General features: G+C 36.8%; 4 protein-coding genes across 7 annotated transcripts; 3 read left to right on the top strand and 1 right to left on the bottom strand.

Annotated features, from left to right (window-relative positions):
* Nucleotides 1-3,192: 3,192 nt before the first annotated feature.
* RNFT1 (ring finger protein, transmembrane 1) lies at nucleotides 3,193-12,417 on the bottom strand. Of its 3 annotated transcripts, none has more exons than XM_042791321.1 (9): nucleotides 12,295-12,417; nucleotides 9,994-10,357; nucleotides 9,551-9,627; nucleotides 8,852-8,952; nucleotides 8,060-8,213; nucleotides 6,212-6,370; nucleotides 5,297-5,362; nucleotides 4,336-4,437; nucleotides 3,193-4,142 (listed from the first exon to the last, which is right to left on the bottom strand). In XM_042791321.1, the coding sequence occupies exons 2-9, from the start codon at nucleotides 10,313-10,315 to the stop codon at nucleotides 4,008-4,010; spliced, it is 1,116 nt and encodes a 371-aa protein (XP_042647255.1). In that variant the 5' UTR covers nucleotides 10,316-10,357; nucleotides 12,295-12,417; the 3' UTR covers nucleotides 3,193-4,007. The 3 variants fall into 3 exon arrangements, with proteins under 3 accessions (XP_042647255.1, XP_042647254.1, XP_042647256.1); XM_042791320.1 differs by having other exon boundaries at nucleotides 9,940-10,357; nucleotides 12,295-12,416; XM_042791322.1 differs by lacking the exon at nucleotides 6,212-6,370 and having other exon boundaries at nucleotides 9,940-10,357.
* Nucleotides 12,418-44,694: 32,277 nt separating this feature from the next.
* MED13 (mediator complex subunit 13) lies at nucleotides 44,695-104,798 on the top strand. Its single transcript, XM_009972311.3, has 30 exons — nucleotides 44,695-46,939; nucleotides 48,869-49,103; nucleotides 58,954-59,122; nucleotides 73,796-73,941; nucleotides 75,009-75,206; nucleotides 76,131-76,325; nucleotides 77,267-77,429; nucleotides 77,737-77,847; nucleotides 79,826-80,509; nucleotides 83,704-83,920; nucleotides 84,854-84,938; nucleotides 85,328-85,449; nucleotides 86,665-86,755; nucleotides 86,927-87,141; nucleotides 87,592-87,788; nucleotides 89,027-89,943; nucleotides 91,427-91,594; nucleotides 92,735-92,958; nucleotides 93,529-93,718; nucleotides 94,245-94,710; nucleotides 95,353-95,572; nucleotides 96,209-96,400; nucleotides 96,554-96,777; nucleotides 97,228-97,370; nucleotides 97,603-97,761; nucleotides 97,858-98,043; nucleotides 98,211-98,359; nucleotides 98,602-98,775; nucleotides 99,929-100,029; nucleotides 100,722-104,798. The coding sequence occupies exons 1-30, from the start codon at nucleotides 46,874-46,876 to the stop codon at nucleotides 100,852-100,854; spliced, it is 6,540 nt and encodes a 2,179-aa protein (XP_009970613.2). The 5' UTR covers nucleotides 44,695-46,873; the 3' UTR covers nucleotides 100,855-104,798.
* Nucleotides 104,799-104,920: 122 nt separating this feature from the next.
* Nucleotides 104,921-124,476, top strand: INTS2 (integrator complex subunit 2). 2 transcript variants are annotated; one of them, XM_033004814.2, is made up of 24 exons: nucleotides 104,921-105,248; nucleotides 105,713-105,851; nucleotides 106,565-106,667; nucleotides 106,899-107,012; nucleotides 107,707-107,837; nucleotides 107,936-108,109; nucleotides 108,656-108,882; nucleotides 109,704-109,829; nucleotides 110,403-110,474; nucleotides 110,572-110,686; nucleotides 111,227-111,295; nucleotides 111,719-111,853; nucleotides 112,338-112,514; nucleotides 113,227-113,335; nucleotides 114,339-114,443; nucleotides 114,922-115,086; nucleotides 115,275-115,476; nucleotides 116,023-116,148; nucleotides 117,640-117,829; nucleotides 118,742-118,984; nucleotides 120,008-120,115; nucleotides 121,440-121,545; nucleotides 121,721-121,897; nucleotides 122,751-124,476. In XM_033004814.2, the coding sequence occupies exons 1-24, from the start codon at nucleotides 104,956-104,958 to the stop codon at nucleotides 122,918-122,920; spliced, it is 3,576 nt and encodes a 1,191-aa protein (XP_032860705.2). In that variant the 5' UTR covers nucleotides 104,921-104,955; the 3' UTR covers nucleotides 122,921-124,476. The 2 variants fall into 2 exon arrangements, with proteins under 2 accessions (XP_032860705.2, XP_032860704.2); XM_033004813.2 differs by having other exon boundaries at nucleotides 113,158-113,335.
* A 362-nt stretch (nucleotides 124,477-124,838) lies between these two features.
* BRIP1 (BRCA1 interacting helicase 1) lies at nucleotides 124,839-194,973 on the top strand. The gene is made up of 24 exons (XM_042791726.1): nucleotides 124,839-124,891; nucleotides 126,281-126,409; nucleotides 127,175-127,286; nucleotides 127,770-127,964; nucleotides 128,251-128,378; nucleotides 129,284-129,418; nucleotides 135,771-136,064; nucleotides 136,531-136,752; nucleotides 137,288-137,487; nucleotides 140,920-141,052; nucleotides 141,559-141,710; nucleotides 142,258-142,429; nucleotides 142,536-142,673; nucleotides 143,087-143,248; nucleotides 166,840-166,999; nucleotides 167,744-167,865; nucleotides 181,508-181,620; nucleotides 183,976-184,058; nucleotides 185,144-185,467; nucleotides 186,206-187,033; nucleotides 189,184-189,257; nucleotides 189,981-190,059; nucleotides 192,226-192,447; nucleotides 194,475-194,973. Exons 2-24 carry the CDS (start codon nucleotides 126,317-126,319, stop codon nucleotides 194,666-194,668), a joined length of 4,335 nt encoding a protein of 1,444 aa, XP_042647660.1. The 5' UTR covers nucleotides 124,839-124,891; nucleotides 126,281-126,316; the 3' UTR covers nucleotides 194,669-194,973.
* Nucleotides 194,974-237,781: the final 42,808 nt, after the last annotated feature.

Below are 237,781 nucleotides of genomic sequence, written 5' to 3'. Positions count from 1 at the left end.
ATCTCTATTCTGTTTTTCATCTTTCACAGTTTACTGGAACTAAATATACTCAACAGCTGAATAACATGGATGTGAATAGTAATTAAATGCTAATTTAAGCCTAGCTAATCCAAGTGACCTATTTTTTTTTTAATAGGAAGTAGGTAGGCCCTGAGTGTAACGATCTAAATCATTGGCTTTCATGACAGCTTTGAAGGGAAAGGGAGGGAGGAGGAATTCCACTTAAAGGGCCTGACAGATGCTAGTTCTGATGCATCTGTCTTACCAAGGGCTGGTACCTTCACCTCGGTTCTTGGGCTCTGAAAAAGTGGCTACTGATCGCCATTTGTCATCCTCTTCTCTGTTCTGTCTCCTGCAGAGTCAGACGTGTGCTGGGTGTCTGTGTGTCTGTGTGTGTGGAAAGCAGGGCAGCTACCCTGGCCTGAGTGGGCTTGATAAGGAAGAGTTGCATCTTAATAGCAGGATGCTGACAAGTGGATCAGAAAGGATCTCATTCATGGATGTAAGTTATTCACTTTTTTTCCTCTCTGTAACCAGGATGAGAATGACTTGTTTCATTTATGAAGTGTAAATCTAAACTGGTTGATCGAAGTATCTTTTTAGTTCTTTGTTTTTTAATAAAATGTGTTTGATAATATTACTGGGTTTGGGTAATTTTCACTGGATCTTAAAAAAAAAAAAAAATCATCAACAGACAAATTGTTCCTTGTCCTATCTCTGACCAACATCCACCTTTATTCTAGTATGGTGTTGTTACTACTATATAGTAGACAAAGACCAAAGGGTTAGCAATAGGGTTGACTTAAAGCACTGGCACCATGTTTTGTTCTGCTCCATAAAACAGTCTTGGTGAGATTTACAGGCCAGATGACACCGTCAAGGTCTTGTGTTGATTTGTTTTCATAACCACAAATATAATACTTTTAAATTAATTTCATATTTTTTAGTAGTAACACTGGCCTTGCATACAGTCCTTGATGCCTTAATTTCTCAATGTACAGTATCTGCCTTGGATACAGAACTACCTGTTGAGGTATGTAGTTTAGAAATACTTTTGTTCTGTAGCAAAAATATTTAGTTCAGGTTACTTTATTTCAAATGTCCCTGCATACTTTGAATGTATGTTTGTAACTGCCTTCCTAGCCCATACTAGGTCAGCCACTCCAAGCTCTTGGTCCTGACAGAGCACTTCAGCTTTACGCTGTCCTAGAATCGTAGATTCTATGATTTGGTTCTCGGATGGAATGGCAAGCTTCCTTCTCCCTGTTCCCTGCTGCATAAGCAATGGGGCTGCTATTTACTCGTCTTGGGGATAAGGCAGAGAAAGCATACTTGTTTCTCAGATCTTTTCCCTTAGTCAGCAGGGTAGTAGCTCTGCTTTCAGAACAACTGTTTGTATCAGGCAGCTGGCGCCTCTCAGAATCTGTACCTTCCCCATTAGTATTCCAGGAATGGACTAGGTGATTTAGACCTACTGTTCTAAAAATACTTTTGGAAGTCTGTCACAGTGTACTGGAATTCTGATGAAGGGCTGCCTATTACTGGTAGGCAATGGATTTAATCAAGTATTAGGAAGCGCATTTCCTTGCTCCAAGTCTAATGAATTATAGTTTATGTTTTCTTAGAGAGGATTTGTGAATTAAAAAGTGATTAAGCAATTGGTATTAGCATTTCAGGAAAAGCTAATCCAGGATAAGTTACATTTTTTACTTTGCCCAGTATTTTAGAAAGGGGTGGTTATTACATCTGCACTTATAAACCGTGTATTGGGCTTAGTAATGCATTTTACTCACACAAGCACCTTTTTTTAAAGGTGCTATTTGTTGACTAAATGAAATATAGCACTCAAATTATTCATACAGTACTCTCACAATACCTGTACAAACTAAAAAAAAAAAAAAAAAAAAAAAAAATTAAACCACCCGTTAGCTGAACTGTACGTTCATGATTAAGCTTGGGAAAGTCTAAATATGATTGTGTAACCCAGTGAGCTGCCAAACTCTCTGTGGAGCCATCAGACATTCAAAAACCAACCTTAAGTTCCCCCTACTTTTTTTTATTCCTTGACTTATTCAGTTCTTGTCCATCTCAAGGGAGATTCTGCTGCAGCAGCAGTCTGGAGTGTCGGCACTGATAAAATTCAAAAGACACAGTTCTGATCTTGTATGAAGTTCAACTGCAAGCTAGGGCACAACTAGATCTCTCTGAGGAAACCAAGAGCAGTTTGTTGTGACAATACTGGAGGTAGAGGCACAAGCCCGTTACGGCAGAGCCTCTGGCTGTGGCCAAGCTCTAGTTCTTCCCTGCCGCCCTCAGGACTGCTCTAACCCCATTCAGCTGCACATTCTCCAAACTAAGTATCTCACCTGCTGGGAAAGGCTTCCATGAGAACCAGACTCTTCTACTCCCATAAGATTTCAATTACAGACTTAAAAGCTTTTGCCTGTTTTCTTTAATCTGGAGTCTTTTCCCCAGTCACTCTGATACCACAGTGGAACGATCAGAGGGCGCATTTACTCTGAACTGCAGTCAACTTCGAACAAAAATACAATTAGCAAATATGCAGCATGCTATAGCAAAACCCAGGTTGAACATAAAATGATACCTCCTGGCTTGAATCTTCCATCTCACTGGATTTTTATTCAGAATACTAAATTCTACTAGTACTAGTCTTTTAGCTGGCCCTTTAAGGGCACTCTCCCACCATACTCTTCTCAGCCCTATAAATCTGGCGGTGTCAGCTGCAACTTCACAGTACTCTGTCCCTCTGCCTGGCCATCTAAGTTGCTACATCATTCACCAAGTAAGTGTTTAACTTTTAAATTCTGTTTTGTCCTGAATTTAGAAGTTTCCTAAAGGTATTCAGTTAAGACAAGCTCAAGTTCATTGTAACTCAACTTAACTTTGCTGTAACAGTAACTTGCGTGGTTTTTTTTCAGTCTTATCTGAATAGCAAGTTGAAAAAAGACAAGCAGGAAAAAAAAAAAAAGTGAGATTATGCATAAATTAGCTCTCTAATTAGCATAAAGACTAGTCACGAATAAGTTGTAGCATCTGGAGGTGTTTTGTTTTTCAGAGACATTAGTTTAACAGGAAAAGTATACCTAGCAGTAAACTGGTATGTGCTTAGAGGTAAGTTAATACTGAAACAGTAATGAATCTTGATTCTTTATTCAACATGCACCAAACAAGTAGATTTAAATGCATTTATTCTCTCTGATTTTTATGCATACTACAAATTGCAAATATAGTATAAAATAGATTCTCCCCTGTAAGAAAATCTGGTTCCTGTTATGACAAAAATATAGTATTAAAGATCTGTTTTAAAAATACCAACTTTATAAAATGGTAAGTAAAAAACTAACGTCAGTGATTGGTTTATGTATTAAGCCAAAGATCCACTAGAAGTCTACAAGAACCTAAAGGGGAAACGTCTTATTCTTGTGCCTTATCTTCAGATACAGTGAGAAATAGTTGCTGTTACAAGTGTGTGAATAAGAAGCTAATTTCTTTCATCTATTGGGCAAGCACTAAAAGATCTTTAATGCCAAGTGTGACAAGTAGCTCTAATTCTCACTGTAGTCCAGAGTATAAAATTTGCCCATAATCTTAATAAAATTGATAGACTGACCTTTTGGTTTGAGTCATGTTAGAAGGATAAATACAATTTAGTACAGTCTGGAACTCTACTTAAACTTTTAAATAAAATGGTGAATTAAAAAGCTCCTGGAAGTAGTAATGTAGCATTTTTCAAGGACTTGATTGTTTCCTACAAGAATCACAAGAGATGCAATGCTGCTTTTCCGCATTCATTCTGAAAACTTACTTTTCTATACTTAAGAAGGTCAAGTTAACATTTTCTGCACTGTTTTATATACTGGACCATTTCATTAAAGCATGATATCTAGAATTTGGAAACTCATTCCTTGTGCCACCTACAATTTAATCTGCAGTAAACTGAAAAACCTTAGCTTGAACAAACTGTAAAACAAGTTGTTTGACATGCTTTAGAAAATCTGTAGATGCATAGATGTAGCTCCATCCTTCCACTTGTTAACATGGTCTGAAATAACAGTCCTGCAGAGTGGACACGTTTTTTCTCTATTAAACCATAAAGAGATGCATTCTTCACAAAATGTGTGCTGTAATGAAAAGAATGAGAACTTAGAGCTTCTAAGCTCTTCCATTTATAAGACTGTATATTATTTGCATAGCTTGATTTCTAAAAATAAGCAGAAGACATACACTCACTAATCTAACTTCACGTTGTTTTGTTTACCCGTTGTTTAAAATATTCTTAAATTTTCAAAAAACAATTCTGATTATGTGCATTACCTGACAGATAAGCAGAATAGGCTTCTGAAATTCAGCTTGGCAGATTGAACAAATATCATCCGATTCAGAACACTGTCTCTTGCTAGCTGTCACCCCATAGTGCTGTAAACCAAGATATTTTCAGCAGATATTAGTTTCTAGGGGAAGGGGAAAGCCAAAACAAAACACAAACATACCAGGACAGAAGGGAATGGGGAGTAAGGGCTGCTGTGTCAGGAAAACTATTCAATGCCTAACCCAACAAAACGTTGCTAAGTTTTTAATAGTTGTCTTGGAGCCTAAAGCTTACATGTTCCTCCTTAGCATGCTGTCTAGTTAGTATCTTTCCCTGATTATAGTTACTGGAAAAATCTGTAGCAATTTTATTTTAGCAGTGACCTCTGAGCAAAACACTGTGGCAAATTCCAATTTGATCAAGATAGCACTTAGAAAATGAGAAGTGCTTTATTATTCTTTTAGTTCGATAACACTGTGCTCCAAAATATTCTATACATTTTACTGCATGAATAACAGACTCTAAACAATACCTGTTACTACAGAGGAAGATGATGTAGAAACTTAGAATTCTAGCAGAAGTTACTTGCATGTCAATTATTTTGGCAAGCTTCAATTCTCATTGTATTTCAGCATAAAGCTCTGCCTGCACCCAACCAATACTGATTTCAGTTAAAAAGTAGGAAACAGGACAAAAAGGGTATGTTATTTCATATACATTTATCTAAAGAGACATGCAGAATAGATTTTTGTGGTTTTTTTGGTTGTTGTTCAGATGACAATGTAATCACATTGTCAAGGAATTCAGACTGTGAAACGGGAGAACAAGTATACAGGGTTTACTTTAAAAATGCAGTTGTCTCTTGCTAGAACAACACAAAGCAGTATAGGAATAAGGCATTAAAAAAAGAAGTATTTTTATGTAAATTGGGTTTATTAGTTTGTCATAAGAGAATTCAGTACTCACTGGTCGCGTGCAAAATATCCGTAAGACCTGCCTGAAGTTTCTCAGTTGTCCAAAAAAGTTCAAAAGCTGAAATGGGAAGGCAAACCTGAGTTATGCTTAGCATTTTTCTCTGTGAATTAAAAAGCTTCCAAGATTTTGTGCAGATACCGACACTAGAAGTCTGCCTGCTAGTTTGATGTTGGCAGGAACATAAGCAAAGCTATAGTTCAGACTGACCCTATTTTAGCTGCTTATTGTGTAACCGAATTAAGAATTTAGCCTGAAGGTTTTTTTCCCAGTAGGTGTCTGTTAAAAGAAAAATAGCGTTGAGTTTCTGAAATTAAGCACTCAAGTGCAAATATATCAGCAGTATTATCATATATGCAATTGTCTTTAGACTTGTAATTAAGATACCACAGCATTATAAAGTATTTTTCATGTTCAAAGCCAAACCTGTATTGAGTCTGGTTACATTTGGGGCAGATTAGCTCTTTGGTGAAGCAGACAGCTGGTATGAACACTTACATTTCACTTCTTTAGCATCACACAGGATACTTCTAGCAGAGAGAAAATCTAGTTTCTTGGAAAATGCTGATTCTTTCAGCCATGAATTTTACCTTTGTTTTTGCAAGCTCTTTTTTGTTACCAATATCTGATAGCAATCTGATCTGTGTCCGACTTGAGGGGACCTGTAGTAAATATTCTTTGATACGGAACTCTGATCCGTTCCTGAACAGGTGCAGGAAAGAGAAGATTGAGTGTCCTGAGCCAGTTTTCCTATCAGTTTTGGAAAGCTGTATCAGTTAAACTGAATCATCATCTTGTAAGTCAGTTCAAACACCAGAGACCTTTCAGAAGTGTGTCAGCTTATGTGTCTCTAGCCCTCCAGTGATAATTACTGCAAAATAGTTTGAGAGGAATATAAAGCTTACATACTTTGAGGATGAGGTAGAGAAGGCCCAGCAATATCCCAAGGGTCCATCCTAGTACACTGTCCAGCTCCCCATAGCCAATAAGATAACGGAACCAAACTGGTATGGGGACAAACATACGGTAATACTGGCAGAGTTCTTCTAACAGCATGTACCAGTAGCCCTAAGCAAGACATGCAAAGGAATCGCTCAAGATTTAAAACACAAAGGATTTTTTAAATATAGAGAAAAGATGCACTGTTAGTCTTTTGAGTAACTTCCTCTCATAATAACTTGAAATAAATATGAAGCCTGAAAAAGAATGAAGACCAGATGATGAGTCTCATCACAACTGTCCAAATAATAGTAACGATTGATTGCTGTACTACAGAAAATCAAATTAATAGGCTAAAACAGGATGGCTTTGTCAGATGCCTACCTACTTAACAATGCTATCAGACTTAATTTCATAATCATTAGAAAAGAAAATAAAAGTTACATGAAAAAGAAAAACAAGACTAATTTGGTCATGTAGATCAGCTTGTTGTTAGCAGAGTCATCCTGCATTCAGGATTAAAAAATGAGAGTAAGGCCAATTCTTTTATTAACAGACATAAATTACAAACTGTTTTCCTGTAAACATTATTTCATGCCTGTGTAAGAGGCCTTGTCTTGTGATAATTAACTCCTATATAGGATGGAGTGATAAGAAAATTGAGGGGCCAGGAAAGAAGCACAGGGTAGCTGGACTGAACAGGTAAACGGAGTTCAATTACACCCTAAAAAACTACTAAATGATGACTGCAAAGCGCAAGTAGCCTGCTGAGAGCACTGTGTGTGTGTGTCTGTAACAGATACTTAGCTTGGCTCTTCCTTTACTCCCTTAAGTTTGTCTTTAAAACTCTATTTATTAAACAGGGATGAAGCACTCCTATAAAGTACACTGGATAATGCCACAATTCACCACTATTGACCAGATTCCTTCTTTAATTTAGCCACAGTTTAGGTCATGGTGTAATGGAATTTTCAATAAGTATTTTTTGGATGTTACATCACTAGCTGTAGAAAAAAAACAGCTTGAGATTATAAACTAGAGATCTTGATTATAAACTAGTATTTAGAGAAATCAGTTGGATGTGATAAACTTGTTCTGGTACATTTTAAGAGATAAAACCTACCAAAACATCTTATTAAAATGCTACCACATCTAAACTGTACTTGTTAATTTTTTTTTTCTGAACCAGTATTTGTATTTGCTATTTTGACATGAAATTTAATTGGTTTTGTCTGTCTTACCTTGGGAAGCAAATAAAAATAAATACCCTGCCAACCAGTGTAGGCTTCTGTGAAAATTATTAAACTTCACTGGTTTGAGGAATTAAGCTATGAATCAAATTTGTTAATCTGGCACAAATATTGCTTAAGTATATTAACAAAAATAAAATTTTGAGTAATTTTTTGAAGACCCAGAAAAAACAGCTGTTTGCATTTTCAGATCTTAAATTTTTTCCATGTCAGTTACTGTTGAGCATGTAAAAAATTTACTGTGCTTCAGCTGCTCCACGCTAACCACCTGTGTACACATTCTTACATTGCAGCAAATAAAAGGTTTCTTCATCCCCCCCCAGTTAGAGACAGAAATAAATCCATTTATCTGATGACATAATACAAGCAATTGTTTCAAATCAGACTGTAAACCTTCCTTAGCACCAAGCAGAGAAGAACACGTAATCCACAGGGTTTTCTTGCCCACTGGGGGATTATATACAGACCTTTAATTAAAAAGATTTTCTCTGGGTAGAATTTAACAGTTAGCTACTTTTACTGTAAAAGAAACTTCCTAAGGAAGCAAAAATATAGTTTGTTTCCTTACCTTGGATTTAAAGGACATCATGAATGAAGGCACCAAGAGAATAAAGCACTTGAAGCCCATGAAGAGGAATTTCAGAATAAAGTCTGTGACTCCCACAATCCAAAGTACCTCCCAGAAGTTCATAAAATCCACAGTAGGGTTTAAGAAGATTAAGCTACAAAAAGAAGTATCAGAAGTTACTGGAGCACCCTATTTAAAGGAAAGCATAACCAGAGATTATCACAGCAGGTTTAATTAAAAAAGGAAACCTGCTTTACATGGAGGGAAAATATTTGCTAGGAAAATGAACTCTTTATTGTAAATTGATCACTCATGATCTCAGGCAACCTTTTCATTTGTTAACCTTCTTTTCTGTATCATCATCACAACCCCCATCCTCTAGAGACAGGCCTGCCATTCTCATTTTAGCAATACAGTCTTTGACTGATTTACAACCAAGACTGTAGCTACAGAATGGTAAGGGAAAAAAAAATAAATTGGAGACAAACTCCACAGAGCTCCAGAATGCCATATTCAGTATTCCAAAGGCAAAGGGGCAGGGTCAAAGCTAGGAATCAAACCCAGGTACATTCCCCACGGTACAGGAGTGCCACTGAGTCTGGGGTCTGATCTTGCAAATTCCAACATACTGTCTTTAAGGACAGCACCTGCTCAGTTTGGCAGAAGAGGAGCAGAGATTAAGTTGAAAGAGAAACCAATGCCACGGAGAAAAACAGCAGCAGCCTAAATAAAACGTTCCCAGTTAATATTTAATTTTGTGTAATTTATGATGTGCGATGTTCCTCTACTTACCTGTAATACAGTGACTGAGAATGAAAGGTGTAATACAAGAGGAGAGATGATCCAGTTAGGTATACTAGTAACCAAGCACACTGCACCTTGGAGCACCGTTCCTGTAGGATAATTGTAAAGACATATTACAGTCCTTATCTCGGTATCAGTGTCTTAAATGTATCTCCAAAGCACTAAGTCTGTTGTACCTGAACAGAGTTACCGCTAGAGGATTTTATCTTAGTGGTTTTCGGCCAGTAAAATAGAACTCAGTGGAAAGGTAAAGCAGTAATTTTAGTGTTTCAACAAACCAATTTCTACATGTATCAAGGTTTTTTCTAAAAACACAACCAAAACCCACCCCACTCCAAAGAAACAACAAATTATCCTTTGGGATTGAACAGAGACACCTGAAAGTTTAACCTGTCAACCACTATTTCATTCCACAAACATAGTTAAGAAGTTCTATAAATTCCAAAAAGCTTTTATCAGTTGAAGTGACTTCAGTATTCAAAGGGGAAAAAAATACCCTCTTTGAATTCTGCAAACCTTACTTATCAGAGAAGCTCTACACTGTACAGATGCAGCAAGACTTTGCTTCCATCTTGAAACCCTGACACCTAATATTATTAAACAGTATTTCCATTCACATTTCTTTCAGAAATTGATGGATAAAGATCTTGGTAACTTACAGAATTTGTTGCATATGGTGATACTTACTCTTAGAAAAACCTGATTTACTATGCTTTTGTTTGCATACATGTAAGTTGTTAGCAGCCCAATTCCAAGAGAAATGCCTAGCAGGAAAAAAGGTTCAGTTATACACAAGAAAATAAAAAACTTTACTGAACTGGGTTAAAAAACATGTCTTTGTAATTACAATTAATAGCTCAGACTATCAAGCCAAAATAATTAAGCACGTTGTACATATGCCAGCAAAGGAAACAGAAGCCACTGAAATGTAGTTTAGTATATCTCTCCTTCTGATGAATAAAGCAAATAAAAATAAAGCTAAAAATAAATTGAATTATATTTCAGGCATGGTTATTAGTCTATCTCTTGGGGGGGGGAGGGTCTGTTCCCTCAGACCTTATTTTGTTATACTCTACCAATTATATGCTGCATGATCAATTTGACACACAGAATCAAGATATACGGCAGACTTTTGTGCAGCCACTGGAGGAGGTATCGGAGCTCTGAGAGGGAGCCGCCGCTGTGTTCCTCCGAGTCTGGAGCGGAATCGTTGAGCCCCCCTGCTTCGCTGTGGGCATGGCCATGTGAGCGACTTTGGGAACCTGGCCTTGAGTGCCGGGAACTCGCGTTTTCTCGGGCTTCTCCCCCAGCAGAGTTTAGCTGGATGCGAACATCTCCGCTCTGATGGCACGAGCTCTCTCCTGACAACCTCGCTGCGTGGGCGCTCTGAGAAGATGAAGAGTTATCACCACTCCCTTGGATGTTGTGGAGATGACTGCAATTTGGTTGCATGGTGGGTTTTTTTTCTGGTCCAGATTCTTGCTATTTTGTCTCCTAGAGTGGGGTATAAAAAGTCACAGTTGAAGGAAGAGGTAACTAGTTCAGGGGGAAGGAAAAAAAAAAAAAAAAAACAACAACAAAAAAAAAAACAACAACAACCAAACACAAAAATACAATAGATTGTTCTGAGTGATTGCCTGAATGAAGTAAAGATTCTGAGAGATACTGTCTTTGTTCTTAAAGCTGGCATGCTGGGTTTGCACCCTGTCTCCATGGGGCAACTTTCCATATGCCATATTAAATGTTTTCCTTTCATTCACGTGCAGATTTTCTAGCCTGCAAGGAATCTGGCTGCCTTAGTAAAATCTAAAGTTGCTTCAGTGCAAAAGCTGCTGAATAGACCAGCAGTAGCTTGTACAGGAGAGATGTTAGCAGTGCTGCATAATTTCATAAAAATAGTAACAGTAGTAGGCCAAAGAAGGAGCAAACAATGATGGGAAGGAAGCAAAGAATACATTTATACGCATCCATAAAATTGTAAGCATTTGTTCAGAGACAAGTCTAGTCAAAAGCCAGGGCATGCTCAGAATTGAGAGCCATTATGAGATTAATGAGATTATCCTGTCTGCGTAAGTGAGCAGAACCAGGTTAGTCCATTTTGTAAGAAGCATTTTAAAAAGCCTGGACCATATGGTCTACATGAAAAAAAGAAGTGCAGCCAACAAGCAGTAATCTAACAGCGAGACCACCCAAATGAGGTTTTCTTTCTTTCCACTGCTATCTTTCGATCATCTTCATGGGTAGTTTTTCAATCCTGTGTCAGTCTTTACATTGGTCATAGTGTTAAATCTACTTCTCTGGGCTGGTGTGACATAAGAGTAATGATTTTTGAAAATGCTTTGAAGCCAGATTTGGCACAATACTTGTCACTGTTGAATAATATTATTGAAACACTTTAGATTTTATTATAATCCTTTTTCAACAATTCAGACTCTTCCAGCGTCCTCTTTGAAATTATCTTTTCCAAGCCTTAGCATATATACACAGCTAGTTTCACTGGGGATACAAAAAGGTTAACACAAAATTGGTTTTGCACTGCAAGTTTTATATTTGCACAAACCTAGACTTCTAATCTAATCTCCAAGTTAAAAGCTAAAGAAGACTGAATTGCATGAATTTAAACAGTATCAGAATAGGGGAATTTACTGCCATTTAGAAATGCTGCTGGTGCTACTACTATATTTTTGTTGGCCAAAGATTACATCATACTTAAGCCAAAATCCATGTTCTGTAATTTTATGCACATGAATAAAGCAAATAAATTGGAGATCTTATTAACTTGTATGAGCAGTATTACTTGGTGTGTCTGCACGATCGAGGCATGAATGCTCTTTTTAAAAGGGGGGGGGGGAGGAATAAAAACCCCCCACCCTCATCAGCACTCTTCAGTTAGTGGTTTAGGGCCTGCTTCTGCAAAAACTGACAGTTCAGTGTTTAAAAAAATGTGAGCGCTCCCATTGTTCGATGCAGCCTCCCTTGGCACTCTGCCTAACAAACTTTCAAGGAAGTTATTCACCGGGATTTGAAAGCGTTAAGAAACCCGCACGCAGCTTCCAGAATTTCTTCCCCCCCCCCCCCCTCCCCTAATTAGCTCAAGTAAGGTCTTGGATAAAGGCTCTGCCCCCCCAACGCTCCCCATCTCTCCCCCGGCCGATGCCTCCCGCCGCACTTGGGGAGACGCTCCCAGGCCGCTGCTCGCTGGGCCGCGGCGGCCGCGCCGGGCCGGAACCGGCCGCCGGCCCCTGGGAAGCGGCGGGAGGTCAGGAGCCGCTGAGAGCAGCGCCGGGGGAGGCTCCACCGACGCCGGGAGGGATAAACCTTGGAGGCGCGTCCCCGCTTCCCCCCCCCCCCGCCCCGCCCCGGGCTCTGAGGGGCAGCGGCCGCCGGCAGCCCCCTGCCCGCCCGCCCCTGCCCGGGCCCGGCGGCGGTACCTCATCAGGCGGGCGGTGCCTCCCCCCCGGCGCCGCTGCCCAGGCCGCGGCCGCCCGGCGCCTCCATCGCCGCCACCGAGGCCGAGTGGGTGGGAGAGGGCGCGGCGGGGGGAGGAAGAGGTGGAGCCGTGAGGGAAGAGGAGGAAGGCCCCGAGCTGGGCGTTGCTCCGGCAACGAGCGGCCGCGGCTCGTCGAGGCCTTCGCCCCGTCAGGGAACGCGGGGCCGTGAGGGGGAGTCGCCTCCGCACTAGGGCCGGGCCCGCCGGACGGTGCGGGTGGGCCAGTGCGTCCTGTTGCTTTTTATTTATAAGCCTCAATTAAAATTAATCGGGGAAGGCAATAATAACGAAGGAAATTAAGAAATATATATAAAAATATGTACATGTACTGCGGTATCATTACTTCTCGGTGGCGATTAGTGCTCACCGCAGGGAAGTCCTGCTGTCTGGAAATTGGCTTTGCCTCCTAGGAAACCTGAGGAAAATGCTGCCCTGGTTAATGCTGCCGTAGCTCTTAGGAAAAGCTTGAAATTAAATAGATACAGCGTTTCCTTTCAAAATATGCTGCCGTAGCTCTTAGGAGAAGCTTGAAATTAAACAGATACAGGGTTTTCTTTCAAAATATGCTCTTGAATAAATTAGTTTGCGTCCAGAAATGGCATCTGTTTTCCTTGGCTCAGATATTTTTCTGAAAGTGTTTAGGTATGCAGCTCACACTGAAACTGGTGCCTAATATCTGAGGAGTTTTGAAAATCAGTCCTGCGTTGGTTTGAGTTGAAACAGAAATACTGTTCTAAATCAAAATTTTAAATACAAAAATGCTGTGGGGCCAGTAACCACAGGAGAGGGAAAGCATGGGCACTTGGACATCAGATCTCATGAGGTGAAAAACTAAGCGTTAAGAAGAGCTATGTGGCCTGGTGTTTAGTAACACCGTCTGTTAATAAACCTTCTCTTTTATACTTGAAGACGCTGAAAACACTGGACACATCTCTTTCTGTTGGAGGTAGGTTTTAAGGAGGCATCTGCGGCAAGTTGGTGTACTTTTATGATGTGTTTAGACTGTAGCTAGAATTTCTTGAGTGGTAATTTCAGGCCTCATAGCCTTTGCATTTCACTTGGGCTGTGGCTGGTGTATTGGAAGAAATCTGGGCTAGCTACTACAGATACGTTACTACAGTATGTTTGGCAAACGCACAAGCCTCCGATTCCTGTGGGCTTCCTGAACTCAGAAGACCTAATTTGTACAGTACTTCTGCCTAACTATCACAATGCTGCTCAGTAGCAGCACCAGTGCAGATTTCAGATGCTCGGCTGGAAGCACTCAAAGAATTATGTGGCTATATCCCCACCCTTCCAAGGATAACACAAAACTGTTGTGCTTGACTTATGCTATGCCATATTGTTCATTCACTTACTCTTTGCTCAGTTAGTCATTCGCGTAGTGTTTGGATTATGAAGGACAATGTGAAAAATCTGAATTTGATTCTCAAATCAGGAAAGGCAATTATAAATCTTTTATTTTTAAATAGTATCTTACGGTTGGCAATTATGCATGCCTTCTGTACATTGCTTGGAAGTGTATAAATATAAAAGCCTCATTCAGCTGTTTCTTTTTTGTAATTATAAAATGCATTAAATTACAAATGTAGTTTTAAATCAAAGTTGTTCTCAAACTGTTTCTTATTGTACATACACTGGAAATATTAAATTAATTCATGGCAGCTTATTAATCAATAATGTTTGCTCATGCAGGTCACTTGCTGATTTATCTCCAATTCACAGCTCATTAGAAGGTATGTAACTCTTAAGTGATGTTGTTAAATGACAGGTATGTTTTCATGGTGCTATTAATGACCTCTGGATTTAGAAACTCCTGACCCAAGAAGAATTTCAGAGATTGTTAACATAAAATTGGAAGTCTTATCGCATGGGTATTGCACACATCAGGTCATGTAATACCTAGCAATAAATTTACCGATCTCTATTTTGGACTTTCCTCCTAGGATGCCCATAAATTTCATACAGACAGCAGAATCGGTGTCCAGGCATGTTTTCAGGTGTATATATACACTCACATATAAGCACCCAGACTTTCTCATCCTCCAAGGTATTGCTGGTACCTCCTTAATTGATGCTATCAGCAGATTTCATCAGCGTATACCTGCTTTTCCTGTGGTTGTTAAATGCATGAGACAATATTGGAACAAACACTGATCCTCATGGAACTCTGCCAGTGATGCCCTGGCAGGGCTAATACTTACCTTTTCAACAATTGTTCTGTACTAAAAGTTACTGAGGGCTAGTTCTATGCATAGAAATAATAGAAGAAAATACTTTGTATCCTTGTCCTAATTCCCGAAGGAGCTCTGCAGAAATCTTCGTGCGTAGAGCAGATTAAGGGATTAGAATCTTCATCTCTTGTTCCTCCTAATAAACTGTAATATCACTATTTTTCATTAGAAGGTGTGGAAGGAACTAGTCCTTTAAAATTAAATGTACAGCATACATCTTTGGTGAAATCGAAAGGAACTGATCTCAGATACGTGGAAAGGAATTGTAGTTAATGATATGATAAAAATTTGTTTTCTTGCAAGAGTCTGTAAAATAGCAGAATGTCCTGAATATTCAAAGGATTGATTGGTTGTCTTCATTCTACACAAAATGTTACTTGAGTATGGAAGACTTTTGCAAAATTAAGAGGGTTTAGTTTAAATTGTTTGAAGGATTTGAAAGTCTTGCCAAGAGGCTCAAATGACCTTTAAAATTTGAATGCTTCCTGAGTTTTGAATGCTCAATCTTTTTAAAACAAGCTCCTGCAATTATACAACCTTTACTTGAGTTTGAATTTCGAGCACAAGAAAACAGCTCCTGTGCTCCCCATATTTAAGGCACTGAAGAATAGAGGCCAGGTTTGAAGATTTATCACTGGAGTGATGGCAGAGGGACCAGAATGTCATTGTTGAAGTCTGATCATGTAAGCTTTGTCAGGCAGACCTGCAAAGAATTTGAACCAGATATTTTTGTAATGCAATGACATCATCTTGTTCCCTGAAGTTTCCAGAAATCTTACTAGCTGTCTGTGTACAGCAGCATGCTCGTTTCTGTTGTCAATCTAAACTGAGAGTAGTTCCACTGAAATGGTATCATATGATTGTTTTAAAACTGGTGAATTAGATCCCGGAATCTTGGGGTTTGTATATAGATAGAGCCTCGAATGAAAATTGTGGAGCCACAAAGGGCGGTTGTAATTTTTGCTCACTGCACAGGAGGGTGCTCAGCCTCTGTCTTTATCTGCAAGAAAGAGCTATTCCCATGGTCATTACAATGAAGTGGAGAAGCTGTTTTCTGAACTGGTCTTTTCTTGTAGTGACATTGAAGGATCTGTTAAATACAATTACTCAAAAAATATTCAGCTGTTAAAGAATTTTAGAACGTGTGTGTTAATTGCTGTTGTAAGACCATTACAAAGGTATTTAGGTCAGGAGATGTGCTGTAATGATGATCCACTGTGTAGGACCTTGGTATTCTCTAATGAGTGTGCTTAAAGGTGCCAGAATTTTCAACAGAACCTTTGAAGTTTTTCACAATTGTTTTTTTTTTTTTTTTTTCAGTCTAATGTGTTAATCTGAATGTGTGAATTGTTCTATTGAATAATGACTTTTCATGTATGTAAAAACCTACCCTGAGTGGATTTATGAAAACGGGGTAGATAAGTTTGTTGATTTGTATTTGATCTGTAGTACTTGCTGGTAGTTATAGCCTTAATTATTCTTTATTTTCCTTGGTAATTTTTAATATATTTTAGGTTCAAAAAACAAATGAATGTTCTAACATAACTCGTAAAAAGGAAATGTTTAGAAGTTATATTGTTTTTTTAATTTAGGTTAGTTTGTGTTTTATAGTGGGAGAGGGTTTTATTGGGGGTGGGGGGGCTTCTGTGGCACACTGTCAATAGGAGCGGATGCTGTGTCACTGAAGCTGGTTCTGTTGGTACCTCAGGCTGAGTTGTCCCTTCCTGTAAGTTCTCGTGTAACTGCTCTGTCCACGTTCTGGTTGGGTGGCAGCCTTTAACTCACAGAATAAAAAAAGTCTACTTTCTTTGTAATTATTGTCTGCCACAAAAAGTTTTATTTGACTGACTATAACCTGTGAAATAAAATATTTTATATATGTATATATATAAAAAACACATATAAATGGTGAGAGAAAGAATCCTCTGGCATTAGTTACCACTACATGTGTAAGAAATTATTTCTTTTTATGAGTGGCTGAAAACTGATCAACTTCCTGTTTACCTTTTTAGATATCAGTCAAACAGAGGTCTTGGATGTTGTTATCTGGTCAGATTTTATTAAATGAATTAACACACTTTGTTTGAAAACAATTTGTTAAACCTCTGTCTTGTACAAGGTCAAAAATATTCCGGCCCTCTGAATGCATGTCCGTGTTAGCTGCTAAGGAAAAAAATAAATGTTTTTAAAAAGCATTACCACTGTAGACAGATTTCCAGATATTTCCTTTCACAACTTTCAGAATAAATACAAACACAGAAATGGAGGCAAAATCTTGTTTGTCGTGTTGAACGGGACTTGTCCTATTAACATCAGCACATAAATATTTGCTTCACTTCAGTCAATATTTACCTCACTGGTCAATAAAACTTGTTTTGCACTTCACAAAGTTAATATTTACTTACTGTTTTTAGTTTGGTGACGATATATAAAATTCTCCATTTCTAATGATATGGAGGGCTTTTTTACTTCTTTTCTAACAAAAAAGATTTTGTATTAACAGATGTGTATTAATTTATTAGGAAGTCTTATCCACAAATAAGACCATGTTCACCATGTAATAAGATTATCCAGATTATGCCTATAACATTTTACGAGTACAGAAAGGCTAATTAAAGAAAAAAAAAAAAAGGTAAAATGACTAAATATATTACTGAATTTAAAAAGAATTGTATAAGACTGTAAAATAAGAATTCCACATCAGTTGGTTTTTGTGATTGTTTTGTGCCAGTCGAGTTCTCTGGTAAAAGAAAATGTGCTATTGGTCATTAAATGATGATTTAGTATTTTGTTTTTTAATGTTCCTTGTGTAAGATAAAATAATTAGACTGAAGGAGGACCTCAGAAACAACATGTAGATTTTTGACTCATAGAAATGTTATTGGGAGTAAAACTTGGATAAATCACCAACATGTCTTAAGGAAATGCTTGTCATCTAGATCCAGTTCATAATTTCTTGCATATCCCAGCTTCCCATGAAAGAACCCTAGAACCCTACTGTGGATTCTGTTTTTTGTGGTGTGACTTCCTTGGGGTTTGTTTTTTTTTTTTTTTTTAGTGTTGGCATGTTGAAAATTTGTACTTCATGGTCAAATATGTTAAAAGAAGAAAAATAAATGAGGGAGGGGGGGAAAGGAAAGGACTTCAAAGTCTTCTGTCGTAGTTTGCCTTTGCATGATGCTATTGCTTTCATCTTTGCTTCTCTTCAGATTTTAAATTATCTTGAGTACTGTTTTTGAAGATTCTCATCTGCTAGTGGATGAGCACTGCCTAGATCCTTATTTCAAAAATCCTGGACTATGTTCAGGTGCTCAGCTAGAGTCCTTGCTCATCAGATAAGAGGTGTGATAGAAGTGAGCACCAGGTCCTTTCAAAAGCTTAAGAACACACTTCTGCTCACTGTCATAAATATTCTCCAATATTCTGAAGAAATTACAGTTGTCTTCTCTGCACTAGCTCTTGTTGACCATCACTAAATGAAAGTTTCTTCTGTGCTTCCTTAATTTCAGTCCTTACACATCCCAACTTTCTGGGATTTCTTATTAGAGAGTGCAAAAGTCTTCCTTGTTAAAACATTGGTATTTCATTCATGTTTAAATTAATACATGTTAGTATTTTTTCTTCCTAATATACTTCACAAGCAATATATTGCTGTTAAAATTGACTAATAGCCTAAACAGAATTGATCTAACTAAAACTCAAAACTATTTATTGCAAGTATGTTACAAATCAGTAGAAATGACCGCTATAATACGAAATGTAACACTAAGAGATTTTTCCAACCCTGAGAAGCCAACATATTCTGCTAGTTTCGATTTATAATAATGGGAGGCTCAAGCATTAACATCTGTAAAAAATGGCATTAGGAGAAACTTCCGAACTCTCTGAGGATGAGATCCTGCTCTTCTATGTGTTGATGGGAAAAGCTACTACTAGATTAGAATAAAAGCAGGCATAGCCTGCTGAAGAGGATTTTCTTGGGCCGGACCTACTTAACATGAAGTTGTCTGGCACTAGTGTACTTGGGGAGGCTGCCTGAAAAACAACTGCTGAGTGAAGGTGCTCTAACCTGGTCTTCAAAATGAATAAATAAACAAATAAATAAAAAGGCTGACAGGCTTTTAATTAAAGTAAGTAATCCATGCAGAAAAGGAGCATATATTAGTGAAGAAATGGGACAGAAATTTTGAAATGTAAGTATTGTGGGAAGGGAAAAATTATTTTTATACAAACGTATTGTATTCATTCACAACAAATACATATTTAATACAAGTTTCTAGCCATGACTAACTACTTCCTGTACTTCCTATTACAAAGCAATCCGTAGAAACTCTGTCCAACAGAGTTTAAAGAAGTGGCAAAAACTTGGCCCATCATGATTTTCAAGGTTTATGAATTTAGAGGCAAAATTATATAACTTTTCCTTAATTTTATCAGTATCATAGGTAAAATAAAATATGCGAAGAATGAGTAAAACATTTTGAGATATGTTGGCAGCAGTTTCCCCAATAACTTTGCTTTCAACAGTGCAGTCTAACTCTGCACTGTTTTTTTATAGTATAAAAGGTATAATTTTAAGGTATAATCCTATGGATGTATGTGGTCAGCATACATAAGTGAGTTGTCACATTAGAATCAAGGGGCTCCTTGTCTGTGAGGTTATTTCCATGAGTTTGTAGGATCAAGGCCTTCTTTACCTCAACATTATATAAAAATAAAAATACTTGCTTTGCTATTAGTAAATCCTTCAGGTTATGTCCATATATAGCTTGCTTTTCTGATTTCATTAATACAAATGATTTAGCTGGAGAGGAGATACTGATACTTGTATAACTTATAGAATTATGGTTGTTCATTATGGAATTTGTTAGGATATGTGTCACACAGAAATGTGTGTCTACAATTTCATGATGTTTGCTCTTGTTGAAATCACTGATAGACTTTCCGTTGACCTTAACAGCAACAAGCACGTGTTTTCAGATGTTCTTAAGACTAATCGTTTAGTATGCTATAGTAACACTGTAGCTCATGGAAGGTGAAATATTAGTAACTGAACTGTGCAAAATGCAGAATTACTTGTTGCTGATATTATGGATATCCTGTGCCCCTAGTTACTACAAAATCAGGTATAGATTTCAACAGCTTGGTGAAGAGGCAGCACATTTCTGAACTAAATACTGTATATGAAACTGATATTGTTTAAGCAATTGTTCATCATACTTCTCCGTGCTTAACTATGCAAATGGTTGTAAAAATTAGGATGCAGATGTTAATTCAGAAGGTAAAGTTTTCTGCAATAAAATTAGAGTGCTTCTCCTCCTAATCTGAAAATTATTTTTGTTTTGGAAAGCAAGGACAAACTTAGCCATTTTTCAATTAAGTCAGACTAGATGAAGTAGGCATGCTTGTATGGTTTAGGAGGAAATGTGTAGATGACCCTTAGATCCTTATAGTTGACTAGTCCACGTTTCCAAACGAGACACTTCATTTCCATGAGAGAATTTTTCCCCCCTGCATTTTGTATGTATATCATAGTTAGCTGTATGCTTATTTTTTAGTGTTTAGTTATATTGTAAATGGATATATGATAGTATGAGGTGTTTGACTTTCAACCTGCCAGAGGCTTTGTCTGCAGCATATGGTTAAGAGATAGTGCCATCTACTTGGTGTCTGGTCAAAGGAGATAACACTGTTGTTTGTTAAGCAAGACACATTTGTTATCTTGCTGTAATGTACACTTTTCTTGCAGTGGCATACTTAGAACCCATTCTGAGTAGGCAGAGAAAATTCAGTGTTTGCACTTATGTCACAAAATAAATTCACTCTTTTTGCAAGGATCTCCAATTCTGTCCCTTAGAGTGGTGATTTTATGATTTATACAATTAGAGACGAGGGTGAGGCTATTTAATTCATTCAGTCTTGTAGTCTGAGTCTTCAGTTGGTCTGAAGTCTCTGAACTAAATCACAGCACATCCATATCCCTCAAACTGTCAAATAAAACATCTGTTTATGATAATGATTATCTTAATTTAAGAGTGAATTCTAGCTCACACAGTACTTTTTTCATTAATAGAAGTAATGGGAGACTCCTTTACAAGGGTACTTACTGCTTAACTAAGAACTACTTACGAAGTAAAACACTGGTGAAGGAATATTGGAATTCATCTTAGGCTCGTGTATAGCTTTTTTCAGAAGACATTATAACGATTAAGCATGTAAGCTTACATGATTCAAAGTTGCGTTGTCTTCCCTATTTTCAGCAGAAAATGACTGTCTTGTCCATCAGTTTCAGCCAGGTCTCTGACTGCTCATAGATCAAAAATGCAAACGAAAGGTTTGCTGAAGGCTATTCAGGCTCCAGCAAGTTAACAGATAAATTTTTATTGATGTGGCAGATGAAGTGCTGAAATTTATAAGTGAAAATTGTAGGACTCAGTTGTCTGAAGTTAGGCAAGAAATCCATAGATAACTACCTAAATAAAAAGCGTTTTTTGAGTGGTGCAGAAAGTCCTAGTAACTTGGAGGCCTGAGCATGTCTAGAGGAAAACTGGCTTTCTAATATGTGTAAACAAGGATCTGGATGTGTAACTTCAGGCATTCAAACTTGAAAAGTTTGGTCTACCACTCTCTAATTTCTGCTTTTGTTGCTGAGTTCATCACACTATACTGCTTGTGTGTGTCTTTGTTTGTTCGTTTGTTTTGAAATCATTACAGTTATAATTTTGACAGTAGCTTCCTAGAGAAGACCAAATGAGGATGTCAACTGTGTGAGCAGGGGCTGTGGAAAAGCAGCATGTGATTGAGTATATACAGACCGACAGAAGATTCTCTTCAGCCCAGTGAAAGGGGAGAGAGTGAGAGAACAACAGCATAAGGAGAGGGGGATGGATATAGGTAAATGAACCTATAAATTAAATATATCATAACACTGTTAGAACTTCAACTCTAATGTAATAGAAACCCAAAACTTCTGCACGTGTGTGTGGATGTGTGCATACATACTTTTCCAAACTTCCCAGTTGTGCATCCCATCTTACAGAACTTCTCTGTACAGAGGATATTTATTTGTGCCTCTTGTCAGAAAGGGCCTGCAGAATGTCTGCTGCACAGTCTTCAGTGAGGCCAGCGTTGTGTTCGGTGCTATGGAAAAACAACTAATTCAAGGCTTGCAGAAGAGCTGGCATGTTTGTTTAAATTTCTTAAATACGTCACAGTGATAACAGCAGCAGAACAGCATTTGTCCTGCATGTATTTCTGTGTGCCATAGAACATTATTTTTTCTTTTAATGTATAAGAAAATGCGAAACGCTACAGCAAAATAATATCTGTGAATCCTGCTCAGGGTCACTCAGATATCCATCTAACATTTTTCAGTACATTCAGAGAAAGATGAGAACAGATAAAAGACATTAAGCAATGAAAATGTTTTATACTTTTTCATCGTTTAAATCCTGATACAGTAATTGTTCTTTATCACACTTAATTGCCACAGTGTTAAAATACAGTTGTAAAATTCATTACTCTTTGATCCATAATCTGAACCTTTATACAGGTCATGTAACTGTTTACATACAGAACTATTTGCCTCTGACTATTTAACAGGTACACATAATTATTGCCAATCCTTTTTAAAGTAAGCTGAACTTACTTGTGTTGAACTTAAACAAGTTAACCATTTTTCAGCCTCCAATGCTGCAGTAAAAATGTACTTCCTTAAATCTGGTTTGCTTGCAGACAGAGTCTGACACAGTAGATTTAGTACAGCTGCAGTATTAATGTTCAAAACTCCCATGCTGCACGGTTTTCCCACATGCTACATAAAAATGCTGTACAGTTTCTCTCTCCAAGGCTCCTCTATTAGGACATTAACTGACTGTATGCCTCCAGTTTGGTTAATGTTTTCATTTATATATAATATAATTTTACACACTCACCTGAATTACTACTTATTGCAAAATAAGTATGGTAAAATAATACTTTAAACCAATATTGGTTTAACATTTATTTTCAAACTGTGAAAGTCAATGGAAAATAAATCTGGGAGAGGCTTGGTGAAATGAAAGATGCAGAATCACAGAATAAATGAGTTGCTAGAGAATAACCTGTGTTTATATGTATTCCTATCTAGTTATAAGACAATATAGTGGAGAAAGTTTCTGCAATTATAAAGGAAGCAGCATGGATTTATATATATCCTGTAATAGTGGGAAGTGGGGAAAATGCTCAAGAATCTGGGTCATTGCTTTTATTGTCTCCTATCACAACACTGAGTTTTGTTAACTTCAAAAGGGCAGCCTTTCCATGTTTTTGGTATTTTTTGAGGAAAGTGTAATTTCAGAACGTACCGGCAAGTTTTTGAAGGTAGGTCTGCAAGTTATGTTTCAAAAGGTGATGGAAGGAAATGTGGATTTCTTCGAAGGCCTGAACTGTAGAACCCTGATGGTTGAATGTTGTTGTGTTTCTAGTCAAGGACAAAGCAGACCAAAACAGATTTCAGTCTTTGATCTTTCCTTCTGCTCATATGTGATAGGACTGTGGGTTTTTGCAGTTTGATAGCAATCCGCCTCTACGTCATTTAATCCTTAAAGGCAATGAATGGCTCCAGTGCTCGTTTACTTCTACCAGACTTGAGAGCAGTCTGCTACACTGAACAAAGCATTTGAATTCATGCTTCAAGCTAAACTGTTTTTCTGTAAAATGTGCATTTTAGAGACTGTATTTCATTCAGTAAAATTTTTGGAAATGCAAGTCATTGGGTTTATGGAGTAGAGGGAGTTTTGAGCCCCATGGTAGGTAAATAACAACAGGAGTACAGCCTCCTCCATTTCTTTTCTTGTCAAAAGAAGTTCTATTATTTTTACCTTCTAAAGAAATATTTCCTAATCTTTATTTTACCAAGTGTCCTTTTTAGCAACCAACTGAATTTTTTGGAGCTGTATCAATTTTTCAGTCCAGGTTTGGAAATCACCCCTTCCCTCTTTATTCAGCCTCTAGTGGTGCCTCCCCTTCAGAAAAATCTCAGCTTTGATTTCTTATGGGGTTGGCAGTGCAAAATTCTTGCTGGTGCTGCTGCTGCTGCTGCTGCATCTCCCAACGGGAGTGCAGAGTCCCACAGCCAGCAGAACCCTGGAGGAGGAAATAGCATAAACATTCTTCATAAAGCAGAGAAAGTAGGTGCAGGCAAATATTTGAAATTGAACTATAATGAAATTATTGTTTATGGCCCAGCTTCTACCTTCCATCTAGAATCTGTCATTTAGGTGATTGGGCCAGCAGGTGGCAAATATAATTGAATTCAAGAAAATAAATAAGGAAGTAAGCTGGGGATTGTTTGCTAAAAAGAAGACATCTAGTTTACTAATTAGGAGGATTTATAGGATGCCGTACTTAATAATAGATGATTATTGATAGCTCATCTTAATCACGAAAGTTACCTTATAGTTTCAGTTTCCTACAGCCACTGTTGCCGCCGCAGTCAGATGTGTGATTACCCGGTGTGTGGGGAAGCTGACCTCCGTTAATCCGCCTGGCACGGGCTGCAGCATGCCAGGGACTGCGGGCAGCGGTTGCAGGATGCGCCGCCCCAGCTCTGTTGCTGCTGGTTTGAAGAGCCCGAGTACCTGTGTGCATTGGGTTGCACTTCTTACTGCAAAGTAGACGTAGGTGTAGAAAATGAGAAATGTTATTTGGTTCTGTGTTAGCAGTAACCAGGAACAGCAGACCTGCTGTACTAGACACTGTTATTTTCATCTGGAAACTTTACAAAAGGCTGCACAGAAACAATACTATTAATTCGCAGAGGAAGTACCAAAAGATACGGTATATTACATTTGCCTTTGAATTAGGTTGTAATTATTTTTAATTAATTATAAGAGAGTGTAAAAATCATAGAACAATAGAAAACTAAGATGGAGATTGCTCATGAAATTCTCATATATCTAAGTAGCCACCTAAAGGTATTTTAATGGAAATCAGAAGTAGATATTAAACTAAAATATTTGTCGGTGGAGACTGCTGAAGTGGAAGTTAATTTTATTTTTTTTTTTTTTTAAGGAAGTAGTGATAATTCTGGCATTTAGGTTAATATCATCTCTCATTAAAGTTGTTTTAATGTTCAAAGCTGTATCAGTTACTGGTGAGCTCATCATGGCAGCCATGTATGAATTACACATTTCCTTATGCCCTTATCTAATTCATTTCTCTGTGCTACACTTTGGAATAATTTGAATATGAAGTATATCAGGAAAAGAGAGTTGTTTCATTCTAAGTGGAGAACTCAAGCAGAACTATTCCTCACAAAAAGCAACAAACATCCAGAGTGAATTACCATGAAGGAGATTGCAGCTGAGATTGTAAATATTATTTTGAGATACTTAGATTTCCTGCTGAAAGGAAAGAGCATTAAGGGATATTTTGAAAATGTAGAAGGGGAATAATAACAAAAACCCATAAGATAAATTTGGCTCACCAGCCTTTTTGCTACTTCATGTCTAACATTCATTTTGGAGATATAGCAGTTGCATCAAGCTGAGGCTAGTTTGGTTTTATGTGCCTGGTAAAATGGAGCTGAATCACAAGGATCTGTTCCATTCTTTTCTGTCACCTAATATTTCTGTTACTATGTCTGTACATAATTTCCACCAGCCAAATACACTCTTTTTTTTTAACAATTTGGAGAAAAAGAAATGAAAGATTCAAAGTAAATATTTTAATATTCATTTGCATGCATTCAATTGTTCTATAGAGCTTCTTTATTGCATATACCTCCAAGTAATTTGTGGCGATAAAATGCAGTGCTGAAGTAATATAATTAAAATTTAAATTGGAAATAGATTAGTTTCATTTGGTATTTTGGGAAGTTATGATTTAAGCTTTTCTTATGCTCAGCAACAAATAAATTAATAAACAAGGAGTGTGAAAGCTGTGCACTTCACTGTTGAGGCAGATGCTCATTAGGAGCTATGGAATAAGAGGTTTCTTTAATATAGAAAACTTGCAGTTCACATTTGCCAGAGCTGTTCTGAGTAGGGGCTTATAAAAACCCAGGAGACTGGATTTTTCTTGATTTGATAGGAACCAATAGGTCTAGAGATGTCTTGATCTATTTGCCATTCCTCAGCTGCCTCAGGAAGCACACAACTCTGTTACTGGAACTTCACTCTGGGTGCAGATTTTACTCCTAAAAACTAATGTGTTCGATGGATAATCCAATTTATTGTAAAAATTATTTTAATTTGCTTATTATTTAGTTGCAAAATTATTCAGACTTTGTGTATTTTGTATGTTAGTAATACAAATTTAGACTAGTATTTGCGCTACCTGGTTTTTGTGTGTTTGTGTTTAATGCAGCTGAAGGTTATTATGTAAAATGGGTTAGTTTGAATCTTTAAAGGAGCTGCCAACATGCATTTGCCTGAGTTACTTCAGCAGTGAAGAAGAGAGGAAGAATTCCAAACACGTCATCCTGATTTCACCAGTCTGCAGAGCTCTCCGAAGTGGACTTATCCATCTGCGTTAGGTAGTAAATAGCGCGCTACTTTTGTTACATACAAATACCTGCATCTGCGCACTCCCTCTCTGTACACGTGAGCTGTAGATCCTTATCTGTCTAGACATAAGCATACATACACTTTCTGGACTTAAGTCACTAAACACTAAGAATAATTGTGTACAAAGTATCTGAGTGTTTATACAAGTATACAAGATATAGAGAAATGTAGTAATTTTTCATCTTGAAATAATGCAAATAGTAAATAATGCTTGAGCAAATAAACTTGCAGGGCTATTACATGGCCCTTGAAAACTGTGGAGTAAGAATGCAATGGTAAATAGGGAATGACAACCCATCTTGTTTTCATTAAGTGACCAGTTTCTTACTACACTGATGAAGTAGATGTCTTTATTTGCATTCCGATAGAAAGATTCCTTATTCTCAAAATTAATTCAGTTTAATAAATCAGGGTTGCGATTGTTATTAATGGTGAGTGCTATTTTTCAGTACTCAGATGCTAATCAGTATGAATTCTGATCTTAACAATTACTGTGATGATTATCACTTTATAACTTCTTTACATTTTTAGCAGCATTTCTTAATGCTATCGGTGGGACTGCAAACTCTGCCTTATTAAGAGTACTGATTATCTTTTTCCCTTTTTGAGCGTGTATGTGTTTAGTAGAACCTTTGTAGGCCCTGGCTGTGTGGATGAATCACCATGGTCTCTGTCCTACACTAGTGATGTACAAGTCTTACACTTCCAAGTAACCACGTCAGTGCACACACAGGCTGAAGTCAAACACATGTGAATTAGTGGAGTGGAGAGAACAGGCCATGACTCCAGATGAAGGTTAATGCAGACAAGCACAGCTGGGAGGAGACCTCAGGTTTAAGACATCGTATCCCACCGCTGCTGTATGAAAGGTCTCAATCGGTACCAAAATTTAAATGGAGCTACAAATCTGGCATTTTAGGAGAACTATGGGAGAGAACCTCTTTCAGAGTCTGCATCCACAACTGTGTAAACATACTGATAAACTTCAGCAACTAAAATCTCAGATGAATCTGTTTCTTGAGCTTGTTCCAGCTGTCACGGTTCCTTCCTGTAACTGAACTGTGCAGTGTACCATTCCAGGCAATAGAGCTGAAACTAGACTTTACATTTAATGATGCTTTCATGTTGAGAACCCAATTAGTAACTGAATGCTGAAGAGCATGGCTTTATATAACTATATAACTTACCTTTCATTGCATTAGAACTCCATGGTAGAAACAGTGGTAGTATTCAGTTCCCTAGATAGCATTCATCTGCCCAAATCATGAAACTTTCTCTTCTTTCGTTTAACTTTTCTATTCATTACCCTTTCTCCACCCCCCCCCCCACCCCAAAATTTCTGGAACAAATTAAGGCAGAGTGCTATAAATAATTGAATTCTTAATTAGGTAGCCATGATTTAGTTCCAGTGCATATCTTGTATTGTAATATATATGAAACATGGTGGCCAAATACTGCATAGTGCAGTAAAGCACTGGGTTAGAACTATTTGTAGGCGTAGGCAGTTGATGTGATCCCACCACTAAACATCATGTTATAATGCCTGTCTTCTGCACTGCATAAGCTCCTGCTACTTTGAATATTCCTTGCATCACAACATCATAGTTCAGCCTATATCCCCCGGTCACTCTCATCCTTCCTCAGTGGATGTAACTCGGTAATTGAGTGAGCTGACAAACAGCATTCCAAGTCAAAATGAGTGACATCTTTCTCTCATATTTCCTTGAACATACAAGTTTTTTCTTTTACAGCAGATAATTGTATTTATCTTTGTATTTACAGTAGTACCTTGGATCTATCTAAGTAGTGGGAAATATTTTTATATTTCTAGTGTCCGATATGATTGGCAAAAATTGACAGTTGCGGTTAAAAATCAACCTGCATTCCCTGGTTGTAGTGCAGATGCAGAACTTCTCTCTAACCTTCCTCCAAAATAGAAAAATTATTGCATCTGAACATTACTAATTTGTTAAATGTTCAAAGGCAATACTTAGCTTGTAATTATAGGCATTCCTCCCAAAAATCTAAATTTTTCTGTGTTCACCCATCCTGAAGTGACAAAAGGTGGGAGAGAGGGGAAAAGGGAAAGGGAGGCTTTGCTAGCTCGAATCTTCACTTCAGAAACAATGAAGAAAGCAACCCTTGTGTCTGGGTTTCAAAACTGAGGCACCAGAATAGCCAGCTGATGATGATTTTTGAGCAACTGTAGTGGATATTATCCACAGTTCTCTGCTTTGACAGTATTTAAGCTTTATTGTTCAATTTTGTGCATGGATCCACTGGCATGATCTTCATCATTAGAAGGAGAGCACTTCTCCTTCTAAACAGTTTCTGTGGAATCTCCTGCAGCACACAGAAATTGTGCTGTACCTTTCAACTGGGTCTACAAATTAAAGCCTCCTAGTGTAGCAAAAACACATTTTCTTCGTTGTTGTTTTGCATTGTGTACCCATGAATGGTCCTTCTGGACTTAGTTCTAAAGGAATAATTATACTATTTAAATATTAAACATCAAAGTTCTTCTTTTATTGTTAAACCAACATTAAAGTAGGACAAAACTGATTTACAGTTTATGGCATTGCCTTCCAGAATTGCTGGCGTTGCAGCTGATGTCCTGTTTCAGCAATATTGGCACTGCCAGGAGGCTCAGAAATGTAGATTTTAATCAAAAACTTTATTTGAGATACACTTCAGTTAAATTATAAATTAATCTTTCTTTGTGAACTTCCAAGCTGTTGAAAAGGGCAAATGGCTGCAGCTTCCTTTGAAACAATTCAAAAGCCTGCTTTTCGTCAGTATATGATTTCAGTATAACGGAATTGAAAGTTGTGTGTCTTTTTCTCACAGATTGTTATTTAATCACTATATATTAGCTTTCATTGCCTTTTTGACATATTTAAGCTCATAAACTTCTCATTGAATAGATTGAATTTACCATTATGTTGTTACTTTTTATGAATAGAATAAATCAATATCATATACATTGGTTTGCACTGAATTGTTTATTTTAAGGGATGTTTAAACTTTACTGAAAGAAAATGGAAGGTCTGATGCCCAGTCCTTCACTTTAAAACTCATTATTTGATAACACTTTGAGATGAAACCTGCCTCAACCAGCAAGTGCTGTACATGTTATCCAGAGATACAAGGCTAATAAAATTTCCCAACATTCTTTGAAATGTAATATATTTTGCAGTAATCCCGATATATAACATTTAAATACTTGCAAATTGTTTTATTGTTGTAATAGAAAGCGTTCATTTCATTATTAGGGAAATATTCCAGTGTAAGACTAGTTTGTTTGTTTGTTTGTTTTTTACTGAAAATATCAACTCTATGTTGAAAATGTCTGTCTGATATCTCCTTTTATATACATACATATGTATATATATATAAAAATAAAATCTTCCATAAGACCTAGTTCTTCTCATTCAGAAATCAAGTGCTAATAAATTAATGAGCACTGCCTTTTAAAATGTGTTGCCCAGTTCTTAATATTTATGGTACATACAAAACTTGAAAACATCTGTTCTGCAGAGAAGAAGCTATTAAAATACTCTTGATCAGGAAGAGCTGTCTCTGAATTAAGAGTCAGAACTTTGCTTTGCAGAGGTTGCTTAAGCAGCCATGATTCCAGAAAAGTGATGAACATTTTTTAGTTCTTTTGATTATGAGGAAATAGTAATTTATTTCACTGTAAGGCTGTAGTTCTCAAATAAATCTATACAAACTAGTTGACTTCATCTATGGATTTGAAGTACAGTGTTAAGAAATAACATTGTGTTAATTTTATCATTGAATTTTAGGTATGTTGTTTCTTGCTTATTTTGTTTGTTTAATATATGTTTATTATTATTAATCAGGTGTAGTTCCACATAGACAATTGAAAAAGTATGTATAGTGGATATAAAAACTTGGGAATTCTTACATCAGTATAATCATGTAATAACAGCCCAGGCTTTGTGCTTGATGGAGGTATTTTGTTTGAATTCAGTGTTGCTTCTGCAGTCTTTTCCTCACCAATTATGTATGCATCTTTATTATTGTATTAAGTAGCTAATTAAATCTGGTCAGGTTAACCTTTCTTGATGATTAGAAGTAGGCATCTCATCCACTGAAAAAGCTAATCATTTTGGGTGGAACATCTTGTTCTTGTTTGAATAATTATCTTTGTTTACATTCACACAGCATTAATCACTTGAACCAGGCATCTTCTGGAAAAAAAAGAGGGAGTGCCCATAGCAGGTTTTCAACTGCTCTATACATAAGTTAGAAAGGAGGATGCATTTCTTCATTCCTCTCTGTGAGCAAGATAGGAAGACATTTTGAATTCATAATTCAGAATAAAAGCTGTATTTTCAAAGTACACAAAGAACTGTAGTTTGTTTTCAAATAGCTTTTAAAAGCAAGTCCTCCAGGCTGATCAGCTGAACTAAGTCTTGTTTCCTCAGTGAAAATTCTTCAGCAGTAGCATTGCAATATTTTCTTGGTAGAGTATTTTTCATTATTTTCCAGTAATTACTGTTATTATTTTATAAGTCTATTTGTCTTTGTTCTGTGGTCTGTTCTTTTTTTGAATCCTAGTGAAAGCTTCTTGGTCGTTTTCCCTGTCCTTCCCCACAGTTTGATATTTTCTGCCAACTCTTCTGCCCTAAAGCCTTTTTTTTTTTTTCCCCGCTTCAATGTCTAGATCTTGCCTCGGTGCAACCATTGCCTTTATTGCTCACGGGAGGAGTGTATCCCTAACAAATGTTCCATATGTCATGGCTTCTGTCATCAAGGTTGGAAAGACTAAAGGGAGAGACTGCAAAATGACCTTCTGGCAGTTTTTCTGTGCGCCTTCCACCCTGCATCGGAGGCTCAGGCGCTGGAGAGCATCTTCTTTGGGAAGGACTCTATAGCTCAGTCAAAAGATGTTCATACTGAACGCTGTTGTATTTTGATCATGAAATATCATGATGGTTATAAACTGTTGCTTCTCAGGAACTAAATTGTGGAATTACAGGAAATCTGTAAGCTCAATGCTCTGTGGTCCTGAGAGCAAGTAGGATGCTAGGAATTATTAGAAAAGAAATAGAGAAAAACTGTGAGAAACTTTTTGATACCACTATGAAACCATCATATATCTGCATCTTGAGTACTGTGTGTCTTAAAAAGGGTATGTTAAAACAGCAAAAGCTGTAGAGAAGGGCAAAAAATGCAATTAAAGATATGGCAGATGTGGTGATTGTGAACCGTATTCCTGTGTTCCTTCAACAAAAGGCCTTGAAGCTATTTAAAGATATAACTTTTATGCTATTCCTTTTCTGATTAAAATCGTCTTCTGTAAGTGATTTTATGATACATATAAATATTATGGTTATCAGTCTTCACGGTTAAAATAAGGCTTTTCTCTTTAGCAAGAGTAAGGCTATACATGCAAATTCAGATTCCTAATGCATTTCCACTGACTGTCCTTACGTTCCAACAGAATTAAGAAAAACTGTATTTTTCATAACTTTAAAAATTTATTTCTGTATGTATTTTCTATTCTTTGATTATCTCTATATTTTTTGTTTCCTTATCTTTCACTTTCACTTTCTTTTTCTTTTTTTTTTTTTGTGGGTACATTTGTGGCTGTATTTTTCTCTTTTATTTGTTTACTTTGCCTTGAACATTTTCCTAAATCCTTCAGTTTTCTTCTTTTTAGCTAGACCTGAATATATGCATTACATCATCATTTTTCTGTCCTTCCATTTCCACTTCCTTTCCTCTTCTTCAGTATTTCTATTTTCCCCTTCCCTCCCTAATGTTACCATTTTTCCCTCAGCACTTGTTGATGTCCCTCTTTTCCATGCACTTTCCTGTCTTTTTCTCAGTATTTTGTACTTTAGCTCAGGAGAGACTGACTAGGGATTTGGGCCTTGAGCTTTTTCTTAATAGCGCAAAACTGGGTAGAAACTACCTTAAAATTGTGGGGGCAGGGTATCTCCTAACTGACCTGTGGCATGAGGATGACTGAGAGAGAATAAGTTCCTGTTTTGCAAATTGAACTTCTCCTAAAAATTCAGGCTCTATCCTTCCAGCTGGAAACAAGACAATATAATAGGTTGTTACAAGCTGTTAAAATTTGAGACTGAGGAAGGGGAATAGGCTGAAGTTATTCTATGAATTGTTCCATTCTTTGTGGGAGGCTGTTAAAATAAAGCAACAATATAAAAGATGAGTTATATACAATTTAATGTAAAGCTGTTTGATGTCATTATGATATTTCTTCCTTGATTGTCTAACATTTGTGTACTTTTAAAAAGTTTTACATTTTTTGGTTCTTTCTGAACATTATGAAAATTGTACTGAGAGAAGTAAATTCATCTGCATAAAATTGACTGCAAAGAGCAATTAGTCCTTCATTAATATGCAAATTTGGTCCAGTGCAAATTCATCTATATATGAGGCTTAAATATGCAAGTCAGTCTTGCTGTGCGAGAAGCCCAGATGCTTTTATTTACTTTGAAATTGAGGGATTTGGTTAATGATGTTGTTGACAGGAAAACTTGAATAAATTTGATGATCACCATCTTTCATATTAGACGAGGCCCACGGAAAAAAATTACCAAGTAAAATACCAATTTTATTTGGTAATTTCCTATTACCAATCTAGTAATAAAATGTATGATACAAAGTAATAGAGTTAGATTTCCTAATGTAGTTATCCTGAGACTGAAACTGTTCCCCAAAGATAGAACCATTTTTCTTAAACTTTGTTTTTCCAGAGGGTAAAGACATCTACATAAGCTGTATGAATAACATACTGCCTAGAGATTTAATATTGGAAAGTTAGCTCCGTCGCTTGTTTCATTTGGAGAGAGTATATAAGCCTGGGAATTAAAAAGCAGGAGCTTTGGAAATGGCCGTCATCATCATCTTCCATTAATTATCTGTATAGTCTTCTCAAGATTTAGTGTTGAGGCCTTTGCTCTGAACCTATGGAGCCAGACTAGAAGCTGTCTGAAACCATGACCAATTATATTTGGATCATGTAAGCTAATTGATAAACATTTTCTTAAATATCTTTAAATCTTTACAGCCCTCAGTAACACAACTTTCTCACTGCTATCACTCAACATGGTCTGGCGCAGAGAAGCAGGACTTCTTACCAATAAATCTAAGATGTGATGTGTCTTGCCCCTTTCCTCCTCTCCTTGCTTCTGCCCCAGTGTGCTGTGGTGCTTTTGGCACATCCAGGATTTCCCTGGTTTTGACCAGTAATGCACAGCAGCCATCACTCAGTCATGTGTGGATAGGGTTTCCTTTGAACGTGGTAGTCTTGTTTCATCTGCAAGGAGAGAGTGCCACACGCTATTCCTCCTCGTTTTTCTTCTTTTATCTTTCCCTATAGTTCTCTCAGACCTAAATTTAGTGTTGGCTTAAGCAACCTGATCTTTGACTTCAATCATGCACACATTTTCCTCGATTAAATTCAGTCTTCTGTCTTGCCTGTGTGGGACACTGACACTTTCAAAAAACCAGAGAAATGTAGTTTAGAAGAGCTGAACGCTCTGGCAATTTATAAAGCTCTAGTTGTAACTACCCAAGGACAAGTTAATAGATTGTGCCATTTGATTCCTCTGACTTCTTGGCACAGCTCTTTGGGATATAAATCCTCACAGTGGTGAACAGTTAGTTTCCAAGTCCTTAATGGGCTGTACTAGGCAAGAAGTTTATAGAATGATGTTCAGGAAAGAAAAAATTGAGAGAGACACTGAAATTGTTGTACTTGCTCACCACATGGTGTAGTCTTACAGGTGAATCCAAAAGCAGGAGAACAGAGACAGAATTGAGTATCTGGGGGGAGGAGAGGAGGGGTCTGTTGTAAAGGCTCTGGTTATCCTACCAGGGAACCTGTCCTTTCTTACCATCAGAATAAGGCTTAGACAGCTATCAGGAGGCATAGTATAGAGGGTATATTTGCAGTACTTAATAGTTTAGGAGGTGACAAACTGATTAAAAGGTGAAACTTTCAAAACACAAAATCTTGTGAGAATTAAATAGTCTTTGCCTTTGAGAATCTTTGCTGGACAGTTTCTAGTGTTGTTCAGTACCATCCACAGCAATCTTGGCTTTCTGATCTAGCTCCCAAAAGAAGGAAAATATTAATTTTCAAATATGTAAACAACAGGCATCTCAGCACAACCTGAGGTTGTCTCCTATCAACTATATAATCTTTATATTCTAGATTAATAAACACTTCATCCTTGGAGTTTATTAGTCCAAAATATATTTATTACCTCATAAATTGAAACCCCCTCCAGTTACCATCTAATTAAACTGCAGTACTGTGCATGCTATCTTTGGGGATGTATTAATAATGAAATTATCTTGTGAAACAGTAATTACATACTTTGTGCATTCTTTTCCATACGTCTTTTTTCAGACTCTATGTGATGAGTGGGGCACACAGTGCTCCATTGTTTTGAGCTCCTCCAAACTCTGTAAGTATCCAAGGAGAAGCAGGATTTTTTTTTCCCTTTTAGTAAAAGAGGGAGAAAAGTTTGTGCATTATTTTTTTACTTGGGAAAAGGAAGGACCAATACCACTAGGCTAGGAACAGTTATGAAACATGATTGTGCAAGTAATTTTAGCTCATGTTTTCTCCTCACTCTTTGAGGAGATTACTCACAGGAATAAAACCTACTTACGGGATCTTTTTTTGTAAGGCAGTTCCTACTGCAGTTGCCAAAAAGTGAAGAAGACTGTTTGCAAGAGAATATTCATTTACGGGACTTCACTGGTGACATAGATTTGAAAAAAGGAAAACAGTCTTAAAGTGTTCCTCAGGAGAGAGATTTACTTACAATTCTTTTCAGTGGTAAGTGTAATTACTGTATTCTAATTTATAGACATACCGGCTTTATCTGTGTTTGTGCTTTATCAAGGTTGTCCTCCCATCTTCTCGTAGTACACTGAGTGATCGTGTATTGACAAGACTGCTTTTGCTCATTTTTTTTCACTTACTACAAAATAAGGTGCTCTGAATCCCGGCTAGTGTGCACTTCCCCTGCAATGAAAGACGCACAAGAGGCAAACCAGTTTGCACATACCTTCCATGTATTTTTAAAGTAGTTGATCTCTCTAGTACAAGTACATCGGTTGAACAATAGTACAAGCGTGTGATTCTTCTTGACACAGGATGCTACTCTACCTGACAGAAGTGGGGTTTTATTCTCTGTTGTGCTTCCAGATGCTGTAATCCAGAAGTTTGTGTTTTCAGGATCCATATGTTGGTGGAATGTCCTGCTCTATGGCTGCCGTGCTGTCTCGTCATTTGTATGGCCTTTTGGTTGTTTCACTGCGATTACTGTGGCTACGCAGGTATCTGCATTGAGAGGAAGGGCACTTTCCATCGGTTTCTTCACTGAATCTTTTAGGTCTTTCCAGCACAAGAAGTGTTTCGCCTTCTCCCTAGTTTTCAGCTCTACAAATTCTACAAGTCTGCAGCCTTGCTGGAATTATATTACAAAGTTACATGTTTGTGAAACATGCTAATATTCAGACCATATCCAGTACTTAATAAACATCAATCGATCTTCCAGAAATTTATGGATTTAAAGAAGATCATTTTTGACTGAGCATGCTAGAACTTTTGGTATATGGACAAATAGAACCCAATTTTATACTGTTCAGATCATATAATTATATTTTTTTAAAAATATGATATTAAGTAGCAGTCATTCACTTCACACAAAGGGATTTGATTTAACTTCCATCTAGAACTCCATCTCCACTCCTACACTGCAGTTGCAACTTAATGCTTTACTTGCATTTTGCAGTCATTCTGGGGCCAAGTTCTCAAGTCTTCCACATTTGGACTATTTTCTGTTTCACTGTAGAATCCTGCAAGACTTCTGCGAACAGAATGGCCCACTGTGTTTGAAAGCAGATAGCATTTCTGGTACCTAATGCCATCTAAACCTGGTTGGGTCTGAGTAGTAATAAGAGTGACTCAAAGCTTTAGCTTCCTGAGCGTATGAAAGCTTAGGACTTCAGAGGAAAAATGCACATCTTATTAAGCCATTGTTACAGTACTTTCCCTTCGGACCTCGTGCTGGGTAGTCGGTCCTTTCTGAGACAAATATGAGTGAATTATCCAGCAAAGACAATAACATAGGTATAGTTATTGCTTTCTGGCTTTTTATTATAAAGCTTTACTTTCACACTCTGTTGTATATATGACTTCCAGGAGTTTGCAAAACAAGTCACAGAAGATATACTGATTTCTTTGTTCCCAATACATTCCAATAAGATACCATTTGCTTTATCCAGTAATTTTCATATGCAAGCAATCACTGTGATTTAAATCGGACTGTTGACATGGATGAGTGTTATTCTTTGAAAATAAAGAATGCATGGCAAGCTTCTGTATTTTTGTGAATAGATTTTTGTAAGCTACAAAATAAAATGTAATTATTGTATGACATATATTAGTAAATCTCAAATTGCTTTATCAGCCTAATGTCAAGGAATTTACCTTTTGAGATTGAACAGTCTTGTGCTCATTGTTTTAGTAAAAATGGTGTCTGATAACACTTGGCCAGATGGAACATTCTTTCCATTGTATTAAATAGCAAACATCTGCAAAGAATAATTATATTTGTGAGATATTGCTCAAACATGCTTTTTTGCCTTTTTTTTTTTTTTTTTTTAATTGCTCGGGATTTATTACTGGTTTGTCAAAACCTGCGTATTTCAAAACTTTTGGCAGTCTAAGGTTTCTTGTGGCTATTGATGAAAAAGGCAATCTGTGTGTCCACAAAATGGCACAATGGTTCAAGGTTGTGTCTTGCTGATGCTGTCACACTAAATTGTTTGTCATTGGTGTCTAATTTGCAAACTTTGAAATTAGACACCTCTCTAATATTTTTTTCCTGATGTGAATAAATTCGCTACAGAACACTCGCAGAGAAAGATGCTTGTTGTCAAGCAATTATGTCAGATGAAACATACAGAAGGGTAATATTAAAGTCTGAAAGTATTTTTGTTAATTTACAGGCATAAAATCTGAAAATGAATTTGGGGAGTTTGGGGAAGGGAAAATACGGGGGTTTTGTTTATTGTTTTCCTTCTTGTCCCCTGTATTTTGCAGTAAATGTTTTGAGTCTGTATGTTCTCAGCTTATGAAAAACGTTATGGCTGAAGGTATAAAGAAGATGACATTAAAGCTTTTGCTGGCTTAAGGGCAATTACTCTAGAGACAAACACAACTCAGAAGACAAACATTATGAGCTACCTGTAGGTTCTGGTTCACAAAGCAGATAAGGAGCCAGAGATACTTCTGAACTTGCAAATTAAATTTATTCTCAATGTAATGGTTGAGCTCATTATCTGCTGCTCTTTCTAAATGTAAAGTAAGGAGTGAAATGCCCATATATTTTGTATATAACAGCTGACGTTTTCTTCATTCCTGGGTTTGCCTAAAAAGTCATGGATAATCAACTTAATTTGATGTGCAAAATATAATGCATGGATGAATTCTGATACATATCACTCACCATGTCTATGCTGTTAAGAGAGACAAAAACTTCCAGAAAAAAAACAGCAATGAAAATCTTCCTGATAATTTTCTCATCAGTTTTTCTCCAAGGACATATCTGTAGGTGGATTCTACAGACGGTGTTTGGTTTTTCTGGCCCTGAATGGCCGGTTCTGTATGTGTCAGTTATTGCCTCACAGTCTTTCTTGCTGCATTAAGAAATCAAACCTACTTTCAGATGTTCAGTCCCTATAATGTTAACTAGGAAAAGCTAACCTGAAACATTTACTTTTCAGACTTTTTTTATTATTTGAATGTACGTTTAAAATAATTTTTAAAAATCCCTACATGTATTACATATAACTCCCCATGTCATTACTGTGTGAAGCAGAACAGACAGGAACCAGCAGCAGAGACAGATGTGGTTGTAACAGAGGTTAGCATTTGATAAGTAATAGCCTGAGTGTAATGAGACTTACGGTCTTAATTAACTCTTAGAATGTTTTTAACACAGCTGAAGTAAATAAGTTTAAAATCTAATTTACTTGTCCTAACCCTATCAGTTCACTTCCTGCCTTACTTATTTAGGATGACAAACCCCCAAATTTTTCTTATTTTTAGAGAATTTCTCACAGAATAGAGTACCTATAGTTCTAGCAAAAACAGAAGTTTGTATGGGTAAAAAGGATGAGTGCTAATCCGCATTGGATTAAAAAAAAAAATCAGCCTGTGAGAGTAGATTTATCTCTATATTAGTCTATTCCTTTCTTGGAAATCCGTACTTTCGCCAGCATTTCCGTCAGCATTATACAGATTGACAAAAATTGGTCATAGTATTTCAGATAGTTGGTGTATCCTTTTGCTGGAAAGAAACAGCTGGATATTTTCTGTCATAATGTGACCAATCCACCTCTGTTGTTGTCATTTTAATTGCTGTGGCTGTTTTTTTAAGTCCTCTACAGAAGGTCTTTGTAGTGACAAGCAAACAGTTTACGCTCCATAAGCAAACATAAAGAATTCTGCTGCTAATTGGAGAGGGAGTAATGCAGTTATGATTCCATCAACATTTAAGTTACATTGTTAAAGGACACATTTTGGTTGTGTCTATGTTGCCACATAAAATTTTACTCAGGGTGAATTTGGTGGGGAAGATTTTGTAATAGAAAAGACTAATTCTAGGACTAGGGGGGAGGAAGGAATAGAAGGTAAATTTTTTTCTAAACCACATATATATTATTAAAGATCAGCATTTTATTACTCATTTTGTTTATTTATTATAACTGTTAATTGCTGGCTTGTGGAGTAGCTTGTCTCTGAAAATTGAAAGACTGTCACAGCCTCTAAAAAGCTCACTTTACCTTGCCCTGAAGAACTGTAGCCACAGTGTTTCATGTTGAAGAGAACTCTTCAAAAACTAGTTTCCCAAAGGAAGGAGGTTGTAATTCAGTAACCTAGTCTACCTAGTATTTTTTTTTTCCCTCTAGGTATTCCACATATTGTATCTGTAGACCTCCCAGCTCCTAAATGTCTGAAGGACCTTGTTTTAAACCTTCCTTTTTTCACAAATTATACTTCTGTGGAATACTTGGCTATGGATTAGTAGTTTTACAATCACGTGCCCAAAGTTGTTTCCTTTTAATGCTAATTTATTTTTTCCTACTTACATCCTTTTTCTCAGATGGCAGAATTTTTCGACCCTCATCTTTACTAGTCTCAGGAGGACCAAAGGTGCTTCCTTTTCCAGTTCACTAGCTAGCTTGTTGGGTTTTAGAAGATACATTTTTTTAGCATCTAAACAGGGAAATCACAGCTATTTACATGAAAAGAATCATAGAGATGACAGGGCTTCCCCCCCAAACACTCTCTGTGTAATTGCTGAAGACATTCCAAGCCACTCTAATGAAGTGTAGTGTCTGCCAGTCATTATGCTCTTCTTGGAAGACCATCTGTTGCACTTCAAATATGTAAAGGTCTGCTATCAGTTATTGCACCAAACAAATCCGTTTCTTTGTCTGACATGCTGTAACTCATGAATGTGGACTTAAGGTAGTTTCAGTTGCAAAGTGCAGGATATTCTCTTTTGTTGCACTATAAATGAAAGGTACTCATTCATCTCAAATTTCAGAAGACAAACACACTGATTAAACTGATTTCAGTGCCTCTGAAAATTTTCAATTTATTTGGCAACAAATTGTTAACAACCACAACAAAAACCTGAAATATCATTTCTCTTAACTCAGCCAGAAGCACATTGTAAGATTTTCGCTTCTGGTGAATGAACCTTTCTGTTGTAGTTCTATCCAGATTTGATATATACTGACATTTTAATTGAAATTCTCTTATTGTAATGAAATTCTTTAATTAGCTTATTTTTATCTTAAACTAGTAATTCAAATGAACTTTCAGTGGTAAAAAATAGAGTCAGAAGCTAGAAATGCTAAAACCTTTCTTCTGATAAACATGCATCCTTTGCAAGGATGTAATACTTGGTTGTATGGTCTTTACTTATATGAGTTAACTAGGATCCTTTCCATGAGTAAAAGGTGCAAGATCAGGCATTAAATAATGATTTGTTTTGTTTTTCTGCTGCACATTTAAAGAGTATGTACAGTCATTCATCTCAGATTGGAGAAAATAAGCATTGTATTTTCACAGCAGAGAAGTTCTGTTCAGAGATTTCCAACCAGATAGATACATAACAATTTCTGTCTGATTAGGGAGTGGTCCTATCTTTTTCTCTTTCCCTTCTCTTTACTGCATAGCAGCTAATGTTCTGGTCAGAAGTAATAATACGTTAGATCTTGAATGCCAGTAGCCCCAGAGATTCTGACAAGACTATTCATGTGCATTCATACGTCTTAACCAAAGCTGACACTAAAGAGAGCAAGAATTCTCATATTCCTCTTTTTATTGCCATGCATTAAACTCAAATCTTCTCTTAGAGACCTCTGCTAAAAATGACATACTCACCCTTTAAAAAAAGCATTCTTGTAAAATCTAAACAAAGCAGCTGAACATCAGTAAGGCACAGAGCAGAGTCTCCTGTGAAATCTCTCAGTGCAAATCTAAATTATGTTTTACACCACAATTATGGACACCTTACAAATGCTGTAAGATAAATACTAATGGGAAATAAACAGTCCCCCTAATCTTACCTCCTAGGGGGACTTTGCTATTGTCATTTTTAATTAAAAAGTAAGTGGTCTTCTAATTTCTTGAAACTATACGGCATGTCCTTATAGGAATACTTGGATTCCAGTAACTTGAGCTAGTTGTTTTTCAAGAAGCACACACTGTGCAAATATTCTGCTATACCTTTTATTCTGGACATATTTGTATACATGCTTGTAGTAGGGTGTACAGTACATATTTGGGTAACTTTGCTGTGATCTGATCATATTGTTAAATCCAGATAGACAGTTCTTTACAGGAGTGATATTTTTAATCTTCATTTTTAAATTGTTTGGTAGTAGTGACTAATGCGGACTAGGTGGCTCTGGGCATCTAGCCATTTTTAGGTAGTTTAATTTGTTAAAAATGATCTTTCTTCCCACCCAAATCCCCTTGAAACCATTTGGAGAAGAGAACTGTTGAACAGTTGCCAGTAATAAGTCCTGCTGAGACCTCTGTATCCTCCCGATAGAACTGTCGGTGCCAACTGGAGACTAACTGGCATGAATTTGAACTCTGTACTACTTGATATATTTGCTTCACATAGACCAATTACAGTAATTACCACCTCTGCAGCTGAAGTTTAAGCATTCAGTCTGTACTTCATACCTCAGGTTGTTGGCAATATGTTCAATCCTATAACCTCAATTTTCTTTGAACCAATTAAGTAGAAAAGAAATACTTAGAAAAATTAGGAGAGAGTCTGAATGGAAATCAATGGTAAATAATGCCATTGTTTTCATGTTGCTATCGTTCTTAAGTTGCATTTCTTTCATTTTAGTCTTTACTTCTAAAAGGTAGCATCTTCTTTTAAATTCATCTACAGAGAGTCACTAGGAGATGCCGTAGTCTATTGACTTTTTATATTCAACAGCGGAGTATCTTCTAATGTGAATGAAAAAGCAATATAAAGTCCTACTTTTTGTTTTGATGCTTTTCAAAATATCATTATTCCTGTCAAAACAAATACTTTTGACTAAAGGGGACAGTCACCTATCGCTTGCTGCTTTTGGCTAGATGTTTCAATGTGACTACATGAGAGTGTAAGAATATAATACCAGGACGAGTGACTAGTGTTAACTGCCCAGCTCCTAACAATTCCATTGGTTTAAATCTGATGCAATGGGGATCATCTCACCCCCACCCCCACTACCGTTGTCTTTCCAAAAGACTAGTTAATTTTTAAATTGGATCCATAGCAATTTTTTTTTAAACTGGTGAAGTTGATATTACGCAAAGATGAATTTAAGATTAAGCACAAATTTACCTGACTGTATCTTTCCTAATATGAATGCACTGCACAGTGTATATACTAAAATTTATATTAAAATTTCTTCATGCAGTTTCCCTCTAGGGAGAGGAAGAGGGAAGGAAAAGGCTACATGTGACAGATGCTAATTATGCAGCTTAATGCACTTCTGGAAGTTGCAGAAATGAGAACTATGTAAGAACCTATCTAAAAAATAGAAAGCATATTTTCAATAACATTTTTTTTCCACATTTTTTTTTTTTTTTTATCTGCCTCCTCCCTGTTTTTTAAGGAGGCTTTCTTTCCCAAATAGCACATACAGTATGCAAAGAGAAAGTGATGTCTCGGGTCCGAAATTGGCCAAACATGGATACGACTGTTATCCTGTGTGTCTTACTGTTATTTAGTGCTCTACATGTAATTGGGAATGCTGGTGGCTTGTGGCTTCTGTAATTCAGATACAAAGCAGGAAGGGAATGACCCTTAAATAATTTCTAGTTGATGTGTTAGTTTTCTCTCCTCTTTTGTCAATATTTTATTAGTTCTTTATCCTGTATTTATGTTTACTGGAAAAAAATCTGTTCTGCACTTGACTGTGCTGGGATCCTATGTAAGTATTTATTGTGACTAATATGCAAGGACTAATAAACTGGATCTCAAAATGCATTTTACAAATAAGTAATCTGAGACACAGAAACTGGGTTCCTCAGAACTGCGAGGTGAATCAATGCCAAACCCAGCGTTAGACACTAGATTAATCCTTTCATCCAGACATTGAGCTGTGCTGTTCCAGGCAAAAGAAGTGGATTCCCAGCTAGTGAAAATTTGTTGTCATACTGAAATCAGTGGGGTAATGCAAGAGTATATTTGTTGCGCATCAAGCCCACACTGAGTCGTCATCTGGGATTTCTGTTCCCTCTACCAAATCCCAATTTTACCAAAAGATACTTTTTCCTCTTGGAGGGGAAAACCGCATCGCTTCTTGTCTACTGACGCCGAACGCTGCTTTCTTGTACTTCCTTCGAAGCACTGAATTACTCCTTCGGGAGGTATGACTTAGTAACAGCTCTCTGTGCACCGAGGTAATCGCTCTAACGACCCAAGCGGCGCGCTGGAACTTGGGAGGGGCCTTCGCCCGCCCCTCGGCACCCGCGGGGGAGCGGGGGAGCGGGTTCTGAGCGCCGCTGCCGAGCGAAGCCCCCGCGCGCCGCGGTCCCCGCCCGCGGTCACCGCGGAGAGAACCATCTGTTCCCCTTGGAAAGGGGTTTGGTTCCACACGCCCTCCCCCCGCATCCCGGCTCCGTCCCCAGCTGCCGTGTTTCGATGAGCAGTGAGGGAATGAATCTCCTGCGTTAAAAATACTCTGGTTCTATTTAGATAAAAAGAAGAATCTTGCTTGCCTACACTGACATACAAAAATAGTCTTAGTGTGAGTAAATCTGCAAAGTTTCTCTCGGTGAAAATATCTAGCCTCACTTTTTTTTTTTTTTTTTTTTAACTTACCATATCAATTTATTTATAGAGTGTCCTTCTTTCCTCCTACTCTATCAAGACATTTGCAGAAGGTTGCCGCTTGTCTTGTTCATGAGTCCTGAAATAATTTGCAGGGCCTTTGAAACATCATCATGTTGCATAGTTGTGATGCAATGTGCTGCCGTTGCATGAACGTATCGTATTTGCATGTGAATGTCATGTTAGCGGAGACATTAGAGTCTTTCTTTTACTTTAGGCGCTTTACACAGGTTTGTATCTTCACTTCAACTTTGCAGTCAAAAAATTCTGTATATAGTAACTTAAAATTTGATGTTATACATGCAAACCACTGCACAGAAGATTAATGTGTAATATGAGAGGATTAACAAGATGCATATACTTTCCAAATATCTCTTAAAAATAGCTTTCACTCTCACTGTAGCATCTTAATTCCGAATAATCTCAAAGTCCTTCTGCAAATCTGTGCATAGAGTAACAGAGAAACCACCTACTTCATCCTCGCAAACTGCACAAGATTTCTTTGCGTGAAAAAAATCGAATTTTGGGGAACAGTAGATCTGATGTCTGTGGGACTGGTGAAAGCATTAATTTCCGAATACTTGCATATCTTTTTAAAAAAGGTCCAAGACCCTTAGTGTGGAATTTGCTCCGCGGTGCAAAGCCAACGCAGTATTGAGCGCAGCTCTGGGGGGAGAACTCTGCCAGGAGGCAGGTATTTGTGGAAGGGGAGCCAGGGCGAGTGTTTTCTTTGCTGGTGGGACAGACAGTGCCTGGACTTTGGCCCCAGGCTGCCCAGTAGCGGTGTCCAGCCGCGGGATGGTGCCCACGAGCGGAGTGGGGAGCAGCCACGACGGGGCGGGGGGGGCAACACGGCGCGCTGCGTGGGGCCCGGCAGCCGCGGAGCCTGCTGGGCGGAGGCGGGACTCGAACCCGCGGTCCCGGCTGCCGCTGCCGCCCCGCAAAAGCTGCGGCTCAGCCCGCTAGATGGCGGCCTCCCAACGAGGAAGGCGGGCGGCTCTCCAGCGCCGGGCACGCGCCTGGCGGCCGCGCCGCGCCCCTGCACCCTCCTTCCCCCGGCGGCGGCCATCGCGGTGCGGGGCCACGTGACGGCGCGCCGGCCAATGGGAGCGCGGCAGGGGGGCCCCGACTCTCGTCCCTGTGGCCGCCATTAAAGAAAAAGGGGCTCGGAATTAAAAACGGGAGAAGAATCCTCCCTCCCCCTCCCCGCTCCGGCCGCGACATGGGGGAGACTCGCTGAGGGGGGAGCTGGCTGACCAGGATGCCGCGGCCGGGCAGCCGCCGACAGAGGCACCGCTGAGGGGAAGCGAGGAGACCCGCCGGCGGGGGCTTCGGGGCACCGACTCCGCCACCAGCAGCAGCGGCGGCGGCGGCGGCGGCTGCGTCCCTCTGTCTCGGCGCACGGCGGCGGGGCCGGGAATCGTGGGGCTCCGACCCCTTCCCCCGCGGCCCTTCCGGCTGAGGAGAGCCCGGAGCTCAGCCGCCGCCTCCCCGCCCTCCCGAGGAGATCTCGGGGAGGGGGCCCTCCGCCCACTGCCCCCGCGGGGACGCCGCAGCGGGGCGGCGCGGAGCCTTCCCGCGGCAGCCGCCGGCTCGCCGGCCCTCCCGGAGACCCCTCACCTGAGGAGAGCGGGGGCCCCCGCCCCGCCGGGGGGGTCTCGGGGCTCGCTCCTCTTCCCCCGCAGAAGAGACCGCTCCGTTTGAAGACTATAATTTTATATTTTTCTTTCCCCCTTGCTCCCCCCTTTCTTTTCACCCCTACCTCCCCCTCCCGTTGTTTTTCTTTTTTTTTTTTTTTTTTTTTTTTTTTTTTTTTTTTTTTTTAAGGGACCAGCCTCGCAGCTGGGCTGGTCCCTCCCCGCCTCGCCTCTCCCCCCACCCCTCTCCTCGAGGGGGTCTTGCGGGGTTTGGCGCGGTGGAGGGGGCCCTCCCTGCCCCGGATCCCCCCCTTTCCTCCGGCTCTCGGCGGTAACTTGGCGGGGTCCGGGCTCCCCTGAAGAGACCCGCCCAGCTGTGTGGACTTTGTGGGGCTCCCTCAGCCCCGGAGGACAGCTGGGGGGGGCCAGCCTCCCTGAAGACATTCTGCGATTTACCCCTGCCTCCTCCCCCGAAAAGACTGGGGATCGGCCTCTGGGAGACTCCTCCATCCTTCCCCGAAGAGACTTCGAGGGTCACCCACAATTTCCTCCTTCCACCTCTCTCCCCCTCCCTCCTTTCCCCACGGAAGGATTTTTACCCAGCGGAGGATATTTTGGTTTCGCCCTCTCTGCGAAGAGTATTTCGCTTTGGGGAGGGGGGGTTTCCACTGGGGAGTCTAATCCCCCGCTGGGCTGCGAAGGAGACTTTTGCGGCCTTTCTCTCTCAAGGAATACCTTCCCCCCTTCCTCTGCCCCCGCAGATGTTTTTTTGGGGTACACCCCAGGAAATTTTTCTTGTCCTGCCTTTACGAATTCTTCAGACTCGCCTTGCTTCTGGCCCCTAAAGTTTGTTTTTATGATTTTAAATTTTAATTTATTTGGAATATTTTTGGAGCAGGGGAGAAGAATCTGACCCCCCCACACCCTGTTGCCCTCGGACTCCAAAGAGACGAGCCTGGATTTTTCTCTCTCCCACAGCCAATCCTTCCCAGTCATTCCACAATTTGCCCCTTTCTCATCTGATGACTAAAGAAACAGGAGGAAGAGGAGGGAGGTTTCTGGATTAATTGCCCCCACTGGATTATTTATTTTTTTCCTACTTCTCTTGCTTGGCATCCGAGAAGAGAAGAAGGAGGGATGTCAGCTGATTTTTACCCCTAGCCCCCCTGGATTAATTGCCCCATTTTTATTCTCTTGGATCAATTACCCCTTCACTTTACCTCTCCCTCCCCTCCTTATGCGAATGAGAAGACAAGAGGAACAGGGAGGATTTTGATCTTAATCTCCCGTCGTTGGATTACTTGCCACCTCCCTCTTTCTGTTCTCCCCTTCTACGGTGGCTTTACCCCCCCTGTTTGATATCCAGAAGAAGAGAAAACGTTCCGAGTTTCTCTTATTTTTTTTATTTTTTTTTTTAATATATTTTTTACCTCCCTCTCCGATATCACTCTCCTCCTGGGTTATTTATCCTGCCACTATTTCGCGTGCGTGTGTGTCTGTATGTAAATCCCTTATTTAATTGTATTATTATTTGTGCGTGTGCAGAGTCCCCCCTCCCCCCTTTCCCTCTCGGTGTCTGTCTCTCTCTCTCTCTCTGTCTGTCTCTTTCTTTCTTGTCGGAGGCTGTGGGATAATGGCGTGTGGGTTGTGGCTGTGAGGATGAGTTCCTGCTTCGTGCCGAACGGGGCCAGCCTGGAGGATTGCCATTCCAACCTCTTCTGCCTGGTAAGTGTCGGCCACCGGCACACACACGCACGACAGACATAGAGTGAAAGAGAGAGGAGGTTTGGGGGAGGGGAGGAAGGGGTAGTGGAAGCAAAGCAGCCATTTTTAGCATAGCTTCTGTTGGATGAGTCCTCAGAGTAGGCCCTGCCTGGAGCCAGCCAACTCTCCCATGCCCCTCTGGTTCCCCCTCCATCGCTGTCTGTCTCGCCTTGCCCCTCCCTCCGCTTTCTTCCTGGGTAGTATCCTCCCTGCAACTCGCCTTTTCCTTCGCTTTCCTTGCCTGCAACTTTTCCTCCTTTCTCCGTATCTTCCTATCTCTGCTTCTGAACGTGATATTCTCCAAGGAGGTAAGGAGAGCTGCTGCTCCTTCTTCTTTCAGCCCCGCATCTCAGGGAACTTTCTCATTTCTCTCTCCGCTAGTGACATCCCAGGTGAATCTGAGCTGAAACCTTTCCTCCTTGCTTTTAAAGTGATCTCTTTTGCTGCTCGTTTTTATTCTGGAGGTCTGCTTTTGGTGATGCACCCTCTGCGAAGCGGTGGTATCTTATTTGTGCACCATTTTGTAGCCTTTTTTTAACCCAAGTATGAAGTCGTTCAAATTGTTGATTTTGATAGCTCCCAGAGTAAATTTGATGTAACTGGACTGTGATGCAATTTTTGGTGACTCTGCTGAGCTGTTTCATCTGTTTTTTAATGCAAATTGGCTAATCTTAGCTCACTGACTGGTATTTATTATTCTGGAGATTGTTTTAAGTAAAAACCTCCGCTAAGCTGTTGTACTAATATATTTTGGATGGAGGGAAATCTGGACAACCTGAACAGGTTTGCAGTCTTCACTAGGCCTGCAGCTTCATCTTAGTAGTGGATTTTAAAATCTTAAAGTGTCTTTCTAAAGTGTCAACTGTTGCAGACTACCTTTCATCTAAATTGCTTGTCCTCCTGAAGGCTGCCATGTTAGGTTTAAATGTTGCAGTAATCTTGTGTGTTGTCATTTTGGGAAGGAAAAAAAAAAAATAGTGACTTCTTAGCAAATGCCAGCCTACCTTGTTCTCCCTTCTCAAAGAGAACCCAGGGGCATTGCCTACCCTACATGCCTTAAGGTGACTGTCCCCATGGTAAAAAGCGCTGAAACTCAGTATGGTATTGCATTGTAGATAATCCAGAAATTGTCTTATTTCCCATTACATATAGTAGTAACTCTTTTACTGTATGAAGTCAAATGAATTTTTGCCTAGAAGGGGATTTAGTGGATCATAGCCAATGTGAATGCAAGTCAGGTGTATAATTTAATGATAGAAGCAGGATTTAAATTGTTAAAATGTGGTGTGAGAAATGAAAAGTGTGATAGCTCTGGGTAAAATAAGTGTACTTGAGAGGCTTCCTGTGTGAGATACAGAGAATATTTTGCAATGGAGAAACTTGTGAAATTTTCTGAAGTACTATATTACGGGAAGAATGTATGCTCGAGTTAGATTTACTATATTACCTATTTCCTTAGAGTAATCTTGGATTGAAAAGGTAGTGTATGCATAAGTAAGCAAGAAGAAAGACATTATTTGCTAAGGCAAGTGTTTAGTAGATTGGGCAGTTGCAGTCTGCAAATAATTACATTATGCACTTGCCTTTCACTTTATTTTAAATCAAATCTGACTTTTCTCTCTGTACTTTTAAAGCTGCAGTGAAAATGAACAGCTCTTGCTTTGCTGCAGTTATTAAAGGAGATTTTAAAACAGAGTGCCTGATTATTTCTAGTTTGTCTTCTAAGGTACACAAAATTTACAAGTATGGTTTCTGTTAAATTTTGTTGGATTAATCCTTCCTTTCTTCCTTCCACCCGCCTCTTCCTGTGCCATCATCTTATTATAGCAGGATTTCTGTTGGGGATGTACCTACCCCAGTGTCTGACAGTTGTTCTTTTCCTTCCTTCAGGCCGATCTAACTGGGATTAAATGGAAGCGATATGTATGGCAGGGTCCAACATCTGCCCCAATTCTCTTTCCGGTCACGGAAGAAGACCCTATTTTGAGCAGTTTCAGTCGCTGTCTGAAGGCGGATGTACTCAGTGTTTGGCGCCGAGACCAGAGACCTGGACGCAGGGAGCTATGGATATTTTGGTGGGGTGATGACCCCAACTTTGCTGACCTTATTCATCATGATCTCTCAGGTAGGAGGAAATGAATACCTTCTTTTGGTCAATGAAAGGATGCTGTTACGTGGGGCTGTGTTCTGCCAGCCCCTAGAAAAACTGTACTAGGTGGACTGTTGTCTATAGACAAGATAAATTTATTGTTACAATCTACACCAGATTATTACGGTAGTGCAGTGATCAAACAGCTACTGTTTGTGTTTAGGTGGTCTTGGACTGCTAGATTTTCAAGAAAGAAGTTTTTGGTCCCCACTTGTTTCTTTTGAAAAAAACAAGCCTATGAATTCTGGCAGCTCCTTCACAAGAAAGCTGTGCCTAGAGCTGTGCCTGTGATTCAGAAGTGATGTCTTAAACATGTTTTGATAAGAACCCTTTTGTTGGGCAATTAGAACTTTAAAATTCAAATAGTAAACTCCCATTTTATTATGTAATAAGGATTGTAGAGATCTGGGCAACTCTTGAACCATATGGAATTGTTTTGATTGGGAGTCAAACTCATCAGTGAGAAGCCCTCAAAAGAAGGCATCTGAAACTAGCTTGCTGGTTTTGTATAAGATTCTCTAAACCTTGTATTTTTATGATTTCTCTCTCCCCCTTTCCCAGTGCTCTGAACCTGCATCTGCTTTCAAACATAGCCATTTGAAAGACTGGCTATATCTCTCAATTATGTTGTACTTCAAATTCGGCACCTTGTTTCAAAAAAGTTTATTTGTTGATCTCAATTCCCAAAGTAGATGGCTTTCCAGTTGCTTATCAGTAAGGTGATGAGGTTAGGCTCTTAAACTAGCTCTGTAAGTCTAGGGGAGAGGCTATACTAATTCTGTGGGGAAAAAAAAAAAGTCACATCACTCCAATTTCCTTTAAAATAACGTACAGTGTTCAGATTACTGAAGTGTAAAATGAGACCAAGGCTTGGTGACCTGGTAACCAGAAATTGTTAATGCTGGCTGTGTTTGTGGATAAACTGAAGAACAAATATGAGTTTGAAGTGCCACTGTGAAAGTCGACTTGAAAGAATTTAATACTATGTGGAATTTTCATACAAAAATAATATGATCTGAAAAACAATTGACACCTCAAAATGACGTTTATTTCTTTGAATAACTGACTTCAAAGATTGGGATGTTGCTCATATTCCTGTCTGTCCTGGAACTAGAAACTTTGCATCTTAAATGGTACTTACATTGTAGATTGCTTGATATATTAGTGCATTTAAGGCTTCCTTATTTTGCCCTATGAATAACCTCACATTTGACCTGCAGGGAACATCCTTTGTATGACTGAGATGTAACTTAGACTAAACGCTGGGCTTGGCCTGGGCCTGCCCTGAGCAAAGACCAACACTTGCGGAGAAGTATCTATGTAAATTTTGTGTGCTGTTGGCTGGTGGGATTAAATTGAGACAAATACGTTACATTATTTTTTGAGTGGAAGATCAAATAAAAGTTAAGCCATTTTGAGAATTATTTCTGCACTACCTGGCCATCAAAATTATTCGTTTGAGCAATTTTCTTTGCATTCTCTCTTGAATCCATCTACTAGTGGTTTAGTATAGAGGTACCTTTTGAAAATAGTGGTGTATTGTAGCTGAACTTTTAGATCAGTGTGTATTTTTGCTTTTATGGAATTAGGCTTTTGCGCAGGTAGATAAGCACGTATCATCCCAGTTACTTATCAACTCTTAACCTCTCTTAGGGTATAAGGGAGAGATAGTAGAGCCTTCCAGCCATGTCTTTGCAGTTGTTCGGGGTGTTTTCTTTGTTCAGGTAACCTGTGGATGACTGTGCTTCACTAGAGCTGTTCCACACATCTTTCTGTTAGATATTTTTCTTTATAAATGCTTATCAGTCATGAGTCTGTTACCTATGTCTGTGTGTAGATGTATCTGACATCTTGGTTTTTGCAGGCATGTTTTTGTCTCCTTTTAAGTAAAAGAAAACCAATATAATCTCTTAGAGTGTGTTAGTCTGTTTGGCTCTTCTGACCAGAAGTTGATAAAGATGTTAATCAGCTAGATTGTGGAAGAGATGGCTGAGGGGTGCCTGCACCTGCACTTTTTCTCTTTCCCGTTACACAAAATCTTAATGTGAACCTCATACAAGAAAGAATTATGGCTGAACTCAAACAATGTTATCTGACCTTTGTCGTAGACCTAATGGATTTTTTTCATTGGTGGACAATTTCTCCTAGTAATTCACATTGCCCTGGTCTCCCAATGATTGCTTGTTACATTTTCAATGGGAAAGATAAATTACTTCCTAGCAGAGGCTTGTTACCTGCAAAATTGATTGGGAATTGTTTGCTGCTGAAGGTTAAGGTGCTGCCTCATTTAGAACTTTTCTACTTGGTAGGTGAAGAATTGCCCTGAAGAATAGGGCGAGGGAGGCTGAGAGGGGCTGAGCACTGTCTTGCTGCTCTCCTGTCCCTTACTGCCTGTGGGCAGACTTCTCTTGGGGAAAGGGGCCTTGAAAGAGCTGTAGTTAAAAATATGCCAGAGCAATGTTAATAACTTTTGATTCTGGCTTCCTTTGGTATGAAACGATTGCCTGTTAAGAAGCGGTCGATATTTTGACAGTTTCTGACTTTTTTTGGTGATTTGTAGTTTCAGTGAACAATGGACACTCAGTGTCTGGAACACATCTTGGTTATCAACCCCCAGGGATTTGAAATACAGCAGCCTTCAAGAATCCTTTTGTCCCCTTCCCAAGATCACTTCAAAAGTGAACCTACAGTTTTGTGGGTGTACATCTACGCATATCAGATTAAAAAAAAATAAATTATATCTCTCTTCAGCCAGTATGTTCTAGTTCATCTTTGCCCTGGAGATATGTTTGAATGCCTGCTACTGGCTATATCTGAATCCTTGTGTCAGGCCTTGGATAACTGTCTTGTTGATGGTCAGGGATTGTTGTTGCCTGGGGGCGTGTCAAAAGGAGACTTGTTCAGAGATGCTGATTGATCAGTAATATTGACTTCACTCAATCTTTTTTTTTTTTTTTTTTTTCCCTGGGAAGCTACTTTACGTAATAACAAAAAAACCCCTTAAGTCTGTTTCTATCCCAACATAGCTAGAGGCAGACACAAGTTAGTGAAATGTTTTTTTATCCTCTAACAAACTCAGAGGTTATGTTTTTGTTGTGACAGTGAGGCTTGATTATAGTAATTCTTGCAACTCTAAAGTAGGACATCTCTTCAAATTTCAGAAGGCAATGGTCTCTCACTGGTCTCATTAGCAGTTATTTTACCAGATAGGTTCCTTCTTGTTTTAAAGTGGTTACCTTTACACTTGGATATTTTTAAATTGGCAGTAGATGGTTTCAAACCTGAGAACGGTTGGTTATGAATTATGTACAAGACATAGTCGCAAGGAAATGGTTGCAATTTGATTAATGCTTGGATAGGGGAATGCTTCTATATGCCCTTGACCTTCAAATTGCATCTTTTAAATGGTGAGCTATAAGATGCGTCTTTTTTTGTTCTGCTGTCTATTAAATCTTATTAAATTACTTTAAAAATTAAAGAGTTTTCCTTGTACCTGTCACGTATCAAGTGAATCAGGTTTTGTTTGCTGAACAGTAGTCTTCATGCTTCCGTGAGGGATAAATGTATAAAACAATGGTAGTCTTAGCTCCTTACTCGGCTTGTAGGAGATCTTGAAAGAACAAGGAGAAAGATCTGCATACTGATGCTTGTCTGTTGATAATGTATGGTTAAAAACAGCAAAGGCTTCTGTGTGTTGTGTAGTTCTCAATACATGTGCATTATAGATTAAATCCTTGTCTCCAAACAAATCTGTGAATTGGTTGGTTTGTGCTGATGTCAGCACTGTCTCATTACTTTTAATACGATGGAAACCAGAGTATGAGCCAGTTATCACACCAAGGGTTCTGCAAAAAAGCCTGCCAGTTGCAAGTAGTTGGCAAAGAGAGCTTTGAAGATAGTCCAGCTAGCGGCTTGCGCTTTTTCTCAGTAACATTTACTTCCTAAGACCATTTAACTCCTACAAACTAAAGGGATGCTTGCTTAAAAATTTTGCATCTCATGTCAGTACAGGGAGTTTAAGTAACTTGTCTGTGGTGGATACATGTGTTATTCCTGTGTATGTAATAAGGTGTTACAAATGTGCTTTGCTGCGTGGTGCATTGATGCTTTAGTGTTTCTTCAGTCCTCCATGTTAGAGATGTGTCCACTTAAGCAAAACTGCTGATAAGCATTATGCAAAAATTACTGAAGCAGGCTTTGTGAAAATTCTGTGACTTGGTGTGAGTACCAGTCTGAAAGTGATGTTTAAATTCATTCCTTTTTTCTTTTCTCCTGATCAAAATACATGTGAAATCTGTGCAGTAAGGTGAAAAACTCTGTCACGTTTTGCATCCTATTGTATTCGTTATATGTACAATGTCACATGCATAATATACCTGTATAAATAAAAGCAATGACTCCATGAACAGGGAGGGTGAGATTTAACAATATAAGTAAAATATATCTGCCTGTGGAATTACTCAAAGACGGTGTGGAGGAGGATATTGGAACATTAAGTTAGAAAGTTTCTCAGTTTTTCTTTTCTTGTGGCCATGCAAACAAACCCAGACAAACTTACACCCAACAAATAGTGAAGGAAAGCTGTTACCTTGTTGTCCTGATAAACAAGCACAGCTACACACTTCCAAAAAGGTCATACTTTTAAATTTTTACTTTGTAGAAAAATATTCTGCTGGGTAGAGAAAGTAGAAAACCTATATATGCGAAGCTGGTAAATGGTTAGCACTACAAAAAACTAACTTGGTGCTGAATATTTTGAGTATGTTATTTTAGACAGTAGCTTATGTTTTGCCTTCCTTCACAGCTGATGAAATTTTCCAACTAGTTTAGATATCTAGAGTCTTACATATAGACTCTGCAGTGAATGTAGATAACAGATACAACTCTACTAGAAGCAACTTAAGTTGTCTTGTATTCTGAAGATGGTATTTTGAACTGTATTCAGTCCTCTTTTTCAATCAAAATCTGTTGCTTCTTGCTTATTTCATAAGGGATATAGGCCCTCAAAATTATTTTTCAGGAGGATAACTGGGTGATTTTTGCTTTGAGCAGCTGTATTTAATCTTAAAGTATTTGAATTTCAAGACCTGCTTTCTAAATAGAAAACTTTACTTGAAGTGTTTCTGTCATATTATTACAATATTGTAATATTATACAATGTACAGCAGCAATTTCACACTACTTTGCTAATTATACTTCCCTTGTAATCTGAAGCTTATATAGGAAATTTGATTGTATAAATCAGTTTTGCATCAGTCTATTTCTGTAACTGGCATGCTGTCAAATGATGACAGAAAGGAAGCCTGTGAAGGTAAGTAATACTTCTAAAAGATGTGTCTCAGTCATGATACTAAGGAATGGATTTTTCCTCTGTGTAATTGAAGTAGTTGGGGGCAGGGGGAGAGGAGTTCTAGTCCAAAGTGGAGGCTTGACTGTGACTTGCTTCTTTGCATAGTTTATTTTAGAGGTTCATTGAGCATTAGGAAGATACTTTTAATGGCATGGTAAACATATTCAGCCTACCCAAGAATTGACGTTTAGTGGTGATTTGCTGTCATGGCCAGCTATATGCTAAAAGGAAGAAGGGGGAAAAATTCGCATTCTTTAAAAGTCTTCTTGAAAATGTAATTTTTAATACTGTATATTTATCTGTTGCTATGTAGATTAAGAAATTTAAAATTGATTAAGAAATTCAAAATTGGTTTTCTTGCAAAAAACATATACTGAGCAAAGACCTGTTTATTTCTTAGCAATCCTTCATTAATAAATTTGGCTAAAGATCTGTGGGTAACAAATATGGTTTAAAACATCTGACTTGAATTAAATGAAAAGGTTTAAAGATACTGCTTTATCAGAATTCACTAAAAATTGCATGGCTTTTGTGTTCTGAGCATGCTTCCAAACTCATGCCTCACAGAATGCTTGTCCAAGAGTGCCAGAAAGACATAATCAGTAAAAATGAATTTTACTGTTTCAGGTGAACTGTATGAAGAATATAAAGTAAACATAAAAGCACTGAAAGCAAATAGCCTCCTACAACTGTTTTTGTAAAGTTGGATGGGGGTAGTATCAAGGTGTTGATTGATAAAGTTTGTTATTTATGTGTAGTGTGAAAATTGCTTTTTCCTGGCATTGTTTCCATCAATTCTTCATTTCCTGATAATTTTTAGCTTCATTTAAGGAAACCTCTCTGCCTAACGTGGTGTAAAGAGAGAGGGAACAACATTGGTTATAGTGGGATGATATATGTATAACTTGTTTAATGGACTCACATAAAAGTATGTCGCAGAGGAGTTGAGTGGTTTGGACAGCTAAGAGAACTAATCAAAAATAAAATATTTGTAACCTTCAGGTTGACATATTGCTTCTGTGGATAACACTCGTCTGAAGTGAAATTGTGGCTTAACACTTTAAAATGAGTCAGCAACTTATTTTGGTTTGTTATCACTATCAGACTGAACATTTGGAATTATTGTGTTTAAGAAAGATTAGAAGACAAAAGTACCTCTCCCTCTCTCTTTTTAAAAATGGTTTACTTTGCACAATTTCTATTAAGTAGGAGGATTTTTTTTTTCTCATGTTGAGAAACAATAATTTGAATGAAGAAAAATAGTTGGGAGATGTGAGCAGATGTCATATTTCTCTCCTTACATCCGCCACTCTAAAAAAAGGGGGAGGGGGGGATGACTAAATAGGCTTCAAAAAGACACAGAACACTTACTGATTTTTTTTTTTTTTTTTTTTGCATGAATTTGAATAATGTTCTGAAATGAGGGTATCTCTAACTGTCGTCTTATTTAACCTTCCCTTTCTATAGCAAGATGCACTTCAGTTTGAACAGGTGGTCTTATTTTGGGTACCAGACGTTCTTCCTGATCAGTGGGCATGCTTGCAGCGTGCTGCCTTAAATATTAGAGTTTTAATTGTTATTTCCATCTAATGCCTTATGCTTTCCCCACATAATATGCTCATTGAGGAGTCTCTGTTTCAGCAATAAACTAAGACAGCTAGGAGAGCACTTAAGAATTACAGTCTTGTGGCAAGTTCTTGCATGTAAACTTTTGTTCATGACTTGGTTGTCAGCACAACTATTAATGTTAACTGAAATACCTTGCACTTTGTAGTGTCTTCAGAAAATTGAAACCTCTCCTTTGTGTCCATAGTATGACCATCAAAATACAAGCTTTGAATTACACTTCAGTATCTTTGCAATTTCAGGATCTTTCTCCTTGTTGATACACTAATACGTTAAAACAAAATTAGGCATAAAGGCTGGAAATAGCTCTTTCTATTTCCTTTTATAATGGGTAATTGATGCAGGGGATGTTCTTAGAATGATTTTTTTTAAATTACAAGAGCCATATAGAAACCAGCTATTTAACCTTTGAAATGGTGTGGAGTTTATTGTGCAGTTAAAGTCCAATATCATTAAGCTTTGTAGTTAATGTTTGCTCTATTGAGCTGCTTGTTTGCCACCAGTTGAGCAGTATGTGCTGAACAGCAAAGCTGCCTGTAGGATAGGGCTGCTCATGTGTGTATGTCTACAAATCTCCGAGATGGGGAAAAATGTGTCCTCTTGGCACAAATATTTATACCCTTTGACTTTGGACCTTTGTTGCTTTTTGTTACAAGCTTCTTGTACAATGTTTCTTTAGTGAGTTACTGTATTATCTTTTAGCCTTACGGTTTTTAAAAGCAAGCTTTTGCTGAACTTCAGAACTGAAATAGGGTGATGGGGTAGGAAACTCATGGTAAGGCCTCTTATTTAGGAAATGCGGTTCCTTGCTTTTCCTTGTTTTTATCAGAAAATTATTTCATGTAGTGATTAATCTGTAATGTTGTGTACCTCTGACTTTATAAATTATGGGACAGGCCTGTTTACTCTCTCCCTCCGAGAAGGATCCTGGAAGTAATTTTGTTTAACTCACAATACTGTTCTTGAGTGGAAATGTACTTTCATTTGTGTGGAATCTGGCAATATACAAATATGGCCAGCACCTTCTGGCTGTGATAGTATCTTGAAATTCCCTTTTTTGTCATCTTTGTCTTAAAGATTGTTTATTGTTATAATCTGTAAGGTTTTTTGTTTGTTTTCCTAAATAAAGCTCTTAGGTGTCTGGTTTTCTTCCATGCTCTCTAATTTAAGGATATTGAGACTTTAGTTAATACTATTGCAACCTTTTAAGCTTGTAAGTGGCTTCCAGATAAAGGTGAAGGGGCTTATTTCGAAGGGGGTTTTAAAATGCAAGGACTTGCCTGTATTACTGAGGTTTTGTGACCATTGAGCAAACCAGTGGAAAGGTATTTGAACCAAAATCTTCTGTGAAGGACAAGTGAACAGACAGGTCGCTGTTGTAAGACCTGTTGTACGGAACTAAACCTGAACCCAAGCCTCATTTCTTGGAGGTGTGCAAAGAAGGCATGAGGGGCAACGAATGTGAGATACGAGCAACCTGCTCTAACTTTGAACTCTGAGTGGGGGTTGGAGCAGATGACCTCCACAGGTCCCTTTCAACCTAAATTATTTCATGACTATCCAGAGACTGAAGTAAAAATATGTCTCCTTATCTATGTCAGACAGTCTTCTAGTCTCTGCTGCTACCTGGAGTATAAAAGCAGTGGCGTTATAACTGTGCTAGGTTAGTCCAAGGAGACCAGGAGCACATCCTTAGGGATATATGTAAAACGTGATATACAAGGAATTGTAAGCATAAAGATAAGACCTGACTGCCAGTAATTTAAGGACAAGAGTTTGAGTTTTCTTATATTATATTCCATATTCCTGTGTTGCTGGGAATGAATGGTACCACATATATACTGAGAGATACTACAGGAACTTTCAAATGTCCCTCATTTTACTTGTGGAATGTAATTGTAAAGCCACTGTAATTCTTTGGACCAGTGCTTATACTTCTAGGGCGCGTAAACTGTGTTCAAACCCTGATTATGAGCCAGAGTGGTGAAGAGATTACAATTTGTAATGAATCTTGCTTTCTGATTTGGCAAATCTACTTGGCTTTTGAAAGTTGGATTCCATGACTGTTTGATTTGTGGGGCCCATAAGATCTCAGTGTTTCACTTCAGCATCCTATCAGTATGAACTGAGCTTTGTCTTTCGGCTTGCTGTTTTTCTCTGCTGTTCTATGTATAGATTGGAAAGCAGGACTAGCCTGCTTAAATAGAAAGCAGGACTAACCTGCTTAAATATCTTTTAAAATTTGAATTAAAGAGAAAAATTGCAGCTATGAGAGTCTTCTGAGGAGAATCAGGTTGTTCTTACCAGTTTTCTGAATCTGAGTGTTTCTTTTTTTCCCCTCTAGCAAATAGTTGAACACTGAGAGTCAGTTGATCAACGATATTTGTGCTCAGCTTTCCTCAGTCAGTGTTAGCTAAAGACACTAGGATATATTAAAAGTTTGGCTTTAGGCAATTTATTTTTAAGTATAATTGTCAGCTAACTCTGGGATAACTAATTCAGACTACCCAAAACATGAGCTACCTTTCAGACAGATCAGTACACAGTGATCTTGCAGGCTGAAATATGTAACATACTGGTGCTAGTTGTTTCCTTTTGTATACAAATAGCTGTTGATTTTTTTTTTTTTTTTTTCTTGTGGGAGATGATATATTTTTATAGCTGATTACTTTTAGCAGTTATACTATTATAAAGTGAGTAGAATTATCTGAATGTTATAGGCTTTTTTTTTGATTGCATGTTATTCTGTGAATGTCTTAAAAGCTTGTGGGAGAGAAAAAGGTGTTGTGATGTGCATGAAATAAAAGGGTGGGATTCAATGCTATTTTTTTTTTCCCCTTTGCCTTATAGAAGAAGAAGATGGTGTTTGGGAGAATGGACTTTCTTATGAATGTCGCACTCTACTTTTCAAAGCTGTTCACAACCTGCTGGAGAGGTGTTTAATGAATCGGAACTTTGTACGCATTGGGAAATGGTTTGTGAAGCCTTATGAGAAAGATGAAAAACCTATAAACAAAAGGTAGGATGTTTTATTTTGCTTTATTAAAGGAGTTACAGGCTTTATTTAAGATTTGTTTTAGAAGAAACATTTAATTAAGATCACTATGTTTATAGCTTGTTTGGGAACCTGGATCTCTGATCTTTCTTGATTTTCTGCCTTTTTGGGGTTCTTCAAAACTTTTTTATGATGAAAAGAAGTAATACTAAAGGTAGTAGGCAGTCTCTTCTGTACTGGTACTCCTATACAGCCCATGGGTAATGGGGATGCTGGAAAAGAATCTGGAGTCTGCTAGAAAGGAAGAAAAGGGTAACTATGTGAAGAGATACCAGCTCTCTGGACTTGCTAGTATAGTGACTGGGACTAATTCTGATTCTAAATACTAAGACTCATTCTTCGAGCAAATGGAATCTAGAGAGCTATTTACAGGCACTGCATGAGGTTTGGATAAATTGCATCTTAGAGGAAATGTTGAGAAGAGAGTTTGAAATGTCAGCTCCTGGTCAGAAAGAAGGTTGTCTAGGAACTCTGGTGTGAAAAGAATACATGTGGCCTCCACATTGAGGGGGAGGATGGTGAGAGGAGAATTTTTGATCTAAATTAGAAAGACTACTACTTATGGTTCTAACGTGGTTTGACATGGTCTATGTTGCCTAGCAATAAATAATGAAATGAATAAAAACTAGGTTAGCTGGAACAAGTTTAATCGCTGTTCCCAAATCAGCTTTTAAAATCCAAAGTAATTTAAGGCTTAGACGATGGTGTTTTTTGTGTGTTGTTTTTTGTGTGTGTTTGTTTTTTTTTCCTCACCCTGTGTGTGTATATGTATTAAATCTTGCATGCAGGAAATTGAGATCAGTGGCTTTCCTTTTTGGGTGTGGGGTTGGCCATTGTTGGCATCTTCTGCAATAAATTTAAACTTGAAAGCAAACTAGAGATGTTCTGGAGTAAAAGAAGCAGAAGCACATGTTTGTGCGTGTTTCTATTAGTAGTTGTGAACTACTGCTTTTAATTTATGCATAAACTTGCCCTTTAGGTCTAGGCATCTCTTTCTCCACCCTGGTCAGGGCAAATGTTTCCTCTCTGGGGTGTCCTTGTACATCCATTTCTTATGTGTGTTGTTGCTATAAATCGATAGTAAAGAGTTTACTTTTAACTATTTAGGCCAATATTGTCTTGGCACAGTCTGTACTTTCCTCATTTGAGGAACTGGTTTTCCAAATTGCTATTTGAAACTAGCATTAGTTATGGTATGGCATCTCTTACAGCAATTCCATAAAGCTCTCTGCAGCAGCTGGAAAAGCTGATGAAAGCTTTTAAAATAAAATAGCAATGTTTGTTTGATTTGGAGACTCTGATTCTTTTTTTAAGAAGGTCAGAAGGTCAGCATGCCCGATGAAAATAACTGAAGGAATTGTGTGTTTACCTACACAGCTTCATCATAAATAGTTCAGAACTACTGGAAAAATATGCAGAAGGATTAGACAGACCTATGTAAGACAGTTTAATTGCAGAGAAATATAAATGTTTCCTACCAGATAGCTCAATACCACATGATATTCTGAGTAGTGGCTTTTATGAAATGAAACGAGGGGAATGGTTAACAGATGTACATCCTTGTGGCATATTTGGCTCAACCGTTCTAGGAATATCTAGGATTTAGATAATCTATACTCTCTGGAAAGTTAGGCTGTTCAGAGGTACCAGTTCAGGCCTCTGCTGCTCCCAGCAACTTCCCGTGGGAGAAACAGAAATGATTGAAATAAGTGCTTTGTGATACGACCTCTGTAGCTAGAAAGCGTGTCACTCTGACTGAGGAGGAAATGTCAAGTGGAATGGTTTGAGTTGATTTTGGTCTCTTGTGTAAACTGGAATACTCATCTAGTCAAAAGGGACATTTCTCTCTTATCAGATGTTAAGCATGACACTGCAGCAAACTCAACTTAAAAGGACTTGCAGCCTGACTAGAAAATGGCCTGGATGTTGCACCTGGAGTGCTAATATGCTTCTTACCAGACAACTGGTCTAGAACTAACAAAAACTAAACCTTAATGCAACTTTTGCATATTTTCCCTTCCTGAGGATCCATTTAGTCAGCAGGAACCTATACTAGGTTTATCTTGGCTTTGTTGATGTGGCTGACTTAATTAAAAAACAAAGCAAATCACCAACAGCCCCTCCCCAAAGCCATTTTTCTGTTCATGATTGTGGATGCACATATCTTAATAACAGTTTTGAAACTATATTTCTGTATTTTGGGCATTTTTACCATCTTTCAAGCAATAGGAATAGTAATATTCATAATGCTAATCTCAGAAGCATGTCATAGTAGCTTCTTGACGTAGGAAGAATAGTCTTTTTCAGAAGACTTTCTGTTTCTTCCTCTGTTAGAAATATATATATCTCCCCAAAAAGTAGTGTTGCTCCTATGTAGGAGTAGACGCAGATGAATGTGCCAGGTAGTGCATCTGTCGTAGGGAATAAAACCTTTTTGTTCTGGAAGATTTTAATTGCTTCATTATATTGCCTGTGTTGATTAAATGTATGTCTTGTTCTTAAGGAAGAAAAAAGTTACCCATGATGGTGTTTGGTATATTTTTATTAATCCTTTTCTTACAAAACATTGAATATTGGGAGAAGTACAGGAAGAAACTGTGTGTACCCCAAAATAGGGAGGCTTTGCCCCATTCTTGGTATCCCTGCCTGAGTGTTGTCTTGCTTCATTTCAGACCTCGTTACTGTTACCTGTAGTGCTAACTGCCCTCCTGGATTGTTATGTATGCTTTGCTCTCTTCAGGACTGTTCTTTGCGTTAACATTCAGAAACCCTGAGATTAAATTATCCAGGCACATGAATTCTAAGGCATTTATTATACTGGGGGTATGAAGTCTGCTACCAGTCTGCTTCAGATCATAGTTTATACTGCCCTGTGCTGTGGGGCTTGGCTGGCTGCTATATGGACTTGTTCTCTGTGTATTATGACTACAGATTTTGATAAGGTTGGTTGTTCTTGCTGGCAATCTTTAGTTTCAAAGACTTTGATTAGAGACTGAGTAGTCAATGCTCTTGGTGGTGGAGGTAACTTCTTAATGTGTGCTTCCTGGAGCTCTAGGTTGAGTGATGTGCAGGACCTTAGTCCTACTTTTTCCCTTTCTTTCTCTTTGAAGAATGTGCAAATAGAGCTATTTCTTTCATTTGAAGCTGATCCCATCTGGGTTTTCCTGAGTTCTGTTTGAAAGTATGTTGTTGCAGAATGTGAGATTTTCTGCTTTCTGGTCTCCCAACAATAGAAGTCAGTTGTGTTGTACTTTTCATATGTACGTGGTAGTGCAGCAGACATAAGGTTGTGATTTCTAATAGGTGTTTGGCTGTGGTGACAGATCCTCAGGCAGCTATGGCTTCCTGTCTGTTGCTCTGTTATTTTTCCTCTTTGTATAAGGTTATATTAAAAAGAAAAGTCCATTTCATCATTGTGTTCCATACATTTTAATTTTAAAAGGACAGTCCTTAATGTTCATAAACTCATGCCACTGTGGCATGTAAATAGATGACCAAGAAAGTAAGATAGTTTTAAGTGTTCACTGTTTTAATTATGTTTAATGATGTGACTCCTAAAACAAACTTATTAAACTAACCTCATATTATTGTTTAATATCACTTAAAAATTTTGCTGTGAAAAAAGTAAAAACTTCAGATGTTTGCATTGTGCAGTCACATGCTACATGTTGACAAGGCTGCAAGGTAATAACCATGACCTGCTCTTCCCTCCCTCCTTCCCTCCCCCTACTTCTCCCCAGTCTAAAACCAGCATTGAGAAAAGTGAGACAGTCATGTATTTGGTGAAATTTGATCTGTTAGAACAAGTCACGATTACCATGCCTGAGGAAACTGTCTGAGGTTTTCAAGTATGCCAGTTCCACTTCTGTTTATAGATAGGGCAGGAATGGAATAGCTAACTCCCTGAAGTGTGCGTGGTAGGTTTTTTGTCATTGTTCATTTGTAAGTAGGCGACTTTCAGTTTTTCAGGAAAGGGTGGTGGGGGTCAGCAGGAGAACAACCGTAGAATAAAAGACTAAAGAGAAGGTTTTGCTAATGGTCTTAGTTGTAACCAAACAGGGGAGAAAAAAAAAATCAGTATTGGTCACAACCTTTTTCAATCACTTAAAGCAAGGTAAATTACAGAAGCTCAATAATGTGGTTTAAATGACTGCATGTTAAATTACAAAATTTGACAAATAGGAGTGTCTGTCATCTTTTCTCATTTCCCAACCTACTGTGTCGTTATTGCTGTGTTCAGAAATACGGTTGTGTATCCTTTATTCAAAAACCCACCCTATAAATGTATGAGACTGAGATTGTGATCTGCTGCATCCGATTGTCTGTCTACCTTTTCTGGTTAGACTGCTCAAATAACAGCCTTTGGATGAACTTTATCTCTTGCCAACTGGATGCTAAAATAGTAGCGTGTACCTGGAATAAATATGATTAGGAAATTTGTCAGATTAAACACTATTTTAGACACAATTCCTTAATGAAGATTAAATCTGACACTCCTAATTAAACAAAAATATGAAGTGCTTACATAGAAGATACCTCCTGAAGTTTTAGTAATAAGTACAACTTGCTAAACTTTAACACAATTGAAATACCAGTAAGCAAATAATTGAGTAATTCTGGTTTTGTGGGGGCATCTGATAGATAGCTGAAAATCTAGAATACTAGAAGTCATGATGTTACTTGTATGGTTGTTTCTTCCCTCTCCTTGCAAATAGGAAATATAACCAATTGCAGTGGGTGGCAAACCAGAATTTATGCCTGAGTTAACTTAAAAAAACAAAACACAAAAAAAACACCAGAAAGAAACACCATATATCTAAAGGAAATTAAAGAACCCCCCCACCCACCCAACAACAACAACAACAACAAAAACAAACAAAAAACCCAAACCAACCAAACAACAACAACAACAACAAAAAAAAAAACAAACCAAAAAGCCCCCCAAAAAAGACAAACCAAAAAAACACCAAAATAACCCCACTTGGAAAATTATAAGTGATAAGCTTATCATAGCTTACAAAATGAAACTTGCTGCACAGGTTTCACAGGTAATGTTGTTTCACATTAGTCTGGGTACAGGTTTTTGTAATGCCAGTCCACCATTTGTTTATTTTTTTCATGGAACTACTATTTTAGCTACCTGATGTAAATAATAAGTATATGACTTCATGGGAAATGACTGCTGAAAAATATTCTAGCTATAAATTGGGGTTTGTTATAAGCCTTTGTACATGTGGTTATCTTGATTTGAGGGTGTGATTATCATAGTTCTGAATATATATATATATTTTGTTGTTTTGTTTTCTCTGTCTTGCTGAGAGGAAGAGGTAAAACTAGCCACAGTGGATGTGATTCCTGAGTTTGGTACAAGTGTGGTGGCAGATCTGGTGTCTCGAATGGCTATGGCTGCAATGTGTGTGTGAGGTTATTTTTTTTTTCAATTGGGTGGTGGAAATAGTCTTGCTGCCTACTTCAGAAAGGTTTATATTGATAATCTAACAGCATGAATGAGATCAGCTGTTTGGTCTTCACTGCCCTTAAAACAAAGGGAATGCTCTGCTTTCAGATCTGAGCCCATATTTCTGCCTTATCCCCCTGTTTGGCTACCTTTTTCCCATTTTTCATGGCTCTTCTTTCCATAGGTATGGAGTAGTCTGCTTCTTGATCCCTCTAGAATGTTGCTGTGAATTATTATTAAGGAACAGAATGAGGAGATTTCTGGATGCTACAGCTCAAACTTTTTCATATTTAAGAGAGTTAACTATATAAGAACAACATGTAGCCACAGGTTTTGTTTTTATTTCTGTATATTTAATTTGAAACCTTAGTAGCTGAAAGTACAGGTCTCTTCCTTGATACTGTTGGATATTTTCTATTAAGTCTGCTCAACTCTTTTTGCAGTGTAAATTTCCTCCCTATGTTAATCTTTAAATCAAACAATGTCAACATTTTTTTACAACAGCTCTAATGAGGCTGTTCTGGCATCATGTACAGGCAGGAGAGCAGGTGATGTTTTTCCTTTTACTGTAGACAGCTGGAATTGAGAGCTGCTGTAAGTAGGACAGTGCAGGATAAACAGCAGGAGCTGAGAGCATTGATCACATGATTGTCTCTTTGGAATATTGGGTTGCTACAGAGACTACAAGCAGACAAATTTAGCACTTTACATCACAAAGCAGTTTTCTTATTTAGCTTAATTTACAGTGGTAGTTGGATTATCAGGAAAAACAAAAAAATGATATGGTTGTTGGTTTTTAGCTTTCAGCAATAAATCTATGCTCTTTTTGTTCGCTGAACAATAAGAATGCAAAACCCATACAGATACTTTGTATTTTGTTAATGAAAATTCTGTAATTCATTTCAATTTTGAACTTTGAAAAAATCTGGCTTAACAAGATGTTTGTAAATGTTTCAAAACGAGAAAGAGCAATACATTGAAAGCTGTTACACTGTCTTTGAAATAGAGTAATGTCTAGCTTTTCTCCATTTTCCAAATATGTTCTGGATTTTTATTCCGTATAGCACACGTATATTTCATTGTGAAAGCTCAAGTTTAGCTAACTGAGATTTGCATCCTCAATAATTAAAGGATGCTAAAATATAAGATGACAGGTTTATTAGTCTCATTTAAGTTCTGAAATACTGGAACATGAGTAAACTCTTTTTGTAGTATTGCTTCTAATTGTTGTACCTGGAGAAACATACTTTATGTGTGTGTATATATAAACTTCTAGTTGCATTCTGAAAAAATCAGTTTTGCTTCTTTGTAAGATGGCATGCTATAATTTTAGCAGTGTAAAAAATCATTTCTGTTTCTACCTTGGTTTTTTTGGGATGAAGCTAAGGTCAATAATGAAGTTAATTTAAAAATGTGGAAGTGTAAGGTGAATATGACTTATTCTGGAATACAGGTCACTTGCTACATTTGTATTTGTTTTAGTGCACATAACTTGGTTATGGAATAAATAAATATTTTTAACTCACAGGTCTAACTAAAATCAAAACATCCTGAGCTATGTGAAAAATATTTTGGAGAACCTTTTGACAGTAGTCATTAATGATGTGCTTTGAACTGGAAGCTTTTTTTCTACTTTGCTATTAGCTATGTTTTTTGCTTTGTGTTATCATCAAAATCATCTTTCTGCTATATTTACCTTCATGACCATAGGGAGATGCTTAGAAAAATGTCTGCTCTTCCATCTATTTGTCAGTAGTTAGAGATGCACCTATATTTTGAGATCTTATTACTTCATGTTAAGGTACAGAATACGTAACTTTCTAGACAACGTAGATGTGCATTTGTTTAGATTTCTTTCTGCTTTCATATTAAGGATATTAGTGCCACTGTGCTTGGAAGTGCAGATCTCGTGATGGGGCTGATACAAGCTCTGATGTTACAGGGGAACTTGTAGCCAAGGGCAAGTAAGGCATGTTTGTGAATTGATTAATGATGATTCAAACTCTTATCATAAAAAGTAGTACTGCAATGTAATGAGTATATATGATAGCATGTTCTTCCTACAGAGCTAGGAACAAATTTCTCTTGTCCTCTATTTCCCCCATTACATTAAAAAAGCCAAACCACCCCACTCCCCCCGACCAAAATAACTAAAACAAACTCAAAGAAAGCTCCTGAAGTATTTAATAATTAAAACAATTTGTGTACTTGCCTTGTGTGTTTAGTTTTTTTTTTTTTTTTTTTCCCCTTTAATTTCTTAAATTAGGAAAACTCAAATGTTTTTCCTGGCAATTATCTTTGGTGCTGTGTAATACAACAATCTGATTTTAGTATTTTACTTATTTTATATTTTGCTTATTACAACAAATGCATACTTAATTTCCTGGTCCTTTCTAGTCTGAAATAAGATTGTGGAGTTTCATAATTCAGGATTATGGATGATGAGTGGAAATTGAAGATGCCGTGTTTAAAATAAGACCGGCTGTTGAAGCAGCATAGGTGTGAAGCGCGCTGCATAGAAAGCTTCTCTTCATTAGTGCGCTACCGTGTTATGGCTGCACCTGGAAGATGTATATAGTCACAAAGAACTATTCTGAACAAGTGCTTGCAAAGAAAAGGTGGTAGATGGGTTGTCTTGAGGGAGTTGCTTCTGCTTTTCTTCTGTTAGCTGAGAAAGCCTCAAGTGGCTTGGCAGCTTCACTCTTTCTTCTCCATGATGAAAAGCCCTAGAGGGTTGCCTGACAAAGAACAAAGCGTATGGTGTAATGTATCGCAGAATAGAGGACGATGTAGTGCATGTTGAGCATGTGGTCAGGTATGTAATTCCTCGAGACTTATTCTGTGGCAGTTACGTTTTGTTTTCTGTCCTATGCTGGTTGCTATAGTGTTGTCTTTCAACCTGGTTAAAGGAAAAAAAAAAACCAAACAAAAACCAACCAAACAAATAACTGAATATGAAGGATCTTAGGGCTTCATGGTATGTGTGTGTGTCATCTTAAAGCTTTTTTTCTACTTAAATTTTTATTTCCAAAATAACCTATTTAATTATCAGACTGTGTTCTTCAGACCAAGAATTTACTATAAAAAGCAACTGTCACCTTTTAAAAAGGAACTTCTTTGATATTTAAGATTTATTTAAGTGGCATACCAAAATAGTCTGTAGTGAGGAATAACTATTTGAAGATGCTTCTATTTGAGCAGCTATGATGCATCAGTTGGGAACTCACAGATCTATTGTTGCTGATGATAATTGTTGTCAGGCAGTCATGATATATTGATTCTTGGTCAAAATGCCCTGAAGGATTCTGGGTGCTGGCCAATATGTTCTAATTTTTGGCAAACATTTTATAACAGTCTGAAATAACAATGCATATTAGTTACAGACTTAAAACTGAAGCTGGTGCATTTTTACTCTTAAAGTATGTTCTACCCCATTGAAAGGGAGATGGTAGAATCCGAATCCTAAACCATTAGTTCTGGGACAGTAATTTTACGTTGCAATGTCCATATTCCTCATCTAGGAAATGGCAGTAGAAAGTATATAGTTTATAAAGATACAGGAGATATATTGGCAGTGCTTTGATTTGGTAAGGCACTCTTGGTTCAACTCAGATTTACAAAGACAATCTAGGAAAATATGAGATGGTAATATAAAAAAACATCCAAACAAAAAGTTTCTCTCTTAGTTGAGACACTTGGATGCTGTTTTTCAATTTACTATTAAAAGTGCTATGGGGTTTTTTGGTTGGAGACTTCCTTGTTGCCTCTGATGTTGCAGTGTCCTTGCCTTTCAGCCGTAGTGTGGTGCTGATTTGAAGTATGCAATCTAGTGAAGTGTGGATTAGTGAGGTTCTAATGCAGCTAATGTTTGTGAAGCACTTTGAAGATATAAAGCTCTATGTAAGTACTAATGTGGAGGAAAAAACAGATCTAATTGCCTTTTTATCAAGAAGATATTTTCAGATTTGCTAATGGAGATGTAGAAACCTCATGTATATGTAAATTTTAGTGAGCTTTCCCCTCCTACCCTTCAGTTTCTCTTACAAAGGTAGAAGTAGAAATTATATTGAAATTGTCTGCATCAGTTTCTGTTTCTTTTCACATAAAATCATAATCCTTTGTCTCTGAAACAAAAATATCTTTGTTTTGTATGATTAGAGTGAAGAGGGAGCATGGGAGAATCAAATGATTTTTTTTTTTTATACAAATATGTTTTAATGGAGCATAGGTGAGGACTGAAGGTTGCTTAAAATAGCTACTTCTAAAGTGTGTCCCTTGTTTTAATTTCTTTTTTTTTTTTTTTTTTTATTGCTTTTAGTATTGGAACTCATGCTGATCAAAAAGAATGGTCATTCTGAAGACACTTCATAACTTCTATATTCAGAGATCAGTTGGAAACTGGATTATTGATATTTAAGTTCTGTGATTAGGACTTAAATGAAATTAAGTTAATTAGAAATATTAATGGCGTAACTTTATATTCAGGGTCAGGCAAGAAAATGAGATTTTGGGGAGAACTAGGATTTTATTTTCAGAATTTCAACAGAAATATTAGAAATATTGCAAAAAAAAAATAGCTTGTCTTAAAGCTTGTACTGATATCCCCCTTTTTTTTTTTTTTTAAGATCCCCCTCATCATAAGATCAGGGATTGTTCCATGTGTATACACGAGACATGAGAGGGAAAAAAAAATAAACAACAACAGAAAAAAGGAAAAGTACAGGAAAAAAAAAGGGGGGGAATATCAGTACAAGCTGTTATTTTTTTTTTGCTGTATTTGCACCTTAAGGACTTCACTGATTTTCTCTTCATGCAGAACAAAAGTTCTGAGTGTTGAGGCATAGATATTTTTTAAAATATTTCAGTCCTGAGATGCTCTGTGCAAATTATCTAGTGATCTTTCTAAGCTACTTAAAAAAAATGTTTGCAAATAAAAGCATAGGATAAACTCTACGTTAGCAGGCAGGAAGCTGCCAGTTTGCTTTCTGTTATTCTGTCCTTGACTGAATTGTAGAGGTAATTTGCCTATTTACCCCAAAGTGGTAAGTAGGTAAATTTTTTGCTTGATTAGGATTTTTGGCTGTGAGGTGAGTTATGGAGAATAGGAGAGAAAGTCTTAGAGAAGTGGTGGAGAGATACTTGCAATAGGTTGTGGTAAGGTTTGAGAAGATTCCTCCTAAACTGAAGATGAGGGAGGATTGCGTACTAGCAGTCAGTCTCTGGAAACCTAAGGAGTTGGAGAATGTATAAGTGTATTAATTAAAGGAAAAAAAAAAAAAAAAAAAGTGTGCATGTTTGTAGTGTTTCTTGCTAAGTCCATAAAGCAGTGTATGTAGGGGCATCCAGTAACCTAGAGCTCTGGTTCTTTATTTTCCCTCCTCCTTTTCTAATTCCCCTGCAAGGAGCTTTCAATATGGTTTTGATTTTTTTTTTTTTCTTTTTAAATTAGGGTTCTTCAGTTAATTTCCTGTGATTATTTCACATGCATTGATATTTGCTAAAGTTTTGTAACCTAACAGAAACTACAATGTTAAATGTAAAGAAACAGTTTCTGGGCATGACTAGCTAGGAAGAAAATGCTAGGATTGAGTACATAAAGTGTTAGTTTTGCCTTTCAAGTTAACATTTAAAGAAGACCCATGTTTTCAGGAGATACTGTGTGTATCATGGGGAAATCTGTTTCCCTTAGCTCCAGTTTAAGGACAGCCCTGTTTTTACTATGTATTTCTACTATGAAACAATATTATCCTATTGTGCATAAAACAAAGTCTCTGTACCTCTGGCAGTACTGAAACGAAAACCCAAGGTGGTGTGCGTAATTCTGCCGTTTAACACTTAAAAATTTCACTGATTCTGGTTATAAATTGATAATGTCTGTATTTTCTAGAATGTGTTGTACCGTAGTAGATCTGCTTTCCCTGCCATGCAAGTAGTGTGCTTGCAGCTTGCCTGCCAAAGCTGGTTGAATGATGTCAGTGACAACAATGGCTACTCTCTGATTTTATTATTTTGGTGGAAACTTATCCCTGCTGAGTGAGGGAGAAAAGAGTTCTAATTTGAGGGTTGGGGTTTTTTTGTTTTTGTTTTTGTTTTTTTTATTTTTGACTTGGCTTTTGCATGATGACCTTGAATTTTCCTTGCTACTTCTTAGGACTAGTTTTGCAGTGTAATGAATTGAAATGCTTCTGTTATCATGCTGATGCTTCTTTTTGTCTTGGTTTATTTGAATTCCATCAGATTATGCTACAATTGTCTGCCCTTTATTTGTGTAATAATGTGGTGTTTACAAGAGACATAGCTTAATTGCATTTAAAGTGTATTTAAAGAATATGTGCTTTTATTTTTAAGCTTTGCCTCACTTATACTAGGCTTCTAAATTCTTATCTGTCACTCAACCAAGAACACTATCCACTCTTGCACCCTAAACCATCCAGTATGATTTTTAAATAAAATTCAATTTGAAAATTAGTCTTCAACTATTTGTGTAAGGATTAAAGTTTAATCAGATTTCCATATAGGAATTTAGTGGCGTTTGCTAACCATGTGACTTCACTTGAACTTGAAATCATCAACAAGATGCTTAGCTCCATCATCTCTGCATTTTGGAGACTAACCTTGCTGGGATTCCTGAGCAGTATTTCATCTACAGGGAATGTTCTGGTCGGAGCTGGATTACTAGAGCAGCTGTGCTATGTAGTTGTCAATGAATAGTGATAATTCACTCGTATGTCTGGATCCTGTCTTTTTTTGTTCCTAAAACACAATTAAAATTGAACAGCAGATCAGCATACCACCACAGACTTGATGCACCATGAAAAGTGTTCTGTTTCAGTCGAGGCCAGCCACTCGGAGCAGTTCCTCATTGAGTTTGCTTCATGGCCAGCTTTAAGCTACTGTAATAAAAAATGTGCTGCATTTCCTGTTCCTCCTTGAACGGTTTGTGGGTTCTCTCATCCTTGAAGTGTTTTAGGTCCCTAATTTTAAATTTGCTGGTAGGCAAAGCCATGTATTTAACACTGTAGCCTTCTTTCATTTTAGTGACTACCCTGGTGGCTGCTCTTTGAGTCTCTAGGGTGAGACTCAGTGAACCGATCGATTTATCTTCCTTTTCATAGACTGAGTGGACTGTGCCAATTCCAGAAACTTTTTTTTTTTCCTTTGCTCTTTATTGCCCCACTATCTACCTGCGGGTGGAAGAAAGAAACATCTTGGAAATTACAGTAAAGATGTATCCAGGATCTGCACCTGTGGAGATTGCATTTTAATAGGGTTGCTCAGATGCTCGGAGTTTGTGAGTTCTTCATGCCCTGGAGCTCTGTTTGTATCTTTTTCAGGAACACAAAACTTGCTTTGCGTTCTCATGCTGTAGACTAAGAAATTCAGGCATTTCATGAGGTCAGAGAAGATGCACGCAATCCTGGGTGTTAGTTGATTTGGTCTGATTTTATTTTGGGGGGAAACAGTGGTGTTGCGTTCATACAGTCTTTTTAGGCTGCAGTAGTTCATGGACTGTCTTTTCCATTTGACCTTGCAAAAAACGCACTAGTATCTGCTATTTTGACTGACTTAATCTAGTCTGTTTTCCCTTGACTTGTTTCTTTCTTTCTTCTGAAACTGAGCAGATGCTTGATGCTACCCTCCTTACCAAGAAGGATTTATTTCTGTTCAGTAGTTCATGAAGTACTTTTAAGGTTCTCCTTGACTTTCATTCTTCTATTACTGAGATGGCAGACCTAATTTAATGTCCAACGTGAATAGCATCTTCTTGCTTTTAAACATCTGTTCTTTTCCTATGGGAGTGTATTAGTCTGGCAGACACTTGAGATAACATGTAGTTAATATAACTGAAAATTGCTGTGCCTGTACAACTTATTTAAAGAGGAAAAAAAAGAAGTTTTTTCATATTGAACTGGGTATGAAGATGTATTGTTTCTGCAGTGTCCTAGAAGGGATCAGCTTTTTTTGCCTTGCTGCTCTATTCCTGCCCTTTAATTAAAATGGGTAAAATATATTTCACAAACTACTGAATAGATGTGGATGCAACATAACATATTTTGATAGTTACACTTGCAGGGGATTATCTATACTTTTTTAACAAAACAACAGCTGGCAGTGCTGCAAAAATTGGGAAGTCTCTGAAGCATGATCTTGGGAGTTAGAAGATTTTGTGGTGTTGCTAACTATATGTACAGCACTGTGAAAACAGCATTTCATTCAGAGTTATATGAATGGTATATTTTTATCATTGGGATGTTTTTTTGTTGTACAGGACTTTTTTTTTTTTTTTAAACACTCTGGACTGAGGGAAGCTATCAGTGAAGCATCTATTAAACATGATGCTTGCTTTAATGACTTTAACAATGACTTAAGCTTTGGGTTGGTTGTTTTTTTTTTTTTTTTTAATTGATTGTATCTTCCATTTTGTGTGTAGGTATGGGATTTCATTTTTAGTTACTTGATTGTCTTGAGGATCATGAAGCTAAGATTCAATTAAAAAAACCAAACAAACAAAAAACCAAACCAAACAAACAAACAAAACAAAAACCAAACCAACTAACCAACCAAACAAAAAAAAAGGCAAAAAAACCCAAAGCAAAACAAAAAAACAAAACAAAAAACAAACAAAAAACCCAAAACAAAACAAAACAACAAAAAAAACCCCAAACCCAACACTTCTCAAAGCTGTTGACATTCTTTCTGCTTTTAAATAAGTGACTTACTGGCTAATATTAAATATAAATTAAAAAAAATAAATTCTGATTAGGGGATCTGTGACAGGAGAACCTAGATATGACCTCATTAAAATCAATATATGTTCAGAAACATAAAGTATTAAGTTGTAGGGGTTTTTTTGTATTGCCAACAAAAAGTGTTTGAAATTTCCTCCAGACCTCAGATTATGAAGTGTCAGTTTAAGAAGGTGGAAAACTTAATGTCTGTTGTTTTCTGATTGAACTTTGGTTTTAATGTTGGAATGTAAATGCTTCAAGGGAACACGTATTTAGCATTTTCTTGCTATTTATATAGGAGGGATTTTTGGTTACTTCATTAATTTAATATTTTGGGAGGAAATGCCTTCCAACTAGTGAGAAAACCATCAACTTGTTTTAAGTTCTGTACGTAATTTTTTTTTTCCTCTCTTTTCCATCCCCTGCACCCTCCACATTTCTCTTTCACAGCGAGCACTTGTCCTGCTCATTTACCTTCTTCTTACATGGAGACAGCAATGTTTGCACCAGTGTGGAAATCAGTCAGCATCAACCTGTGTACCTGCTCAGTGAAGAACACCTCACTCTCGCCCAGCAGTCTAACAGCCCTTTTCAAGGTAGGTTTGCCAGTCAGTGAGTATTAAAATGAATCGATCCTTTGGGTTGCTCAGAATGAGGATTTCTGGCAAAGACAGGAAGTGGGAGCAAAGGCCTTATCTGTTTTGTATTGATTATGCGTTCTCCCCACGTCCCCTGTCTTGACATAATCAGAAGCCAGTTGGTGTGTCTCAGCTCTTCTGCAGGTGGATGATTTCCATATTCATCTCTTGGCATGTAGCCAAATAATTTGTCTTAATAACACAATGAACTTAATTCTAAGTACTGTCCTATTGGTGACTTAAATACTTGGCTTTTTCAACAAGCTTTATAATCCCCACATATCTTCATTGACCCCTCTGTTAGAAATCCATTTCTGACTCAACACACTTAAATGGGTAGGGGGAGTGAACAGGTTATTTGGCTCTTCCTTGCCTGTAAATTCACTTGGTTCCACCAGCAGATGCAGGCTATGCTCTCGAAGACAAAGGAGTGATGGGGCCTGAGTCTGGTTAGTTTGCTGTCTTAGACATATGTGTGTTGGCTATAGAAATCGGTTCTCCTGCATGACCACACACTGCCCTTGTTTATTAATGCTCAGTGTCCAAACTTGCTTTTTTTGAATGCAATTTAACAGCCGCTCTGCTTTTTCTAATATGGACAAGACTAAACTTGAAAGAGATTACTTTCCTATATATACATTGTTGTTGTAACTGTACCAAGCAGAATGAAAGGATGAGGAAGCACCTTAACTCTTGTCAGAATTTGAAATAGTGTGTCTTTATCCTACCTGTATGTTAGAGACTCCTTACTAGCCAAGATGAAATCTTGATTGTTGCTTGTTTAATTAGATTAATTTGTAATTGTTGTGGTACTTTAATTCTTACAGTACACATCCATTTAACAATGTGTTGTACCTATTACCAACAACTTGTGCAGTATAGCAAAATGTGATTAGGGTGCATTCTGACTTACCAATGCTAGAGTTGTTTATTTGCTGTGGCTGACATAACGGTAATCCTATTTCAGTGGGAAAATGTGAATTTTGGTTAGATATGATCTCCAATGTATTTTTATTTCTTTCTAGTTATTCTAAGTCCCTTTGGATTAAATGGCACGCTCACTGGGCAGTCATTCAAGCTTTCTGATTCATCAACAAAAAAGCTTATTGGTGAATGGAAACAATTCTATCCTGTCACATCTAACTTGAAGGAGGGATCTGAGGAAAAACAAGAAGAAATGGATTGGGAGGATGATTCTTTAGCTGCTGTTGAAGTCCTTGTTGGTGAGTGCTCTGATTACCTTTTAATTACTGAAATAAACTGGCCCGTTAGGTCTGCAAAATTCTGAATGCAAAAGTGACCCCATTTTATTCTTTTTTGCTGCTATTTGCAACTGCTGTTGGTCTTTTGGTTTTCTGTTTTGTTCTCTGTCCTATCTAAAATGAGTTGCTGCTTAAAGTGGGTTTTGCAGACCTATTAGTAGGAGCTGTTTTTCTTGATGTGCCCTGAGAAGCAAGATTGTTTTTAAAATAAATAAATAAATAAAAGATAATCAAAACCCACTAGACTATCACTGTTGACATCTGAGATGCATCAAAAGCATGTTGTACTGTTTCAGATTCTGTGCAAATTCAAACAGAACAGACGTGCCTTTCAGAGATGTCTTCAAAACCACAATCCTGGAGAACTTAATGTACTCAGGCACTGCATTTATCTGCTGCTGTTCCTAAAATCTAAGCCCTTGGGACTCAGTAGTTTGTTACTCTGCTGTGGGCTATTGACCTTTGATTTGCCAACTAATGCAATCATTTCTCTGTAACGAGTGTTACAAGCTTGTATTGTGGTAATGGCTGGAGACCCTGATGATGGTGGGGAGGGGAATGTTGTCAGTTTTACGTGATGCTAAAAAGTATGTTCTCAGTCTTCTTTATAAAACAAAACGATAGAAGCAAGCCGCAGCACGTAGATGCCAGGGCTGGGTCTGCCTGTATGTACAAAGCCCTTTTTATTCATTCACCCAATCTTCTGTATAAAGCAAATCATAAAGTAAGGATGAGGGTGACAACAGAGGCTTTTTTTTCCAAGGATGATGCTTTAGTAGGTAGAAAGAGTAGGTAAACTTATGAGTGACTAGTGATCCATTTGTTGGTGACTTCAAATGTAAGTTTTTGGTAAACAACTGTAAAATTGACTTGGTCTTTTTTCAGCTGGTGTGCGAATGGTGTACCCAGCATGCTTCGTTCTAGTTCCTCAGACAGACATCCCTGCTCCTACTACCGTAGGGGCATCTCACTGTTCAACTACTTGCTTGGGTGTCCACCAAGTGCCTGCTTCCACAAGAGATCCTGCCATGTCTTCAGTAACTCTGACTCCACCGACATCCCCAGAGGAAGTTCAAACAGGTATAATAAAATTAACTTCTGCACATGGGAAACCATCTTGATGGCTTCTCCTTTAAATCTGGCAGTGTTTGGAAAGGATTTGGATGTTCTCTGTACAACTGACTTGTTACCAAAAATCACATTTCTTTAGTCATAAGTCTGTAACAGCAAAATCAGTTTTTGTTGTTCAGTTGTGGGCAAAGCTAACTCTAACACTTCTGTAAGCTGGTGAAACGAGGATTGCTTTTGTACCCGATCTTGTTATCCAGTACTTTAAATTTCTGTGGTCAAGTTTTTGGTTTTGTATTTTCTTCCCTGCTGTGTGTGTTTGTGTGCATGAATGCATTCTGGCATTCATTGTGCATCTCAATCAGTAGTGAGCAAGGTGATGTTTTCAGCCTTTTTCCCAGTCCAAGGAAGATCTGTTGTAGTTAAGTTTCCAGTAAGGCTGTGTGATCTCTGAACTGTGTGTGAGTAGTAATGGTAAACTACTTTAAGTCAGATCAGATAAGGCTCACTGATAGTTTCAGGTGGCTTTACATACAGTTCCATACAGTTCTTGTGCAGAAGAGGTTTTATTTGTTTTTTTCCCCCAGGGTCTTCTTAGTTTGACTTTTTTTTTTTTTTTAATAATACTGTTAAATTTGCTAACAGGTAGCTTTGTTCAAGTTACTATCTTTTACAGGTCTACAGGTTTTTTGGAAGACAAAGAATAGCCAGCCCAATAATAATAAACTTATATAGCGCTTTTTTTTTTTGCCTTTTTTTGTTCCTTACAGGAGGGAAACATGTTATAATAAGTCTGCTACTATGCCTAAATTTTCTATTTATTTTTATTTCCTAACATTGAGTTAAGAAGATACTTTTCTAAGATGTTCCTGTGGTGTTTGAATTGGAATAATAGTGGTTGTGAGTGTATTGCCTCATTGCCTAAAACTATTTCATCTGGTGCTGCTTTTCAGTTGATGCTCAATCTGCTCAGAAATGGGTGAAGTTTTCTTCAGTTTCTGATGGATTTATCTCTGACAGTACTAGCCATCATGGTGGCAAAATACCTAGAAAACTAGCCAATCAAGTGGTGGACAGAGTTTGGCAAGAATGCAATATGAACAGAGCACAGAACAAGTACGTACTCATTTTCTGAAGCTAAAAATCCCCATGCTATCCTGTGTGTTCATTGTAGAAAGTAGTTCTGTTAAAGATGCTGTGATTGCTAGTAGAAGGTACTTTATTCTTAGTAATAAAACATTTTAAAGAAGTTATTTTGTTCCTAACTAGTAGTTTGTTTAGTTCTCAGTTTAATATGTTAGTAAAAGGCTATTTGTAATTTCTTCACTGAATCCTGCATCACAAAACTGCTCTTGAGGTTTGACAGAAGATAAGGAAGGAACATACGTTGATCCCAAATAACTCTCCTGATATTGAATCATAGGAGGAAGTATTCTGCTACATCAAATGGCTTGTGTGATGAGGAGACAGCTGACAAAGTAGCATCCTGGGATTTTGTTGAAGCCACGCAGAGGACAAATTGCAATTGTTCAAGGTACAGTATTTGGCAAACCTGCAGTCCAACAATGTACGTTGAGATTGAAGTGCTCAGGAGAGGGCTTGTGATGGCTCCTTCAGGATTAATTAAGCAATAGCTGCTTGTAGGAAAACTGTAACAAAATTTGTATCTCATATCCTAAATGTCATTGTAGGTCTTGAAACTCTGCCCAATAAGCTAATGCAGAGGTTTTATTCAAATGAATCATCTGGTTGGACCTTCAGTGTCAATTCCTGAGTCTTGGCCTGTATATGGGTAGAAACAATCTGAGAGGCAACTTTCTTGAGCTGCAATAGAAAGGGAATGCCTGGTTATTTAGGAAGTAAGAACCTTTTCTAGAGGGCTGTGGCATTAGCCTTGGAGGAAGAAAGCTGTTAATCAACAGCAAGATGATTATAGCATTGTGTCTTGATGAATATGAAAAAAAAATAATCCCAAACCTGCTTTACTTTTTGGGAAACATGGCATTCCATGGGTAGTTGTATATGAAACTGCTTTTCTGAGAGTTGATTGCCAGTATATGTTTTTTATATTAGCTGGGTCAAAAAAAAAAGGATCAAAACACAGCGGGGGAGTCTGGATTTAACTTCCAGGTTTTGCTACAACTTTTGTTTTGAAACTGTGCAATGACGGACTGTTAATACAGTTGTTCAAAATAAATGGAAACATTAATTTCAGTGAATTCTCAATTTCCATACTTATGGCAGAATACTAATCTTCAGGTGACTGAAGTGTTGCAAATGTTTCAACGCTTTCTCTGATTTAAATATTACACTGATTACCTTGTAATGAATATTGTAATCTTAAAAAACATTAATGTCTGGAGGATGTAGCATTTTAAAAGAAATGCATTTTTTCCTCCTTCATTGAAATGGTTGGTTTAATTTCGGTGGAAATACTTGTGTCCTGAGAAAAGCTGGGAGATGGAGGAAGATTAAATATTCTGTTAAAGGAGAATTTCACTGTGATAGCACTAGCCAAGAGAAGGCAATCAATTAACTGCGTGAGATGTGTATTGGAAACATACAGTTGCCTAAAGAGAAACTGAAGACTTAAAACCCCTTATTGTTCTCTGTATTTTGAATTCTGAGCAGTGATAAACATGTGTGTGTATATTGGAGTTTAAAGTAAAGTAGATTTTGGTACCTCTTACCTTATTCCTGCCTGGCATGGTTTTTAATACAAGTTGCATGCTTCTTTCCTAATGGAAGAGTGGCAAAGGATACCCAGGCACTAAGGATGTACTTGCAGTTCTGTAGCTTCATCATAAACATTTCATTCCAGACTTTGATATTTCATGTCTCTCATTTTGTCAGATGATCTAGAAAGTTGGCATCTTGAACTTCAAGATGAAATCTTTAAGCTCAAATGCATTTATACTGGAAAAAAGCTAACTGTAATAATTCAATTGAGACACTGAGTTTTTCTTTCTTCCGCACTTGCTAAATTTGTAGGTAAATAGCTACAAAAGCTTTGCAAAGCTTTGTAGGGCTGAGCTTGGCTTCTAGATTCTTCATGTTAATTTTCCACTCCTTAACCCATAGAGACTTGGACAGCCCTGTTGGTTAGTATTGATGCTTGAATTAAAGAATTCGTTCACTAATGCATATGTTGTTCTACTGATTCATCAGTGTTGGCAGAAGTTAAAAGCGCAATGTGTTCATGTGACTATTTCTGTTAAAAGCAGTTATAAAATACTGTCTTCAGTTATGAGGATTATGTGTGTGTTTGGTTTATAGGACAGCTTTTCCAGCTTTTAAGAATGATATTCTAAAAATCTTGCAATGCTACTCAAGTCATTCAAATTAAGTTATGGTCAGAAAGAGTCAGCTTCACTTCAGAACAGTATCAGTTTCAGACTTCTATAATTGGCTGTTTAATGGCTTAGAAGCGGGTTCTTATCTAGTGAAAAAGAACATGATAGGCATATTTGAAAGATTAATGTGAAGTATTTTCCCCTATATTAATTCTGCAGGCACAAAAATCTCAAACCAAGAAATTCAGGTCAACAGGGGCAGGCACCACCTGTGGGCCAACAACAGCAAGCAGCTCCAAAGCACAAGACAAATGAGAAGCAAGACAAAGGGGATAAGCCACAGAAACGCCCTTTGACTCCTTTTCATCATCGTGTATCTATCAGTGATGATGTTGCCATGGAGGCAGATTCAGCGAGTCAGAGGCTTGTGATGACTGCACCAGACAGTCAAGTGAGATTTTCAAATATCCGAACTAATGATGTAGCAAAGACTCCTCAGATGCATAATGCTGAAATGGCAAATTCACCTCAGCCACCACCGCTTAGTCCTCACCCGTGTGATGTAGTTGATGAAGGGGTAGCTAAAGCTCCTTCTACTCCTCAGAGTCAACATTTCTACCAGATGCCAACACCAGACCCCTTGGTTCCCACAAAATCAATGGAAGACAGACTCGATGGCTTGTCTCAGCCTTTTCCAGCTCAATTTCCTGAAGTTATAGAGCCTACAATGTATGTTGGTACAGCAGTGAATTTGGAGGAAGAGGAAGCTGATACTACTTGGAAGTATTATAAAGTTCCAAAGAAAAAGGATGTGGAATTCTTACCACCTCAGCTTCCAAATGATAAATTGAGAGATGATCCAGTAATACCTGCTGGACAGGAAAACGTAACATCAGTTACAGAGTAAGTAGTGCTTAATACTATAGTAATAATATGAGAAAGTGAGGAAACTGAAAGGCCAAGGGCATAGTTTCTCACTGTAAGCAAGCTTGTCACTAAAGCATGATGTTGTTATCAGCTTGAGCAGTAATGCTGAGTGTGTGAGCATAACTACCTGTGCTGTCCGTATAGAAGCAGATAATACTTGTGAAATGTGAGCACAAAGCACAATCAGATACAAAGTAATGCTTTCCAGCTTTTTCTCATTTGAGCTCTGATTTAGCGGATGGCAATGAAGTTTATTTTTCTACTTTAAAATTAATCTGTAGCCAAGTTATGCCTATTTAGGACTTAGTGTCCCCCCCTTTTGTGTCCCATCTCGTCGTCATCGTGTCCCTGTCCATGTTCCACCCCCCACCTCCCCTGGTAGGGGACTGGTGTGTCCTACTGTTACTGCTCTTGGACCTCGGATCATATGGGAAACCCTCGTACATTAACAAAGCTTGTCTAACTTGAAGAAATATTGAGGTAGTCAGACTAGTTCTTTGTTAGAGCCTCAGCCTTTAAGCTACAGGAAATGCATTTGAGAACATTTAAAATAAAATAACTAACATAAGCAAATATTGTCTTAAAATAAAGTACGTGTCATCTGTATTTTTAAAAAGGCTTTTGTTGAATAAATACAGTTTCTTTCTGAATGCTAGTGTTATCTACGTAATGTTCTACTCTGCTGCTATCCGTTTGAATCAGGATAAAGGAATTGGTCCCTTTTTTGATACTGCCTGTTTAATTATGGAGCTTAGAGGCAATGGAGGAAAAGAATAACACTAGTGGTTTTAGTATTAAAACTTACACTTGAGCTCTGCTTTATTGCAGAATGAATCAACTTGGGTTTTCTTTACCAATTAAAGCAAAATTGAAGCAGCTACTCACAAGACTGAAATTTTATGTTGATTTTCTGTTTCGTTACTGGCAGTGGAAAGCCACTGATGGCAGTCACATTGACTTTGCTGCGTAGGAAAGCTGTGAGAAGTAGTAAATATGCTGTAGCTGTTGGTCTGTTCTTATACACATTTTCTTAGCCATATCTTTTGTGTTCACTGTTTAAGAGTTTACGTTAGCTAGTGCATGTCTCAACTCTTTCAAGATGTGCATTTGTAGGATTTCTACTGCCTTTTTTCCCTTGACAGTGAAAGATACGCTCTACTTCAAAATTTTCCTCTTTCTGTTCAAGACGTGGCCTTTCCTTGCGTGGCTGCTAGTTTGATTTAACAACTTACTGAACATATTTTTTTTTTCTCCCAGAATATCTGGCTATTAACTTATTTTCCTCTTTGGTGGTCAAAAATACTGGAAACTATAGCTTGCTTCTGCTGTGTGTTTTTTTTTCTTGTGTTAATTCTTTGTTCCTAGAAAGTAATTTCCATATTTTTTTTTGTTTGTTGGTATTGTTTGTTTGTGGGTTTGTTTTTTGGTGTGGTGTGGTTTTTTTTTTTGTTTGTTTGTTTGGTTTTTTTAATTATGGTAATTTTTGCAGGATTTAGAAATGAGGAAATCCTCAACTCCATCAAATGCTTCTCCAGACATAAATACCAAGGTGTTTGACACAAAACCACACTGTTGTCTGGGTCAGTCATATTGTAGTGATCATATCTAAATAAGATTTTTATGGAGCATGGATGACCAGCATGGATGGATTTGACGGTGTTGTTGTCTGTGAGGTGTTTCTTTGCAAAGATTATTTCTAGAAAACCTGTTGACAAAGTAAAACTGTTTCCATGTCCTTTCTCATACCACGTAGTTGACAGGGATGTACAAGGCAGTGAGGAGGACTCTGAGGAATCACTGTGCCTTTTTGTGTGCAGAATTTCAAGGTTGAACTCTTTGAGTTGTTCTGTATCATGCTTTTATTTCTGGTCTCTGAGGAGAAATGTAAGCCCATGTTATTCTGAGCTCCAGGTCAGTGTCTGCATCTAGGCTGTCAAAAACAAGCCCTATTAATTGTGAGACATGCTAGTTTTTATGGGATAGCATTTCTTTTTGGATAGAGGCTTGAGAAGAGAAAGAGTAGATATGATGGAACCTGTGTTTGGACTTTAAGTATCCCCCTGTAATCTTCATCCTTGCAACATCCCCAATTGATTTAATGCATGAGACTTCTGTGAATGCTTCTCACTGGTCATTCTGTTGGTATTCGGTAGGAAGAGGGTCTTGGAGCAAGAAGAAATTGTGTACCCACATTAGTCTGATACTCCTGAAGTACTTGTCTTGTTTGAAGGAATGCCTTCCTCAAATGGTGCCTCTTGTATATCAGGATACATAAAATAAAGTTCATTTAGGGGCAGAAGGTAGAGGGCATATGTATAGCTAATAATGATAACATAGTTTTCAATTTGCCAATATCTCTTTTTTGCTAGTGCAGTGTTATATCTGTGAAACTAATAATCCTGATACAAAAACTTCATTTCTGTGTACTTACCAACTTCATTTTTGGTTTCAAATGTTAAGAAAAATTCTGACCAAGGCAAATGTATTTTTTATTATTGGCATTAGTAAATTAAATACTGGTGTGTTGTGAGCTTCGCTTGTATTGATATAAGTGATATAAATGACTACTAAACACAGTGACATTTGTGTGCTTTAGTAGTGGTTATTGCTTAGGCTTTTAGGGTAGCCAGGCTTTGTGTACAAGAGAGTGCTGGTCTGTTGTTAGACACAGCTGGGAACTGGGAGGGTTGGCATACTTTCTACATTTGAATTAATTAAATGGTCAGGAGCTCAATTCTCAAAACATGGAAAATTCAGATTTAATCACTTCTTTCTGATCACTTCTTTGGACATGGATGGGCAATGGCAGTGAGTAATTTTTTAACCTGGTGAGTTTCTTTTAGTGGATATAGATAGCTTAATACATTTGTAACTTATAATAAATGACAGCTATGACCTGGGATAAATTACTAATCTTTATTTGAAATGACAGTGCTTGAGGAGATGGGCAGAATGAATCACACTACTGTATCTGACGTGTGCAAGGAGGTTATATTAAATGACTAATGATTTAATCTTTTTCCCAAAAAGTTTTCTGAAACTGGGATAGAAAGGAAGAGAGTGGGAAGGGAAGATTAAGTTGTTCTTGTAAAGGCTGTGTGATAGCAAAAATATTTCCACGTAATAAATGATAAATAATATTTTGTGATTTTTATTTTTCTTCTGTTCAGATTAATGGTGCAATGTAGGAAACCTTTAAAGGTTTCAGATGAACTGGTGCAACAGTATCAGAGTAAAAACCAATACCTAGCAGCAGTAGCGACGGAAGCTGACCAGGAACCTGAAATTGATCCTTATGCCTTTGTTGACGGTGATGTGGAATTCTTATTTCCTGATAGTAAGAAAGATAGGCAGAACATTGAGAGGGAAGCCGGGAAGAAACACAAGGTGAGTAAAGGACTGAGGATACAAATCAGTGATGAGACTAAAACAAATTGCTTTAGTCACCAAATATAATTTAAATCCTTCTCTGTGTATTTAGAAGTACATTAAAAATTGTATTCTAGCAGAAATGATCTATGAAATTATGCAGCATGCCTCTAACAGTACCTAAAATTTTTTGGCACACTGGTGGTACTGCTGCATTAGGGTTTATGCCTTGTACTGGGAGAGCACTGCTGGATAAGAACAAAAAAAAATCAATCTGGCTCAGTAGCCTTTCTGTAGAAATGGGTGATGGCAGGTGCTTGGGGAAGAGAGGAAGAACAAGGCAAGTGCTTTGTTCATGTATGGAAAGGTTGGGGTAGGTGAGGTGAACTCTGACTAGTTTCTTGGACAGTGAATTGAATTTTTACTTTTTTTTTTTTTGTGGTTTAGCCAGTACCAACTAGATGAGGCTTCTACTTAAAACAAAAGTACACCTTCCAAAATAGGAGAAAATATGACTGTGTTGGGAGCTTGTATATGAAATCAATCTGCTCATTAGGACCAGTTGTGTGTGTATGCACTCCTGGTATTGATAGCTTCATTCAATAATTAGTATAGTTAATGTACAGCATTTGATTAAATGTTTTTCAATAAGGTGGTGTAGCAAGAATTTACAGCTTGCTTTTCAAATTTATCCCCAGCACAAAGCTTAAGATGTACATTCTTATCTGTACTCATCATCTGTGTGTTGTTAGCATGTTGTCTGTATTCCAAGCTTCCTTCTCCCTGAGCAAGTACCACTAACCAGACTCCCAGACTCCACCTTGCTGAGCTAGAAGGCTAATGAGAACCTGATACTTCTGATATATACAGGAATTCCCATAGGGAGATAAAATGCCCCCCATGCCCCCTGTTAATTTAAGCAAACTTTTCTACCTTTTCTTTTTTTAATAGGCTGAGGATGGGACATCTAGTGTTACAGTCTTATCCCATGAAGGAGAGGATGCTATGTCTCTATTTAGTCCTTCTGTCAAGCAAGGTAAAGAGACTTTTTTTTTTTTCTTTCATTCTCTTTTAATTGTGCTGTATTAATGATCACTTGAATTGTCAATAGATTCTATTAGTCTATTAAGGTTTTACTTTGTGGTTTGTATTTTCCTGTCCCTTCAGAATTAGGAATCTGCTTGGAACACATTTCCTTTGTTCCACCTTGCAAATGTTGGCTATAAAATCCAAATTTCATAAAATTGAAGGGACCTAACTTCCATCTAAGATAGTTGAATGGAACTGAAAATATATTTATTTTTTTCCCGTCTTTTTTTTTTTTTTTTTTTTTCTTTCAGCTCTGGAAATAGTTCTTAAGATGTCTTTATTTTTTAATGAATATATATTGTCAATGTTTTTGTAATGTTTGTTTTTTCTTTACAGATGCCCAACGTATTGCTGCTCATGCTCGCACTGCATCAACCAGCCTGTTCCATGAAACAGACTTAGTGGTCTCTTACACTGACCTGGACAATCTCTTCAATTCTGATGAAGATGAACTAACAGTAAGTGATGTGCAAAACCAATGGCAGCTGCTAGACAAAAACCTGCAAGGAACAAACACATCTTTTTGTGGTTTGGGTGTTTTTTTTCTTTTTTTATTGGTTTGTTTTGGTTTTTGACATTTGTAGGAGACATTGCAAAATATGCATATAAGCAAGTGCTGTGACTCCTTTATAGCAGATGTACTGTTCTGGTTGACTCATACAATCATTTTTTTGATACAAACAAGCTTTGCATCTTATCCTTACTATCCAGGTAGTATATATTTCTTGAATGTACCTTTAGTTATAAATTTTCAGATTCGACAGTGGTACTTAGTGCTATTTTCCTATCAACTAGGATCTGTTTAACTGCTCAATAAAGGTAATATTGAAACAAAACAAGAACTTCTGAAAGAGAAGAGGCATTTAAACACGTGGACATTCTGCCAAATAATAGCTGCTGCAATGAAGCAGCTATTGTCTTGGAACAGTTTCTCTTGCAGTCTCTGATGGCTCTGAATCCATTATCTTTCCAGTTTCTATTTCAATACAGTTTGTAATCAGTTGTCTTTTCTGAACTGTACTTTCCTCCATGCTTAATTCTAAATCCCCTTACCCAGACAAAATGCCCATCAACTTTAATGGGAGCTGTAGCTGAGTAAGGGCTGAGAGATCTTAATAGCCATCAAAGGTCATCATTATATAAAGCCAGTGTATTTGCTCTTAAACATGAAGACTCTTATTTTCTATAGACTTTAGTACTGTCTAAACACTGTAAAATAACTCTTGTTCTTTCAATTTCAACAGCTTTTCTTTCCTGTACCTCTTGTTCCAGGATTTGTGTTTCTTTATCTTTTCTATTCCCGTTCGTGTGGGAACATCAGTAATGTTAGCATGGCTTTGGAAGTGTGTATGTTTTTTCTGATAGATTGCGGGGAACCTATTTAGCCTTTTTAATATGCTTGCTAACAGGCTGAGAGTTATTTTGTAACTGGTCTTTTATTTTAATAGCATGGTGTCTTGATGGGAGAGCATTCTCTGAGTTACAAGTATTAAGGGAGGACAAGTGTAACCCCAACTACCAGCATTGGGCTTCTGATTTATTTTAAGTTTTCTAAGTATTATACAAGTCTCAGCTTTGTTTGTCCACTGCACATGAAATTTCCTGTCAGCAGGAAATACGAACATGTATTCATGTCTGAAGTGTTTTATTGCAATACTACTTTATTTTCTTAGCCTGGATCTAAAAGAACAGTGAATGGCGCTGATGACAAATCCAACTGCAAAGAGGCAAAAGCAGGAAACCTAGACCCACTGTCATGCATAAGTAAGCTTTATTTGTTTTTACTAAATGAAATACTAGCTCTAAACATTTGAATGCTAATATGTTGTGGGAATTTGGAAACATACGCTTCACTTGCCCTGCTGAAATTTTAAGACAAAGGCAATACTTCAAAATGTTTTCATGCTCTAAAGCCTACTTCTAATCTGAAATTAGGCACTGCAGATCTCCATAAAATGTATCCAACCCCACCTTCATTGGAACAACATATTATGGGATTTTCTCCAATGAACATGAATAATAAGGAGTATGGCAGTATGGACACTACACTTGGAGGAACAGTACTTGAAGGGAATAGCTCTAGTGTGGGAGCTCAGTTCAGAATTGAAGTAGATGAGGGCTTCTGCAGTCCCAAACCTGCTGAAATAAAGGTAGGTAGTGCTGATGATCCTGATAAATGTTTCTAATGATTGTTGTTCAATTTATTACTTAATCCTGAATAGGAAATGCAGGAAGTTAAGTACAATTTCTAACTCGTGTCCTGCGTTATACTAGGTAGGTAATGCACGTTCTAATTAGTAGTAAAGCATTTTACGACTTAAACTTCAAGAAAGAGTAATAGTAATGCATAATTAGCCATTAGTAAGCTGAAACTACATTTCGGTAATTGTAGTTCATTGTTTGTTTTGTGTTGACATGTTGCTTTTTGGAGAACCATGGATGAGAATGTGTTCATAAATCTAACTTTCTCTTTTGCTGCTATACCAGGATTTAATATTAAAGAGCTACTGCTTGAACTTAGTCACACTTTTTTGAGAAGCATTTTAATTGCTGAAGTGAGCGAACTTACGTGCTGATGCTTTACCATGTCTAACTTCTAGGATTATTCTTATGTTTATAAACCGGAGAATTGTCAAGCTTTAGTGGGGTGTTCCATGTTTGCACCACTTAAGACGCTTCCCAGCCAGTGTCTTCCTGCCATCAAACTGCCAGAAGAATGCATTTATCGCCAGAGTTGGACTGTGGGAAAGTTGGATTTACTTCCTCCAGGACCTGCCATGCCATTCATCAAGGATGGGTATGACTTGTGCCACAATGTTTTAAACTTTGTAAGGTGGTCAGTTATCCACACTATAGGAAATACCCTTAAATTTTTTCTTTTTTCTTTTTTTTTTTTGGTAGATATTTAATGAGAAATATTTGTGATGGCAGATTGTGGTTATACAACTGACAGAGTCTTTAAAAAAATCCTTACGATTAAACCTTACTGTAAGAGATTGTCTTCTCAAATAGCTTCTTAACTGTGCATACATTTTATTCGTTGTCTCATTTAAAGATTTCTTGGGGAAGCTTAATGGTGCAAGTCCAGTTTTAATAAGTAATGAAAATGGTAGTAATCAAGATAAATGTAACTTGGGACTTTGTTTTTGCAGTGGTGGTGTAGGTACTGTAAGGGCTTAGTAGGTGGTGCTTCTGTTTCTTAAATTATTTTCTTAAATAGCAGTAATCTCAGCTGTATTGGGACTAGAAGAACATTTCCTTTGATTGGAAACTATGCCCAGTGTGACATTGCCTGGTAACAGTAGTATTGCAGTAGGTATTTCTGTAATCTGCATACAGTAGTGATGGTCTTGCTGGCAGTTCTTCTTGAAGAAAATATTTATTCCTCTTTCTCTTTTGCACTAGTAGCTGGTATAAGTGGATTGGGCAACAAGGAAGCTGTGTATTTATTGATAAAATTAGGAATATTAAATCTTGGAGTAAATACTGACATTGCTTCTGTTAGGGTCATTCATAAGCAATATGTTTCCTGGTCTCATTAGCCTTATAGGTCTTTGGAGATACTCAGCTGCTTAGGAAAAGAAAATGTTAAATGTTTCCAGGTGATACTTTCCTTGTGGATCCAGCTGAATCTGATGTTGATAGACCTGGTATATATTCTTAGTGTGTGTCAACATAATGTGTAAATAAAACATGAAAAAAAAAAAAGGTATCCTTTAGACTCCATACAACCACAGAATTTATAATTTATTCTGACCACACTGGTTTCCTGGAAGCTTTGTGCAAAGGAAAAGACGAAAGGAGACGGGGAAAGATTTTTTTAATGGTGCTGTCAGTGGGAGTTCTGCAAAGTCATTTAGAACAAATGCTCTTGAAGTTCCTTAGGGAATGAAAATCTTGCTGTGGACTATGAATGACTAGTTTAAAAAAGCAAGTATTAATTAGAAGGTCCTTCTTTAGAAATTTAAGTCTTAAACCTCAAACCCAGTATGTTGTGTACTGAAAGTATTTCCTTCTTCTTATGGCTGCCATTAGAGATGGAAGCACTATGGATCAAGAGTATGGCCCTGCATACACGCCACAAACTCATACTCCGTTTGGGATGCCACCAAGTAGCGCACCTCCCAGTAACAGTGGAGCTGGAATTCTCCCTTCTCCTTCCACCCCTCGTTTCCCAACTCCTAGAACACCAAGGACTCCTCGAACACCTCGTGGAGCTGGTGGACCTGCAAGTGCACAGGGTTCAGTGAAATACGAGAACTCTGATTTATACTCACCAGCTTCCACACCATCGACATGTAGACCACTTAATTCTGTTGAACCTGCAACTGTGCCTTCCATTCCAGAGGCACACAGTCTTTATGTGAATCTCATCCTCTCAGAGTCTGTAATGAATCTCTTCAAAGACTGTAACTTTGACAGCTGCTGCATATGTGTTTGCAATATGAACATCAAAGGTGCTGATGTTGGAGTTTACATTCCTGATCCAACACAAGAGGCTCAGTATAGGTGTACCTGTGGTTTCAGTGCTGTTATGAATAGAAAATTTGGCAACAGTTCTGGACTGTTTCTTGAAGATGAATTAGATATTCTAGGACGTAATACAGAGTGCGGCAAAGAAGCAGAAAAACGCTTTGAAGCTCTCAGAGCTACTTCTATTGAACATGGCAGTGGTGGACTGAAAGAACCTGAGAAACTGCCCGATGAGTTGATACTATTGCTCCAGGATCAATGCACCAACTTGTTCTCACCATTTGGAGCAGCAGATCAAGATTCCATTCCCAAAGTTGGTGCAGTTAGCAACCTGGTACGTGTAGAAGAAAGGGATTGTTGCAATGACTGCTACTTAGCCTTGGAACATGGACGGCAGTTCATGGACAATATGTCAGGAGGGAAAGTTGATGAAGCACTTGTGAAAACTACTTGCTTGCACCACTGGTCAAAAAGAAATGGTAAATATTGAAAATAGCTTATTTAACTACTTGTCCACCTAAATTGTTTTTTTTTTTTTTTAAAGTGTTCATTTTTTGTGTTTTTCCTGGGTGAATATTGGATGCCTAAGACTGTTTATCTACCTGCATGCTTGCATAACTTCTATTTTAACAGTGTACAGAATAACCATTCCTTTTACATTCTGTGTTGGTACCATACACCAAGCAGAGTGTAGGCCTTGGTTGCCATCAATCGTAAATTGCTAACATAAATTTGAAGTGTAATGTAAGACCACACTAACTGTCCACAACACTTCATTAGGCTTATTCTTCTAAAGTGGCTTTCAGTGACTGCATCCACAGAGGCTCTGTGGAATTGAGTGTACAGAGGAAGTGTAGGTGGTTCAAACGGTGACTGTACTGTCAAGGTTACTGTGATAGAATTAAACAAGATTTATGATTCAGTTGTCTTCCCCCCCCCCTTCTTTAAGGGTAGGGAAGCGGTAGTTTAATGGCATGTGTGGCAAATAAAGCATCACTGTAGCCTTCACTGTATGTTGGATCTGCCAGAGATCCTTGGATTTTTCTTTCTAGGGCTGGACTAATGATATACTGCCTCATGGAATACCCTTTATTGTGTGTATTTGCATACTTCTCCTCTCATAGTTTTTTCGAGTAGCAGCTCTAGCAGGGTGAATAGTGAAATACGAAACTTTGATAGCAGGTAGCTGCAATTCATAGTTGTTAATGAGGATGAAGAGGACTAACAGTAAAACACAGCTAGATTTCTGTGTATTGGTGAGGGATTAAGTTTAAAAGCTCAAGCTATAGATAAATCAATGTTTTCAGGCACCTGGGAGAAGACTCGGTGTTACTGTGACCTTGGTATTTAGAATAAAAAGATGTAAAGATGCTTTTAAAAAGAAGGCTGTGAAATTGTAGCCGTATCAAATTTTGTGTCAGCTTTTTATTCTTAAACACTGTGCTTTAAATGGCACAGTGGTGGCAAGCGGATGAAATGGGCTGACTGAGGCTTCCCTTGACTTCTGTGAAGTGAGCACTGGGTGGCAGTCTGCCTAACCCTCCTTTATTTGGAGGGAAAATCCTGTAGTTTAAGGGTTGTACAACTTGTTTGTTTGTGTTTTGTTTTGTGGGTTGTTTTTTGATTTTTTTATTTTCTTCTTTTAATTTTAGTTTTTTTTTCCTTTAGCTAAAATCATAAGATGATAAGGCTGTCAAGGGAAAAAACTCTACAGGAAAAATAAATTAAAAAAAAAAAATCCATCTGTGTTTTTTATCAGTAGCTGAGAAGGGAAGAAGGAGAACTCTAAATCACTGTGCTTAACTTTTTATATCATGGCCTTTGGGTGACCTGCATGTACATTTCAGAAGAGAGTGATTTTGTTTAAAATCAAGGTGTTTTAGGATTCTGGGTCATTTGTGGAGAGCTTTATTGTATCCTGTTGTTGCAGTAGGCTCTGACACTTTTTTTTTGTCCTTTCAGTTGTGGATGTGAGCATGCAGTGTTCCCAGGACATCCTTCGTATGCTCCTCTCGCTCCAGCCAGTCCTTCAGGATGCAATTCAGAAAAAGCGAACAGTCCGGTCTTGGGGTGTGCAGGGCCCCCTCACATGGCAACAGTTTCACAAAATGGCTGGCAGAGGCTCTTACGGTAAACTGCTGTGCAGACCCCTGTTTGTTAATCTCTGCTTGATCCAGCCACCGAACCTCAGTGTCTGGACGCTGTTCAGCCTATTGGAATTCTAAACAGCATTTGACCTTTCTTTAAACTAACAAGAGCTATTAGACAGGGGAGAATTATTCTCTTTAGAAAAACAGAAAATATTTATATTCCTTAAAACTGTAAATGAATGAGAGATGTGTATTTAAAGTGAACAGCTTCAATTGCACTGTTTATATACACCTGACACTTCTCCAAGTGAGGCGCTGAAATTGCAAAGATGAATTTAATGTTAAAACAGTAATTGCTCTGTTTTTTTTTTCCTCAAAAGAATTACTTCACTTTAATTACTCTAAAAATAGTGTAGTTAAAAATACTATCTTTGAAATGCTTGAAAAAGTGTGCTTTATTGCTTAGTAGTTTCAGAACTATGTTGAAGATCTGAGGTTGTCAAGTGTGTTGTCTATGATAAATATTTGGAGTGGCCAACACCTGATGCACATTTACAGATACAAGGTAAATTTTGTGCACTCAAGATTGAAACTGGCTTCATTAGCATATGAGATTGATTTACCACTATGTAGAAGAGTGACCTTTCACCAGCAGGTCTTTTGTAGCTATATTTAGAACATGGTAATTTTACATTTAGGGTACATGTAAATGCATGGAGTTAAGTTTCTTTTGGTTTTCTTTTCGGGTTGGTTGGGTTTTTTTGGTTTGTTTTGTTTTTTTCCCTTTTGTTATACTTTATATCTCTGCTTAGACTATTTGCATTTCTTCCCCCTCTTTTTGATCACTCTGTGCCGAAGGCTTCCTGGACAGTAAAGATCTGTTCTTGATTGCCTGTACACTGATAGAAGAAATATTAAACAACTGTGGAACTTCTTGTTGAGGCTCTGGGAGATTTCATATAAAAATAATTAGCTGATGCTTTTTTGCAGAGGATTGGATCATACATGCAGGTTTTTCATTTGTATCTGTTCAAATGAGAACTATTCCATTTATCATCAGTGCTACTTCCTGTTAGATGCTGGGGATGCTAGTGTTCTTTCTATTCCTATTTCCTAGAAGCAGGGTGTTAATTTTAAGCTTTCTGCTTAATATATTGGAAAATGTGTCTTGCTTTTCCAGGAACTGATGAGTCCCCAGAACCACTGCCAATCCCAACATTTTTGCTGGGATATGATTACGATTTTCTGGTGCTGTCTCCATTTGCATTGCCATATTGGGAGAGGCTGATGTTGGAACCTTATGGATCTCAAAGAGATGTTGCTTATGTTGTGGTGTGCCCTGAGAATGAGGCTCTGCTGAATGGAGCAAAAAGCTTCTTTAGGGATCTGACTGCAATATATGAGGTACGTTATTTATGGCAGTTAGCAGTGAAATGGATTTTTGAAAGACTGTTTCTAATACAAACTCATAACTACATATCAGGCTTTTCTCAGCATTCTGTGCAAGCGTTTATATGATCTATCATAGAAAGCTGCTACAAAGGATTTAGGAATGGGCACTTGGAAGATGAGGATTGTTCATGCTGCTCACCATTCCTTTTAGTAGTAGCTGCTTTGAGAGTCTTTATCTGATAAACGCCACTCAGTGGTAAAACTCTGTATTGCCGCTTTAATTGTTTTAGCTACATTTAATTAATTAAATGCAAGTGTTACTCGGATTGTGATTAAGATTTGAGTAGATGATGTATCGACCTGTTTTTCTTGCATTTAGGAAAACCTGAAAATAAACCATAAAATTGTTATACAATACTTCATATTGGTGTAGTATACTAGAATTAAAATGCTGCTTCGGAATATCATAACAAAAGTATGAGTTCTCTGTCTTTTATATATGTTCCTTCATGTGATATTTAACATTTTTTTTAAAGCTTACAAACTCCTTATCTTGCATCTTCTATTCTACCTTCTTTGCAGTCATGCAGGCTTGGTCAGCACAGACCCATCTGTAAGTTATTGCCTGATGGGATCATGAGAGTTGGACCTACTGCTTCAAAGAAGCTTTCTGAGAAGTTGGTCACGGAATGGTTCTCGCAGACAGCTAATGCCAACAACGAAGCATTTTCCAAACTCAAACTATATGCCCAAGTTTGCAGATACGAGCTGGGTATGACATTTTTTTTTTTTAGTGTTTCTTATTTCATAGAATTACTAGCTATTTCATTCCAGTAGAGGAGAAGGAATCACTGCATTTATTCATTGAGTCTTACTGTTTGTTGCAGTTTTCTGTGCTTAAGCTTGGGGGGGGGGGGCGGATCCAACCCCTCCATGTATTTAGATATGTGCTGAAATGGCTTCTTATCATCTCGCAGTATCTTTAGGGAACAGCAGTGTTGCTGCCTGACATGGACTTTGGTTGTCTTTTTGTATTGGTGACTTAAATTCTGAAGCAGTGATTTCTAGCAATTCAACATGGCTGAAAAAATAATATTTTTAAAATAGATTTCTGGATATGTCTGAAAAAGTTTATGAGAATACTAAAATTGGAAAATTTAATACAGGTATTTTAATTTAAGAGGTAAAATTTATGCTAAGGGTTTGGTTTCTGTTTTGTTAGAAATATAGACTTACATAGATGAAGTATGCTTAAAAACAGCTGTAATATAAAATTTATGTTTTTTCTCTGGTTTTAGGTCCTTATCTTGCTTCTCAGCCTTTGGACAATTCTTTACTTTCCCAAACAAATCTGGTCCCTCCCTGCAGCCAGCCGGCCGCTGCTCTGCCCCCAGTGACAGCTAACGCTGGAAATCCGAACACTCCATCATCTGCTCCTGCAGCTCCCACCAGTAATACTATGACGACAACATCAAACAGTGCCATGTCTTCTGCAGCTACTACAGCTAATTCAACGTTGACTACCACTGCCCCATCCTCCTCTTCTGCCAATATGAGCAGTGGGATACCAACAAGCAAGCCTTCCTCGTTTCCACCCTTTAGCAGTATGAACAATACCACTTCTGCCCCCCTGCCCACTCAGGCTGCAACAGTCCAAAATGGGCAAACAGGAGGACAGCAGCAACAGCCAACACTGCAAACAGCAGGGATGTCTGGAGATACTACTTCAGCACCTGCACAGCCCCATCCAGAGGTTTCTGAAAGGTAATGAAATGCAGAGTCAAACCTTCTTCAGTTAAAAAATTCCCTTTGTCTCAACTAATACGAACCTATCAATGCTGCTGATGTCCCCTCAGTAAAAATCCTGTATTTCTTTTCTAATCACTAGGCTGCTTTTTAGGGAGAATGAGAGTTCATTCTTGGTGGAGCTGAACTTTTTGGTTCCAGGCTTAACTGCAGTTCTAATTGCATCTCGGTGTCTGCTGTGGTATAAAAATAAACTTTGTCTTTTTTCTTCTCTCTCTACAGAGAGAAAATTCACCAAACTACTCACTTGTATATTTTAAAAGGGGCGGGGGGTAGAATAGAGAAGTAGCACCATCTTAAAGTTCTATTATCTGTTATCAAAGTTATAGTAGTAAAGACAGCTCTTACTGAGAGGCTGACCTTGTAGATACTCTTGTTCCCCAGTTGAAGCAATAGAACTATGTGCTGTTGAGCTTGTGTTATAAAGAAGGCTACAGAAGAGACAAGCAATACTGAGTTGCCGATAAGCTCACATACAAAAATAAAATAAAAAGACTGCTTCTTAAACCACAGTTGACTCAGAGGTCTTTCAGATTAAAGTAAAAATACATCATTATAAAACTCAGCTTTTTGTAACTGGTTTCAAAATTTCATTTCCAGCACTATGGATCGTGATAAAGTTGGAGTCCCTACAGATGGAGATTCACATGCTATCACCTATCCACCTGCAATTGTAGTTTACATAATTGATCCTTTTACATATGAAAAAAAGGATGAGAACAGTAGCTCATCCAGTCTGTGGACACTTGGACTTCTGCGCTGCTTTTTAGAGATGGTTCAGGTTCTTCCTCCTAACATCAAGAATATCACTTCTGTGCAGGTGAGCCAACGTTTATAGAAACTTGCCAATCAAAGTAGCTTTGGCTGTCTTTTGGAGGCAATAACTTTCTCAAGGTGAAAGTTTCATTTGCTCGGTAAACATTACTTACAGTTCTACAGCTGTTAAATCATTAAGATTATAGTTTTTAGAGCAGCTTGGGTGGTGTTAACCAAAGCCAAATCCTGTAGTAGATTTCAAACTCAGTCTTATCTCAGAGGAAATGTAGTAGCCTGCTCCAATAAAGAGTGAAGTATGCTGGTCCCATCACTGGAATCTGTGCTGCCAGCCTGTCCCTGCTGGGCTTTAGACAGGGCTCCTTCCTGGTAAGACATCCAACTGTAATGCTGTCAGCAGCTGCTGAACTAGTTAAGAGGGCATCTTTTTACAGGAATGATTAAGATTCTCTTCTAAACAAATTATTTTGTTCTCTGAAGAAAATTTCAGTAAGAATAATTGCTTGAAGCCCCACATAGCTTTGGAAGAAGTGGCAGGAGATATCCAGGACCCACAGAAATTTGATTGCAAAGTAAAATTCTAAAAGCAGCATACCCAAATAATATCTGAAAAAACTAATCTAATGATGAAACAGTAATGTGGTTTTTTTTTTTTTCCCCCCTCTTCTGTAATCTGTTCTAGATTGTCCCATGTCAGTACCTTCTACAACCTGTGAAACATGAAGACCGGCAGATTTACACTCAGCATTTAAAATCTCTGGCATTTTCAGCTTTCACTCAGTGTCGGAGACCTCTTCCCACTTCCACCAACGTGAAAACATTAACTGGCTTTGGCCCAGGTTTAGCCATGGAAACTGCTCTTAAGAGCCCTGATGTAAGTATTGTTAACGTGACGGTGTAAATATGCAGATTGGATAAATGTCCCTGTTTGTTTATTAAATTACTGACGTGTCTCACATTAACTAACTAGAGTTCTTAGGAATAATTGCTTCCCGAAACTTCATTGACTGTTCTGTCACATTTATAGAGACCTGAGTGTATTCGACTGTACACCCCTCCTTTTATACTGGCTCCTGTAAAGGACAAGCAAACGGAACTAGGAGAAACTTTTGGAGAAGCTGGCCAGAAGTATAACGTACTTTTTGTAGGCTACTGTTTGTCTCATGATCAAAGATGGCTTCTTGCATCCTGTACAGATCTCTATGGAGAACAGTTAGAAACTTGCATAATTAATATTGATGTACCAAACAGGTAAGAGCAAACCTGTTAAATTAATTTTTAGCATATATATCTTCTTTCATTCCCCTGAAGAATTAGTTTGTTTATGATGTTGTAGGAATAACTCTGACTTTAGCTAATTTTGCAATATAGCGAGTCTACAAAAGAAAATGGCTATTTTCTGTATTACGTGCATATTGTTTTGAGCTAAATTTCTAGAAGAACATTATCTGGTTTCATATAATTCTTGAGTGGTTTTGTATGTGTTCATACTTCCCCCACGCACTTGCTGGCTTTTGATGTCAGTGTTAGAATGCGATTAATTAAAAACACAAACTGAAGTTGCAATTGATATATTACAGTATTAACGTTCTTGGGTTCTGTGAGTGTTCAGATTAATACAAATAAGAAGTTCCAAATGTGGCAATAAAAACTTGTGGCAGATGAGTTCTAGTTTTGTTTTCCCTTCTTTCTTAATTCTAGAGCTCGCAGGAAAAAGGGCTCTGCCCGCAGGCTTGGTCTTCAGAAACTCTGGGAATGGTGCTTGGGACTTGTGCAGATGAGCTCTTTGCCATGGAGAGTTGTAATAGGCCGTTTAGGAAGAATAGGACATGGGGAATTAAAAGGTAATGTTAGTATTTGTAGCGTCTAAAACTTGATTTGAAGCTTTAATTTTTTCAATAATATAAAGTGTTTGTCCCTGTTTCTGGAAGAAAACCTAAATAATTTTAGAGTTCCTTTGTGTATTCAAAATCCAACACACATGGAGTTTGCACCACACACTTAAGTGTAATATGTATTTTCTGCTGCCAAGCACTGTTTCTCTAGACAAACTTACATCCTTTTATATATCCTCAGACTGGAGTTGTTTGCTGAGTCGCCGAAACCTTCAGTCCCTCAGTAAGAGACTAAAAGACATGTGCAGAATGTGTGGTATCTCTGCTGCAGACTCTCCCAGCATTCTCAGTGCTTGTTTGGTGGCAATGGAACCACAGGGGTCCTTCATCATTATGCCAGGTATTTGAGAAACTCTCTCTTTTTCTCTTTTTTGGCAAGGGAACTAATAGCTTAGGTTTAGCAAAACTAAGGAAACGCTTAATTTCTCTTCCAAAGATTCTGTATCGACCGGCTCTGTATTTGGACGCAGCACCACTTTGAATATGCAGACGTCTCAGCTGAATACCCCCCAGGACACATCATGCACTCATATACTTGTATTTCCCACATCTGCGTCTGTGCAAGTAGCATCGTCAACCTATACCACTGAAAACTTGGATCTGGCCTTTAACACAAACAATGGTTAGTAGATTGGATTTATTCTTGTTTTTAAAAACAAACCAATGAAAAAAACCCTTGTCACTTCCACTGTAATAAGACTGTTTGTTCTAATGAACCACAAGATTTATACGGAGAATCACTTGATGTAGGGAAACTATAGAAATTCACTGGTCTTGTTCTTTTTCAAGATGGAGCAGATGGAATGGGAATCTTTGACTTGTTAGACACTGGAGATGATCTTGATCCTGATATTATAAATATTCTCCCTGCATCCCCTACTGGCTCCCCTGTGCATTCTCCAGGGTCCCACTACCCCCATGGAGGTGATATGGGCAAGGTAACTATTAGCATCAATACAGCTCTGTGTGTGTTTGGTTTTGTTTTTCTCCATCTGCTAATTTTCTTTTGTGGAATGAAAGGTTCCTATGAAGTGCTTTGAATCAATTGGATATTGGATTGTCTTTGCAAGATCCATGTAATGCTTGCATATTTCAAAATGCTTTGTGTTTTGAAAGCTACAGATAATGTCTATGAAGTTTGTGCTCTCCTAATATTAAACCTTTGCCTGCTGTTTTACAGGGTCAAGGTACAGATCGATTGCTTTCAACAGAATCTCATGATGAAGTAACAAATATACTGCAGCAGCCATTGGCCCTTGGTTACTTTGTGTCAACCGCCAAAGCAGGTCCCTTGCCTGACTGGTTTTGGTCAGCGTGTCCTCAAGCACAAAATCAGTGTCCCTTGTTTCTTAAGGTACTGTAACTTCATCGGGCTGTACAGCAGCCATCTTCTTGGACAGCCTGTCACAGAAAGTTGTGCTGTGTGCAGGGATCTGAATTATGAGAACTATTATGTTTAAAACTAAGTTGGTGCGTGCCTCTTGGAATATGTCTTGCTTGTTCATCAAGAGAGCTTGGGCTTTATATGTTAACTTTTTTTTAAGGGAAGAAAAATGATTAATGGAAGTAGCAAATGCTCTGAAGGGTTCTATTCTTCTGATGTTTTCTCCATGGTAGTTTGGACTCCTCTCTCTGGCTTTGTGCTACGGTATTTTGTAAGAACAGGTTGAATTTCTAGACGGGTCTTTGGTTAATACTTAATTCTTGTGGGGACTGGTGGCAAAGAGGGAAGTATGCAAATGTAATCTAATATCTCGCTCATACTTGGTAAAAAAAAAAATAAAAATCTCTATTGCACAAAGCGTAAAAGCTAGGTTTTCCATGTTGGCTGTTGCCAAGTGATTGCCATTGTATTATCTGTCTGGATATTGTCTGGTCCCCTTACCTTTTTATGGCACAATCAAGGCATACTTGACACATTTAAGGCTATACATTAGTATACAGAGAAACTTTCTGTATTAACATTATTCATTTTTGACTTAAATTAGCATCCCTTATACCATGCTTTATTTTCTGATGATACACATATATCTTCTGGAGCCTTATTTGTGTCTGGATTAGCAGTTCATCTTGGCCCAAGCTCAGCTGTGGCTTTGATATAAGACTTTTTGATCAGAGGATTTACGATTTACCCCAAGCAGCTCTATATATGGAATATAAATAGACCAGTCTTATGGAAAGCAACTGAACTTCCAAGTCTGTGTATTACTAGACATCTTGGGCCACTTGAGTTGCTTTTTTAATAATCAGTTAATACAGCAAATGGATTAAAAAAATATTCTTAAAATATATTACAGTACTAGAGCTATGCTTTGGGGAGAGACATGCATGCATTTCCTTTATATTCTGATAATTCCTGAATTTGTTGATGGCCTAAGGACAGGTTTTGGCTTGTGTGTCAGAGCAGATGATGACTGCAAGGTATGGGTCAGCAATACAGAGGGAAGAAAATATGCTGTAGTTGAATCAGGCAGTAACTGCTGGCATCTTTCATTTTTTTTTCTTAGGCCTCTTTGCACCTCCACGTGCCTTCAGTGCAATCAGACGAGCTACTCCACAGTAAACACTCCCATCCACTTGATTCTAATCAAACTTCTGATGTGCTCAGGTATTTATGATTGATCGCTTGTAAAAATATTGTGCATTTAATTTTTAATACTGCTGCAGTGAAGCTATGTATTTGTTTGTTTTTCTTGCTGTTCATTTTTTCTTTGTTCTACTGATACCCTTAGTACATCACAGAGACAATATAAGTTGTTGTGCTTTGAGTGATTAAAAGATGGCTTTATCACAGAACAGTGCAATTAAAAACAAACATCTCTAAGCCCTTCTTTAACTAATCAGTGTTGATTACAACTGAAACTATATGAAGGGCAATGAATTCCTCAAGCTAGAAGAGAGTTTGAGGTTGCACAGAAGATGGTGCATAAATAAGTAGAAGATAGTTATAGTTAAGCCAGAACCTTGCATGGCAATCTTGTGGAAATACTGAAACCCTGATGTACAAGAATCTGGACTTACGTACACATAGGACACTTGTTGAGAAAACATCGGATTTTTTTCTTCTTTTAATATGTGAACCTCTTGACATTAAGTAAGCATAGACAATTAAAATGACAGTTTTACACTGAAAGCTTAGCTTTGAACTGCTTGTAAGAATTCTGAAGGAATGTTATTTGAGGATGTTGGCAAACCTATTTTATGTTTTTAACGCCAAAGAAACTGGATTATAGTAAATTAGGACTGTAAAATACTGGTGGGAGAGGCTGTTGTCTTGATGGAAGCTTGTTTGTTTTTCAGGTTTGTTCTGGAACAGTACAATGCACTCTCCTGGCTAACCTGTGATCCTGCAACCCAGGACAGACGGTCGTGTCTCCCAATTCATTTTGTGGTGCTGAATCAGTTGTATAACTTTATCATGAATATGCTGTGATCTTCATCTGAATTTTGCAAGACAAAAATGAGGAAAAGGGATATTTCACTGCAGGACTAAGTTATAATTCTTCTCAGTGCAAGTTGTTTGTGATGGGGTATGAATCTTGTTACTTCCAGCAAATATTGTTTTGACTTGTGAGAGGGGCGCCTATTTGCCCTACTGTCTTTGAGTCATTGACTATGGGGGACGCTTTAGAATGATGATCAGAAAGTGTATTATAACATTTTTAGTAGCAAAATTAACCATTTTTCCCCAGCCACAGTATTTGTGAAGAGTAATGAGCCATAGTACCCAGTCATGGTTAATGAATATTAAAAGCATGGAGATGAGAAGAAACATGAGGAACAATGTTTCAACCTATGGCTTCAGAACATCAAGATGTTCTTGTATTGGATTATAGTATCTAGTATTCAAAAATGCCTGCATCTCTTATTTATTGTAAGTTTTTAAATGTATAAATTGTCTTATATTTCTTAACCTCTTTTATAAAAATTTTCCTAGAAGGTTTATACTGCCTTCTTGCTTTAAAGCAATTGGTCTAAAATATATGTAATCGTCTTAATTAAAAGTTGCAGTAGGTTGCTTTTAGAGTATTATTTTTTTGTAAGGGGTGGGTGGGGACAGTAAATTTGTATTGTCTTGATGTACAGTTTAATGGGGATAGAGGGGTTAATGTCCATACCATTGTGTGTGGGGGATTTACAGCTAAGCTGTAGTTGCAGAGTACATGTACAGTAATGAAGTTCACTGTGTTTATATAAATTGAAAAGGTACCGGGTCTTACAGCATTTTATATCACACCTTTACAGAGTAACAATGGCAATATATAAGTGATATTGTAGGTGGTTTAACTTGTAGTGAGAATAAAATGAATAAACTCTTCAATTGAAGTTTGTGTTATGGTTCAGGGCTGTGGCTAGATTCTCAGATCTATTTCCAGTATACAAGTTTTAATATTACAAGAATATCTATTGCATACTGTTGTTACCTAGATATTCTTGGCACTGTGGTGACTGTGTTGTTTCCTTCCACATCTGCGATAAAACATGAATCTGAGGTGGAACGCACAGAAAACTCTGATCTTATCCAAAGTCTCCTGTAAGGCTGAAATTTAGCCCAGCTCTAGCCATTTTACAAATGCAAAAATAGTCAATCTTGACTTTAAGATTGGTGTGTGTTTAACTAAAATGTGGTGTATATAGATTCTCAGTGAATTCTGGTATTCAGATTTTATTCCACTAGTTAAAAAAACAGCACGAAACCCTGAACATTTTCCTTTTTCATGTATTTTTGGCACTGTGGTGAAGGTCCCAAGTATCAGTGTACGGCCTTCTCCATATCCCCTTTTCAGGCTCTGGCTGGGGCATGTGCCAAGGAGGCTTAGCCCTCCCGAAGGAAGGGACTGACAAATCACAAGGCTTTCGTAATCGTCTCCCTCTATCTACAGTCACCATTTTTTTTTTCTCAGTAGTTTCCTTCCTCTCTCCTAGCACATGCCAAATGTCTGATGCTGCTCTAAAATAGCCCCTACGGGTGCTGAAGAGCAACTGCATATGCTTTTTCTGGGTTCCTCATCTGACTGCCAGATGAAAAACTGAACTCCTGCAGCGCTCACGTGAGCCTGTTGCGATAACCCATGTCCTGGGTCTTAATACTGTCTGTCTCGCTGGTTTAAACCTTTCAAGGAGCAAGTTTTAAGATCCATTTGTGCACCCGCTGTGAATCGTCTACAAGGAAGAATTCGCTTGCATTTACAAAACTTACTGTGTTAATGAAAATCGTGTTTCGTAAATGCAAAACACCTGCCTGAGATAATTTTTCATATAAACAGTCTCCTTGAATCATGTATATACAATATTAGCAATGTTTTTGGTTTTGTATAAAGAAGTTGTACAATTGGTGATGAAAATTTTCAGTCATTTCTTCAAAATAACATGTGTGCAATCAGAAGTTAGCATATTTTGATAAATAGAATTAAAAACTGGGTCTGTCCATTACTTTATCTTAATAATGGTAACGCACTGCAGATTAAACAGCACATTATTGTCTTACAGAAGGTTTTTTCTCATTTGGCTGAGATTTTTGAAGTGGAAAAGTGTTCCTAAAACTGGAATTTTCAAAGTATATGTCCTTTTTTTTTTTTTTTTTTAATCTTTGTTGCTAAGTGGTCATTTCTAACCCTGGCTCAGTTAGCCAAGTTCCGAGGGCTGGGTTTTGGTGTGGCTTTCTTTGTGTTAAATCTGACTTGTATTCGTAAAGGTAAGTGAATCAGCTGCCTGAACATTGGTGTAACTGTATTCTGTTACCTGGACCACAGCCTTCCCTGTGAAACTCTCCCACTGTGAAAGCTGCCAGCTTCCCACTCCTCCCTGCCCCCCAAATGCAGTTAAAGTCAATTATAATATTGTAACCACTAGAAAAGATTAGGAGGGCCATTTCTGGAGTGATGGTCACGGCTGGCAGTGGACGTACGAAACCTGCCAACACTGTGGAGCCAGCTGCTACATTGGGCATGCTTCTTTGTTAGCTACTTTCATTTAACTACTTTAAGTGCACATAATAGCTGGTTTATAAATAAAATTGTCACAATCTAATAACTTGGGTTCTTTAGCAAGTACAAGCTCAGTATTTGAAAATTTCAGCTGTAGCTTTTCAAAATGGTCTTGCAAGAAAATACTGTTCCTGGCAGTGCTGTTAAGTAGCTATGGAGGTTTACCTCCTCATAAGTATCCAATGAAAGAAGAATCTGAGGTCCTTCCATTCCCATTAAGAGTATTTCTTTTAACCTGTTACTGTATTTAAGCCACTTGCAACTATTTGAATTAGATTTCTGAAGACTGTTGCTAGACCAGCAGGCCACCAATTGTACTTGCAAACAACCCTTACATTTTAAAGTAGCTGTAACATTTAGATCTAACATTTCCTGAAATAATTAAAGATAAATGAATTTATATTTCAATCCTCAGCTATGTTCTTACTTAGCTGTCAGTTACGGCGCAGATTATTGTATTTCTATATTTACCTCTGATGGTAATTTTAACTTGATGTGTTGCTATGAAGACTTGCAGATGTCTTTAATCAAGCACTATTTGTTAATACTGTAATATCAAAATATTATGTTGCATTATTTTAAAGCTTTCAAAAATAAGAGTAAAATGTTTTAAAAAAATGCTATTGCACCATATAATTTGCTGCACAACAGTATGGCAAAGCATATCAGTCTGTTTTGATAGTAATGCTGCATAAACAATGTTTTGATTCTGGGTTTCTTTTGAGAATTCGTTAATTAGGTGACATTGTATAACATTACTGTCTTGACAACCTCCAGCTGGGAAGGTTTGTTTTTTGTGTTTTTTTTTTTTTTTGTTTGGTTGTTTGTTTGTTTGTTTTTTTTGGTTTTTTTTTTGTTTTGTTTTTTTTTTGGTACAGGACCCAGGACTATGCTTCATACTTAAAGGGGTTTTTTTTTTGTTATTGTTTGTGGGTGTACTTTTTATTTTCAGTGGAGTAAAGCTTAATTTACAGTAAAACTGGATTTGGGACCTACCACAATCCTCAGGGTCACTTTTTCAGGACGTTACTAATCTAGCTTTAGGTTTTTCTGAGTAAACTGGACGTGAGGACCTTGCAGCGCGCTGGGGTTGGGATGACGCAGCTTCTGGCCTCGTTACTGGACATGTCACCTTCCTGCCCTGCCCTACACGGCTGGTCACGCCGAGGGAGCCCTTCTACCTTCTCACACACCCGCCATGGGCCAGGTCATCGTATTTATCGTGACAAAAAAAATAAAAATTAAAAAAAAAGCGATTAAGGAACAAACACTATTGCTGCCGAATGCCATAAACACTGAGTTGTACAAATTGTGATTGAGGAAATGAAAAAGGTTTATACTTTTTAAAAAAAAAAAAAATTCAAATGGAATAAATTATTCATGAAGCCTTGATTGTGGTGTGGCCTTATTTACGGGGGGGAGGGGGGAGAGCTCGGCGCCCCTCAGCCTTCCCGCCGGCCGCGCCCTTGACGTCACGTCCTGCCGTGACGCGCTGGGCGTGCGCCGGAAGAGGCAGTTGGGCGCGGGGAGGAGCCGCCGCCGCCGCCATGGCGGAGTGCTCGGGGCTGCAGTTCGTCAGCCCTTACGCCTTCGAGGCGATGCAGAAGGTGGACGTGGTGCGCCTGGCCGCCCTGAGCGACCCCGAGCTGCGGCTGCTGCTGCCCTGCCTGGTGCGCATGGCCCTCTGCGCCCCCGCCGACCAGAGCCAGAGCTGGGCCCAGGACAAGAAGCTCATCCTGCGGCTCCTCTCGGGCGTGGAGGCGGTCAACTCCATCGTGGCCTTGCTGTCCGTGGACTTCCACGCCCTCGAGCAGGACGCCAGCAAGGAGCAGCAGCTCCGGTAACGCAGAGAACGGCGTCTGCTGTGTGGCTTTGCCAGCCGGTTTGTTTGTTCGTGGCTTGGCTGTTCCTGTTCGTGTCCCTTGATAATCTCTTCAGGAAAAACCGGCGTTTTGTCCCCGAGCCCCTTCCACGGTTGAATTGGCTCGGGAATCTTTTCCTGGCCGTGCTGCCCGGTGGCTGGGGGTGCGGGGAGCTGCTGGGGCTGAGAGCAGCTCTCACGCCTTTGTGAGGTGAAGAGACAGGTCGGGTGGATGCACGTTCTTGATTATTTGTGCTACTGGGGAATAGAGGCCCATGAAATCTTGATAAAATGGATTAGATCTCATCATGTACTACAGTTCCAACAGTCTTCAGATCATTGTCACGATAGAAGAAATCCTCACTGAATTACTGTCTTCCTTTAACTGGTAAAATTTCCGTGTTGGCAGCAGCACTTAATAGTTGTTTTTAATTGTCTGCTAGGCACAAACTAGGAGGAGGTAGTGGAGAAAGCATCTTGGTGTCACAGCTTCAGCATGGGTTGACACTGGAGTTTGAACACAGCGATTCGCCTCGTCGGCTTCGTCTCGTACTGAGCGAATTACTGGCAATTATGAATAAGGTAAATTTTTCCACATCTGGATACTTGCAAGTTTTCTGTTAGTGAAAATGCGCTCTGATAGGTTGATAAGCTGTCTGGTTCTGCTTCTGGTGCTGTGGTTGTACGTGAGGACTCTTCTTCAGTTCTTATCACCTTCACCAAGACTTAAAGGTTCAGTCTGATTGAATGGTGGTTTGTGATTAAACTCCTTGTGAACCCAGGTTCTTTCTTCCTCAGAACAAACGAGGGTAATCTTTGCTAATATGATATAGACTCTGTATGCTCTGCAATGTGCTGTACTCAAATATAATGTGATTTTGTGATGCATCAGTGCAGAAATCATATTTGAAAATGAAATTATGGCTTTTCTCCGTCCAGTTCTTGACTCCTATTGCAGTATGATATTAGGCACCATATTTCTCTTAGCCCACCTCTTTGTGCCCCCCTCTTCCCTAGAGTTTTATGTTCCTTGTGTAAACTTACTATGGTTTTAGAATTATCAATAAACTATTTCTCTTTTTTCTGGAAAGAATTGATGATACCAGCCATATTGAAGTATTTCCACTAGTAAATATTTTTTCTTCAAAATGCTTTTCTTACCTGTTCTGTGTTCACAGCTGTAAATTTTTAACAGTTTTTAATGTATTCAATCTGCTGAAGTTAAAGCCACGAAGGACTGATTAGACAAATTGCTTCATAAAACCTGTTCAGTGATGATGAATAATGTCTTGTAGGTGTCGGAATCAAATGGTGAGTTTTTTCTCAAATCTTCAGAGCTCTTTGAGAGTCCTGTTTATCTGGAGGAGGCAGCAGATGTTCTCTGCATTTTGCAAGCAGGTGTAGTATTCTGTATTTACAGTGTTTTCTAACTTTTTACAAATGTGAAAAAATACCTTTTGAAGCCGTTGTGACTGATTTAAGATTAATCAAGGCTATCTAGCTCTTTTAAAGAGGGGTAGATCAGAGATTGATGTTCCATTCATTGATTTGAGCATGTTATTTAAATGTATATTAAAAGCAAGGTTTTACTTGAAACACAGTGACTTATAAAACCCACTTTTTATCCAGAGCTGCCATCGCTGTTGCCGATAGTTGATGTGGCTGAAGCTCTGTTGCATGTTAAAAATGGAGCCTGGTTCCTCTGCCTTCTGGTGGCCAATGTTCCCGATAGCTTTAATGAGGGTGAGTTACAGTTTCTTCTTGTCCAGCTTACTTTTTCTAAAGTTTTGAAACGATTTCTAGGAATATAATTAATTCTGGGCTAAACTGTGTGTCATAAATAATGGAATGGGAGAGCATTTGGTTTATGAAATACAGTTTGACTGCAGAGGTGCTGATGGACTCCCATTCTCATCATGTTGTTTCCCCTTTTTTACAGCCTACTTGTAGACTCATTGTGTGCGTGTTGCAGCTTTTCATCCACAGGCTGCCTTTATAAAAGCTGGCTCGGGCAGTGAATGAATGACTGGGACTCTGAGTCGGCTCTAGCCTTGCTAACAGTTCTTGTTTCTTAGTTTGGGGCACGTTACACGGTGAATAATTTGTGTTGACAGTGCCTGTTTGGCATCCCTTACCTCCCAATAAAATTTCAGTCTCCAGGGCTGCCAGGTGCACAGGTTACATTAGATAGAGCGTGAGTAGTAATTGGATGATGCGTGTATCTGTAATGATCCTGTAATGTCTCTGAGGAGAAAGACCATTTCCTTGTTCTGTTTACATAGTGTGGATCACGAGTTCTTGCCTGGACAGGGTTTGTGTGGCCCAGCTAATAAATCATCGTGAGCTGGACAACACGGCTTGGCTTTCTGTGTTTATGTTTATGTGGCTTTCTGTTGGAAAGGCCGGATTTACTTACACCTCCTGTTGGGTATTTTAGTCTGTAGAGGTTTGATTAAGAATGGTGAACGGCAGGATGAGGAAAGTGTTGGAGGCCGTCGTAGAACAGAAGCACTTCGGCACTTGTGTAAAATGAACCCTTCCCAGGCTTTAAGGGTCCGAGGCATGGTGGTGAGTCTTGTCATTAGTCTGCCATGAGAATCATAATTATGATCTTTATCGGAGCTTTAAAAACAACAAAGATGATTGAGCCTGAGCATTTTATCTAGGTGGAAGAATGTCATCTGCCAGGTCTTGGTGTGGCTTTGACCTTGGATCACACCAAAAATGAATCTTCAGATGATGGAGTGAGTGACCTGGTGTGTTTTGTGAGTGGTTTGCTACTTGGAACAAACGCAAAGGTTCGAACTTGGTTTGGGACTTTTATCCGAAATGGCCAACAGGTATGAAAACCTTTGAATATTCTGCTTTTAAAAAAATATCCTTATAGCTTGATGTAAATCTTCTGGATGTGCCCACCCATATTTGTCTGAATGCATATAAATCCTGTTGCATGTCTGGGAGAAACCTTCACAAGGCAACCTCTTCTTACAGAACTATCAGTTCTATGAATAGTGTCCCTGAAGGCAGCTATTTGGTTATTCTTCTGAGAGATTTTTAGGCGTGGAAACCAAGGAATTGTAAGTTCGTAATGTTTACCTGATAAATATGTTCATCCTTGGTGTTCACTGTAGGAAGTTGAGTCTTGACTGACGTAGTTAGTTGAGTTAAAGCTTGTGTTTTGATGTAGTAAGCTGTTATAATATTATCATGTGTTGCCTCTTGCCCTGGTACTGAAAATTGTAATTCAAAAAATTTCCTCTTCCCTGCTTCTGTTTTTTTTTTTTTTTTTTTCCCTTGACTACATCATTATGGAAACTCCTATGTAATACATTGCTCGATGGGATGAATTTTACAATGTTGCTCTCATCTTTTAACTTCTTACACAGAGAAAAAGAGATAATATCAGTTCTGTGCTTTGGCAAATGAGGCGGCAGCTGCTCCTGGAGCTCATGGGAATCCTTCCCACGGTTCGCAGCACACACATTGTTGAAGAAGCAGATGTTGATATGGAGCCAAATGTGTCTGTGTATTCAGGGCTGAAGGAAGAGCATGTCGTGAAAGCCAGCGCATTGTTACGCCTCTATTGCGCTTTGATGGGAATTGCTGGGCTGAAGTAATGAATGTTTTAATGCTCTCTGGTTTTTATTCACTGTCTGTCCATTTAAACAGAGGTTGGGAGCTTTGGGTGCTTTTAGCATGAGCTGGCTCTTAATGCCATTGGGTCCTTGAAACAGTCTTGGCAGGACTCACCAGTTTGAATACTAGGGGAGGCTTTTCTCACGTGCCAAGAGTTGCCTGCTGATGGAAGTTTCTTTATCTTTTTAGTGTAGAGAGCAAATACTATGTAATGCTAAGGACACAGGTATGTTTTTTATTTTCCAGTACTATTCTCAGCAGAAAAGGTTTTTCATTCTAATGGTAGAGATCCACTTACCAACTTTGCTGCTTTTTTCCTAATCTGAAGTAATGCAAGAAATGTGGTGCTCTTTTTAATGCTGCAAAATCAGTTCTGATGATTTGTTAACATAAGTCTAGGCCTAAGTGGTTGGAGCAGTGTATAGAAGAGAAAGCAGCTGAAAACTAGCAACACATACTACATGAATTTAGAATTTCTGCTCCTGTGCTTTTACATTTTACAGAGTGCTAACATAGCATCTCTATGCACAGTTAATTTTAATTTAGGTATTTTGAACTAATAGGCAAGATTGTATCCTGGGGAAGTTTTCTCACTGTCGTTATCTCTGAACAGAGATTTTTTTTATGTCTTTAAGTTCGATGAGAATTGCCAGTTAATCTTCATGATCATTTATTGATGGCAACTCAGTAAACAGATTAAGTAACTGATAAAATTGAAACTTTAACCATTGTGATGAGATTGGAAATCTCTTCACTTTTAAATAAGCAGCATGGGTTTTGTACTTCTGTCCTATTTAGACCAACTGATGAAGAAGCTGAACAGCTACTGCAGCTGATGACCAGCCGGCCTCCCGCAACTCCAGCTGGTGTTCGCTTTGTATCTCTTTCCTTTTGTATGCTTCTGGCCTTCTCCACTCTTGTCAGGTACCTCTCAATAAAGGAGGAACTTCGTAAAGATGTTACTGTTTTAGTAGTGTTAAGGCAATGACCTCCCTAGAGCTGCACAGTTTGTCTTTCCTAATTCTTTATACAAATCTCCATATGTTGGTTGAAGGGATTTGCCTCACACTATGGTGAGTAAATTGAGATTCTGCTCTGCTCTCCCTCTTGTTTATAGCAAATCTTTTGAGAGGGAAGCATCGGCATTAGCTTAGTTTGGAATGGGTTTTGAAGGCTAAAGTAGGCCTTACTAGTTCGCTTTTCCATTGAACAAGTTTATGGCTAAATTCTTCACAGAGACCCTGTTCAAAAGAGTAGCAATATAGGAATTTAATGGCTGTAGCTTTCCACTGTGTGTGTTCCAGACAGGAAGTTACCTGACAGCTGGACCAAAGTTTGTGCTAAATATCAGTGCTTATCAGCCGTTTGATGCAAAATCAAAAGTGACAATAAATCTTCTGGTGTAAGATTCCTCAAATACTGGCTTTTCTGCTAGAAATTGTCAGTAAAACTAGGAGTAGTTCCTGGGAAAAAGATCTATGAATTTTCTTTATGCAGCACCCCGGAACAGGAGCAACTCATGGTAATGTGGCTTAGTTGGATGATAAAGGAAGAAGCTTACTTTGAAAGGTGAGAGCAGGCTTATTTTATTTTTATTGATTCCAGTAATCTCACATTTACTTTAATGTCCTATTGGAAATTAACCCTTTTTCTTTGTTATCATTAGCATTTCTGGTGTGTCTGCTTCTTTTGGAGAGATGCTTCTCTTGGTAGCCATGTATTTCCATAGTAATCAGCTCAGTGCTATCATTGATTTGGTCTGCTCCACCTTGGGAATGAAGGTAAATGCTAAACTGTTTCTAGCACATACATTTCTCTGTTAAAATTAACTTTTTACTGTGTATTTATATTCTTGTATTTATTTCCATTTTGATATAAAGAATTTTGGGTTTGCTAATATGCTTGAAGCGAATGTGAAGTAAAAAAATGGGTAACAACTAAATTAGTTAATCTAGAAAAACATTAAAGTATGCATACCTCTTGATACAGAACTGTCTATATACGTAATAATTAATTGCTGAAAATTACTGAGGGAGACCTGCCATCAGTTTATTATCATAAAACAGTGTCTCATCAAATGTAAAAGCTAGGTAGATAGTTTTTAGGATAAGGAAGACGTGGGGTGATGAACTTGTGACATTTGAAAATATTTTTGTTTCGTGTTTGAAGTATAGATGTGAATGTTTTCCTGGTACCCTAATGGAGACAAGATTACAAAGGCTAAAAGTTAACAATTTATAAAATAAATTTGCAGTACTTAGTATGCAGTACTACAGGAAAGCTGGAACGTAAAATTACAAGTACTTTGTTCTATATTTCAGATTGTTATTAAACCCAGCTCACTCAGCAGAATGAAGACAATCTTCACACAGGAGATTTTCACCGAACAGGTATTTTAAGCCTAAAGTTTTTTTTGTTTTTTTTTTTTCTAAATCTGTAAACTCTTCAGTTTGACTTACAAGAATTCAAGCCCTGCTGGTACTGAAGAGCCTTGGATCTTTCTTTTTGTACTCCGATCTGATTATGCTTTTTGAACACTTGGCTTTTCTAAACAATGGGGAAGCAAAGGAGGATTGTCCACTATGACAATATTTTTTGCAGTAGCAAGAAATAATTCACAGATGTAGTATGCGTGCTGTTGCTTTACACATACTTCATTAAACTACATAAAAATGTTCTTCAGCTTCCAAACAACTAAAAATAAATAAATGCCAGAAAGAATGTAGCTGTGCAACCTTTTCACCTTATGCTCATGCATTGTGATATGTTGAATGTTTGTGGTATTTTTCTTGTTAATTATAACTTTCCTTTAGGTTGTTACAGCTCACGCAGTTCGTGTGCCTGTTACAGGGAATCTCAGTGCCAACATTACTGGGTTTTTACCTATTCACTGCATTTACCAGCTTTTAAAAAGTCGATCATTCACCAAACACAAAGTATCCATTAAGGTATGACCTTCATTTTATTTCTGTTTGTCATTTTGAATGTTGACAAGGTTTTGGAGACTGGGTTTTTTGGTTGAATTACAGGAACAGAATTTTTGATTAATCTTATAGCCTATTACCGTTTAATTTAAGGAGGAACTGTGTATTAAGTTAGGGTACCCATTTTTAGCTCTGTAATCCAGAGACCTCAATTTAGTAAAATTAAAAATAATAAGAAAGCTATCTCTCTCCGTGTGTCTGCACTTAAAATTGTAGTCAAATGATATTTCTAGCCAGGACAAGTTTTACTGGTGGGTCTGTACAGAGCAGAGTCCAGTTTATGACCACAGTTTATGACCAGGCCCAACTCAGAACTGGTATTACACTTTCCAAAGTCAAAGTCTTATCGGTTACATTTTTTGTAACTAGTTAAAAGCGGGTGTACTTGCAGACAAAAAAAATGCCCTTCAGCTTTGAAACTGAAGATGTAATGGCATTATTTTCCTAGGACTGGATCTATCGGCAGCTCTGTGAAACCACCACTCCACTCCATCCTCAGTTGCTCCCTCTTATCGATGTCTACATTAACTCTATCCTTACTCCTGCATCCAAATCCAACCCAGAGGCCACAAATCAGCCTGTCACGGAACAGGAGATACTGAATGTTTTTCAAGGACTCTCTGGGGTAAATGATTGGTTTGCTTCTTTCATGTACTTTAATGTGAAAGTGTGGTTCAGTACTTTGTGTATATGCTTGATGCAGATTCTCTAAGTTGCTTCTCTTTTTGTTTTTAATGCTTATATGGTAGACTGCCTCCTACTACAGTGATGGTCATGTGTTTTGAATTGAATCTTGTTAGTGCTACTTGGATTTTTAGGAGGATTGTTATTTGTCTCTGGTTTGCCCTTTTTCTTGGGAACTCACCAACTCATGCTGTTAAAAATGCAAAGTAAAGCACTTCGTGGCTTGAAAAGTAGAGGTGTTTATGTAGGATTTGTATAATTTTTGTAACAACTTGATCTTGTTAGATAAAAATACTAGCACTGTAACTGTTTTTGAAAGAAGCATTTTTATAGAAATATGAGAATGGTCACTTGGACACATGTAGAATGAGTGGCAAGCATTGACTTGGACTGGAATCCTGGGATTACTCCCTATTAGCGTCCCAGGATACCACAGATCCCTTTTATGTTTGAAGCTCCTTTAGGAAAAAAACAAAAAAAAACCCAGTTAGAATCCCCCACGCCCCCTGCAACTTTCAGCTTGGACCTCATGGCTTGATATTTTTGTACAAGGCTTACTGCCTTATCTTTCTTCATATTTGCAGGTAAATCCAAATTTTTGTTCTCAAGAATCAGGAATGCAACATGACCTTTGTATGTGGTTTTATGTACAGGGAGAAAATACTCGTCTTACTCAACGATACAGCATCACAACACAATTGCTTGTCCTCTACTATGTCCTGTCGTACGAAGAAGCACTTCTGGCAAATACAAAGATACTAGGTATAAGTGAGTGTATTAGTGGAAAACAAATTAACTGAAAATTGGATGCAAAGAGACGAATTCTTACAATAACAGAAAATTCATGATGCTGTCAGATTCAAGCATAGCATAAAAAGTTAGATTCTTGTAATAAATACAGCATTGCTGTAGAAATTCAGGAGATAAAGTTTCTGCTAAAACTCTGTAGTTGAATAATTTGTTTTCCAGGTTAAAAAAGGTACAAACTGGCCCAAAAGTTACTGGAAATGTTTATGACCATATAATAAATACAGCAACAATTAACAAAGACTTCTTAGTTACTTTAGATCTTCATTTATTCATGTGTCATCAAACTTGCTCACACATTTCTTTGGGTTGGCAATTTTATAGCTGACAATACTGAATGATTCCTTTTTACCTTTGAAGATGAGACTTCAAATCGATTCTAAGAGAATGTCGTATAGTTTATTGATGGAGTTTAATTTCAGTGAAATAGTGTTTTATATCTGATGGCTGTTTTTACCTGCTCTTCTTAGGGTGCAAAACTGGAGCATTCATTAGTGCTATTTTCTTCATGCTATTAGAGAAAGACTGAAATAAAATCAGTTACAGTTCTTCCTGCATGTATAACTAACTTCCACCTCGCTACAGGGTGTTGGGTGTTTGAATTCCATGTACCAACTGATAACTGGGTTTTATTTAAGAATAAAAAACCTTGGATAAAGAAAGTGATGATTTGTTGTGATCTCAATATCAGTTGGTCTTGGTGAAAGATAGTATGGAGATCTTGCAACAAATCTAAAGGCCAGGAAAATCTTTAAATGTAAATGTTCACAGAAATGGTTTCCTGAAGAGCTTAATTTAATACTTTAACAGGAATGAGGTGTGTTATTTGGGATTTTCTCTATTTTACCTTGATAATACAGAGACGAGTGCTTTACATTTTCTTTATTTGTTCAGTGGGGGAAATAATTTTTTTCAACTATAACCATTACACGTGGTTTCTTGTCCTGTTCCCTTATAGCTGCCATGCAGAAAAAACCCAAGTCTTACTCTTCAGCATTAATGGATCAGATTCCAATCAAGTACCTCATCCGGCAGGCACAAGGACTGCAGCAGGAACTGGGAGGTATATCAGTGTGTGAAAGTCCTAATGTGCGTGAAAAAGGAAGGCTAAGCCTGTTTCCAGTTCTGTGGCTATCATTTCTTTTGTAGTGTGCCTTCCTTTCTCTTTCTTTGAAAATGTCAGTAGTACCTAGTGAGAATACAGATATGTTTGAAGAGTAATAGGGAAAGTTTGAGGAAGACAGCTCTTTTTAGAGCAGGTCTTACCTACTTAGGGTAGGTTTTAGAGTTGGTATTGCCTGAGAATTCATAATTATTCCAGGCTGAATTTGAGAGTTACTATAGGGTCCTCCCACCTTTCCAAAAGGTAACTTTTCCCTTCTGTTGGACTTAGAATATCAGGCTATAAACATGCAAGGTCACTGAACTTCTCGGCAGTGATTCAGTTAATGTCTGTTGTTGAAATGATAGGCATAGATATGTTCAGGTGAAGGATGTAGCTACTTAAATCTGAGATGTACACTTTCTTAATACCCCTAAAGGCTTGCATTCCGCACTGTTGCGCCTTCTTGCAACTAACTATCCACACCTCTGCATTGTGGAAGACTGGATCTGTGAGGAACAGATCACGGGCACTGATGCCTTACTGAGGAGGATGCTTCTTACAAACATTGCGAAGAATCACTCTCCCGTACAGCTCCAGGAAGGTAAATAACTTCATGTGAAGTAAGCAGGGTTCTTTCCAAATTGGTTGGGATATAGAGGGTCTGGAAGTGTGTAGCCGTTTAATTAATTTGATCATACTGCATTTGTATAATGAAAATGTTCTGCTGCCAAGTCACAATAAATGTCAGAAGTCCAGTTTTATTCAGATCCCATTGTCTTTATTTTATAGCATTTTCCATGCTGCCTGGAAACCATACCCAGCTGATGCAGATTTTAGAACATTTAACGCTTCTCTCAGCTGGTGAATTGATCCCATATGCAGAAGTATTGACATCAAATATGAATCGCTTGCTGAATGCTGGAGTCCCTCGGAGGATTCTTCAGACTGTCAATAAACTTTGGATGGTTCTTAACACTGTGATGCCAAGAAGGTAGGCTCAAAATAGTGTTTAATTTGTTGTTGCAGATAGGTGGAATGCCACTTTCTGTTTCAGAACTAATGACGCAGTGCCTTTGCCTGGGAGATTGGAGGTTGTTACTGAATAGAATATGTTGGAGTTGCATTCCTTTTCATTTTGTTGAAATTTTCAACTTTTGCATTTAAAAGAGAAGGTGCTTCTTGTTCTCAGGGGAAAGGAAGTCACCAGTTTGCTTAAAATATAGGAGTATGGGTTTATAGCATACATGGTTTATGATGAATTACTGATGAAACACAAACTCAGTCCAGTAAAAACATGCCCTTCTTGAGGAAGTTGATGCTCTGTTGCAGTGAAAACAGTGTGGTTGCTGTAATTCCAGTGAATGTAAGTTAACTGTGTCTTGGTTAACTTCAAGGGCTACAAATGAAATACGGGGTTTTTGCTCCTTGATAGGCCTAGAAGAATACAGCTGAGCTAAGCGAGTGTCTAGGTGCCTATGCAATCCCTTTTCTCATACAGATTATCTATTAAAAAGTCTTAAAAATAATCTCATTTTAGATTGTGGGTGATGACTGTTAATGCTCTACAGCCTTCGGCAAAAATAGTCCGACAGCAGAAATACACTCAGAATGATCTGATGATTGATCCTTTGATTGTACTAAGATGTGATCCGAGAGTTCATAGGTAAGCATCTCCCTTCTTTAGCGTTTTATGTTCTGTGGTACTTACATTCATACATATTGAATGCTAAACATAAAGGTGTCTCATAGAAAACTTCTAAAAGCTTTCAATACCTCAAAACGTATTTTCAAAATAATCATATGAGCTTCTGTCTTTTTTTGTATTAAGCTTGTTGGTCTGATGACTGAGTGAGCTGTTTCAGCATGTCATACTGTCCAGCTGAGTGTGGTGTTGGACAACCTCACACCCAGTTCTATTTTGGAAACTTTGGGATTTGTACATAGGTCATCCATTTTAGATTTGTGTGTGTGAATTTGTTCTAAGTAGACGTTGCAGCATGCTTAAAATGGCTGCTGCCACATGGTGGTGGTGGTGGTTGAGGTTGTAGCTGTAACGTCCTTCCACTGCACAGTCATTTGCCATCCCTCACCTCATGGGCCTGCAGGTATTCCATCATTGTGCATAACAGTTTCTGCCAGTGGGTGCTTGATGAATATGACAAAGGTAGATTTGTTTAATTTCCCAAGAAGGTCTTTTACTAGTACTTAGAAATTAGTTCCTCTAGATGTCAGTGATGACAGAGGAGGATGTGTAATACTGCTTTATGGCTCTGGTGCAGACAAGTACGCTGAGAATTTAAGTAGTGAAAATGGTCATAATCGATAGCAACAGACCAGCTTTTAAGGAGAATATGAAATAATGCAAACAGCAAGTCAGAATTTGTAAATTATAACTGCTTTTTCATAGTAATCAAGAAAATTGCATCTGTTATTCTAAAAAGATATGGATAATTATTTTAAATGTACTTTAGCCCCCAGCTTTATTCCTTCTGTATTCTTTTTCACGTTTTCTGTCAGTTGTGATTTATTTTTCCCCTTTTTTATTATCCTTTTGTTCATAATAAATGCTAATAGTCAACTTTATTTGTTCCTCATGTTCTTGTTTGTATGCATCTGTCCCCCCCCTGCCTTTTAGCAAGTCTCTGTTGATGACATCTTTAATCCCCAACCCGTAGGTGAAATGTTTAAATGTATGTCCCTTCAGCTCAGGATGCAAATTGAAACTCCTACATTTCTAAAACTGTTAGAGAGATTTATAATGCAATGTGATGTGAAAACTATCATCTTAGTATTGTGGAAGTAGCTCAAATCTTGTCTGCCTTATTTTTGCCCATTATTCAGATAATTATTTTTCCTTACTTCACGTACAGCCAACACTTTTTGGGCTTCCTTTGTTCATCAGAAATTAGTCTCTTCATCAGTTCCTTGGTTTTGTAGAGTGTACACATACACGTGTGTGCATGAGAGAAGTAGGACTGAATGGCAGGGCAGCAGAAGGAATTGTGACCTTTAGTGTTTTGCTGTGTTAGGGAAGACAGCTGTGGACTACAACCAAATGAGCTTTTGAGGAGTGCTTTTAGTTTGTTCATATTATTGCTGTCTTACTGTTCTACCTACTGAAATGCCTTTATTTTGTCATGTATTCCTGTATCAGGAGTCCTCCCCTGATGGATATAACTTTGCACATGTTGAACGGATATCTTCTTGCTTCAAAAGCTTACCTCAATTCTCACCTAAAAGAAACAGCAGAGCAGGACATTAGGCCATCCCAAAACAATGCAATGGGTCCAGAGGCCCCAGAAGTTACAAGGGAAGAATTAAAAAATGCATTGCTTGCTGCTCAGGTAAGGGGAAAGAAATGGATATTAAATGATGTGAGGAAAAAGCAATGATATAAATAAAGAAACAGGAAATTAAAAAAGGAGACCTTTTTACTTATTTTTTTACCAGCATCTGTTACCATGAAAAAGAAAACTGTCTCTGTATTCAGATTGTTAAATATTTTCAGTCTTCTGTTTTCTAATCTGAAGCATTTTGTTGATTAACTGCTTTGGTAGTGTTCTTTTTTGTTAGACCAGAAGAGTTTTGCTTACTAGCCCTTTTGCCTCGTTGCTTGTGTTATCCAGAGATTCTTTCTGTACTTAGATTTGGAGCAGTAAAACATGAATAAATGTGACAGACTGATGCATGATCGTTTGTACTATGTTATTAAAGAGAAGCAGCTAGCGTTGTAAAGTGTGAGGCTGAAGAATGATTAACTTACTTAGCTTGACATTATGGGAATTCTTGAGTAATCCTATTTCACAGACAGTCTCTTACCGCTGTCTGAAAGGATGTCACATACATAGTCCTTATTAGAAGATGATTTTTGAGTTTCATTTAAATGTGTAGTCTCTCCTGAATACTGTCAGTTACATGACCGTGTGCGTGTTTTGTCTGATCTGGATGCTTTAAGGGATGTTTGGATATTTATTTTGAGACAATACAAGATTCTGCTGAATTTACTCTTTTGAACTGAGATTATGAATCTCTGTTGTATTTAAGCTTTTTTTCTTTGAGTCTTGATTCAGTTCTGTTGGGGTATTTTTAATGTTCTACAGGATTTGTGATTCTTGAACTGAGTTGTTTTTATTTTATATAAAAAAAAAACTACAGCCAGAAATTCTAGCCACCATATCTTAAATTGTCATTACTTGGATTTCTTTGATTTCATTGTGGGGTTTTTATGCATGTTCTGTTGCTTATTTTCTTCACAGGACAGTGCTGCTGTGCAGATTCTTCTAGAGATCTGCTTGCCTACAGAAGAAGAGAAAGCCCAGAGCAGTCATACCCACAGTTTGCTAAAGAGTGTTCATAGTACCATAGGACCTAAGAGTCCTGAACTAGAGGAAGAAGATAGCTTGCTGTGTAATCTTCGAGAGGTCCAGTGTCTGATCTGCTGTCTACTGCATCAGATGTATATAGCTGATCCCAACATAGTCAAACTAGTTCATTTCCAGGTCTGCTTTGCACTGTTTTAATTCTTTCATGGTTCCTTTGGTTAAGAAAGAACCAAATGAAGCAGTCACAGGATGTTAAATGCTGTTGTTGTGTTCCTCAGAAATTGTAATGGCCCACTTCTCTGCTTCCCATCTTGCCAAATTTGTGGTACCTACCTTTCTCCCATATTTCAGTTCTTGGACTGTGTGTTGTAGCCGAGAAGGGAGCACCTAAACTATGCCTGTTACTCATCATTAAACACACGCTTGCTTTGTGCCTCTGCCCTTTTTTATACCAAAATAATTTGTCCCTTCTAGGCCAAGGAAAACTGGCCTAATCATCTTATAATACTTGTTCCACATCTTTTATGGGTTACTTTTTTCTGGCCATGTTTTTAAATCAGTATACCCATTGTTCAAAACTGTAATTTGGCTTCAAATGTAAACATCTCCTTATTTTTCCTTTTTATTAAGGCACAATTTATCTCTTTAGAGTGGAAGGCGAAAAGTTGCCCCTGCCAAAGCAGCTGTACGCCTTCAAAAAAGGAAGAAGGGAAAGATTAGTAAATTTTTTAATATAAATGTGTTTTTAGTGTGTGTTAAATTGCTCATTGCCAGATGGTAGTCTCTCTAAAAGGAGTTAATTTGCCTTGACCTGGAACTGATTAAGTGTTAAAAAAGTCATAATTGTGCACTTGTGAATTAAGCAAGTTGAGGCCTATGGTGAAGTTTGGAATGCAGGGGAAAGACACAGAAAGAAGAAAGGGTCACTGCAGCCTCGTTTAGTTTAGGGAGTGGAAAGGGAGTGTATATGCAAATAATACATTGCATATTGAGGATAAAGAACTGATTGAAACTGGTTTTGTCACCCAGCCAGCCTCATGTTGCCTTGGGATACAGGTCTGTTGCTTATAATTCTGAACAGAAGAGATTTACAAGTATATTAGCTTTGAAAAAAGTGTTAATGCAGATTTAATTAAAAAATCTTAATGGAAGCAGAATTTTTAAAACACCTCTGACATACCTGTTTTCTTAATCACACAGGGTTATCCATGTGAACTTCTGGCACTGACAGTGGCAGGGATTCCATCGATGCACATCTGTCTGGATTTCATACCGGAGCTCATTGCCCAGCCTGAACTTGAAAAACAGGTACTGTACAGTCATCTAGTTTGAGAATCACTGCAAGTAGTTAACCCTGATGAAGTATTGGTTAAGGGGAGAAAACAAAAGGATCACTAAAAAAAGACCTGTTCTAACTTGCGTAGGATATTAAAGTAGTATTTGTAGCACTGTTACCTTAAATTAAAGGCCCAGCCTTTAAATCATCTTCAGACAGGGATTGTGACAACTCCTCTGATGTATCTCTGGACACTTTTTCAGGAAGTACTTGTGAATTTCAATATTGCCTTCGAGAACATGAAAAAAAGTGCTTTTCAATAATGACTTTGATTCCTTCTTTATGTTGAGTATAAATTAGTTGGCAAAAGTTTTGCCTACTAAGATTTTGAAAACCTTTTGCAAAGATATTCTGTAAAATAGATGAAGCAGCTGTAACATCAAAATTTTACTCATTCTCATGAAAAGCTTGACTACTATGTCTTTCTCCAGGGAGTATTACTACTGTTTCTTGAAGCAAGCTTGGGACAAAACAATAAGGCATATATTTCTAAATCAATTTAAATTTCTCCTTTGCCAGTTGTCTTACCAGTTCTTTCCCTGGTCTAACTGCAAGAGCAAAGCCTGCTAGAATGACATGTGTGGCTTTCCTCAAAGTTCTGCTATTTCAATCTGAAGAATGATGGTTTCTTCTCACTACAAGCTCAGCAAAGGGGGAGTCAGGAGTTTGATTCTGAAATGTTTCGCCAATATTTTTGAAGGTCTTCTCATAGTGATTATGAAAAACAATGGCAAATAATCATTTATTACTACTTTCTAAACCAATTTGTAGAACCTGATTGAGTATACTGTGACAAGAGGAGATTACATATTTGGCTGGTTGTAGGTAACTAGAATTTGTTGGGCTAAAGATTTCTCTTGTTTTCTATATCAAGCTGGCTTTGTAGCTGTTCTTATTTAATCCCTTCTCAAATATTAAGTTACTGTTGATGGGAGGACACTCAAAACTAAAACACATTGGACTTTAAACAGCTTTTATAAGGGTTATATTGTAAATTATGTGTTGCTTTGTTGCTTATTGTTAATGTTGGAACAAACTGGGTTTGTGGGGGGCAATTCTGAAACACTGATGCTAGTACTTTGATTAATGTTAAATATGTGTGGGGTTTTTTTCTTGATGTCAGCAGAAAAATTCAGAATAACTGTTTTTGAGGCTTCTCTGGCTTTTGTTTCCTCACTGCTAGAATAAGAGAATATTTACCAACTCATAAGTTAGGTGAAGAGCTCTGAATAGAAAGGTCAAAGCACTCTGTAACTTTATTGCTTATTTCTCTTTTGCCTTTCACCTACTTAACAGATATTTGCCATCCAGTTACTTTCATTTTTGTGTATCCAGTATGCACTACCTAAATCTCTCAGTGTGGCTCGTTTAGCTATCAATGTGATGGGAACCCTACTCACGGGTAAGCACTCCACCAACCCCTAAATACATTATTGTGTACATTAGAATTAGTTGTCTAGGTTGAATGCAATTTTGTCTAAATGCCACTGTGTTAATTACAGTAAAAGTAACAACAATTCTCATCTGGATTTTTATAATAATTCCCTTTTACTTAACCATTTCCTTTTCCTTGATAGTTTTAACCCAATCGAAGCGCTATGCTTTTTTTATGCCGACCTTGCCTTGTTTGGTGTCATTCTGTCAAGCCTTTCCTCCTTTGTATGAGGATATTATGTCTCTGCTGATACAAATAGGACAAGTTTGTGCCTCTGATGTTGCTACACAGACGAGAGACTTTGACCCAATTATTACACGTAAGTCAAGTACCTTGTATTTCAAAAGTAACATTGTGGTCCTGGGGTGAAAATTTTGTTAATGTTTCAAAAGTCTGAGTGTGGTTGTAATGCAGCATTAGATTTACTGCTATTGTCTTGTAAATAAAGACGGAATTAGGGATAAGTGGAATTATGGAATTGGAGGAGAGAGTTGAGAGGCTACAGGGGCTGAAAGTACTCCTTTTATTAAACTTTGTACTGCCTTCCTTCTGGTTTATTTCCCTGCTTGTATCATTTCAAGATGGATCACAGCATGCAGGTGTTGTGCATAGAATTTGCCATTGTAGTCTAAGGATTAAAGAGGTGAGCAAAGGCCATTGGCTTTTGAGAACACAAGGACATTTCAACCCCTCAACTGAGGCATAATGGCCATAAAAATCTTCCTAATCAGTTGGAAATGCAAAGTCAAATGAGCTACCTGAAGTCTTACACATGATCTAGCATGGTTGGATTAACATAGAGTGATTGTGTGAACACAGGTGAACCGTTTAAGCATATCAGTTGATCTTGAGCCTATTTTTGCATCTTGTCTAAAGACAAACGTTCTGTTAATGTGATACGGGGGTCCCTGATGCTATCTATGCTAGGATATTTATGTTAAAAGAAGTAAGAGAGAATGTAAAAAACCCCAAAGGAGTCAGACATAGGTAAATGAAAAAGAAATGTCATAGTGTCTCTAGAAATAATCTGTGGAGTTAAGCCTGGTGCATGAAATAGTGATGGCTCAAATTTGCAATTTCATAACATACCTGTTTGTGTTGTGGATATAATATAACCATTTAAAAAAATTATTTTTTTATATGTACTTTGCTGCTTCTACTTAATTTTGTAGGTCTCCAGCAACTAAAGGAGAAACCACATGAAGTGTCAGGACTTTGTAAAGATTCATCTAACAAAAGTTGTTCAAGTGACATTTCAAGCATGGACCCTGATGTTCAGTTATGCCAGTGTGTTGAAAATACTATCATTGAAATAATTAACATGAGCGTAAGTGGAGTTTAGGAATAACACAAATTAAATTGTACTCTAGCTAGTCCCACGGTCTGTGGTGCCTAAGTTTGGAGAAGGCTGCAAAAGTGGACTGAGGAACTGGAGCACAAGAAGTCCACGTTTTTCATTCATTTGATTCAGTTATGGCTGAAAAGAAAATAACTCTTTAAAAGAGGCTTATGTTGCTTCCAGTGAAAACTTTTGAGGCTGATGGGGTTGGTGAGTAATTTTAAGTGAAAACTAAGCGTGATTTTCAGGCTTGCTCTGTTTCTGAAGTGATACAGCAACACCCAAAAGGGTTTTATAACACTGTGAAAACTGAATACTCAATTTGTTGAGAAAACACCAAAATGATGGGTAAGAAAAATTTGAGATTGACGTGCTTTGCTTAAGATAAATGAACTACTGTTCCAGAGCCTTGCAGAGCAAGATGGAATAAAATACTCCAAGGAGGACTTGAAAAAGTGGGTTAAGTAATTTGCACCATCACACTGATAACTAAGAAAATGCTTTAACCTTTTGCTATTTGTGTTTCAAACTATTGGTCAAGGTTTCAGTTCATGAAATCAGGAACTTCATTTAAAGATCAGCCAGCCTTCATTAGCAGTTTGAAACTGGTCTAAATGTTTCTTTTAAAAAAAGTACTAGTAGTATGAAATGAGCTGTATCAATGTGATTTTTAAAGAATATGTATTTTGCATGCAGCTCAGATGGTTTAGTATTTTTTAACATCGCATGGTTTAAAAGAGATGAGAAAGACTTCAGGAAATAAGTGCAAAAGTATCTTAAATTGTCATCAGGATAAGATTAAAAAAAGACATTAGTGTTGAGGGTGACTGACAGGAGCTAAATTTCACTGTAATGAAAGGAATGACAGATTTCAGCCATATCAGAGCGGTTACATGCAGCTCAGTGGACAAGAAGGCTGAATCCTTTGTGCTTCACACATAAAGTTGGTTGTTCTTTCATAGACAAAAGCTGCAGGATTTAGCCTCAACAGCTATGTTCTGTGGCACTGCAGAAGGGGGTGTGTGGTGCAATATTTGGGAGTTTCTTGAAGGTTGCACAAGCACTTACATGAGGCAGCACATGCTTTTGTGGCAGAGAAAGAACATTAAGGTTTGGCTGTTGTGCCAGAAGTGAATGTAGTCCTTCAACACACTTGAATTGCTACACTTGTCAATCTATCACTTACTTTTCTCTTAAAAGACAACATCCAGGTTCCTTAAATAAGTAAAATATTTTTCAATTAAAACCAGTTTATATCCCAGAAATTAGTGGTCTGATTCTTTAGTGTGGCCTTGGGAAAGATCTTGCATATCTTGTCTTCTGCCTGTGTTGGACAGTGATTTAGGAAGGCCAATACTGAATTGCCAAACACACTTGGGTTTGCATTCCAGAATTACCAGCGTGCTGTAACCACCCCGTAATACCATCTGGCTACCAAGTGTATTTTTGTCATCTCGATGTAAAGTATGTAAATAATCTTAATGTATGTATTTTTTTGCCCTCTGTTTTAAGTGTAATTTTATATGCTGTAGTGGTATTTAAATAAAAAAGAAAAGAAACAAGTGTATGACTTGATTTTGAAGGCAGGTGCCTGGTTTAAGTTTGCCAGAGTTGTACCCAGTAGAACCAGAGGGATGCTGCCCCGGGGCGCAGAACTACCCCTCGGGAACAAAAGGACCGAGGCATTCGCTTCCAGGGGCTTTCGTGCGTGGCGATATTTAAAAGCCACTGACTTGACTTAACTATTTTGCGCTACCATTCCCAGACGGTAAACGCGTGGTTGCCCAGCAACGAGCGCAACCCGGAAGCGAACAAGGCCCTCGGTGATTGGTTCGGATAGCGCAGAGGCGGAAGGCGGGGACGTCTCGCTCTGCCGTTTGCTGATTGGCGGCTCGGGGCCCTTTCCTGTCAGCTGATTGGCGGCGGGGCGGAGGCGGGAAGGACGGACGCTAAGCGGGGCCGCCGTCGCCTGAGGTGAGCTGCCGCATGGCGCCGCTCGTCGCCTTCCGCGGGGCGCAGCGCGGCCGTGAGGGGGCCGGGGTCGCGTGGGGTGTGAGCGAAGCGGCTTTCTGGGGGTCCCTACCTCTTAAAGAAGATAAAGGAAACGCCCAGGTGCTTCTGTGTAGGCTGGGGCGGGACGAGGCGAGACGAGACGAGACGCACTTTCCTTAGTGCTCCCGGGCGCAGCGGAGCAGACCGGGACGAAGGGTCCCGCCGTGTTCCCGGGGTGCCGGCCCGTTGCCGCTCCCTGCCCCGTTTGGCGTTGGATCTTTTCCTCCGCCGCGGCCGAGGCTTGCTTTTATGTAGGAAAGCTCCATGGGAAATAGCGCTCGTTTAAGCGAACACCTCTACCCCCCGCCAAATGTATTAGGGAGAAGCCTTTTAATGGGGTGCGGTTACATTTTTGGAAGGAGGGGTAGGAGGTAAACTCACGTTAGCCATTTCTTTTTGCTAGGGTTTCTTTTTCATGTTGAGAAAGCTGATGATGAAGCTAAATCATGCCATGCATTGGTGTGTTTTTGGTGTATATACTTACTCATTAAAAGTCAAATGAGGACGCAGGTTAGTGAGTTAATTTGTCACAGGGAACCTGCCAAATTAAAATTTCTCTTTTTATTGTGTAGATGCTAAAAACCTATAAGAAAACCTGCCTCTGTGTTGTTTTTAAAAATGTCCTTTTTTAAAGCTGTCTATGCATCTTTGGTGTTTTTAATTGGGTAAATTCAACATTTTAGCACGATAGGGAAACTGCCTTCCTTTTATTGTCCAGACAGAGAAATGCAAGGCAATGCTCACAGAGTAGTGAAGTGAACGACACCTTATTTTCCCCTGAATAATTACAGTATTACTAGTGGAAGAAAAACGTTGGTTTAAAACATTTCATTTCTAAAGTCGAGTTTTATTTTCTCGTTGTTATGAAATGAACAGTATAGGCTACTGTTGTCTGCTGTGTCTTTGTAGTTTGCAATGTCTTGGAGTTAAAGCTAGTGAACCTGCAGAATTGAAAAACTGGCTATTTTTAAATATCCTAAAATACTTTTCCTGTAAGGATTTGGGTTCTTACCCAAGTTATTCAGTATGAGGAATAGAATTTGAAATGATGTTTGGAGGTCATTCATACTTTTACTTAAATTGCTGATGTTACTCATCAAATGGTGGCAACTTGCTCCTGTGTAACAGGGACTGAGTCTGAACTGACAGTGTGTGGTACAGATAGCTGCATGCAGGTTCTGGGAATACCCTGAACTGCTTAGCCCCCTTATCAGGCTAGCAGTTTCTGCTTGTTTTTGTTTGGTGCCATATGTTGTTTCAGGCTTTGTCTGATTGTTAGTGTTGACTTGTTAATACTGTTTTTTATTGCAGTAATAAACCTGAAGTAGCCAGGAGGAGAAAGTGGCAATGTCTTCTGATGTGTCAGAATATACTATTGGGGGAGTGAAGATTATATTCCCCTGCAAGGCTTACCCTTCACAACTTGCTATGATGAATGCTGTAAGTAGAATTTATATTAACGTTTGATAAATGAATAGCTTATGTTTTCAGACCCTCCAGTATCTTGAGAATTTCAGTTGTAACTTACTGTTCTCTGTGCTGTACAGTGATACCTGGCCCACAACTAGGCAATGCTGAAGTACATTTTGGTTTTGTGAACATTTATGCTAAGAAGCAAGTTATGGATTATATAATATATATGATTACTGAACTAGATATACTGTAATAGAAACTTTATATAATCTTGCAAGTATATAAGGAGGAAATGATTTAGGAAAACATCTGTATTTTAAACAGGACATAATATTTCAGTAAATTTTCACTTTTTGGAGGGTTTTTAAAAAGGAATTATTACACTTTACATTTGAACATTTTTAAGCATTTTTAAACACTTTGTGGGGCAAATGGTTTGGTTGTCTGACATGTTTTCAGTGTTTTGGTTCTGTAAGACTAAAGGAATCAAGGCAGCCCCATCAGGTATTGCTGTTAGCAGTAAGTATTTCACAGCCCCCTGTAAGTGAACCTCTGAACATTGCTGTTGAGACGTGTTCCTCTTGGAAGAAATGCAACTAAGGCTTGTTGACCTGCTGTTATTATTAAATGTGATTGGGGTGTGTGGGGTGGTTGTGTTTTTTTTTTTTTTTTTTTTTAAGATGGCAGGTATCCTGATCTATTTTTAGAGGCTATTTCCAGCTTAGTTAAAGACATCCTCATTGGTTTTTTTTTCTATTAATTCCGGTTTTGTTCTTGTTATTCTTCTTGAAGATTGTTAAGGGCTTAAATAGCAGGCAACACTGTTTGTTGGAGAGTCCTACAGGGAGTGGCAAAAGCTTGGCATTACTTTGTTCTGCATTATCATGGCAGCAGTCTCTGTATGGTAAGTTTTCGTAGTGTCTGTTTGCCCACTTATTACCAAAATATATTATCATGAGTTGCTGTTGTTCTTTATCAGACTTTAAACATTCCGTGTCAGGAATCTAACCAGGTCTTTGTCCACTGTTACGCATATTGCCTTATTGGCAACATAAAATAGTAATGGCCAGTAATACAAAGATGGATTTAGCTATCAGTTATCATAAAGGAATTATATGACTGTTGGAACTTCGAAAGAAAGTACTTGTGGATTGTAGTTATGCAGACTGAATTGAAAAAAAGGGGTATTTTTCAGTTCTGCAAGTTGTTACAGTTCTTTGTACTGCAGTTCCTCAAAGGGTGATGGTAGCTTCTTCAGACTTTGTAGAGACACAAGGTTTATAACTGTACCTAAATAAAATATTTCATCTTAACTGTTTGGGAAGTTTAGTTCTCATGTATAGTCTTGAGTAGTTTTTAATGGAAGACAAATGGCTGTGTCCTTCAGAGAAATCACTGCTTACATCGTCATGTGAAAAGGAAGACAGAAAGCCAGAGACCTCACCACCATGTCGCTGCACGTGCCATTCCCAATCTAAGAGCAACGAGGCTGCAACATATGTGAATCATGGTGCTTCTTGTTCTTTTAATAGTTACAAAACAGGAAGTTCCATAAAACCTGGAAATCTGCTAACAAACACAGGTAACTTCATACATAGGCAGCTAAAAATCTGTTCTGGTAGTAAAATACGTAGCCACTGATGTCCATCTTTTTGCTTTCAAGTCAGGGACTTTTTTACCATCATAATAGAAGAGTCCTACATGATTCTGTCCTGCATGGCAATCTGTGTCGAAATGGTGGTTGGTGGGTCTAGAAATACCTATTTCTACATCATGTCTATTTATAGTAAATTCTGTTTTTAAAATGTTGCCCTTATTTAATGCATTGCTAGTAGTGGACATACCTTTTATTTTATTTTTAATTACAGAATGTAAGGAAAATGAAACGCTAGCTTCAAAATTGTCTGCCAAAAAAAGGTTATCTCTATGTGACAATGGGAATGATGATTTTCAAGTAGACAGGAAAAGGATTCGTCCTTTAGAAACTGAGCAGCAGGTGAGCAGAGTTTATTGGCAATAAAATAATCCAAGCATAGGTCAACAGCTTTGTTGTCAAATACCAATCGGCATTTCAGCGAAGGGCATAGAGAATCATTGACTCATGTCACAGTCATAGTTTAGATTGACAGGGTTTTGTTCATTGTTATTGTTACTTGTTACAAAGAAGCCCACTGTTGCACTAAATTGTTTGTTATACCATGCCCTAAGTTATATCTTGCATATTTAAACATTTAATATCCCCAAAATATATTTATCCCCAGTTGATCTGTAATATTAAGTCAAATTATGAGATTTTAGAGTTGAAAGTGCTCTTGCAAATATGTATTAGAAATACAAATAATACTGTGAATGTGCTAGAGTTCTATTTTATATCCTGTCAAATGTAGTTATCTCTGACCTAGTATGTGGAGTGCAATATTTCTGTAACATTTTCATCTGTGTCAGTACTGGTATCACATGACTTAGTACTTGTATTCAGATGTGCACTGTAAATAGCTTTTACACTGCTTTAGAGTATTGCTCAGATGGTTACTTTTAAGTTTTTAGATCAACATGGCTTAAATTTATTTCTTGCTTAAGTTATGGAAGTTTTCTGCTTATATCTATTTAGCATTATAATTTCTATTGGTTTTGTAACTGGGAAATTAAAGAGGAAAAGCTCAGCAATAATTACAGATTTTTTTGTTGTTGTTACTGAATTTTGTAACTAAAACTTTATCGCTTTTCCCAATTTACTTTTGTGTGGTTTAGATTTGGTTAAACTGTTAACAAATATTAGTGATGCACTACGTTACTGAGACAGACTCAGTGGAAAACAGTTGAAATGAAATCACTGACTGCTAGTGTAAGCACATACTTCTGTCGGGTGTATTTGAAGACAGTACTTTTTTTCCCCAGCAGGTTAGAAAACGTCATTGTTTTGCAAAAGGGGTGCAGTTTGTTGATGCTTTAGAAGTTTATAATCAGAGAAAAAATGGAGAGCTGATTGTTCACTCTGAAAAAAGTGTGAAAACTACTACTTTTTCTCCCCAAACAGTAAGTAATATAGTAATATCTTTTACATCAAGACTGTTAGTTCAAGAGCGATACAAAAAAAAAAAACTTTACTGCATGAAATGCAGCTTGTTAATACAATTTCAGAAAACACTGTATTGAATATAGCCTAATGTAAAGGTTCCAAAGTATGTAAATTGTGTTAAATTAATATATTGTCACTATCAGTAGTGAGAGCTGCAGTGGCTTTTGCTCCTCATGGTGCTAACCAGTGTGGTTTGCCAAGTGTAAATTATTTCTGTGGAAGTTGTTCTTCTAAACAGTGGGTTGAACTTTTTTACACCACGGCTCCCCAGAATCTGGCCCAGCAATTCATCCTGTAAACTTTCAATATGTGACAGCAGTTGTACAGCAGATATGAAGCTGTGTGTTATATTCAAATTTATAGTAGATTTATGGCATTATGGAAGAACTTGAAACTGGGACCATGGAAAGTAAGTGACATCAGAGTTTTTACATTTTATTCAACTTGCCATTCGTTGTTTCGTGGCATAGGTAGTGGATGAAGCACAGCATTTGATATTAACGTGTGTGCCTGTTAGACCTTAAAAAACTAGTATGGAGAAAGTTGGAGCTGATCACTATAATATATAACAAAAACTGAGTAATAAATACTGCACATGATTAAGAAAAGAATCCTGTGTGTTACTGTGATAGATTTATGTTTTGGGCTTGTTTTGGGTTTTTCTTGTTGGTTTTTTTTTTTTTTTTTTTTTTTGTCTGTTTACTTAAATTACCAATTTCCATAGTGGAAGTATCACATAAGAAGTTGAGATACAAATATGCAGCTGTTTCTGCAGCTTTCTGCTAGGCATTTTCTGCATTTCTTGGTGTTTGAGTCTTACCGATTTTACATAAAAGTTTGTTGAAGCAAAACCAGTAGAGGAAATCTGACGCAGTAAAGAGATGAATGTCAGATGCCAAATTACGCTAGTGAGGTAGTTCCCGTGAACGCTTATCAAAGACTGTGATGGAATAGTTCTTGCCAATATTAAAATATAGGAGCATGCCATGAAATCATGAAACTGTATGTTTGAGGCAAATGTAGGAAAGAAATGAGCTCTGACCTTTATTTCTTTCTTCAGTACAAAAATGTACTTTCTTCTTTCAAAAGTCAAGTAACATTCTCCCCTTCTAATAGATTTGTTTACGTTGTTTTATGGTAATACCCACCTTTAGGTAACTCAGCTTCTACATACAGGGTTTTTCATACATGTTTGGAACAGGCGTTTCAATACTCTTTCCATCTTCCAACAGCACTTGGCTCTCGGTATGTCCTAAATTAGCTTCTGTTTTAATCAGTGTATGTTTTAACTTCAGGAGCTGTTTTCCACTATATTATACCTTTGTAAACACAAAAGAAGCCAAAAGCTTTGGTATTACTTTAAGATACTGGGAGCTAAATCTTTTCTTGACAAAAGTGAATCTGTGTTCTAGGTTGTTTGATGGAAAGTAATTTTTATTTGTTTTGGAAAGCTCTGTAGATTTTTGAGTAGGATTTAAAATGCTTTGTGCCACTGAACTTTAATTGGTAGCTTGAAATACAGAGGCCAGCAGAGTGTGCTGTTGATTTTCAAGTCAAAAGACCTTTCTTCATTGATTGTAAAATTTGTTTTGGTTCTTTGATATTCGGTATCTGAAAAACTTCATTTACAACTTGTAGAAATGTCTTGTAGTGAAGAAAACTGAAAACTTTGTATAGATCAAGTAACCATTAAGTAATAAAATACTGAATCATAATCTGATTTTCTAAGAAAACTCTTAATTTTTGTGGCAGTAGTTACAAAAACTGTGCGTATAGTGGAGCCGTATGTGTGTGTTGTCATGTGTGTCTTGGTTTGGGCACAAACCAAGACAATGTGCTATCCACGGGTCTGATCTTACAGATAGACAATACAGTATACTATTCAAAGTTTAAACACTATATTGTTTACTACTACTGCAGAAAGGAGTAACCTGAGTAGAAATAAAAGTGTTTATTTCTGTTAACGTTTCTTTTTAAGAATGAAAGGTGTGTTTATTTCTTTGTAAAAAGGTTTCATTTTAAGAATGAAAGAATAAGGTATTGATTTCCTGTGATGAATTTTTACTTCAGCAGACCGAATTTGTCTGGCGTCAAGAAACAATTGCAGAAAGTAAGGCCTTATTTATCATTAGTAGGTCTGTAACTTCATTAAGTTTAGGATGTGAAGAGCACCACAGCATAGGCTGTTAGATATAAAATGCTCTTCTAGTGAAATTTATGAAATAAAGTTAGCTGAGGTTATGTTTAGCACCTATCATAATGGACTGTATATTTAGGATGATACAATAATGCAATGAAAATATTTTCTTAATTGGTGAGAGAACCCTGCCTTTGTATAACTTGTGTTTTACTGCAGTCAATCCCGTGCATAGAGCAAATTTAGCTTCTTGTAAAGGCCTTTTATAGCCCGAGAGAGAGAATGGGTTGGTGGATGTAAGAGCGTGAGAGGTGCTGCCCGGTGTTGCTGCACCTGCAGATCCAGCGGGTGAGGATTTGGTGAGGTGACTGCCTCTTCTTAGCTGCTTTCAGTCAGAGCCTGGGAATCCATTTCTGTCCTTCTGCTGTAAATCCTTGCCAGAGAGGGCAGTTCTAGTGTGAGTTTAAATGAGAAATTATAGACTCATAGTACTCTCTTGATTATTTCTGTCAAAGCATATGGTCTGAAAAACTGGGGCAGCTGGGTTAAGGAATCCCCATTTATACTAGGTAAAAAAAGTAAACAGTAAATGGAGAGTAGTGTAACAAACACTTGGGGTATCAAAAAACAACTGTGAAAAGAATCTGTCTTAATGTGCTAGCCCATTGCAGTTTAACATATTGCTTACAACCTTCACAATGGAGTTTGAGTGACTTCTGTTACACATTCCAGGAGACTGGCAGCCTGTTACAATCAGGGTCTGGACTCCAGAATAGGCTAATTTACCACGATGGGATGAAGAAAGTTGTGGATTTGTATTACACGCTCTCACCTGACACCGTATCTGATCCTTTTCCTGCTGATTGACATTTTGAATGAGCTCTTTGAAGCAAGTTCCAGCTTAATTAAAACGTTTGCTTGGTTAGCAGTGATCTGTGAAAGCCTGTGATAAATATTGAACTGGGTTCACCTGCTGGTTACTGTGAGAGGATAAACAGCTGCTTTGTGTACTTTAATCAAGAGGCTGCAGCAGCAGCAGAATACTGTGCTTTTTGAGAGCTTATAAAGGAATAGTTGAAAAGCTCTGGTAATGTCACTGCTGATATCTTACTAGATTGTGCTTGTGTGATATTTCACACAAGAGGTATTCACTGCTGTATCATTTAGATGGCTTTGTAACCAGGAAATGTAGATGAAGATAGGAAGAACTCCTCTTATCTCTTTGTGTTTCAAAAGATCATAGCCTCAGTGTTTGTTTAGCTCTATTTTACACGCAGGACAGGTTGGTGGACTTGATTATTCCTTTTTTAATCAGACTTCTACGTTTTTGCCATATAAATATTGATGTGATAGGCTGTTTTATCTACCCCCTGACAGAAGTAAAAACAAGCTGGATTAGCCTAAGGTCCATATAGTCTGGTATCTGATCTCTAACAGTATCTGTTACTGGATGTTTCTGATTAAATACTGCAGAAAGTAGAGGAGTATCTTTTTTTTTTTTTTTTTTTTCCCTCTCTCAAATGAAAATCTCTATCCCAGATTCAAAGAGCTGAAAACAGGTTTAGTTCTGAAGCCAGAGGGAATTATGAAATAGTTTTCTATTCTTTTATCTGTTTCTACTCAGTCCCCGGTCCCCAATTCTTTACTAAATAAATTGAACCATTTTCTAATTTTTATTATAGGTTAGCCAATATCTCTGTTATGAGTCTAAAAATTTATACTTTGAGACGACAGTACTACAGTATTGGAGTTAGCACTTTGTTCAGCTGGAGAGTATTCTCTGTCCTTTTGCTGTAGTAATGGGAGATTAACATGTTAGATTTTGCTATGTGATATTGACAGTAAGTTATTTTTATAGAAATACAGAATTAAAATAGTTTGCTTTAATAAAATTTAAAGATGGCCAAACCACTTTCTAAAGGATAGCAAAGAATTCAAGTGCAAGCTGACACACTTGAAAAACGTGCAAATAACATGAAGAACTCAACCTTTAAACTGTTTTAACCATTTTCTTAAAGTTTCTCTTCATTATAAAGGACCTTCTAAAAAGGTTTTATTTATTTGTTTATATATTGTGGTCTACTGGTGTCTGTGGCTTTCAGAAATGTTATGAGTACTGCAGGCAGTTTTATACTCTTACTAGTTACTATAAAATCAGTCTGAGTTTACAACTTTCTCAGTGTTGATGTTTAAAATTTTTTTTAAACTTTTTTTCAAAGTTAAAGGTGACATTTTAAAACTGGAATACTGGCTAAACTGCTTCTTAAAGCCAGTATTATACCAATTTCAAACCTTTTAAGAAATGCTTGTAAGGCCACCTGTAAAATACTGTAATTTATAAGCCTTATGCATAAGAACACTTGTAATTCTTCTCATAAAAAAGAAATATATGTTTTTTCTTTAAACCCATCATAGAAGACACTTCTGTACATGTTTATGTGTATATTTATTTGAGCTGTATTTTCCTGTTGTTAGAACAACTTTTGCAAAATAGCTGCCTGATTGGTCCTAATATTTTTCTGTTAGTTTTATTTGGCAAACTAAATGTGAGGTTTAGGATTAGCAGTGAAGTATTAGTAGTGTGGTATCATCTTGGAATTCTGTGTATTCTTTTTACCTCTGAAAACATAATCTGACTTGAACTAAAATTAAAAGATAAATATCTTAAAGGCCCTACACAGTAACTGTTTCAGTTACATTAATTGTTAGCATGGTAATGTGGTTTTCATTATTTCAAAGAGCAAAATAGAATATAGATGATAGAAATATCAAGGTACAATTTGCATTGCAGTTTTCTGTGTGAGTACAAACCAAGTTGAGTATTGCCACATATGTAACATATACCATATGTCAGCTGTTTCCTGCTTCACTGTTGACAAGAGCCCCATTCATAACTCTTCTTTTTATCCTTTCAGTGAATAAGTAATTATTCAATATAGAAGGCAGGATATTTGGAACTGGCTATTTAATGTGGCAGCACACCATAATGAAATCTGCTGTTACTGGCAACCTGAGAGGGGAATGTAACAATTCCAGCATGGGTGTAACTTTATCTGCTTTGAGGGCCTGTTTATTTGGCACATCAGTGAACCTTTTATCCCAGTGAGTGACAGCTCCAGAAGGGTTACATTTACATGCATTCTATCATGTATTGTAATATTTAATGGCGGACAAGGCTGAGTGGGACTAAGGGTAATACGAACTTGCTTTTCCTCAGAGTGGAGGCTAAAAGACAGCTTGATCCCCAGAATTGTGGTGTAACACACGGCATGACTTAGCATTTGTTTATAATGGATAATCTTACTGATTACAATTAAAAGGGGAGGGAGGAGTATTTGAGCGGGCAACTGTATGTTGTTACTTGCACTATCACCTGAAAACCAAATACAAACTCTTTTACACTAGAATAATTCATTATTTTTTATGGGAGGTGTGTGTGGACACGGTTACTTCTGAGTTATTTGTTTTCTATGTGTCTTTTCACACTAATTATTACAATTTCATGACAGTTGTTCCAGCATTTTATATTATGAAAGATGGTGCTTCTCAGGAAAAAAAAAAAATTGGCTTTTAAAAGATACTTTACAGGATTAGGTTCTATTTGGATTTACTCCCTATGTGTCTTAATCTCATGGTTACTAGATGGCCTTTGACATAATGACATGGCAAACATATTCCTAATGGAGCGTATATGACGTGGTCTATTTTATCTGCAAACAGATTTCATTAAACTGTCTAGATTTCTTCTGGTTGCTTAAAGGAAAAATGCTGTCAGTATTTTAATTTGGGTGTCTGGTCCCAAGGTTTTCTTCATTGAAGCTGCTGGATACTTGTTCTCTAGCAGGAGTGTCCTTACGCTGAAGCTTAAAGGGGAGAAGTTTATTTGCATTATGTGTAAATATTCTGCTGGATAACAACTCTTTTTACAACTGGGTTATGACGAAGTAGTGATTTCTGGAACTTTTTAAATATATTCAGACACGAGGACATGGTGTGTCTGCTTTAATATTTTTAAACTTTTTACAGTTTGATAGGCCAACCTGGTGACTGAACAGGCTATCTTCAACTATCCTAGAGGGCATTTTCTAATTAGACTGTAAGCAGATTTAGCATGTTCATTTTACAGTGGGATTTTGTTATTTTTTTTTTTTTTTCTTTGTCTTGGATTGCAGTCTTCTGGCCCTTGCACTGAATGTTCCTGTTCTTCTGGAAAAGAAACTAACAAAGATACTAGTAACACAAAGAAGAAGGAAAATGGAGATCGGTCGTTCATCCCCAAAATATTTTTTGGAACACGAACACACAAGCAAATATCTCAGATTACCAGAGAGTTGAAGAGAACAGCGTATTCCAGTGTCCCTATGACAATTCTTTCTAGCCGGGATTATACCTGTATTCATCCAGTGGTATCTAATAGTGGTAGTAACAGGAATGAAATGTGTGTAGAATTGCTGGATGGAAAACATGTGAGTAATTTTGTTTCAGAAAATGAGCATTCATTTAGACATATTAAAGTGAAAGGTGGTTGAACAGTTGGAATGAGTAACGTTTTTTACTTCTGTGTACTGTGTTGGTTAAATACCTCCTGGTAATTTGGTTTAAAATAAATATTAATTGTTAGAAGATGTTGATACACAGTATCAATACTGAAAAATTTTATGATGATAGGAATAATATTTATGACTGCTATGTTATCATTCTTAGTAAGACTTAAATTGTCTTTGGTTTTATAGATGAAAAAGAAAGAAGTGTCCTGTTTTGCCTGTTTTTTTTCTGACACGATGTGTTTTTCATTATTGCCTGACATAAAAAGTAGCTGTTAAAAATGTTTCCAGGAAATAAAGACAAATGCATGTAACAACTTGGAGGATTTAAGCTTACGCATTTTTCATTATTTTTTTGTAACCACTATCTGCACTTATTTGCTTTTAGGGCAAGTCCTGTCTTTACTATCATGGTGTTCATAAACTCAGTGAACACCATGCCCTGCAGTCTGCACATAGGATGTATCAGGCTTGGGACATTGAAGATCTAGTGAGCTTGGGAAAGAAGCTTCGTGCCTGTGCATATTTTGCAGCCAGAGAACTCATGGTGGGCGCAGATATTGTATTTTGTCCGTACAACTATCTCCTCGACCCACAGATACGGGAGAGTGTAAGTATATTTGTAAGAAAGAGATTGCAATAACTGAAGTTAAAGAGAAGTTGAAAACATAGTATGTTCAGTGGCTGCAGTCAACTGAAATCCGATTTATGTCCAAAACACTATCTACAAAATAACTCCTGGGTTAAATAATTTTTCCTCTCTCTTTTTGTTATTCAAAATAAATATTTCTGTATTCAGAGTAATGTTTCCACTAGTCTCATACTCTAGTTGATCAGTCACATGTATTTTTCAATCAGTGGAAGAGAAACGTATGCAAACTTCTCAATTGCTTTGTTTATGGAGAGTGTAGTAGTTTCAGATTATATTCATCTAGGCTGAGATAAGGCTTTGCATGTGTGTGTTCCTCTTCCCCCCCACCCCCCAGTTATTTTCTGGGTTACAGAAATTAGATCAAAAAGCTGAAAACTTTGTTGCTTGCACCATGGTGGTTTTTAACAGGATCCTGTTACAGGATCCAGTTAGTTGCTGTTTCTTGTTAATGTCTTTCACTCTGTTTTACTAGATAATAATTTTCCTTTTTTAGATGGAAATTAACCTAAAAGGCCAAGTAGTCATTTTAGACGAAGCCCATAATATTGAGGACTGTGCTCGGGAGTCAGTGAGCTATGGTGTTACAGAAAGTCAACTAAGAGCTGCTCGAGAAGAGCTCGATTTCATGGTCAATAACAACATCAGACAGAAGGATCACGAGCCCCTACGGGCTGTGTGCTGCTCTTTGACAAAGTAAGGCAACTCTTATTAGTTCCTTTTGCTAATGCAATTTACTGATAAAATGCAACAGAGGAATGCCTCAAACTATGCAGTCACCTGATTTTTATTCATTTGAGGAATCCAGAGGGATCTGATCTATTTTAAAATACTCATCTTGCTCAAAGGGAAGCATTGAAATTCTGTTTTGAAAAGTATGTTATGATCTTGAATGATGTGCTATCTTTATGGGGCTAACTGCCCTACTTTATGAAGTTCAGTGCGGAAATTTTACCTAAAATAAATAATTTTTGTCTCTCACTTGCTTCTGCTTATTTGGCAAACAGGAATAACATTATTTTGTCAAAGCATTAATTAGTTCACATTTATAAAATGCTTTCAGAGCCTTGGACAGGAAGTGTTTGGAACGGGTTGGAATCTGTTATTGGAATCAGACTGCAATCTATTTGGAACAGATACTTCGTAGTTGAAAGTGAATATATCAGTCATGCCCTTTTTTTCTCCCCTGTGAAACACCTCGAACTTGAGTAAAGAGATAAGAGTCTAGAAAAATTGGGGTACATGCACATTCTGAATTTCTGATTATTCTCAGGCAAAAGTTGTCCACAGAGAATTGTTGATCATTCTTTTCCCCTGCATTATGCCAGTAGAACATGGTTTTGATGATTTGCTTTTGTGCTGAAATTGAAATCAAGGATGTGCCGACTCTCTTAGTACTTGCCTTGTTGGAACACAAGGGTTGTGAAGTTCAGTGAATAGAGAAATATGGATGATTGAGTGGTTTTGAAAGCAAGAGTTGATCAGTAAGGCAGAAAAAAGATGAAAAAATACAAAATATTCTTCTTTTCTCTGCTTCTTTCTGCCTGTGTACCCACAGAGGAAAAGATAGTAAGTGAAAAAGAAGGTAAAACCCAAAAACTATGGAGACAGAATTGGAAGGGGAGGACCTGAGCAGAGGTTGAAAATCATGAGAGGGGATGGAACAGAAGCAAATGGACAGAAGCAGATGCTCAGGAAGGAGGGAAAGAAACAAGGGGTCAAGAGCAAAAGTATTTTGCATGGAGTGGGATCATGAGAAAGTTGAAATGATGTCAGAAGAGTCTGGCACCACTAGAGAATTTGGAATTCGCTTCGCAGCCCTTAATTTTTTAACCTTTCTTCTGAGGGATCCAGGGACGGCAAGAGTTTGGAAATGCACTGCTAATGAAACCTTGAACAAAAAAGTCAGCAGAATAAAAGTGAATAATGATACAAGTGGCTTTGAAGTTAACTCTGATTCAGTGCATGTCAAATAGTCATTTTGTTGCATTAGTGGTTGGTGAAATAGACTTTGGAGTATACTTCAGCAAGTAGTTCACCATTTTTCCTATCCTTTCTCTATTCTGAGAGTTAATGTTTATGTGTCACAGAGACAAGTGACTTTTGTTTTCCTTTTTTGTAGAAGCTAATTCTCCTACCTTGGATATTTCAAATGTTAAATTTTAGTAAAAGATGAGAATAGCATGGCTGGAGATTTGATTGCCTGAAGCTTTTTAACCTTTTCAGAAAAACTAAGGTTGATCATCTTGGCAAATCTGCCAACAGCATGAAAAGCAGTTGTTGGAAAGCAGAAGACTGGGTGTAAATAGCCAGTAACTGGTAAAATGCTGTTGCATAGTGATGTGACTTTGCCAAATGCATGGGTAATTAGAAAAATGCTATTTCAGTTATAAAGATCCTGGGCCCTCATTCCAGAAAGCACTTAAGCATGGGCTTAGTGCCACAGAGGTGCTAAAATGACCTTTCTGAGGAATTTGAAGATATACCAATAGAGGTATACTGGCAAGCTCTTCTGGTGAGATGCAGATCTTCCAGGACAAATTACTTTGCTCAACAGTGTAAACTGTATCAACAATGGGATTTTCTGGTAGGGAGGGAAGGAGCAAATATGATTTCTTGAATTGAAGGCATGTTTGTAACATTCATTAAATCTCTTCCTTTAAATGTTGCACAAACCAATTTTCACTTCAAAACCATACATATCTTTCTGGGAATCAAGCTAATTTTATTTATGCTTACTGCTTTTCTCTAAAAATAAATTAGCAAGTATTTCAAGTAAATGCTTTAACATTAGATTTAATTGGATGGACTTTATTCTAGGATTTGCTTTTTTCATGGTGTTTTAGTGTTAGGAAGACGGTTGTGTTAAGTTTGTATTTGCATTTGTAACAAAACCATTTCAGATGCATGTGATGGTGTTTGAAGTTTATAATGGCGAAACAGAAGTTTATGTTTACTGAAATGTTTTATCCATTGTAAATCTGTTTCACTTCTGTCATAGTGGCCTTTTCCTAATTTTAGTTCCAGGTCTTTTACATTTGAGGAAATGGGGCAGAGTACTACACTGGTGAAGTTCTGCCAGTGTTAGTGATCATCATTCCTTAGAAGATAAAGCCAAAGACGCGATTGTTATGGTAGAGTTTATGGGGTTTTGTTTGCATTTAACCTGGCAAAAGGAGAGGGTTTTTTTAATTGTTCCATTGATCAGATTATTTGCAGTGATAGGACAGGAAATCTGGAACCGAAACAGTCACTAAGCCTTGTTGCTTTAGTTGATAATGATTAACTGATTTTACAGATACATATTTTGAGCTGTTATAGAAATGACAGCTGTCTTTCTGATACCTCCTGCTGGTTGATGGAACAGACAGCTTTGGCATTTCCTGGGAAGGGGGAAGCCTGCCTGCTTTTCTAGACAGAGGGAAGGTCTCGTGATACTGCAGGGATGTTGAAGGACACATTCAGTTAGCTAAAATTTTAGCTCTGCCAAAATTAGGTGGCCTGCATGTTTAGATCATGCTTTTAGAAAATCCTATCACACTTTACACTGTCAGTACAATTATAATTCTGCTTAATTTTAAAATTGTAGCAGTTACAAATACCTGTAGGTAGGTTAAAATATGTTCCTTATATTGCCATACCTTTCCTTACTGTGTATAAATATTAAAAGTACTCATTCTGTGCCTCGAGATTTGTTCTTAATGGGAAAGTCTGTGATTGACAGGGATCATAAACCAGCTCTCATCAGTTAGAGTAGTAATGAGTGGCTTTAAAAGTATGGCAGAAATCTTTCTTAAATGAGCCTGACATCATATCATAAGAGCAGATTCCATTTTAATCCTTTTTCTTTATTGTAAAGATATTATATGATGCTAAAATATAAACGTAGAGGGACAAATTTCCTTCTCACTTCAATGAACTGCATCAAGAGCAGTTCCGTATAAGTTAGCTCAGCAGTGAAAACCTGACATAAGGAAAACCAGAATCTCTGTACTTAGATGTAGTAAAATATTTATCATCGTCATAGAAGTCTGGTGCAATTTTTGAGGTTTGGTTTGTATGTGCAAAGTAGCTCTAAATTTATAAAATTAATACTGAAATTATTTCTGATTTCTCTCTTTTTTACAGCTGGATACAGGAGAGCTCTAGTCTACTAGTAGAAAGAGGGTATGAAACTTCCTGTAAGGTTTGGAGTGGAAAAGAAATGGTGACCATTTTACACAAAATGGGAATAACTGGTATTACTTTTCCCATTTTACAGGTAATATATGCTATATAAATGAGTACCAGAGTGCATAATATTGATGATGTTAAACATTTTCAAATGTACTTAAGTGCTAACAGATTTTTTAATTTACTGCCGTACTGAAAAGCTGTCTGAAAATGATACCTGATGCGAACCAGGAGTAATCCACTTGAGCTACTGGAATTTGTGGAGAATCAGTGTTTTAAAGGATATAATTGATCATGTGCAATTATTTAAACTGAACCATTGAGTCAGTGATAGTTTTGTCTGTTCTATTCATCTGCATTTTTATTGACTGTTGAAATATATTTACCCTATTTTCAAGTCCTTCCTTTCTGTGGAAGTCAGATATGTTAAAAGCATTGTTACTTTTCCTTTCCAATTCTGTCTTCAGTCTGACTTTATAGGTATCTTAAGTGAACTTTTAAAACAGTGTGCTGATAATCTTGTATCTGTATTAGCTTTGGTTTTGAGATTATATCTAGAATGTTGTTAATGTGGAATTTGTTTGCCTCTTCTAGAAACATCTTGCTACTGTCCTGGAAAAGGAAGAAAAAATATCGGTGCTCGGTAGAGAGGAACTTATTGAGATACCGATTGTGAGCCCTGCCACTCAGATTGTGCTGAAAGGGTTATTCATGGTTCTTTTATGTCTTTTTAAAGATAATAGCAGGTCAGTGCAAATATATAGCCTGAGCTGTGTGGCGGTGTTTAATTCAGGTGCTTTGCTAAACTGCCTCTTTCATTTGTGCACACCTCTGTTACGGTGTCTGGCTTCTGAGCAAAACTAACTTTTCAGAAACCTTTGGAAAAATCCATTTATGTGGGGAGAATTTAAATACTATCTTTTTTTTTTTTTAATTTATAAATGAAATCAAATATTGAAGAAATTTATTTAAAGGTTAGGTGTAAATTTTCTTGATGTGTTGCCAAGTTAAATATTTGTGGGTTTTGTTTTTCTACATAACACTTATCATTTGACTGTCTTGATATCTTGATTACTAATGCCAGCAGTTTCTAAAAATTTATGATCTGTGCCTTATTTGAAAATACTGATAATTATAAAGTTTCAGTGTTTTTTCAGAAAGTATGAAATAATTTTTTTATACTTGAATTTTCAGTGTATTGTAGCAACACTGTCTTTGCTTTGTATGAACTTAATGGTTACAGTTTGAATGATTAATTATAGTTTTTATTGATATTTCTGTATCTGCATATAGGTATGCAGATGACTACAGAGTTGCTCTACAACAAACTTATGCTTGGATGAATGAAAACCAACTTGATGTTCCAGATACTAGTGCCTTTTTTACACGGCCCAAGCATAAAAGGAGCTTGAGGCAGAAAACCTTAGTCCACATGCTTAACTTCTGGTGCTTGAATCCTGCTGTGGTAAGCTGAGTGTGAAGTAGAAGGCCTTAAGTTGTTTGAGTGATAAATACTTGTAAGATCTTGAAGTGATTATATCGATTTTCTAATTCCTTCTTTTCCAACCTAGGCTTTTTCAGACTTAAGTGATGTTAGAACAATTGTTCTGACATCTGGTACACTCTCTCCCATGGATTCATTTTCTTCAGAGCTTGGCGTGAAGTTTTCCATTCAGTTGGAGGCAAATCATGTTATTCGGAACTCACAGGTAAACTTTTCTATCGTTGTTCCCTCTCCTGAGGTGTAATGCTGGTGGCTGTAAAAGATACAGTAACTTGCAAATAAAAATTTTGACAAACCCATTCTGTAAGTAGAAGGAAATGTACAGAACAGACTACTGCTTGGATTAATGCAATTTTAAAGTACATTTTCAAATGAAAAAATGGGCAATTTTTAGACACATAATCCCCTGCAAAAGTTGAAGTCATGCTGTTTTGGTAACAGCCATCTTATATCTGTTATTACACTTTCTCTTCTCTTTTCAAGTACTGGAATTAATTTGTTTAGAAATATCTCAATATTTTCCCTCACACTTAAAATTTCATTATTTAATCTAACGTGATTTAATACTGTTTGTGTCGCATATTTTAGAATTAACCTTTTTAATGTGGAACACACCAGGTTTGGGTTGGCACCATTGGAGCAGGCCCTAACGGTCGGAAGTTGTGTGCCACGTTCCAGCATGCAGAGACCTTTGAGTTCCAAGATGAGGTGGGAGCACTTCTGCTTTCAGTGTGTCAAACAGTTGGCCAAGGAATTTTATGCTTTTTGCCCTCCTATAAGGTAAGGAAATCTTAATTCATATTCTTCCTCTGAAACCACACACACTTTACTTTAAAATATTCTGTGTCATGTATTGCTTTATGCATCAACATATATAAATGTTTATAAAATAAATATATTGTAATAACACACTGTGATTGTATTATAATTTCTTAGATCTTATATTGGCTGGCATACAAGCTTGTTTTCATGAAAAAACATGTTCGTGCTTGTTTTCAACAGATGTCTGTATCTTAGTTAATGAGTATAATTGTTTCAATTAGTTTTACCAAAAAAAAAAAAAGCAAGACTGATCTGCAGTTTTTTCTTAAATTGTTTCCCTGAATGTTTTGAAATTATTAAAAAAAAATAAAAATTAAAAAATCTCTTCCACGTAAGCACACACCATGAAAGGAAACTTTATGTGTAGAACTCGGCAGCAAGAATGCCTTTGCATGTTCTTTGTATGCTATTTGAATGCAGTATTCATCCAGTTAATTTATCCTTTCCTTGTTTCTTGTTCCATTTCACTGCATTAGTAGAGATTCTGGTATATTTTTCTTGAGTCAGGGAAATTGCTCACTGGCATTGTCTGGAAGGAATCAGATTTCTCAATTTCATACTATGCAATATCTAATTTCAGTGACAACAGATATCTAATTATGGTTAATCTGTACCTCACAGTAGTTCTGCTTTCTTCTCTATTAGTTCTTACTGTTATTTATGGTCAGCTCTGAGTAACAGGAATATAAACCTACAATATAATTCTGTAATTCATGCCCATTTTTCTTGTAATGCTTGCAAGAGTGTGACTTCTTTCATTTTAAATCATCATTTATGATTTTTAAAAATTCTCTCAACAAACAGAACATAAACTTCTCCAAAAAATAAAACCACAAAAAACCCTACCAAGTGAACAAAAACCCCAGCATAATGGAAATAAAGGTTTCAGACCATTTCCCACCACTCTAAGGTTCCTTAACAGAGAATATTAAAAAAAAAAAAAAAAAAAAAAAAAGTAAAAATTATTTATTCTTTTTTACAAAACTTTCGTGTTAGTTTTATTATGTAACTGAAGAGGTGGCAAAGCAGGGGTTTTTACTTTCCTGGGTGTCTATAAAGATTTGCAGTCATCAGTGCAATTACTGACAGTAACCATTAGGTGACCACATTGGACCAGGTAATGTACAGTCACTGAAAAAAGCAGATTACTGGCTATAAATTTATTTAACCTAGCTCACAAAACTATGCACTTATATACAAAATTCATGATCTGAAAAGAAATTTTGCATTCAATTTATTTAAGAATTTAAATGGGAGCATATTTCAGTTTTCAGTATCCTCACTATTCTTTTACTAAAGTGTATGATATTGAACAGTATGTGATAGCTGATCTTATGTATACAGACCTGACAAATATCTATGAAAGTTTTTATGAGAATAGTAATCTGAATTGAAAGTACAGAGAGACTTTGTAATGACATTTAATAAAGAAGGAAAGAGATTGCTGGACAGCTGTGGTACCCTTCCCCCTCTCACTGCCCTTATGTTTTACTGAAAGGTCAACTAGCTAAACACGTTGAGTGTTTGTTTTTTTTTTTTTTTTTCCTTTGTGGGAACACTTCCATGATCCTAGTCAAAGTATTGATAAATATAAATTGCAGACCACTGAAGGATGATATTTTAAAATCACATTGCCAATATTTTTCTACGGATGCCCTTTTTCATTCTACTTCTTTTGTTCTGGGTTGGGTTGCCTTTAAGTCTGAGATTAATATGTTGAAAACACAGAATAATGTAAGCATAAGCATATTACTAAATAATGAAACAAGTTATTTTTCTTTCATCCTTATACGGACTATTGCTTACCTGCACATTTGCATTTCAAAACTGATTTTCATGGGGAAATTGCTACATCTCTTTAAAAAACTGCAGCTTTTAAAGAAATTGTTCAAGGCTATCAAGATCTGATTAATATACATGGTCACGTACCTTGCTAAATTAACTGTGATGAGTTAGGCAGACTTTTTGAGGATTCAATCTGTTTTATGAATTGGAGTTTCAACTTTGGAATAAGTGTAAAATAAAGTCTTTTTAAATGTCTGGAAGGCTGAGGGCAATACTCTGAATTTTGAGTACCATCTATCCAGGAAATTTGAAGGAGCTTGAAATCCCTGTACGTTGGATTTCAGTTTTACAGATGGATTTCTCAGTGCATCATTTTCTTTTAGCATTAAGAACTTGTGGCTCAGCAATGATGTCCTTGGCTCTGTCCCTCCAACAGAAGCCCTGCTTCTTGGATGACTCTGTTTTAGTACTCACTTTCAGCACTCATGCTGCACATTTTTACCTGTTTGCCTGAAAACCTCTTTGACAATTATCACTAATTATTTTGCTTTATGAATAAAGTTAATTTTGTTTTTTTTGAAAGCCCATTATTATTTTAATTCAGGTAGTAAATTGTATGTTACTTTCCTTGTTTATAAATAAGGAGAGTGCTGGAGACAGAATAGCCTCTTACTGCACCTTCATTCCTGTTCACGTTGAATTTCATAGACTTTTGCTCACTTCAATAAAATACAGGTATACGTTCTTTTTTGTTGTAAGAATGGTAACTCAATGTGTTTTGACCTCAGTCTATGGGAATAGAAGAATGGCAGGTCTAACATGTGCCTCAGGAAGCAGAAGTTGACACCTTGCCTGACACAGTTTGTGGTGAACAATGTTGGGACCCTAGATCTAGCACCCAAGCAGTGCTCTCTTACTGCCTGTCCTGTTATTCAGAAGTTCGTTACATGATGTCAGAAATAAAATAAATTTATGGCAGAAATAGAATGAATAATACCATTTGAACTTCCCAGTCTGGAATTTAAGGGGCTTTTATGAGTAATATTTATTTCTCTATATTTTGTCTGGAATTTGAGGTTGCTTTGTATACATTAAAGTAGTAATCTACCAATACTTGGTGAAAGTGATGATCCCTGTATTCATGTTAGAGCTGAAGAAACAATTTCTGTCAGAAATGTAGTGATTTGTCTCAGACTTCTGAAGTGTGTGATAGAAAAAATATCTCATACTTGCCTAGAAGATGCCAACCTACTAGAAAGTTTCCATGTGCAAATAAATAGAGGGCAAGTAAAATTTCTAAATGTCACCACATTAACCTAATCATAAAATGAGAAAACTGGATGCTGCTTATAGAACATCTGAGTTGAATGTTATAAATGTCACCAGCGTACGTTGCTGTAGGAGCTAGCATTTCAGTCACATACTCTTTCCAGTCCTAATACATGCAAAAAGCATCCATTACTGGCTTGCATTTTTCCCTGATAGCATTTCTTCATGTAGATTATTTCCTAGGAGATTCTAGATTTCTTTGAAGAAGCTGTCTATTGCCAGGAAGAAGTAGTAGTCATTTGTCTATGTTTTGCTCTGGAGTGCCCCTTACAAGATCTTCATAATCTATAGAATGTTATTCAGCTGTTTTGTTAGGAATTTAAAGTCCACAATATTGTAAGCCTGCATCCTTTCCTAATGATCAGTTTAAGAAAATGCTTTGTCAGGCTGAGAAGGTACTTTCCAAAGACCTTTTTACTTAATGTATGAACTGCTGGAACTGGAAAAAAATACCTGAATTAAAAATTCACCTGTTGTCTTCCTTTGTGCCCCTCCATCTCCTGTTGTTTTTGTTCTGTTTTGTTTTTTTTTTTTTTGTTTTTTTAGTTTTATTAATCAAAGCAGCTGCAGCAGAGCTCAGTGCAGTTTTGTGGGAAAAGTCTGCCACCTTCTTTCCTCTGTGTAATTTGGAATTACTAGATAGAATGTGAATATGAAAAAAACAATAGTACAGAAACTTCCCTTTATCTTAATCAGGTATATGAAGAAACAGATTTTTCATTGAAGAGTGACTGTTTAAAATATATGTATGGCAAATATCCGAGATTAATACTGCAATGGAGAAAAATGTAAAGATCAGAGGGAAACAGTGCATCAGACACACATCTCCACATTTGATAGGTGTCTGTTGATGTTAGGAACAGCTATGATGCCATGTTTCATGAATGGGATAGTCTACAATAACATGCAAATTTTTATTGTCATTATCTGAGTTGTGGCACACTGAATTTTTTAAAAAAGCTCGATCTTAACATTTACTAATTGCAAACCTAGATCGTTTCTAGGGCTACTAAAACTGGTGATACTATGCAACAAAAATGCATTTATGTGAAAATCAGTAGCAACTCCAGCAAAAGCACTCTATAAAAGAGAATATCAGAAGGTGAAAAGATTACTCAGAAATCTAAGATGCTTTTAAACAAGATTAAGATAAGGACCATTAGGGTTCATGTTGCCGACCTGTCTGCATTAAGATATATCTTGCCTGGTGCCTGCATCTCAGATGATTCATTCAATATGTGTCATATCAAAGTCAAGGTATCCAGCAAGGAGAAAAATGCTAATGCTTATAAATTTTAGTGATAATCCATCATGATGAATTAACTGACCTTTCTTTAGTAGCTTTTTTACAAAATAAGCTTTGAACAATAATGTTAATGTTGGTGGGTTTTTTTTCTGTTTTGTTTTGTTTGTTTGTTTGGGTTTTTTTGTTGTTTTTTTTTTTTTTTTTTTTTTTTTTCTGTGAGGCTTTGTTTGTTAATTTGTATCTGCTAATTGTTGAGCCATAACTTGGAAAGTAAAATTTTGAAAATAGCATAGTTGCTCAAAAGGGTTTAAATGACTGTTCTCAACAGGAAAACTTATGAACTGATAAGTATTCTTCACTTGTGAATCCAAGATTTATTTGCTACTTTTTTCTTTTTCTCCTATATCTTTAAGATGTAGTGTTCTCCATTGATCCAGATTAATCATATTTCTTTTGTATCTGCTTTCCATTTCAAAGCTTTAACTTTTGAGGTCAAACAGCAGTTTTCCTTAGTAGTTGCACTGTGTTGCTGTGTATTTTGCATTATACTGTATCAAATAGTTTTGTAGAGGGAAATGTCTGGGAAAAATTAAGACAATTTCAAGAAATACTAGTCTTAAAATAAAGAAATAGTAACTCCTTTGTTGTCTGTCTCATGAACCTCTTAGAAGTAGATGAATGATCTAAATCTACATTTTAAAAATTATTTGCTATACTGTCAATGAAATATTTGTATCCACGTGTCTGTAAAAGAGACGCTTTTTTTTCATACCAGTTGTGTTACTGTTTTAGAAGGCAGGTGTCGGTTGTTTGAGGTTTACAGCTATGCTGCTATATGAATTTTACCTCTAATGAGTAGCTAATTACAAAAGTAATGAAGATAATGTAAATAGAAAAGAAAATAAATGTGGAATTTAAGTGTTTCTTAAATAATGAATCAATTAACATTGATTCTTTTTGTCTGTATAACTTCCAGCAAGTTAATTTTTTTAGGAGAATTTAGTGGAGAATAATGAAAAAGTAGCAAGACTTTCTTACAAAGAAAATTTCTACTGAAAATGGTTGAACTGTCCAGAGCTTTTGCTGTGTACTGCAATGATTCCAAGGCTTGTTGGAGAGTAACTAACAAATACTGTATTGGAACAAAGTGGTCTAAGTCATTTGTTTCCTAGAGTACTTTTCTTGTTGATGACCTTTTTTTCAGACTGACTTATTTCTGGTAGGGTTAGTTGGTATATCCTAAAGAAGATTCTCATACATCCTATATTAAGGGGTGGTTTTGAGTTCTTTTTTTCTTTACCAGCTCTTCATTGGGAGCTAGAATTGAGGAAAGGAACAACAGAACAGACAAAGTAGAAGAGGAAACAAGAATCACAAGGCTAATTGAAAGCATTGCTCCATTATTGAAGTAGCGCTTTTGCAACTAAGGGTATAATTTAAAAGCAACCAAAACCACGAGAAAAAAATTTTTAGGTCACTTTAACACAGATGCTGTTGAACTTGAGGTTTAAACATAAGAGTAAATATTTGCAATACAGTCAACTCTAACAACAGTTAGTTGTTACTTTTCTATGCAAGTGAGTATGTTATGAGTTTTGTGTGCAACAAATCTGAGACCAAACTATTTTAATATCCAATCTTGAATACATCTGGTAGTCTTAATCCTACTACTAATGAACAAATACCTTTCATCATAAATTGGCATTGCCATGCACTATGTTAGGAAGGTGGAACTATTAACATGTAGGTTCAGACCAGTTAATGCTGCGTTGCATTTGCAGTTTCTCTTGAGAATTTTGGGGTAAGGTTATAATGATAAGTATGTAGTAACTTTTGTCACTTGCAGAGAATAAATGCTGAATTTCATATTTGAGTTCCAATGCATCTCATAATTTTAAGAGCTGCTAGTTCAGAGTTTAACTTCTGACAATCTCATCCCATTTTGCTGTTCTCTTGGCTGATCGTGTCTTCCTCAGTGAGAGCAGGCAGGATTGGGTGACAGTAAATCCATTTGGACTGGAACACCTCTGTTTGTCTTAACTCCCTTTCCATGTTTAAGGTATCAACCAAAGCTGTACTCAAGTTGCAGACAAGTGCTGTTTACCATTCTGTTGACAAACCATTCTTGGCAGTATTACACAAGTTTAGGCAAGCAGGCCTTAACAGTGTTATCAACTCTGTGAGCAGTGCAGAGCACGGCAATAGATCTAACGTGTACTGGTTTCAGACTGAGAATCTTCAGGTTCAGTCTAGGTACTTATTTGGAATAAACAGGAGGGACCTCAGTTTAACCTCTGACTATTGCACTCTGCTGCTATTGCGCAGCAGCGCGTCTGCGTTGGATATGAGACCGGGCCCCTGAATATACTGTCTCCTGGCCTGGACATGAATGTGCCACCCCCGTATATGACGGGCTGAAGGAAGGATACAGTATTAATTCTGAATGTCTGACTCTTCCTAGTTTAAGACAGACCCCTTTTCTTACTGAGGTTTGTGTAAGGTTGGTAGAAATTTTTTTAAGAAGTCTGTGTCAGAGTGGCAGAAAATGAATTGGTTGTAACACTGAAAAAAGAACAGAATATTTTCATTTCTGAAGCTTTCCTGAAATAGTGTTTTGTAAATTTATAAGAAACCTATTTTTTTCTGCCATCAATAAAAAGAAACAACACTGCCTTCAGACAACTTTTACTTATTTAATAAATTACTTCAATAAATTTACAAAAGATGCTAGTCTGTTTAGCCAGGCCTATTAAAAGCATTAAGATTTGAGCACTGGCTGTTAAAATGAGTAAATGGCAATATCACAAAGTTAAACAAATGCCAAAAAACATTTTCCAGAGTACTGGGATTGTAACAATACCATTAATGAGGGCAAAGAGGTTTTAATGCAATTTGCACATTCTAAAGTTTCAAAAAGAGGTTTTGAGTTAGTGCATTATTAATGTTCTGAACATCTGGAACTATGTAAGAGCCATAGACATTGAGCAAGTGCAGGGTTTCCCCACTAGGTCTGATGCTGACTGATTTCCTCCCTAGTGAAAAGCTTGCTTTAAGAAGTTTGAGACAGTAAAATTACAATATCCAGATAAGAGATAGACATTCCACAGTGTCTTTTTGCTTGTAATATGTGTGGAGGAAAAATTGGAAACCATTAGGTTTGTGCAGTTAAAAGGTGAATTTGAAATTGAATAGGAAAATAGTTATTTGCACCACAGATGGTTGCTGCATGGTGCAGACACACTGATTGCAGAGTGCTTATGTGAGGAATTATCTAGTAATGTTGGGTGGGTTCCATAAGATTGCTTAAATTTTTCTGTTAGATGTATTTAAGTACAATATGAAGGGATGAATGCTTTATCAAGAGTAATATCCTCCTTGATATTGCTTTTGACAGCTGTACGAGTACTTTGAGGAAGACGTTTACTCCTGTGTGTAAATATTTACAAGATGTATGGATCTGTTCGCACCAAGTGTGTTTTATGACAGAAGTTTGTTCTTTGAAATTATATAAACATTAACTTTCTGCATAATTTTTACATCAGAGAATGTAATTTACACTGTTACAGCTTTAAAATGATACAGGAAACAGAATGTTTCAACGTGTCATGTAGTTTTAGATGTTTTAACTGTAGCCAATATCCAACATCACATTCATTGGGATGGAAAGAAAGAAGGCCTTTAAACAGAACAGGCTGACATATCAGGGGTAAGTTATGAAATAACTGTAAATTAATAATGATACTCACTTTCTGCACAACATTTGCTTTCTGCTCTCAAGGGAGAGGCATTCTCTTACTCCAGAAGCCTTATTTGTTTGAGCCAAACAGCTGCAACGGTGCTATTATAGTATGTAAGAAACCCTAAAAACAAGAAAAGACTTCAGGGAATAGAATTCTGTCATCCTTGCTATCTCAAATTATGTGCAAATACCTAACAATAAAAGCAGAGCAAAGTGGTGGAAGAGTAATTAAACAACCTGTGAGAAGCACTCTGTGTCTCTTTCCTGGCACTGATGACTGTGCAATGCCCCCTGGAAGTCACTGGAGTTTTTTCAGTGACTGCAGAGGGCTGAGTATAGAGCTCATGACACCAAAGTGACCCTTTGGGGTGCTTTTTTCTTTTTCTTTGAAAAGAAAGGCTTATTGCCAGATTCTAGACCTGTGTCTTTTGCCTTACTCTGATGAAAACCTTAGTAAAGTGATTTCTGTCTGATGGGGCATCATTTTGGGAAAATGTGATCTAAAAAAACCCAAATTCTAATGACTCAAAAACTATGCATTTCAACATTTGTACCTAATAAACGTAGATGGAATTTTCTTTTACTTGTTGTCTGCTATTGTTTCTTCATTGCTTGTTTTTCACTCTTCCTCTGCACTAGTAGTTTTCTTTCTGATCTTTCTCTCAGCTTCTTCATGTTTTCTGCGGTCTTTTTGCTACCATTCATCATATATAATATCTACTTTCAGTTTTATTCTCTAGTTTTCCATCATTTCCATAGTGAAGGCATGTATGTAAAAATCACTGGGTGGGATGGAAGATTTCAACCATTCCATCACAATGTTCTTTTCTCTACCTCCGGCAGGGAAGACTATTGTGGGGATACCGGTTCAAACAGAGAAGAACAGGAGCAGAAGGAATAGTGACATTTGTACAAAAAAGAATTAAAATAAGGAGGTTTTCTATAGCCAGGTATATAATCTTTATCTTCAAATTATGCTGGCAAGTCCCCTTCTTCCATGTCAACAGTTCAATCAAGTCACTCTGCCAAACTACATTTGAAGGTGGAGCTGGCAGTTCACACCCTGGCAGGATCATTTTTTGTGTTATTACAGACATTACAACAAACATTTCCTTGATGTTTATGTCTCGTTGAAATAAGAAAGCCAGAATAGTGCTGAATTTTGCTACAAAGGAATAATTGAAGTGCTGTGTAGTTGAAGTTCTCCTGAACTTTTAAAGCTGATGCTTATTTCATTACAACTTAGTAGGAAGTTTTCACTTAGAATTTTTTAACCTCTTGAGTTGTTCTGGTTTTGTTTTTTTCAGTGTTTGTTTTTTTTTCCCACTGCTTAGTTACTGATGGCTAATTTCAGTTTTGACCATCCACATGGGTTACTCACAAAGCAGGCCAAGAAAAATGTTGGGCTACATCAAAGATACAATTTTATCTTTGTGGGGTGATAACTGACAACCTGAATAGTTGCACAATATGTTTTCTTTCTTAAATAGTATAACAGGATCCTAGATATATGTGCTGGTTATGAAGTAATTTTCCTGGTTTCTGGGAAATTAGAGACAATCTAAACATTAGATATGCTTAGAGAAGTTAGAGCAGATGATCTAGCAGCTTGCTGCTGAACAACAAGGTTTTCCCCCCTTTCCTCATGACCGTTGTTGTGCTACTCTGAATTTTGTGTCAGCTGACTCATATCTCCAGAACAAAGGAAAAGTTTTTATCCTTTTTTTTTTTTTTTTTTTTTTTTCCTGGTTAGTTTTCTGCTGGCCTTATGGAGCGACTTGGCTCATCAAAAGGTCAGAGAAGTGTCAGAGAGAGCTCAAGGGAAGAAATGATACTGTACACTCAAGGAAGGGAGCATGATCATCCCGTTTACTGCTAGAGCTCAGTCTCAGGGATGGAACATTACTGTGCCTTTTGAAAATACATTTTTCAGTGGTTGACCTTAATATGGCAATCTACACAGATACTTATTTGGAAATTCTGATAATTTTATGAAATACGGTTTATGTTGTAAAGTTGTTAATATGAAATTGCAGCATTAACTGAGTCTGTCTTTACTGCATATTCAACAAAGAAACTGAAGAGTTACTCAGGTGAATATTCTGGATGAATAGAAATTTGGGTGAGGTGATGTGAAAGGAATGACCTGTTCTGACTTCTCATACTGTGGAAACCCACAGAATCTGTGGGCATGGAGGAGCTGTTTGGCGTTCGCATGTAGTACTTACTGCAATCAGACATTTTACACATGGCCACTCCTCGAGTACATAATGGCTGCTGTGGTTGAATGTTATAGCAGTTCAGTGCTGTTGGCTCAGGGGAAATTTCTAGGTGTGATTTGGGTCCCACCTTATCTTTCTGAATTACTGACTGCAAAGAATGAGCAAATACACTTTCTGTGGCTTACTGAACTGCTATGGTGACCAGCAAGGGATGTGCAATTATTCAAGTGCCCCGTGGCACTTCCTTTTTACACAGAGCAGACACACTTTCTGATAGCATGTGCACATCATATAAAGTAGAATCCGTAGCGACAGTCTGTGGCAGATTATTGGGTATTATGTCTAAAAAAATTATATGCCATACTGGTAGATGAGTGTTTTGCTTGTGAATTTCACACCCTGAGAGCTGTGCAGTTTAATATTTTATTACGCTGTTAGTTTAAATACCCTGAGCAGACAGCATCAGGAAAACAAACTAAAAATCTATTATTATTTCTCACTTCTGAGCTCTGACTCATCAAAGTGCTGCAAGCTGAATTGTTGTATGTAGTTAACACATGCTCCAGTTTCTGTTGTAATTAACACTTTCTGCTTGCATATTTTTCCTACCATTTAAGTAGTAACTGCATTGAAAATGAGTTTTCATAGTTAAGAAGTTTGCACTCTGTGAATGATAAAAGTCCAAATAGTAAATAACAATTACAGTCGTCATGTCTTTTTCCTTAACGGTAGTTACTAATAGGGAACAATATACACAAACAACATTATTTTACGAAGAAGGTCTTGCACAGGTTACTTTGACATTCCTGTTGTTCTGAACCATTGCAACCTGTAGAGTTCCTGGTCCTTTTGGCATTTCTGAGAGGTTCACTGCCTGGTCTGGTAGAGATGTGACTTCTTCATGTGTGAAAAACACTATATATGAGATGAAGTATACCTGAAGGCATGTGTTTAGGTAGCATGTTCTGTATCAGCAATATAACTGCATATACAAGAATTTAAATATTACAAGTATCGAAAGGGATAATTGAGCTATTTAAAATGCAGAAAAATTCTACTTCATTGTTAAGTCAAGCAGCCTATCAAATCATGTCTTAGAAAATAATGCCTTAGACTAAGTTGCTAATTGGATAAGCAAGCTTCTTGGTGATAAAATTTAATTGGTGAGATGGTGTATTCTAAAGAGTATTCATTGCATCTTGATTGAGGTCACAGCTCATTAATGGATTATTTTTAACAAAAATGTTTTGTCACAAGTAACTCGCACAAAACATAAAACTTTGGGAATTGGCTTAGAAATGAGCCACTTGGCTTTTTGGTAGCCAAGCTGAAGTGTGTTACATTTAAAACTTTGTTTTCAGCTTTTTCTTCCTATTTTTGGTCATGAGGTGAAAAATTATTTTCCTAAGAATCAGATATTGTGAAAAGTCTGTTCTCTCTTCCTACATTTCTTTGTGGGGGAGGAAGGAAGGAGGGAGAGAGGGGATAGAGTTGTCTACTTTGAAAAAATAATTGCACTAGATTTTTTTTTTTTTTTTCTTGGGGGGAGGGGTTTTGTTTTTGTTTTAATGGTATAGTATATATGGTGAAGGTATATCAAGCATTTACTGTTGAGGAAAAAAGATGGTCCAAGTTACATAAGGTCAGATAATTCTTTTTCACTTGGAGAGGAAGGATACGTAATTTAAAAAAATATCAAAATCCAACCACCTCCCCAAATCGGAAAACCATCTCCTTACTTAGTGTAACTTAGCACAGTTCCAATGAGGTCTGTGGATTTATGGTAAAGTTTGGGTTTAGGGATCGAGCTTTCAGGTTTTCCTCCCCAGCATCAGATTCTTCTTGTAGGATAGATAGTAGTTTATGATTCATTCCTATTATTTATGCTCTTTTATCTACGGAATGCTATCTTATCTCTTGTTAGTTATAGAAATGTTATGTACTTAGATAACTTTGGCAGATTTGCTGTAAAATTTTCGTTCAGTAAAGTCAGTGAACAGCTTCTTGCTGTGTGTGATTAAGTGCTTATTGTTCCCTCCTTAATTGCGGCTGACTGAAGTTTCTAATACTGGTGACACTGGTGGTGAAGTCATCATTTGCATTGTCATGATTGCATTGTTTTATCACTTTGCATTTCTGTATCTTAACATTTGCTTCATTCTTGGACTTAGGTCTGGAATTGTACTGATTTTTCTGTTGTCCTATTTCCCAACTGAGAGGTTTTAGATGTCTCTAAGAATCAGAGCTGATATCATTCCCTGTTATCATAATTTATTATTGTGTAATTAGCTATTTAGAGCTCAACATCACACATACAATACACAGTTGTTGCTGAGAAATTGTCTTTGTTCTTTTACGTGCACTGATTTTCTGTAAAACAGGGGAAAAATGACTAACCTTTCTGAGAAAGTAAAGACAATATTAATCTTTCTTAAAATGATATAATAACTGCAGGTATAAGATGATTTCTATACATTTAAAAATATTTTCTCTATTAGCGTTAATAGAAGACTAAAAGCTAAAACCTGTTACTCTCCCACTCTTGGAGTCAGTTCCCCATGACAAGCATCTGCCTACCCCCATTTACTGTGTGAGCATTCGTGGACTTGGACAGCCTCATGCCTAGGACTACACTGCATGTCTGTTTGAATCAATTTTCCCAGAGAGTACTGTGCTTCACTGCTGATGTGCCACTAAGACAACCTTGTATTTTTTTTCTCTTTATTCTGGAAAAAAAGAGGTCAAAGATGACTGAGCTTGGGTTTTGACTGGTGAAGAAGAGGACAGCAGTGTAGTATACTGACTTCATTCGTGAACAGTTAATAATTTTGTTTTTGATTCCAGAGCAGGATCTAAATAATCCTTTTTAAAATAAATTTTTCTGGAGAGCTTTTTTTGCGTGAAGGATTGCTCTCTCACTGGAACATGAAAGTGTAATGATAGCCTAAGGTAAATGTACAAGCAGTTCTTGTAACACAGAAAGCTGTTGTCTTGGTTAATTTTAAAACCACAAAAGAAACCCTGTTTTGAACCAGGTTGTTTAGAAACAGCTGCAACAGAACTCAAAGACCGAATACTTCAAAGGATATCCAGATTGTGTTGTGGTAAAACATGTTGGGGTTCTGGGGAAAAGATTTTATATAAGAAAGCTTTTTTAACAGTAGAAGCAACATATTAACCGTGTTATTCTAGAGTCTTTGGCGTGCAAAACATTTCATTTTTCATTACTGTTGTTGCCGTTCACATATTCCATTATTTAAAGAGGTTATTGAAAAATTGATGGTATGTTGGTACCAGAGAGACATCCTGTAGGCTGCAGTGTTGATTTATGGCACATGGAACACAGTTCAGTGCTTCAGTTTCCTGCTGGTGAGCGGCACTTTGTCATTGTCCCTAAAGAAAAATCATACCAGTGAAATCCCCTGTGTTCCGCCCAAGTTGAGTGATGCATACTTTTTCTTAGAAAATGATTATGAATTATTCACCTTTTATTGTGCTGGAGTGTGCACATGGTGATCAGAATCTTGTTCATAATACAGAGTTTTTCACCATGTTCAAGGTTTAGTTTAATTATGTAGTTGAGTTGCATGGTAGCTTTATCTATTTTTCTTTCTTCTTTTTTGTTTTTTTTTCCCCATAGTGCATCTGCCGAGCCTGTGTGGGCTAGCACAGATTTTACCCTGAATTTCCTAGCATATGTAGGTATTTCAACACATGAGTCCTGGTCCTAATGTTTGGTTTTCTTTCATGGTTGTTTGAAGTTTTCCTTGAGAAAATAAGTATAGTACTTCTAAACTTAAAAAGACACTTTTCCCACACAAGTTCTTGAAAATCACAGACACTTACATGTTTTAAAGTTTTATTCTTCAAGCTTATTTTCTGTTGCAAAGAAATGGTAAGAGATCCAAGTGAAAAATACCTTGAAATAGCACATGTAGTAGCAATATATATTTCCAACTGAGGGCAGCTTTCTCCCAGGAGATGTGTTGAGGGAAAGCCTCCATGATATAGACCACCTGTTAGGAAAATTAAAAGTCTGTATGATCTTCCTTCAGAACTCTGGAAGAAATGTGAAATGTCCGAATAAATGTGTGGCTTGGGTTGAAGTCCCTTCGCAGCTTCCTGGATTCCATCTGTGGACCGTTGGAGTCTTTCCAGTAAAATATAACTTTTCTTAGAGAAGAGAATAACCTGCCAAGCATTCACAATTACAGCAATTCTGTTTTAATTTTGGAATCGTGACTATCTATGCAAGCTTAAATTTTTAAAATGTCTTTCCTTTTAACTACCTTTGCTTTAAATATACGTGCTCTTATTTTGTGCACTTGATTTGATTTTTGCTGTAACAGATGGTAAGGGTTAGCAGTTAAATACATATTAAAAAATCTTCCTCATCAGCTGAAAAGGAGAGGTTCTGAAAAAAGTGAGGAATGTGTGTTTTCCTCTGGAAGTTGTACTTAGATGAGCATACATTCTGGTCTCACTCCTTCACAATGTCTACATTTATTTCAGGACTTTTCTAAGGCCTTTCCACATTAAAATGCCTCTCTGTTACCTAGTCTTCATGTTCCTTGAAACAAAGAAATCAAAGTCTCTGAACATATTATGGTCCCTGTTTTCTTTAATTATTGGTTTTACAATAGAATTCTTTCTTTTTCCTGATGACAGAAAAAAATTTTAATTTAGTTTTTTAAATCTATTTTCTGTTTTGCCAATATGGAGCATTTCATTACAGAGACTATTTGACACTTTGGGAAAGGAAATCAGACAGAAACTGATCTGGAGTTTAGTACTCTGTGAACCAAGTCTGGTTCAAAAGAATCCTTCTTTGCATTGCTGGTTGTAGCCCCACGATGATAATAAATAGTTGGGGAAATGTGCAGTAGAAAGGAGGTATAGCCTCTCCTCGATAAGAATAGCATCTTTGTGTGGCCTGTTTCCATTAAAATTCTGCCTTAAATCAGTTTATTTTTGGCACATAAAGAGAAGATTACCTCTGCATATGTATTTATATGGGCATTTGGTATTTTTCTCTGGTTTCCCATTAACAGTGGGAAATTAACATTCTATTTTGAAAGTAGATTTTACTTCACAAGTGAAATATTTTGGGCACAGATATTTTAATGTTCTCTTTAAATGAAATTTGTTATAATTGGAAATGGAGAAAATGGAATTTGTATCTTAAAATACTTTTTTTTTTTTTTGAGAGCAGATACATTAGTATTTTGTATTGGCTTAGTCATTCAAAAGAATGAATTTTAAATACCTCCTTGTATTATGTTAGATACCTCCCATAAACATGAAGAGGTTTCTGTGAATCGGTCTATTGCTTAACCTTTCATGAAAATCTAATTGAGTGTGAACAACTGCTTAAATAATTCAATGGACTAAGTTATTCTTGGCTGGTATAGTCCCAGCCTAGTGGAGTGCAAAAGTCTGGGTGTCAAGCAAAATTGAGGTTTTTTTCTTTTTTAGTGAGGAATGTGATTAAGAATAAAATCACTGTTGAAAAAGCATACAGGTTGATTAAGAAGGAAAAAAGATGAAATGTAAATTAGTTCTGCCAATTTAGTAAATGACTTGTGGCTAAAAGATGCATATTGTTTCAGTCCTTTTGAAAGCACATAATATTTTTTGTGATGTTGATAAATGTTACTGGGTTTCATTGCTTTCTTTTCATACATGTGACCTTTTATTCTTGTTAAGGGACATTGTGCTTTTTATAGTACTACTTTTCATAGTTCTAGAGTGCTATTCCAATTTTATTTTAAAGATTTGGATTAGGGACATTAGATTTTATTGGTTAGTTGGTCCAAATATTTTCCCTCCTGTTTCTGGAAGGAAAGTCAGCTTTTTCCCTTCACACGAGTCCTTCTAGGCAGTTATCCTTTGTCCCTTCAATCTTTTATTCCCATTTCATTGCTCTGTTTACTTTCTTCCTTCTACTGTTTCCTTTGTGTTCACTTTAACCTAAAGGACTTCTGTTGTTATTGTTTGGTTTTGTTTTTTTAACTAAAGGGGGAAATGGAATTAATTACTGATCCCGTGCCACCACATTGACTTTGTAAACTTGCTTCCTTCAAATTGAAGGGTTCCAATAGTCCTGGAGGTCAGTTACCTAAAGGATTCCAGGTCACTTAGAACAGAGGCTTGGCAGCCCTTTTAGTGTAGAGAACTGTCAGCTTCTGCTAATTCTGCTACTTTTCTAAAACATCTTAGTTCTTGAAGAAGTTAGTTTAATACGAGCCTGTAATACCAGTATATAAGTGATGTGAAAAAGGTGGGTGGAGTCTGGCCAGATACATTCTCCAGGGTTACACTGAAATAACACGAATTTAAGCCCACTAGTGTTTAAGTGACATACTAAAGGCATTTATTTAATGACTGAATATATTTGGGGATTATCACTAATATAGAGACAGTTTCATTCTTTCATAATAGAAGTAGAACATTCAACCAGGTAATTAACCATCATGCTGAACAGACTAGAGCTTTGAGACCAGTGGGAGAGTGATTTGAACAAAAAGTTACAGCTGTAGCTAACCAGCTGACTCAGCAAACTGCCATCATGCTGGAAGCTTATTAAAGGTAATGCAATACCTATGGAATTAGATACATTATAAAAACATCTGTGCCTTGAGATAGTCAGAGGATTGTTTTAGTGGAAAATATGATGTCCTCCATCCTAATAGCTTAAATTTGCAGAAGGAACTGTCAGGGTGTATAGAGTTTTTTTTAAGTATTCTTTTTTTTACTGAAAGGAAGAGAAGAGGCAGCTTATGCAGATGCAGGTTGAGTTGTCCTGTGATATATAAAGCAACCTGTACTATTTTTTTTTGCAGACAGCCCAAATGGAGGGAAATATTTTGTAGTAAAACAAGAAAACTGCATTTCTTCTTGACATTCTCTCTGAATGTATGGGTTTTCAGTAGATGCAGAGGGGAAAAAAAAAGCCTCTTGCCTGTGTGGTTTTGACACCTGTTATTTTTCTGTCAAGATACAAGCACTGCATTGAAGCAAAAACATTTGATAAAACTCAGTGTATAAATTTGGTGTCTGCACTCCCCTCCCTGCCTCCTCCACTCCACTGCCTTCTCCTGTTCCTTAGATATGATAAAAGCACTCACTGAAGGGAAGAGTTACTCAATATCTTGAAGCAAAACAGAGTTTATGAGATCAGTGGCAGAAGAGGAGAGGAAAGATACAGAAATTAATGTTTTCTGTTACAGAGGAAGGTATGAATTATATTTACATCTAGTAAAAAATTTTAAGAAAAGCAATTTAAAATGTTAGGCATGCTGCTGGTGAGGTCTGTCTTAAATAGTATGCTTTTGAAAGACTTTGGTTCATGCACATTCTTAATGATAGACTAAAAACTTGTAATAGATTTTACAAAGAAAAAAAATTATTTAATACTATTAAGATTTATTAGATGTTTGGAGTACTGACTCTAGGTGAGTTAGCTTTTTTTGGTTACTGAATCACAATATTCTTCAGTTGTAGTGTTGCATCTCCCATGGTCTATTTTATGATGCATTTGTTCCCTTTTATAATGTATTATTGAAACTGAAGTACTGGTAAGACATTGAGTTGCATGCTTCAGAAAGGTATAAGATGTTATTAATGTATTTTTAAAATATGCAGGGTTACCAGTTTAATTTTCATAAGTTTAGGTATGACTCAGATGAAAGTGGAAGAAGCACTAGTTTTAAAATTATAGCACCATGAGTTGAAAAAAGTTTTATTGTTTTATTTAAGTGAGTAGGTTTTAGTTTTGTTCCCTCATCCTAGCTAGATTTCTAGGCAGTTGAAATTGCCTTTGGATACATTTTCCTTACTTTGTGGTTGACTTTGTGTAGTTGGGGAATTTATGGCCTTTTTCACAATGTGAGACTGTGAAAGGACTAGAAGAGCACAATTAAGTTTGACAGGTTCTGTTGTCTCTCCCTGAATCTAATTATGGTTGCTGAAACAGTTGTTCATTCTGTATATGGAGAGGCGCAGCTGGATGCGGGGACATACATCTGCAGCTTCTTAAAATGTTTTTGGTATTGCAAAGGTAAAGAATAAATCTTTAAGACCGTTCCAAAGTTATGTAAAAAAAGAAGCTGGTTAATGAGATAATCTGTAATTTCTTTAGTCTGTGTACTAGGAAAATAACGTGAGGTATTCCAGTTTTGTGGATGTAAAAGTATATTATTCTACATCTGCTAGAGCTTTGGGGGATCGCTTTAGTCCATGCTTGAAGTCCCTAGTCTATATGTTCTAGTTCAGTCTAGATTCCCTTTGGAAATACTTTCTGTAATTGGTTGTAGATATTCAGCAGGGAATGGCCCAGGCCAGTCTTTTCAGGTTTTACAAGCCATGATTTGAAATGATCTTAGGATGCGTATGTCTATGTCACATTTTAAGAAACCAAAACACACTGCCATGTAACATACCCTTGAAATTAAAGGGAATATGTTTGTATTATGAGATTTTTGCTGCTGCTAAAACTGACACCACCTCTTTCTCACTCCATTTCATGTAAAAGTAGAATTTTGATGTCTGTGTGTAGAATGTGCGTTAATGGACTGATACTTAAAAGATGATGTGAGAGTACGTCACTATAGCAGCCCTGTACATCTTTGTGTGTCACTTGTACTTGTTGGTGGATTGGATGATGACCCTGTTTTCAGCAAATGACAGCCCTTTTAGTCCCAAGTGTAGCATAGTCCACTTAGTTCTACCAAAACAGAGCCTAGTGAAGTAAGTCCTGTTGCTCAACCTCTGGGTTGGCTGTAGATGTCTGTTTTCCACTTCTGAAGTTTTATGCTGACTGCATGTAGAACTTCTATTTGACCCTTCAAACACGTTTCCAGCCCACTGGAGACACACTTTGATTTGAAGCAGTGCTTATTCAAAAAGAAAATTCTGGTAGCAAACACATGAAGATCTCTGCTTGGGAAAAGGCTTTTAGATCAATGTTAGTCCCTTGGGAATCTCTGACTTTTTGCACTAAGAGTGGTGCCAATACTTTGATTTTTATTAAGAAAAATCTAATGGCTATTTCCTTTCTACCCCCAGCTACCCTTCATATCTGAACAATGAAAAGTGGGACTTCATATCATTAAAAAAAAAAATTACATAGAAACAAGATGAAAAAATACCCAAGTTTGGAGAAGTGGGAGTTTTTTACTGTATAATGGCAGACTTCTAATAGTGTTACATGATATTTGGGTAAATTTTGTGTACCTTGAAATACCTTTTGTTCAGTTATCATTATATAAATGTATGGATTACAAGACAGCATATAGTTGTAAAGGTGCTCAAGAATATACAATACAATTGTAAAGGATAGTTGTTATTAAATAGTTAATAGTTGTTAAACTAGTCAATGAAGCCAGAGTTATTATACTCTGCTGTCAGGTGCTGCTTAGGTCATCATCCTTTTTGTCCTGTACTGCCCTTGAACATCCTTCCATATTTTAAAGTGTTCCATTACTTCCCTAAGCACTTTTTGATGTAGGGATTATTTCTGTGATGCCTTTTTACTTGGTTCATGAGGTGCAATCGATTCATTATGTGAATGACTGCTAAAATGTTTAAGGAATATTCTATGTAAAGAAATTTAGTAGCAGGTGCTTGCAGCAGGGCAAGAGCTAGGTAACTGGAAACCAGAATAAGTAATTCATCATGTTACAGTGTTTTCTGTTAGATCCTCCCTCATCTCTGGTAACTGCTACTTCAAAAATCGCTGTCAGGAAGTAATGAATACCGCAGAAAAAGTGCATCCCCAGCAACCTGATTGCTACAAGTTAACTTCTCAACTTCGTTAAGAAGCTGGAAATTACAATGAACTTGCCTTAGGGTAAAATACATTAAACAGATCTTTGGTCTTGCTTCATGACGTGGGAAACCCCTAATGCAATTTTTGGCACTGTATAAAACGAAACAGCAAATAGAAAGGGGCAAAGCTTCTCCTTCATGGACACAGGATGAGAGGATTTTGCCTAGGAGTGCAACATAATGGCAAGAGATGTTGAGAAAACAGTTTCCCCCATTCCCAGACTTCAATAGTTCTTAAAAAGCTCCCTAAAAGAGGGGATGCTGACAAAGACGAATGGTGGATCTAAATACTGAGCTCATAGTTTCTATGGTTCATGGCTTACAGGTTTCTTTAAATTGCAGGAAAGAAAAAAAAAAAAGGAAAAAGCTATCAAAGTAAACATCCTTCAGTGCAGGGAAGATGACAGATACTTTCTAACAAGATTTTCTGCTCTCCTGGAGGAAGCCCATTTGTTAATAAACCATTTGAGAACCCATTTTTAAGGGATTTAATAAAATATACACAGACTACCTTCCATTGTAGAAACTATTATTCCCTGGGTAGAAGAAATGACTGACTGTGGGCATTAATGGTTGCTTCCTGTGATTCCTGGCATTGTATCTTGCCTCCCATTTGCACTTTTTCAAGCCAAAGTGAAATAATTTTTGATGGGAAACCTGCACTTGATTCCTACTTCTTATGAGGCATGCGTGTTTTCTACATTTTATTTATTTTTATTCAGTCATGTCCATAATTCTTGTTGTTTTAGTGTCTGTATCTATAGCATAGGCATCGTGTGGGTTTGTGCATACTTTCCAATGTACAAGAAAGTTTCTGCATGTAGCAAACTCTATTAAATGGAAGAGGTAATAGCTTTTGTGTGAATTAAATGACTTATTCCATTCTTGCCAAAGAATTTAGTGAGTAATTCACGCATTTCCATCAAAAATTGTAGATTTCCTTTTGTGATGGTTGATGTCAATTAAACAAGAAACTCAAACCTATTATAGTCTAAGAGATACTTGCCTGGAGGGGCTGGGTAATCCACAAAAGAGAAAAGGTGTTTTCTTAAGAATTTGGAGGAAGGTTTTCTAATGCCATCTTTCCAACTATGAATATAAGTTATACTTATTTCAAATATGAGAGGAATACAGTGGAATTGGGAGATTAAGTAATTTTTGTAACCAATCCTGCTCTCTCTAAGGCTACCAAGAGGCTTTGGTTCTCTTAAATGAAGAAACAGTTTTTCTGCCAAGAACACTCCATAATGATGTATTTGTGAAAAATACCAGTTGATTTCAGTAGCTGGGGTAATAGGAGGTGGAGAAAGTCAGGGGCAGGTGACCCTTAGAAGTCAAAACTATATAGTTTTATGTATATTAATGTCAAATTCAGTTATACCTAAATATATCCTGTCTGTATTATCTTACTGGCCTCCTTTTTTCCTGCATGGTACAGAGCAGGCAGTGCTAGAAGCGAGTTTAGCATAGATTGCTGAGTGGATGCCCAGGCAGACATTCATTTCACAGTAGGAAGAATGAAATCTGGAAAGCTAATAATGTTACAGTCACTGGCAGCTCTAACAGATCCCAAATGGATGTACTTAGAGGCATAATTTGTTTGATTCTTTTCTTTACCAGAATAATCTCTATATCATATCCAAGAACTGAAGACAGTGGGAGGCTGTGAATGGCAAGATGGACAGTCATTGCTCAGTCATAGTATTACGACCTTTTATATAAAAAGAGATTACAGACAGGATGCTGCCAGGAAATGACAGAGCTGGTAGAGAAGGGGACAAACAATGGGACACACACATTTAGGAGAGATGATTTATTCTACAGCTACATCTATATGTGTAGGAAACTGTTCCTACTATTCATCACTTAGTGTCTCTGTGCTTTCTTGATGATGGTGTCACATCAGTAGTAAGCAAGTGTAATTCCCTGAATAGAGGCTTGAACAAAGCTAGTGAAAATTCAAGAATAGCATCATATTTGTCCCTTCTGAACAGTGTGTACTTCAAAAGAACCAATCCAAATACTTAATGTCAGAGAATAAATTCAGATCTTTAATGCTGAGAACATGAAGTACGCAGGGGTTCTTGTAAACAATTTCCTAGAAATTTGCAAGTGTTTTCCCTGTAAACTCAAATATGACATTAGTTCGGCTTCACAATAACGCTTAAACTGTATGTTTGGACATGGGACAGATGAATTTTGTAATAATCTAACCACTCAGGATCCTGAGATCTTGGCTGGAGCGCATCAGAAAGGCAGGTGGGTTGGAGTTAAGGGATGCTGTGGCTTTTTGAGGAATGAACTGGGGCAAGTGGAGGTTCCAGGTGGAGCAATTTATATAGCCTCAAGCAAAATACTGAGAAAGTCTTCAGGTAGTGAAGTTGATGGAAGTAGAGACAAATTAAGAACATAACCCTTATTACACAATCTGTGAATTTAAAATCTCTGTACGTATGAAGCTCAATAACTCTACTGCACAATAGTTAGTGACACACTGTGAGCACTGAACAGGAAAAAGGAGTGAAAATAAAGTATTTACTTCTGTCCACTGAACCAGAACTACTCGGTTCCTTCTCAGATGTGTTGGTTGCCTTGCTTTTGTCTTGAAGGCAGTGCTGTGCACCGTCAGACAAGCATGCCAGGTGAAGGAGTGACTTTTTTGCTCCCTGTCTTCATAAAATTCAAGCTAGAAATTGATGACTGCTAACTGCAAAATGACCCCCACCCATCTGACTTCAGTTTCTGTTGTAATGCAATACATATTTTCATTACATTTGCACTAAGTGTGGAACAAGCTTATTTGCTTGCAAGATTTGAACATGTACTGATTTGAGGTAAAATGTGCACAGTTCAGAATCTGGTAGATATAACAAAGCTGGCATGCCCTTCAAGAAGCAGAGGACACTGTTGATATATCCTACATCCATACATCCTTCTCAAACTTACCTATGTAAATTTTAAAATATTGAAATATTGTGGAAATTGTAGATCTAAATGCTTGTTTCACATTACTTCAGAATTTGCTTCTAGTCTTACTTATGGTTCTCTTACCTGATAATCAGAAAAAACAGATAATTTCCATTTTTATTTGGATGACATTCCTCTTGCTTTGAAGAATACCAGAAGATGCTCTTTAGTGACCAATCTCATAGATTTAGAGAGTTCTGCTTTGATAACTCAAAAGTCTGCACTGTTTCTGATTACTAGAATTAGTGGCCATTGTGTTTACAAGATGTTGAATAGCTGTTGAACAGTGTATGTTAGGGAAACTTGTATTCATAAATACAAAACCTGAATAATACCATTTCACTAAAATAAGTGTCTTTTTGTGCTTTATTTGAACAGTTCAAGTGACTGACCTTTCATTACAGCTCTTCTGGATTTTTCTGTTTGTTTTCAGCTGTTGGACAAATTAAAAGATCGCTGGATGCACACTGGTTTATGGAGAGACCTGGAGCTGGTTAAGACAGTCATTGCAGAGCCTCAAGGAGGGGCAAAGAGTGACTTTGATGAACTGCTGAAAACATATTATGATGCAATAAAATATGAAGGAGAAAAAGGTACGTTCTTCAGACATATGAAATAGTTGATGACAGACTCTTCAAGTTTGGTTTTTTTTTTAAAAAAGGGATTCTTAAGTGCTTACCAATTAGAGTAAGGTATGGATAAAAGTTAAATTAACCTCAGTTTAATAAGTTATTGTGATAAATGAGGAAGATTAACAGCTATTTATATTATTGTGTGATGATACAGAGAAATACAGAATGATGCATAATCCTAATAGTGTTATTCAAAATTGTGTAAGGATGCTGTTGTGTGTACAGCAGGGCGCAGAGTGACTTCTCAAGGAATCAGACTATAGTCCATGGCATAACTGTGATTTACTATCTTATATTACAGCTATAGGATTTCTTCTCAAAGTACTTAAATATTAGTGTAGAGAACAAAGAATGATAGTCAAAAAATAAATAGCGTGGGTTTTGGAGCACAAAATTCAAGGTTTAAAATTAAACATTTTTTTGTAGGTATGTATCGTTCTTGCATAATTATCGCTATATTATATAGTACAAAATTATTTTGCTAGTCGATAATCAAAATCATAATATTATTGAACAAAGTGGAGTTAATCTCATTCCGCTAACAAAGAAGTCTATATTTTTATATCCACTCACCTTTTCCAGACTGGTACACGGTGTATTATGCTATATTAAGTTTAGCTTTTTAAAAGATATTGGTGAAACTTTCTTCTGATACTCAGTTTATCACTGGAAATTATTTGTATATTCCTCTCCGGCTTGTTCAAGATGGAGCACTCCTTATAGCTGTCTGCAGAGGAAAAGTTAGTGAAGGCTTGGATTTCTGTGATGAGAACGCCCGTGCAGTTATAACCATAGGTATTCCATTTCCAAATGTGAAAGACCTTCAGGTAGGATATTAACTGAAAGAGTTGTACTTTATTTTTATGTCATGCTTAAAACACCAAATGCGCACAGAGTATTTCTTCTAAATGTTTACCTTTGGATTCCTCTCAATCTCATTTGAATTCTTTGAGTTACCTTATACGCAAGTAAGAAGAGGAATACCATACTATGTCTTGTGGACTCATTTATGTCATTCTAAATAAATGTATATCATGCTAGATGTATTGTAAATTTTTCTCTGACTTTGCTATTGGAGGCTATTACACTGTTAAAATGCTCATTAACTTCACACTCTGCCAAGTAACAGTACATGTTTCCATCTTCACTTCCCTGTTTTCATACACTAAAACTTATGTCATTTGTATAGAAATCAGGTTATTTCCTGACTTACTGTGGTGGGATATTTGGTTGTGAAGATCTAGGATAAACTCTAGGAAAATAGTAGTTTAAATAAGACATTCAGATTGATCAAAAGATTATTTCAGAAAATACGTGGAAAGATAAAGATATTTATAGTGTAAAATAACATAATGAAGCAATGTATGTCACACACTAGATCATTACCGATTGCAGTATATCACCTTTCTAATCCATATTGCCTTCTTTAGTGTAACTATGTGTGTAACACTTCCCACTTAAACAGTGGAATTGTGAACCTTTTCCAAGCTAATGCTGTTTTATTAGCTTACAATTTTGAGGTATGAAATTACGACTTAACATAACCTCTTCCTGGATACTGAGGACATTACTATTTTGATAATTCAAGCTTCATCTAACTTTAGGCAAAAACTTCAAAGTGTCTTCTAAAAATAGTATTTTGAAGTGCCACCAGTTAAAGAAATTTGAGACTATTTGTATTTTTCAGCATGCGGCCAGAGTAGCATCCTGTTACTTGCACTGCTGTGTAATTACCCACATCAACACTGCCTTCCTTTTGACTTCAGCAGGTCTTGTCTTATGGGTAGATGATGTTCCATTAGAACAGGCACTTCATAGTTGAAGCCAGGCGTTCATAAAGGAGAGGAAAGCCAATAAATACAGAGAAGTGTTTTGCTAGGCTTTCTCTCATTGAAAAATAACATTTACTATTAACTAGTTTGTAAAACCACTTATTTTTCAGTGGTCTGTGCATGCCCCTTAAGTAGTCACCCAGTTGCTGGCATGCTTCTTCCAGTGATAATAGCCACGGTCGCTGCTTTATCTTTATGTGTACCTTTTAGAGCTTTAGGCACTACTTTGTGAAGCTAAGAAACAAAGTGAAGTATTGCAGAATAAATAAATACCAGGAACAGCTGGATTCTGGTTATTAGTAATGCCAAATCAAACAAGAAAATCATGGGTTCACACTTGAAAGCCCAAACAGACTCAGCTCTGGTTTTAGAGATGTGTTCTGAGCTTAAGGGAACAACTAAAGACTTCTTTGTTGTCTACAGTGTGTGCCTAATTACAGTCTTGCTGGAAAAAAACCCACATCCTATAAGGACTAGTAAGGTTATATTAGTGGTGGCTGCCTAGTGCAGTGTTCTTTCAATGTTTGCATAACTTTCTTGAAGCAATTATTCAGCCACAACGTTTTTTGTCTTACTAAAGTATAATGCACTGTATTTTAGTATAAAAACATTTACATTCAAAGAATACTTAGCACTCTTTCTACAGTTAGAAATGCTTTGTTTTAGAAGCATATGCTGAAATGATGTTTTGGAAATACTTGGTCTGCAGTATGGCTGGAACTCTCACAATTTACTCCACAGGATTTCCAGAAAGTCAGTATTTTTGTGTTCTGAATGATACAGAATTAAATTGAAAATAATGTTTCAAGAGTGAATTATGTTCACAGTGGATTATGTTCTTTAAGATTAAAATAGTGTATTTGATTTTTACCTCAAATTCAACCAAATATGTAGTACAGTAAAATCCCAGGCAGTACATCCCATTACTGATAACCCTGATTTTTTGGAATTTAGTTGGGTTAAACTATTTTTTTTTTTAATTACAGTGAAGAAAACTGCTAAATTTTTAAGGAGGGATAGAAACACTAGCTGCCAAATTACAAGCAGCGAAAGGTTTGAGTGTATATATTTAGATATGGTAACGCACAAAGCACTACAGTGATCAATTCTAGATGAGAGAAGGGCACGCACCAGTCTCTTAGCATCAGATGTGAGGAGCTGTCTGATGCGTGGCAGTGCTCCAGGAATAATGCTAGAGGAAATGGTTTTTGTTGTAAATGTGTCTTTTGCTCAAGAACATGGATCCAAACTGATACTCAGCTAGCAGTACTTCCCTTTAAATTGAACGATGTTTTGTTTTGTCCAAGGCTCTAGGCTTATCAGATAACCCCAAAAGTTCTGGATTAATGCACCTTTCTTTTATCAGTTGAGCTCAGTTGTGTGAAGGATAGAGTGAAGGTAGCCTGTTCACTGAAGATTAGTTATTAGCTTTGTAGAATCATAAGCATAGGTACAAAAGAAATGTGGAAGATAAAGCATCTTTTTCAGTGCCATGTTAGCTCAGGAAAGGAATTAGAATTATATTTTTAAGGAAAACTGGCTGTTAGTAGTGAAGATTGACATGTGAAATTAAAAATAAAAAGAGGGGAAGGGAGGGAGAATGGGACATGACACCAATTTTCACCTGAAGCTATTATTCTTGTGTATTTCTGGGAGAGCTGGTCTAGTAGTATTGCTACCCAGAATGAAATGAAACAAAAGTATTAGAGGAAAGTGCTATATTTAAAAAAAAATGTTAACTTTATATAAAACCAGTGTAATATCCTAGTTTTAATAGTTCATGTGTATTAAAAAATGCAAATTGTTGTTTATTACTTCAGTTCCCCTAGACCAGTATATCTTACCTGGACATTAGAAAGGAAATAAAAGTTTTATTCCTGTACACTTTATTATAATTTTTCTAAATGCTTTAGAGTTATCTTCAGTCAGTAAAACTTCATACAACTGAAGGAGTATTAATTTGTCAATAAGGGAAAAAAAAGGGGCATAGAACTTGTAGGGATTGGAAGGGATGCTATAAACCGTGCTCTAATGTAGCAGATAGTTATTCATATTACCTGAAATGAAAAGAGATTATTAATTGCAGACAATTGATTGTCTATACTTAAGCCTTAACCTGTTGTCCTAACTGGTTGGAGTCTGGCTGGCTGTATTACTGTTTCATTAGCAGTTAGAATGCAAAGTCACAAGCCCAACTGCCAGGGGGTTGAATGATACTTGTGCCATCCTGCTTATGATGTAACTTCATCTTCTAACTGTGCTTTTACGATCAGATCTAAATCCTTTGGAACTGAGGTGGGAATAGAGTTGGATTTTTAAGTGAAAGCTGATGTTCAAATACTCCTTGCATTAAACAATAGAAATAATTTATGATACAACTACTGGGAAGAATATGATTACAGTATTTTATTCAAATACCTTTTCCTATTCGGGATTGTTTTCAAAGCATATCAGTAGCACTTATCATACTAAGAAGATACGAATTATCCCTTCCAGGTTACAACCAAGTGGGTTTGGTTTAGGGTGGCTGTTTTTAAGTGTTTCTCCTTGTTAACAGGTTTTTCTATTGGAATTAGTTTTTTCTCCTGGGGTTAGAAGAATTCAGATTTTTAAACATTCAAGGACACTGTATGGTTTATCTTTTTTTGTAGGATTTTAGGATATGTTAAGTTTTCAAACAAAACAGTTAAAGTTCATAGGAGAGTTACAACATTTGCTTTTATGGATATAGTGGGTTAGTGTTTCTTTATATTTTGTAGGCTAACCAGAAGACTGACTAAAACCTGGAAATTTTAAAACTTCCAGCTTTGAAGTTTTGGGAGGAACTTGAGTTTTGAGCAGCCAGAATAAAATTCAAAACAGTGACACAAGTCAAGTTAGACATATATAGACATAAAATTGTGAACAGAGGTACATCTGTTGCTTTTACATAGCAATAGGTGCTTAGTAGATATACTAAATAAAGAAACTGATAAAACGATTAATAATGACATACCTTTAAAAAGAGGAAATGCAAGTGATTAACAATTCCCTTGGAATATTCATGAATGATAGACCTCTGGGATTGGTTTAAATCACTAAAAAGTGCTCTGCTTCTACATGAAAATACACTTGCATGTCTGCTTTTTGGGTTAATAAAAGTCCTCTTAAGACTCAATTCCATAACCCCTTACTCCTGCACATAGCTTTTACTTGTGTGAGTAATCCCTTTAATACTTCTAGGACTGTGCACAGTCATAAGGGTTTGTAGATTCGTACCTTTGGAGACCAATATTTTATACTGGCAGTTTGATGTTGGCTCATCTCCACTAATATTACTTGTCTGTGATCAACCTTCTTTCTAAATATATTTTATGATTTGTAACTTGATGCTAATACCAGCGAACTGTAATATTAGAGAACATAAATAATGTGACAGAAAAAGATGTGTAATCCCATATACATGTTACTTGATGCTAACATACTATTCATTAACTTCTGTTATATATTTTGAATTGTAGCATTTTGGATGCAGACATCAGTCTTTACTTGGGCAAGAATCTCATTGTCGAGTGTGATGTATAATATCCAGTTTTATTTTCTCCATATGTTTGTGCTAAATATATGCCACAACTTCTGGTATTAAATGGCAAGCATTTGGTTTCCTTAAGTAACTGTATGCTTTTATAAGTTACATTATTTTCTGTAGAACCTTTAAACAGTATCATTTAGTTTCAGTTTAAAATTTTAGGCACATAGTGCCTTACGTTCACTCATTTTCACAAAGAGAAGAGTCTAAAACACTTCGTCAGTGTTGGGGAGAAAGAAATGATTAAAGCTCAGAAAGTGTACTTGATAATAAACAATACTGATTTAAGAAGGAGAGGCCAAAACCCTAATTCTGTGTTATTGAAAAGGGTTTCATATTGCTGAAGAATCAGGTTGCTAAAGCAAAATATATAAAAGAAATGTTAAAGTATTGCTTAAAGCTATGGTACTCTCAATGGTAGGGTTTGGCTGTAGTGAAGCAGGAAAATTTATTTCAGAGCCAAAAATGACTTCTTTGGCTGTGACCAGGATTTCCTCTGCCCACCTCTGGGACCTGAAACTAGAGGTAGGAAAATCTGATTTTGGAGCCAAGTGTGACTTGTTTAGTTCAAGTCATAATTTACTGTTCTTACCTTGGGGACCTGAAAATAAAGAAACTCGCTATGAAATGTTGATAATGGGCGACTCTGAAGTGCAAGCATTAAGCTAACTTTCCCAGAGAGCATTTCTTCACTTCCACCTTTCCAGATGCTTTTGATCGTAGTACAGTAGAGTGTACTTAATCATGTAGCAGCTAAGAGAACTTTACCAAAATATAGCGGAAAATGCAGTCAAACTCTTTTACATCAGTAGAAGTGCAAGGAAAATAACATTGATAAGGCTAGGATTTCTGTGCAGTGACATTACTTGAGAACTGTAGCTGAGTTTGCCATTAATGAGAAGTATTTCCCGTAGCTGCTGTAGGGTGAATATGAACTACAATGGCAAATATTTTCTTTATTGTTTCCAGTAACATAATTTGTGCAACATGATGGAACACATCATTTCAATTACACTTTTCTGGGTTATATGTAACTTAATGATACAAAGAGTTTGCAGCTATCTGGCTGAAGTTTCTTTCTCCATTCTTGAGGGCTTGACAAATTGAGATATTTGTATCATTTCAGAATAGTGGCATTTTCCCAAATACTTAAGTTAATTTATAGTCCTTCTGGCAATTTTTAAGCCTTTATGCTTTTTCTCCATTGAAAGGAGAAAGAATCTTGTGCTAGATAAGTGGTTGCTGAAATAACTAATTTCTTTCATAGTATATTCTAGGAAAATAAACATTTCTAAGAAAATTAGTGTTATTTTAGATGTTTAACTTGAGCTGAGAAACACTGTGAATTCCATCATAGCTTTGCATCACTTAAAATATATTATCACTTCTTATTTAAAGTAAAGTATTGTTTTAAAATGTAGGTCAACTGGTACAGAAAATTACGTTGTATGAGAAAGTCATTGTTGTGTTTATCTTTAGTACAATTTGAAAATTGCATGTGAAGTTAAGAAATCTTTTAGAGATATGACTGCCTGTTCTGTTATGGATGTGATTGTTTTAAGTAGGCTGGATGTTTCTGAGCAACTTTGCCACAACTTTCCAGTCAGATCTGACATTCATTGTAAAACCCTTGAGACACAGTGTGTGCTATTATTTTCAGTATGATTTAAATGTTTGTAAAAAGTGATCAATTTTTTTTTTGTTTGATTGTATGTGATAATGTCTGTCTATACCTGAACCACTTTTACTTTCTTCTTCATTCCGTTACTGTGAAAAAAATTACAAATATGAAGTGGGGAGCAGAAAAACATCTATGGAACTTTCACAGGAAAGCCAAACATCATGGTATATTATTTACTGAATGTTCTCTGAGAGGGAAATACTGAATAGGGTAAAAGTGCAATGTGTGTATGTGTTTGTATATAGATGCATAAACACCCACACTTGTCTGTCTTCTGTGCTCTACTTCATATTCCATTTTATTTTGTATTTTATTTGCAAAGTAGCTTTTTAAAACAACTAAGGATGTAAATAATAAATACCTTGACGTTGTTGAAATGTATAACTTTATATAGCAAACCTCTAGGTGTTAAATAACAATTATTACTTTAAAATTTTGTAAAAGAGCGTGCTTTCAGGTTATTCAGCCAGCATTGTTCTTGTCTCGCAGCAGTACGCTGTAAATTATTGCAGTCTGCTGTGATACTGCTTACTAAGGGGCAATACGTATACATTGTGTACAGAATCACAGTGTAACAAGGTGACTGGCTGGATATTAGAGATCTCAACATTTTTTTTCCCTTTTCCCCAAAGGAAAATGTCAGGAGGTATAGCTACCTGTGTTACCAAAAAAAAAAAAAAAAACAAAACCATCCAACAAAAAAAAACCAAGCAATGCAGTAAATATACAGCAGTATGACAATGTCTTACATCAGTTTGAAGCAGTAAGATATCTCAAAAGCCTCTTACTTCCCACTTTTCCAGAAATAAGAATGGTTGTAAAAAGTCAAAGCCATCCACACTCTTCTTATATCCAATTGAAATTGCGTTAATTAGGAAAAATAAATATTGATGGCAGAGGCTTAATTTGTGGGAGTAGCTGTAAAATCCTATGGAATACAGCATTCCTGTAGCTAAGAAAGGTAACATTTAAGTTCAACTTAACATATAAGACTGGTGGATGGCATTTCTCTTCTGCTGGTGCAAGGCTAATGTCAATATATTGGCACAGATCACAGAAATCATCCCTGAATATATCTGGAAGTTAAGCCTTTGGATAAATAATACAGCAAATCAAAACTTTTCCTTTACATTTAATAGTTTACTTTTCTGATCCATAAAAAAATTCCAAAGCGATTTTCTTGTGTTTATCTTGTCCTTAGCAAGTCGTGTTGACCTTTAAGTTTTTACTTTACTGTCAAAGTATGTTGAAAGCTTTAAAAGTGAAGCTATCACCTTGGGGATTTGTAAGGATGACTGACACTTACCACTTCACCTTAGACGCAGTAGCACTGAGCATCTGCAGCAGCGTTGTACCTCAAGGGAAGCTGTTTGATTTTTTTCACTTCTGCTTCACTGGAAATGGATTGAATCTTCTCTTCAGAGGAGAGTTTTGGTTGCATTAGATTTTAATCAAGTCACTTGTTCGCAGTCCCTCAAAGCTTACAAGACTGAGATGAGTAGATGGGCCTGGGGTGAATGTGCTACAAGATTTGTCAAACCGTAAAACTTCCAGATCTCTGAGATGCCACGTGGTGTAGTTGACAATGCTAAAAGTGTTCAGCAGTTACAACATTACATAAGCATCCCATCTCTCTAACACTGGGATTAAGAGTGAGAATACTGGGGAAGCATTTAGTCATAAAATACCTTGTGAATTCAAAAGAAGAGAAATATAGCTTTGCATAAAGTGGTAGTACTGTTTTTCTGCGCCAGAAGATAGTATTGGCCAGTTAGTAGACTCCAACAGACTGTAGTTTGCTGCTGGGCTGTTTGGCTTTACTTTTTAAAGTCCTATCTCATATTTAAGCTTTTGGGTTATGGGGAAACAAGCTATCTGTGTTTTTCCATGTATAGTTTCTTTCTTGGCACTTCCATCATATTTTTTTTTTTCCCAGTTTCAGTAACTTTTGCTAATTTTGTGAACATCTTCATTAAAGCATCAACCATTGCACTGTTTGAATCCCATGGATGCCCAGTGTCTTTTCAGGTGCACTGGTTGGATGCAACAGTCTGCAGGATGCAGCTACTTGGAGATCTAGATCTGCAGAGATGCTGTTTATTTTATTCACTGTTATCAGAGGAAGGCAAATTTTTAAGTGCACATAGAAATTTTCAGACAGAAAAGGTCACCTGAACTATTTTTAAGTTTATGTGGCTTTGAGGTACGAACTATTGCTTTGAGTTGATAGCCCCTGTAAGGGGCGGCGGGTGCAGAGTTTGGCCTCACAGTGATTCACCTGCTGCAGAGCTTCTTGTAGGATGGAGCTGTGTAACCGAGCATCTTGAAGAGAATTGAGCAGTACAAAGTACTGATGGTGTCTCTAGCTGATAATGTCTTATTCACAGTATATGGTATTGCTGTGCTCACAGTTTTTGGGTTTTGTTGTTTTTTTTCTAAAGAAAACCAGTATTCGTGTGTGAAAGCAGAAGAGAATGTTATATTTAAGTCTCTGGTGACCATCTGTAGGTATCTGAGATGGTTAGAATGGCCTTAAATTATTGTCATATACAAAATCTAGTTTGATAAATTAGAGGTAATAAGCATTTGCTTATTATTAATTTCATACTGTTTTAGATGTAATAACACTGCACATGGAATGCCTGGAGGATTTAAAGATAATGTCCTGCCATAATATCTTTTTTCCTGTGGGCCAATAAATTGTGACGTTGTGTTTAGATACAGTTTTTAGTAAGTCTACTGAGGAGTGAGGATGTTTGAAGCATATTCTATGACTCACCCAGGTTTTTACACATGCATTATTTAGTCTTAAATCTCACAGATGTTGTTACTGCTTTTGAAGTGGGAGGGAGGGGGGGAGAGTTAAATGCTGCACTATTTAATGCTACTTCCATTTAAGGATTTTCAGATATAAAAGAAAAGAAATGGGGTTTCATGTCTCTTACTTTCCCGCACTTACAAACTTTTATGATTACTTGGCATTCATCGGGAGGAAAGTAGATGGCAAGTATGTTCTTGAAGAATTCTAATTATTGCTATTTCAGGTGGAAGAGAGACTCTAACTGGACACATGAGATTTTTAAGATGGTAGATTTGCTTAAAAACCATTTTTATGTATTTTTGGGGGATAGAAGCAGGGAATGACCACCTGGCATTTTTTGCTTGTTTGTTTTTAGGAGGTGGGGAATTAGTAGATGTTAAACATGAGTGCTTCTTTTAAAGTTTTTTGGGTGATATGAGCAATGGTCTTTATTTTCATTACCATTTTTCCTCTCATAAAACCAGAGAAACAAGTCAGCGGAATGCCAGAAAACATTTATATCCTTTTTCTGACTTTTATTTCCATGGAGAATAGATGGAAGAGTGTGCTGGGGAATGAAGGGCATGAGTTTACACATGTGTGTGTAGGTGTACGTACCTACACACGTGTGCATGTATTGACACAGTTCCAGGCTTATTTGCCTTTTTCCTTTCCACAGTTGTCTCTTTCTTTAACCTGGGCTGTCACAACACTCTGAGGTGCTGATGTGAAGAGAAACTCAGGTTTAGATGAGTTCTCTGTTTAACCACTCACAATAGTATCATTGTATTAATGAATTTCTGTCTTCCTTTTAGATTTCTGGTTAATCTGGTTTGTAATCCCACAGGTTACAAACTGGAGATCATTTTTAATCTACCAGAGAAAATAGGAGAGAGTGGAATATGTTTGTGAAGTGATGCCTTGTCAAAGAATAGGCCTGGCTTGTTAACTGTTAGTAACAGTTTAGGATTTTTGTTTGTTTGTTTTTAGAAAGCAAATTACATTTGGTTAAGTAAAGTAATGCATCTAAAAAAATCTCGTAACTGCCAGATGAAGTAAACTGAAACAGTTTATTTTGCTGATTTAAATTGCGCAAAAGAAAAAATTTTATACTGTATCTTAGCCCATTCAACCTTCATATTGTGATACTGGCACTGATAAATAGGTTTACAGTATTCTGATTATGAACAAGAAATGCCCCAAATGCAGACTCTCCAGTCCTGCTAGGCTTTGCTATTAGCTCTTTAAGTCTAAGGTCCTGTTCTTGGGCTGAGGTACAATGATTCTGGACGAGTTTCTGCTGGACCATCTGCTTGTTTTTACTGAATTAAAATTTTTAAAAAGTAATTAATTGTGTAGCACAGTAGTTTTTATTCTTTGTAGGTTAAATACTTTCTCCTTAAAACATCTTAACAGATAAATTAGCATGTAGGATGCTGTGCAGACCTTTAGCTGAAGATATTGAAAAAGTTCTGAAATTGTGTTTCTCATTTCCTTATCTCAGTTGTAATTATGACTGCAAAACAAGGAGAAGCTTTATATTTACAGAATGGAAAGAACTCAATTAAACGAAGAAAATGGTGCTTTAATTTTATTGTCTAAGCATTGATTTTTCTGTAGAAACAATTAGTCCATAATAGATTGGTATTTGTATACCTTGCTGCTAAAAATAGCCATGCTTTTGTTAATTTTGTATAAATCGGGTTCAGCCTGGCATGTTGCTAATAAGGCATGCTGCAGGCTTCTGTATCTGAATTTGCAGGTTATTTTAGGGATCAAAGACAAGCTCTAGTTTTTAAGCTAGTCTTCTGAGCTTCATGCCATAAGCTAACTGATATAGTCCGTGGTCATCACAGTATAAATCCACTTTATGTACTTATATATCACTTGAATCCTGAATAAGCCTGAGTTTATTCAGCTATGTTACCATGGGTCACCTTTTTTTTTGTGGTTTACCAAACACTTAAAATCTAATATGAATGTTATTTAATGCTGCTGTTGTCATTGAAGAAAAACTTGTATTGCTAATTTTGATTGAAAAATACGCTTGAAAATTCTTTTGAATTGTAGCAGAAACTGCCTCAAAATATTTTTCCAAGTATTTAAAAAAAAAATTTGTTTGTGGCATTTATTTTTTGTTGATATTTCTCAGTTAATATTCCATAGTGAAAGATGTCGAGCTAATTAAGCATTAAAAGAACAAGCAGTTAGCAGGTATAATGTTGTTAGACTTCAGCTAATGTGAATGTGACCGTGACCTCCCAGACAGATCAAAGACTAATCTGTCTGACAGCTACAAGATGGCAGAGCTTGCCACGGGCCTTCTGCTGCTGCTTGCTGAAGCTATTTGTCTGTAAAGCATGCCTGATAGCTAAGAGTATATTTTTAAGGATGAACAGGTAAAAGTAGAAGGCTGTCTTTTGACATTTTAACTAATCCCTTCTAGCCTGTGGTTTACTGCACATTTAGGATATTTGCTAGCAGGAGAGACTGGCTTTTTCACATATGTAGGATGTCATTTTGAATCGGGCGTTGATTTGATGCTTGATAATGTAAGAGTTATACAATGAAATGGATTCTGATTGCATTAAAATGACATGCCCTGGCCTTTTACCTTTAGTAGACTTATAATGAAAACTGAACTCTCACCAATGTAAGTTGTCATCTCATGCTGAGACATGATCGTTTAAGTGAGAAAACAGAATGTTTAGTTTCTGTTAATCCTTTTTGAATTAAGATAGAAAAGATACACTATACATTTAGACCAAGAGAATAAAGATTTTTATATAATTTGCGAAATGAAGTATATTGTTGATGTACAGTACCAGCAGTATACATTTGCATAATGCTAACATGTTAAAATAGTGTAAAAGTAATGTGTTTTATTCACAGAGTAATGCAATACAATGCAGGTGATCTGACTGGTTTGCATTCTTGTGTCACTTCGGTGGTTTTATGCACATAATTAAAAATATTGCAGTTTTTATCAGTGTAAGATACATGTCTAGTTGTTCTAATACTGTTTTGAACAGTCTGCTAGCAAAGTAAGAAACTGTGGTAAAGCTATGTTTGTTACAATTGGCTAAAATCTTACTGATGACACAAGTTCTTCAAAAAAGGAATTTGTTAGAAATCTTACCAGAACTAGAAGACAAATGCAACGGATATAAAGGAGTACATTGTCATTGGTTATGTTTTAAAGACTTCAGTGAAATTTTCTGGCATCATAACTCATTTCAAATGGTGAAGATTACCTTTTTGTTTCTCCAGGTTGTAGAAATTTGTAGAAATACACCATTTGTAGAAATACAAAGATATGCTTAAGTTCCTTTTTAAGGAATAGTTTTAATGTTCATAAAATGTTCAGAAGAAATCATCTTCAGTTTTGAAAATTACAAAGGAAATGTCACATGTCAGTCAAATTCTGAGTGACTGGAACAAATATTAAATCAGTGAAATCAAAATGAATTTACTTTCTGGCTGTAAAGATTGAATTTGTAAATTTGACAGGCAATTTAAAGGGCATAAGTACATAAAATAAAATTTCTTATCCAAATACAACTTGAACGTTACCTGTCAGAAGAGGTTAGAATTCTGCCATTTTCTCTCCTGAAGCGTGTCCTTTCACTTGTCAGTTTAGAAAGGTTAATACCGTGCAAAAGAGCAATGGAAGGACCTTTTTGGGTGTAGTTTCATGTTTGTTTATTAAAAAAAAAAAAAAAAATTTGGTCGCCCCCTCCCAGTAATAATAAATTCTTTTGATATATGTTGGAACTGTGCATAGTGTCCAAATACAAATTCTTGTTTGGATTCAGATCAAGTGTTGTATGTGTAGTTATCCATATGATTAGAAAGGGGAGGCAGGGTTTTTCTTTTTCGGTTGATACCAGATCTGCTTTGGAAGCAGCTAGGAGAGAGCATTTTTTTAAAAAAGGAGGAGTATGCTCTCTTTTGCCTTATGCTAACCCATGGGCCTGCAAACATTAGCTGCTGCCTTTGCTTCACATTTAGCCAGTGAACGTTTGTTTCCAAACCCCAGAAGGTGATGCCAAGCTAGGAATTAGAGCGGGTGTTTGCTGGCTTCTGGTACTTTGGCAAGGCCACTCTGTCTCTAAAGTACTTTCTTAGCTTTTGTAGAAGAAGGGGTTATATTTGCTTAACCCTCACTTGAGAAAATTATGGTCTGGTCCCAGCAATAGATTAGGAGAGTTTGTGATAAAGCAAAGGATAAAGATCTCCATTGTATGTATCATTTACTTCCAGACGAGCAAATAAAACTGTGGTCTAGTTAGTCCATTTATTTGTATCGGAGTTTTTTGCCTGTGTGAACAGGTTGTCCTTCTTTTGTTGGCACAGAGATTTGGATAAGTGTGTGGTGGTTGTATTATTACATATAAATTATTGGAATAGATCACATGTTAGGAATAACTTTAGGAGGATAAAAGCCATAATTGGTTAGTATGCAAAATACAAAGTTTGAAACACTGAAGCACACTTTACATATTCCCTTATTTAATCAATATTTGCTTGTTTACCCCTTTTAGAATACTTCCTTATTACAAACAGTATTTCACGATTTCTTTCTTAGGTTGAATTAAAGAGGAAGTACAATGACCAGCACAAAAATACAAGAGGCCTTTTAGCAGGGAGTCAGTGGTATGAAATTCAAGCTTATAGGGCTCTGAACCAAGCCCTGGGAAGGTGAGAGAAACTGGACATAATTAAAACCACATATTTTTTGTAGAATTTTTCTTGTGACATCTTTAAGGATTAATTCCTCACTGTTAACATAAAAGGGAATAAATCAGTCCAAAACCATCATATTGCAGAAATCAGGTGTTCAGCTGTTCTGTACTGTCAACTGTCTGGTTTTCAGTCTGTTGTGCATTTGAGCATTGTTGTAATTCAGAGTTTTTGTTTTACATCCACCTTAATTTGGTTGCAGGTTTTATTGCTTGTTGTCCAGATAGAGAGAAAGGAAAACATTTGCGGAAACAAGTAGCTCTTGAGCTTATAAACCAAATGAAAATTCGTAGGTCTATTCAAATGTACTAATTGTTCACACTCCTGGTGGACTCAGAACAGTTGTTTGATGTTTAGCCTACAAGTATTTTTGAAACGGAGAAATAGCAGGGTTCTTCTCAGACCTTTGCAAAAGGTCAATTCAATTATCATGCTCACTGATCTCTTTCCAGGTTTAGAAGAAGTGGTATAGCTTACTTTCTCAAATGAAAAAATTCCCCCTGAATTTTATTAACAGGATAGAATTAATTCACCTTTCTCTGACAAAATTTTTCATATACATAGATATAGCTATCTGTCATACATATCTATCACAGATGCCATATATCTGTCATAAATAATATAGAGGTACAGACACAGATTTATAAATAAGAGAAACATCATCTGGAAGACTCTTGTTATTTGAATTATACCTAATACAAATGTGATGACATAAATGAAGGCTTAGAATGCAAACTGAGAGAAAATAGTCTACATTTGTAAAATCTCATTGCAAATTCTTGTTACAGGCCTGATTTCTTAGATTCCTCTTCGCAGAGTAAGAGTATTAGTTAAAATTTTTTAAGAAAAATCTAAGAAAATTGTGGAATGCTAATAGTAAGAAATGAATTTGAAGTTTTGTCACTGTGATCTAAGTTTTAAATTAAATCTAGTTTTAGTGAAAATTGCTTATTGTACAATTTATCATTTGAATGAAAACATGATAGCCTAGACTTAAATGGAGAAAACAGACATCTCTTCTGACATAAATGTATAATGGTATTATACACAATTATGGTACCATTCTAGACAACACAAGCTCTTAGTAAACTGAGATTTGACGAAGGATGACAGGGTATGATGACTATTTTTATAAAACCAGAACAGTCTACTAAGTTGATACCAAGTTATATAGTATGTAGGCATGCTTCTTACTGCAAAGATGCCTGAAGGGATAGAAGTGATCAGGAGCATGATAGTCTTCAATCTGGCACTTTTCTCATAATTTAGTGCTGTTATATTGTATGAAGTAACACAAGTCCATGAAATGAAATAGCAGCCTTTGGGACTATAACAGATGGTGTGTATGGCCAGGTGAAAACCATGCTATGAATTCCTTGCAGTGCTACTTTTTGTAAAAGTGTGGGATATGTCTCCAGTGGGCATAATTAATTTAAACTATGAGTTAAATGAACATTTATTAAAGCAATAAAAAAAAAGAAATTGGAAGAAATCTGTTCCTTAAAGATGTTTTGATAGCTTTTCTTATCATGGAGAGACTTCAAATATAAATAAAGAATATTTCTTTGGAGAGCCAGGCTTGCCATTACCATTTTAAGCCCTGACTCTGATACACTTGTGGTTTTATGTACATTTGTAAACATCATCTTGAAAAGTTGTCCTCTTCTTATACAATGGGGATAATAATCCTAGACTGTTACTGCCAGATTCTTCTCCATATGTCATTTATCTTCTCAATGTTCTTTAATAATTTGTTTCTGATAGGCAGTATAGAAATCCAATAATACCAATGCATGTAAAGTGACTTGGATTATTTCTGTAGGCCTCTAACAATTGAATTATGAACTCGGTGGTATCACTCACAGCTTTGAATGTAGCATTATTCATTTTGTTACTAAAGACAATTAGGAATTACGTGGTTTAGAAACAAACAAGTAGTTCTTTAAAACAACTGCTTGCAGTTGCATCAGCCCATTTTCTTTTCTTTTATACTTTTCCATGTTCTCATTTCAGCATCTATGCTAACCAGTTGAGAGGAAAACAAATGACATACGGTTTGATTAACTGCTGGATATTTGTGTGATGTTTTTTTCATTTACCTGTTTTCATATACTAAATTCAAAAACTGAAGAGAAATTAAGCTTCCATGACATCTATAACAATTTTTTTTGCAAGACAGTAGGAAAGCACTTCCTATATATTTTTTCAGATTCGAGCTAACTCATTGCAACTCTCTATTGTCTGATCCCCACAGTTTTTTACTACATGCACTCTAATTACATATATACGCTCTTTCTTGTTGCTCACTTACAGGTGTATAAGACATAGGAATGACTGGGGTGCTCTTATTTTAGTTGATGACCGCTTCCGGAATAACCCCAATAAGTATATAACTGGTAAGCTGTAAAAATCTTTCTGGGAAAGTTCCTAATATTAACAAATAATGAAAAATCAAGATTACAGAAATACGGTTATACAGATACAGGTGAGTAGGAAAAGTCATAATGAAATATATCCACTGAACTCAAATTGTGCAGCTGAAATTGAAAACTCTAAAACTGTACCCTTATGTATTGCTAGTTCATTAAGTACACTGAAACACATTGATAGAAATTTTCAGTCAATCTAATTTCTTTACCCTTTTGGATATACAAATAATGGCACAGAAATTTCACTGTGCAGAATTTGAGAATTCTTTCTTAAAATGGGGCCTATAAAAAATTAAGGACTCTTAATCCTTGCATATTAAATATATATAGTGTATATATACATAAGTGTGTGTGTGTATATATATATGTATCTAAAATAGTTACTAGATTTTTATTTGGACTTCAGATAGGCAGAAAGTATACATCCACTAGAGACTTAGCAGAAGCTTTAAAGATTAAGGTTAGCAATCTGAATTTAACATTCTGGCTTATTAGGTAAGAGCAGGTAAAGGTTGTGCCATTTAGAACCACCAAATGCTCAATATGCAAAAAGTATTTTCTGCTTGTAGTTTTATACTGGCTGGAAATAAATGCAGGTAAAATAAAGCAGGACATGCTCACCACCTTAATAAAGGAATAAAATTAAAAAAAAAAATGCTTAGGAATGTATTATGTATCCTTGTTCCTGCACTGTTTAGAAGAGATGGGCAAAAAGATGATGTAAACAGATAATGTTGCAGTCTAGTCAGCAGGTGGAGCTCAGCTGCTGTAGTACGAGTCAAACTGCTTTTTTGACATATCTGTTTGTACTAAAAAAAAAATAAATTATTTAAGTAAACAGAAGTAATTCATATAGTAATAAAAATAATATATATGTTCAAGACTTGATAAGATTAGTACTTTTTCTGAAAAGTAAAACTTCACAAAAGAATCGAGTTCTCTTTTTTTTTAATTGATATTAAAAGAATATTTAAATGGTTTTAAAAGCATTTTTTAAAAATCAAGAAAGTTAGTTTTTACTTAAATCTTGTGTGTGACTTTTTTTCCCTTAGGATTATCTAAATGGATTCGTCAGCAAATCCAGCACCATGAAAATTTTGGTACTGCGCTTGAATCCTTACGTGCATTTGCTATAAGAAACCAGAAAAGCTTTGATTGTTCATCAGAGTGCAGCAGTGAATTTGTCCATGTACCTTCAAATTCAAAAGACCTGTCACAAGCCTCTCAACAGGAGGCAACTATTCATTTGTCACCAGATGTTCCTGCTAAAAGTGAGGAGCAAAATTTGGTTTCAGAAATTGTTACTACAACCATCAGCTCAGTTAATCCTACAGCATCAAATCAGCTGAGTAACATCCTGGCAACAATGAAACAAAGTATGTTCATTCCCTGTGGAAAAAACTTCATAAACAATTTTAAATGTGAAATTGCATCTTTTTTGGAAGAAATAAATGTTTTTTAAAATTAAAGAAGTGCTATGGTGCAAAATGGTAACTATTCACAAATGTGTATGAGCTGTGCTCAACAGACTGAAGTGAATGGTCATTCCATCTGGTTGTCTGAAAACAATTGATAATGTTTGATAAGTTTATAGTACAGTCAGAAATGTTTTCACTTACTTTTCTTTTTCCTTTGAAAACCATGATGATAATTTAAAATATATTTGAAACACATAAAGTTTAGCATTATTTTAAGATGAGTGCCTTGTTTCAGGCTGCATCTGTTGTTTAGACATTGCTGTGAGACACCTTTCATACCGTCTCTTCCAATACCAGCTTTACAATATCTATCCATTCCTAAATTTTAAGAAAGCTTATGACTTAATTTCAGGCACGAAAGATGTAAATAACATAAGAACATTATAACAAAAAAAATTACAAACAATTTACATATTTTAACTTTACATATGCCAGTTAATCTATTGATTTACTTAAGACAATTCGTGTGCAAAGACAGTTGTAACATCTTGGCTTTTGTTTGTATTGGATCTTAAAGGTTATTATAAAATAACTGTAAATCTAATAAAACAGTGGTAATTTTGATGTGCTAAACATGCTGTAAATCAGTGTGGGGAAGGTATATAGAATTAATTAATGTTTTGTGATTTTTCACAGGTGGCCAAAAAGTCGATGTAAAGAGTCATTCTCACCATGTAACACAAAGAACAAAACATATGGACTCCACACCCAAAAGGCTAGCAACTAAAATAGAGCAAGAAAAAAAGAATTGTTGTACTAATGCTGATATTATGAAAGAACATTGCTGCTTTAAACCACTGACTTCAGCACCTTTACCTGTAGCCGAGAACTGCATGTCCACAGCTAGTAGCAAACAAAAGAATGTGAATAGGGCTGGTGAACTTATTGATAGTGTAAATCAATGCCACTCATCATTAATTTCAGAACATAAACCAAGTGTACCAGAATCATGTTCAGAAACAACTAATTTTTCTGTTAAAAATACTGAGACTTCGGTTGCTGAAGAGAATACGGATAAACTACAGCATCACGTTGAGCCCTGCAGTGAGTTTCCTTCAGCAGGAGGGAAATATGAACTTTCAATGTTAAACGTATCTGCAGAAGCTGAAGATGAGGATGACAGTATCTACTTCACACCAGAACTCTATGATGTAGATTCAGAGGAAGAGAAAATCAGACCAGTGGTTTCAACCTGTAATACAGATGAGAATCAGATTGAATGTGGAAACTCCACAATTGCTGATGATCTTTTTGCAGTCAACACCCCAGGAACACAAGCTGTGACTAAAAAAATTATTGATGACAGAAGCACAAGCTTACACAGAGTAATGCAAAATGAGGGGAGTAAGAATAGTGCAGTTAATAATGTAAAGATGGCTAGTGAAGTAGAAGCAGAGCAGATAGCGCCTCAAGAGATGGACACCAAAAAAGGGAAAATCAGTCTTTCCAGATCACGAAATAAAGGTGTGTCATCTTTTCTACTGAATAATGCTAGCACACAGTGACAGCTTCTGTAGGAAACGTAGTGAGCAGCCTTTACAACATAGCCTCACTGTAGAACAGTGATGGCTTTCTAGTTCTCATTTAACACGTGCTACTATCAGACTCAATTTTTCATTATATTTTTTTGGTTTTCACTGTGAAAGTTATGCAGCATGCAGTTTTCTATAGAAATAGTTGAGATTCTTCATCCTAACTGGTGAAAGGACATCATGTGTAGAAATTGTAAACAGAAGCCCAAGTAGCATTTGACTGGTAATTATAGGCTGAGGAGGTTTGTCTATTACAGATTTAATTAATCTGCCATTAAATGCATTCAAACAATTGGGGTTTTCCCAGAAAGCGAAACACACATATAATCAAATTATGGTTTCCTGCATTTGTTAGGGCTTTTTTTTTCTTTTAATTAAATATGTACAGTATCTTTGCAGATCAAGTAATATAATAGATTGAGCCTAGGTACTAAAATAGAGGTATTCTTCAGTACTTTGTTTCCTCAAATTTCTTTTGTCAGCATGTCTATCAGAAGCTGTGTAGTAGAAGTATTATAGTAGTATTTGAACATTTTGATATTTGATGATGATGAGAGGTTTCTTCAGAGGTTTTTATTTGTTTCATATAAAAGTTGAGTTTCTTTAAAATTCTCTTCTGGTGCGAGGTTCTAATTTCTTTTGGTCAGCTATTCTATGTATTCATATCAAAACATGTACTCATTTTTATGCCATACAAACACATTTTCTGTGAAATATATAACAATGTAAATTTGCACATAAAGGTCTTTAAATCTTCTTCAATTTACTTTTTTGAAGTATTTTAAACATTTCTTTCATTTATTGCAAGCAAAACAGGCAGGATTTTGCTATAATAAAACATACTATGCCTTATTTTTCAAGACAAGGTTGTTCATTTCCATCATATAATAATAATATGAAGGTGAAGGATTTTTACAGTCTTAAGATTGGTTCGTAGGTACTTATACTTAATCATTGGATGCTGATGGTTTTGAACTAGTTGATTGGACAGAAGCAAGTCTGATATTGACATCAATTTAAACAAATGACACATCTAAAGATAAAAATACTTAATTTAGATTGAAGTATTGGTTGAATATCTGGCCTTAGTAGCGTAGGCATGGTTCTGTTTGCGCCTGGCTTCTGGACTAGATCTGTTCCATGCCCCACAACAAACGCTGGGCTGCCTGTGGCAGGTGGCTTTGCAGCTACACACCCAGGAGTTGATCAACTTTATCCTCATGAGTCTCTAATAGCTCAGTTTTCTTAAAAAAAGTCTTATGTAGCAAGACACTTTCTATGTCTATGTGTATCTAAATAGATAATAGAAATCACTTACATTTTGTGGCTTGTCTGCTCATCTTGTAGACCACTCTCACATATTTGTCTTTCAGAAGATTTGTCTGTCTTTAAATCCTTAACATTAAGAAAAAGAAAATACATCGTCTTTTCCTTATCTGAAGCAGATTGTTCTTTTCTTGGTCTCATGTTGCATCTCACTCTGAATAGAAGTCCATTAAGACATGGCCTTCTTCATGTCAAATATTTTGCATTAATTTCCAACATCTACATTTTCTATAAAATTACTCCTTATCCGTTATTTTTTGGAGCATGTATTGAATTACCATCATTTGGCCTACTAGATTTTTCTTGAAAAGTGTCTATCCACAAATTCACTAAACTCAAATCCTGACCATAGCTGTGTTGCTTGGGACAACTGATGGATAATAACCCTTTGTGTTGCTGCTGGCTTTTGCGGGGTAGGGGATAGACAGTTCCTTTTGATGTAAAAGCTATGTAAATTCAATCTTAATCTGTGTTTGTATCTAACTATGGTATTTAATATGTTAGTGGTAAGAATATTCTTTGTTTCTATAGCTAATATATTGATGGTCATTCCCAGTATTAAATTAAATGCCCTACTGCACAGCCTTCAAACAGAAGGGAAGTGAAGTCAATGTACCAAGTTTACTAGAATTATTTGTTTGGACCTCCCAAATCTATAAAAGCTACATTATTGAAAATTCCTATCATACTTTGATATTATACCTAGGTGTGATGTCTTCTGTCTAAAATAATAATAAAATCTTGAATTTATTAAAGGATTGAAAGTTCAGAGACAATGCAGACGAAGAAAAGCTACAGTTAGGCAAAGAAGCTACATCTGTGACAGAAAGGTACTGTGTAGATAAAGTACCTATTTTAAGTGTCTGCTATTGAATGTTAAGGTGCAAGGGAAATAAGAACAATTTTCCATATACTCTTTGGAGTGAAATAATACAGATGAAATAGTTTATTCATGGTCTGCATGATTTGCTCTAGATCTTTAGATTTCCACACTCAGTAGATACCTCTGTTTCTCATGGAAAACAAAAAGGCTGAGTGTTTTCAAGTCCTGTTAACACAGGTAGAATATGCAGATATGGACTGCCTACAGAGTCCAGCTCATACCTCATTACAGATTTGATTCCTGTTTCAGTATAAGTAGTGCTTCTGTTTTCTGGTTAGTATGTAATTTTTAGGGCACAATTTGCAACATGTAAGTACATAATTGCACTGAAACACAGGGAGAGTTGGGCATCTATCTTCCTAGACTGCGTTGCAAAATTCTAAATTAATTCTTTGATAGCTTGGAGCGTTATAGAATATACAATGCCTCATATTTTATATGAAAGTATTTATATTTAAGTTAGGTTAAGCATTTTTAGCATGATATATATTTTAATTAATAGCTAATATAAATGATAAACATTGATTTGAATAGATTTCTTTAAGTATTTCAAGTAGTATATTTTTCTGAAGCAGTTTTGATATATTTGTGTTTCTATTTAAATGCTTCAATCTGCATAGTTATTATATGCAAACTAGTATTTACATGAATTTGTATACTGTCTTGTTAGAAGGAAACACAGCACCAGCCTTGCAAGAAAGGACTTGATTGTATTGTTTGTGGAGCTGAAATACTGCCAAAAGCAGAGGGTAAGATCTATATAACTAGTCATTTGTTTCAGGTTGGGAATTGTAGGATTTTTAATCCATCTTTTGACTTTCTCAGTTTTGGATACTGGATGGAAATTTTACAATAATTGGTTAATTTCTCCACTGGGTATGGTAACTAGATGAGTGAGATGTTAGAAATGTATGGGAGACCTGCAGAAAATCTTTCTGGGTGAGAAAGAGAGAGTTGTCACAATAACACAACTATTTTTACTTGGCATGTCAGTGAAAATAAGTTACTGTTAAAATCTTTTTCTGACATATTTCTGTTGATTCGGTGGTCCTGATGCACTGACCTGTCTCAAAATACAATGGGAATCTGACTGGTATTTAAGAATTAAGTGAAGGCAACTGGTCCTGATAGTATGGGAGGCTGAAAGAAATTATTTGTAACATAGTTGGCCTGTGCACTGGGGTATATTCCTTCCAAGGATTAGGTGTTAATTTGCTACCAGTTGCTGTCAGAAATTTGGTAATATCTTCTCACAGTCACCCTGTGAATCTAATACAAGTTTTTGTGAAACTGTCAAAGGTTTTACTGAAAAACTGTGTGATCACACTGTTATTCTCCAATATGTAAACTACCTTGTATTAATTTAGTTTGATTTTTAGTCCTTGGTTGACCCATTGTACGAAAAGTGGATTAGATCTTCTTGGAAATTGTCTCTCTGTTTTTGTGATACACTTTCATTTGGGTAGGTCTGAAAGCTGATAATGGTAATAACAACTCTGCAACTTTTTAAAAATGCACTGTATCTTCAGGCTACTGGGTTGTGTGTGGTAATGACCTAATTAGAAAATGTTCTCATCAGTTACATACAGAAACAATTAGATATAGATGCTTAATACACTTAAGCAAGCTATAAAACATTATCCTCCAGGAAAATTTAGTGAGGCTTTAACTGGTCCTACGTTTCACGAATCTGAAGGTAAGATGACATTTGCATTTGTGTGCCTTGGGAGTACGTTTCAGGAGCTTGAAAGCAATCCAGAATGCTACATTTTCAGAAGGTGTTAAAAATTATTTGGAGGTTGAGATGGAGAAATGGGCATTAGACACAGAGCAGAGACCAGTTTCTTGTGCAGAGTCTTGTTTACAGGAGCCCCTATGTTACGGGACCCTTAAACATCCCCTCTTCTTCTCTAAGGTCCCTTCCACTGGCCCAAAAGCTCATTAAGTGATGAAGCAAGCATGGGACTGGTATCAAAGAAGTGACACTAGCAAAAACAAAACAAAACAACCCAACCCCTTTCGAAGTCATCCTCTTCAGCCATAAAAGTGAGGGAGGCCAAGCTTAGTAGGCAGGAACTGAGTGCTGTGGCTTGTGACTCCGTTGTGTGACGTAGCTGAACTGGACGTCAGATCATGAAGCTAGACCAGACAGTGTCTGGATCAGATGAAATCAAGAAAGGACAAGTCTCTCCTTTCACAAACCAAACCTGAGGCTAAGGGAGAGTGGGAGATACCCCTATTGCTTCTGGACCTCTTAAAGTCATGTGTCAGCTAGCAAAATCCACATTGCCTTATGAGTAAAGAAAGGGAGGCCCAGGTGATGGAGACCACTTGTTGCCTCTCTGTTTTCCCAACGTAACCATAATGTATCACCTTTAGACTTGTACAAGTCATTCTTTTCCTTAATTTATCAGCATCATCGTATCTTGGCAATTTGATACAGAATCTGAGAGTTGGAATCGCTATGTATTAAATGAAAGTGTTCTGAATCACTGAGGTGCTCTAATGCATACAGTGACCAAGGTGTCCGTTGTCAGCAAAAATATTTATGCTGTTTAAACTGAATCTCAGATGTCAGTTGATCGATGAAAGTTAAAAAATCTGTCACAGTTTGAAGAAAATGAAAAATAAATGACTTTATTCAAAGTGGATTCAAACTCACTGGTAAATTTGGGAGTAATAACGAGGAAAATTATCTGTTGAAAAGTAAATTTTGGACACGTTAAAAAATTTAAATAAGGCCTTCTTGCAAGGTCCATTTACATCAATAGAAGTCTTTTCACTGACTTCAGTGGGTATTGGATCAGAGCCTAAATTACCATCTTGTAAATGTGGAAAGTTTGCAGTATGTTTGAACAGTACTGTATTCAAAGCCATGTATATGTAAGTCTTACACCCCACTTTTTAAATTATAGGAATTTTAAGAAAAGCTTGCTACAGTAATATTGAACTGAAAATAATCTGGGAACTCTTCAGAAATGCTAATATAAGAAGTAAAGAATCCATTAATTATTGTATGTGTGAACTAGATGCCATTTCAGAGGATGATAATATGATGTTGATCATCTCAGATGCTGCAAGTCTTAGTCATCTTAAAGAGACTTTGAAGGTTTATCAGATGCCAGTGAAAAGTGAAGGTAAATCTTACTGATAAATACCACATAACATTTGTCAAGTCCTTTAGCTTTAAATTAAGTACAACACATTGTTTTCTTTCATTTCCTGCAAATACTTTTGATTTTGGTAATCTGTTTGTATATCTTGATCTCTGTGTGAAATCTCCATAAGAGAGGACCAGTATGAGTCTCTTGCCCCACTACTTCTTACCCTCCAAAATAGCACTGTACAGGTTTTGCAGATATTTTTCATGGAAAGCATTTTTTAAGTCAAGAGAAACACATGAGCTTTCAAAAATACTGTAACCTGCCTTCCATTAAATTGTTATATAGAATGTTCAAAGCTGTAATAAAGCTTTGTTATGACTGTTTCCTTATTAGGAAACTTCCTCCTTGTAAGGGACATTGAATACAAATCATGCATTCTACCTGTTTTCTTCTCTGTTAGCAATTGGCCGGATGTAGCTGCTGCAAATATGGTTTTCTTTTTTGTGTCAGTAAGGTCTTGGTACTGATTTTTGCCTACCTATTTGTCAATAATTCTGACTTAAATTTTTTGATGATCTTCATCTCTTAGCATCTTGCTTCATTACATCTCTGTTGAAGAGATACTTTGTTTATCAATGTTTTTGTTTATTGCCACAGTGTGGTGGTTGAGTCTGCATTGTTCTTTAACTTCCACACCTTTCCTTTGCCCTCACTTAACTTTCTGTACATTTGTAGGAAGTCTGATATCCAGAAATTCTTTACTGGATATTAATTAAATGCTCTGGCCATTTGCTCTTCATATCTCTAGATATGAATTAAATGCTCTGGCCGTTTGTCCTTCAAGGACATCTTTCCTTTTCTTAGCTTGTTGAAAGGAATGTTTTGTTTCTTAAAGCAAATGAAATTTTTTCCTTAAATGAAAATGTCACATCTTTCAATGATACTGGTATTTTTGTGTCCTCTTGCCAAGGATTCTGAATGTTTCTGAAAATCTCAGGAAATACTTGAAAGGTGAAGCTAGCATAAAAGCAATACTGCCATGCTGAAACATGTTCATGAGAACCGTAAGCTATGTCTTTGATGTTAGATAAGTGAGGAAGATTATTTAAAGCTTATAAGTTTGGCTATTTTATGGAGTAAGGACACTGAAGGCAGTAGAAGCTTACAGTCCAAGGCACAGCATTTGGCTAGAAAGTTGATAAACAGCAAAACCACATGGGTCAATTTTTTTTTCAGGAGACTGGAAATACAGAAGTTGGAGAATTGCATATTGACAGTGGGACTTGGCCAAGAAAATGCATTATATATGTATATTTTCTCCTTTCACAAGACTTACAGCCCTTGCCTTTGACCTTTTGGGAAGCTGATGGCAAGATTTGTTCCTTTGACACACTATGTTGTTCCCTCAACCATGAGTAGCTGAAGTTGAGGGAACTGGTTGGCACACAAAAGGAGTGACACACACAATTTGCTGCCAACTGGAAGCAGGCTAAACTCTACTGAGATCTGTTGATCTCTGCATGTTTAACCAAACACTGAAGATGCATACTAGCTTACCCTCCACTCCCAAATTTCTTGGGTTCTTACATACTGTTCTGATCAAAAAGAAAAGATAAGGATAATGATAACAGAATAATTTACATTTCTTATAACAAATTAAAATCTGTGAATTGGACGCATGTACCGTGCAGCCCCAGTGGTTAAAGTAACGCTCTGCAGAAGCAATGTATTTGATAGGAAATGATTCCAGGTGTCACACCATGGAATCGGGTAATCCTTTAGCAACATTCAGACAACAGAGACTAAATGTAAAGTATTTACTTTTGTTTGTGTCTGGGCAGTTCTGGTGTTAGAATGGCACAATTAATCATACGTGATTTTTGTCACAAGGACTCTATTTTAGCAGCTACAAAGTCTGCAGAGATTAGTAAGCATTCTTTACTGTGTTATTTTCTGGCAAAATAAGAACATTAAGTTTAGAAATGTGAAGTGCAACTTGTGATCTGTTTTAAAATATCTCTTGATGCTTATGTAAAGCACTTTTTCTTTCTTTTTGAAAGACTTGAATGCCAGTTTATCTTTAAATGCTACTTGGAATGAGAAGGAATATTCTCTGACAAGTTACTTACAATGCAGGAGCTGTGTCGTTCAGTCAGTTTCTCCATGTCCTTTGATAGGAGCTGAGGTTACTCATTTCAATAATAAAGTACACTCGTGGGTAAGTCGCATTAGTTTATTTGGTATATTAAGTTGATTACTGAATTATTTGTATATTAAAATACTGTTTCTGTAAAAGGTAGAATGAAAATTTTATTTTATCTAGGGGATTTGTATATGATCCATCTCATTTCTACCACAGAGATTTTAAATTATAGTTAAGAGCTGAGTTCGAGTCACTTAATATATTTCTAATTGTCCAGACCTTATTTGAAGCAGTGTCTCTACTATTATGTCTTATGAAAAGGGATAGGAAAATAGGCAGCAGCTGTCCATGACTTTTGTGAAAGGAAAAACAGAACAAAATGCATTTTCACAAGTGATGATATAGTCAGATTTAAATTTTCAGACATGTAGTTTTATTGTTATTTTTGGAACTAACAAAAATGTTCGTCAAACCCTGATGGATGAACAGGGACAAGGTCTAAAGGAGTCAACAGGAAGAAATTTTTTTAGAGGTATTGTATTTCCAACAATGTTAGCAAACTAAATTCTCAGTAGAATTCTTTGAAACCTAGGCAAGAAAACTGTGTGTATGTTTACTGTGCTCTTAGTAATGCCTTAGTTTAAGATAAAGACAGAGGGTGAGGCTCCATCCTGAATGAGCTGTGCAGGTAATCTTAGGATGCCTATGCCTTTCCTGAATTTTCTTTCATTTGTACTGTGGATATAAATATAATTGAAATTGATCAGAGATTTTTGAGGCTAAAACTTTGCTGAAAACTGTAATACGATCCTTATGTTTTGGCCTGTGTGCATCATTATCCACTGTACAAGCTATCTGAAATGCACTATATGACAGTGTGATGATGGAACAAAGTTTATGAAGCATTATATGCCATGAATGTTAATATTTCAAACACTATTACTAAGATTTCATGGTATTTTAGCATTCGTTTTATATCAAAGATAATGAAATGTTACATTAAGGGAATGTATACTGAAAGAATATGAAATAATGGGTTCCTCTGAGGCATAATGAAATGATTTCGGTTTATCTTTTTAACAGTCTTTTTCTGTACATTTAAAAGAAGGGGCTCTGTAACACTGCCAGGAAGTCAGAAGCATTGTGTTCCACTTTGTTTTTTCCCATGGCTGGCTGTGCAAACCAAACACTGTCAGTGGTTTTATTCATACTGCTAGCTAGGTAGGCAGTTGAAGGGGGGGACTGGCTGTCTTTCATACCAGGTGCATCGGGTATAAATGTGTCATCAGCTGGTATTAGGTTTACAAGTGTTGTGTGTTTATTAGTGTAAAATAAACAAGTGTTATGTTCCTAGCCTACCTGTAGATTTAACCTGTTTCTTTTAGCTAGTCAGACACTGTTAATTGTTGCAGGTTTTCTGAATAAGTCCCTTTCTTTCCTATTTTCATATATTCTATTTCCATCCACTAGAAAGAAATCTCGGTGAACTTCTAGGCTTGGAAGAGCAACATAGGCTAGAAAAGGCCACATCTGGCTTTGGAGAGTCGTTCTGAAAGCTAGTGGCTTTCAGTAGAGACATCTAATCTCTTAATGCATGTCTTTGTTTCAAAGAGAGGCTCAGGGAAAAAGATATCCCATCATCTTCAATAGACCTGTGAAACAACTGTCAGAACTGGCATCTCTGCTTCGGATCTGTTGCAAATTCTATGCCGTATGACTAGATTAATATGCCAGGTGACTTGAATGTGAGAGTTGTGAGGGTGAGAAATGAAGCCGCTATTTTTTATTTTTTGTGTGTATGTGTGTGAAAATAATGTTATTTATTTAGAAAGATAGAATAGACTGGGGATGAATGAAAGTAGAAGTAAATACAGGTTTAATTTTATCATCTCCTTGCTTTAAATCGAATGGCTGGTGTTTTCCTGAATTGGGAATACATGAATGTAAATGAAGACATATAGAATGAGTCAAAGGTGCTTAAAATTATGATTTATTATATGTTAGCGTATACCAGACCAAACACATATGCATTGAAGTGGAGAAGCTGTGATTAAGTCAGTTTTAGCTCCCAGTTATATATTCCTGAATACAAGATCCTGCTGTTGAGCAATATATTTGTAGAGATAAAATCAACATTGTAGTTTATACTGCTGCCTACCCTGTGTTAAATCATGTACATTGTCATGAGGTATCATATGTCATCTTAAATTACTTCATGTCATGTACTGTCTATAAATCAAGTACAGTTGGTTCTGGAAGACAAGGAATTGCTTATTTAATAGAAATCATATTGCTGTAGCAAAACAAGTTTAAAATAGAATCACTGGGTTTAATATCTATAATTTACCTCTAGGTTTGGTAATCACTTAAAGAGGCAACGCTGTATTTTCATGACTTAAATTTAAGGTGTAGTTAACAAATTACATTTTGTAAATCTTTTTTTATCCTACTGTTTTATCAGTTACACATTTTTATTGAAAATTAGTTTTTTAAATTTAACTGCTACATTTCTACAAATTCAATTACATCATGTGTTTGCCATTGACCTAGAAACCTTCATTAACTTATTTGTACTTTATGTGAAATCAGTGACGTACAAATTAGTATTATTTATATTCCTTAAAATACCCTAAATAATTGTATATTCCTGTTTGCAGTTATCTCTGTGGAATGATAACAACTTTATAGAAGACAGTACTTTGGAACTTAGAAAATATATTTTGGTGCCGTAAATATAGAGGACTGGGGCTGTTTTTAAGATCGAGCTTAGCTAACGTAATAAATTGTCTTTCATATGTTAAAGGTGAATGAAACTCTAACAATTACATTTTTAAACTTATTAAGGAGTTGTTGCTATGATTGATTAGGCAGTCAGCTGTTGAGACAGTAGCTTTTATATAACAGGATATTGTTTTGTTCATCGTGTTACCACATTTGGCAAACTTTTATCTTAATGCGCCTATCGGGAATACCAGTCTGACCTCAATCTGAGTAAAGCCTTAATAGTCGACGTGAGGGATGCTTGCAGGAGGTGGCACGGTCATTTTCGCAGACTGTATATTTGTTATCGCATGTTAATCAGATTCATCATTCTGTTTAATAAAGATTTCATCTGCCACGCGAATGCATAATCGGCTATGTCTGAGTGACCGTCCTTTGTCTTGAGCAGATTGCTAAAACTGTATTAAGCATCATTAGACAAAAATGACGACCTTATTAATTCGTCCTTTATGTGTTTTCCAGCAGATTGGGCCTCATTATTATGCAAACACGGTACACAGAGCAGCACCAGAAGTAGCTCATTAATGTTTCTTTCCCTTAGAATGTAACAGATTATTATTGTGAAGTGTGCATGAAATAATTGCTAATTATGTGCCTTAAATTGTACAGTGACTGTCTGTCTAGATTTTTGTTTCATATGGTTTAGGAGCAGTGTAGAAGGCCATCAGAAGCTACGGGTTAACAGTACCAAAACAAGTAAACCAGAGGAAGCGAATCACAAAACGTGCATTTTATCACACTTTTTTCTGCCTGTAAAGTGTAATTAGGACAGCTGTGGATAGCTTTGTAGTTACCTCTCACTATGCTTCTTATTGTAAAAGAAATTACTCTCAGCTGGCAAACAATTTAATGGATATGTCTGCCAATGAATAGATGCAGGCAAGTTTGAACTGTGGACTTCTAGTAAAAAATCCTGTTGATTCTGAAATGATAATTGTTCAGTTACTGTGGTTTCCTTATTTACACACCACTCAAATCTTACATATTTCTAAATACTGTTCATTCTACCATATATTTTCGCAGCTACATTTTGCATTTCTTACAGGCTCTCTATTCAGTATAGCTCTCTTTAAAATTTGTAAGCATGATAGAAATTACATGTTAGGATTTGGCATTCATCTGTAGTTTGACAACTTTGTGCTAAGTGTGTAATTGGTTTAAGCTGGTAGTGCTTCATACTTATCCATGGCACATCTTTTGTAATCTGTCTGTCACTGTAGCTGATAAGACTTGGCTGCAACTGAAGTTTTTGCAGCGCTAGAAATAAAATCCTGATCCATTAAGGGTTTGCATGGATTTAGCTTTATAATCTGGTTTAGAAATTGTGAGTGGTCAGATCTTAGATACAAGCTTTGTTGTCAAAAAGATGCCATGAAAACCATTACATCAGCTTAAATTTTCTTAACGATACTTTTGTTGACAATATAACCTAAATGATATAGTGACTATTTCTGAAGAAAAGTATTTGTGACTGGCAATTATTTATTATATATGAGCATTGAAACAGATGAGAGTTAGGAGGATAATAACATTCATCTGACATTACTTACTTTAAATAATTTTAGAGTCTAACTGCATTTGGTTGGTGTTAAATAGTTGCTTATGTCAGCTGATACCACCATTTAAATATGGTGGTGGCTTCATACAATACAAGTTAAAATAAATGGAGCATGCTGGCTGTAAAATATTCTTTAAACATTTCATATGTAATAGATCATTACTGAATATTTGTAAAGGACAGATATATCTTACACTTCCAAAAAATAAAAATGAACTTGTTCTGCAGAGACCAATTTCTCTTTGTTGCACTGTTAGCTGCTGGGCGTATGAATATTTACTTGATAAATCACTTGAGGGATAAAAGTTGAAAATAGCTGCTGTGGCATTGCAGAAATAATTATTTATTTTACTTGGATTATGTGAAATGAGTGGGAATATATTACTATGAACAGGCACAGTTATATCATCAATATAGAGGTTCTGCAACCACGATTATAATAGTTTTTAATAAATGCTTTCTAAATTTTCAGTTATAATATTGCACACTGATATGTATGTTTGTAATGTAATACAAGCACATATAAACACACTCCTTTTTGTAAAGCATGTATAAGCGTTGCAGCTAATTTTTAAATTGGACTGAAAAGGACTCATATTCACAATGGTTTGACACTGCACTTTTCCTTTTGCTCTACAATCCATACTTTTCTATTCTGATGAAATGACATTTTCTGCTCTGCATTTTTTCTTTCCCTGCTACTTTGAGTTGCACTGATCTATTTCATTACCAATTTTAATTAAATATGATGACTAAATCTAATCTGTGTTATTTTTCAGTGTGGGATTTTATTTCATACAAAGACTATACCCCCACCACACAAACTTTTTGAGCACTAGCATAAGGCTTGTTGAGAATTTCCAAGAACTGACATGCTGAGGACCTGGGGACTGACAGGCTGAGGGTTACTGGAATTTACCTGAATTTAAGATTAGATGGATTAAATATTTTCAGAGCATCCTTATGCACACCGTCAGAAGGGAAGAGCCGTAGGTGACTTTGGTAAAGGACTTTTTGTGTTGCTTCTTTCTGCTGGTGCTGGAATCAGTTATGTCTCCCAGGAATTATCTGTCTGAATTGCTTTACTTATTCTTGGCACTGAATATGTTAATTTTCACTTGGCCAAAAATGCGTTCATTCCTTCTCTCTCTCTCCTCCTCACTGTGTTCCCTTCCGCTTTCAACTGACATTGCTGCTTGAGTTGTATGAAATGCATTGAAAATACTTGCAGTCTACCTCTACCCTTCTCATTAAAAGAGTGTTTGCAGACTCTGTAAATATTGTTATTTGCTGAACATAAGCCGTTGTTAAAGAAGAAAAAAAGGGTTTAAAACTCTGGGAAGAAGTGTAAAGAATGATTTAGTAAATGCCTCTATAGAAACTAGTGCGTGCCACATTGTCATTACAAAATCTTCCATGCTTACACTATTCTTCGAAAAGGCTGAAAGCTCTAGGTATCATGGACTGAACATTTCATTCTTTAATGAATTCCTTGAGAACTATATTTAAGTGAAACTAAATCCTATTTAGTGAAAAATATATGTCACCTTCTGAGTGCTTTCTTGCAGTTACTTATGCTTTTGATGTCTTCTTTTTTTTGAGACATGAATTTTTCTCCTTCTCTTGAGTTACAGTACTAGGTACTTAAAAGTTTACTTGTACAAATGCATATTTCTGTGGTCACTGACAAGAAGGGATAGCTCTTGTGTAACTACTAACTTGTTAACGCGCGTATTGCCCCATAAACGCAATACGAGGAGGGATGCAGAAACTGGCCTGTAAAACACAGGCATTAAGCAGTCTTCTAGGTCATCAAATCCATTCTTCCTCCCAGGTATTCTCATGATACAATTTATAGTGCTTGCCCAATTTGATTTTTAAATTCCGAAAGTAACATTTCTTCTCTTTCCACAGTTTAATTCTCATTGATCATAAATGGGTGAGGAGGTTGGTCAGCAGAGGTGCTATCTGGACAAGAGAGTGGTTGGGGAGAAGCCAGGAAATGGAATAATATGTTATCTTTCCAACCTGGAAGTTTATCTTTCCTTTGTTTTCTGGGTTGGAGACAAGTTTTGCAGGTTGCCTTAAGTATTGTAGGGTGCTTTCATAGCATCTGATACAATAACTTTTAACAGGACAATCTCTTAGTTGAGAATGATTTTTATCGTTGGTGCCGACAGAGAGATTATTGCCATTTAGATGCGATACTAAATCCATCGTCTTGTGCCTCTGTCACTTTAGGAGTGCACTGTTAAAATGGGCTGGCCTGGGAACAAGCCTGCCAGGCATGCGTGAAAGCATGTCTGGTCATGGGGGCTGCTGCAAAAGTGGTCTGAGAAAAACTGCGTACAGAAGAGAAAGAAGAGTTTGCTTTTCATGAGCTAATTACTTTTTAAATTCAAGGCTGGACTTCCAGAGCCACTTTATGTAGTCTTTTTATTTTGCTTATAAATAAATAACATAAATGAGACACTAATTAATCTCCTACATCCCTGCTCATGCTGGCATTCTGCCTGACAGAAAAATTCTGCTAAATTGGTTGTCAAGCTTATTTGAATTCCACTATATTGAAAATTGCTTTAAAATATACACAATTTCTTTAAATATTTTTTAGAGGGAGAGATATTTTAAAATGTAAGAACCAAAAACTAGTGTTAGGCTGGCCCAACATACATTAAAATGTTCTTAAAGTGCTGAGACGGTCACCAGCACTGTGATTTATTGTCTGCTTAGTACTGATAATCAAGTGATCTTTCATCAGGCAAGGCCAATGCTCATTGAAGTTGTGAGTGACAAAATGCAATTATTTTGCTTGCTTCCTTTGCAGAAGTGCTCTACTCATGCAACAAGTGAGTAAAGTTTTGTTTATATAAACTCAGGTTGTCTTTACAAGCAAAGCTGGCTTTGAAGGAAAGCCTGAGCTGGGACGTTTCTGTCCTTCCCCTATTCCTAGGTCACAATCTATGCCTCAGCCTGTTCCTCTGCTACATTAGGGCACCTCTTTGAGAAGCCGCATTGCAAAACACATTTCTGGAATGGTTTGGATTAAGAATACTGCCATTTCTGTGGGATTATTTTTATACTGGATCATTTCAGGCATCTGATTTGTGGTACAATCCCACAAACGGTTTTTATCACTAAAAATGAGATCTGAGATGTGAAGAAGTAGAAAGTTAGCACACTGATAGCTGGTGCTTAAAAGTTATGGAAAATGTACAGTAGCAGCTGCTAAAATTACAGATTCAACATTCCGATTGTTTCATGTTCTAATGAGCAGCCATTGTTGCAAGCCTGTATTTTATACTGATTGTCAGCCACACAGTGCAGCTGCCACTGACCCGTCAATCGGCAGTAACAAAACCCCTCTTTGTTATCACTATGGGAAATATCTTGGCCATTGTGGGTGTGAATTCAAAACAGAATAGCAATCATGCACAGGAAGAATTAAAAGCTCCACGATTCTTTGACAGGAGTATAAACGTCACATCTAAACTATTACATTCAAGTATTTTTTTAATTGTACTTTACTGTACCTTGTTACACGATTAAAACATAGATGAAGTAGTTAAAACATCAGAATGCCATAGAACTAAATGCATCTAAACTTATCATTAATTTTGTATACTGAACTTTCCCTTCTTATAAATCTCTGTTCTCTTATGAAATGTAAACTCTCAATCAAGGTAAGAATATTTGTAATTTAACTTTTCTTTTATTCTTAAAGTGAATATACTTTCAAGTAGTTTGACATGAAGTTTACCAAGTGGTAGCCATTTTTCACACTTTAAGAGCCAAGTGGCTATAGTAGAATGAAAGAGTAAACTAGATTTGTTGCAGATGTTTTCTAAATCAGATACCTCTGGGGTCTGTAAGCCATTCCACCTCTCTAGGAAATTAAAATAAAATTGATTTCTGTAACGTGAATATAGTATTATAGGTTTACATAATTAAACTCCATGGTATATATCGGACCACGCAGACTGTGGTATGCAGTGGGCAGGGATATTCTCTGTAGTAGTTATGTATGTCTAGTTCACTGTAGGAATTCTAGTTTGGGAACTTTTCTAGTTCTTAAATTGCAACCATACAGCAATAATATAAGGTAGGGGGTGGAAAGACAGACGATTACCACCATTCTTCCATATGTAATTTGTATATGGTATTGGTTATTTTTATTGTTTAAGTTCATAGTTTCTTTCTCGTGATGGAATACAAACATTTGGCCAAATTCTTTGCCTGAAGTAAGTGGAGCCAAAGATAAATTTGGTTCTTTCTCTTCTCTGAAGGGCTTGAAATAATAATATTAATAAAAAAAATTGGCCAGGATTTTAAAGATTTTTATGGTGTTTATAGATAGATGTGTGGCTATACAAAAATTTAGACATGGCTTTCTTCAGGGAAGGAACAAGGCTATCAGATAAAATGATACCTCAGCACATTTGAATCCACGTAAATTGTACATGACTCTAAACATATTGGAGCTCCCTGTCCTACAGATTCCTAGTATGTAGATGGAAAAAACTTTTATATACATTTAGCTCGTGTTCATTAGGTGCTCTGAAATGGTCGAAGTTAATAGAGAAGCATGCATTATTACTGCTTAGTGGACTTGTATCATTTTTCTACCATTTACATGCTTCCATGATTTATTTTTAAAGACATAATAATTTTAAAATAATGAGTGTTTTCATTCTAATTGATATAGAATCTTTCATGTATACCTAAGACCTCTAATTTATATATTTCTTTTGTTAATGCAGTGTAGAAAATGGGTGTTTTAGCTTTAGATAAAAGTAAGAACCTATTCTTGGGCAGTTTTGACATCTAAGTTTTGTATTTTATAAACCTCAGCTGCAGTTCACACTTGTGGAAACCGTAAGTGTCCTTTTATTTTTAACAGCAGCGTAGGGTATGGTTGAAAGAGGCATATTTCCATTTTGGCTTTTGTTTGAGCAGCTTCCAAAACATCATTCTACTTCTTTTTCTGGAAAATTTGCCAAGTCTAGCTCAGATTAAGTCTCTTTGTTAGATTTGTTCTTTTAAGCATCTGGATCAGAAATTGTATCCCATACTATGTAGTAATGAAACATTTGGAAATCATCTGAGAAATCGTAGTAAGCCATGATAGTACTATACATTCTTTTTAAAAGTAAGAAATATGTAGTTTACAGAATAGTTTGGGGGTTTCTTTTGAGTAAATGTGATTTTGCTTGAACCACCTTCCCAGGAGATTACACCTCATTCTTCTGGGACACAAGGAGACATTATTATCTCTCAACCTGTTGTCATCCCTTTTATCACTGTAAAATACTGTTTTGCTTGATGAATATATGTAGTCCATGCCAAATTTTAACATTCTAGGATATTTCTGCAGAGAAAAATATATATAAATAAAGGTTTTTATTGTAACTCATAAAGCCAGTATGCCGCAAACTGGTGAACGATAGGGTTTGTTTTTTCTGTTGCACTGCACTACCTATGACTTGTAAAAGATGGATCAATATTGTATATGTAAGTTCATCAATGGAGCTGAAAAAAACATTTTACTAGTTTAAAATAAATCATTAGAATTTATAGCAATAGAGAAAATGTTTTTCTTGTGTCATAAACTTGAGAGCCATTGTATAAAGTCAGTCTGCTCATACTAGACTTTCAGGATAAATTGTATTGAAGAATACAGTTTGTTGAAGAGAAACAGATCTGAATTCTAGTGGTAAAGAACTAGCATACCCTCATAATTAGCTGTAAGACTACTAAATTGAAGAAATATTTGTCCATTAAATACAGTCCCTCAGGAAGGATAGGGGAAAAGAAGAGAAGGCACTTGGGGAATTTGGAAAGGAATACGTATGTTTTACATTACTTTTTAAGCAAATTTATTCACTGAAAAGAATTAGTGCTGTAGCCAAAACACTCATTACATTCCTCCCCAGTGCGCTGTCCACATGATGGGCTGTGATTAAGAACCAAGCTTTATTTTGGGTGTTTTGGTAAATGCAGATGTCTGAACATTAATTATAATGAGTAGTTCTTTAACTTTTATTAATTTATTTCGCAACTATTTTGTTGCTTTGAAAGTCATGCAAAGCAACAGAAGAACTACCATGAATGGAACCAGAATGTTTCCTTTCTTACAGCTAGATTTCAACTATCAGCTGATAAAACAGACCCCAAATCCAAACCACTTGTTGCTTTGGATCTTGTTATGAATGTCACCTTCAGGGAATGAATCGGAGCCAATTTTCTCTTCAAGAGAATGGAATTTTTACTTCCTTTCTCTTTTAATCTTGTCTTATCTACCGCTGCTTTGTTACGTGGTGTCTCTTGTAAAATTTCTTCCTCTGCAGTATGTATTTCAGCCTTTATATTAGAAACATTTAGCCTGTCTAGAAAGACACTAACATGGTGGGTAAGCAAAGGAGACAAGCCAAGTCAGGCATTTGTCAATAATACAAATTTGTCCTTCATCTCGAAGTTTATTCAGCAGCATTCAGGGAAGTCATGTTTGTTTGACATTGGCTTCTTTAAACTTTTTGCCCACTGCTGTGTCAGATATTCTTACAAAAGAATTTATACAAATGATTAATCTCTCTGCGTGTGAATAATCAGTTGCCTCAGCGGGATATACATCCGCTCAGGGCCTCGTGGGCTCATGGGTTTCCCTGGCTCTGGAGATAGTGTGGTGTGCAGCAAGGAGTTGTTTCTCTGATTTCCAAGCACCGTGCTGGATTTGGTCTGGTTTGATTTTAAAGGCTGTTTTCTGACACTGTGCTGTGTCACCCAAGATTTTTTTTTTTTTCTTCCCAAGTTTTGGGCCTATTTGGTTAATTGTGAATGTCCCTGTATTGATGGAGAAAGTAGCATGAATGGTTGTACAATACATAACAAGCAGGAAAAAGCAGATGGTTACTCTGTTAACGGGGCTTCTCCACTTGATCTCGCAGGAAGAGAGACCTTTTCATCGTCAGAATTTCACAAAGCTCATTGATTTTTCATTCTAGCAGGATTTATTTGCTTTTGAATCACTCCTGTGCTGTTATCATTAGATGCTGAACCTTTCACTGGGCTGCACATTTCACTAGGTTTTTGATATTTGCTCTTTTAGGATTCCTTCACAGAACTTCTTTCCCTTTTTCATTAAGAACACTCATTAGATTCTAAACAAACCAGGTACAGTTATTCTTTTTTTGTTTGTTTAAAATAATCTAAGTGCAGTATGATATTTTTTACAGTTTTTGCTTAACACTCCAAAATATTTAAATAAAAATTTACCAGAAAAATTTTGCTTTGTAGTTCAGCAGCTATGTTTTTTATACACCAGCTTTTCCCAAAAATTTCTTTTTAAAATGCATTTCTTTAATTTAAACAAAACAAAATCCACAAGAGATATTCTGGATTAAAGGTTAGCCATGTTGTACAGCATTATTCAAGTTCTTCATCCTCTTCTGAAGGAAATCAGGATGGAATGCCTTGAGATCAAGGTTGCAAAACTGAACAAAGTTTTCTGAAGCTCTGCGCTTAAGCAGGAACAGCTGCAGTCTTGTATTGCTTCTTTTTTAATTGATCAAACCCACTTCCTCCACTCTATACTTCCTTATGGTCTGGAAAATATGGATTTAATAGATTCATGTTTACTTCTGCATTTGTGTTTATAGAACAAATTAATATAACTAGCATGATTTTTCTTGTCTCTATTTATCATTTTATTACTAATATTTTTATAATAAACTGAATCCTGATCCTTCAAAGCCTTATTTTTTGCAGTTCTACACATGCCAGCTGTCTTGAGCAGCAGCAGAGCTGTTCTTTAGAGAGGAGTTGTAGAGCCATTCCTCTATAGAATATATTTTACTATATTAACACAGTCCTGTTCCTATCACATGAGAGTTCTCAACCAGTTGTTTGGTTTGATTAAAGATGATTGCTAGTCATTAAAGATGCTATTGATTTTCTTTTTGGCAAAAGCTGGGAATGTCAGCTTTATATAGCTCTCTTGTCATCACTGAACTGGAGGTGGAATCTTCCTCAATTACTGTGTTTTTCAATAGCATGACACCAAACTCCATTGGGTTTGTATTGTCATAACTTAATCTACATCAGACCGCCGAAAACCGTTGTTTTCTAAAGGAGGGGGAAGCAGTGTTGTTAGCTGCTTCCACAAAAGAACATGAATATCAGTCATTTTGATACTGCATGGCATACTAAAAAAAAAAAAAGTTAAAATGTTAGCATTGAAAAGACAATTTCTTCCTCTTTGCGTTCTGTATTAAACCACAGGGACCACACTAGACCACTGAAAAGTTAACTTACAAAAAAGGTAGCCCAGGTCTACCTCTATTCTGTGGGGTTTGTTAATGATTTTTAAAAATTATTAACTTTATGAATAGATGAAATTACATACATAGATGATACTAAACCCATAGATAATACTAAAAACTTTCTGTCGCTGAAGAGCTCAACATTAACTTATATCAACCTTTGTCCACTGTTGTGCATTAAAGTTTGGACTCCTGACCTCCACTGCATAGTCCTGCTTATGCCAGTCTATGTTTTGGGATAGATTCTAGACACGACAGTTTATTTGGGAGTGGGAAAAGTGCTGGAGAAATAAATTGGATGTCAGTAAGGATGGAGGATGTCTGGAAAAACAGAACATAGTTGTAAGAAAAGTGTTTAAAATAAATTGTATTTTGGACGGAGTGAAAATTTGCCTGAAAGACAAGCTTGAAATGTAAAAATACCACCACTGATGATGATAGAAAAGGCTCAGGTGCAGGCAGCATACAGTCTGCTCCTCAAACTGGTGCCTGTTTCCTTTTAAACATCCAGGGTGCTGTTTTGCTCTCATTTACATTGGTAATGTTATGGAGACAAAATGCACAGATTTTTCTGAAGTGTTCATTGTGGGGACAGGTAAGGTGAGTGGGTGGTTCCCAATTTAATTCCTAGAAGTCTGTGAGCATGTATGAACATGAGCTTTCTTTCACTAACTTAAACTTCTAGTACTCAGGATTGTACAGTAAAGATAAGAAGCAGTACAAATATACTTTAAAAACCTGAAAACCAGAGATGGATAATTTATTCTTGTAGATTTTATACTATTTCTAGGCTTCAGAGAATGGAGTTGTGACTTTGGACCACGTCACTAATGCAAGGATATGTGTGTAATTTAGGAATTTTGGCTATCAAATTTCCATATTACTCAATGCTTTTTTGAGTGTGAAGTCAACCATATCATATGAACCTCACAACAGATCTTTAGAACCTGGGACAATGGAAGAAACTTTGATGATTCCCAATTTAAAATAGTAACTGAACAAAAAGCTGTGAATGTGCAGGATGAAACAGTTCTTCAGATTGGAACTCCCAGGAAGAAGTAGTAAATCCTTTGAATGATGTGAAGGATTGGGTTGTAGGCAATCACGCTGTAGCCAAGGCTCTGTAACCAGACAGGATCCAAAATAATGGCCAAGGATCTGGAAGTCTAAGCCAAAAATTGATATACAAATCAAAGGTCAAGAGTGCTGCTTGGAGCCATAGCTGCTGGCATATATTGTTGACCAAAGGCTGCCTTAAATAGAATTACTACTCCTCATCCAGTCATATAGGGTGACTGTACTTGCTGTTGCCATTACCCACCTAGAAGGGCTGGTTTGTCCAGCTACTGCTAATAGAGATTGCTGGAGAACTTGATTTGAACCTGTTAATTCTGGCAAGTGGATAGTAATCTGATAACTGAGAAAATTAATAGTTTTAGAGGGAGAGACAGAAAAAAGATTGAGAGAAATTTCATAATTGAGACAATAAATATGAGCAGGATGTGAGGTGTCTTGGACAGCTTTGAGAAATTTGATGGAAGCCTAGAAAATTGTCAGCAATTATGAGATGTTCAGTGTTTATTGGAGGATTTTATTTTTTTTTAATTCAGGTAAACCGTTTGTGTCCCCTTTTCCTGTTCTACAAATGAAGAGACGACATGCAGTCTCAAATTCCACAAAACTGGGGCTGTAAGGAAGGATGTACGCCCATCACTGGAAACTGTGAGGGTTATCACTGGGTCAGGGACTCCAATTTTAAAACCCTGTACTTAGGAAATATGACAGAGAGTCACTACTGTGTTCTTCTCAGGTTAAAGGAAGCATATATAGAGAGAGATATATGTCTAATATGGAAAAATAGCCTGTCCTGGAGGGGAGCCTTTCAAGGAAAGCTTGACTTAGAGCAACACTGGGGACGTGTCCAACTCGTGGCTATGGCTGGGGAGTTGCAGGACTTGGCCAGCGTGTATTAAAACAACCTTCATTTTGTTACATGGTTTGAAGTGGAATCTGAATGGAAGTTGAAGCGTTTTAGCCAAAACTAATGTGTCTGCAGTTTTATTCTGAAGGTGGAGCCAGGAAAGGCGTGTAGCAATGTGTCACTTATTACAGTTAATGGTAATTGAAATGCACATCCAGCAGAGCGTGCGGAATGCTAAGCACGAAAGACCAAACTTAGCCATATGTTCAACATGATAATGTTTTAGACTTTAGTTTGCATCTGATTGTTGCATCAAGTTCCTTTCTATTTATTTCTTTGCTTTCCTTGCTTTGAAATAAGTGTGGAAGACAAAACAAAACCAATTAAGATGAGGGTACATTCCAGGAGGTCAGGCTATATAGTAAATAAGTGTCATGATATAAAATCTATACAAGAGCATGCAGGCTTCCCATTATTTTACTCTGAATAACAGTGAATCTACAGAGCTATATATATTTAAATTAAAGGTGTTGATGAAAGATTCTGCTCGCATTTTATAGTAGAGTTATCATAAACTCAGTACAATTCATTGAGATGCTCTTTAAGATCTACGTCATAAAGTATGAGAGTGTGTGCGTGTGGGGGGGGTCAAGTAGAATCAGTATCACAGTGAAAAAATTAGGGGAATACCGATGTAGGTTTTAGAGGCTTATAGTATAAAAATTCTCTAAATTGCAAAAGGTAACTGAGGTAGAAAAGGTTTTGAATACGAGTAATACATTTGCAAATGAATGTATAAATTGCTGCTTATCTTGTCGCAGGTTGGATTAAAAGATCTATTCTAGAATCTAGTGATAAGAATTTATGGGAATCTCTGTTTCCATACTAATATTTTTTGGGTATGAGAAAGGAAATATGCCTGATGATATTAATTTGCTGTTAACTAATATAGTACAACATCAATAACTGGCAGTTAATCTATCAAACTCATGCCATGACATCTTACTTGTTGTTTTAATATGTTATAAGCATGAAATGTGTTTTTCAGGTATGTTTTACATTTGCACCAGGTAATGGAAAGTACAATATATTATGTGCTTGTGCCCCAGAGGAAACTTTTAAACAAAAATAATTGAATGCAATAAATCTTCCCCTGCCTTCCTTCTGGTATGCCTTCTGCATTGTATCTTTGAGTTCATACTTATAGTAAGCCTTGTTGGTAGTGACAGGATAACCGTGCTGATGCAAGGGACCACTGCCCTTGCCCACCATATGTTTGCTTTACATTACAAGATTGGTTTAATTTTCTCTCTCTTTTAATTCTTCATTTCTTCAATAAGTGACTTCTTTTTTTTCTGAGATTTAGATCTTATTACAGATTACTGTTGCTATTGGTAGTAAGACTATAGTTTTTCAAATAATTAGGAACATCCACAAGCTAATAAATCTGTCCTGAAATTTTCATTTGGTTGTGTACGTTGTATAAGTTTATATTTAACTGTGTCTCTGCATGAATGATTTATCAGGTGTTTATTTTCAAAACTTTTCATCGTACACAGTGGTGAGATGATTTGATGCACAGTAGGTTTAATAACGTAAATGCTTAGATTATTATTCCTGTTTAGTGTACGGTTTATTTACTCCCTTATCAGACACTAATCTTAAAGACTTCCTTGTCCTCTGAATATGCAACTTGTTTTAGTTGATGCCTACCAAGTATAACAATCTCATAAGTCACATTTCATAGCATCTGGTATACCACATGGTTAGTTGCTTCAGAAGGTACAGAGGTACATAATATGCCATGTAGTGAATATAATATAATAATAATAAATATAATAAATATTGCCCTCTTTTTAAAAAAATTTCAATATACAATTTGACTATTTAGTGGCCCCTGTTGTGGGCTTTTTTTTTTTTTAAATGCAGCTGTGTTTAGAAGTGGTGATATGTTGTACTAAAAGTTTCTAAGAATATATAAATGAAAGAGTTTGAGAAAGAAGCAAAGGTATGGATTATAAGTAATCCACTAAAAATAAATGTAGCCCAGGCTTGCAGTCCTGGTTCATCCAGCTACTTTCCCCACCCAGGTGTTTGTTTAGCAGGAAGTCTTCTTGAGGCACGATGAGAGAGGAATTTCACTCAAAGCTGGTTGGACAAGTCCAGTGTCATGTAGTTTCAATGCCAGAAGCAGTTGTGCTTTGTTTTAAACTATTTCCTCTAGATGCTTTAAATCATAGCTTGAGACAATTATTGATCTCTCAACACAATGAATGCTGTATTGGGCTATAATATAAATATGAAAGACGCTTCTAGTTGTAGGTGGGTTTGTAACCTCCTCTGTGCTTTTATCTTTTATAGAACTACAGTTATTACACAAATGCAGTTATTCTGATAATAGTATAGAATGAAAAACCTTAAAATTGTTTCTCAAAGGATCATGGCTGAATTAAACCTTGTGTAGAATCTTTTCCTTTGTAGAGGTCTATTTTAAAAAAAATCTTAGCTTAAGTCCTACTTAGCTTAAAATGCAAAATATTACCAGCAGACTAAAACGTAGTAGCTGAAACCAATTGCAAACAGATGGGATTTTCTTATTCTGATTGGCCATATGTTGCCATAGTAAAAAAATTGAAAAATCCAGTCAAAACATAACTCATCTAAAGGAAATTACCTTGATAGTTCTTGACTAGTATATGGAATTTTTTAGAGCTAACACATAGAATATATCAAATGTTCTGTAAGAATGGCAGGTATTTGTAAAATAAGGGGTATAGTGTTTGTTTAGGTAGTTCAGAGGGAAAATACAGCTTTGGAAAAAACCCACAAAAACACCACCAAAATCTCTGCCATGTACACAGGTGTAAACAGAGAGTACAGAACTGGCACAAGTTTAAGATGAATCATGCAAAGCCATTCTCTTGGGCATTGCTTCGTGGAAATGAATAATAACTGTAAGTGTCTGAACAATGTAAATCACACTTGCACTTGGAAAACCTCTTAAAATACAAACGTGCTTTATTTCTAATAGACTGGGAAGTTTATGGTTTTAAAATGTTCAGTTTTATGTGACTTACTTTAAGAATAGCTCATATTCACTTACTTTTTAGACCTTAAATTCCCATATATGCATCCCTCCGATTATTTACAATAGTTAAAGAGCTAAAAAGTACTGTTGCTATATAGAAATATACATCAAGCATTTGTAATGGTATGCAGACTTACAATGCTGCCCCCCACACCATAAGTACTTGTATTGTTTGTTGTTGTTGTAACTTTTATCTGTAGGGTTTATAAATCCATTAATGGGGATGGGATTTGCCTATGTAGATAGCAAACCCTTGAAAGCTCGTTTTGTGTTGTCTAGACAACACCTAGCATGATGGAGCTTCACCCTCCATTAGTGCCTTTTGGGAATTTGCAACTGCAAATAAGAATAAAACAGTGTTGATAATAATGATTTATATAATTTCTACAATACATATATTTACAAATCTGTAATATACATATATGTACAAATCATGCAGATACACAATGTTCACATATTTAATATCCTGCATTATCTCGCTGTCATCTTTAAAGCTGGTATCTGGTACTACAAATTGTTTTTAATTGTGTTATACATTTTAAACTTGTCATAGGACAAAATCCATACCTTAGCAAATCCATTCAGCCTAGATTTTAAACACTCTTCACAACATTTGAAAACTGATTGTACCTTGGGGACTACCTCAGTGGACTTTGTATGGATTAATAACAGAACATGCAAAGTAAGTTGACAGTAAAACTTTCACTTGTGTTTGGCTGAGCTCATGTAAATATAATACTGATGAAGTGTGACTAAATCCCTAGTTAAAAACTTAAACTCCTTTTGTATATAAGTTTAAGATTATTATGTAGTGTCATTATGCATGCAGAAAGTAATTGAGTATTTTTCCCAGTGGAGGTTTATATATAATATAGTGGGGTTTGTGTTTAGTTGAAATGCTATTAAAAATATGTTAAAGTAACATTGAATGTATTGTTGAAAGTATCAACAAACTTCATAGTTTAGTTTATCCTTTTGTTCTTAACTTGCCCTATTTTGCCTCCTTGATATAACTGTCAGTTGTCTTGAAATACAGGTAAATGTATTCATTTTGATAATGGCATTTTCAATAAGCTTTCTTATTTTAGCAACTGTGAAAATCCCACATTAAAGCTGGTTCTACATATTTAATTGAACATAATGTTTCCTTTTTCCATATCAAAGCCTTCTGGTTTGGAGTAGACTTTGTAAATATTATACTCTCATTGCTCACTTAAAAAAAAAAAAAAAAATAGTGTAAGAAAAGTGACTCTATCAAATTATCTAGCTTGAGTAAAACTTTTGAAAATTAGTTGCGTTAGAATAAATAGTTTATGCCAAGTTATAGGCCATAATCATTTAAAACAAACTTCAGCAATTAGAATAAGGGAGAGTAGTAAATGCCATTTTTTCTGTAACTAGCTTTTAAAACTTACGTCTTTCCAGTTTCCTGGACTGTATTGGTCTCTGCATGAATGGTAAATGAGGAGCATATTTAGGTACTTTTAAAAGGAGAATAAGACAAAATTCTAGTGGTATACTTATCTTTAAAAAGAAAAAAGCCCTTTGATGATTTACTAGAATTGCATAAAACTTCTTTAGACATGCTTAGAATTTTCATGGCATGCTCTGTCTCTTGTTTAATTATTACAGTGTTTACAAACTTTATAATCTGTTGAATGAGCAAGTGATTGGCGTCATTTGAAATAAAAGTATTATTTGCACAATTTGAAAAAGAATCCATCAATCATAGAAATCATCGAGGGATGTGACTAGACAGACATTCTGGGTTGGCCCCTTATACAGAGACAAGATCAAATATAATTAGACCATCTTTGTCAAATGTTTGTTATCTTAAAAATCTTCACTGAAAGAGATTCCGTAGGCTTCTTGGGTAGCTCAAGTGTCGCACTATCTTTAGAGCTAGAAGGGTTTCCTATATGCAACCTTAATCTTTGCTGGAAATTAAGCTCATTTCTTCTTGTGTCTCCAACAGCAGAGGAAAAGAACAGTTCTTCAACGAGAGGGAATCAAGCACATGTTGACAGATTTGGGAGGAGTCAACTTTTGTAACAATGTGAAGTTAAATTTAGTACAAATGTTCAGAAGAAGAGTATGTAATAGCTGTTGAAAGACAAGTGAGGGCAGCCCTTTATTGTTATTAACCTCTCCTCTCTGGAACTGTCATAATGAGAAATAGGACATTCAGAGTAAGATATTACATACAATACCAAATCCAAAGCAACTGTGCCCTCCTGCTTGAGCTTCTGTGTCCAGATTCTGCCCGCGTGTGTGGCTGGCTGTAGCCTGGCTGAGTCAAACGGCAGTGGACGGTCACACTCAGAGTTGCGGTCAATGGCTCGATGCCCAAGTGGAGAGCAGTGACGAGTGCCGTTCCTCAGGGGTCGGTGTTGGGGCTGGTGCTGTTTAACTTCTTTGTTGGGGTACACGGACAGTGGGATCGATGCACCCTCAGCAAGCTTGCTGATGACACCAACCTGTGTGGTGTGGTGACAGGCTGGAGGGAGGGGATGTCATCCAGAGGGACCTGGCCAGGCTTAGAGAGGTGGGCCTGTGTGAACCTCATGAGGTTCAACAAGGTCAAGTACAAGGTCCTGCACATGGGTTGGGGCAGTCTCGAGCACAAATCCAGGCTGGGCAAGGAGCGGGTTGAGAGCAGCCCTGCAGAGAAGGACTTCAGGGTATTAGTGGATGGAAAATGGACTGTGAGCCAGAAATTTGCACTCACTGCCAGAAAGTCCTGGACTGCATCAGGAGAAGTGTGAGCAGCAGGGCCAGGGAGGGGATTCTCCCCCTCTGCTCCGCTCTGGGGAGACCCCCCTGCAGTGCTGGGGCCAGCTCGGGGGCCCCCAACAGCAGAAGGACCCGGAGCTGCTCGAGCGGGGCCAGAGGAGGCCACGAAGATGATCGGGGGGCTGGAGCAGCTCCCCTGGGAGGCCGGGCTGAGAGAGTTGGGGGGGTTCAGCCTGGAGAAGAGAAGGCTCCGGGGGGACCTTCGAGCGGCCTCCCAGGGCTTAAGGGGGGGACAGGAAAGGTGAGGGGGGACTCTGGGTCAGGGGGTGGGGGTGGGTTGAGGAGTAATGGTTGTAAACTGACAGAGGGGAGATTTAGATGAGATCTAAGGCAGAAATCCTTCCCTGTGGGGGGGGTGAGGCGCTGGCCCAGGGTGCCCAGAGCAGCTGTGGGTGCCCCCTCCCTGGAAGGGTTCAAGGCCAGGTTGGACGGGGCTGGGAGCCCCCTGGGCTGGGGGAACGGGGCCCTGCCCGGGGCAGGGGGTGGCACTGGGGGGGCTTTAAGGTCCCTTCCCACCCAAACCAGTCTGTGATTCTATGAAATGCCTTAGTTGGCTGGAGGTGCCTTCTGATTACAGCAAATGGTAGACCTGTATGTAGGCTTTTGAGAGGGGAAAAAAAAACAAACCTGAAAAGGGCATTTTTGACTGTAATCATTGTACAGTAAAAATCTGATGCAGATTCTGTTTTAATCCACTGAAAGACTGATATAAAAGGGTTTTAGATGGGGCCCTTAAGCAAATCGAAAGGGAACTTGTCTCTCTGTGAAGGAACATATTTGTTAGGAATGCTCTTAAAAATTTCTTAGGCCAATACTGCATTTTGCAATAGTGACTCAGTGTTATATGTTTTGTTGTATCTAATCTTAGTATTTGAACTTCAAAGAGAACAGATAAAAATGATCAACTACTGTGGAGCCAAAAGGGATTTTATCACTGCTGCCTTTCTTGCAAAGTGATCATAGCAAACTTGATTACATTTTGATTACTTTGTTTGTAAATAATAAGAAAAAAGGGTTTCTAATTAGAGAGAAAGATGAGCTCAACAATGAATGAAAAGTGTTTGATGTATATGAAAGACTATGATACTTTTCATGCACTGTCAAATTAAATTGTGAGACTCCTTGAAACAGGTTGAAACATGTACCTTGTGCATAAATGGATTCCAAAAGCAATTAGAAATACTCATGGTAGAAAGCTCTGCAACAAGGATTGATTGAATTATTTAAAGAATTGAAACCAATATATTAATAAAGAAGAAATACCCTACCAGCTCTGGAAATCCATAAACTGGAATCTAAGCTATGGGTCATGGTAATTCTCTGGATTTTTTTCTCTTCCTGGTCACTTCTGGTCACACTCAGAAGGATCATAGAATACCAGCTTGGAAGAGACCTCAAGGATCACCTGGTCCAACCCTTTTTGGCGAAAGCACAGTCTAGAAGAATGATCTTGTGGATTCAGATAGATGTTTACCCTGGCCCAGAACAGCTTTATTAAGGTTGGTAGGGACCTTGGGAGATCAGTAGTCCAGCCTCTTGCTCTAAGCAGGATTTAATTCAGACCAAGTTGCTTGGGTCTTCGTCCAATCTCAAAAACTTTCAAGATTTCCCTACCTCTCTTGGCTCCTGTTACACTGCTCAGTTATGCTCTCAGTGATTTTTGTTTGTTTGTTTTGTTTCCTTATATCCAGTCAGAATTTCCCGTTTTAATTTATGACCACAGTCTCTTGTTCCACACTACACATCAGATAAGGACCTTGGTTCCATCTTTTCCATCTTCTTGGTAACCTTATAGGCACGGTCAAGCTGCCATTGGGCCCCCCCTTTATACTTGCTCTTCTCCAGGCTGAACAAGCCAGTTCCCAGCTCCTCCTCTTAGGCTGCCTACTCCAGCAGCCTGACTTTCTTGGTGGCACTCTGCCGAACTTGCTCCAGTTTACCAGAGTCTGTCTTACACTGGGGGTCCAGAACTGCACACCTTGATTTTTGTCATTGCCTGTTACCTCAATTCTGAGAGAGTCTGAATCAAGCAGCACTGAACACTGTTAGAGGTGGGTCAGGCAATTAAACTGCTGAGTAGATTTACCTGTATAGGATTTTGTGCATACCTGAATCTTTCTATTCTTGTCATCTTAAAGCACTTAGCATATGCTGATGTGCATGTATATGCTCATACATATCTGCCCATGCTTTCTAAAATGTATTCAGTTATAAGAGCCTCCAGAATTTAGCCACTTTCAATGAGAAATTTCCAGCCAGTTTTTAATCTCTCAAATCCAACTTAGGTGTAAAGGTTCTATACAGAGGGAAGAAAATAAAACCATCAGAGGTAGGCAATAAATAAATATACTATGGACTCTAAAATGTTGTTAGTATTCCACTGCAGTCTGTAATATGTTTTTTTTACTTTTAGTCTGCCAGATATTCCAATTAACTACCTTTTATGTGTAGTACTCAGCATAGAGTAGATATTAATTTGTCTCTTGTGTTTGAGAAAAAAAATTTAGTTAATATACTAACTTTAGATTAAAGTATCTTTAAAATATGAATCTCTGGAATTAATATTATTATTGTAGGGATACAGTGCTTAAATGTTCATTGAAATGTAAGAGATATATATTCAGTCATCTTGCAGCTGATTATTTAAATAAATAAAAGCCATAGAAGTTTAGTTGATAGCTTTAGTAAGGTATAAGACTTTCTATACATTAAGTGACACAAAACCAAAACTGGCTTTATTATGGAAGTTACTTTTTTATACATTTGTTTTGCTGTGTCCCAAATTCAGTGTAATTTTTATTATTCTGATCTTTCTGAAATGTCAGTCAAACATTAAATACATCTGACCTTTAGAGAGGGTTTTTTCCCCAACTTTGATTTCAGTCATGCTGTGCATTCTAAAACATTTCTGCTATTGATCCTGTGTTTTGCAGCTGGACGAAGTTGTCACAAGTTTGGTATTGTTACTTTAGATTGATTCCTGTAAATTGTACCTCAAAATGCAGACAATGAAATAGATAGTTATTAATAAAATGTATTTTAATTGTATTTGTTAAATATATGCAGATTTTAATTTGTACATTGTCATAAAATGGATGCAGCAGAAACAATCAGGAAAATACTTGTCTCATTTTATAGTATTTTGCAGGATTGGTCACCTTTTTTTTCTGCAGGCATACAGTATTTAGTTATCTAGTGTCAGAGTTAATTCTCATACATAGTTCCTCTCTTTTAAATACCTTTAAATACCTTCCTCTCAGATACCACTCAGCTTTTGGGTGCAGCATATTGAATACATTTACTAGGAAGAGTTTAGTGAAACCATTTTTTTAAAAAATGACATAATATGTTGCAGTAATAATTCAAGGGACTTGTCACCTGCTGATACTTGCTGAACAAGTATAGGGTCTGTTTGCCAGGTGAAATCACACAGAATATACCAAGAGAAGACTTGCTGGCTTATCAAAATGATAAAGGAGAAAAGTGCTACAGGGTTACTATAGTATTAATAGAGTTACTTTCCTCCTTATCCTTGCAGGTATAACCATGGTGGGGAGGAGCTTTGCTTTTCCTTGATAGTTGCCAGGTATTTGTCTATGTGGTATTTATCTCTCATATAGCACATTTTAAACTCATAAATAATAGAAATAAAGCTGTTTTGGCCAGGTACCAAGGGAATACATCTTTTTTTTTGAAGTGACCAAAATGCTTTAGGACCAGACCTTGCAGGTACCTCAAATTTCTTAAAAGTCTTTCTGTTACAAAGAGTAAGCTCTTTGCTTTAATTTGTTCCATGGACTGTGAACATTCCTAATGTACCAACACAATGAAAATAATAATAGTGTGGTAGAAGATTAAGGGGGAGGGGGACAACCTAGCTGCATTTCCAGCCTCCCGTGTGTCTTCTGCACACATATTTCAATACAATTGTTAGACATATTTCATCATCTGTGTTCCCTTATTGTACTTAACCCGGGGTCACTGTAATATTTCTTAGTTTTAATGCTTCCAGATTTATTAAAGGGTTGCTGATAAATTCTTTTAATCCAATGTGACTTATTGATTCATGTATTTGAAAGATCTTTAATATCCTCTTTGTATGTTTGATTCCTTAAATGTTGTAAAAAGGCAGAAATTGGTAATTGTTGGTAACAAGATCTCTGGGCCTTAGAACTGTGTGTCATTCATTTAAAGAGGATTAGGAGAGGCATGAGCTCACAGACCAGGAGACAGTAAGGAACAAAACCACAAATATAATTATGGATAGTACACACAATAGGTGGTTTAAGCATGTCTGTTGTAACAACAGGAATTGGGTAATCACGTATACCACCCTGGGAGAGGGCAGTTATCTTGTAAAAAAACCCCTTGGTTCAAATGCAGAGGAAAGGCAGTGATCAAATGCCTCCTGAATTACAGATGTTTGCTTTCATCAGTTTATTTGATTAAGGTCACAATGGAAGAATGGTGTGCTAAAGTGAAAAAGCATTCTGTGCAGGAAGGAATAACTTGCTGCTACTGGATAGCTGGTTAATTCTTATCCAAACTAAAACTGCGCATCTCTCCTTCATAAACTGAGTCACCACTGAATTGTACTAATGCCAGTAAAAGGATGAAGGAATTATATATATGTATACATACAAAAGCAAAACTTGTCTAGGCACATAGCATTTAGACTTAAAAATTATGAACCAGTTGCTTCATTAAGTGACCATCCAGGAAGTGCAAGTAGCTGATACAAGCAAGGCAACATGGACTTGGCAGTTAGAGCAGAGGGAACTTGGGCTTTTTCCTAGTTCATTTTTGGTTTTCTGGTTGGTTTGTTTATTTATTTATTTATTTCCCCCCCCAGTTCTAACATTTTTTCATGTTTTTCTATTTAAAAAAAAAAGATTCAGATTGTTATTGTTCTGCTGGATAACTCATTTGGTCATATGTTTAGATACATCCCCAGAGAGACATGGGAAATCTGACAGCTATGCATCTTCTAATGAATGGTCCAGGTAGTGCTACATACAATGTGAGTGTACTTGACACTTTCTGACTGGGATTGAATGTCACATGCAGCTAATACTCAGCTTATCTGGAAAAATCAGCATTTGAGGCTGTAGCAGGTCACTCATTAGAAGAGGTTCCATGTGAAGAAATAGGAAGAGATTACCAAAAAATAGAAGGACTTGTATAGTCGTTCTGCAGTTTTGTTATATTATTTTTGTGTGTGTCAGAATATCAGTGCAAAAGAATGCTCAGATGTGATCTGTCAGCGTGCGGGCAGGATTAAGAACATGAAACTCACTTATAGAGAGAAAAGCTTTATTGCTCTTGCAGTACACTTGGGTAAATTTGTGGCCTCCTCAGTCATGAATAAGAAGGGTCAAGACACTTTTTATCACTCTTTGGGTGCACAGACTTGCATTACAGGATGGTATTATGCCCAACTATGATTACTACCAGACGTGCATTTTTTTGCTATCAAGAATTTGCAATAAAAACAGCATGAGTTCATGTGAGTTTTTGTGGCATTTATCCAGAATGGTTTCCGAGTGAACACCATGCCAGATATTTAAAGCAATAAGGATATCTGCCTGATAAGTTATTTTTCTCTCTGGAATCTAATGTTCAGATTCTTCTGTCAGCCTGAGTGTTCTCCAGTTGCATTCCAAATTTAGCTAATGATCTTGCAATACTTTAGACAGAAAGTGGAAGTGAACACATGAAGTGCCAAAAGAAACTATGAAAGTAGTCTAGATGTAGCTCAGTAATAATTCATGGTTGATGACATTACCAGAGGTGATGAGTTTCACACACATACACATTTAGAGGAGATGTATTATTTCATAAAATGGAAAGCTGCAAAATCAATAGGAGCAGCTATGGGACAGAGTGCTGGGAGCTGACATGGCATCCTCATTGAATTTAATAAGCAAATGTTGCCTGATGGTTTTGTTGTTAGTGCATTGTGTTCTAAAACCCATCTCGGCATTAATGTGCATTAACTCAGCTCCTGAGGACTCTGCATGAATCTATTGTAGTTCAGATATTTGGTAACCTAGGACATAGATCTCATTTCATTTCTGTCAAAGCTTTGCTAATATACTGATATCAAATGAGTTCTGATCATTGTAAACACATGCCATATTGGTTCTTATTGATTGACATGCAAATCTTTGACAGCAGAAATCCAGGCCACGTCAATCACTGGCTGTCAGCATGACAGTCACTCTTCTTTTTGCTATGATTAAATTATAATGCCATTAGGGGTTCACTACATTTTATAAGAGAGTAATGTCAACAAGAGAGCTAAGAAGCTTCAGTGGAGCTCGTAGCTCTGTTGCTGGAAGGAAAGGAGGCAAAGAGCACTAGTGACTGGAGAGTCACTACTGGAGCCTGTCAGACAGGATACCCAGACTAGTAAATATTAAGCAGCCGCTGTTCATTTTCTGGGGCCTCCATGGGATGCTTGTCTTTCACGCACTAATACCACCTGTCACGTTATTTGATGTCTGGGCACGCTTTTTAAGCTAATTTTCAAACACATGCTACTGTTACAAAATATTTTTTCGAAAGAGTATACACTTTATTTCCAGTTTCTTATCTGTTCCTCTGATTTAATATTGATATCTGTTTATTTTGACTTTTATATCTTCTTGAAGCAATATGTGATAAATTATGCAAGATGTGACCTATTTAAATTTTTGTCTGTTCATACCTTGGGTCTGCATTATTTTAGGACATCTTTATATGTTGGGGTTTTTTTTAAACAGATGTATGTGTGTACACAAGCACACACATATGTATATATACATACATGCATAAGGATATGGGCATGTGTGTGTGTGTATATATATATGACTTTCATTATATAAGAATTTCAGCCATTCAGAACTGACCATTCAAAGCTGCAGATCTGTTACAGAAAGTTTCTAGTTTAATCTGCAGTTTTCAGAGCCTTTCTTGGCAATCACTTTGTTTATTTTAAAGATTATATATAAACTAGGAACATTTTACACAATGCTGACAGATGAGTGAGAGGTTGTTCATTTAATTTCTATGACTATGTGTCTTAAGTCTTATATGTCATTTCAGATATACGACTTAGTTGACTTCTGGATGTTCATAAATGTTTAGAAATAACACGCCCAGAGAGAAGTATCAGGATGTGGTAGGAGGCTGTAATAGATCTTTACAAGGACTATTACTGCCTCATTCCTGGAAGAATGACCTGTAATCTCAAGAAACTAATAACATAGATTGTGGTGACAAGTAAAGCCTAAGAAGTTGTGACAAGTATGTTTGTGATGGCTCTAGAAGTTATGTGTTTTATTATTGAAAAGCTAAATAGATTAAAAGCTTGTAAAAATCATAAGAATAACAAGTAGGTAACACATTTCTTTTTGAGCACTTACAAGTTTTAAACACAGCATGATTACCTGGGTTTTATTTCTTCATCATTTTTTTGTTAATAGCTTGCTCTGAAGAAACAGAATTCTATTTTTGTGTTACTTGCAGATACAGAACAGCAATAAATTCTTATATTTTCTTTTATTTACTCCTGGTTTCTGTTTGGAAGACCAAAAGGAGGCATAGAATATTGGGGCATCCTCTATTAATGCCTCCCTTGCAAGCAGCTGTACAAATGAAGTCAGAGGCAGTGCTTAATGAGTCAACACAGCTGATAACAGAAGTTTTATGCCTAGTGTTAATGTGGTTTTAAAATACGGATTTTAATATGCATTTTAATAATCTGTTTTATGCTGAGATGAATATTCACAACATTTTTTTTAAATGGAAGGGTAGAGTGAGATTAGCTGTTATAACAGCCAATATCCACTAGGGTCCTTCATGAAAACTTTCAGTGGTTTTCAGCGATAGTTCAGTATAACAGACTGTGTATCAGTAATACTTCTTTGTCGTTGGGATCTTGAAATTTTTAAGCTTTGCAGCCTCTCTGAGGTGCCTAAGGCATTGTTAAGACCCTCTATACAGATAATAAATTGAGACTAATGGTGGATGTATGTGATTCTTCTCCTATTGGCACACAGCAGTGCAGCTGCAGAGACAATCTCAGGTGCTGGGAGTCTGCTGACTGTTCACCAGAACACGAATCAGTTTGGATCAGCACAAAAATGAGTTTTCTCATACTGCACAGTTTCCTTAGCAAAGTGATAATGAAGCTTCTGAATGACTCAAATTGCTTGTAATGGTATATACAGATAAGGACACTGGAAATCGTAAAATACCCACAGTTATTAATACCTCTTTTAAAATATTAAAGACCAGTTTGAGATATTCTTTCTACAAGTATTGTATGTTGCATGTTTAATTGACTTATATTTCATACTCTTCGAAGCTTTCATACAGTTATTCTCCTCTTAGTCTATTATGAAATGCTCAAGTAGGTGGATCAGCCTTTCGAATTTCTCACTAGTTTTCTCTTTAGTAATGCAAGATAAAAGAACTCGTATGGATTTGTGGATTATAACCCAGGAAAGATCATTTTAATGGTTGAAAATAATATATAACTTCAGACATAAGCACTGGCCTTGAGTTGTTGCTGAAGAAACAAGCACTCTTGGTTCAGCTGCAGGTGGCAGCAGAACACCAGTGTTACTTTTACCCGGCCCCAATGTCTAAATGGACTGCTATGAGGATATTAATATAAGTTGATAATGCTGTTGATTCATTTTTTTATATACAACTTGAATTATTTTTTTACCAATAAGATTAATTTTTATTTTCAGTATTATATTTTAGTATTATATTTCAGTATTTGGTCTGACAAAGTTCTAAGATTTTTATCCTGATGCCTGCAGATATACATTTATTAGCTTAATTGTAAGTAAAAGCCAGAACAGGGAATGTTAAGCATTAGCAAGATTAGCACTGTAACTTTAAATATAAGCAGGAAATTTGCCAGATATATTTCTACATAATACTGTAAAATTTTATAAAATGGACAAAAGTGGCACCATAATACAAAATATTGCTTGTAGGTGAATATTTTAAGTTATCCATCAGCTTCTGTGTTATGTGAAGATGAAATAGGGACAAACTGTAAAAATATGTCGTTAGAAAGTAGCGGGGGGAGGGTGGGGGTAGATTTCTCCTTCGGGAAATACAAATAAAGGCTATTTGCAGAGCACATTGTCTAGTTGAGTTGTCCACAAAATGATTTATCCTAACACAAAAGTGTTACTACTGACTTGTTTTCTAGCTGTGTGTGCCTATTCCTTATGGTAAGAATAAGAGTCAGACATACTGGAATGTGTGTACTGTCGAGTGCGTTTTACCTTATATTCTCTGTTGAGTAGATTTGCATTTCAGTGTCTTAAAATCAACATTGCGTGACCCGGGCATGTACGTTATTGTAAAGAAGGACAAAACCTCCCAGGTATGGGGAACAGGCTTCTCTTTGGGGACCAGGAACCAGGAGGATCCGACTTGAAGGCCGTTTGATCTAACAAGTCCCAAGAAGGCTAAAAGTTGGGACTAAAGTCTGCAACTCCTCTAGAGATGAGGAAGCTGACATGCTGTCAGACTGCTGTTAGGCAGACATGTCTGTAGGCTTTCTATGACAGGAGCTCTTTCCCTGTTTTTTCCAGCTTTTTAATTTATGAAAGCCATGCAGGTTCAGCTTTCAGAAGGACAAGCTGTGGTTGGTGTGGTTGGGTGCTTCTGGGGCATGGTGAAGAACTGGCACCCAGAGAATGTCCTTCGGTCTCAGTACGATCCCACCAAGCCTATCAAAATGGTAATTACTTCCTCCAGTATAGTAAATATCTGTATCTATCAAGTTTCTTTTGTGTATATTTGTGAGACAAGTGAAAACCTAGTTATATTTGGAACGTAAAAATCTTATGTCTTGTAATTGTCTGTTATTAGTCTGGGTAGATATGAATGAATGGGTGATAAAACCAGGAGTTAACCTGTGGAGATACTCTTGGTCCATGTGAACCACCTTAGTAGGTAGGCGTGGGGTAGTAGTCTGCTATAACTTGTAATTTCTCTGTGTTGTTTAAACAGAGTATTTTTCTCTAGAGCTATTAGCCAGGCATATTTGCTTATGACTAAATTCCCTTTCTGAAGAATGTGTGAATAATTTATATCATCAGAGCTAGGAGAGAAAAAATTAAGTCTCTGACAAATATGTAGACATCTTCTGTGTATGTTATTTGACAGTAGTTTTATCTTATTTTGCATTGGAGTCATTATTGAGAATATTACTGTGTCTACCATTTCTCAGAGTACTTTTTTTTTTTTCCCTAGAAATCTGAAATGCTATAGAAATATTTATAAAATAAATACAAAGTACTTGTTGACGTATACTATGGATAGATTGACAATGCTGTGATATGAATGTGACAATGAACCAAACCTTTTCATGGCTATCATAAAGGAACTTCTCCTTAATACTGCAGTTCTTCCTAATGCAAAGGTGAGGAAAAAAAGTGCAGTTGAGGACAATGGAGCTGTAAGTCAGAAAATGGATTGTGTTTGCTCTCTCTCTCCACTTTTTCATATTCTTCACAGTCATCGTTCACATCAGAGGGAAGTTCAAAGCAAACTTTGAATTTATTCTTTAGAACAAGTAAGCAATTCACAGCTTTCATGGACTGTTTCAGATGTTCGTTTTCATCTGCCTTAGTCATACATCATACTGTTCTGTTATTGTCAGCACTGCATTGAACAGAAATAATAACTCAGCTTTATAATACCTTGAGCATTGGAAGGGCTTTTTCGTGTATGACAAAGAATTTAGTTATATCAATGTGCTAAAGTAATGATACATAATATTGAAGATCTTCCAATTTTAGGTTACACCCAGTGCCACAAAAGTTACTGTGTTTTTGAAGATGCTTTCATTTGATCACTAGTCATACTAAACTTTTCACAGGTTTTATGAATAACAAGTTGCTAGTAAGAAAGACTTTGGATAATCACACCAGAACAACAGACAAAAGCACAGAACAGATCAACAGTCAAAGGCAGATCATTGAAAAGGTACTACTGAAATAACCTTTTCAAATTATGTTTTCAGTGGTGTCATAGCAAGAAACTCCAAAACCCAAACTCTTATTCCCTAAGTAAACATTAACTGAAGAATAATGTTTCAGCAGGTGTGCTTATATTTCTATTCAAACTGAAAACCACTCAACACTGCACAATGCTTAGCCCTTTGTACAGGCCAAGAAAACACTTTCTTTCCCAGATTTCTGTTGGAATATGTTCTTGGGAGGAAGGTAAAATGAGCGCATTAACCCATGGTGCTAAATTTATATGCTTTAATCTTCCCTTTAATCTTCAATTAAATATTATGAACTTGTGGCTATTCCAAATACTTTTACTGGTTTTGCAAATAAACATGTTGCATATGCATTCACCTCTGTTCTGAAACATTTAAAAGTCTCCTTTCTGAGATTCTGCTTTTCTTTCAAGCAATTTCTTTCTTATTTACTTTTTTCTTGCAGGGGGGTGGGTGGTGGGGAGGGGAGAGAGGAGCAGGGTTTTAAATTTTGCGTGGTGATGTCAGCTACAGCAGACTTGCTTATATTCCTAGGTGATTATTGTCTGGCCATGAAACTAGTAATAAAATTCCCATTTAATGTACAAAACTTTATTTTTAAGACAGAAGAATATTTTCACAAGGAAATAGTTCTCTTTGACTCTAATTAGGAGTGGTTCTTGGGATCAAAAACAAATTTACTTTCAGAGATGTAGTTTGCATATTCCCTAGGCTGTTTTACTTAAAAGCTTATATCTAAAGCCAACTCTCTGGCTTTAGAGTGCAAGGTTCCCACAGGTTATTTAGCAGGACTTCTCTGGTTAAGTGAGAAATATTGGTGACAAGGGCAGAGACACGTGCATCCCTGCCTTTCTGCGGACAGTCTGGGGGCACTTTAATAGGGAATGAAAATCAACTGTGAGATCTTCTGAGAGGGAGGAAGTCTGAGGCCTAAGAAAGAAAAGAAAAAAAAAATGTTTTCTTGTTGTTTAGGAAGAGCAGTGAATTCTTAAGGAATTAAGCATAGTAATAACAACTATCCCAAATATTTAAAATCTGATAAGAAAGGGTGTTCTCCCTGGTTTGCAGAGCATCACTAACAGTCAGGATCTCTAGTGAAGTTACCTCTGTAAGGTTGCTTTCTCTCATTTTTTCCAGACCTCTGTATAGAAAACCAAGTGTTTTGCTCCTGCTGTCACTGAATCTGCAGGAAGTTCTGCCACCAGCAAAACTGAACATATATATATGCGTCTGTTACTTTATTATTCCACTGGAAGATTCCCTGATTACAAGGGCTTCTCTGCCTCTGGCTGTTTGTCTCAGCTTCCTCCCACTCATCTTCACAGTTCACCTCCAATGCTTACTTCAGCCTCCTCCGCTGTCCATGAGGTGGATTTTTGCTTCAGGAGACTTGGAGGACACGGGACAAATGTATGCTTGCAGAGGCAAGTTGTGCTGTAGTTGCAGTGTTCCCAAAGGGCGAGAGACAATCTGAAACCTACAGACGGTAGTGCTTCTTCTCGTACCAGTGAAGACTCAGGAAGTGAGTTTTGCACAGACATTTGAAATCCATTTTTTTTACTTACATATTTAGGTCAGTATTGGCCTTGATATCTCCCTCTTTTTGTTTTTGTTTTTGTTTTGGGGCTTTTTTGTTTGTTTGGTTGGTTGGTTGTTTTTTTTTTTGTTTGTTTTGGTGGGTTTTTTTGGTTTGGTTGGTTGGTTGGTTTTGTTTTGTTTTGTGTTTTTTTTCTTTTTTCCCAGATAATAACTTTCTGTTAAATTCAGCTTCTCAGTCCCAGTTTTGACTTGTCATTTGAGTTGGCTGCAGGTTCATTTTTTTCTTCTTTGTACTGCACAAGGTTTAATTCTGAAATGAAAATTTCAGTTCACTTCAACAAAACAGCTTCCGCTGGTTTATTGGAGACTTGAGTTTTATTAATACTGAGCAGCTGTTGGTGTTTTAACTGGGTAGTGCAGGGTACAGAGCTGTATTGCAAATTCCAACCTATTTGTGAGTGCTGAGTAGAGATTCATACAAATTAATAGGGGGATGGAGCTTGTACGAGGGTGTGATGGAGCATGGGTCTCTGACAAGGTGAAAGGCAAGCATCAACCTCCAAAAACTTGGTACAAATAAATTTATATTTTAATTGAATTACATAGGTTCCATTCCCCTTCTCAGCTTCTGATTTGTTTGCTGTGAAACTATTAGTTGTTAATTCTGCTTTAAGTTCTAAATAAAATGTAGTCTTATCTTTATAACCATTTTGTGGCTTCTGTGATGTCACTACTATCCGCATTTGTTCTTCAGACACTTTGAAGATCAAGTAATTCCAAAAGGATGGGTATTTAGCTTCATCATAACAGGAAGAACCCCATTTTCACTTTTAATTTCTGTAAATATTTGTCTTAATGACTCTGATTACTCTGTTTTTTCTCACAGTAATGATTTATATTTTACTTGATTTTATAACATCTTTGGTAGTGGGACAGAAAAACATTATTTTAGGTATCAAACACAGAAGCTATAAACTTAACCTTTCAGATCAGTGTTTTCAGTGAAAAATATAACAATTTTTCCTAATAGAAGTTCAGACAAGTCTATAAACCTTTTATAACTTAATGAATGTTTCACACCAGATGCTGATTCCCTAGGTAAGCCAATCTATAGTTAGTGAGACGCAATCTTTTCTCATGATTTAAGTTTGCTGAAATCAGATTGAGACTTTCCAGACTTGAGAGTGGTCACATTTTTCACAGCTTAACTGTAAATCATCTTTCACTTAGAAGATTTAGAGACAGACTGAGGAGTTAAATCTTTTAGTTTGCCTTCCTAACTAATAGAAGCCATTAGATGAGCCTCATTATGGTGTTTCCTAAAGGATTAGATAAAACAGTTTGGTAATGTTCAAAGTAGGACAAATACCATTACAAGTATAAAAACTTTATCCTTCTAATAATTTAGATGTAGAATTAGGTGTGACTACAAGACACTTGGAAATTGCTTGGACTGACAGAGTTGATAATCAAAACCTTTCAGCTATGAAATTAATAGTAATAAATGATACTGCAAATGATGTAAAATTTTGAAATTGTGGACTGAAGTACTTTTATTCTGATACCAGCCAACAGTCGAAAAGTGCACCTCTTAGTGTCAACGCTGGACTTTGCAAGGCTGCACTCCTGTGAATAGTCCTGTAGATGTCAATGAGCCTACTCACATACTAAGGGCTTAGAGAAAACGGCCTTTACTTTAGAATTTGTTTTATGACAATTGGCTGCTTAAGTATTTGCTGTATGTGATATACAAGTGAAGACTAGGACCTTTTGATATGAAATAGGAATTAAATTGCTGTTAAATTGTGATAATAATGAGAATAACAAGATACTGGCAGTTCTAAACGCGTAGTTTTTTTTTTTTTTCTGGGTTGAATGCATTTCAGTTGAGATTTTGAGTCATTTCATTCTTTTTGAAATAGCAGTATTGAAGCAATGTTACTTAGGCATCTTCATTGCTTCTTCAGGTCAGGCTTTTTTGTTTTATTTGTCGTTAAAATGATGGAATAGTCCCCACTGAAAATGCTGTTTATTTGTATATATTATGATTATGTCTGCTTTTAATACTTCTTTTGTATTTATAGTAGTATTAAATGAATTTAATTCAAGCTCTTGATTAAAGAAATGCAAAGTAAAGATTTTTTACAAAATAGAAAGAAGTTTGTAACACAGCTGTAGATGTTATCTTGACCCTAAAGCAAATCCAAGAGTAAACCACCTTCTTTTTTCCTTTCTCAGATTTTCCTGTTTGAAAGTAGAAAGAACTTCATGAAAATTAATTGTTCTTTTCTTTGTCATATAAAACAAAGCTGAAAGTAAGGTGTAATGGGACATTTCTCACTGACCTTCTTTAAACATAATGCTTTGTAAGTTAAATCCATAAGTGAGAAATATATCAGTCTGTCATATTGCATTAGAATTGCTTTATGCATTTTTTTTTTGTACAGACACAAAGATAAAGCAATGACCACGTACTGCTGGTGTTATCTCAACACTGAAAAGGGGTATTAGTGATTTATCCTTATCAGTCTGTATCTTCCTTGAAAGAACATTATATTTCTATTTGTTTTAGATAACAAAACCTGTCCTTTTAGTTTAAATTGTTATCTGGTGACTTTCTACCTGAATATATTGTTTAAAACAAGAATGCTGCTTTCTGTGTGCCATATAGTGAGATCTGGCTGCAATAAACTCCAAACTCAATGGTCTAAGGAAAAGACTCTGAGAATATGATTTAACGTTCCAGTTATAAATTCTTTTGCTGGAATATAGTAACTAATGGATAATTCTCCGATGCATGCTTATGGATTTCCCCCTTTGTAAAATGGTAGTGTAATTTATTTGAAAGCTGGTTTTGTTTTATTTTCGATAGTATAGAGAAGCTCTTAGTATTATGAGCTTTGTCTGAATAAGTGTGCAGAATGACAAACAAAGTTGTCCTGTGCTCATCTTCTTCCTTCTTTAGGCAGATAATCACCTTTAGAAGCCTGGATCCTATTCAGCTACTCTGTCAGTCAGCAATATCAAGACCCCAGTAAGCCGCATTTATCAAACTAAACACTTGATCTGTATCGGCACATCAGCTGGTGGCAAGGCCTAAGACACGAGATGAAAGTTGCAATTAGGATTTAGGAGGACATTTTATTATCTGAGATTTGAAATAGGTTTTCTTAGTTAATCCAAACATCTTTCCACTCAGATATGTTGACAGAGCCCTTCTGTACATGTACTTACTTCAGCTTAAGTGGGAACTGCAATGGATATTGCCAAGATTTAATACCTCTAAAAGGAGAATACTTGTCAAGGGCAGGACACTGAGGGTGGAGTTAGAGCACTGCCTACTCTCTCGGTGCAGTCTTTCTTCAAATGGTATTCAAAAGCCAAATAGCAAGTTCTAGGGCAAAATTTTACTGTCCCAGCTTTTCCTGAAAAATAAAAATTGCGTCTTAATAAATGACAAATAGTGGCTTAAACAAGATTAGAATATACCCCAGCAGTTTTTACAGGTATGTAGCACATGCAAGTATATAGCTTGTGTATGAACTCTCTATGCACAATACTCGGATGTTACAGAGAGAGTTGTTTTCCCAAAGCCTTAAGGGCAGAATAAAAAGCTTACCTTTCTCATGCTCCCTGAAAGTACCTCCTTACTTTAGTAACAAGACATTCTTTTTCGTATTGGCATTTTTAGCCCTTAGATATTTCTCCTTTGTATGTAAGGGGGACTGGTGTTTGTAGCCAGGGACACGCAGTGAATCGTTCTGCCTGGTTCGCAGGTAGCGTTCCTGTGCTGCTCGAGCTGCCCCGCGGTGTGGGAGGCAGCCTCACTGGGCTCTTGCCATTTTCTCCAGCTCTTGGGTATTAGATGTTTTGATTTGCCATTGTCCTCAAAGGTGGAGTCTCTTCCTTTACAGAGGGAACTCTGTAAAGAGTTTATCTTCAATTTGCTTCATCAGTGTACAGCTCACCAGACTGTACCTGCCATATCTTTGGTGCTTTGGTGGCTCCAGTGTTATCTGTGACTTTCCTTTTACTCCACTCTATTTGAAATGCTGAAAGAAAAATATACATCAATCTTCAAGTTTCATCATCAGTATACAGATTTAAGCAGGTGAATTTGAAATACTGGCTATTTAAATTTTCACATCAGTCTCTAACTTTATAAATGATAGATAGCTGAACAATAATCTCTTACAGAACTACTGAAGTTATTATGCTGAATGAAATAATTTTAAAAATTTCAGTGTGACTGTACAGCCAGAGTAATTTCTGAAGATAAGGCAAAATTGTTCACCTTTGGCATTGGGCAAAGATAATATTCTGAATATGCAGTAGTACAGTGCACTGCTTGAACAGCAGAGGTCCTCAAGACCTAGCTGTTCATGTTCAAGTGGAAATTTTGCAGCAATTACATTCCATTAGTCATTTTATAAAACAATTTTGCTCAAGAATTTTGTCATGCAGTTAAACAAAATGGTCATCTTGCTTTCCTTAAATATTTTTTTAATTATTGTGAAATATTATCTGTTATTATTTCTTTTGCAGTGTTGCAGTAATCTTTTAGAAAAACACTTGGAGGTTTTAAATACTCCTCCATCAAGCCTTTTGAAGAAACACACAGCAGCATTTTTGCAAAGTAGTTCCTGTGCCTCATTTGTCATTAAATGGCAGTGCTGCTGTCTAGAAGCATAGCTTTTTAATTATTATTAGAAAGCATACAAGTATCTGAAATGTTATGGTAAAATGTAACTCTGCTATCCAGAAATTATCAGTTCATATTCAATTAATACTGTAACTAATTTTTGCCTCACTATAGAAATATTAATTCAAATTATTTGAATGTGTACAGCAAGTAAAGAGTTGGCACGGTCTATTGAACTTATAGTCTTGGACAAAACTTAAATGTTTATGCACTTATACAGGTAACTTTATTACCAGTCTCTCATTCATAGATTTATAGAAATATCTTACCAAAGACAATGTCATGGACATGAAATCATAAATATTGAGAGTATCTTTTCTTCTATGTAGTCTACTGGCTGAGCACATTAACTAGCTCTTTCTGGCCTGAAATCCCTTCCAACTTTGTTGCTGGTAACTTCCTTGTAACCTGGACAACTAAGCTTTGAATAGAGAGCAAGAGTATAAGTAAAAGTATCTGCATTTTATTTTAAAATATTTTCCATGATTAACACATTTTTAATGGCAGGAAGCGCTCACATTTTGGCTTCATCATTAAACATGCTGGAGAATAGGTTTTGTGCTAGAGTAGCTGCTAGCTTGGTGTCTCCACTCACAATTATTTCCAAATTGTCGCAATGCTTACCCATGCTACTAGTATTAACTTGGTTGGTGATTCAGAGATTTTCAGAAGGCCAAAAAAAAAAAAAAGCATTTTACTTCAAGTTGGTTCACTACTGTCTTTAACCTGTCGTGTTTTCTGGACAATCTCATGATAGTGCCTTTTTTTGTAAAAGCGCTCTGAAAGATGGATTAAGATCTGTCTTGGATTTTACATGGATTAAGTTTTAAATTAACATAAAAGAATAACAATGTGAATCAATTTGATCAAAGAAAAAGTGTCACTAATTATTTAAACAGGACACTTACTACAGAGGTTTAAAGGCAAAGAAGCGGATTTCCCTTGCATGTGGATCAAATCAGAAGTATCCCATAATTGACTCTTTACAAGACCTTGCTGCAGCGTAATGGACTAGATATTAAAGCCTTAAGTATTTAAAGCTAGTTTCCGTCTTTCTCTAAATGGAGGTCTACCACTAAGAGCTATTTTACAAGTCTGACACATTAGCTACATCACTGTGAAATACACTGGGCTCTGGCTTCTCTGGTCCGGAATTTCAAGAGCTTTCAATAGTTAAATGGTGTGAAATGGGTAGCATTGAACCTGTGAGAAGGAATGAGCATCCTAAAAATAAATTCCAGATGGGGATGTTTGTTGGAAAGGAACAGAGATAGTGGATGTTCCTTTTTATAAGCGTTTAATTAGTTTATCTCTGCCACCTATTTTTAATTTTGTTGGTGCCTCTTGGGAAGACATTCTCGGGTAACAAAAGTTCTCAAGACACGTGAGCCTTTTTTCTTTATGGGTTCTGAAGATGTTGTCTTCTGCATTTATTTCTGTTTAAAAACTGGATCAGATGAATGCTATTACAAATAAAATACTGGTTTACACATGAAGGAATATTGCGTTTTCTCATATAAGGAGCACATACCAGTTTTCTTTTGGAAGGGATGCAGTAATGTCATTCCAAAAAAGCAGACTGCTATCTTCTTGTCCAGTCCTCCTTGTTTGCACAAGGAGTATTGCACGACTTGCCAGATGTTATTCCTAATGCAACTAAAGGTAGTACAGTTTATCCATTCTTATAAAAACAATCTCAAACAAGACAGGAAAACATGAAATGTTGTAGGTACTCCCATTAAAGCGTTTACAGGATTGAGCCAATCTTTTTTTTTTTTTTTTCCATTATTATTACTACATATAAAATGGCATGTTATATTAGGTAAGATTTCTGTCAATATAAACTTTTATTTGTATTGATCTGTATTTACATTCTTGCTGTGCTTTTCACTAGAGTCATCCTCCATGCTCTTCATTTTCCATTAATCTACACTCCAAGTAGTCTCTCCTGCCAGGCTTCACCTTTTCAGACAGCCCTTTATGTGTGGTACAGTAGTGTTACACTGATACAAGAAAGTTATGTGCTGTATTTTTTAATCGTTTTCTTTTTGTATGGAAATAATTCATATATAAATATTCCTTTACTATAGTGGTTTAGACTGTATAGATTTAAAGGATAATATTACTTGGCAAGCAAAAGAATCCTTAATATGATCCAGAATTTACTTTTAGCCAAATTGTGTCTTCTAATGTCAGGTAGAAATCAAATCATCCTGAAATCAACTGGAGATAGTCAGGGAAGGAGATTTGGGAAGGAAGAAATTTTATCACATAGGCCCAATTTAAAATTCCAAAAGATGTGAAAAATTTTAATATCTTAATTTCAATTTGTAACATCTGCGACTTCAAACCAGACATAAACAATACTGAATGAATTATATTTTTTGTGTTTCCTCAAAATAACATTGTAAATATTAAAGCCACAAATTATACTCTAAAATGAGACTGGATATTGACTATGATTTCTCTGAAAGATGAAGTATTTCATACACAGAGATCAAAGTACGCTGCTTAACTGTTTCAAAGGAGAAATACTTTGTAAAAGTTAGTCAGAAACTTTGGCTTATGGATTTAACTGTTCCTTTTTGTGTAGGTGAGGAAAAAGAGCCAAGTTTTGAAGTATTTATTTTAACAATTATTCCTAGGCTTGTCATCTTCTCTGAGGAAAGGACCTCCCGTATTTTGGTTAAACTGTGTATTCGTCATGGGAGTGCTGGGTTTTTTTCATTCAGCTGCAGTCAAGGTTTGAGCAGCTAATAACAAGTAGCTTAACAAAACCTCATTTTTTTTATATTTGGCACGTTGACATTGTCCACCCGGCAAGGCTACTGCTAGGGTTAACGTAATATTTTCAGCAAACACTGTTTCTGCAAAGCAATTTCAGTTTTGTGCAGTCCAATGTACATGATCAAATGTATCCAGCTGACCACATCCTCTCCAGTCCTGGCAGTGAGGGACAGAATCCATCTTTTGTAGTCTAGATAGGGCCTAAGAAACATATTTATCTTTGAGTGGTTTCAGGATTTCTTCTGCTCCATCCAGACTGACTATGTGTGACACGTTCACAGACACTGGATCAGTTCTCTGCCCTGTGCAATGCCCAGGTGAGTGGGGTTCACACGGTGATGTGAGATGGACATTTCGGGGAACACCAACAAAGCGGATCTCCAAAATTCACACTGCAGACCCAGAGCTGCAGCAGCTCCGTAACAGCTGCACTCCCCCTGCTTGGGGTTGCATTTGTACTCATGGCTTACATCCCTCAATTTTCCCCTGATGATTTCAAAATGGAAAAAAATTGAGTTCCTATGGCACATATTTTTTCCAATGACCTTCCAACTTTCCACATCCTGCTCCCATGCCATAGCGGAAATATTCTAGCTCTTCTGCTGCTTGGACTGTAGGGCTCTGAGTTGTTAAACCTTTTACATCCCAATAGTGAAAGTTGTATATCTTCTTTAAATCCAATACTCTAATAATTAATACAATTTAAGAAAAATGTCTTGACTTAAATTCTCTCAGAAGGAGATACTTAGACCCTCAAGGGTCCTGAGCATCGTTGTACCAAAAAAGGGTTTGTTAGTTTCTACTGCTTCCAAAGAAAGTAAAACCAAGAAAACCCTTAACTATTAACTTGGTTTTAAAATCTTACCAGTCTAATTCTTCAGTCATGAGATTTCTGTCTGAAGTACTTTTCTTGGGCTATCTTTGTTTTACACCAAAACAAACATTTTTAAAAATCCATTTTCCATTGATTTTCTTACCCAGAAAAGCAGCTAGGAGCTAATAAAAGGAGGAAGGCTGGTCCAAGGAAAGCACGGTGGCTGCTGTAAATTTGTAGAGCTGGTCTAGGGAGTGAGAAGAGCTGCTGTCAGTCTTCTTCCTTCTCCTCATTTGCAAGGCACAGCTGGAGAAGACCTAGGCAGGTACCCACACTGCGGCTCCATTCCAGTAGCATCCAAATAGAGACATGAAATTAGCATAGACATTAGTTTTTATTTAAAAATTAACTGAAGTAACCAACAAGAAACATATGAGACTAATCATAAAGAAAAGCCTGATCTCCACAAAAAGAAAAATAAACTCTCTTGCCAAAGACTGTTTCCCCAGACACATGGATACTCTCCTTCAGCTCACCAGGTTGCATCAGAACTGGTTTTGTGTTTTAAAATGAATGTTAATTTCTAACTGTGTATGGATGTATATGCTTGGAGCACCCAAAAAGCTTACTGAAGTAAATAGCACAAAGTATAATAGGTACCACTTGTTCAGAAAAGATACGGAATGAAGGCAGGAGGCAGGATCCTCTATTTCTGTTGATGACAGAAGTTTGCCTGAATGTAACCTCCATTAACAGAATATTAAAAATACCCTCATCTGCCTTTTATCTACATACAAACATGAAAAGAGCCACTAAAATAATTAACTTCAAGATATGAAGACTAGATATGTAGATATGCAGACTTGAAAGGTATGTCGACTAAGTAGAGCAGCAACGTGCTTTGTGCAACATTTTAAAACAATATTGGCTGTAACTGATACAAGGGGGTTGGTGTATTACCTTATGATGATCTCCTAATGCAAGCTGAATCCAGGGCATTTACGTCTCACACACCAGTTGTATTTCCAAAGAAAAAGTCTACAGCACATAACCACCAAGGTGTTTCTTGTCTGTCAGGCAGACTGTAGACAGTTTAGCTAACTCTACTGATGTGTCCAGCACGAAAAGCACAAGCTTATACAAACACTGACTTTCTTCCAAATTTGCAGACCTAATGAAAACTTCTAATTACATAATTATTGATGTATCTAGATGTATCTTAATTAAGATTCATTCATATGCTGTCTTTCCATCAGCTTCCCTCTGATTCTTGTCTCGTATTCGACTTTTTGCTTTGGTCAAAAGTGTTTCAGTCCTGTCTTAAATCATTATGGCAGCATTTTGTTTTTACAGGAAGTTCTGTGGAGAACCACAAAAGCTTTTCAAATCAGGACAAGCAGCCTGCTTGTGATTTGAAACAAAATAATGTCTTTTTTTAGCTTTGATTTAATTTCTAGGCATTCTATAAATGCCCTTAGAATCTACCAAACTAAGCTAATGTAAATTTATGAATAATGTCCTCAAGATGCAAGTAAAATTTGCTTATGTCTTTAAGCTGTTAGACTCTCTTAAAGACTGCAGCCAGTTAGTATGCCCCAGGCTCTGCTTCCCTCAATCCAGCATACCCTTTAGAACATTAATTTAATTGTGTTAAATTTCCTAAGGGTGTTAATTGAAGATGTTGAAAGTGAAGGTATGAATCTTGGTTCATAGTCACAAATGTTTTATTTCATCTCCAGATAGATTATTTTTAAGTAATGTGTAATTTGGTTTTCATTTCCTCTTCATTTTATTTAAAAGAAAAAGCTTTCTGCATTGTTATTTGCTGTTCCAGTTAATCTGTGCATTAAGAGTAGCAAAAGTTAATCTTATAGCATAGAAGGCTTGCATGCTACTTGGA

The sequence above is a fragment of the Tyto alba genome, unplaced genomic scaffold (genome assembly GCF_018691265.1).
Source record: "Tyto alba isolate M040663 unplaced genomic scaffold, T.alba_DEE_v4.0 Super-Scaffold_19, whole genome shotgun sequence".
NCBI classification, from domain to species: Eukaryota; Metazoa; Chordata; class Aves; order Strigiformes; family Tytonidae; genus Tyto; species Tyto alba.
The sequence above is the reverse complement of the archived record's forward strand: the minus strand, read 5'-3'. Positions and strand labels throughout refer to the sequence as shown.

Coding starts and splice junctions, on each gene's coding strand:
- RNFT1 (XM_042791320.1), bottom strand. CDS start 10,315: ATGCAACCAAATTGCAGTCATCTCCACAACATCCAAGGGAGTGGTGAT. Junction 8,953..9,550: donor TAAATCAGGTTTTTCTAAGA/GTAAGTATCACC, acceptor ATTATCCTACAG/GAACGGTGCTCCAAGGTGCA. Junction 6,371..8,059: donor TGATGTCCTTTAAATCCAAG/GTAAGGAAACAA, acceptor TGTCTTGCTTAG/GGCTACTGGTACATGCTGTT.
- MED13 (XM_009972311.3), top strand. CDS start 46,874: ATGAGTTCCTGCTTCGTGCCGAACGGGGCCAGCCTGGAGGATTGCCAT. Junction 77,430..77,736: donor ATGAACAGAGCACAGAACAA/GTACGTACTCAT, acceptor ATTGAATCATAG/GAGGAAGTATTCTGCTACAT. Junction 97,762..97,857: donor GTCCTTCATCATTATGCCAG/GTATTTGAGAAA, acceptor TCTCTTCCAAAG/ATTCTGTATCGACCGGCTCT.
- INTS2 (XM_033004813.2), top strand. CDS start 104,956: ATGGCGGAGTGCTCGGGGCTGCAGTTCGTCAGCCCTTACGCCTTCGAG. Junction 112,515..113,157: donor TTTTTCAAGGACTCTCTGGG/GTAAATGATTGG, acceptor TCATATTTGCAG/GTAAATCCAAATTTTTGTTC. Junction 115,477..116,022: donor AACACTGTGATGCCAAGAAG/GTAGGCTCAAAA, acceptor ATCTCATTTTAG/ATTGTGGGTGATGACTGTTA.
- BRIP1 (XM_042791726.1), top strand. CDS start 126,317: ATGTCTTCTGATGTGTCAGAATATACTATTGGGGGAGTGAAGATTATA. Junction 128,379..129,283: donor CTTTAGAAACTGAGCAGCAG/GTGAGCAGAGTT, acceptor TTTCCCCAGCAG/GTTAGAAAACGTCATTGTTT. Junction 190,060..192,225: donor AATACTGCCAAAAGCAGAGG/GTAAGATCTATA, acceptor TTTAAATTATAG/GAATTTTAAGAAAAGCTTGC.